The sequence below is a fragment of the Schistocerca cancellata genome, chromosome 4 (genome assembly GCF_023864275.1).
Source record: "Schistocerca cancellata isolate TAMUIC-IGC-003103 chromosome 4, iqSchCanc2.1, whole genome shotgun sequence".
Classification (NCBI taxonomy): domain Eukaryota; kingdom Metazoa; phylum Arthropoda; class Insecta; order Orthoptera; family Acrididae; genus Schistocerca; species Schistocerca cancellata.
This window is the reverse complement of record NC_064629.1, coordinates 71053717-71342074: the sequence shown is the minus strand read 5'-3', so window position 1 is coordinate 71342074 and position 288358 is coordinate 71053717. Positions and strand designations below refer to the sequence as shown.

General features: G+C 43.4%; 1 protein-coding gene and 1 pseudogene across 1 annotated transcript; both read left to right on the top strand.

The window, feature by feature from the left end:
• The first annotated feature begins 111440 nt into the window (after window positions 1–111440).
• Window positions 111441–287223, top strand: LOC126183227 (ecdysone 20-monooxygenase). The gene is made up of 11 exons (XM_049925012.1): window positions 111441–111481; window positions 163580–163739; window positions 207340–207471; window positions 225297–225495; window positions 249681–249871; window positions 250588–250727; window positions 261047–261265; window positions 277520–277686; window positions 278188–278266; window positions 278470–278685; window positions 286089–287223. Exons 2-11 carry the CDS (start codon window positions 163586–163588, stop codon window positions 286194–286196), a joined length of 1605 nt encoding a protein of 534 aa, XP_049780969.1. The 5' UTR covers window positions 111441–111481; window positions 163580–163585; the 3' UTR covers window positions 286197–287223.
• On the top strand, window positions 149944–150061 carry LOC126185739 (5S ribosomal RNA; annotated as a pseudogene).
• Window positions 287224–288358: the final 1135 nt, after the last annotated feature.

Genomic DNA, 288358 nt, shown 5'->3' with positions numbered 1-288358 from the left:
GGTTCTCTTTGTCTTGGAATAACGTAAAGACGTAATTTTTAAGTGTTATTACAACCAAACGCACTTAGGAGATAAATGGATATTTCATTATGTTTCCTTTCGATTTGTTACCTAATAATTGTACTGCGTCACGCCTAATTCAGTTCCTCAAGTAGAAATGGATAAGTTAAGCATCTGAACTGGAACTGTCGTATAGCGAAAACGGTACGTTTCCGGACATGGGTTCCTATTCGAAATATCATGTACTCACTCCCCTCTAGAAGTCCTAGAAGTTTGTAGCGGGAATTTCTGAACACACTGTATTTTTTTTTTTTTTTTGTAAGGTGTCTGAAAATAAAAAGACGATACACAAGAAGAACTTTCACTCAAATCAGCACAGTCATTTTATTTATGTGGGATGAGACTGATCGTAGAAACATGGAAAACAATAATTGCTGCAACCTACAGCACATGTAATGAATGCTCAGTTTTTGCATTGCATGGTTCTTTCCATGCTTCTATTGCAAAACGAACTCGTTTTACATTCATAAACTGTTTTCGCTCATCACACAATTTCATGGTGTACCACACACGTCTGTTCTTAGAATTGCGTGGGAATGAAAAAATATGAAGTACGGACAGCGAGATTCGATCCAGAGACCTCGCGCTTACGGAAAAAGTTTTTACTCGCTCACGTACGGACTCCTTGAATACTAGCAACCATACAAAATATACAACCACGCATAAAATTTTGAAAGTCGATTCTCTCCAAAGCAGTTGATAACTGCGTCTTCCTATTTACATATATGGAAGTCCTAGTCGTGGCCTACAGCCAATAATGTAGCACATCGGTGAGGGGAAGTTCGTACAGTCCCCTTGTCACTGTGACTATGTCACAGTAATGAGCATAATCGAGAACTTCAGGGGATCGAGAACTCTATTTACGAGAAATAAGAGGGATTCGATACACATCCCGTAACCGAGTACTTTTAAGAGTGCAGCGTAGCTTCTAGGGGCGCCATACGCTTCAGCCACACAGCTATGTTTACTCTTAGAGTTCTCAATTTTCGGTTCTTGACACGTATCTAGCTAGCCCGCGTCCATAATGTGGGATTTTATGTCCACTGCGTTTTATTCAAAGGAAGCAAACCTACAGCCTTTTCTAAGTTTAGTTTTTCTGGAAGAATTTGCATAAAAATAAAAAAAAACACTGTTTCAGGGTTAACATGTTCTTTTTGGTGATAGAACTTTCTTGTCTGTCAAAATAACCGCAGATCTGAATAGCTAATAACTACGAGACAATATGTAAATAATGTGTGAGCTCGCGACGAATGGATGATATCTGTTTTACCCGACAAGAGAAAGTGGTAATGCGGCAATAGCAGGAACTAACAAGCTCACGTGAATAGGTCCAGCCACGCTCTACTTGAAGCAGCGCGCGTTGTTATGTAGCAGTGCAAGCGTGGAAATTGAGTACTATAAATGGCTTCGTTGGCTGGTCCGATGGCTTACGGTTAATTGACTAAACATGCTGACGATGAGAAAGGGAAGACATTTATCGTACCGGCGGAGAAGGCGACGCGGTGTGCAGCGAAAATATTAAAGTTGAGTAAGATGATGGCTTGCAGTTTATGGAAGAAGGGACGTGAAACCGAGCAGAGTGGAATTCAAGTTACTACGGCATGAAAGAGAAGCGAGATGCTCACGATAAGCATTCCAGTAACTATATGGGTAAATGTATTATCAGAAAGCAATTTCTACACTATTGCGAAGAATATAAAGAAAAACCAACTTTGGAGAAAATACACAGCTTTTGTCGCTCAGAAATGAACTTCAAGCCTATCAAGGAGTTTCTTAGAAAAAATGTTCTGTCTGTGGGCTTTAGTTTTAAAAGGAGCTAAAATAAACGTGTTATGTGCGAACGAGAATACATAGTTCCAAAAATGGCATATTACATTAGGTGTTTAAAGCAGAATGAACCATCGTAATCAAAGGGGCCCATGATTTACTTAGATGAAATATGAATTCACACACATTACACTGTAAATAAATGTTGGCGAAGTGACACTGTGCGAGGGGTATTATTGAAATTACAATGCCGGTCAGAGTTTAAATGTTATGCATGCAGGCGGTGGCATGGGTTGACCATTAACTCTTCACTTCTCATATATGACCAGTGGCAAAGCGTGGCATTTTCTGTAGGGTACCCTGAAAATAACGAATTTAGAAAAAAGAAAAAATATTAAAACAAAAACACTTAATCACATATTTCCACTAACATTGAGACCACTACAGAAATTATTATGAATAAATGCATAAAAATATTAAACAGCTACACATTGATAAACATATAATACGTAGTAACTCACCGTTACATCTTTTTATAAATTAGTTCTATCCTCCTGTCCTTTTTCTTGGCGTAAACATCGATAATCGATATCGCGTTATATGAAGTCCTGCCGTTTGGTTGAAGATTTCGTAGTTCCGTTCTCTATAGCCCAAATCTCCAAGTTCGACAGTCTGCCATGTGTCATTGTGTTGCGAAGGTAGATTTTAACACGTCTTAATCTACTCGTGTACATTTCGCAACGGTGGTTGTTGGAATTGCAAGAACCAACGACAGTAATTTCACACATTCAGAGAACACGTTTTTTAATCCATTATTTATAATCGATTTAAGGAGGTCCTGAGGCTGTAGACTTTTATCCTCACTGCTGAAAATAATCGTAAACTCTCCTTTCAGTTTTTCACTGTCAGAGAAAGGATATGTTTTAAGTAGTTTTAAACTTCACGTATCGGCAAATTGTTTGGCCTACTATTACCTGAGAATTTTTTCTCATTGACAAGTTCTGTAAAATCTGTTTTATGACAGTCCTGGAACCTAGATTCCATGTTTACTATTACTATGTGAATGATTTCGAGTGCTAGCCTTTTCAATTTCTGAGTACTTTCTTCTGTTTCGTTAAAATTAATTTCAGATATTGGTAAGGCTCTTTGTTTCCACTATGCATTTCAAAATAATTTCCTCACATCTTAGTCTTTCAACAGCCTTAAATCGGTTTTCAGTTCCGATCTTACAGCGTCTTATGTCCACAGTTTTATTTTGCAAGATGTCAAACAAGATATTTATATGTTGGAAAACTGAACTGTATGGCTGCAGAAGAAAAAGAAAAGTTTAATTATCCAGTATATTATTTAGCCCGATTGCCTGATGTAAATAATTATCAACCCACAATTCATTGTTTATCACATCATTAAACACTGCTCTCGTGTCGATAGAGTGAAGAATAAAGTTCGTAAGCGTCTGAATGAAAATTCCACCTTGTTTCACAAGGACTTGGTAGTTTAAATCCCGTTTCCCCCAGAAGTTCACTCCTGGTTGATATCCCATAAAGATTTTCACTTGAGTAGTTTTTTACGAGCATGGAGGAGGACCAGGTTCAACTGATGTGCGTAGCAGTGGATAAAGAGAGCTCAGGGTATGCTTGTTTCCCAATATAATGGATAACATATTTTTTTCTTGCCGTTGCACTGCAGCCGTCGTTTGCTTGCTATACTAATTTGTTTTTATCATTATTCCAGCTGCTTATCACTTGCAACAAAACAGTGGCTATGCCTTGTGAACTCCGATATTTTGATACGGCATAAAACTCTCTTTTGTATCTCTGCTGATTCGTTATCTACAAAACGAAAACTTAAACACATTGGACTCTAGTCGAGACGTCCATTGTGTCATCAAATGACTCTGAGCACTATGGAACTTAACATCTATGGTCATTAGTCCCCTAGAACTTAGAACTACTTAAACCTAACTAACCTAAGCACAGCACACAACACCCAGTTATCACAAGTCAGAGAAAATCCCTGACCCCGCCGGGAATCGAACCCGGGAACCCGGGCGCGGGAAGCGAGAACGCTACCGCACGACCACGAGATGCGGATGTTGTGTCATCATCTTGTACTGTTATAAAAGGACTATTTTTAATTTCACTTGAAATTTGTTCTTTAGTAACATGCGTAATACAAGCTATTAATTCATTTTGTGAGTCAGACGAAGCGTTTTTAAATACTCCATCGGATGCTAAATGATCTTTCATGTACGATTCTTCTTTTATCAAGAAATCAAAAAGTTCTAAATAATTTCCTTTATTTACTGACACCTCTGATCCGTCAGGACCTCGAAGAGCTAACTCTTGCCGAGATAACAAGCAGACAGTCGAGTAAGTCTCTTCATAATACTTCCGTTTCGACGAACCAACTCGGTACATTTCAAAGGCGCGTTGCTTCTGAAAGAGCATGGTCAATTACTATTGCACCTAGCTGATTGTATTTTACAGCTGCTTTCATATGTGAAATAGAACGTACAGTCATGCTCAAAAGTATCCGAACGACCTGAATTGCATTTCGCCTGATTCGAATGCAACCCACACAGCGCAGCAGGCTAGCAGGTCCTCTAATCGCCCCTCGGTACAGTCGTTTGACTATTGAAACTGGTTCCAACAAGCCACCACTAGAAAACACTGATCTGTATCGCAATAACCCAAGATGTAAAGTAATACCTAGGTACTACAAATATCAGGGAACATCTTATCACGGATAAGACGGTTCTTAAGGCTTGTAAGCTCACATTTATTACAAAAAAAAAGACATACATGAAATGTTACCACTCTCATTATTACGTCAGATAGGTAATTCACGTAGTAAGTTCGTGGTATTCATGATTTCCTCTTCAAAATAACATACCGTACGTATTATTAAACGCAAAATGACATTAAAAATTTAAGTTACTCACGAGCAGATAGTTGAGAATATGTATGAACTTCAAATGACACGACGAACCGTCTCGTTCTGCATATGGATTCAAACCCAGGTCATGCACTACCATCGTACAGGTGTCAAAATGGCAACGGAATTTAGTGACTGACGGAAACTAACAGTCATTCCTGACTAGGCATACAGAGAGTGGTATACCTCGATTTTAGACAGTATCAGTTAGCAAATATCAACTTTAAATTACATAACGTAAACATTTTTAACGGACGCGAATTCCAACCCAGCATCTATTGTCCTTGTTAACGAGCTACGAGAGATGTTAAATATTGCTTCTTCACAAGTAACTTACTTGAAATGCCGTGAGGTAAAGCTTTGTGTTGGACAGGGATTCGAACCCAGAACCTAACTGGATTGTCATCGAAGCACAATCAACTGTGACATATCAGATTTTCTCAGCAGTAGCTAGATGTTTTAATTGAAATGACCAGACGAAACATTAATTTTTTCTTTCCCAGGACTCCAACCTGGCACCTATCGCTGTTATATGCTAGAGAAAACGAAGGTTAAAAATGAGTTTGTTACACCAACAGCGACACGTGAGCATGTTTGAACTAGAAATAATATGACGAAGAGTTTAGTGCTGACTGGGAATCGAACCCCACACATATCGTTGTTGACTGCACACAAAGAGACGTCAGCTACCGAATTTTTCTCCACCAGCAGCTCGGAATAACATCCTTGAATTTACAATGATTTCGCAAACAGTTCTGTGTCTCACTGGGACTCAAAAACGTCAGATATCGTTAGTGTTGACAACAAATGAAAATACATTAAAAATCAAAATTATTACCCACCAGCAGATAGGTGTTCTCATGCTAGAGCTTGATAATACACAATGAAAGCTTTAGTGCCGGGCCAGGATTCGAACCCTTTCACGCGCCATATGTGGAGATGTTGAGGAATCTGCAGTTTTGAACAAACAACAAATTGCAGTCGAGCTGTATTGTCATGAAGGGATCAAATTCCGCGTTAAGGGGGTCTGAGTAGCATTCCCAGTTCAGAACCAATTTTATCGACATACAGAAGCTCAAATAAAAGATGGAATAAGTGTCCTATGACCCTACATAGCGTTTGTTTCGTCACTAGAATTAAATAACTAGTATAAGAAAGGTTACTGTTGATAGAGTTTCTACATGTCGCGACTCCTGACTTTATTGTGGTTCAACCTAACATCTACTTGGTAGAGAAGGAATATCATGTTTAAATGAATGTCAGACCACAATGCCATTATACCTTCTTCACTTGGCGTAGCAGGAAGAGAACGGAATCTGTCTCTCCTTATCAAAAATCATCAGCAGAAGTTGGAATCGGACCCAGACCATACGTATATGGAGCTAGCATCAATCCAAGAGACCACCAAAATCTCTTCTCTATCACTCATTTTTCTATCATAACAATGTTGCGCCACACTGTATGAGAATTCTGACGCACAGGCTCCCTGTAGTGGTTTGCAGCATGTTCAGTACATTCATTTACTAGGTTGACCGAATCGCCATGAACTATCTGCCTCGGCTACCCAGTGCATACATTCGACTCTATTTTGTAATCATCGAAATAAAAGCACGTAACTGACACCTACACAGAACTGCCAACAGTGCAGGATGCGGAAATTTAAATAGGAAGTGTTTCTTTCTACTTGAGCTACTCTATTGCGCTATCTGTTTGTTAAAAACGTCGTGCAGTGCAAAAGAAAAGCTGTAACTGTCTGTCTCTCAGAAGTCTAGATCTGGCCATATGCATTATCTCACATTACTGTGCAATGCGGAAGTTCTGGACGAATTGTTGCTGAGTTCTGGAGGTGTTGTAGCTACTTGTCAGCTAGTAGCGTAACGGTAAGTGTCACGCACTCTTGATAAGACGTCGTGAGTTTGGGTACATTCACTGCTACATTTTTTAAAACGCCTTACTGCTGTCTGCTGAAGTTATCGATCTAATGGAACTTTGAACATAATTCCCTTCACTTCTCAACCCAAAATAGTCGCATGTGGAAAAAGGGCTATTTTCTGCGACATTTTGTTCTTTTCAGGTTTAATAGATGGCCAGGCAGCAGATGAATCCTTAAAGTTTGGTATTATGTATGGGGAGAGCGCATCGTGCCAAAATACGCCAGAAAAGTATTTTCTACATTAGCTGCCGTGTGGCAGTGGCATTTTATTCTTCATCAAATCTTATTTGATAGCCTTAACTCAGAACAAGTTTCCTACATGCATGTAATCAATAAACTGCATGTGCATTGTCAGACTGTTATAGATAACATCAGAGAATTCGCATATATCGTTGATGATTAATTTCTCTCTCATGTTAAATAATGTTTTAACAACACTAAAAGTAACCGTACGAAAATTGTGCACTGTATTATAAGAAATGAAATAAAACTACCCACGATAACCTTGCGACGAAAGTCTGTTTTAACAAAACTGAGTATCTGTACACAAGTGTGCCTCTATCGGCACGAATTAGTAAAATACTACTCACTTAGATTTTGATTGGGTCTGTGTTTGATTGGCATGCTGTGCCATACTCAAGTGGTATGCATGTGGCATTTCATAAATAAACTTATGTATTCCTAGAAACCCAAAATTAGCTTGTCAGTAGTGGAACGAGGCGTTACCTGTTGTGCAGCACTGTAAGTTTTTCACCATTGTACTATGAGCCGGAAGTATTTTCTTGCGATTTCCTTGTCGATGTGTGATCTTTGACTGCTTCTAGCTCTTTCACAGAAGGGATAAAAACGTTACAGTCAGCAAGACTGGAACCGCAAACCATTACAGACGCTTTCTCACGGGACTGCCACGCCTTCCCGTTCGGGAAGCAGTGCGTTAGACCGCTTTTCTTTTGTTTTTTTCCCTTTAATTTTAATGTCCCAAAAGAAAGATCATATATAAAAAAGAAGGAAAAGAAATATAGGACTGAAGTGACATCCTCGTCACTTCACTCGGAGTACATCCTATACCTCGAAACAACGTAAACCTGGGACTCCCCACCGCTTCGGGGGGTTATGAAACATGCTGCCTAGAAAGTTTGCAAAATTCGTTTTATATTTAGAGTGGCGTCGGATGATTTCGTGTTGTTCTAGTAGATAATGCCAATAGTCCATGCCCGATATCAATGTCCGCGAGAGCACGTAGTGCGATGCGTGTCCTCCAATCCATCGGATTGCCGAAGTTTTTTGTGAGGGGAAAAATACAGCGTCAGGGAAAAATAAAGCGTCCGTCGTGATCGTTGGTTCGTCGGTGCGTCTGAGGAGGACCATGATGCGTTGCGTCAGCCGCCAAACATCCTTTGCCTCACCGCACTGCAGAGAATGTTCGTCGGTGTCCTGCATGCCACATATAAGGCAGAGCGGGGAATCTGCCATGCGAATGTCGTACAATCGTTGGCGGTTGACTGTCTTGCGGTTGATTAGTGTATACCATGACGATCGCGCTGCTGTGGTGAGGAGAGGTGTATGGACAGCTCGCCAAATCTGTCGCCAGTTTCGTGTTGGGTATTTAAGTTCGACAACATTGCAGCCATGATGACGCCGCAAGTATCGATATATCTCACGGGTAGTGGGGATTCTTGTAGAAGGTATCTGTGACTGAACATAACTAAAATCAGCAAAAAATCGCGCGACGTGAGAAAAAGAGGGCGAGATTGTGCCTACCGCCACCAGTGGTTCAAAGGACGTGGGAAGAAGCACATCCAGGATGGCCGACGTGATGGCGTGTTGCCGTTGGTTCCAAGTGCGTAGCGTCGCTCGCAGGTATAGAGCTAGAGCCTTGTTCCGCACATCCGTGAGGTTAAATCCTCCAGCATGGTGTGGGAGAGTTAAAGTCTTGTATTTGACCTTAAACAACATTCCTTGGCTGACATAGTATCCAAAGGCCGCCATTAATCTGTCAGCAATACCATGTGGCATTGGCAGTACCTGTGCTAGGTGCGGCAGTCGCGAGGCCAGGTGAACATTAGTGTAGTCCACCCTTTGGAGCAGGTCGTGCGTTCGTAGTGAATTGTTGCGTATGTGCAATCGGACGTTCTGAAGGAGACGTCGATAGCTCGCCGCCGCTGATTGCCGTAGCGTTCGGGTGAACAATACACCTAAGCATCGCAAGATGTCCACCGTCGTAAACGGACTGTGCAGAGCGTCCAGCCCTCGACCGATGTGCATGATCTTGGTTTTATTCATGTTGACCCTGCTTCCCGCAGCTACTCCGTACGTAGTAAGAAGGGTAACCACCTGACTTACTTCGTTCTCCGACCGGACGAGTATCATCAAGTCGTCGGCATATGCACGACACGTGAAGGAGCTCGCACGGAGTCGGACGCCTGTTAGAGTCCGCCTAAGAGTCTGCATCAATGGTTCGAGCGCTATTGTAAACAGTATCATCGACAAGGGACATCCTTGCCTAACTGAGCTGCAAACAGGAATCGTTCCTACCTCCCTGCCATTGACTCTCACCGTCGAAGAAGCGCCGCGAAGGAGGCGCATGAGGACGGTAATAAAATACTGTGGTGTCGCCATGCGTCGCATGGTCGAGTCAAGGAAATCATGGTTGATCCTGTCAATGGCCCGATCAAAGACCACCGATACGAACGCCGCTAGCATGCGACAAGCTTCCGTCAGGGAAATTACGTCACGAAATTTCAATCTTTTGTTACAGCTCTAGCGTTAATAATAACTCAGATTTTTCAGTGGAAATGACAGGAAAAATCAAGTGAACTTTGAGGCGTAATTCCGTGCACACCAGGAAGTAGCTCGTCGATCACAGAGTTGCCAAATATACCTTGCCTTGTTGCCAAATCTCAGTTACACTACCAGCAGGCAGAAGACGAACCGATGTGATCCTACAGTGGGCTGGGAAGTGACCATAGCTGACGTCTCAGAGACACGGCTGCTACGGCCTGGAATACGTAATCCGTCTGATTCACATTTCTGTAACTGGGTTCAGGGACTGGAGCGTGGTTACTAGTAATACTCAGAACTGACTGAAAACTAAGCTTCATAAATCAGATACTCTCATAGTTGTTTTTATGTATCTTTCGTAAGTGTACTCAAAACTAATAAAATCATTGACGAACGCTTTCGTGCCTCGCCGATAGTCGAGCACAACAAACAAATAAAAATAAAGAATAAAAAAAGACTGTGTGTGTGTGTGTGTGTGTGTGTGTGTGTGTGTGTGTGTGTGTGTGTGTGTCTGTGTGTGTGTGAGAGAGAGGGAGAGAGAAGAGAGAGAGAGAGTGAGGGAGAGAGATAAAAATAAAAAAGAATGAGAGAGAGAGTAAAAAATTGTCGCAAAGAAACTGAATCATGGCATGTAAAGAAATCTTTCATTAAAATGACACGTTCCGCATCATTACGAAATGTCGTATTCATGATCTATGGGACAAGTATTAATCTAATCTAATCTAATCATATCATTTTGCTGACTAGTCATAAAGAGGCACGAATTACAGAAATTTTCGCCAGTATCAGTAACCAAATCTAAACTTGAAAATAAAAGACGACAGTTTTTGTAATAAACCGGGACTCATGTACAGACCTTTCGTCCCTGTTAACTAACCACGAAAGATGTGTGATAAGCCTCCATTCAGAAGGAACAAAGTGTTCATGCATTTAAAGATGAAGCACATGATGTGAAGTTCTGTGACAGAGGTACGAACCAAACACGCAATCGGATTGTTAACTAAGTAAAATAAATGTTCCGTATCGACTTTTCTTACCAGCTGCTAGATGTTTGAATCTAAAAAAAAATACAAATGTTTGTGCCTGAGCGATAATCGAACCGCACACCTGCCGTCCTTCTTTATCATCCACGAACATAGCTTAAGTAACACTTGCTTACTCACTAACAGTAAGATGTGTGCATGTTTGACCATAAATAACGACACCTATTGCGATTGTTGGAAGCACATGAACAGACATTAAAAATGCACGTTAATTTTCCCTAGCAGACTGGTATGCACGTTATAGGGCTTGGAATGAAACTATGATTATTTTTGTACTGGATCAGGATTCGGACCCACATACTTAATTTTGGAGGAGACCTAGAGAAAATTGCAGTCTTGGGAAAAGGAATGGAATGATTGAACTATACTGTTCCAAGAGATTCAGATCCTCGGAAGATGAGATGCGAATTCGAATCACAGTCCAGCACCAAATTTTTCAGCGCTTCTAGTTCAACCAAGTACAAGAAAAATAAGATCCCTGTTCCTTTAAATGGCTATCGTTTCATCAAATAAAATAAAGATTTCTAATGTAAGTAAGTTTACTGGAGACAGTATTTCTGTTTACCATGGCTTCCGCCTATGTCATTTTCCAATGTAAACCGGCTCTGCCCAATTGGTAATGAAGGAACGTGATGTTTAATGTGGATTATGGATTATAACGTCTTTCTCTTGAGGTTACCAGAGGTAAAGTAAATCTCTTGTGCCTCTTAAAAGTAAATGCCTGAACACACGCATTGCACCTGTGATAGTTCGTTCCACCAGAGCATTGTGGCCACATTTCCCGGCCCCAGGTGTTTGCTGTAACAGATGATGTGCTTAGCTTACAAAATTAGTCGCGGTGGCAACATGCGAGTCTATTAAATGGTTAAGTAGAAGCGAGCTTCTGACGTGGAGATAACGCTATTTTCATGTCAGCAAAATGTAAAGACTCTTCTAGGCATCATAGCCTCGATGTGAAGCCATTTTGAAATATTCACTAATTCAGCAAATTTCTTAGTTCGAGAAAATCCACTGTGAACTGTGAAGTTACCGGATAATTCGATTATTACCGTCATTGTTACTATCATTTTCTTCATGCCGTTGCTGGAACACATGTGCTTGAAGATCATTTAATGCCTTTTGGTCATTATAGAAGTAGTTGCCCAAGAAGAGGTTCTTTCCCTGTCTACAGAGTCCTTTTCATGTTAATATGAAACATGAGCAATTACTCGCAGATTACATTAAAACTAAAGTAATTGATGTAGACGTTACTTGATAACAAAAACGCGCTGCCTTTCTTCATTTACTTGCGCCTAGAAATGGCTGTCGAATACTACCAAACCAAAAGCCAAGGGATCTTACTGCCTTCCGTTATACGTCGCTGTCAGTTCTTCCACATGATTTAGTCGACGTGACCTGTTTCAAGTTGTGTATGGCAGAGAATGTTTTAGAAAATAAATTGTTTTCCTTTGCAATAAACAGACAGATTTTCATTGTACGCTATCCAAGTTCAAAATTAGTTCAAATTTAATATTCACTTCTATAATGTAGGAAAGTATTTCACAGTTGCAAAACCCGCATCCCTCTCGTTGACCTTATACTTAGTCACTGACCATAAATTCTAGCTCAGAGTGTCACTAATTTAAGTAACCTAGTGTAGCGAAGACTGTTTGCCAGTGTTCTTTTTCACCGGAAAATATGCAATTCACTAATTGGGCACCAATAGTACACTGTAACAGTAATTTCTGTGTGTATGCAATGCATGCGGATTGTGGAATTTTGTGGTGCTCTCTCTTCCACTTCTGTATAAAACATGCCTGACCTAAACGGGAACTTTATCATTATAGGCCCTGGGCAGTGCTACATCATTCTGACATGTGCTTATACTGACAGCCTCACTGTTCGTTTTAGCTGATTTTGTAATCATTTAAGTAAAACAACATGACCTTCCAGTGGTAGACATTTCGTCCCCCTTTTCCTTGTGTGAAATTTGTCAGTGAACGTTTTTCCTTCCAACCAGCGAACTGCGGCAGAGTACAGCCAGTAAACGATTCACAAACCACGATTTAGTGCCGTTAAGACGATTTCTTTAAACATTGTCGTAGCTGAAGAAATATAGTTTCTTCTTAAATCGTCTTATGCAGCAACGTTCACAGATATATCAAATAGGAAAAGCTCTCTATCCAGGTACGAAAGTTGTGAGACAAACTTCCCACAGCTTGTGTCAGGTTGATTTTTCGTCTGACAGCACTGCATAAGTATTTTGTTTAAGAGGTATCACAAGTAGTGTTCCTCTAGCTGTGGGAATCATTGGTTGAAAACGAGTTTAACACCGATTGGTACAGTACTGCTAAATATCAAAATGAATATCAACCGAAGTCTTTGAGTTCATCCACAAACTGAGGCTTATTTATAATACTGTAGCTAGACTGTGTATCCTTGTCTTCCTTGAGTGGCCATTGGAAGGCATTTGCACACACGTATACAATTTATTATTATTATTATTATTATTTATTTTATGGCCTTCATTGGACCACTGTAGTCAAAAATACAAAGTTCTAAACGAGTTGTTACAAATGGATACAATTTGGTTCGACAATAACTTAATATATTTAGGTGATATAATTATTAGAGACTATTCTTATATGAAAGGTGTTTTGCTCTTCTGTCTGCCCAATATTTCTTCATTCTTTCAGATATTTTCTTTCTTTCTTCATCTGAGAAAACTCTTCCTGTACTCCTTTTATTGATTTTCATTTGTAGTCTGGTTTGCGGGTCTTGCAGTATGTGGTGTCACCGCCAGACACCACACTTGCTAGGTGGTAGCTTAAATCGGCCGCGGTCCATTAGTACATGTTGGACCCGCGTGTCGCCACTGTCAGTACTTGCAGACCTAGCGCCACCACATGGCAGGTCTAGAAAGACGGACTAGCACTCGCCCCAGTTGTACGGACGACATTGCTAGCGACTAGACGTACGATGCCTTACTCTCATTTGCCGAGAGACAGTTAGAATAGCCTTCAGCTAAGTTAATGGCTACGACCTAGCAAGGCGCCATTTTTAACATTGCATGTATCTTAATGAGTCTCACTTGTATCATCAAGATTGCTGTATACCAAAGGATGCATAAAAGTTAAGTGTTCTAGTAGCTACGTTCTTTTCTTTATCGCATTCACTAATTATCCCGTTCCAGAAATCACGCCAGTCGGCGTGTGTGTACGCGTGCCTTTCTATCGGCTACCCGTCACTGTGGACTGGCTGCCTTGACAGTCCATAACACAGTATTCTGGTTTTCTCTGTCTTGTTTTTTAGGTCATCTACTGTAATTTGAAGTTCTTTTATATCTTCCTTAATTTCTGTGATCCATTTAATGTCGCTCTTGCTATTCCACAATTTTTGTATTATTTTTTTACTATTTCTGTTTTCTGGAGTTCTCATCAGATGTCAAAAGAATGAGATGCGTTTCTTCCTGATTGTGCTCATGACTGGTTCTATTTTCTTATATACTGTTTCATTTGATGCTATTCTCCAATGTCCATTTATTTTATACTGTTTATTTATACATGTCCTAATTATTCTTCTTTCTATTTTTAGTATTCTGTCAATTTCTGCTGTATTAGTTGTTTTGAAGATAGTTTCAGCTGCATACGTTATTTCTGGTTGTGTAACTGTTTTATAGTGTTTTAATTTTGCATCTATAGATAGGCTTTTTTTGTTGTATGTAGTTTTGGTAACGTAATTTTCATAGTTCATTTTTTTTATTCTATTTTGCCATGATGGCTTCTCATTTAGATTGTATGTTATTATTTCGCCTAAATACTTAAATTTATCAACAATTTTGATTTCCTGTTCTCCTATTGTAATTTTTTTTGCAAGTGGTGGATCAGTTAGCATAATCTCCGTTTTTTCAAATGATATTCTAAGGCCTACTTTCTCTGCTATTTCTTGTAGTGATTTCACTTGTTGCCTGGCTTCTTGAACGGTGTTGGCTAGGATAGCAAGATCATCAGCGAATCCCAAGCAGTTTAAGCTAATATCATCTTTTGCACTTCCAATTCTTATCCTCTTTGGATTGTCCTTGTACCATTCTCTCACTATGTATTCCAGTGCACAGTTGAAAAGTAATGGTGATAGGCAGTCACCTTGTCTTAAGCCTGTTTTTATGAGGAATGGTTCCGAAATTTCTCCTCTAAACTTCACTTTTGATTTGGTGTTGGTTAGAGTGAGTTGTATTATTTTAATTAGTTTTGGATGGAGTCCTAGATTTCTTAAAATTTTTAATACTGAAGGTCTGTGGAGACAGTCATATGCCTTCTTAAAATCTACAAATGTTATTGCCAGAGGTTTGTTCCGTTTCTTGTAGTATACCCATAATCAATTTTAAACTAATTATCTGCTCTGCACAGCTTCTCCACGGTCTGAAACCTCCCTGATATTCCCCTAATTCCTGTTCTAATTGCTCCTTGATTCTTTCATATAGGATCTTGGATAGAATTTTATATGTGCAATCTAGGAGAGAGATTCCTCTGTAGTTATCTGGGTTGCTCTTATCTCCCTTTTTGTGTAGTGGGTGGATGATAGCTGTGGTCCAATGTTGGGGAAATTGTTCTGTTACCCAAATTTTTGTTAGAACCATGTGTAAGGAGGTCTTGACTGTGTCACTTGCATATTTCCACATTTCAACAAAAACCTGATCTTCTCCACATGCCTTATAATTTTGTTGTTCTTTAAGAATTTCTTCTACTTATTGGAAAGTTGGAGGGTCTAGTTTGTTAGGTTTGGTTTTTATTGGGGTATTTATGTTGATTTGTAAGGGTTCTTTGGGTTCCTCGCAATTCAGAAGTTTGTAAAATGCTTTTGCCATGATTTCTGCATTGTCCTTGTTACTGTGTGTCATTCTTCCATCTTCATCTTTCAGTATTAATGTAGGGGCCTCATATTGTTGTAGTTGTTTCCCAAAGATTTTGTAGTAGTTCCTGGAGTTGGTTTTATGATAATTACCTTCTATAGACTTTATAATATCTTTATGAAATCCTCTCTTGATTCTTCTAATATTTTGAGTGAATTTTTTTCTTTCATTTTTTAGGTTGATGGTATTTTCTTCAGTTTTATGTGTTTGAAACTTTAACCATGCTTGGTGTCTATCTTCATGGAGTTTGTCACATTCTGATGTCCACCATGCATGTTTCCTTCGTGGGTTCAAGGGAGCTAGATTCTCTGCTTCTTTTTTAAGATTAGGCACTAGTTGTTCTAGATCATCTGTTAATTTGATGGTTTGTGTTATTTGTTGGTACTTATTATTTTTAATTAGCTGATGTGGGTCAAACCTCCTTTTTATTTTATTAGTTTTTCCGGTCCTCTTCTTTAACGGTGTGAATTCGATTTTTATTTTAACCATATTATGGTCTGAGCCTGTGTCTACTCCTCTCAGTACTTTAACATTGTGGATCTCCTTATGAAAATTTTTGTCCATACAGACATGGTCTAGCTGCCACTCGCCCTTCCTCCAGTCTGGATGTTTCCATGTTTTAAGTTTACTTGGCTTCCTCTTAAAGTATGTTGATTTAGATATAAGGTTGTGTTCTTGTTCTACTAGTCTTTGACCGTTTATGTTTGTGAATTTATGTGGACTCAATTTTCCAATTATATCTTTATATTTCCTTTCTTTTCCCAACTGAGCATTGAAATCTCCCAATAAGATTTTTACATTCTTTTTATTTACTCTGTTCACAGTTTGTTCTAGAAGGTCCCAAAATTTATCTACCTCTTCCTTTGTTTTTGTTAGACAATTTTTTTCATTTGTTGGGGCATGAGCATTTATTATTGTATAGGTTTTATTCATTGTTTTAAAGCTTAGAGTCGCAATTCTTGGTGATACTGCTTGGAAATGCGTTACTGAATCTATTATTTTTATGTTTACTAAAAACCCTGTTCCAAACTGGGGACAATGTTTCATTGCCCTCGGTCCTGGTTTCCCATTATAAATTCTGTATCCTTGTGATTCGAACGGGTCCTCTGTGGTGTTTCTCATTTCTTGAATCCCTGTTATTAAAATTTTTTGTTTATTTAGTTCATCTGTGAGCTCCTTGAGTTTTCCGGTCTGAAGTAGTGAGTGTATGTTGTGTGTTGCTATATAATTTATTTGCTCATGTTTAATCTTCTTTTTGTGTTTTAGTGTGCATTTGGATGGTTGCAAACGCTCCGATTCGTTGCTATCTTCTAGTTGACTACTCACTGAATCCGATGTAGCCTTTTCCTGCCTTTTTGAGCAGGACGGTGGAAATTTTTCCCTAAAAGACCTTTACATTTTTGACTGTCGAAGGTTGTCAACCTTAGTTGGAGCAAGCTCCGATTTACAACTCCGGTTGTTAACCGCAGAGGGTGTGTTTGGTCCGCTAGAGCTATTTTATTTCACTCAAGTCCGCCAGTAAACCGGTGAGGACTTCCCTATCCGCCACCTGGGACGCGCCACGTAGGAGTATCACCTCTCCTCCTACTATGACAGCATAGTAGGTTCGTGGACACGTATACAATACTATGAATACTTCGAAGGCTGTAGCTAACGTTGCTCTCAAAAGTAATTTTAGTAGATGGGAGGATACCAAGAAACAATCAGACTCATGGGTGTGGATTCACTTCATCATTAGAAGACTAAACAAGAGGGAAACATTACGAAAGCAATGAATACGCTGATTAGTATACATTCTTTGTATAGATCAGAAGATCAAAAAGCGCAGATCTGCACTTTACTTTCAAACTTAATAGGAATGATTTTTAGTTTCTTCTCTTCTGAATTTTCAAATGAATTGATTTTTTACATGGCACAGAATAATTAGTTAACTGTGTTTCTTACAGCTTCCATTCACACCACATTTTCCTACATTCTCGTTCAATTCATGAAACTCTACATGTATGATCACGAGACTGCACATAGATGCAATCGATTTCGAGGTGCATAGTGTTTGTTATCTTACTTTTGTGACAGTTGGGCAAAGTTTATTCCCAAAAACTTTTTATTGTACTGAAATAATCTTTTGTCACAAAGCAGCAAGGTAAGTGCTTTATTTGTATATACACTCCTGGAAATGGAAAAAAGAACACATTGACACCGGTGTGTCAGACCCACCATACTTGCTCCGGACACTGCGAGAGGGCTGTACAAGCAATGATCACACGCACGGCACAGCGGACACACCAGGAACCGCGGTGTTGGCCGTCGAATGGCGCTAGCTGCGCAGCATTTGTGCACCGCCGCCGTCAGTGTCAGCCAGTTTGCCGTGGCATACGGAGCTCCATCGCAGTCTTTAACACTGGTAGCATGCCGCGACAGCGTGGACGTGAACCGTATGTGCAGTTGACGGACTTTGAGCGAGGGCGTATAGTGGGCATGCGGGAGGCCGGGTGGACGTACCGCCGAATTGCTCAACACGTGGGGCGTGAGGTCTCCACAGTACATCGATGTTGTCGCCAGTGGTCGGCGGAAGGTGCACGTGCCCGTCGACCTGGGACCGGACCGCAGCGACGCACGGATGCACGCCAAGACCGTAGGATCCTACGCAGTGCCGTAGGGGACCGCACCGCCACTTCCCAGCAAATTAGGGACACTGTTGCTCCTGGGGTATCGGCGAGGACCATTCGCAACCGTCTCCATGAAGCTGGGCTACGGTCCCGCACACCGTTAGGCCGTCTTCCGCTCACGCCCCAACATCGTGCAGCCCGCCTCCAGTGGTGTCGTGACAGGCGTGAATGGAGGGACGAATGGAGACGTGTCGTCTTCAGCGATGAGAGTCGCTTCTGCCTTGGTGCCAATGATGGTCGTATGCGTGTTTGGCGCCGTGCAGGTGAGCGCCACAATCAGGACTGCATACGACCGAGGCACACAGGGCCAACACCCGGCATCATGGTGTGGGGAGCGATCTCCTACACTGGCCGTACACCACTGGTGATCGTCGAGGGGACACTGAATAGTGCACGGTACATCCAAACCGTCATCGAACCCATCGTTCTACCATTCCTAGACCGGTAAGGGAACTTGCTGTTCCAACAGGACAATGCACGTCAGCATGTATCCCGTGCCACCCAACATGCTCTAAAAGGTGTAAGTCAACTACCCTGGCCAGCAAGATCTCCGGATCTGTCCCCCATTGAGCATGTTTGGGACTGGATGAAGCGTCGTCTCACGCGGTCTGCACGTCCAGCACGAACGCTGGTCCAACTGAGGCGCCAGGTGGAAATGGCATGGCAAGCCGTTCCACAGGACTACATCCAGCATCTCTACGATCGTCTCCATGGGAGAATAGCAGCCTGCATTGCTGCGAAAGGTGGATATACACTGTACTAGTGCCGACATTGTGCATGCTCTGTTGCCTGTGTCTATGTGCCTGTGGTTCTGTCAGTGTGATCATGTGATGTATCTGACCCCAGGAATGTGTCAATAAAGTTTCCCCTCCCTGGGACAATGAATTCACGGTGTTCTTATTTCAATTTCCAGGAGTGTATTTTGAGGGAAACTGTAATCGTTATGGAAGATTATACACCTGAATCTTTGACACAACTGGTAGGAGAAAACACTGCATATTAACCAAACAACACGCAGTAAGTATGTGGGTCCGAATCCTGATCCAGTACAAAAATAATCATAGTTTCATTCCAAGCCCTATAACGTGCATACCAGTCTGCTAGGGAAAATTAACGTGCATTTTTAATGTCTGTTCATGTGCTTCCAACAATCGCAATAGGTGTCGTTATTTATGGTCAGACATGCACACATCTTACTGTTAGTGAGTAAGCAAGTGTTACTTAAGCTATGTTCGTGGATGATAAAGAAGGACGGCAGGTGTGCGGTTCGATTATCGCTCAGGCACAAAAATTTGTATTTTTTTTTTTAGATTCAAACATCTAGCAGCTGGTAAGAAAAGTCGATACGGAACATTTATTTTACTTAGTTAACAATCCGATTGCGTGTTTGGTTCGTATCTCTGTCACGGAACTTCACATCATGTGCTTCATCTTTAAATGCATGAACACTTTGTTCCTTCTGAATGGAGGCTTATCACACATCTTTCGTGATTAGTTAACAGGGACGAAATGTCTGTACATGAGTCCCGGTTTATTACAAAAACTGTCGTCTTTTATTTTCAAGTTTAGATTTGGTTACTGATACTGGCGAAAATTTCTGTAATTCGTGCCTCTTCATGACTAGTCAGCAATATGATATGATTAGATTAGATTAGATTAATACTTGTTCCATAGATCATAAAAACGACATTTCGCAATGATGCGGAACGTGTCATTTTAATGAAAGATTTCTTTACATGCCATGATTCAGTTTCTTTGCGACAATTTTTTACTCTCTCTCTCATTCTTTTTTATTTTTATCTCTCTCCCTCACTCTCTCTCTCTCTCTCTCTTCTCTCTCCCTCTCTCTCACACACACACAGACACACACACAGACACACACACACACACACACACACAGTCTTTTTTTATTCTTTATTTTTATTTGTTTGTTGTGCTCGACTATCGGCGAGGCACGAAAACGTTCGTCAATGATGTTATTAGTTTTGAGTTAACTTACGAAAGATACATAAAAACAACTATGAGAGTATCTGATTTATGAAGCTTAGTTTTCAGTCAGTTCTGAGTATTACTAGTAACCACGCTCCAGTCCCTGAACCCAGTTACAGAAATGTGAATCAGACGGATTACGTATTCCAGGCCGTAGCAGCCGTGTCTTTGAGACGTCAGCTATGGTCACTTCCCAGCCCACTGTAGGATCACATCGGTTCGTCTTCTGCTTGCTGGTAATGTAACTGAGATTTGGCAACCTTATGATCGACGAGTTACTTCCTGGTGTGCACGGAATTAAGCCTCAAAGTCAACTTGATTTTTCCTGTCATTTCCATTGAATAATCTGAGTTGTTGTTAACGCTAGAGCTGTAACAAAGGATTGTAAATTTACGGTTTTCAGCCCAGGAAAGTCATTGCACGTGAAAATCGCATCTAATCTCATCCTTTAATTAGCGGATTACGAGTTCTAGCCACTACTGGTCTCGTAAGAGGGAATCTATATGCATGCCTCTTCCCTACCTCTGTGGAAATGTGCTAATTTGTGAGAAAGCGTCTGTAATGGTTTGCTGTTCCAGTCTTGCTGACTGTAACGTTTTTATCCCTTCTGTGAAAGAGCTAGAAGCAGTCAGTGATCACACATCGACAAGGAAATCGCAAGAAAATACTTTCGGCTCATAGTGCAATGGTGAAAAACTTACAGTGCTGCACAACAGGTAACGCCTCGTCCCGCCGCTGACAAGCTAATTTTGGGTTTCTAGGAATACATAAGTTTATTTATGAAATGCCACATTTGCATACCACTTGAGTATGACAGAGCATGCCAATCAAACACAGACCCAATCAAAATCTAAGTGAGTAGTATTTTACTAATTCGTGCCGATAGAGGCACGCTTGTGTACAGATACTCAGTTTTATTGAAACAGACTTTCGTCGCAAGGTTATCGTGGGTGGTTTTATTTCATTTCTTATAATACAGTGCACAGTTTTCGTACGGTTTCTTTTAGTGTTGTTAAAACATTATTTAACATGAGAGAGAAATTAATCATCAACGATATATGCGAATTCTCTGATGTTATCTATAACAGTCTGACAATGCACATGCAGTTTATTGATTACATGCATGTAGGAAACTTGTTCTGAGTTAAGGCTATCAAATAAGATTTGATGAAGAATAAAATGCCACTGCCACACGGCAGCTAATGTAGAAAATACTTTTCTGGCGTATTTTGGCACGATGCGCTCTCCCCATACATAATACCAAACTTTAAGGATTCATCTGCTGCCTGGCCATCTATTAAACCTGAAAAGAACAAAATGTCGCAGAAAATAGCCCTTTTTCCACATGCGACTATTTTGGGTTGAGAAGTGAAGGGAATTATGTTCAAAGTTCCATTAGATCGATAACTTCAGCAGACAGCAGTAAGGCGTTTTAAAAAATGTAGCAGTGAATGTACCCAAACTCGCGACGTCTTATCAACAGTGCGTGACACTTACCGTTACGCTACTAGCTGACAAGTAGCTACAACACCTCCAGAACTCAGCAACAATTCGTCCAGAACTTCCGCATTGCACAGTAATGTGAGATAATGCATATGGCCAGATCTAGACTTCTGAGAGACAGACAGTTACAGCTTTTCTTTTGCACTGCACGACGTTTTTAACAAACAGATAGCGCAATAGAGTAGCTCAAGTAGAAAGAAACACTTCCTATTTAAATTTCCGTATCCTGCACTGTTGGCAGTTCTGTGTAGGTGTCAGTTACGTGCTTTTATTTCGATGATTACAAAATAGAGTCGAATGTATGCACTGGGTAGCCGAGGCAGATAGTTCATGGCGATTCGGTCAACCTAGTAAATGAACGTACTGAACATGCTGCAAACCACTACAGGGAGCCTGTGCATCAGAATTCTCATCCAATGTGGCGCAACATTGTTATGATAGAAAATTGAGTGATAGAGAAGAGATTTTGGTGGTCTCTTGGATTGATGCTAGCTCCATATACGTATGGTCTGGGTCCGATTCCAACTTCTGCTGATGATTTTTGATAAGGAGAGACAGATTCCGTTCTCTTCCTGCTACGCCAAGTGAAGAAGGTATAATGGCATTGTGGTCTGACGTTCATGTTAAACATGATATTCCTTCTCTACCAAGTACACTCCTGGAAATTGAAATAAGAACACCGTGAATTCATTGTCCCAGGAAGGGGAAACTCTATTGACACATTCCTGGGGTCAGATACATCACATGATCACACTGACAGAACCACAGGAACATAGACACAGGCAACAGAGCATGCACAATGTCGGCACTAGTACACTGTATATCCACCTTTCGCAACAATGCAGGCTGCTATTCTCCCATGGAGACGATCGTAGAGATGCTGGATGTAGTCCTGTGGAACGGCTTGCCATGCCATTTCCACCTGGCGCCTCAGTTGGACCAGCGTTCGTGCTGGACGTGCAGACCGCGTGAGACGACGCTTCATCCAGTCCCAAACATGCTCAATGGGGGACAGATCCGGAGATCTTGCTGGCCAAGGTAGTTGACTTACACCTTCTAGAGCACGTTGGGTGGCACGGGATACATGCGGACGTGCATTGTCCTGTTGGAACAGCAAGTTCCCTTGCCGGTCTAGGAATGGTAGAACGATGGGTTCGATGACGGTTTGGATGTACCGTGCACTATTCAGTGTCCCCTCGACGATCACCAGTGGTGTACGGCCAGTGTAGGAGATCGCTCCCCACACCATGATGCCGGGTGTTGGCCCTGTGTGCCTCGGTCGTATGCAATCCTGATTGTGGCGCTCACCTGCACGGCGCCAAACACGCATACGACCATCATTGGCACCAAGGCAGAAGCGACTCTCATCGCTGAAGACGACACGTCTCCATTCGTCCCTCCATTCACGCCTGTCGCGACACCACTGGAGGCGGGCTGCACGATGTTGGGGCGTGAGCGGAAGACGGCCTAACGGTGTGCGGGACCGTAGCCCAGCTTCATGGAGACGGTTGCGAATGGTCCTCGCCGATACCCCAGGAGCAACAGTGTCCCTAATTTGCTGGGAAGTGGCGGTGCGGTCCCCTACGGCACTGCGTAGGATCCTACGGTCTTGGCGTGCATCCGTGCGTCGCTGCGGTCCGGTCCCAGGTCGACGGGCACGTGCACCTTCCGCCGACCACTGGCGACAACATCGATGTACTGTGGAGACCTCACGCCCCACGTGTTGAGCAATTCGGCGGTACGTCCACCCGGCCTCCCGCATGCCCACTATACGCCCTCGCTCAAAGTCCGTCAACTGCACATACGGTTCACGTTCACGCTGTCGCGGCATGCTACCAGTGTTAAAGACTGCGATGGAGCTCCGTATGCCACGGCAAACTGGCTGACACTGACGGCGGCGGTGCACAAATGCTGCGCAGCTAGCGCCATTCGACGGCCAACACCGCAGTTCCTGGTGTGTCCGCTGTGCCGTGCGTGTGATCATTGCTTGTACAGCCCTCTCGCAGTGTCCGGAGCAAGTATGGTGGGTCTGACACACCGGTGTCAATGTGTTCTTTTTTCCATTTCCAGGAGTGTAGATGTTAGGCTGAACCACAATAAAGTCAGGAGTCGCGACACGTAGAAACTCTATCAACAGTAACCTTTCTTATACTAGTTATTTAATTCTAGTAACGAAACAAACGCTATGTAGGGTCACAGGACACTTATTCCATCTTTTATTTGAGCTTCTGTATGTCGATAAAATTGGTTCTGAACTGGGAATGCTACTCAGACCCCCTTAACGCGGAATTTGATCCCTTCATGACAATACAGCTCGACTGCAATTTGTTGTTTGTTCAAAACTGCAGATTCCTCAACATCTCCACATATGGCGCGTGAAAGGGTTCGAATCCTGGCCCGGCACTAAAGCTTTCATTGTGTATTATCAAGCTCTAGCATGAGAACACCTATCTGCTGGTGGGTAATAATTTTGATTTTTAATGTATTTTCATTTGTTGTCAACACTAACGATATCTGACGTTTTTGAGTCCCAGTGAGACACAGAACTGTTTGCGAAATCATTGTAAATTCAAGGATGTTATTCCGAGCTGCTGGTGGAGAAAAATTCGGTAGCTGACGTCTCTTTGTGTGCAGTCAACAACGATATGTGTGGGGTTCGATTCCCAGTCAGCACTAAACTCTTCGTCATATTATTTCTAGTTCAAACATGCTCACGTGTCGCTGTTGGTGTAACAAACTCATTTTTAACCTTCGTTTTCTCTAGCATATAACAGCGATAGGTGCCAGGTTGGAGTCCTGGGAATGAAAAAATTAATGTTTCGTCTGGTCATTTCAATTAAAACATCTAGCTACTGCTGAGAAAATCTGATATGTCACAGTTGATTGTGCTTCGATGACAATCCAGTTAGGTTCTGGGTTCGAATCCCTGTCCAACACAAAGCTTTACCTCACGGCATTTCAAGTAAGTTACTTGTGAAGAAGCAATATTTAACATCTCTCGTAGCTCGTTAACAAGGACAATAGATGCTGGGTTGGAATTCGCGTCCGTTAAAAATGTTTACGTTATGTAATTTAAAGTTGATATTTGCTAACTGATACTGTCTAAAATCGAGGTATACCACTCTCTGTATGCCTAGTCAGGAATGACTGTTAGTTTCCGTCAGTCACTAAATTCCGTTGCCATTTTGACACCTGTACGATGGTAGTGCATGACCTGGGTTTGAATCCATATGCAGAACGAGACGGTTCGTCGTGTCATTTGAAGTTCATACATATTCTCAACTATCTGCTCGTGAGTAACTTAAATTTTTAATGTCATTTTGCGTTTAATAATAAGTACGGTATGTTATTTTGAAGAGGAAATCATGAATACCACGAACTTACTACGTGAATTACCTATCTGACGTAATAATGAGAGTGGTAACATTTCATGTATGTCTTTTTTTTTGTAATAAATGTGAGCTTACAAGCCTTAAGAACCGTCTTATCCGTGATAAGATGTTCCCTGATATTTGTAGTACCTAGGTATTACTTTACACCTTGAGTTATTGCGATACAGATCAGTGTTTTCTAGTGGTGGCTTGTTGGAACCAGTTTCAATAGTCAAACGACTGTACCGAGGGGCGATTAGAGGACCTGCTAGCCTGCTGCGCTGTGTGGGTTGCATTCGAATTAGGCGAAATGCAATTCAGCTCGTTCGGATACTTTTGAGCACGACTCTTCACCTACTCCCCAATTACGCTATTCAAAACCTCCATTACCCATTCCAAACAGTTCACAATACGGTAATCACAAAAAAGTTTGGTCCTTACAAAGCTGCCACATAACCACGGTTTTGAGCTCTAACATTGCGTTTGGAAACGTCTTACAAATCTTCCATAAGAATTTTAATAGACAGAATTGGCGACATCTTTCGTTCTTTCACCAGGAGTCTGTCTTCCAAGGATAGACGAGAGAAGAATGCAGAGTCTCCATTAAAAAATTAGTGGATCTTATGATGAAATAAAGGCGTCCACGGCAGTTTGAGGTAGTCAGCAATACCATGTGTTACAAATTATTAATTTCAATATTAGACAACTAACAGTTTTCCCCTAGACAACACAAAGACAAGACAAATTGACGATGACACCTCACATGTGGCGCGGCACACCGAAATACAGTTCACTAATCAGTTAAACACTGCCACTACTCACTACGAGTGTCGTTCGAAAAGGAATTCCCCACATTTTTTTAAAACGGCTATTAATATATATTGACAAACGTCCTTGTTGGTGCTTCACATTTTAGGCTTGTTATGTGCGCCGGTGACGTTTCGAACCATTCTGGCAGATGGTAGTGCTGTAGTAGTACAGCGACATAATGGCGTCTACATATGACATGACTCACGTTACATGCAGCGTGCTGTTATTGAATTCTTGTGCGTAGAAAAAGAAACGTTTGACTGCAGTGTATGGCGATGCTGCAGTTGATAGGAGTACAGTTGAGCGATGGGTAAAGAAAGTTACAGCCTCAGGAAATGCAGAAACAGAGATCCTTCATCAGCCACACTGAGGACATCTTGTCAAAGCCAGTGCTCCAGGCCTTTTGCAACCTGTGTATGCCATTATTCGCACCGACCGGCGCATCACAACTTGACAATTGGCTCTACAGTTGTCGGTCAGCATTGGAAGTGCGTCTGGAATGATCGAGACTCTCGGATATTCAAAGAGCTGCTCACGATGGGTTCCGCGAATGCACACAGCGAACCACAAGATTTGAAGGAAGAAGTACTGGGGCAAGGGGAATTCTACCACACAGCGTGCCCCAAACTTCCGTCATCGCAGAGGGCAGCAATGAAGTTGCCCCCACCCCAGGGGGACACTACCCCACAGGGTGCCCCATAAGTTCCATTACGATGACGTAATACTAGATGGCGGAAATGATGTCATTCAAGATGGTGGATTATAGCAGGAAGTTTGAATTTTGGCAGGAAGATAGGTTAATTGGGCTACCACTAACCTAAGAAAATGGCGGAAAGAAAGGGCACCTGGGCTGCCTCTACTAACCTAAGACATCCGACCGCCATCTCTTCCTAGGGATTGGCGGGAAAAGGACTTGGCCCGTGCTGGACATAAGTCTTTATTTTCAGTCTTTATTTAAACAATTAGAGGCAGTAAAGTAGGTCACTTGGGCTATCTCCACTAACCTGTCACCCAATCGCCACTTTGTCCTAGGAAATGGCAGGAAGAGGACTCGTCCTGTGCTGGACATAAGCCTTTATTTTGCATGCACTATTTATTTAAACAGTCTGATACAGTACAGACATCCATTGTCGTCACCACGAGGTCTGGGCTCCAACTGACCTAGTACACAGTACCATCACCAGAGGGCACTGTTGTTCATTCTGTAATGTAATTCAAGATGGCCACTGTGACGTCAGCTGATGACGCAAATACCATTACCGAAGAGGGTAGGAAATAATGTGTTCATCACAAGGTCTGAGCCTAGTACACAGTACTGCCACCAGAGGGCCCAGTCGTCCGTTCCATTACGTAATCCAAGATGGCGGCCATAACAGCAGCTGATGATGCAAGTACTGTTATCCAAGATCGAGGGAAACAGTGTGTTCACCAGGAAGTCTGGACCTAGTACACAGTACTGCCACCAGAGCACTCTGTTGTCCGTTCCATGATGTAATCCAAGAAGGTGGGGGAAAATGGCGGAATCAGTGTGGTCGCCACAAAGGATGGACCTAATATGCACTACTGTCACCAGAGGGCACTGTCGTCCATTCCGTGAGATAACAGAAGATGTCTGTCTAGAGGTGGAAAATGATTGCTGCTGGAGAGAGGACTGAGTGTACTTTATTTATTTTGGAACATTTATTTAGGGATGGATTTGAGATAGTATATTTATCACACTGATACAAAACACGCACTCTGACATGCTCGGAGTCATGCCACACAACCCACAGACCTGTAAACTATTCCTAAATAACGCAATACAAGCAAGTCCAAAATTACCGAAATAATTTCAGCGTAGACAAGCAAACTCCTCCTAAATAATGCAGTACACTCATGTGCAGACACGAAATCAACTCGTTAACTGTCCAAATAACGCACAGCACAGCCTACAGACCTGCTCACAAAATAATGCAACAGACCCTCAAACAACATAGGCAGACACCGCCAGCTGCCCCTTGTCCATTGGACCACACAGAAGGCTAGCGGCAGCCCCAGGAAAGTGATGCAGTCGTCAATTACCAAGCCACACACAGGTGCCTACAAGCATGAGGTGGGGACATCCCTTTCATACCTAACACCTGAGAAATTCCTCTTGAAATAATTGTTCACCTAGGCACCATTGCTGACACAACTGGATGGGAGCAAAGAGCTTGCCGATGCCACCACAAGCCACTGCCAGACGCAAGCCAGCACAAGCCACCACTCTCACGCCGCTGCTACCTGCAGCGAGCAGGTGAAAGTTGCTTCTATTTTCAGGTATACAGTTAGAGTTTTCTGAGTGTTATACTGACATCACAGAACTCCAGCGGGTGCTCACACGCCGGTCCCATATGTGAGACACCTCTGGGCCGGACATGTGTTTTACCATTGCACATCTGATACCTGGGGATACTGATGTCACTGAATAGCATTGTTCCTAGGGCGATATGCAAGACACGTCTAAGCATGCATAACTGCCCAGCATGACTAACGCAATACCGCAAAGCGCACACATGTAGCTACAAACCAACGCAAGTGCATCTAACAAGGTTCTCAATCTTATACTGATGATACAGGGCTATGTAAAATAAGAGGCGACTCGACCTCTCAGAAATCGTATAGTGTTCCAGAAATAGTTAATGCTCATCTTGCTCAGCTTGCATAAATGGAAATTCTTGCCCTAACAGAACCTGTTTATGAAAATAGCGCAGAATAACATCGAAATGTTCAAATGTGTGTGAATTCCTAAGGGACCAAACTGCTTAGGTCAACAGTCCCTAGACTTACACACTACTTAAACTGACTTAAACTAACCTATGCTAAGAACGACACACACTCATGCCCGAGGGAGGACTCGAACCTATGACACGAGGGGCTGCGTAGTCTGTGACATGGCACCTCAAACCACACGGCCACCCCATGCAACAGTAACATCAAATGCAACCTTCCTAGCAGTCCTAACGTAGTACCCCATCCATCACATGTTACCCTTCCTACTTTCAACACAAACAAACGTTCCCACCGCCATGTGCATAGATACTGCTATATCCCAGCACAAAAGAATGTCTTGTGAATGGATCGAGCATTACGATTGGCTCTTATCGAATTTACCCTCCACATTACTGATGCCGCCGTTATTGAAGCACCATCCATCTTTTCTTTCTTTCTGCAGACGAGACATTCACGGGGAAAAAAGCTATTTTACACAGATCGCCATATTGCACCAACAATTAAACCCTGCAAAGTGCCCCTACATATCGTCAAATACAGGAAGACTCTTACTCATATACACTGCTCTGCCACTGAGGACAGGAGCTTGAATATTAGAGTGTGAAACTGATCTCCAACCCAGCAATATATCACGGTGTACCGTGTGGTGTAATAAACATACAATTCATATCCTGTGCCATAAAGAATCATTCATCATTCATCATACATCATTCGTACATACACTCCTGGAAATGGAAAAAAGAACACATTGACACCGGTGTGTCAGACCCACCATACTTGCTCAGGACACTGCGAGAGGGCTGTACAAGCAGAGATCACACGCACGGCACAGCGGACACACCACGAACCGTGGTGTTGGCCGTCGAATGGCGCTAGCTGCGCAGCATTTGTGCACCGCCGCCGTCAGTGTCAGCCAGTTTGCCGTGGCATACGGAGCTCCATCGCAGTCTTTAACACTGGTAGCATGCCGCGACAGCATAGACGTGAACCGTATGTACAGTTGACGGACTTTGAGCGAGGGCGTATAGTGGGCATGCGGGAGGCCGGGTGGACGTACCGCCGAATTGCTCAACATGTGGGGCGTGAGGTCTCCACAGTACATCGATGTTGCCGCCAGTGGTCGGCGGAAGGTGCACGTGCCCGTCGACCTGGGACCGGACCGCAGCGACGCACGGATGCACGCCAAGACCGTAGGATCCTACGCAGTGCCGTAGGGGACCGCCCCACCACTTCCCAGCAAATTAGGGACACTGTTGCTCCTGGGGTATCGACGAGGACCATTCGCAACCGTCTCCATGAAGCTGGGCTACGGTCCCGCACACCATTAGGCCGTCTTCCGCTCACGCCCCAACATCGTGCAGCCCGCCTCCAGTGGTGTCGCGACAGGCGTGAATGGAGGGACGAATGGAGACGTGTCGTCTTCAGCGATGAGAGTCGCTTCTGCCTTGGTGCCAATGATGGTCGTATGCGTGTTTGGCGCCGTGCAGGTGAGCGCCACAATCAGGACGGCATACGACCGAGACACACAGGGCCAACACCTGGCATCATGGTGTGGGGAGCGATCTCCTACACTGGCCGTACACCACTGGTGATCGTTGAGGGCACTGAATAGTGCACGGTACATCCAAACCGTCATCGAACCCATCGTTCTACCATTCCTAGACCGGCAAGGGAACTTGCTGTTCCAACAGGACAATGCACGTCCGCATGTATCCCGTGCCACCCATCGTGCTCTAGAAGGTGTAAGTCAACTACCTTGGCCACCAAGATCTCCGGATCTGTCCCCCATTGAGCATGTTTGGGACTGGATGAAGCGTCGTCTCACGCGGTCTGCACGTCCAGCACGAACGCTGGTCCAACTGAGGCGCCAGGTGGAAATGGCATGGCAAGCCGTTCCACAGGACTACATCCAGCATCTCTACTATCGTCTCCATGGGAGAATAGCAGCCTGCATTGCTGCGAAAGGTGGATATACACTGTACTAGTGCCGACATTGTGCATGCTCTGTTGCCTGTGTCTATGTGCCTGTGGTTCTGTCAGTGTGATCATGTGATGTATCTGACCCCAGGAATGTGTCAATAAAGTTTCCCCTTCCTGGGACAATGAATTCACGGTGTTCTTATTTCAATTTCCAGGAGTGTATATCGTGAAGACAGACAGCATCGTATATACCCGTCACAGCGCTAGATATTTGTCTGTGAGTTTGGCGGTCATCCAAGCCCAATGGGTGACCAGAGCACCATCAGTGGACCGAAGTCACTCTCAGAACTGCTCTACAAATTTGGGCTCGCTTCCCCTTGGCACAAATGCGATACTGTTTCTGGTCTGGCCCTGCTTGCTTTTCTACATCCATCTCCAGACTCTGGGATTACAAGAACACGTGTATTTTTGCATGGTTTGCCATAATATTATACCATTTTCACGGTACTTCTCGATATCAAGCACACAACAGTAGCGTACTGAAGGATAACACAACATAATTCCAAAGATATAGACTGGAAATTATTTCTCTACAAACGCGAAACTTTAGCACTTATCCCACCTGCGAAGACATTTACGTGAGAACTCGAAACAAATAGAGGAAACTGATATTTTCACTCACGAATACCGATGTCCCTATAATTTACAAAGTTAACTAATGTGTTTCTCATGTCTAGAGAACCAGCAAATGTGTCTTTCACCTGCTAGATGCACACACCACAATCCATGTTTCCTTAACTAAATAAAGGCGCGAAATGTGCAGAACCAGTGTACCGAACAATTTACATGGGAGGGAATAACGGTCATGTCCAAACACACCTCCATTTCCAATCGTCTCAATTTTCCACGTGATCACGAACGCTATCCAACACATACTAAGCATTAGTTCACCATTCGGTCGTCTAGAGGACAATACGGTTAAGTCATCTACATTCCCACACTCCAACAGCCCTCTCCATTCAGGCAGACCATACCGTTAGCTGGAAATGTGAATCATTCCCATCACAGTCCATGCATAGATGGAATCATCTTACAAAACCAGTGACAAATATATTTGATCGCTATACTTACAATTAAATGTTACGATTGTGGTTTCAGTTGAATGACATTTGACAATGAGTGAAGTTTTAGAAATACATCCTGCTGATGGCTGTGGCTCTGGAAATAGAAATATCTCTACCATTCTTTTGACTTGACATACTCTTCCCTCTGCTATCACAGTCATCTCCTTTGCACATGTTGGAACACAAACACATACTTCATAAGCCTGATGCTCAAGGCGAACCTATCACACATCCCGTACTACTACTAAGTATAATACTTCATCAATAACTGATTGCCTACGATATGAAATAATACCGAGAGAAAATCAGTGATGGGTGGATATGTCTAATAAGGTTTTCTTGTGAGTGATACCACTGTGTCTTAGAAAGATAGGCGTAATCGTCTCATATGTTACAAAAACCTGATCGCGACAGCTACTCTATGTTACTGTCACAAGCGCTCTTGGTTCTCCAGGTGCACACAAGTATCTGTGTTAAAAGCTATACTTGCTTTATAAATCGAGGTATGATATTACCTCTGAATGAGGCGGTTTTTTGTCCAGACAAATGCTGAGACAGTGATCGCTGGAGTGCATATTATCATACCAGCAGTCCAGTTACACGCAACCCACGATGCAACCTCATGATTAAATCGTTTAATTTTGAAAGCGATTCGGCTAAGGAATGTGGTATGAAACCACTATCTGCAACTCTCTCACACCACTAGATATTTCTATAGTATTTGTAACGTATTCTGTCTCGATACCATGTCAGAGGTTCTATGATATATCCACCGAGCTACAGACGATGGCTGATTGAGAAGGACCACAAACAGTAGTAGATGGTGTGCTGATTGAGGTTGTAAGAAAATGTACACTAGCTTTTCAGATCTCTAGTGCTACGCTATCCACTAGAAATGTTGTCTATGATTTGTAATCAGGTCTTTCCATTCAAGCACATACCTGCATTGGATTCTATTGACAAGTCCTTTAATGATTACAACCACTACTCAATCATATTTCTGGCACTCTCATATCTCGAAACGAGTCACCTTTCTCGAACCTGTCTGCTACAGTAAAATTCCCACCTGGTTTTAGTCAACCCCTGCACATCCTGCAACTAATCCTATTTCTACAGCTTTTTGCATTCGTTCCAATTTAAGTCAGAACTGAGCAGAAGTCAGGGAAAGCCATATACACCACCTTCTGCAACCCATGTAGAAACAGAACGACCTGAGTTAGGGGATCAGGACCATGTTTTGACCATTCAGTGGAAATGCACGCATTATGGTGGGTCTTAAAACCAGATACAGATACTACAGGCCGAAGCAGATCCGCGTCCATTCACATCTATCAGCCCAACATGCTATCATCTTTATTCTGTACCATCCAACAGAGAAAAATTACGAACTATAGAAGCTCCACTAACTTCTTCCGATGTAGAACTCACCTAGACACCGATGCTGGCACAATGATGCATAGCTGCGGCAGGGGTCCAGTATGGAGAGACAGATGTTGCAGTGCTTCCTAGAATAGCAAGCTTCATAGCAATTCTAATGGAACTGCCCATCAGTCACTAAATTTACCCGTCAAACTGCTGCTGCTGTCAGTGTGGGCCGATCCTATTAAATATACAGCTTTCGATTAACTGCAGGGGCCAGTTTAAGGTTTCTTCACCTGTACTGTAGGATGATGGTATCCCACGGGCTATACTGTAAATCGCAAGAGACGCCCCCTTTGTCCCTGTCTCTTTGTATGAAGCATTATTTGTTTCTGCTGTAGCACGCTTTGTACATCGCCACACATTTTGCTTTTCTACCACGACTTCGAGGTCTGTGTCAGGTTCTAAACTGACATTAAGACATTCTTATCCATGGCCTCTCACAGAAAACTAGATGTTGCACCATGTAAATCATGTTATTACTGAGGCTGCCATAACACGCCACACACACACAAACACTGGATGATTTTAAATAAAAGAGAGTTACAACATAAGCAAATTGGGGGAGTTTTTGCAGCATCGTGGACGGTTTCCAAACTGCAGTCCGAAAGTGATTCACAAGCTCTACATTTAAACTCATATGTCATAGTCAAGGAATAGCAGATGACCCTATGTTCCATTTCGACTGATTCATCATATTGCAGTCATGTACGCAATGACTGTTTTGGTGCTATGCTATCCACCCCAGAAGGTGCTGTCCATCCACCAATACTCTTTCTCCAACTCAAACAAGCGATATCAACAATCATTATGTGGTAACCAACAGTGTGCCAGTGCACGGATGGGATGGAAAAGACACCATCGATGTAGTCTTAATAATAAGCATCACAGTTGATAGTGTGAACAATTTTAACAGTTTTGAAGTAATTTCGACACTGGCCAATGATGTGACAGCATGTTTCTCAATTTCAGTATCCTAGCTAAACCACCCCTTCTCCACTTTGCAAGTATCATTGCGAACGTGGATAGATGACTGCGCAGTACGTCCATTCATTATTAATTCTCCAACACATACACCATCAAAGTATATCAGACAGCGCTCTACACATTTCTAACACCTCCAGCATAGTGCTTAATTTATAATCTATCTCTCTGCGTATGGGAGTCACAGAGCATCCTCGCTGTCTTAGGGTAAAATTAGACAGTGAAAGACCCTTCTCACACTGTCGCTGACCAACCCGCCCTGCAGCACCATTACCGATTTAATCTGCAACCGACCAGAAGGAGACCGCTACACTCCACGTCTCGTGAATTAATTGAGCTTTCCTAGACCTCACATCCAAGTGCATGAGATTTCTCGAGATGCGCCCATGTCGAGAAGCTTAGCACTCCTTATCGATGTATAGTAAAAGATTTAAAACTGTCGTAATAGCAGACGGTTAAGAATAACAAGAGACGGATGATTTTTATGCGTGATGGAGCTCCAGACAGACAGACAGAGTTCGAAGCATTTTTACGTAAATCAACCAAGCTATCAATTTTAAAGTATTATTCCAGAGTCTAGGATCAGGACCTGGAATGTATTAGTAAGAGAGAACATAAACACACGCACTCCTAAGGCTACAACGTTCTGCACTTATAACAGGCTATAATGTTAGATCGCTTGCGTTTCCGACCTATCCGTTGTAAGGAATGTAGCAGTGTTAATATTCCAATATAAGAAAAATATTTCAAGCGCGTGACATACGTCCTTCTTCCCGGTTTCTCTACGATAAACTATGTTATCGAACAGTAAAACGAAAAAACCTACTTCTGCAAAACATTTGCTCTGTGTGATACGAGCACAATATAGCTTTCCAGAGACGTAAAGCATTCACTGTTCACATCTGATCATGGTTCAGAAATTATACGATGCCTGCATCACCCGTATATAAAATGATCGGTAGTAACGGGGATACCTCTTACAAGGAAACAGATAAACGCATAGCAGCAGCGTTCGACATGTGAAAATTACAAGTCATTCAGCCACTAACTCTGTAAACACCACATCTGTCAGGCATATGTATACACAGGGATTGCAGTACCTCACAGGCACCTATCGCTAACTCAGCTACGAAGCTGAAGTCTCGATCTTACACCCAAGATGCGACAGGGGGATGGAGTACAGCGCATAAATCAAAGTTCGTTTAGAGGAAAGTGTCACGTATCATCACACATGAGATGGAAGTCCTCTGATGACCAACAGGTTTACCGTTAACGATCGCAAGCAGACAGTGCTTTAAATCACATACAGAAGATGTCGCTGTATATGAGTCGAACGCAGGTTATGTCACATGACTGATGCATCCTGACTGAACAGTGGAAAAATTGACCTTTAGCAGCTTCTCTCTCTCTAGAACGCATCATCAGTCTACCATTAAATCGTACCTCGTTACAGCTCCATGTCAATCGATCATCCCGTCCACTCTCTGTTATCCTTTAACGCTGATGCAAGTAAGTTTAGAGGCGGATGGTTCTCTGTCTTCCAGAAAAGCCTCAAATACAGCAGTCAACTCACGTGCTCACTGGCACCTCAATAGACATACAGTATAATGCTACCTCGATGGAAAAAAATGACTACTTCCCTGATTCCTTTCGCTTTCCCATTGCTGCTGTACACTAGCTCCCATGTACAAATTGTTCTGTGCAAACCAGAAGATATGCAAGTACTTCCTCAATTTCCCCACATTTCAGTGTATAACAGGTCAATTTCCGCAATTCTATAGATTTTTTTTAATGTAGGTTCTATCCATGCGATCATGACATAACGTCTCTTTCTGTATTCTAAAACTGCTTGTAAATGTAGCACAGCTGCCAACATCTAGCCCAAATGCACTGATCAGGAGGCATAATGTAGCACTGTACTCGACTGCATTATTTAGGAGTTTGCATGTCTGTATTGAAATTATTTCGGTAATTTAGGAGTTGATTGTAGTGCATTATTTAGGAGTAGTTTACAGGTCTGTGGGCTGTGTGACGTGACTCCAAGCATGTCAGAGAGTGTGTTTTGTATCAGTGTGATAAATATACTATCTCAAATCCATCCTTAAATAAATTGTTCCAAAATAAATAAAGTACACTCCTTCCTTTCTCAAGCAGCAGTCATTTTTCCCTCCAGACAGTCATCTTGGGTTATGTCAAGGAATGGACAACAGTGCCCTCTGGTGACAGTAGTGCATACTAGGTCCATACTGTGTGGTGACCACACTGTTTCCCGCCATTTTCCCCCACCGCCTTGGGTTACATCACGGAATGGGTGACAGAGTGCTCTGGTGGCAGTACTGTGTACTAGGTCCAGACCTCATGATGAACACACTGTTTCCCTCAGTCTTGCATAACGGTACTTGCGTCATCAACTGATATCATGACCTCATGGTGAACACCCTGGATGGCTGTACTGCATCAAAGTGTTTAAATAAATAGTGCATGCAAAATAAAGACTTATGTCCAGCACAGGTCGAGTCCTCTTCCCGCTGTTTCCTACGGCAAAGTGGCAGTTGGGTAACTTAGGTTAGTGGAGGTAGTCCAAGTGACCTACTTTACTGCCTCTAATTGTTTAAATAAAGGCTGAAAATAAAGACTTATGTCCATCACAGGCCGAGTCCTTTTCCCGCCAATCCCTAGGAAGAGGTGGCGGTCGGATGACTTAGGCTAGTGGAGGCAGCCCAAGTGCCCTTTCTTTCCTCCATTTTCTTAGGTTAGTGGAGGTAGCCCAATTGCCCTATCTTCCTGCCAAAATTCAAACTTCCTGCCAAAATCCACCATCTTGAATGACGTCATTTCCGCCATCTAGTATTACGTCATCGTGATGCAACTTTTTGGGCACCCTGTGGGGTAGAATCCCCTTGCCCCAATACTGGAAGGACATTTCATCTGAATTGTTGGAGCGTTTTGAGGCCGATGGAGAGGCCTTTCTCTGTTACCGAACGTTATGTGGGTTGAAAGCTGGGTGCACAAATCTGCGCCGGAAACAAAAAGCAAGTCCATAGAGTGGCGTCGTTCTCATTCGCCACAGAAGAAGAAATTCAAGACAACTTCCTCTGCCGAAAAGTCATAGTGACAGTCTTCTGGGATTGTGATGGCGTTATTCTCGTGGATGTGATGCCAAGAGGGTCAATCATAAATTCAGAGGCATATGTGAAGACTCTGAATAAACTCAAGAACCGTTTCCAACGTGTTCAATCGGACAAGAATCCAGCAGAAATCTTGCTCCAACACGATAATGAACGCCCACACACAAGTCTGAGAACCCAGGAACACATCGCCAAATTGGACTGAACATTATTGCCTCATCCACTCTACAGTCCAGCCATGGCACCCTCGGACTTCCATCTCTTTCGGCCGCTTGAAGATTATGTATAGGGAGTGCACTTTGAAGATGACGAGAGTGTTAGTCAAGCAATGAAAACATGGCTACGACTACAGGACAAGAGCTTTTACCATCAGGCAATACACGCTCTTCCACAACGTTGGTACGGCCATAGAACGTGATGTAGACTATGTAGAAAAATAGGACATGGCCAAGACATGGTGATGTATATTGCCACCAAATTCTGACTCTTAGCAATAAATATGTTTTAGAAAAACATGTGGGGCATTACTTACTGAACGTCCCTCGGGCATTTTAACGACAGAATTCATGTCCAGGTTTCACCATAAGCTCGTCTAGTATTGTTGATATGAGAACCTACAGACACGCTACGGAACTACCAATGTTTAAAATAATTAAGGCTACTAAGTTTTAATCTGGGGCACAGTGAAAATAAATAGACTATTTCCTATCGTCTTGTAACAACATCCAATGATGCATTCAGATTTATTTTCTATGAACTGTGAATGTCTTCTTGTTACTTGTATTTTAAGTAATCATTTAAATGAAGAGTTAACGGTTTCTCAATTTGCCCATCTTGGTGCTAGCGTACTAGACGACGCGAAGTAGTGCTATCTGGAAACTGCTGAATGACTTGTCATTCCACTGAGGCGTGTAGAAACAAATCAAACGCCAGCTTTAAAAAACCGTATCCACGCTGCAGAAACCACAGTCCGCCACGTGAAAGAAACGGGCTTGCTGCGCATGCTCGTAAGGAGCATGGAATTCAGAGCAGCTATTGGTTGCAAACAGTGGGTGTGATGCGTTATATTGGCGGGTGTATATGCGGAGTTCAAACGTAAAATATTTGAAAGCAAATACGAGTATACGTGATCAGATCGGATTCAATTCAATTTGGATGAATTATTTTGGAAATTTTTTGGTAGGCTCAGCCTTAGAGCCGCAGTGTATGTGTCGCCACTAAACTGTATATGACTCAGACACCAAGACGTCGCACTGTCATTCAGAAACAGACCATGAAGTCCTTTGTTTACTTATTTTAGAAGAATCACATTTTGTCTACCTTTTGACGAAACAAGATACACAAATGATGAAATAATTTCTAAATTCACATAACAAAACTAACTGGCGGCAACTTTATTGTACTTAGTAGCACGCTAATTTTTAAACTGGTATACCCACTTTCTCTTACTGGCAAACGGTCTCGTCGGCAATCATTTTCTGGTGACAATATATTCGGTAACTCACAAGGAGTGTGTTCGGATCGGCTTTTTCAAATACTTTATACTGTGCTGGGCGAATAAAGACGTAATTACGATAGGTAAATGATGCGGCAAGGGATTAGGAATAAAATAAAAACAGTTAATTAAGTGGTGAATATATTCATTTTGATAAAAATTTAAAAATTTCTATGTCTCTGAACCGCTTCGAACTCAATCATTTGCGTGTCAGGTATAAATACTTCACACGTCTAGTTCCACCACTAGTCGGAACAAGTCTCTTCGTTTTAAGCGGTAGATTCTTGAGTCTCGAGCATCACGCAAATTATCTTTGTTTATTATTCGTAATTGCTTTACTTTCGATATATTTCTAGCCATTGTATGTGCCTAAAACGCTTGATTACAATAATGTCAAACAAGTGATCCCCTCGCAATTATTTTCCATAAAACGCGTGATCTGGCGGTAGTAATAAAACTGTCTCGCATGGATAAAATATTTAAACATCTCGTCTTGAAGAACCTCTCTCTCTCTCTCTCTCTCTCTCTCTCTCTCTCTCTCTGTTAAATAAAAAAACTACGAAGGCCCTGAAAATGTCACTTAAGAGAGCGGACTAAATCGTAACAGTACATATCTATTCATATTAGACAAGTGGCACTCGGAAGCGATATTTGATCGGGTTAGTAAAATATGTACAGACCCAACATACAAATACACAGCGAACATCGCTTTCGGATTCCGAAATTAGATTTTCGTCTTCGGCAAACACTGTCGCACGAAAACACGTTCGACAGGCGGCGTGTGACACCGGCCCACTCGTAAGAATATTGGAGTGTAGTATTACTTCCCCGTCACTGCTTCTTTGGCCTAAACATGACGGTCCCTCCACCGTAGTGAGATTACCACTTGGCTTTGGCGAGCAATACGTGTTTGTTGTGCAGGATTAGTTTTGCCTGTGAAGTCATCGTACCAGTGCAGGCACGTGCGTGTGATTGTTACGAATTAGCTTTCTTTAAAGTTATAAATTGTATAGCGTGGAAGTATGTTGAGGTAGGACACTGATTGGGTGTCATTCTGAAGAGCTTTCGAAACAGTATCATAGCTCAAAAGCCGCACTGGGTAGCCGTGCAGTCTGCGGAGTCTTGTCACGGTTCGCGCGGCTCTCCCCATCGGAGGTTCGAGTCCTCCTTCGGTCATGGGTGTGTGTGCGTGTGTGTGTGTGTGTGTGTGTGTGTGTGTGTGTGTGTGTTGTCCTTAGTGTAAGTAAGCTTAAGTTAAACTAAGTAGTGCGTAAGCCTAGGGACCGATGACCTCAGTAGTTTGGTCCCATAGTCCTTACCACAAACTTCCAAATTTTCCAGAATCCAGAATGGAACAATAAAAATATTCCAGAATGAAATAAAAATATGGGCCAGAATATAAGTGAGAATTGGTGTTAAATTTAAAATTATATAACAATGAGATATGTCGTCTCATATATCTCGAAAATACGCTTGGAATTACAGACAACACAAGTCGAAGAAAAGCTTGCGTCGAAAGGGATCCAAAAAGCCTAAAAAGTCCATTGCCGAGCGAATGTGAGGGTTACAGGAGGATCGAAAAAGAAATGAAAAAAATGGCGCCAAGCGATTACTTATCTAATCCAGCGGCCATACATCAGCCAGCTGCACTTTAAACGTGTGATTTTTCTATTCTGTAACCATTATACTACTCTGAGTAATCATTGTATTAAAGAGACGGATGATTAAAACTCATATTAATACGAAACATTTGTTATGGTTTTACATTAAATATATTCCCAGTTGTGAATATGGACAAACATCAGCTGCGTAATTGAATGACGAAAATGAAAATTTGTGGTGGACAGGGACTCGAACCCGGATTTCCCGCGCGCGGTCACCTTATCATTTGACTACCTCAGCACGATTTACGTCCATATGTCGCCATTCAGGTGTCTACAACCTGTACTCGTACATCCATTCGTATATTCCAGTATAGGGGAGACATTTTACTTGTAAGTGGCTTGCCAGGTGGCGGCCGATAAATACGATATTGCAGCGCCCGTTTTATTCTGAATTACGATGCAAAGTTGCTTCGGGCATGCAGCTACCTTTTTTTTTTTGTGAGTGGTGGAGCATGGCGGCAGAGAGGGCAGGGGTCGCCACCCGAGCCTGGCCACATGTCACCCTGATCACGGTTCTGGAAGAGGGATCGAAGGGAGAGATATCGAGGGTTCTTCTTTTTTGTTTTTATTTATTTATTTGTTTTTGTTTTAATTACAAACTATACTAACTGAGCAAAGAAAACGCTACGCCAACGGAAATCGTTATAGGTACAGAAAGCTGGCTGAAGCCAGAGATAAATTCTGCCGATATTTTTACAAAGGTACAGACGGTGTTTAGAAAGGATAGATTGCATGCAACCGGTGGTGGAGTGTTCGTCGCTGTTAGTAGTGGTTTATCCTGTAGTGAAGTAGAAGTGGATAGTTCCTGTGAATTATTATGCGTGGAGGTTACACTCAACAACCGAGCTAGGTTAATAATTGGCTCCTTTTACCGACCCCCCGACTCAGCAACATTAGTGGCAGAACAACTGAGAGAAAATTTGGAATACATTTCACATAAATTTTCTCAGCATGTTATGGTCTTAGGTGGAGATTTCAATTTACCAGATATAGACTGGGACACTCAGATGTTTAGGACGGGTGGTAGGGACAGATCATCGAGTGACATTATACTGAGTGCACTATCCGAAAATTACCTCGAGCAATTAAACAGAGAACCGACTCGTGGAGATAACATCTTGGACCTACTGATAACAAACAGACCCGAACTTTTCGACTCTGTATGTGCAGAACAGGGAAAAACCCACCGTGGTACAACAACAAAGTTAGGAAACTACTGCGAAAGCAAAGAGAGCTTCACTTAAAGTTTAAACGCAGCCAAAACCTCTCAGACAAACAGAAGCTAAACGATGTCAAAGTTAGCGTAAGGAGGGCTATGCGTGAAGCGTTCAGTGAATTCGAAAGTAAAATTCTATGTACCGACTTGACAGAAAATCCTAGGAAGTTCTGGTCTTACGTTAAATCAGTAAGTGGATCGAAACAGCATATCCAGACACTCCGGGATGATGAAGGCATTGAAACAGAGGATGACACACGTAAAGCTGAAATACTAAACACCTTTTTCCAAAGCTGTTTCACAGAGGAAGACCGCACTGCAGTTCCTTCTCTAAATCTTCGCACAAGCGAAAAAATGGCTGACATCAAAATAAGTGTCCAAGGAATAGAAAAGCAACTGGAATCACTCAACAGAGGAAAGTCCACTGGACCTGACGGGATACCAATTCGATTCTACACAGAGTACGCGAAAGAACTTGCCCCCCTTCTAACAGCCGTGTACCGCAAGTCTCTAGAGGAACGGAAGGTTCCAAATGATTGGAAAAGAGCACAGGTAGTCCCAGTCTTCAAGAAGGGTCGTCGAGCAGATGCGCAAAACTATAGACCTATATCTCTGACGTCGATCTGTTGTAGAATTTTAGAACATATTTTTTGCTCGAGTATCATGTCGTTTTTGGAAACCCAGAATCTACTATGTAGGAATCAACATGGATTCCGTAAACAGCGATCGTGTGAGACCCAACTCGCTTTATTTGTTCATGAGACCGAGAAAATATTAGATACAGGCTCCCAGGTAGATGCTATTTTCCTTGACTTCCGGAAGGCGTTCGATACAGTTCCGCGCTGTCGCCTGATAAACAAAGTAAGAGTCTACAGAATATCAGACCAGCTGTGTGGCTGGATTGAGGAGTTTTTAGCAAACAGAACACAGCGTGTTGTTATCAATGGAGAGACGTCTACAGACGTTAAAGTAACCTCTGGCGTGCCACAGGGGAGTGTTATGGGACCATTGCTTTTCACAATATATATAAATGACCTAGTAGATAGTGTCGGAAGTTCCATGCGGCTTTTCGCGGATGATGCTGTAGTATACAGAGAAGTTGCAGCATTAGAAAATTGTAGCAAAATGCAGGAAGATCTGCAGCGGATAGGCACTTGGTGCAGGGAGTGGCAACTGACCCTTAACATAGACAAATGTAATGTATTGCGAATACATAGAAAGAAGGATCCTTTATTGTATGATTATGTGATAGCAGAACAAACACTGGTAGCAGTTACTTCTGTAAAATATCTGGGAGTATGCGTGCGGAACGATTTGAAGTCGAATGATCATATAAAATTAATTGTTGGTAAGGCGGGTACCAGGTTGAGATTCATTGGGAGAGTCCTTAGAAAATGTAGTCCATCAACAAAGGAGGTGGCTTACAAAACACTCGTTCGACCTATACTTGAGTATTGCGCATCAGTGTGGGATCCGTACCAGATCGGGTTGACGGAGGAGATAGAGAAGATCCAAAGAAGAGCGGCGCGTTTCGTCACAGGGTTATTTGGTAACCGTGATAGCGTTACGGAGATGTTTAACAAGCTCAAGTGGCAGACTCTGCAAGAGAGGCGCTCTGCATCGCGGTGTAGCTTGCTCGCCAGGTTTCGAGAGGGTGCGTTTCTGGATGAGGTATCGAACATATTGCATCCCCCTTCCTATACCTCCCGAAGAGATCACGAATGTAAAATTAGATAGATTAGAGCGCGCACGGAGGCTTTCAGACAGTCGTTCTTCCCGCGAACCATACGCGACTGGAACAGGAAAGGGAGGTAATGACAGTGGCACGTAAAGTGCCCTCCGCCACACACCGTTGGGTGGCTTGCAGAGTATAAATGTAGATGTAGATGTAGAACATGGAGGTTGACCAGGTTGTCTTCTCTTATGATAAGGCGTACTGTCTCCTGTGTCCCTGTGTACAAAGGCGGAAGTCGAGCTTGAATCGTGAACCATCGTCATCTGTCTCTTCTCGCAGCTGGAACACCCCACCTAGCCGGAGGGTCCATGAACAACGAACCCAGATACTTGCAAAGAGGACAGGTATTTTGCTCAAATGGTTCAAATGGCTCTGAGCACTATGGGACTTAAAAGCTATGGTCATCAGTCCCCTAGAACTTAGAACTACTTAAACCTAACTAACCTAAGGACATCACACAACACCCAGTCATCACGAGGCAGAGAGAATCCCTGACCCCGCCGGGAATCGAACCCGGAAACCCGGGCGTGGGAAGCGAGAACGCTACCGCACGACCACGAGCTGCGGACAGGTATTTTGCGCTGCGTTGTATGTCCGTCTGTTTGTCCAGCAGGAAGGACAAATAATGTAACACGCCTTTGTCACTGTCACGGAAGAAATAATACAACGCCATTCGTTTGATCAAATTGACTGTATTTGTCCTGAAGCTGGGAAGTAGATGGCATTCGGATGCAATAGAGCTTCAGAATCAATCGACTCGGGCGGCCGTCGTAAGAGTAGGGCTAACAATCGTGTAAGTAGCCAACATGCAGCTGCTGTACCACATGTCAACCGATGTGCGCGAGAATCAGTGGACACAAAGGCGCGTCGGCCAGATGAATGAGGTACAATCGTTGGCGAGTAGAGAATTCGTCGTTCACTATCACGTATCGCGAAGCCCGCACTGCCGTGGGGGAAAGGATAGATGGATCGCACGCCATACTCTTTTCCATCGTAAGCCAGGGTAGCATCATTCATTCATGTTGGCGTGCTGGTATCTTCGTAATTGGCGGCAATGGTCCGTCGTCGGCGATCGTGTAGAACGTAGGTTATTCAGCAAATAACTGTAGTCCAAGAAGAAATGTGATTGAATTGCGGCGAAATATGAGCGACAGCGACTGGAGTGTGCGGCGCCACTTTATCGATCACGGTGTCTGTCAGACTGACTTGGCCAGAACGTCATAGTCGGCGCAACGTTCCAAGAAAGGGTGCCCGCGGTATGTTTCTGACATTGGTCAGACCTACGCCACCTTCATGTGAGGGTGATGTCAAGGTATCGTAAAAAATTTTAAAAACAGTTCATCACACACAAAATGTCCAAATGCAGCTTGTAGCCTCGTAGCAATCGTAATGGGTATAGTGGGTATCGGTAGCACTTGAGCGAAATGCTTTACTTTTGAAGCAAATCGCGCGGGGTAACCGCGTGGTCTAGGGGGGGGGGGGGCTTGCCACGGTTCTCGTGCCTCCCCCCCCCCTTCCCGTCGGAGGTTCGAGTTCTCTTTCGGGCATGGGTGTTTGTGTTGTCCTTAGCTTAAATAAATTAGGTTAAGTTAGACTAAGCAGTGTGTAAGCTTAGGAACTGATGACCTCAGCAGTTTGGTCCCATAGGCTCTTACCACAAATTTCGAAATTTTGAAGCACAGTAGACACTAATGCACTGTGCCCGCTTGAACATGTTCATATTAGACGGCGTGTGGAGTCTGAGTAATCCAGTTATAGATGTTGCCCTCTGGTACATTGTGTATACAGACTGTGTTGACTCTCTCGGCATCAGCTAAGACCAGAAGACGGTGCACTGAAGCACCGAAACTGGTAGCCACACAGTAAATGACATCATAATGACAGCTGTAGGGGTTTCTTTTTCTTCCATATATTTCGTTTTCCGCAGATTGATGATACTGCCCGCCACAGTACCGTACTGTTGAAGCCATTGTAGCGCCATCTGTATGTCATCCCCTGACCTGGCGAGGAATACATCGTCGGCATATGCACAACATCGGAATCTCACGGTCCGTAAACTAACCCCTTCCAAGCGTCGGCGAAGATCACGCAGGGCTGGTTCGCGGGGTACTGCAAACAGAACGGCGGACAAGGGGCATCTTTGCCTCACCGAACGTTCGATTCAAATGAGTTCTGATCGATAACAGTTCACTATTACCCTCGAATGTGTTCTGTGAATCAAGTACAGGACTGCATTGACAGACAGGACACATACAGAAAACTATGATCGAAATCCACCGCAACAAGCGCGTCTCGGAGTTTGGAGGCCAACATCAGAATGATTACGTCACTACACGATCCCAACGCTGTGCGAATAGCGCTCTTTCCACCAAGGCACGATTGAACGCCATATATTGCATCCTTGAGTTTGGAGTGCAGACGGGCACAGAGGATGTGTGTAATAAGCTTATAGTCAGTGTTTAAAAAAGACAGGGGTCGATAATCTTTTTGGCGCCGCCCACCGCCACGTTTACATACAGGGATCATGATGCCTCCCTCAAATTCGGTGGGGACGTCATGAGTTCTTTATACATCTGGATCTATGTTGTCCCCATAAAACCGGAGAACGAGCGGTAAAACTCAATAGGGAGCCCATGAGGACTAGGTGATTTGTTCAATACACAACTCTTCAAGACCATATCAAGTTAGTTCCAGGTAATGTCTGACAGAAGCGTGTCGTCGTCTTGCTCAGCCTTGGTTGCTTGCGCGTAGTGCAGCACGTCCGCCAGTCCCACGTCGCTTCTTGGGCCCTCAGTATAGAACTTGCGATAGTATTGGATGAAAGCTCAGGCAATATCTGTTTGTGTGGCAACTTGCCTTCCTTCCGCCGTTTCAACTGCCGCAATGAGCGTGCGTTTGCGCTGACGTCTTTCTCGTACTATGTGATGCAGCGATGCTCCTTCGCCATTCTTACATTCTTGCACGGACTCTGAAGCCTTCCAGTTGCACCGCAGTGAGTTGGAACATCTGGGCTTTGATGCGCTGGACGGCCCCTTGACGCTCTGGTGACGGCGGCTGCGTTGCCAGTCCCCTTAATGCCGTGCAAGAAAATTCTGAAGTGGCTCTTTGTCAACCGGACTCATCTCTGCCATAGGCTATAAATGACCTGGGTATGGCAGGTTTGAGAAAACTAATCCACCACAGCAATACCTTTGGCATCTGCTCCAATTGTCCTCAGTCTCAAGATAATAGACCTCATCGTGGAGGTGGGCAACGTTCTGTTTTCGTGGTCCTCTACTATGTCTTGGTTGTCCGTTGGCGAGGAAAGGCAGTTATAAACGTGGTGGTTAGTGAAAGCCGTTGGCCATATCTCAGCGCCAACTGTTGCCACAGAGAGACCTCGTGTTACATACACCCAATCTAAGCGACTGGCCGAGTGAGTGGTAAGGAACGTATACCTACGAATGTCGCCGTGTTGTAAGAGCCAGCTGTCTTGTAGCGCGAGGTCCCCTACCACCCTACCAGTGCGTACAGCGCTTCGCAGGGGACGAAGTGTGCGTATTGGTCCTCACCCCGCAGAATTTATCTGAAATCGCCGCCCACTATGTAATGCTCCGCATTTCCTTGAAACAACGAGTTCAGCTCGTCGGAGTGGAAGACGGTTCTTTCTCGGTGCTTTGACGAGCCTGTTGGCTCATAAACGTTCACCAGACGGGCTGCATCGACTGTTAGCCTCATACCACGCGTCGACGGAAAGCAAGTCACGTCCGACACCTCAATCTCTTCTCTTAACAGTATGGCCGTGCCACTACTACCTTCGACACCCAGTAAACTACACTGCTCAACGGAAGTTTGGAACGCTATCATAAAATGTAGTTCAAATGGTCCAAATGGCTCTGAGCACTGTGGGACTTAAGTTCTGAGGTCATCAGTCCCCTAGAACTTAGAACTACTTACACCTAACTAACCTAAGGACATCACACACATCCATGCCCGAGGCAGATTTAGAACCTGCGACCGTAGCGGTCGAGCGGTTCCAGACTGTAGCGGCTAGAACCGCTCGGCTACTCCGGTCGGCTAAAATGTAGTCTACGATACTACTTACCTAGTCACTTCATGCATTATCCAGTTAGAGCCCATATACTGGACGGTGTTTACTGCTGGCATGTTTTGTTGCAGTTTCCCAGTCACGTAAACATACCGCTGGTGCAGCGGCGCACCGCGGGCAGTCCAGTATCAACAACGCTTTGACAGAGTCGGGATATTGGCTTTATTTTCAACAGTTTATACATAACGAGATGTCGTCTTTCATTTACATGTCACCCAAACTGGTGCTTCTGAGGTGTGGAGAAAGTGCAGAAAGTCGGTAAATGTAGACGATAGACCTCGAAGTGGTCGTCCTCGTATGACAACATACGATCGTTTCTTTCAACTGTCGGCTCGCAGGCGCCAACATCAACTACCAGAAGTATTGGAAATGACTTTTCCCGGGCTACAGGGATTCATATCTCAGACCAAACAGTGTAGAGAAGATTGCATCAGGATAGTCTTCATTCCGGAAGACCAGTGTAAGTTTTGCACTGAACCCACAGAACAACATTGGACTATTGCTGGATAGAGTAATGTCTTGTTTACTGACGAGACCAGGATTGGTTTGCGTCTGGACACTAGACGTATTAGGGTATCAAGAAGTGTTAGACGACATCAGGAACGCCAAGACGACCACGAAGGCCAACCGTTTTCAGGTGGAATTGTAATGTTCTATATGGCAATAATGATGAGACGACGGACCCCTCTAATTCCCAAGTACGGAAATTTGACTGCTCCGTGATACCTCCAAGAAGTCCTACAAACGATTGTAAGGACTTGCAAACTTGAAGTCGGTGACAGCTTCATCCTAGCCGATGACAATGCAAGACTGCACAATACTCTAGCAGTGTCTCGGTATTTTCAAAGGTGCAACATCAACCAATGCATTGGTCAGCTCAGTCCCCAGATATGAATGCAACTGAGCATGCATCGGACATGTTTAAGGTAGCCGTTTTACAGCATCAGAATCCATCTGACAATCTTTAGGACCTCACACCCCAAGATAAACTTCATGGTCTGAACTGGGGCATGCTTCGCAGAGTGGAAGAACTCATCAGTGTGTGGTGAAGACATACTCACGACTAAAAACCGGTAATCATCATCATGAAATAAAGATTTTCACTGTTTTTGTTTTCAAGATATGCGCTTTTGAGAGAGTGTGCTTTGTTTGTAACGATTTTTTGTAACTAACCAAAATCGTTCTTTTTTCACAAGGAATTATGTTTATTTTGTTTGTAAGGTATTTTACAAACCTCAGTGGGTGTACTACAAGAGAGCCGGGCGGTATGGCCGAGCGTTTCTTGGCGCTTCAGTCTGGAACCGCGCGACCGCTACGGTCGCAGGATCGAATCCTGCCTCGGATATGGATGTGTGTGATGTCCTTAGGTTAGTTAGGTTTAAGTAGTTCTAAGTTCTAGGGGACTGATGACCTCAGATATTAAGTCCCATAGTGCTCAGAGCCATTTGAACCATTTTTACTACAAGAAGTCATTGTAGTAAACTCTGTGACATTCCAAACTTTTGTTGAGGTGTGTGTCAGCGTCGTAACCGTAAAAGTCTAATCTCATGTCAGGTCCCACCATTTGGAGGAAAACAATATCCACGTCCGCCGCCCATAGCGTATCCGTTAACATTTGAGAGCCTTAACGGGATGAGAATGCCGTGGATGTTAACGGTACCTATGTGGTATAATTGAGACATTTCACTTAATTAGGTGGGCTGAGAACGATCACGGCATCGCCGTGACCGTGGATTGATCCTTGTCTCGTCAGTAGCGCAGCTGATACGCAAGATAAAGGTCACCTTGGGTGCATGGCCCGTCCGACGCAGCGTCGGCGAGGGAAATCGGTTGACCATCTGTCTCCTGCATTACTGCGTTTAGTTCCACGTCATTAGCCCAATCTCCCATTGTTATGGGACTGGTTGCTTCGGTTGGCGTGCGCTAGTCCCCGCAATAGTGAGATCATCCTGCTGCATTGTAGCCCTCATCTTGCCGCCATGTGTTTTGTCCTTCAGGTCGACCTGTGGCAGCTGCGTGTTATCCAACGGGCAGTGACGTGCTGGGCTCGTCCTCGTCCTCTGAATGCGCACCCCCCTCAAGCAGCCCTTCATCTGTGGATAGCCTCCTCTTCTTACGTCGTTTGGGAGACTTCTGTTTGTGTTGGCACGTCTCCGTATCTGACATGGGTTGTGGGTCGGTATTACCCTCTTGAAGCCCTGTATCCAAATCGGGAGAAAGGGTCGACTGCGCTGTCATATGTTTCTGACACCAATGTAGTTGTGGGGTGACGGGATGGAGTTGCTGCTGGGTCAAATGCAGTATAGGATCGGGGCCAGAATTTACGGACACGTGAGATAAGGATGGTCGTGGGCGATACCCACATCATTTCTCAACGCCTCCACATACGTGAGAGAGAAGGACGTCATCACTGGCATCAATGTCTGCTCTGCACAAGGCATCTCTGAAGGCAGTCTGGGAGAACATGTTCTTGTTGTCCACAACCAGAACAGTTCCTCGGTTGTCTGTCATAAATGACAATTGAGTGACATCGACCTACGGACACATATGAAGAAATGTGTTTTCAGAGCTCAATACGAACTTGTCACACTCCACTGATTTCGGGATACGTCTCAAAAGCTTTCCATTTTTCCTCGACACGGCTGAGAACTGTGCCATACGGCCATAAAGCATCTATGATGATGGTGGTGGAGACTTCAAAGGGGAGTTGAAAACGTGCAGCGTTCGATCTCGCAGACAAGCAGGATCAACCGCCACCACACTCACGTTCCAGTCAGAATAACAAAAGTAGAATCCATCGGCGGATCTGCGTCGCAGCCTGTCACAAGCCGCTTCGTCTATGAGCTTGACAATGGACAGATGAATTCCTAGAAGGTATAAGTGCATTACGTCACGCAAAAATCGTTCAATTTCATGAGCCTTCGGTCGTGCGTATTGTGCGTTGAACGTAAGCTCGATCGTCGCTTTTCGGTGCGAAAGAGCCATTGAGATTCAAGTCGATCTAAATAAAACCACTGCACATCGCCGCGCAACTAAACAAAGACACGCTAGCGGAGCGCTGAGCACGTCCGCGCCCATGCACAGACGAAGGCAAACTGAGCTATCCGAACACGACTCACGGCCAGGCCCAAACTTCCATATGTCGTCAACCATTTGTCTACAACCTTTACTCGTACATCCACAATGTATATTCCCGTACGGGGGAGGCATTTTACTTGAAAGTCACTTGTCCGGTGTCGGCGGATAAACACGATATTGCATGCATGTGCGAAGGAACTTGGAATCGTATTTCTAAATAACACAGTCACTGCAATATCGCATTTATCCACCGACACCTGACAAACCACTATCAAGTAAAATGTCTCGCCTGTTCTGTAATATACATAATGGATGTACGAGTACAGGCTGTAGACACATGGTTGACCACATATGGAAGTTTGGGTCTGGTCGTGAGTCGTGCTCAGATAGCCAAATGGTTAAGCGGCAAATCCGGTTTCGAGTCTCGATCCGGCACAAGTTTTCATTGTCGTCAGTTCATTATACAGCCGATGGTTGTCCATATTCGCAAATGCGAATACATTTAATGTATTTCATAACGGCTGTAATCGCAGCAGCGCCTGTTCCTTCGGGCATGCATGCATGTCCCGAAGGAACATTGCATCGCAATTAGGAATAACACAAGCACTGCAACATCTTCAGTTACGATTTTATCACAACGACTTCACGAAAAATTTTATGGCGCCGGCCCGAACTCAACACAGAATAACGTTTTTGTATAAAAACTGAAAGCTGTGCTCTAATTCCCATAGCAAGAAGAAACTGGAAACAAACGGAAATGATTACACATCCGAGAACTGAGACATAGTAGCAGAAGAACCAATAGCTGTTTTCGTTCTGCTCTCTACATCTACAGGGCTATTACAAATGATTGAAGCGATTTCATAAATTCGCTGTAGCTCCATTCATTGACATATGGTCACGACACACTGCAGATACGTAGAAAAACTCATAAAGTTTTGTTCGGCTGAAGCCGCACTTCAGGTTTCTGCCATCAGAGCGCTCGAGAGCGCAGTGAGACAAAATGGCGACAGGAGCCGAGAAAGCGTATGTCGTGCTTGAAATGCACTCACATCAGTCAGTCATAACAGTGCAACGACACTTCAGGACGAAGTTCAACAAAGATCCACCAACTGCTAACTCCATTCGGCGATGGTATGCGCAGTTTAAGGCTACTGGATGCCTCTGTAAGGGGAAATCAACGGGTCGGCCTGCAGTGAGCGAAGAAACGGTTGAACGCGTGCGGGCAAGTTTCACGCGTAGCCCGCGGAAAATTGGCTCATGCCAGAACTGGAGACCGACAGCGCCGACTTCATCTTTCAACAGGATGGTGCTCCACCGCACTTCCATCATGATGTTCGGCATTTCTTAAACAGGAGATTGGAAAACCGATGGATCGGTCGTGATGGAGATCATGATCAGCAATTCATGTCATGGCCTCCACGCTCTCCCGACTTAACCCCATGCGATTTCTTTCTGTGGGGTTATGAGAAAGATTCAGTGTTTAAACCTCCTCTACCAAGAAACGTGACAGAACTGCGAGCTCGTATCAACGATGCTTTCGAACTCATTGATGGGGACATGCTGCGCCGAGTGTGGGAGGAACTTGATTATCGGCTTGATTGCCGAATCACTAAAGGGGCACATATCGAACGTTTGTGAATGCCTAAAAAAACTTTTTGAGATTTTGTATGTGTGTGCAAAGCATTGTGAAAACATCTCAAATAATAAAGTTATTGTAAAGCTGTGAAATCGCTTCAATCATTTGTAATAACCATGTATATATACTGCCGGTAAAAGTGAAACATCCTGAAGGACTGTGCTCATCGGCACCAGGGTATCACACGTGCAGACTGACGAGTTGTAGTGTTAGTGATTCATTTATCGTGGTTATCGGTGATCAGATGGCGCACAAGAGGTCTCGCTGTGCACTCTTTGTTTTGACTCTGCCAGCGGTAACAGTGCTGAGTTTAGATGTGAACAGTATTTGCAACATTCGTTCTACGGTACAACTATGCCTCGCCTACTACTACGTACTCCTTCTGAACACCTTCAGCCATTTGGATTGGGTCACATTAGTGCCTGCAGGAAGGTGGATGGACGTATCGACGTAATGCTACACAGTTTGGGTACACTGTATCGGCTGTGTATCGCTGTTTTCATTAGTCAACTGTGGGACATTCCCACAACTATAGACCAGGTGACGGACGTGTGCATACAACAGGCACACCTCAGAATCAGCATAGTATTCGAACAGCGCTGTCCTATCGAACATCATCCAGGAATGAAATCTGGACACATGTAGCACCTGCTGTGCCTTTAGGACCGTTAGGAACCATCACTTGCAACAACACTAAGATCGCGTGTGCCTCTGGCCAGGCTACCGACGACGCCAAGACGCCAACAAGCGTAGCTGATCTGGTGTCGTGAAAGAGTCAATTGGAAACGGAATAGCGCTCTGTTGTCGTTAGTGATGAGTGCAGGTATTGTCTGTGTGCGAGTGTTGGACTTACACGTGTATGTTGTGGAGCCATAGACCTTGTGAACTGCCTATTCCAGAGTGCATTCACCCATGATACGTGGGTCCCAACCCAGGATTCATATTGTTGGTAGACATTAGTTACAACTCGCAGTCACATCTGGTGTTCCTGCAGAGTAAAGTAATCAGACCTGTCACACTGCACAGGCTGTTACCCGTGCTTCCGCCATTTCTTCCGCAGGAAGGTGATGTGCTGTTTCAGCACAACAACGCACATCCACCTATGGCTGCTGCCGCACAATGTGCTCTGTGTGGTATAAAACAACTGCGCTGACTGGCAAAATCACCAGATCTGTCACCAAATGAATACCTAAGGGACATGATGAACTGGGAACTTATTCGTTCTCCAGAGCCTGCAAGAACTATTGCCGAACTGTAAGAAAATGCTCAAAATGCTTGGAAGAATCTATTGCAGGACACCATTCGGCATCTTTATGAACATTTGCATGCGAGAATACACGCCTACGTTAGCGCCAGAGATGGGTACACTGTGTGTTTCATTTGCTCTGAATTTATCATGTACCCCTACAGTGATAAACTACCTGTCACAACACATGTCAATAAAACGACCTTATCCTTGAGGGTATTGCATCTTTGTCCGACAGTGTATATTACCCGCAAGGAGTAGTGCAGTGGATGGTTGAGGGTATTTCGTACGACTGCTGTCGACGAGAGGAGATCCGCAGTGTGAAAGGAGAGGTCATGTTCTCGGACGTGTTATTCCAAAACTCGACGTCAGTTCTCGAGAACACGTTGTAATCGTGCAAATTTCAGCTTTTGGTTCTCGGATTGACCAATACTAGTGTAGGATACTGAAATCTCTTGGTCGTAAGAGTCGGTCACTGGTTGGAGACTACAGACTTTTCGCACGCTCTTAAACGGAGGGTAGTAGTTTTCTTAAAGCTACAAAAGAGCAACTCACGTTTCCGAATACCAGCTTAATTCATAAGTGTAGCTACACTGCTAAGCTAAAACATTATGACCACTGCCCACTGCAAGACTGAACGCCGGCTTTGCGGGCACGTGACGCAGTTAGGAAAATATACGGGGTGAACATTAATAAAACCGACAAATGACAGGGACGGATTCCTCCCAGAAGTGGAGGAAAATAGGTCCAAGGAACCAGTTACCGGAAATGCATCGTTGCTACCGTAGATGGCGCTGAGGAAGGAAAGTGCCTCTGACCGTGCACAGTGTGTCGCTTGTCCGTTGCAAACTGTACGATTGATGCAGCATACTGCAAGCAGCAGAATGACACATTATTCATGTCAGGAATAAGCCGAGACAGTGTTTTTGTGTACGGCCAAGCAGATGCAGATGGTCGTGGGCAGCGTGGCTATACCAAAAGAAGTACCGTCACGGACACCAACCACAGCACAAAACATTTGAAGCCCTTTTTGGGCGTTTGTGTGATCATGGGTCATTGAACGTGCAGGGAGGAGGCGGACTGCGCGTACGCAAGATTTAGAAGACCATTACAGGACGCTGACACCTCAGCAACAGCTTCTCTGGACGTTGGATAGGTCACTGAGGCCCTGTAGCGTGGTTTTCTAGATCACCAGGCTTAAACCCCCAGGAGTTTTACCTCTGGAGGCATCTAAAAAGCGTTGTGTATGTTGAGCCAGTTCCTGATGTGCAGACCCTCCAATAGCGTGTTCACGATGCCTGTGACGCTATTCAGAGAGAGACATGAACGCGCACCGAGAGAGGTGGCGCAGTGGTTAGCATACTGGACTGTTCAGACCCGCGTTTGGCGATCCTGATCCAGGTTTTCCGTGATTTCTCTAAATAGTTTCAGGCAAATGCCGGGATGGTTCCTTTGAAAGAGCCTTCCCCATCCTCCCGTAATCCAAGGGGATTAATGACCTCGCTGTTTGGTCCCCTCCTCCCAACCAACAAACCAACCAACCATGAACGTGTGAAATAGTGCGGCAGTCCATGATGCGACGTGTGAACCCGTGCACTGCATCCCATGGACGTGACTTTGAACATTTGTTGTGACGTGGATGAGATGCAGCTCTGTGCTTTGTTCCAGGATGATTTGTTGTCAGTTGCACACACGCCGTCCATTTTCGGATACCTTTTCTCTTCCATTTCCAATCAGGAGGTCGTCCCTGCAGTTTTTCGGTTTTATTAACGCTTACCCAGTATATGCGGAGCATAGACTAAAGATAAATCATTCTAGCGACGATACGGGTCGCAAATGGAGAAATCTCCTGACGTAAGCGACTATGACAATGGAAAGATTGTCATGGCTAGCCGCCTGGGAACGATCATTTCGGAATGAGCGAAGCTGGTCAGCTGCTCACGTGCTATTGCCTTGAGCTCCTATGGAAACTTCGAAACACAGTGAAGCAACGGGTAGGCGATAATGTGTTCGACGACCACGCAGCAACATAAAATGTGGAGGTCAGAGGCTATCCCTCCCTGTAAAGCAGGATAGGCGGTAATCTCTGACAGATTTGAGTATGCTGGAGTAGGCAAATCCTCATTTACGGGGCTCCACAGCAGACGACACCTACATGTTCCCATGTTGACTCAGACATCGTCAGTTACCATTGCAGTGGACATTGGATCATAGAGATCGGACCTTGGATGGAAACGTGATGTCTAGCCTGATGAATCAAGTTTCTTGTTACACCAAGTCGATCGTCGTGTCCGGATACACAGTCAACGGGGTGAACGGTTACTCGAAGCGTGCTGCACGCCACGGACACAGGCCGTTGGCGGCAGTATCATGCTATGGGGTATATTCACCTGAAATTCTGTGGGACCTGTGGCAGTAACTGAATGTGCCATTACAGCTGTGTCCTAGGTGAACGTTATTGCGGACCACCTACATCCCATCATGCTCGATGTCTTCTAAGACATTGATGGCGCCATAGAGTGGGATTACTGACACTGTCACAAGACTAGAATCGTGCTACAGTGGTTTGAGGGTCGTGCCACCAAACTGCTCTGATTTGGATTCTCTGAAACATGTCTTGCACACCATGGGGCAGCAACTCAGCGCCCACAAACCAATGACCAGTAATTTATGGGAATACTGTAATTTTGTGACTTCTTGATAGACACGTGTTGTCACATACACTCCTGGAAATGGAAAAAAGAACACATTGACACCGGTGTGTCAGACCCACCATACTTGCTCCGGACACTGCGAGAGGGCTGTACAAGCAATGATCACACGCACGGCACAGCGGACACACCAGGAACCGCGGTGTTGGCCGTCGAATGGCGCTACCTGCGCAGCATTTGTGCACCGCCGCCGTCAGTGTCAGCCAGTTTGCCGTGGCATACGGAGCTCCATCGCAGTCTTTAATACTGGTAGCATGCCGCGACAGCGTGGACGTGAACCGTATGTGCAGTTGACGGACTTTGAGCGAGGGCGTATAGTGGGCATGCGAGAGGCCGGGTGGACGTACCGCCGAATTGTTCAACACGTGGGGCGTGAGGTCTCCACAGTACATCGATGTTGTCGCCAGTGGTCGGCAGAAGGTGCACTTGCCCGTCGACCTGGGACCGGACCGCAGCGACGCACGGATGCACGCCAAGACCGTAGGATCCTACGCAGTGCCGTAGGGGACCGCACCGCCACTTCCCAGCAAATTAGGGACACTGTTGCTCCTGGGGTATCGGCGAGGACCATTCGCAACCGTCTCCATGAAGCTGGGCTACGGTCCCGCACACCGTTAGGCCGTCTTCCGCTCACGCCCCAACATCGTGCAGCCCGCCTCCAGTGGTGTCGCGACAGGCGTGAATGGAGGGACGAATGGAGACGTGTCGTCTTCAGCGATGAGAGTCGCTTCTGCCTTGGTGCCAATGATGGTCGTATGCGTGTTTGGCGCCGTGCAGGTGAGCGCCACAATCAGGACTGCATACGACCGAGGCACACAGGGCCAACACCCGGCATCATGGTGTGGGGAGCGATCTCCTACACTGGCCGTACACCACTGGTGATCGTCGAGGGGACACTGAATAGTGCACGGTACATCCAAACCGTCATCGAACCCATCGTTCTACCATTCCTAGACCGGCAAGGGAACTTGCTGTTCCAACAGGACAATGCACGTCCGCATGTATCCCGTGCCACCCAACGTGCTCTAGAAGGTGTAAGTCAACTACCCTGGCCAGCAAGATCTCCGGATCTGTCCCCCATTGAGCATGTTTGGGACTGGATGAAGCGTCGTCTCACGCGGTCTGCACGTCCAGCACGAACGCTGGTCCAACTGAGGCGCCAGGTGGAAATGGCATAGCAAGCCGTTCTACAGGACTATATCCAGCATCTCTACGATCGTCTCCATGGGAGAATAGCAGCCTGCATTGCTGCGAAAGGTGGATATACACTGTACTAGTGCCGACATTGTGCATGCTCTGTTGCCTGTGTCTATGTGCCTGTGGTTCTGTCAGTGTGATCATGTGATGTATCTGACCCCAGGAATGTGTCAATAAAGTTTCCCCTTCCTGGGACAATGAATTCACGGTGTTCTTATTTCAATTTCCAGGAGTGTATCTCTCGATACCTACCAAGGACTTTCCGAATCCATGTCACGCAAAATGGCTGCTGTATTGCGTTCCAAAGATGGACCAGCATGCTCTTAAGCAGGTGGTCGTAATGTTATGACTCATCGGTGGATGTTACGGTAATGTTAGCACACCAGTTGACGCTGCATAGTTAGGACTGTTTAGCCTTGTTTAATTCTCTGAAATCACAGTGGCATCAATTGAAATATTTCCATCAGTTCGTCTGATGAGACTTTCAAAGGATAGTTTTTTCAACAGCTAATTCGTAACATAGCGATAGCCATTTCTTTGGTCTGAACAGGAGATTCATGTATTTGGCAACATTTAAAGTCTCCTTCAACGAGCAGATGAATCACGTATGTTTGTGAATCTGGCTGCTATTTAGGACTTTGATGACTGTTTCAATCACCATCTCTGCCATCTCTGATATGTAATAGTGCGGGGTTGCGAACACCATTAATTGTCACGACAGCCGTCTTTGACCCAGAAAAGACATTCTCTATTCAGTGAGATGATGGTGCAGTGGCCGATGGCGGCGGCTCGGTGGTGTGTGCTGACCCCCAGGCAGCAGTGGCTACCTCAATCGAGGACAGAGAGTTTGGCTGTTGGCAACACGTGGGTGCGGAGCAGTGGCTTCAACAAAATAATAGCGGCTTTGCGGGGGCGCCTGCAGACGTGAGTTTGACGTCAGATGTCGGCAGGCCACAGACATAAGTGTTTTGGACAGCCAGTTGCTCCAGCGGTCAGCCAGGCGTGTGGTGCACTAGGCCCTTTGGAGATGCGCAGAGACTAGATGAAGTCACCATGAAGGGGCCCCTGTCTTGGTGGCCCTGGCCCAAGCCCCACAAACATCACATGTAGCAGTGGCTCGTAGAGCAGCAGCTAGTGGATGATGCGGCTAGAGAGGGATAAACGTGACTGGCCCATATGGGTCCTTCGGATGGCGTGGTATACACTTAGGTCAAAAAAGTCATGAGATACCCCCTAATATCGTGTCTGACCGCCTTTCACCTGGCGTAGTGCAGCAGCTCGACGTGACACGCACTCATCAAGTCGTTGAAAGCCCCCTTCCGAAATATTGAGCCACGATGCCTCCATAGCTGTCCATAATTGCCAAAGTGGTGCCGGCGCAGGATTTTGTGCACGAACTGAGCTCTCGCTTAATGATATAAATGTTTGATGGGATTCATGTCGGGTGATCTGGGTGGCCAAACCATCCGTTCGAATTGTCCAAAATGTTGTTCAAACAAATCGCGAACAGTTGTGGTTCGGTGACATGGCGCATTGACATCTATAAAAACTCCATCGTTGTTTGCGAACATGACATCCAAGAATGGCTGCAAATGGTCTCTAAGTAGTCGAACATCTAGAGGACCCAGTTCATTCTGTGTAAACACAGCCCACACTGTCATGAGCCACCACCAGCTTCCACAGTTCCTTGTTGACAATTCGGGTCCATGGCTTCTTGGAGTCAGTGCCACACTCGAACCCTGCCATCAGCTCCTACAAACTGAAATCATGACTCATCTGACCAGGCCACGGTTTTATAGTGGTCCAGGGTGCAGATGATATGGTTACGAGCCAGAAGAGGTGTTGCAGGCGATGTCGCGTTGTCAGCAAAGAACTCGCGTCAGTTGTCCTGCCGTAGTCCATTAACGCCATATTTCGCCATACTGCCCTAAAGTATCCGTTAGTTTCTCATAGGTTCCTCACTGATTTCTGCGTTTATTTCACGTGGAGTTGCTTGTCTGTTCCAAGTGACAACTCTACGCAAACGCCGCTGCTCTCGGTCGTTAAGTGAAGGCCGTCGACCATTGCGTTGTCCGGGATGAGAGGTAATGCTTGAAATTCGGCATTCCCTGCACACTCTTGACTCTGTGGATCGCGGAATATTGAAATTCCTAATGATTTCCGAAATGAAATGTCCCACGCGTCTAACTACAACTATTACCACTCCGCCTTCAAAGTCTGCTAATTCCCGTCGTGCGGCCATAATCACGTCGTAAACCTTTCCACATGAATTGCATGAGTAGTACAAATGACAGCTCCGCCAATGCACTGACCTTGTATACCTTGTGTACGTGGTACTGCCGCCATCTGTGTCTGTGCACTCGCTATCCCACGACATTTCTCATCTCACTGTACATTGGTAGTAGCCGAAGACAAGATACTGCTGGGGTCTGAGTGGTGAGTATTTATTGCGGTTCTGTCCAGTTTTGTTGTGACAGGACCTTGCCTTCGGTAATGTAGGCGAACAAGGCAACGTGCATAGGAAAATGTAGCTCGCCACTTCAGCGAACTGGCGTCTTGCACCACCACCGGGAGCAGGATTTCGTAGGCAGCTGGCTTGCCCTCCTCACCATAGAGTGCGTAATCCACACGGAGGGGCGTTGCTGCAACAAGTAGCGTAACATCTTACCAGCGTGTTTCTGGGAGAATGCAAGTGAAATCTGTCAGCGATCTAAGTCACTGCCCTATTACAATGGCTCATAATTATTTACTTCACACAATATGTAACACATCGTCTACCTGCCTTGTGGGAACAAGCCTCAGTTTGAGGGTGACGGAACATACTGCTGCAATTTGAATGGAATTTTTGCGTCATTGAGGATATTAACTAGATTTGTTGAAGAAGCAACGAAGGCACGGCTAGTTGGATGGCCCCATTGTCGGCAACACTTTGTTGATGACCTTGTTTTTCCTAAGAACGCTTGGCTTCGGGTAAGTTTCTAGCCTCGGATACCGTTTTTGCAAAAGTTACTGGTTTGACATGTCAGTTTATCAAAATGTCAAAGAATTTTTCCGAATATTGGAAATGTTAGTAACAGTACGAGAGGCCACGCTTGGGGTCAGTATGTTGCTATTTGTAGCAAAAAAATGGCTCTGAGCACTATGCGACTTAACTTCTGAGGTCATGAGTCGCCTAGAACTTAGAACTAATTAAACCTAACTAATCTAAGGACATCACACACATCCATGCCCGAGGCAGGATTCGAACCTGCGACCGTAGCGGTCTATTTGTAGCACTCCGATGAGAATGCCCATGACTGACGCAAAATCCAATAGCACAGCGACTACAGCACTGACACATTGAAAAGTCGAAAATTAGACTATTCCTGGATTTTCTCGGGACTGGATCTTGAACAGGGCCGAGTGCTGGTTTCTGAAGAGGGAAGTAGTATGTTTTCTTGGGCTTTCTATAGGATACATTGCAAGGATTATACTGTTCTAACGGTTCAATAGGCACTCTAGTTAACTGTACCGCACTTCCTCCTATGTGGAGGATATTGTCAGAAATGATGGAAAGGAGACTGAATGCTCAGCGTTAAAGACTGAAACCATTTAACAAGGAAATCTAAGTCTGCATCACTTCGCCTACCATGGGTCCACAGTACGTTGATAGATGAGCAATAGTGCGACTTATGATCTAGGGGCTAAGGATATTATCTTTTAGGTTATATTTCTTATCGCGGGCAGCTAGTATGGATGGAGAGACGTAGTCGTGCTTGCATATGGCCGCTACACTTGCCGACAATAGGTCTCTGTAAGGAGATTGTGTTCATAATCAGCTGGTGCAGGCTGCGTTCGAGAATATCGCACTTAGCGGGAGTGGACTAAACTCAATAAAGTGTGTTCTTCCAGTGAAAAACGATGCCCTTTGTCTCCCTAGTTTATTCCACGTTTCAGATTCGATTCGTGAGACACCAGCACACGCCTAAGTGAAGAGGGCTAGCGGTGTTATATGTTCCGGTCCAGAAATAGGATCTTTGTGATCTTCTGAATTGTAAATATAGTACTTAACTTCGTCTCTAGGATCAAAATGAGGGTATCCAGCCATACAAAAACAAACTGACACGTGCGGGTCTGTAGGAAGTTGATCTGAGTCTGATGGTTAATATTTCTTTCACCCTCGGTAGCGTAAACAGGCCGCAGTGAGAACGAAGTCAGGTGGATTTTATGTCACGTGGACGACGGCAGCGGACTCTCTCACCATGTTGGATTTCCTCTTATGGGAGTCAAATCGCACTTATTGAATAGGAAAGTACTTTACATAATAGTTAGACAAACGTAATACAGTCCTCCTCACCTACTACAGATTAACGTTATGTTGAAATTTATAGGGAAACGTAAGTGCCCGCCAGCAGTCAGTTCAACAACTGCAGGAGAAGAAGGGTAGGACGAGAGGGAAACTGAAAGACCATAAAACCAAGGGAAACTCGTATAAGTGTAGATGACTTCGACCAGAAAAAGAAAAAAGTGTAATAGGACAAAGTGCAGTTGGAAAATCTACCCCACTCCATAACAGTCAAAGTGCTCACTAAGCTCCCAATAATAAGACATGTGTAGACGGCTGCGATCAAAAAATACAATATCCTGAGAGGAACAAAGTGCAGTCATAAAACTCTCTATGCTCCCAATTCGTCTTATGAATCACTGTTCTCAGTACGACACCTTCGCAGCATACAACACTTGTAAATCACGACGACGAAGGAGATGACTGCACGGATAACGACGATGCTGTATCTTTCCTCATACTGAATAGATAAAGTTTAGCTTAGTACATGATTTCACCGTACTCTAGAAGGCTTGATTGTCCCCACATCAGAGAGGTACTGCTATTGATCTCGAAAAGTCTTTCAACGTAAGTGAGTATTATTCCTTCTGTACTAGAACTCCACGTTCGAACATAGAGATACTAGAAATCGATGTTTTCTGATCTGTCTACGGTGCTTACGTCTTCTTAGTTTACCGGTATCTTATGTTTTTATGTAGGACGTAGGAAAAATTTTAAACGCTGATTTAACGAATTTTATGTCATATATGGGAGAATATACTGGACAAAGCAGTGCGAGACAAGGGACTAAAATTAGTACACTAATTTACCCAGCTCATGGTGTTACCTAAGCCCAGTGATTCCACTTTTGCACTCAGACAAACGTATTGAGTAATGACAGACCTAGTTTGACACTTGCTAATAGAGGTCATTCTTTGTCTCAGGCTGGAAAAGTGGAATATTGCATTTATCATCTAACTATTTGTGTCCAGAGGAAATTTCGAGATTTTCTGAATAACGAAATGACAATTTCAAGGTATTTATTCGTTAAAGTTTTTAAATGGTCTTAAAGACAGTGTCATTTCACACAGAACGTCGTGCATCTTCTGAGGAGTAGACCCAATGGTGGGGTATTTCATCGTCTTGTAATGGTTAATTTGTTCTAAGATTTAAAACTGTGGCCATTTGTAAAAATGGAGCGATTTCGACGAATTTGTGGAGCACCCGTAAAAGTCCAACTCCTGAATCAGAAAGTAGTCGATACAGAAGTGGATACCTGTGAACTTGAGGCTAAATTTCAATCTCAGGGAGAGTGACGAAGAGAAAAAGTGGATGTGGGCACGTGAATGAAATTGTGAGGATTGAAATTGGAGTCGATAGTAGGGTGGCTGGAAATGGACTCCAGTGACGTTTGAAAGAAATGGTGAAGCAAGTCAGAGGACAATAAAAGTAATGTGTGGAATCGCATTACTAGGAGAGAGAGTAGATGTCAATCAGTGGGTATTCCAACCAAACATATGTTTTAATTTATGATATGTTGCATGTCGCAAAGACTACTTCGTGCCATAAATGGTTAGTCTTCATTGTATCTTTAATACTCTACTGTGATCTAGAAGATAATTACGGAGTGTTAATTTCAGTCTTTCTGTGTCTACAGAAGAATATGCATTTTAGGCCATTAAGAGTTATGGGATACCACTCTGATAGAGTACGCTCTCGACCATGGACTATTAGAAACTATAAGTAATTTCATAAAATATTATCATTTTGAGAGAAATGCACTCCGGATCACAAATATGGTTCGTTTTCGATTTCTTGATTTGTCCATGTCCGATCAACAAATTTGGCACACAGCTTGCCCGCATTTTTTTTATTTTTTTTTTTTGTTACACTAGACCTTGAATTCGGTAATTTTAACAAAAGACTCTGTGTGAGTCGAAATTATACGCAAGGTGCGGCTACAAATCAACAGGAACACATCTGAAGTTAGATAAAAGCAAGAGAGAAATTTCTGCATCAGAAAATCTACCAAAAAATGGTTCAAATGGCTCTGGGCACTATGGGACTTAACATCTGAGGTCATCAGATCCCTAGAACTTAGAACTACTTAAACCTAACTAACCTAAGGACATCACACACATCCATGCCCGAGGCAGGATTCGACCCTGCGACCGTAGCAGTCGCGCGGTTCCGGTCTGAAGCGCCTAGAACCGCTCGGCCACCGCGGCCGGCTCGAAAATCTACCCTTCGAGCGACTACTCTCGAATGCCACTACTTTCTTTTCATGCAAATCTGAAGCAAAGTCCCTCAAAATGTGCTCTGTGACCACCCACTCGGTTTCTGTGAATTTAAAGACTATAGTGATTTTTTACTTTTTCATCAATTACAACAAGATACGCACTTACAGTTCCCTGTCATGAATGGAGCCACTGGAGGTTGCATCTACTCTTTCGTTTCGTAAATTCGCAAACGTATCTATTAAGGTCTCCTGCTAGACGCCTTCGCTTCTCTTACTATGTAATCCACTCTCCTTGGTGCGCAATCTAAACTTAGATAACAGATTCCTACATAGCATTTGACCAATAGTTACTTCAAATTCAAATTTGGTTATATGAACTGATTGTAGACATCCCTTTTGAGATACATCGAAAGCTTGGTTTTGATAATCCTATTTACTTTCCGAAAAGCGCTCAAGGCGATGTTAACTGTTCTGTTAATTCCTTTTCCTGTTCATCCAATCATTTTCGTCAGCCGCACAAACATAATAAATTCATCCACTGATTCGATCACTCCATTATCAGTTCGTACTATTTTCTTTTTGATATGTCTGTTATGCATTACTTTAGTCTTATTGTAATTGATGGGCAAGCCTGCTTTCGGACTTGCTCTATTATGTTGTCATTGGTAACACTGTTGTATTTGCTTGATGGTTGTTTGTTTGGATATGAAGAACACAAAAAACACAAATGCATGACGTAGCAGTAAGCTAACGGTCACAGCGAATTGTGAGGGACCGCCTCGACGCCGAACGTAGACCCTAACAAGCAGATTTTAGCTGTTCCACTTCAGCTTCGAAATAGAATAATTATGTTCTGAGCATCTCGACAAAAAAGTTTTGTTTATAACCTCAATTGGGAGTTCTACAGTGTCTAACCATACTCTTATTTGCTAAATAGCGACTGTATACCTCTGACCAGTTTCATTCCGGGTTTCAATGAGATATGTAATACAAGAAAACTCTATTACAATTATGACATTTCGGAGTTTTGGTTGAATACACAGAGCAAAAATTAAAATCAAGCCATAACATTTTCAAGTCGTACGTTTTATCTAAGGTATCGCATTAATGTCATATATTTATTTCCTGGGCTATACAATTAGGACAGTTGGGGTTAATTACCCCTGAGGTGCAAAATGAAATTTTCTGAGGGATAAAACAAATGGTTCGATTGTGTTTCGGTCACGAATGTCGATTTTTCTTAAAATATCATTCACGTTGTAACTATTTTGTAAAATTGTAATACTGAGTACATACTTCATCAATAATTTCTTCTATTTTTTCAAATATAGATATTAACACGTGACACGAGATTTTGGAGGATACAGCTTGAGAAATGAATATGTGAACATCTTCCTCACACAGTCCTCCACTATCCACATACTTTGTACTTTCTACTATGCATATATGACAGTAAGATTCAGACATGTGTATCACATTTGTTTAAATATCGCATGAAAATGACTTCTACCAGAAATTGCTTCATTATCCATTTCAGAACAATAAATGAACTAATGGACAACATAATGCTACAATAGTTATGCAATGGCTACTGCACTATTATATGGGCTACGTTGTGTTATTTTTATTATTATTACTATTATTGTTATTTGTGACAGCCTGAAGTCTTCCAATTTCTGCTATTTCAGAAGAAGGTGTCTGAAAATGAAGTCATGTACAAATGGTAAGTATAGTGTGCACGTTTTAACTTGGTGGATTGTACAATAAATGGGGATGCAGAATATGGATGAAGAAAGTGTTGCTAGGAACAGAAGTGCTGCTGCAGAGGACGTATGTTTTGTAACAAGTGTCTACTCTCTATGTGAGTAATCAGCTATCTGTCCTGAGAAGGAGCTGTAAGTAGCACTCACGATACACTGAGAAATGCTTCATTATTCCAACAAAAATATAAATAAGATATAAAAATGGTTGTCAGAAATAAGCAGTATCAGTTGTCTCAATGGCTCACTAGTTCGTAGTTTAATAAAAGACTTACATAAACTAAATCTCAGTTGTCTTTCGTCGTTTAAAAAATTAATGTCTTCATAGAAAGTTCTTCATTTTAAACCATAGATAAGCGCTAGTGTTGACGATGGTGGAGGGAGAGGAGCACTGGTTAATAAGTGATTCCATTGAGGGGTCGTGCCTCAGAAAGGTTGGCAACCACAGAATTAGAGCAATAACGGGGAATAAACATAATCAATAATAAGTCTATCTGAACGACAAATTAATATGTTTCTGTTGTATGCTATAGAACACGAAGCTTTGTAGCTCAAACCTTGTATAAAATGAGCTCAGTTTTGAAATGAATCCAAGTAACTCCCAAATAAAAAGACATATTTCGAGTGAATATTTTTTTTCTTATCCACCAGCTATGAACATGAAATTACAGTGTTTCCATAGATATCGTATTTTTTGGTTTACAAGAAAACTGTCAGTCAGGGAAAGTTACGGTTTGAAGAGTGAAGCCTTGATTGTTAAACTGATGTCTGAAGCGAAAGCTAATACCATTTTCGTACCAGTATATGTAAAATGATACGTTTTCTAGCTATCAAACGCATTACTTTCATTCTGAGGACTTTACAAAAAAAAGAAGATGAAAAAAAGGAGTTCTCCAGGGAGATGTAAACGTATCTGCCAGTTCATAACCTTCTGGACACAAAAAATTATCAGTTCACGAGACCTCGGACGGATTTAGGATGTGTAATCCACAATGCAGTTTGTTTACGATGTAATTGTTCGATTAGGTTTATTTATTAACCGAGGGATGTTGGCTGTCTTGTCGCCGAATTTTAGATACCACACCTGAAACGAGCATGCACGTCTGCTCCGATCTCTCGCGGAAACAATGGGTGATTATTAGTGTGATTATACTTGAAATATGTTGTAAAACGCCGAAACATCAATGTATCAAACAAATTAGGAAATAAGTGGTTAATAGGAGAGTGACACTAAAAAGCTACAATTCATTTTCTGCAAAATAATATAACGGAATATAAGTCAAATCAAAACCAAGCAAGAGATAATTATCGTTACAAACTTTGAAGCAGTTGATACATGAACTAAAGACTCTGAAATGAGACGGTACAATGCTCTTTGCCTTTTTGATTGATTTAGTAAACGCGTAACACAATCCACTGAATGAAATATCTCATCATACTCTCCAAACAAACCAAAACCTAAACACTTCCTCTTCAGTTTGAATACAGATTATTGCTCTACCGAGATGTGGACAATACTGGTCAGTAATAGTTACATATAACAAAACTGTGTCGCAATTCTTCACAATGTTCTAGACAACTGATATCACAAATCAGACGTCCACAGACATGTACTACTTGCCACACACATAAACAATACATTAAACAACAAAATAACACGTCCACTATATGAATCATAGTGCATAATATTACAGTTTTACTTGTGAATGTAATCGTACTGTTTAGTTATATTTTGCTGAACATTTCTTTAGGTAATGAACTTTGCCAGTATTGATATGATTTAAATTGATGCATAAGAATCGGTCTTCACGTTTGAGTAAACATTGAGCTTTGATCTGTTAACTCAAAGAAAAATGCAGTCTCTAATGTGGACGTATTTTAAACCTTAGTTCTTGCATATAAGTTTTAGTGTTCGTTTTCAACAGTTTGCTGAAACAAAATGAAGTGAATGTGCACTACGTTTTCATCCACCTCCTTAGCCGAGGGGGTCAGAGCGTCTGACTGCCATGAGAAGAGCCTGGGTTCAATTCCAGGTAATTCTTCTTTGTGGAAAGACTGGAGCGGAGCACACCCAGCCTCGTGAGACCATCTGAGGAGCCACTTGGATCAGGAGAGCCGCGAAGGTGGGGGGGGAGGGGGTGTTCCACTGTGGGCAGCTGCGTAGCAGATTAAAGCTGTGTGTGCCGGACAGGGACACAAACTCAGGACCTTTGCCTTTCGCAGGAAAGTGCTCAACCGACTTTTTTTCCCTTTTCTGTTTTTAGGCCGCTTTTGTTTCGACGCTGCTCAAAATAACTTAAAAAGGTATTTACCAGAAAGATAAAAATATGAGGCAGTCCATGAAACCAACATATTGCTATACAGGGTGGTCCATTGGTAGTGACCGGGCCAAATATCTCACGAAATAAGCATCAAACGAAAAAGCTACAAAGAACGAAACTCGTCTAACTTGAAGGGGGAAACCATAAGGCGCTATGGTTGGCCCGCTAGATGGCACTGCCATAGGTCACACGGATATCAACTGCGTTTTTAAAAAAATAGGAACCTTCATTTTTATTACATATTCGTGTAGCACGTAAAGAAATATGAATGTTTTAGTTGGACCATTTTTTTCGCTTTGTGATAGATGGTGCTGTAATAGTCACAAACGTGTAACTACGTGGTATAACGTAACATTCCGCCAGTGCGGACGGTATTTGCTTCGTGATACATTACCCGTGTTAAAATGGACCGTTTACCAATAGCGGAAAAGGTCGATATTGTGTTGATGTATAGCTATTGTGATCAAAATGCCCAACGGGCGTGTGCTATGTATGCTGCTCGGTATCCTGGACATCATTCACGTGTCCGGACCGTTCGCCGGACAATTACGTTATTTAACTAAACACGAAGTGTTCAGCCACATGTGAAACCTCAACCACGACCTGCAACAACTGCTGATGCCCAAGTAGGTGTTTTAGCTGCTGTCGCGGCTAATCCGCAGATCAGTAGCAGACAAATTGCGCGAGAATCGGGAATCTCAAAAACGTCGGTGTTGAGAATGCTACATCAACATCGATTACACCCGTACCATATTTCTATGCACCAGAAATTGCATGGCGACGACTTTGAACGTCGTGTACAGTTCTGCCACTGGGCATAAGAGCAATTACGGGACGATGACAGATATTTTGCACGCTTTCTATTTAGCGACGAAGCGTCAACCACTAACAGCGGTAACATAAACCGGCATAATATGCACTACTGGGCAACGGAAAATCCACGATGGCTGCGACAAGTGGAACATCAGCGACCTTGGCGGGTTAATGTATGGTGCGGCATTACGGGAGGAAGGATAATTGTCCCCCATTTTATCGATGACAATCTAAATGGTGCAATGTATGCTGAATTCCTACATAATGTTCTACCGATGTTACTACAAGATGTTTCACTGCATGAGAGAATGGCGATGTACTTCCAAAATGATGGATGCCCGGCACATAGCTCGCGTGCGATTGAAGCGGTATTGAATAGCATATTTCATGACAGGTGGATTGGTTCGCGAAGTACCATACCATGGCCCGCACGTAAACCAGATCTGACGACCCCGGATTTCTTTCTGTGGGGAAAGTCGAAGGATATTTGCTATCGTGATCCACCGACAACGCCTGACAACATGCGTCAGTGCATTGTCAATGCATGTATGAACATTACGGAAGGCGAACTACTCGCTGTTGAGAGGAATGTCGTTACACGTATTGCCAAATGCATTGAGGTTGACGGACATAATTTGAGCATTTATTGCATTAATGCGGTATTTACAGGTAATCACGCTGTAACAGCATGCGTTCCCAGAAATGATAAGTTCACAAAGGTACATGTATCAAATTGGAATAACCGAAATAAAATGTTCAAACGTTCCTACGTTCTGTATTTTAATTTAAGAAACCTACCTGTTAACAACTGTTCCTCTAAAATTATGAGCCATATGTTTGTGACTATTACAGCGCCATCTATCACAAAGCGAAAAAAGTGGTGCAACTAAAACAATCATATTTCTTTACGTACTACACGAATATGTAATAAAAATGGGGGTTCCTATTTAAAAAAAACGCAGTGGATATCCGTTTGACCTATGGCAGCGCCATCTAGCGGGCCAACCATAGCGCCATCTGGTTTCCCCCTTCAAGCTACACGAGTTTCGTTCTTTGTAGTTTTTTCGTTTGACACTTACTTCGTGAGATATTTGGCTCGGTCACGATCAATGGATCATCCTGTGTATTTATTGCAAAATTTTTAATAATAACAAAAACTTCTAGTGTGTAACCCGTGTTTGCTGGCTTTTGTGACCGAGCGGTTCTAGGCGCTTCCGTCCGGAACCGCGCTGCTCCTACGGTCGCAGGTTCGAATCCTGCGTCGGGAATGGATGTGTGTGATGTCCTTAGGTTATTTAGGTTTAGGTAGTTCTAAGTCTAGGGGACTGATGACCTCAGATGTTAAGTCCCATAGTACTTAGAGCCATTTCTTTCTTGTAACCTGAGTTTACTTCCTGGTGTAGAACAGCAGTCACGTTAAGACTCCTGGCCACTGGGGAAACATTCCAGTCGTTGGCTTATGCCAAGAACATAAATAACATCGACTATTGCAGATAACACTTCTGTTAAAGTGAGAAATCCTGAACCTTTAAGAAAACAAAAGTAAAAAGAAATATTTGTAAATAGCTAGATCCGAACCTGCTGCCTTTCAGTTCAAAGTTTAGGACGTTATTTTTTATTTTTACTTATTTATTTGTCTATTCACAAACAGAAAACAGAACGAGGTTTGATGTTTCTTCCATACATTTCACAGAGAACCACAAGTAAAAAAAGAAAAAAATACAAAATGCGATAAAGACGGAAATTGTAAAAAATAATCAGGTACGCACGCCCATAATAAATGGAAATAACTGAATTGGGAATTATGCCAAATGAAAGAGCATCCGTATCTCCAACAGAGGAAGGCCAGTCGGCTTCTCGAATCCACAGTCCGTAAGAGTTCATTCGTGTATCTCGTAGTGCTGCACTGAGGAGAGGTATCGATGTCGGTCGGTGAGGCCTGGCACGAAGTCAGCATTCCAAAACATTCCAAAGGTGTTCTGTGAGATTCCAGTCAGGACTCTGTGCGGGCCAGTCCATTACAGGGATGGTACTGTCGTGTAACCACTCCACCACAGGCCGTGCATTATGAACAGATGCTCGATCGTGTTGAAAGATGCAATCGCCATCCCCGAATTGCTCTTCAACAGTGTGAAGCAAGACGGTGCTTAAAACATCAATGTAGGCCTGCGCTGTGATAGTGCCACGCAAAACGACAAGAGGTACAAGCCCCCTCCATGAAAAACACGACCACACCATAACACCACCGCCTCCGAATTTTACTGTTGGCACTGCACACGCGGGCAGATGACGTTCACGGGGCATTCGCCATACCCACAACCTGCCATCGGATCGCCACATTGTGTATCGTGATTCGTCGCTCCATACAACCTTTTTCCACTGTTCAGTCGTCCAATGTTTACCCTCCTTACACCAAGCGAGGTGTCGTTTGGCATTTACCGGCGTGATGTGTGGCTAATGAGCAGCCGCTCGACCATGAAATACAAGTTTTTTCACTTTCCGCCTAACTGTTGTAGTACTTGCAGAGGATCCTGATGCAGTTTGGAATTCCTGCGTGATGGTCTGGATAGATGCCTATTTCACATTACGACCCTCTTCAGCTGTCGGCCGTCTCTGTCACTCAACAGAAGAGGTCGGCCTGTACGCTTTTGTGCTTACGTGTCCCTTCACGTTTCCATTTCACTATCACATGGGGAACAGTGGACCTAGTGATGTTAAAGTGTGTGGAAATCTCGCGTACAGATGTACGACACAAGTGACACCCAATCACCTGACCACGTTCGAAGTCCGTGAGTTCCGCAGAGCGCCCCATCCTCTCTCTGACGATGTCTAATTACTACTGAGGTAACTGGTATGGAGAACCTGACAGTAGGTGGCAGCACAATTCATCTAATATGAAAAACGTATGTTTTTGAGGGTGCCCGGATACTTTTGATCACATAGTGTAGGTGCCAGTAAGGTCGTCGTAATTAATTCGCACTTTGTCTCGCAAAAATCGTTCGATTTTATGTGTCTTAGGTCTCGCATAGTCGTTGCGGAACGTATATTGAGTTCGTATTTCCTGAAAGTGTGTGGCATGGTGATTGTCTAGAAGAATTTACATACGCGAAGCGGGCTGCACTAAACACAACCTCGACCGCGAGCGCGCGCAGCTAGAATGTAAATAAGAGTTGCGAGTTGCTCCACTGCGAAAGGCAGACTGAATGAGCCACCCGAGCAGGGGATTTTGGAAGGTAGGAGACGAGGTGCTGCTGGAATAAAAGCTGTGAGGAGGGGCTGTGAATCGTGCTTTGGTAGCTGAGTCGGTAGAGCACTTACACGCGAAAGGCAAAAGCTCCGAGTTCGAGTCTCAATCTGGCACACAGTTTTAATCTGGCTGGGACCTTCATATCGCGCTAACTCTGCTGCACAGTGAAAATTTCTTTCTGAAAATTCAGTTACTCTACGAATATGAAAAAGGTCCTCTAACCACAAGGCGCGGATTTTTATCACCTAAAATCCTGGAAAATTATCATTAAAATGTCGAAGAAAATTACGTAAAAATGAAATAAAACATGTGTAAAGTCAGTTATACAGAGTGTCCCAGAAGTGTTGCGATAAATTTCGAGGGGTTGTAGAGAGCGTCTTAAGAAATAAGTCGAGGATAGGGACCTGTGTCCGGAAACTTCATCCAACGATGCTAGAGAGCATCGAAGTTATAAGCGCTGATACCTGCCACTAGGCAGCAAGCGTGACTTTGTACGCTGACGGACTGTAAGTGGAACGTGTCACAATGTTGTTTGTTATTCAGTGATCCTGCCTGATGGCCACAACCTCCCACGGAGAACATGGAGGAAGTCCTTGTCTCCTATCAATGCAATGCTCTGTAGCCTTGATGGATTACGGTTTCAGGTAAGGGTTTCCGTCCGCAGTTTGTTGTTCTCCTATTTATCGAAAACCTTTGGCGATTTTACAGGGTTCCAGGAGAAAAATAAGCTGCAGATGGAAACCCTTGTCCATAACCGTCATGTACCGAGGCAACTGACAGTAGCATTCATAGGAAACAAGGCCTTTCTATGCACCTGCTAGGTCCATCTTCTCCCCTGGCGATCGTGGCCCTCAGTCGCGATCACTGTGAGACGTTCCTCCAGTGGTCCCTCGGCCTACGAAATAACTTTCGCAGTTGAAGTGACAGGCACCAATGCCTATAAATTCGACGGTCTCTAGCGTCGATGGATAACGTTCCAGACATTGGTTCCTATTCTCGATTTGTTCCTCAAGACAATCTCTACAACCGCAGTATTTCTGAAACACCCTGTATAATGAACTAGAGTAATTAAAAACTTTACAGGAAGTTGTGTAATGGATCTTTCAGATCCATTTCATACGTTTTTTTCATTTAGTTGTATTGTTTCTGGGTTTTCTGTGGCTCTAGCTTCCTGAATGTCACGGAGGCGAACCTCAAGGAAGGAAAAGAGCACTGTTTCGTTTCACTCTTTTAATCATTGCATCTATGTTTTGTTATCTTAATACGTTTTCCCAAGTCCTAGCTCTGCATTTGTATTCTGTGTGCTTGGTCTGAGTGTGTGAGGAGCCTTGTAGTCGGTTAGGGAAATTTTGCCAATGTAGGGTGATTACGCAGGAGGGCAGAGAGGCTTATCGACAGGTATAAACAGGTGCTTTTACACAAAAGTTCACACAAGGGTTGTTTTCAGGTAGCAGTGGTCTCTGGCTTAGCGCTCCCCCCCCCCCCCCCCTACACACACACACCCATGGCTTCCGGAACAAACGAGCAAGCACTTGTCAGTCAGATCGACACACTATCACACTCTCTTGTCTGAGCTGTTGGTAAATCAGTTTATGTCTCTCGTAGATACTCCGAGATGTGGATATAGGTATTTAAATGGTCTTTGTATACTTTAATTTTGTTTGTATTGAGGTTTCAGGCTTAGAATGGGAGGAGAAACTTTACATTATCCGTTTTGAGTATAATTCCGCATGTGAGCGAGTTTTCCTGTTTTTACATGAGTACTGCTTTGTCTGTATATTGTTCGGCTACCGCGTCGGGTTGTAAGACGGAGGAACCACCCTTAGTTACTTGTTTTATCATGTTGTTTAATCCTCAACGCTTTAGATAAATGAAAGGGGTCTATCTGCTTTTATTCTGTTTTGGAATTCTTAATTTCCCGATTTTTAACGGACTTTGTAAGTGGTTCTTTGTTTTAGCCACTTTTTCGTGGCTTACAGTTAAGTCTGGAGTGTGTAGTACGAGAGGACTCACTGCCCTCCCAGTATTTCCACCCCACAATGTTTAGACTGAACACAAACTGTTACGTAAAAATACTTTATTCCGCAAATACAAGGTGCTACTAAGTAGTGCTTTACAAATTACACACCTCTGGCCGCTGCAGTGCTTGGCTGACCGGGACATATTTCCGGTCGCTACTGTGTCTCTAGGCTACCTGCCGCATCCGCTCTCAACGGCCTCTCAGCAGTACCTTATTTCACAAAGGACCTGGAAAGTCCAGTTATACACATCAAAAGACAATATTCCCGACGGGGTGCAGGTTACAATGCACTAAGTAGTCTGTCCAGTTTGCAAACTGCCTCCAGATGGCACATGGAGTGGCAGCAGATGTAACCGTACAATATCGTTGATCGTCTGACATAATTAATGCCACGAAATAGCAACCGGAAATTTAGTTTGTTTCTGATTATTATTAATGAAATATCAGCGCATAACACACAACTGATTATTACTAGAGTAACAGTGAAAGAATATAATCAGTAAACAAATAGACAGCAACAGAAACAACAAAATCGCTAATCATCTGTCATAACTGCTGTCACTAAATGTCAACTACAGACTAATATTTATTGCCGCTACTGAAATAAAAGTCAGAACATACTACGAAACCGATTATTATTGCTACGTTTAGGTAAAATATAGACAGTAAATAATAGACAGCAACAAAAACAACGACATTGCTTGGAAGTCAGGACACGAAAACGTATGTAAGATCACATCATTCATACGTAACTTACATGTAATACAACAAATGTACCACAATATATAAGATTTTCTATTACAGATAATCTGATGATAGCTGGATAGCCGAAATAGGCCCATATTTCATATAAAAATAATATTCGTAGCTGTGTATGTGGTTATATAAATATATTAACTTTGTTAATGTTATGAGAAACAAAACTAAGAATGTAGAAGAAATAGTCAATGAGAATCTTGCGAAGTTAGTACAACCTAATCGTGCTAAGCTAAAATCAGTTCTTTGTAGAGTATTGTTTTGTGCATTGCATGACAGCTTTAAAAGGAAAGACAAATTCAAGTGCGATTTTTTTATGATTTATTGCAGGTTAGAGTATAGTCAGGTGACGATACATTTTGGAAACATTTTGAAAGTGCTCCTGTAAACAAAACCTTATTTCTCATAGGTCCCAAAAGATTCAGATTCTGAAACGGGCTGAACAGTCTTGTGTTGTGCGTTTTCCTACAGGTTGTGTGTGAGTGGAAGCAGAGTGTAGTTTCCACATAAATCGCTTTGAAAATCATTTTGAACCTTGTGGTAGTGGTTCAACAGCGCAAATTGTGGAAAATGTGACTAAAGTGCATTTTAGAAACCAATAGGAGAAGATGGTGAGCAGGATAACAACGTCTTCAAAATTTCTAAATTACATGTATAAGGAAAATGTTTTGCCCCTACCTGACACGAGCCACCGAAGTGGCCGTGCGGTTAAAGGCGCTGCAGTCTGGAACCGCAAGACCGCTACGGTCGCAGGTTCGAATCCTGCCTCGGGCATGGATGTTTGTGATGTCCTTAGGTTAGTTAGGTTTAACTAGTTCTAAGTTCTAGGGGACTAATGACCTCAGCAGTTGAGTCCCATAGTGCTCAGAGCCATTTTGAGCCAACCTGACACGAAAACGGCGAGCGCCCCTGATTTGAATAGGAACTATAAGCTGCAAGTTGTGCATAACTGACAACGGCTGTGTGTTGACCTGTCCCCTTCCGCACCGCAACGCCACGTCTGCTGGGTGCTTCGCTGACAGCGCTCAGCTCTGGCAGTTCGAGACGCCAGAGGCGTGCCTTCAGTCTGCGCTGGGCAGAAGAGCCACAAGCCTTGTGTTGCTGATCGTGATGTAAACTGGTTATTTTACTTGCTGAGTGATGATTTAAGAAATTACAGTGCTAAATTTTTCACTTTTGTGAGGATGTCAGTACGTTCATTTGACGAGTCAGTGGAGATTAACTGTCGAAAAAGGACACTGGTGTAAGGAAAGTAATCTCACCAGAAGAAAAGATTTTCGTGACCTCCCTAATCGGTAGCTAATTATTTGTTGTTTTCAATTTTATTTGAAGCTGTAAAGTATACATGGAAGTGATTTTTCAGTTTTTATTTGAAAAGTACGTTATTATAAACTGAAATTCAATTCAGAAGTGTTTTAGACAAAAAGTAGGAAACCTACTTATTTCTTTACGTATCTTATTTCTTAAAATAATTCTAGCGTGTACGATTTATCAGGCTCATTAGCATCACTTGCTGCAGCAGGAGATATACTGTCGTATTTCGGTTTGCTAGTAGGTTTTGAGGAAAACTTCCACATCCAAGATAATAAAATGTGCTTTGTCTGTGTACGTGTAATCGGAGGGTGCACCAGGAACATGCTGTGAGGAAATTGAGGATCGATAATTTACACCATTTCCAGCCAGCCAGAGTCCAGAAAGGGCGTTATTGTAAACAGCCTGAACGTGATTGTGATGTGGAGAAGTCTGTTCTTCGGACTGGGCTTCATTTATGACGTGCGTAATCCCATTATTTTTTCTCCATTTCACGTTTTGAAGAACTGAGAGTTGCTGATTTCATTTGAATCTGCCACATGAGTACTGCGGTGTCGAAGCTATCCACAGCGATCACGTGGGCGGAAAAAAAAGCTACACTCCTGGAAATTGAAATAAGAACACCGTGAATTCATTGTCCCAGGAAGGGGAAACTTTATTGACACATTCCTGGGGTCAGATACATCACATGATCACACTGACAGAACCACAGGCACATAGACACAGGCAACAGAGCATGCACAATGTCGGCACTAGTACAGTGTATATCGACCTTTCGCAGCAATGCAGGCTGCTATTCTCCCATGGAGACGATCGTAGAGATGCTGGATGCAGTCCTGTGGAACGGCTTGCCATGCCATTTCCACCTGGCGCCTCAGTTGGACCAGCGTTCGTGCTGCACGTGCAGACCGCGTGAGACGACGCTTCATCCAGTCCCAAACATGCTCAATGGGGGACAGATCCGGAAATCTTGCTGGCCAGGGTAGTTGACTTACACCTTCTAGAGCACGTTGGGTGGCACGGGATACATGCGGACGTGCATTGTCCTGGTTCCCTTGCCGGTCTAGGAATGGTAGAACGATGGGTTCGATGACGGTTTGGATGTACCGTGCACTATTCAGTGTCCCCTCGACGATCACCAGTGGTGTACGGCCAGTGTAGGAGATCGCTCCCCACACCATGATGCCGGGTGTTGGCCCTGTGTGCCTCGATCGTATGCAGTCCTGATTGTGGCGCTCACCTGCACGGCGCCAAACACGCATACGACCATCATTGGCACCAAGGCAGAAGCGACTCTCATCGCTGAAGACGACACGTCTCCATTCGTCCCTCCATTCACGCCTGTCGCGACACCACTGGAGGCGGGCTGCACGATGTTGAGGCGTGAGCGGAAGACGGCCTAACGGTGTGCGGGACCGTAGCCCAGCTTCATGGAGACGGTTGCGAATGGTCCTCGCCGATACCCCAGGAGCAACAGTGTCCCTAATTTGCTGGGAAGTGGCGGTGCGGTCCCCTACGGCACTGCGTAGGATCCTACGGTCTTGGCGTGCATCCGTGCGTCGCTGCGGTCCGGTCCCAGGTCGACGGGCACGTGCACCTTCCGCCGACCACTGGCGACAACATCGATGTACTGTGGAGACCTCACGCCCCACGTGTTGAACAATTCGGCGGTACGTCCACCCGGCCTCTCGCATGCCCACTATACGCCCTCGCTCAAAGTCCGTCAACTGCACATACGGTTCACGTCCACGCCGTCGCGGCATGCTACCAGTATTAAAGACTGCGATGGAGCTCCGTATGCCACGGCAAACTGGCTGACACTGACGGCGGCGGTGCACAAATGCTGCGCAGCTAGCGCCATTCGACGGCCAACACCGCGGTTCCTGGTGTGTCCGCTGTGCCGTGCGTGTGATCATTGCTTGTACAGCCCTCTCGCAGTGTCCGGAGCAAGTATGGTGGGTCTGACACACCGGTGTCAATGTGTTCTTTTTTCCATTTCCAGGAGTGTATATACTGGTGAGCGGCAGGAAACGCTTAGCAGGTCCGTTGGCGCCAGAGCCTGGTACGGGAGCGGCCATAAGCCGGCTTGTGTTCTCCTGGCAGGGACACCGGCCTAAAGCCCGTCTCACACGGAGCAAGGTTCGCCGCAAGTTTGCGAGATGGCGTGCATGCCCGCCGGCTTGGAGGGAAAGGAGCCGGCTATCTTCCATGCCGAAGCTCTCCCACGGTGTAAGATCGGCAGCTAGTTGTGTTGTGATCGGCTGCATGTTGTATCGAACGAAGATGGCTGCTTCAGGTACAGATGTACAGAGCAAACTGCCGTTATTAGCTGTTTCGGTGCTAAACGATGCAGAAATGCGTGCTAATGAGAGAAGAAGAAAGAAAGAATGGACGAAAAACTGGATTAAAAGGAGAAACGCTGGAAAAGGTGTGCTCTCCATGTTTCATAAAGAGTTGCGGTTAGTTCGTATGTGGCCGAGCGGTTCTAGGCGCTTCAGTCTGGAACCGCGCGACCGCTACGGTCGCAGGTTCGAATCCTGCCTCGGGCATGAATGTGTGTGATGTCCTTAGGTTAGTTAGGTTTAAGTAGTTCTAAGTTCTAGGGGACTGATGACCTCAGATGTTAAGTCCCATTGTGCTCAGAGCCATTTGAACCATTTTTGTTAGTTCGCATAACACCTACTTTTGTTTGAAAAGTATCACCATTTCATTACTGTTTGACTTTATAAATATACCAATAATGACTGTTATATAGGACTTTATTTTATAGGATAGAAGATTGTACATCCTTTACAAATTTTATACGAATAGATATGGTCGAAGAAGATACACGGCACTTGCAATGCTTCCGAGTGTTTCTGCACGCAAGTGTTTATTATAATAGTTTGCGCTTTTCATGACGTACGGACACTGTTCTTCCCTATAAGTACATATCAATGCTCCAATCGCTTCCTTGGACCACTGCGGTGCCATTATTTAATAATTATAAGAACTTCCTACCGCACCTCACAACAGCAGAAAACCGACTATCAACAAAGGCTTCCCGCTCAAGCTTTCCGCGTCTGACGTCACAAACGAAACGTCTCATGATTGGACAACGCAGGTAGCACGCAGGGAACCTTACAAGAAAAATAGCACCGGACCTATCCTGGAAATCTTACAAGGCTCCCAGCAAGGTAGCCCGCTAGCAGACGACGGAGCCCGCAAGGTAGCCGCCGCGCGAGCCAGCAAGGGAACTTGCAGCGGATCTTGCTTCGTGTGAGACGGGCTTAGGGCGGCGGTCGCTCTGCCAGGTCGGCAGGCTCCATCCTTCCGTCTGGCGCCTGTGCCAGCACACCTGCCGGTAGAGCATATATGGCGGAGGATGACACGGCAGCCACTCGGCATCGCGGTTTCTCCGGGTCTGGTCTCGAAGTAACTTCACTCTAAACAGTAACTGCTGCACGTTCATACCATTCTCAAAACTGGTAAATGTATTAACAATGAGAGGTTACAGTCTAAACAAAACAGTTATTCACTAATCAAATACTCACTTTCATTTCAATATATATGAAAACTGGACAGTAATACAGGCTAATTCTGACAAGAAATGTCTCATGTCAACACTATGACATCTAGTGCAAGCAAGGTAGCGACGGCAGCCGACGAAACGCAGTCGTGGTGAGGGCTGCTCACCACCCGTACGCGTTTTCTCTCCAACGATTCGATCGGAGGCCAGAAGCCGACGTCGGGATGGAGGCAGATGAGAACAGCTCTCTCAGCCGTCCTTCCTGTGCAAGCACACCAGATTCCACAGCCGTATCGTCGTCCAATTCCGACCGTGTCGTCCATTGACCGTCACTGCCAGCTTACAGCTCGTGCTATTCACTTTGTGCGACAATACAACGCCGAAATTTAACTGACAGTGTTTTTCGGAGCGTCTCACCTTATTTAAGCTCACTTAAAATTTTACTAAAAAACTTTGTGAAGCGATAAAAGATACTATACTCGAAAAGACAAAAGTAACTGTACTACAAATAGTTTATCTTACAAATTAAAGATTTAAAACGAACAGGTTCCTAAGAGTCGTAAGGTTACAGGAAATCGTTTGAAGAAAACTGTGCTACTGATACACAAGCGATAGTGTTTTGCTGTACAGGCTGGAAAAAATTCTGTCACAAAATTCTAACCATGGATATCTGATGCCAGTAGAAATTATTAATGTTGTGTAGGTCGACAACGCACCATTTTTAAACTACGGAAACTTGGCGCCACACGCTCCGGTTGGCCGTGGGATTGCCCTGTTGCTGCTCGTCGGTTGACGGGCGGTGCTATGGTAGTCGGTTCATGCATACAAATGTCCCTCACCCCGTCACTGTCCCAACGTGATACGCACGCGTGTCGGATAGGTCTTGCTGTTTTTCTCCACCTCACGTCAGAGGAATTCACACGTAAGCTTCGCTTCGGAGCACACACATGTCACCTGCGATTTAGTCATACAGTAAGCATGGAGGCACAGTATTCGTTTGAAGAACCACGAGATATGATTTTTGTTTATGGGCTAGCCGACGGTAATGCACATGAAGCTCGACGGCTGTATGAGGAACGATACCCAGCAAACGTTTACAGCAATTCACTGGCGACTTGACGAAACATGCTCGTTAGCGGGATATCATGATGATGATGCTAGAAGACCTCGAACACGACAAGATGCTGCATTTGAAGAGACAATTCTCGAGCGGTTCGAGGAGGCACCTACGATAAGTACTCGAGCTGTTGCACACGACATGGGCGTCAGTCATCGATTAGTCTGGGAGGTTTTGAGGGATAACGGCCAGCTCCCTGCCGCCGTTGGATAAGCAGCTGCAGCAGCAAGTCGTATACACCTAGCTCACTCATTTGTTACATAGTTTAATTCTTAATTTCTTTGCGTGTTTTTGGTACTTGCATTGCTTAATTCATAAATTTCGGGCGTATTATAGTATTTGAGAGTTGTAGCATCGCGTTTTAGTACCTGAATAGTGTAAATTCGCGTAGTCGTCTGTCATCTGTTTTTGTTTTGAACGGCCAGTGTCGGTTGGTCACAGTCAGTGTGCTCCCTGCCGCCGTTGGATAAGCAGCTGCAGCAGCAAGTCGTATACTCCTAGCTCACTCATTTGTTACATACTTTAATTCTTAATTTCTTTGCGTGTTTTTGGTACTTGCATTGTTTAATTCATAAATTTCTGGCGTATTATAGTATTTGAGAGTTGTAGCATCGCGTTTTAGTACTCGAATAGTGTAAATTCGCGTAGTCGTCTGTCATCTGTTTTTGTTTTGAACGGCCAGTGTCGGTTGGTCACAGTCAGTGTGCTCCCTGCCGCCGTTGGATAAGCAGCTGCAGCAGCAAGTCGTATACTCCTAGCTCACTCATTTGTTACATACTTTAATTCTTAATTTCTTTGCGTGTTTTTGGTACTTGCATTGTTTAATTCATAAATTTCGGGCGTATTATAGTATTTGAGAGTTGTAGCATCGCGTTTTAGTACTCGAATAGTGTTAAATCGCGTAGTCTCCTTCCGCCGCCGAGCAGTGTGTCAGCAGTGCACAAGTGGCAGCATTACTGCATTTACTAGGCAATCTTGTATTTTAATAACCGTTTCAATTTTGTGTCGTTTTGTTTGCGCTTTCTGTAGATTAGTTCAGACGTTCTTTGCACAACAGTTTTTAGCATGGATAGGGACTGCAACTGCTGTGTTCGGATGCAGGCTGAGTTGGCATCCCTTCGCTCCCAGCTTCAGGCAGTGTTGGCTTCGGTCACACAGCTTGAGGCTGTTGCCAATGGGCATCACTGTAGGGGTCCGGATGGGGGTTTGTCGGGGACGGCCAGCTCGTCCCACGCATCCCCCGATCGGACTACGACTGTGGTTGCCCGGGATACTGCCCGCATTGAGGCTGATCCCTCACATGTGGTAGAGTGGGAGGTCGTTTCAAGGTGTGGCAGGGGGCGAAAGACATTCCGGAGGGCTGAACGGAAGGCCTCTCCAGTTTGTCTGACGAACCGGTTTCAGGCTCTGTCTCAGGCTGATACTGATCTTCGGCCTCACATGGCTGCTTGTCCTGTTCCAGAGGTTGCCCCTCAGTCTGCAAGATCCGGGCAGTCGCAGAGGGTGGGCTTACTGGTAATTGGGAGCTCCAACGTCAGGCGCGTAATGGGGCCCCTTAGGGATATGGCAGCAAGGGAGGGGAAGAAAACCAAAGTGCACTCCGTGTGCATACCGGGGGGAGTCATTCCAGATGTGGAAAGGTTCCTTCCGGATGCCATGAAGGGTACAGGGTGCACCCATCTGCAGGTGGTCGCTCATGTCGGCACCAATGATGTGTGTCGCTATGGATCGGAGGAAATCCTCTCTGGCTTCCGGCGTCTATCTGATTTGGTGAAGACTGCCAGTCTCGCTAGCGGGATGAAAGCAGAGCTCACCATCTGCAGCATCGTCGACAGGACTGACTGCGGACCTTTGGTACAGAGCCGAGTGGAGGGTCTGAATCAGAGGCTGAGACGGTTCTGCGACCGTGTGGGCTGCAGATTCCTCGACTTGCGCCATAGGGTGGTGGGGTTTCGGGTTCCGCTGGATAGGTCAGGAGTCCACTACACGCAACAAGCGGCTACACGGGTAGCAGGGGTTGTGTGGCGTGGGCTGGGCGGTCTTTTAGGTTAGATGGCCTCGGGCAAGTGCAGAAAGGGCAACAGCCTCAACGGGTGCGGGGCAAAGTCAGGACATGCGGGGACCAAGCAGCAATCGGTATTGTAATTGTAAACTGTCGAAGCTGCGTTGGTAAAGTACCGGAACTTCAAGCGCTGATAGAAAGCACCGAAGCTGAAATCGTTATAGGTACAGAAAGCTGGCTGAAGCCAGAGATAAATTCTGCCGAGATTTTTACAAAGGCACAGACGGTGTTTAGAAAGGATAGATTGCATGCAACCGGTGGTGGAGTGTTCGTCGCTGTTAGTAGTAGTTTATCCTGTAGTGAAGTAGAAGTGGATAGTTCCTGTGAATTATTATGGGTGGAGGTTACACTCAACAACCGAGCTAGGTTAATAATTGGCTCTTTTTACCGACCCCCCGACTCAGCAGCATTAGTGGCAGAACAACTGAGAGAAAATTTGGAATACATTTCACATAAATTTTCTCAGCATGTTATGGTCTTATGTGGAGATTTCAATTTACCAGATATAGACTGGGACACTCAGATGTTTAGGACGGGTGGTAGGGACAGATCATCGAGTGACATTATACTGAGTGCACTATCCGAAAATTACCTCGAGCAATTAAACAGAGAACCGACTCGTGGAGATAACATCTTGGACCTACTGATAACAAAGAGACCCGAACTTTTCGACTCTGTAAGTGCAGAACAGGAAATCAGTGATCATAAGGCCGTTGCAGCATCCCTGAATATGGAAGTTAATAGGAATATAAAAAAAGGGAGGAAGGTTTATCTGTTTAGCAAGAGTAATAGAAGGCAGATTTCAGACTACCTAACAGATCAAAACGAAAATTTCTGTTCCGACACTGACAATGTTGAGTGTTTATGGAAAAAGTTCAAGGCAATCGTAAAATGCGTTTTACACAGGTACGTGCCGAGTAAAACTGTGAGGCACGGGAAAAACCCACCGTGGTACAACAACAAAGTTAGGAAACAACTGCGAAAGCAAAGAGAGCTTCACTCCAAGTTTAAACGCAGCCAAAACCTCTCAGACAAACAGAAGCTAAACGATGTCAAAGTTAGCGTAAGGAGGGCTATGCGTGAAGCGTTCAGTGAATTCGAAAGTAAAATACTAGGTACCGACTTGACAGAAAATCCTAGGAAGTTCTCGTCTTACATTAAATCAGTAAGTGGCTCGAAACATCATGTCCAGACACTCCGGGATGATGATGGCATTGAAACAGAGGATGACAAGCGTAAAGCTGAAATACTAAACACCTTTTTCCAAAGCTGTTTCACAGAGGAAGACCGCATTGCAGTTCCTTCTCTAAATCCTCGCACCAACGAAAAAATGGCTGACATCGAAATAAGTGTCCAAGGAATAGAAAAGCAACTGGAATCACTCAACAGAGGAAAGTCCACTGGACCTGACGGGATACCAATTCGATTCTACACAGAGTACGCGAAAGAACTTGCCCCCATTCTAACAGCCGTGTACCGCAAGTCTCTAGAGGAACAGAAGGTTCCAAATGATTGGAAAAGAGCACAGGTAGTGCCAGTCTTCAAGAAGGGTCGTCGAGCAGATGCGCAGAACTATAGACCTATATCTCTGACGTCGATCTGTTGTAGAATTTTAGAACATGTGTTTTGCTCGAGTATCATGTCGTTTTTGGAAACTCAGAATCTACTATGTAGGAATCAACATGGATTCCGGAAACAGCGATCGTGTGAGACCCAACTCGCTTTATTTGTTCATGAGACCCAGAAAATATTAGATACAGGCTCCCAGGTAGATGCTATTTTTCTTGACTTCCGGAAGGCGTTCGATACAGTTCCGCACTGTCGCCTGATAAACAAAGTAAGAGCCTACGGAATATCAGACCAGTTGTGTGGCTGGATTGAAAAGTTTTTAGCAAACAGAACACAGCATGTTGTTATCAACGGAGAGACGTCTACAGACATTAAAGTAACCTCTGGCGTGCCACAGGGGAGTGTTATGGGACCATTGCTTTTCACAATATATATAAATGACCTAGTAGATAGTGTCGGAAGTTCCATGCGGCTTTTCGCGGATGATGCTGTAGTATACAGAGAAGTTGCAGCATTAGAAAATTGTAGCGAAATGCAGGAAGATCTGCAGCGGATAGGCACTTGGTGCAGGGAGTGGCAACTGACCCTTAACATAGACAAATGTAATGTATTGCGAATACATAGAAAGAAGGATCCTTTATTGTATGATTATATGATAGCTGAACAAACACTGGTAGCAGTTACTTCTGTAAAATATCTGGGAGTATGCGTGCTGAACGATTTGAAGTCGAATGATCATATAAAATTAATTGTTGCTAAGGCGGGTACCAGGTTGAGATTCATTGGGAGAGTCCTTAGAAAATGTAGTCCATCAACAAAGGAGGTGGCTTACAAAACACTCGTTCGACCTATACTTGAGTATTGCTCATCAGTGTGGGATCAGTACCAGATCGGGTTGACGAAGGAGATAGAGAAGATCCAAAGAAGAGCGGCGTGTTTCGTCACAGGGTTATTTGGTAACCGTGATAGCGTTACGGAGATGTTTAACAAACTCAAGTGGCAGACTCTGCAAGAGAGGCGCTCTGCATCGCGGTGTAGCTTGCTCGCCAGGTTTCGAGAGGGTGCGTTTCTGGATGAGGTATCGAATATATTGCTTCCCCCTACTTACACCTCCCGAGGAGATCACGAATGTAAAATTAGAGAGATTAGAGCGCGCACAGAGGCTTTCAGACAGTCGTTCTTCCCGCGAACCATACGCGACTGGAACAGGAAAGGGAGGTAATGACAGTGGCACGTAAAGTGCCCTCCGCCACACACCGTTGTGTGGCTTGCGGAGTATAAATGTAGATGTAGATGTAGATGTAGCATCCATTTATTTTCCACCCTGTCCAAGACCTGAACCCTGTGGCGGACTACGAACACAGGCTAGGGTTTTGCAGGTGGTTTCTGCGACGCGTTGCACGAGATTCCGACTTCTCCGTCATTGTGTTGTTTACCGACAAGAGCACCTTCCATCGGGATGACCTTTACAACAATCGAAACGTTCATTCCTGGGGAAGGGGAAATCCTGACGTCATGTACGTCCACAAAAACCAGGAACGATTTTCACTCAACGTTTGGGCAGGCATTGTGGGTGACCATCTGATTGGGCCGGTCTGTCTACCTCCTCGACTACACAACATTAGTAATTTTGGTTCCTACTGGCATCAGCTATCCAGGGTTAAAATTTCGGACTCTATTTTTCTCCACCCTGTATATCACCCAGCTTGATATGCAATCGTTTTTCTTGCACACCATCCCCAGATGGAAAAGAAAGGTAAAATACACCACCTGGCAAAACAAGTGAAGCACGTAGAAAGGGAGGACTAAACGAAACGAAACTTTACGGTTTGAGGAGGTATCTGACGTCGTTTCAGTGTTTACAAAATCGAGTCATATTTACAAATAACTTGGCAGTATGAGCCCAGTTATCGGTATGACGTTTGGCCTGGATGTATGCACTAATTCGGTTGGAAAGGATGTCATAGAGCCATTCTATCCTCTTCTGAGGCAAGACAACCGATGAATGTTGTAACTGGAGCTTGATATTCTGGGTATTGAAACGCGATAATGTCACTTGAGAGTTAGCGCGTAAGGACACAAGTTGTTTGTGACATACAAATGTGCCGTCAGGATTCCCTAAACTGCTACCAGTCTTGACGTGAAGCCATGCTCCATGCCTCCCCACACCGTCACTCCAAGAGTACTGCTGTAGGTTCCTAAAAAAATTGGGAGAACAGGGACTATGCCTGCGTCACCGCCATAGTCTTTCAAGATGGTCATCCGGGGCAGCGAAGTATCGCTAAACAGATTGCAACACCGTACATCAGCAGTCAATGCGTCCCAGCCACAGCACCACTCCAGCCTCAACCGTCTGTCTGTAAGTAGGCTGTTTATGTTTTCTTTATGTAAGTTTGCTGTTTATGTTTTCTTATTGGCAACGTTATGTAGCGCTCTCTGTATGAAAATCACTGGCTGTGCTGTGTGCAGTATGTGGCTAGTTTGCATTGTTGCCTGCCATTGTTGTCATGAACTGCTATAGCCCTAGCTAATATGGTATTTGCTTATACAACTTTACACATCGGTACCATATTTCTCTAACACATAAATTACACAGCTATCTGATCATTTAACTGAGAGAGACAAATCTTTGTTACTACGTCAGTGACAGATGTTTACGCAATTGCACAGTTGGGTAACTTCACACTTACGAAATTGTATTTTGTCTGTACTGTGTGAACTGTTCATATTTTTTGGTACCATTGTGATACTATGAAAGCTTTGAATGATGTATTTGGTGTGAGATCATGATTTTTAAAGTACGTTTGAGGTAGATGACACTACTGAAATGAGCAGAGAATTTTCTTTAGATTTTGAAACAATTGCAGAAAGCTACGACGTTTTTGAGATTTGACTGAGGTGTTATGGTGTTATTTTTACGATGACTATGTGTATTATGCTGTTGCGGTATGTTTATGATCAATAAGCTGATTCTATATGAGTTATTTGAGTATGCTATGTATCTGTTATGATGAAATATTGAAGAAGTGTCGACGAATAAGGTAAGGAATAATGAGTAGTGGTTAGGGACTCTGGTTTGTGAAAAAGGTTGTTGGAAACCAAGAATCGTACTTTAAGAGTTATGAAATGTATGTAAATGCGTGAATGTATTACAATGCCGACGAAAATTTTTTGGACTCTGTTATGTCAATTGGATTTTGTCTCTACAGATTTGTAACGCAAATTCTTGACCTGTGAAATATTTTTATATGAGACTGTCACTGTAGCGGAAACTGCTGTCGTAAATATTTCCGTAAGAAAGTTAAGTGACCACCTGCACATAATGCGACGTGGGCACCCAGGTGTGTTAGACACCTGGAGAACAAGCCTTTTCAGACGCTCAGGTAGAAAAGAAAGCCATTAGGGTGTGCCAGAGGCACAGGTGGAAGAGAAGGACAAAGAGAGGCCTATACGTCTGTTAATGACATTCCTTTGTAGAGGGCATCGCTAATGCGACACGCTCGTTACTTGAAAACATATGATTTTTGTAATGCGTTGTGGGCACACAGCTGTGTCAAACACCTGGAGAATAAGCCATTAGGATGTGCCTTTCATCGCTAATGCGACACCCTCGTTACTTAAAAATTTATGATATTTACTGAAATGCCTAACAAAATGACAAGAAATATTTTTACATCTGCACACCTGATTATGACAAGTGTCTTTCTACGAGAGTTGAGAGCCATTAACTTATGAAATGAAATGTCACATGACTACTGAATGATATTTTTATGCTTTGCTTTTCGTAGTTGCTTATTTCATTTGATATCTGGTTTCCAGCTGTGTTGCAGCATTGCTTTTATAAAATGAGATGCATTTGTTAATGTGAACTCTTTCTGTCAACAGATCTATTAAATGATAATTTTGTAATCCACATTCTTTAAAAAAGGAGCACTTGGAAAGGAAAGAACAATAAGAAGTAACTAGTAACAGTAACACTTAATTTTCTTTTCAGGTACATGGTAATATTTTTTTACAATCAGTTGTTATGGTGCACCACTTCAATTACATAGACATTAAGATGTGAATATGCATTTCCCTTGTCTGCATTGTTGTTTCCTGTAATATTTTTTCTGCTTGAGCTATGTCATGTTTAGGTATAAGTTGCTGCTGTTTGTCAGGCATAGTGTTACTGAATTTGACTTTGTGTTACTCTTCTACGCTAGTTTTTCTTGTTTCCTGCATTGCCTTATATTAGTTGTAATATTGCACTTGCTTTGCTAATTTATGCTGCTTGCTTTGCCATTTCTATATTTTGTCATTGATGTTTGTGTTAATTATTTTTTTTTGCTGCATTGCCTCGTCCCTTGGTATATATATCTGAGCTCAGTAGATTTAAGTTAGCTTAAGAGGGGGTAGACTATAAGAAACTGACTATGGAGAATAGGTAAAGAATGCATTGCGAAGAAAGATTTGGGCCCCAATGAGTATTGTACAATCAGAAATAATTATTTTGAAAGAAATATGAATAGAATACAGGAAGGAGGTATAGGTAGGATTATCTTGGAAATAAATAATGAGGTAAGAAATATGTGAACACATAAATACAGAAAGCATGCTTGGATAGGATTTTTTTGGTGGAAGCAAAGGTTGAAATAAGACGAACGATCTATGGAATGAAGGGAGATCTCCAAGCAAAATACTGCAGTAAACCAAACCCTGTCCTTTCCTCTTTGCTGCCTTTTCCAAATATGTAATTGTGTGTTGTCCTTTCCTTTTGGTGTTATCCCACTATGTGTTTGTGTACCCTTGTGTATTTGTGTTTTTTTCCTGTCTTTATGTGTTTAGCTGATGAGAGCTATGTTGTAGAATTTTTCTAATATTCTGTTATTTTCTTTGTAAAGATGCTTAGACATTATTTATTCTGTGTTGTTTTCATGCTCATGTGTGAAGTTGACGTTTCAAAAGTGATTCTGATCTTTTATGTATGTACTCATGTCATCATTCCTGTAACACTGATGTATATGTTTATTTCTATTCTTTTGTAAAGCCCCTATTACTACAAATGTTATCTGTATTGTTATGTTTTTAATGATGTATTTTGTATCTTTGTAATTGTATTCTTATGTTATATAACTGTAATTGACGCCAGTTAATCAAATTAAGCAACTTGTACGCATTCATTTCACTGCACACATTCTGTTGGTCATAGTATATGGACAATATGTGAGAAGTAGGGACTGTTAGTGTTTGCACGTGTGTTAATAATTCAGCAAGGGACTGGATAACAGCATTGCTGGTTCTAAGGACAATTCCAAAAACTTTGTGAGTGCACAAGTGGTGGTTATGGACTTGCTCTATTATCCGCAAGACTCTTCAATGGTGATTGTGCACCTGCACAGTCGCAACAGATGGCTGCTGGCCATCTCTACAAGGACTACAGTGGGTCTGCATCTCTGGTGGCCCACCAATACTCTCTACCAGGACTACAGTGGGTCTACTCTGTGATGACCTACCTACCAATATTCTTCGAAACGTCGACTGACTCTGCTGTGGGTTTGCTCTGTTGTGGCCCATTACCTGTCAGCATGTCAAGAGTCAGCACTGTCTTTCCGTTGGAAGGACAACACTACTTCTTCAAGACTGCATGGAAATCCACTACTTCTGTGTGCAATTTCTTTTACTAGTGAGACTTTGTGAAAAAAAACTGTAATTACTATTATGATGAATGATCAGGACTGTCTTTATGGACTGTGAGAAAATTTTAGCTTTTGACCAACATTGTATCAATAAGTGTGTGTATTGGATATCTTTGTTAGGGTAATTATGAAAAATTTTATCAAATCATTATTGGCCACTGGCCAAAAACATTTGTAAAATTTTTTGTGGGGAGCATGGGGGCTATGTAAGTAGGCTGTTTATGTTTTCTTTATGTAAGTTTGCTGTTTATGTTTTCTTATTGGCAACGTTATGTAGCGCTCTCTGTATGAAAATCACTGGCTGTGCTGTGTGCAGTATGTGGCTAGTTTGCATTGTTGCCTGCCATTGTTGTCATGAACTGCTATAGCTGAATGTGAACAGCAGATAGCGTTGGGCAGTTGGAGGTGAGCCGCCAGCAGTGGTGGACGTGGGGAGAGAGATGGCGGAGTTTTGATAATCTGTAAGACTGAATGTCAATTATGAATATTAAGGTAAATACATTTTTTTGTTCTCTATTAATATCTTTCATTTGCTAACTATCCCTATCAGTAGTTAGTACCTTCAGTAGTTTGAATCTTTTATTTAGCTGGCAGTAGTGGCGCTCGCTGTTTTGCAGTAGCTTGAGTAGCGAAGATTTTTGTGAGGTAAGTGATTTGTAAAAGGTATAGGTTAAAGTTAGTCAGGGCCATTGTTTTGTAGGGGTTATTGAAAGTCAGATTGCGTTGCGCTAAATAATATTGTGTGTCAGGTTAAGCACAGGCTTGTATAATTGTTCTAAGTGGACGTTTCACATGTAAAATTGTTCAAAGGGGACGTTTCATGTCTTTTAGCGGTAGCCAGGGCATGAGACAGTAGTTTTTTAGTCCGGCTGCTATTAGTCTCAAACCAGTGCCGTGAGATGACACAGAATGTTGAAGGGAGACCATTAGTTGTTCTCGGTTCGCAGGCACAAACGTCAAGGGGGCATAATACCGCGATCTCAGCTTGTGGTGCTCAGGCGTGGTGCACCGCTACCTTGACGACGAGTATACTTCCCCTCACATTCAAACCTGCTAGTCGAATAGCATCTTCTTGTAACATACCAACGTTACTTGTTTCATGTATTTGAGATCGACGTCAGAGAGGACAGACAAATAAGGAAAGACCATAGGAACATACATCGAACGAAATGGTTCAAATGGCTCTGAGCACTATGGGACTTAACTTCTAAGGTCATCAGTCCCCTAGAACTTAGAACTACTCAAACCTAACTAACCTAAGGACATCACACACATCCATACCCGAGGCAGGATTCGAACCTGCGGTCGCGCTGTTCCAGACTGTAGCGCCTAGAACCGCTCGGCTACTCTGGCCGGCATCATCGAATGACTAAAGGAACAGCACGCAGGGCTTAGCCTTCAACAATCATCGGGAGAAGAGGAATTTATGATAAGATGATCGCGGAGGCTAGTGGAGCACTGAAGCAGATACAGATGCAGATGTTTAGCAGCTCATTTTTCTCTATTCTGAAGTTGGCAAAACTCTGTAAGATAAAGATGTAAAAGCACTAATATAATTTGAGGTCTTGAAGTTGGACACATCACTTCCAAATCATGGAGTTATATGTATACATAATTTCACGTTTGTAAAGCTAGATGCACGCAAAACGTCGATTTACTCTTTGCTCGTTGGTACCGACTGAAGCTCACGTTACTTCGTAATGTTCGATCTCCACAGTGTTTTAGGTCACCACATTAGAGACGATCTTGTTTTACACTTTCTATACGGTCCTCTTCAGTGACCTGCCTAGTTTTTTGTTGGGATACGACACAAATCCAACACTATGAAGAGCTCCTAGTACAATTGTCTATTTCTTTACATATGTACACTCCTGGAAATGGAAAAAAGAACACATTGACACCGGTGTGTCAGACCCACCATACTTGCTCCGGACACTGCGAGAGGGCTGTACAAGCAATGATCACACGCACGGCACAGCGGACACACCAGGAACCGCGGTGTTGGCCGTCGAATGGCGCTAGCTGCGCAGCATTTGTGCACCGCCGCCGTCAGTGTCAGCCAGTTTGCCGTGGCATACGGAGCTCCATCGCAGTCTTTAATACTGGTAGCATGCCGCGACAGCGTGGACGTGAACCGTATGTGCAGTTGACGGACTTTGAGCGAGGGCGTATAGTGGGCATGCGAGAGACCGGGTGGACGTACCGCCGAATTGTTCAACACGTGGGGCGTGAGGTCTCCACAGTACATCGATGTTGTCGCCAGTGGTCGGCGGAAGGTGCACTTGCCCGTCGACCTGGGACCGGACCGCAGCGACGCACGGATGCACGCCAAGACCGTAGGATCCTACGCAGTGCCGTAGGGGACCGCACCGCCACTTCCCAGCAAATTAGGGACACTGTTGCTCCTGGGGTATCGGCGAGGACCATTCGCAACCGTCTCCATGAAGCTGGGCTACGGTCCCGCACACCGTTAGGCCGTCTTCCGCTCACGCCCCAACATCGTGCAGCCCGCCTCCAGTGGTGTCGCGACAGGCGTGAATGGAGGGACGAATGGAGACGTGTCGTCTTCAGCGATGAGAGTCGCTTCTGCCTTGGTGCCAATGATGGTCGTATGCGTGTTTGGCGCCGTGCAGGTGAGCGCCACAATCAGGACTGCAGACGACCGAGGCACACAGGGCCAACACCCGGCATCATGGTGTGGGGAGCGATCTCCTACACTGGCCGTAAACCACTGGTGATCGTCGAGGGGACACTGAATAGTGCACGGTACATCCAAACCGTCATCGAACCCATCGTTCTACCATTCCTAGACCGGCAAGGGAACTTGCTGTTCCAACAGGACAATGCACGTCCGCATGTATCCCGTGCCACCCAACGTGCTCTAGAAGGTGTAAGTCAACTACCCTGGCCAGCAAGATCTCCGGATCTGTCCCCCATTGAGCATGTTTGGGACTGGATGAAGCGTCGTCTCACGCGGTCTGCACGTCCAGCACGAACGCTGGTCCAACTGAGGCGCCAGGTGGAAATGGCATGGCAAGCCGTTCCACAGGACTACATCCAGCATCTCTGCGATCGTCTCCATGGGAGAATAGCAGCCTGCATTGCTGCGAAAGGTGGATATACACTGTACTAGTGCCGACATTGTGCATGCTCTGTTGCCTGTGTCTATGTGCCTGTGGTTCTGTCAGTGTGATCATGTGATGTATCTGACCCCAGGAATGTGTCAATAAAGTTTCCCCTTCCTGGGACAATGAATTCACGGTGTTCTTATTTCAATTTCCAGGAGTGTATTTTACTCAACAGACAAATAAACATTACTATCTCGTTTTGAACAGTCAAAACTGCAATCGCTGTCGTGAGCTGTGAACTACTTTCGTCTGAAGATACTAATTTCCTTTGACTTATAGACAATACACAGTCTGCCTTCCTGTTGGAAATTGTCCAGTTAATTGTGTTCCGAACAGCAGAATGCACATATGCAACAAGGAAGATCGTATGGATACGAAAACGATTGAAATAAACTGATAATTTTATCGAAGACTGCTTTAGTGCAGCTCTCCACATTACTCTATCCTGTGCAACCGTCTTCATCTCCGAATCACTACAGCAACTTACACCCATTTGAACCTGCTTACTGTACTCGTTTCTTGGTCTCCCTCTACAATTTTCACCCCCACGCTTCGCTCCAGTACTAAATTGGTGATCCCTTCATGTCTCAAAATGTGACCCAACAACCTATCCCCTCTTTTAGTCAATTTACGCCACAAATTTATTTTCTCCCCAATACTGTTCAGTACCTCCTCACTAGTTGTACGATCTATCCACCTAATCTTCAGCATTCTCCTGTAACACCACATTTAAAAAGCTTCTAGTCTGTTCTTGTGTGAACTGTTAATCGTCCATGTTTCGTCTACATAAAAGCCTACACTCCAGACAGATACCTTCAGAAAAGACTTCCTAACATTTACATCTATAGTGGATGTTAACAAATTTCTCTTCCTCAGAGACGCTTTTCTTGATATAGCCAGTCTACATTTTATGTCCTGTCTACTTCGGTCATCATCGGTTATTTCACTGGCCGAATAGCGAAACTCATCTATTACTTTTGTGTATCTTTCCCTAATCTAATTCACTCACCATCGCCTAATTTAATGCGACTACATTCCATTACCTTTGTTTTGCTGTTGTTGGTGTTCATCTTATGTCCTACTTTCAAGATACTGTCTATTCCGTTCAGCTGCCTTTCCAAGTCCTTTATTGTCTCCGACAAAATTACAATGTTATCGGCGAACCTCAAAGTTTTTATTTATTCTCCAAATTTTTCTTTGGTTTCCTTTACTGCTTGCTCAGTGTGTAGATTGAATAACACTGGGGATACGCTGCAACCGTGTTTCACTCCCTTCTCAGCCACAGCTTCCCCTTCATGCCCCTCTACTTTTATAACTTCCGTCTGGTTTCTGTATAAGTTGTACATAATTTTCGCTCAGTACATTTTATGCCTGCTACCTACCATTCCAGTCGATATTGTCACCAGCTATCTCCAAATCTACCAAAGCCTTAAACGTAGGTTTGCCTTTTCTTAACCTATCTTCCAAGATAAGTTGTGCGTTCCCACCTTTCTGTGCTAAAGCCTGACAGGGAGTCTCAAACATGTCGACCTACGTACTGCCACAGTTGCTATGTACTGTTCGAATATACGCGTCGATTGTATCGCAGTTCACACACGACGGAGTACCACCCTCACCCTAATCTCAACGAACTGGACTTTGCCTTTTGAGGACGTATCAAGCGTTCTTTTATTTTAGTCCGATCAATAGTGCAGACTACAGTAAACTCGGCTTCTCTAGGCATTTGGCAGAGTTCCTTATTGGCCTGTAATGCTGGTATAGTAAGAGACCGTCCTCAGTGTGACTGCTTTACCAAACTTGTATTAAAGTGGGTATAATCCAGTTCTAACAGATAATTTGTAATTGTTGGAGCGACATAAGTACTTGACTCGTATATTTTAATCATATTAGTGCTACTATCTCCAAATAGAAAGGTCATATGTCCTTATGCAAGACTTCCATCCCTGACAGTAAATGACGACTGTGGGGAACATGAAGAGAATCCGGCCGCAAAAACAAATAAATAAATTATGAATGAGAGATTACCCATCACCAGCCGATCCTGCAAAAGTGGAACCGAAGTTGAAGAAAAATGTGTGATCAGCCGTCATCAAATATGAATTATAGATGACCAACCCACAACCGCGAACACCATTACTCTTTCTTAAGTACAGTGGAGAATACTCGAAGAGAGGGAGTAATCACGAAGGGCAACTAGGGAAGAAGAATAAATTTGTTAGGGGACTGGCAGAAGAAGATAGCGTTCCGCTTGGAGTACCAAAATCTCGTTCCGCTTGAAGCAACCAAATCTCGTTACAAGCAACCAACAAAATGTAATTCCTATACACAGAAATAAATTTAAAATATCCGAATCTGATGGGAGGTATACAGCCAAATGTGAAAAGCGTGCGGAGTCAATTCCCAAACGTTTCGCTCCACCCGTATTGCGTGGAGCTTGTTCATAACTTGTTAGAGAATGTGCTTGCACTAAACATACACTGGAAGGTAGTATGCATGTCTAAATACTTAAGAAAATATGCACACAAGTTCAGAAAAGATATGTTTAACCAAAGCAATTCGTCTCAAAAACCGTAATGAGGCGATACACACGACACTGGAAAGCACGGTCGTTGTGTGTACAAACCTGCAAGACAAAACCCAGAACTTGTCGGATATTTTAGCATCTTCCATCAGACGCCACAGCATTCCTGATCAAAGGGACATGAAGAACGCCTTCCAAGTGAAATGTGATAAATGTATGGCCAATAGATACAACAGAACGTGAAGAAATGAGGATATAGCCAATTTTCGGTCACTAAGCATTACATTTATCTCACTAGTCTCTGGTTTCGAATATGCAACTGACAGATCTACTTTGACTTTGATTCTTAAACATGCAGCTACTTACCTTGCACCATTAGTATGTGAGTTTTTCGTATTGTTCTTTATCGAACGTCACTTATGCTTTCATTTTTCATTTTAGGTACTTGAATTATAAAAATCAACGTTTCGAAAACTGGCATGTCCAGCTTTTTTGTAGATTGATGCTTGAACAATAAGATGCCTTCTACCATTAATTTGTTGTGATTTTATTTTCCTCGATCTAATTTAATTGCGTTTTCCATATTTTTTATGTTTTTCAGGAAAGAGAGGAAAGATTGTAGTTTAGTCTCTGTGATTCTTAACATATAAACAGGTAGCTGAAACTTCTAAGTACAACAATACATTTTTACACTCAGTACGGTATTACCGTAGCTTATAACTCGGTCTGTCCACTTTCTGTTGTTAAATGTAGGAATATATATGCATGTAGTGTCTGTCCTTTCGGACATGTCTGAAAGAGCAGACACCATTTTCATTCAGCAGGTACTATGGTTTAAGAAACAAAGGAATTACAGACTTTGGCTGTACGTGGGCATTGATTTAAATGATTGGGGATAGTTGAAAATTTGTGCCTAAGGGGATTCGGACCCCGGTCTCTTTCTTACTAGGCAGACCACAGCGCCATCCGGACACAGTGGCCCCATAAGTGCACTGACTATCCTTGCACTCTTCCTGTCAGATCCAAACTCTCAACTTACCCACATACTTCTGATGTAGTGCCCCTTGTTAATTATCCTCATTACTCGCGGCATTTCGCCAATTCCCGTAAGAATTCCCGTACGAAATCGAGTCTGGTGTGCACCCGCACTCTGAGGAGATCATTGGTCGTCCTCGTCTTAATTACACACACTCACACACTCACACACACACACACACACACACACACACACATATATATATATATATATATATATATATATATATATATATATATATATATATATATATATACTCCTGGAAATGGAAAAAAGAACACATTGACACCGGTGTGTCAGACCCACCATACTTGCTCCGGACACTGCGAGAGGGCTGTACAAGCAATGATCACACGCACGGCACAGCGGACACACCAGGAACCGCGGTGTTGGCCGTCGAATGGCGCTAGCTGCGCAGCATTTGTGCACCGCCGCCGTCAGTGTCAGCCAGTTTGCCGTGGCATACGGAGCTCCATCGCAGTCTTTAACACTGGTAGCAAGCCGCGACAGCGTGGACGTGAACCGTATGTGCAGTTGACGGACTTTGAGCGAGGGCGTATAGTGGGCATGCGGGAGGCCGGGTGGACGTACCGCCGAATTGCTCAACACGTGGGGCGTGAGGTCTCCACAGTACATCGATGTTGTCGCCAGTGGTCGGCGGAAGGTGCACGTGGCCGTCGACCTGGGACCGGACCGCAGCGACGCACGGATGCACGCCAAGACCGTAGGATCCTACGCAGTGCCGTAGGGGACCGCACCGCCACTTCCCAGCAAATTAGGGACATTGTTGCTCCTGGGGTATCGGCGAGGACCATTCGCAACCGTCTCCATGAAGCTGGGCTACGGTCCCGCACACCGTTAGGCCGTCTTCCGCTCACGCCCCAACATCGTGCAGCCCGCCTCCAGTGGTGTCGCGACAGGCGTGAATGGAGGGACGAATGGAGACGTGTCGTCTTCAGCGATGAGAGTCGCTTCTGCCTTGGTGCCAATGATGGTCGTATGCGTGTTTGGCGCCGTGCAGGTGAGCGCCACAATCAGGACTGCATACGACCGAGGCACACAGGGCCAACACCCGGCATCATGGTGTGGGGATCGATCTCCTACACTGGCCGTACACCACTTGTGATCGTCGAGGGGACACTGAATAGTGCACGGTACATCCAAACCGTCATCGAACCCATCGTTCTACCATTCCTAGACCGGCAAGGGAACTTGCTGTTCCAACAGGACAATGCACGTCCGCATGTATCCCGTGCCACCCAACGTGCTCTAGAAGGTGTAAGTCAACTACCCTGGCCAGCAAGATCTCCGGATCTGTCCCCCATTGAGCATGTTTGGGACTGGATGAAGCGTCGTCTCACGCGGTCTGCACGTCAAGCACGAACGCTGGTCCAACTGAGGCACCAGGTGGAAATGGCATGGCAAGCCGTTCCACAGGTCTACATCCAGCATCTCTACGATCGTCTCCATGGGAGAATAGCAGCCTGCATTGCTGCGAAAGGTGGATATACACTGTACTAGTGCCGACATTGTGCATGCTCTGTTGCCTGTGTCTATGTGCCTGTGGTTCTGTCAGTGTGATCATGTGATGTATCTGACCCCAGGAATGTGTCAATAAAGTTTCCCCTTCCTGGGACAATGAATTCACGGTGTTCTTATTTCAATTTCCAGGAGTGTATATATATATATATATCCCCATGAATCATGGGCCTTGCCGTTGGTGGAGAGGCTTGCGTGCCTCAGCGATACAGATAGCCGTACCGTAGGTGCAACCACAACGGAGGGGTATCTGGTGAGAGGCCAGACAAACGTGTGGTTCCTGAAGAGGGGCATCAGCCTTTTCAGTAGTTGTAGGGGCAACAGTCTGGATGATTGACTGATCTGGACTTGTAATATTAACCAAAACAGCCTTGCTGCGCTGGTATTGCGAACGGCTAAAAGCGAGGGAAAACTACAGCCGTAATATTTCCCGAGGGCATGGAGCTTTACTGTATAGTTAAATAATGGCGTCCTCTTGGGCAAAATATTCCGGAGGTAAAATATTCCCCCATTCGGATCTTCGGGCAGGGACTACAGCCCCACAACTTTTGTTACTGCTTCTTGACATCCTGCATACTGGCACTCGAATGGATCTTACATCAGAACTCACACCACACACGGTCTATTGGGAACAGATCTGAAGATCTTGTTGGCAATGAGAGTACCTTAACGTAGCATCGGCAGTTCATAGAGACATGGGCCATATGTGAACAAGCATTCTTCTGCTGAGAAATTGCACCATGATACTGTCCCTTGAGCAGTAACACATGAGGACACAGAATGTCCACGTAGTACTGTTGTACGGTCAAACTTCTACCAGCCGTGACATGAAGTCATACCCAATGGCTCTTCATACTACAACGCCTGGAGTACCTCCAGTGTACTTCTCCTAAACATTGGAAGAATTGGTCCACCCTCCAGATCGCCGCCATGCCTACCGACGCTGGTCATAAGGGTAGAGCAGAACCACAATTCATGACTGAACACGGTGTGATGCCATTTGTCAGTATTTCATGATTCCCAATCACAGTAAAACTGAAAACGCAGCTGTTTGTGTTTTGACGTTAACGGCAACCTACATGTAGGATGGTAATTCCGCACTCTGCCTTGTGCTAATAATCGTCTAGTGGTGCAGGGCAACACAGTGTGCAGCAGGGTGTTCCTGGGATGGCCGTCATAGATGTAAACGGGTGCACAATAAGGCGACTCGCCCTTGTGGTGGTCACATGTGGCCAACTGGTACCTTGACGACATGTAGGCCTGCCCTGACGTTCCTATGCTGCCCAACATCAGGCCATTATCACATGCGAATGCCGCACAAATCTGAGTATTGTACGATTCGACCAGCCAGCGAAATGGAGGCCCAAAATGAATTCCCTTTGAAACTTTGTGGGGTGCTGGTAATGCTCTTACATATCCTATCACGCCTGGTAACAACATTAAACACGAACATCACTAATTCACTCTGGTGGCCATTCTGTCACAGAGAACTGCAACTCTAATCATTTAAGTACCCGCCGATGGTGTGTACATTTATGAACTTACATTAATATCCGACCATGCCTTCTGGATGCTTCACTTTTTCTGTCATGATATGTATACAAATTTCATTAAGTTTATATAAATGAAAATTACCATCGCATATGTTGCAAAGAATTAGGTAAGTGTGCTAATGTAGTAACCAATCTCAACCATATAAAGTATATGATGGACAGCCGCAAAGACACTCTGTGCTTTCTGGTTGTGACTACTGCTAATAACACGAAGCGAAAAAGAAATTAGAGATTATTCTCTGTGTACCAGCAAGCACAATGTATGCTACTGCACGACTAGCTGAGTTGTAAAACAGATTGGAGTCACGTGATTTTTGCCGATGAAAGCAAGTCTGATGATCTTTACCCCGATGCCAAGACAAATTTGTGACGACAACTAAAGCCAGTGCTGGACTTCGGAAACATGCAGTCTATAGTGCATTTAACATTAGTTGCGACTTTTGAAGTTTGTCTCACTGGAGGGGACGTGACGTCATTGTCCACGTAGCAGCTGGCCGTTGTGACCGAGCGGATCTAGGCGCTTGAATCCAGAACCGCGCCGCTGCTACGGTCGCAAGTTCGAATCCTTCCTCGGGGATGGATGTGTGTGATGTCCTAAGGTTAAAAATGGTTCAAATGGCTCTGAGCGCTATGGGACTTAACATCTGAGGTCATCAGTCCCCTAGAACTTAGAACTACTTAAACCTAACTAACCTAAGTACATCACACACATCCATGCCCGAGGCAGGATTCGAACCTGCGACCGTAGCAGTTGCGCGGTTCCGGACTGCAGCACCTAGAACCGCGTGGCCACCGCGGTCGGCTCCTAAGGTTAGTTAGGTTTAAGTAGTTTTATGTCTAGAGGACTCATGACCTCAGATGTTAAGACCCATAGTGCTCAGACCCATTTGAACAATTTCCGCGTAACACCAGTGGTGAGGTGGCTTCCCCAACCACGCTGCCAGCTGTTTGGTTGGTATAACGCCACTGTTCCCACCTTGTGCAGAACCATTATGTGGTGTCGCACATTAGATGCATCTGCGTTCATTATCTCTCATTGTAAAGTGGTATTTTCTGGCACCATAGTGTTCTCCAGCCATCTGGTATTGTGAGCAAATGTTTTGTGTTGGCATTGTAATAATAATAACAGTGCAGCACGCCCGAGCACAAGATTCGCAGTAAAAGTGGATGTCCAAGAATACATTCACTGGCTCTGAAAATAACGTTCTGCTGCAAAATATTCCTCAGAATTCGAGAACAGTAATGGCCAATGCGCCATACCGCTCTGTTGTGATGGTGGAGGAAAGCGGAAATTTTACTCTGGGCACAAAGAATTGTTCCGTTTAATAAAGTTGAACGTAGCAATTGTAAGGCGTAGTTAATGGAATATGTAGTGTTGTACAAGCTAAAAACCCCAAAGTACCAGTCGACAAACTGGCTGACGTTAAAGGGCATAGTTTAATCAGGTTTCCTCCATATCATGCTCATTTAAATCTGGCTGAGAATATATGGGCCTAGGGGAAAAGTAATGTTGCAAAAAACGACAAGAAATGAAGTTGAAATTCTGACGAGAGAAGCCACTACAAATGGTACACCACAGCACTGGTGTCGAGTTGTGAGTCCTACCAAGAAGGCAGTTGAGGAGACATGGATTCATGAAGGACGGTGACGAGTTTAGAGAAAGTCGTAACTTCTCTTGTTGCCGTGTTAAAGTCTGCTTCTTTTGTCAAAACTCAGCAGAGTGTACAAACATTCGTGTCATCCATATACTAATGCAGTTGACATTGCGACAGAATCCTCAAACAGTGTATTAGTAAACTAGCAATTGAGGCCAAAACAAGCCAATAATTATGAAAAAGTACATTTTCAGTATAAAAATAAATGTGTATTCTCTTTACTTACATTGTTGCAAACTCCACAGCAATTCTCATTTCACCAGCTATCGATGACACTTAAATATTACATTATTTCACTATAAACAACTGCATTTGCTTGAATATTGCAGAAGGAATGGAAGTTTTGCATATTAATGGTACGGCAAAGTACTCTCCTCTTTTCATGCTATCATTTGCCAAAACCTGTTTTCGATATCTTAGACTATTCATGAGGGATTGATGAATATTTCATTCTGGCTTTTTCACTGGCATATGCTTTTGTGATGGCTTGCTTTACATACATTCAATTTTCTCGTCAGTGGAGACAGAAAACGATATTCTTCCAAGTTTATAGAATAATACAATATGTTATCTATATGCGGAAACATAGGACCTAACGTCCACGAAACGCAGATTCATAGCGACTCCCATTTTTCACTGCAAACGTTTAAGAATTTCTTGCAGTAGTTTACCTAATATCGAAATATCACAATAACAATGAGCATTAACGAGATGATAATCAGTTCATCATGAAACTGACGAATTAAGCTATAAGATGTGCGAGAATCAGAGTTCATTACTAAATAGTTTCTTTAAAATCGTTTGACAAAGACTGCAGATCGGCGAGCTTGCCCGGCTTGCTGTTCATGCAGTCAAGTGAGCTTGACAGGTACCACGGCGAGTAGTCCTTGCAATATAGTCACCAGCAGACGCATTCAGCTGGCTACTGTGCTTCCTTCCACTTGTTCTGTACCGAACTGTCCAAAGTCGCAACTAATTTTAAATGCACAGTAGTGTCAGTTACACAGGCATATACACACATCAAAAAAAGTTTTGCATCACCTGGGTTCCAAGAGTTCTGGAACCTGTACAGAAAATTTGAACAGAGATCAACATAAACATCATTTCCGCTCTTTTTATTGCTCATGAAAATCACACACTGCATGTTGTACCACAATACAGCTAGACTTTCAGAGGTGGTGGTCCAGACTGCTGTACACACCAGTACCTCTAATACCCAGAAGCACGTCCTCTTGCACTGATGCTTGCCTGTATTCGTCATGACATACTATCCACAAGTTCATCAAGGCACTGTTGTTCCAGATTGCCCCACTCCTCACCGGCGATTCGGCGTAGATCTCTCAGAGTGGTTGGTGAATCACGTCGTCCATAATCGGCCCTTTTCAATCTATCCCAGGCATGTCGATAGGGTTCATGTCTGGAGAACATGCTGGCGACTCTAGTCGAGCGATGTCGTTACCCTCAAGGAAGTCATTCACAAGATATGCACGATGCCATCGCGAATTATCGTCCATGAAGACAAATGCCTCGCCAGTATGCTGCTGATATGGTTGCACTATCGGTCGGAGGATGGCATTCACGTATCGTACAGCCGTTACAGAGCCTTCCATGACCACCAGCGGCGTACGTCGGCCCCACATAATGCCACCCCAAAACAACAGGGAACCTCCACCTTGCTGCTCTCGCTGAATAATGTGTCTAAGGAGTTCAGCCTGACCGGGTTACCTCCAAACAAGTCTCTGACGATTGTCTGGTTGAAGGCATATGCGACACTCATTGCTGAAGAGAACGTGATGCCAATCCTGAGCGCTCCATTCGGCATGTTGTTGGACCCATCTGTACCGCGCTGCATGGTATCGTGGTTGCAAAGATGGACCTCGCCATGGACGTCGGGAGTGAAGTTGCGCATCATGCATTCTATTTCGCACAGTTTGAGTCGAAACACCGACGTCCTGTGGCTACACGAAAAGCATTATTCAACATGGTGGCGTTGCTGTCAGGCTTCCTCCGAGCCATAATCCGTAGGTAGCGGTCATCCACTGCAGTACTGTCCCTTGGGTGGCCTGATCGAGGCATGTCATCGACAGTTCCTGTGTCTCTGTATCTCCTCCACGTCCGAACAACATTGCTTTGGTTCACTCCGAGACGCCTGGACACTTCCTTTGTTGCGAGCCCTTCCTGGCACAAAGTGACAGTGTGGACGCGATCGAACCGCGGTATTGACCGTCTAGGCATGGTTGAACTACAGACAACACGAGCCGTGAATCCCCTTCCTGGTGGAGTGACTGGAACTTATCTGCTGTCGGACCCTGTCCGTCTAATAGGCGCTGCTCATGCATGGTTGTTTACATCTTTGGTGGGGGGGGGGGGGGTTAGTGATATCTATGAACAGTCAAAGGGACTGTGTCTGTTATACAGTATCCATCTTCAGGAGTTCTGGGAACCGGGGTGATGCAAAACATTTTTTGATGTGTGTATCATCTGATAATGACAAGGACTAAAGCACTGTTATTAAAAATCTGCTTCACAGTCTTCATTTTGTCTCAAGGTAATAGCTGTTAACACTCCGGCCGGCGAAGCTGTTCAGTCAGATCGGTTTGCCGCGAAACACGTCTACGGCGATTGTCTGGTTGAAGGCATATGCAACACTCATTGCTGAAGAGAACTTGATGCCAGTCCTGAGAGCGGTCCATTCGGCATGTTGTTGGGCCCATCTGTACCGAGTTGCATGGTGTCATGGTTACAAAGATGCACCTCGCCATAGACGTCGGGAGTGAAGTTGCGCATCATTCAGCCTGCTGCGCACAGTTTGAGTCGTAACACGACGTCCTGTGGCTACACGAAAAGCATTATTCAACTTGGTGGTGTTGCTGCATGGTTCCTCTGAGCCATAATCCGTAGGCAGTGGTCATCCATTGCAATAGTAGCCCTTGGGCGGCCTGAGCGAGGCATCTTATCGACAGTTCGTGCCTCTCTGTATCTCGTCCATGTCCGAACAACATCGCTTTGATTCACTCCGAGGCGCCTGGACACTTCCCTTGTTAAGAGCCCTTCCTAAGACAAAGCAACAATGTGGACGTGATCGAGCCGCGGTATTGACAATCTAGGCATGTTTTAACAACAGAGAACGAGAGCTGAGTACCTCCTTCTTGGTGGGATGACTGGAATCGATCGGCTGTCGGACCCCCCCTCCACCCCACCCGCCTAATAGGCGCGGCTCATGCATGGTTGATTGCATCTTTGGACGGGTAGAGCGACATCTCTGAACAGTCAAAAGGACTGTGTCTGTGATACAATATCCAGAGTCAACGTCTATCTTCAGGAATTCTGGGAACTGATTGATGCAAAACTGTTTTTGATGTGTGTACATCTTACAAAATGGTTCAAATGGCTCTGAGCACTATGGGACTTAACTTCTGAGGTCATCAGTCCCCTAGAACTTAGAACTACTTAAACCTAACTAACCTAAGGACATCACACACGTCAATGCCCGAGGCAAGATTCGAACCTGCAACCACAGAGGTCGCGCGGTTCCAGACTGTAGCGCCTAGAACGTTCGGCCACCCCGGCCGGCTGAAATCGTGGACACAGACAATAAAGAACATTAACTAGCGAATGAAAAATGCCGACTGTACTGAAATGTAAGACAGATAAAACTTCTATGTAATATGAAAGCATACTTCCCGAGTATCAGGAAACTTTTTCTTCAGTCAGTGACAAAATTGAATTACCCACATTCCGCTCTCCAGGCACTGTTTCCTAATTTCCTTCATCACCAAACTTCGCATGTTACATCAGGCAATACGAATACGTGAAGGTAAAGGCGCCCACAACTCAACAGTTGGTTTGAAAACCCCAGTACTTGAGAGGTACAGTCTTACTGGAGATGGTATGCCTCCAGCCTCTTACCCAAACAATTTCGGGAGATCCACAGTTTAACATGTTCTCCGAAACATGATGCAACTTTTCAGTTCTCATACCAAGAAATCTTTATCAGATGTTTGTGGGACGCTCAACTGCACGGTCGCCGGCCGGAGTGGCCGAGCGGTTAAAGGCGCTACAGTCTGGAACCGCACGACTGCTACGGTCGCAGGTTCGAATCCTGCCTCGGACATGGATGTGTGTGATGTCATTAGGTTAGTTAGGTTTAAGTAGTTCTAAGTTCTAGGGGACTTATGACCACAGCAGTTGAGTCCCATAGTGCTCAGAGCCATTTCAACCATTTTTTGAACTGCACGGTCACCAGCGCCTGTACCAAGTCCCAATTTGTACACAGTCCAATTTTTACACAATTCAATCCAGCCAATGTCACGAATGATGATGATGATGATGAAATGACGAGGACAACACAGACACCCAGTCCCCGAGCAGAGAAAACCACCAACCTGGCCGGGAATCGAACCTGGGATCCTTATAACAAGTAAAATATGTGACGAGTGACACTGAAAATACTAGGGCCAACTGAGGATTAAAGAGCAGTCATTTGAATTTCTACATCTACATCGATACTCTGCAAACCACCATACGGTGCGTGGTGAAGTTTACCCTGTACCACAACCAGTCAGTTCCTTTTCTGTTCCACTCGCAAATGGAGCGAGGGAAAAACGACTATCTATAAGCCTCCATATGAGCCCTAACTTCTCATATCTTATCTTCGTGGTCCTTACGCGCAGTTTATGTTGGCGGCATTAGAATCGTGTGGCAGTCAGCTCCAAATGCCGCTTCTACAAATTTTTCAATAGTGGTTCTCGAAAAGAAGATCGCCTTCCCCCCACGAATTCCCATTTCAGTTCCCGGAGCACCTCCATAACACTTACGTGTTTCTCGAACTAACCGGTAACAAATCAAGCAGCCCGCCTGTGAATTGCTTCGATGTCTTCCTTATGTCGCACCAGCGTTCTATATGTGGTCTCCTTTACAGGTGAACCACTCTTTCCCAAAATTCTCGCCGGCAAGAATTTCCATGCAGACAAGCTGAGACATCAAGGAAGTTCCTACAAAAACGAACGTTAAGTATTTCTGGGACACTATACAATTTCCAAGAGGTCGATTTGGTTCTTATTTTACATAGCCATGTGACATCAGTATAACATTGAGAACCTTGTTAGATGCGATTGCGATGGTGTGTAGCTATGTGCGCGCATTTTTTGCGGCGATGTGTCAGACACACGCACAGGCTAGACGCGTTTCACATGTCCCGTTAGGATTGCGAGGAAGAGAAAGCAGGCAATCAGATTTATATAGTGCGATCTGTGATGTCAGTATCCAATGGTATCGCATCAGCAATAGTAAACACACGTGTGCGCAGCCCAAAGGATGACTTGGCGCTTATTGAGTTAGACATGTCACATCAGTATAACACTTGAAGAACTTTAACTGTGGACGTGACTTTCGCATGCCATCGGCAGCGGCGTGACCCGCCATTGTCCCCCACCCCAAACCGCCATCTTGGATTACGTCACAAGAGGGATGACAGCACCCTCTGGTGGCGGTACTGTGTACTAGGCCAGTTGGACTCCGGACCCCATGGTAAACACACTTGATTCTGGTACTGACTTTAGTTGTTGAAATAAAGACTGCATGCAAAATAAAGACTTATGTGGCAGCACAGCCTGAGTTCTTTTCTCCTCCAGTTCCTAGGAAGAGGTGGCGGTCGGATGACTTAGGTTAGTGGAGGTAGCCCAAGTGTCCTTTCCTTCCCACCATTTCCTTAGGTTAATGGAGGTAGCCTTTTGTTGCATTGTATTGATGGAATTTGAACTTCCCGCCATTTTCTGGGGGAGGGGAGGGGGTTAGGTTAATGGAGGTAGCCCAATTGACCTATCTTCCCCCAAAAATTCAAACTTCCCGCCAAAAGGCGCCATCTTTGATAATGGTAATTGTGTCATCAGCTGATGTCACGGCCGCCATCTTGGATGACGTCATCAGCTGACGTCACCGTCGCCATCTTGGATGATGTCATCAACTGACATTGTGGCCGCCATCTTGGATGACGTCATCAGCTGACTCCACGGCCGCCATCTTGGATAACGGTACTTTGGGGCCGCACGAAGGTTGTCCCACTACTGGCAGCGATAAACATTCCATCATAGCTACAATAATATTTGCCAAAGTTGACACTTCGTCAGAAAAGAACCCAAGAAATTTGGAAGAGTGCGAAAGAAGTCCCAGAAGAAACATTAGCGTTTCTGCAAGATGGGCCACTGGATTGTGTGTTGTCGTATACGTTCGACTGTGCGGACAATGTACAAGAGGACTATAATGATGACGATATGTTCTAACAAATGAAACTAATAACGAAACAGGTGTCGAGCCACGTAGTTCATCATCCTTGTTGAACAGGGAGCCATAAATCCCGTCTCCAGTGAAACGTACAAAAGGACAATTGTCGTCCAAGGGGCGGGTATTAACACAATTACTTACATGGAAGATCACCCGCTGTGTAGTAAAAAAAAAAAAAAGAAAAAAACGGTTACGAACTATTTCGAATAAGTCCGCAGCAATATGAGCAAGTAGTGCATAGGAGAAACTACGGACATTCATGGGAGAACAAGGCGCACTCGTTACAAAAACTGGTGTTTGCACGTTTCAAGGATGTTCAATACAATTTACAGGACGTGCACAATAGTCACCTACTACGTTATGCACGCCAAATTGCGCACGACATATATTACAGTGATTTCAAGGGAATTAGTGGATGGTTGCATAACTTGAAACAGTGCAATAAAATTGGAAGAGACGTCAGATCGAAATTTCGGACCAAGCGTCAACTTGACGATGCACAGTAAGCTGTGGAATCGGCCTGAAAATTTGTAAATGAGATCCCGTCGTTCAGTAATGATTTTGTTTTCAACTCCGACCAATTGGGATTTCAAAAGAAAATGTATATGAAAAGAACCCAGGAAATAAGAAGTACCAAGAGAGTTGTATCAAGATCAACTTACAGCAATGCCTTAACGCAATAGTACACAATTATTCAAATGGTTCAAATGGCTCTGAGCACTATGGGACTTAACTTCTCATGTCATCAGTCCCCTAGAACTTAGAACTACTTAAACCTAACTAACCTAAGGACATCACACACATCCATGCCCGAGGCAGGATTCGAACCTGCGACCGTAGCGGCTACACAATTATTCCGACCATTAATGTGGGAGGTAAGTTGGCAGGATAGTTATTTATTGTTCTGCGAAAAGTTGAAGGTGCTCTGCTCCCTACGATTTTTTCTCGTGAGCGCGATCTTGCAAGGGCTGTAGGGAGTGTTTTCGTCACTGCAAGCAAGAGTGGGAAAATGGGAGTAAGGAACTACAACTGTGGTATGAGTACTACTTTTGGCCAAGAGATGGTCAAAATAACTTGCTTTTGCCTGATTCCTGGTGTGCGTATAAAAATCGTACTCCTTTAGAGCAAATTATACCTCCTGAAAAGTGTGTGACATTGCAGTTCGTACCACCTGGAAGCACTGGACAAATTCAGTCTTTGAATATTTGTTTTTTCTCCGGCTATGAAACATATTATTGCACTATCTGTAGCTATGCCTTGAAGGATAACCAGTTTCACGATAAGTTCCGGGATACACGGTTTCGCATTCGGATGCATGACATCACATTCTATCAGTTCTCATCACTCCGTTACAACAATATGATTCTATATGCATTCTTTAAGACTGGATACCTAGCTGAACGTCCTGCACAGTTTGTAACTCCAAAGGAGTTCGCCTTCGGTCTTGATGGTGCGAACCTTTGTGATCACTGTGGCGCACCATTTTTCTTTCGGTGTTCGGGGTGCAAGTTAATGGTTTGTTCCGAACTTTTCTTAAATGTCCATGATGTCCATTTCGTAAAGTGCAATACATACGGGGTGAGAATTATTGAACTACATGAAAAAGAAACGTAAATTAGTTACAAACTGCGGCGTGCACAAACTTTATTCAACATGTAAACGTCACTGCAGGTATTCGGATTTAGGTTATGACATGTTCGAAATGGCTGCCATCCTTGGCGATGATGTGGCGCAGACGAATAGCGAAATTCTGCATGACCCGCTGAAGTGTCGGAACATCGATGCTGTCAAAAAAAATGTTCATCCAGAAACAATGTGCTGCAGTATATATGGACCGTGTCCGCAAAATACTGCATATACAATGTTCCAATGTGTGTGAAGTCTTATGGGACTTAACTGCTAAGGTCATCAGTCCCTAAGCTTACACACTACTTAACCTAAATTATTCTAAGGACAAACACACACGCCCATGCCCGAGGGAGGACTCGATGCTGCCGATGACCTCCTGAATGGCTGTTTGTAACTCAGTAATGGTCTTGTCTCTAATATAGCCCCACAAAAAGAGTCGCACGGGTTCAGATCCGGAGAATGGCGGCCAATCGAGGCCTATGCCAGTGACCTCTGGATACCCCAGAGCCAGAATGCGATCCCCTAAGCGCTCCTCCAGGACATCAAACACTCTCTTGCTTCGATGGGGGTCGAGCTCCGTCTTGCATGAACCACATCTTGTCGAAATCTGTGTCACTTTGGGTAACTGGGATGAAATCATCTTCGAAAACCTTCACGTACCGTTCGGCAGTCACCGTGCCATCAAGGAATATCGCACAGATTATTCCGTGACTGGCCATTGCACACCAGAGAGTCATTCGCCGAGGGTGAAGAGACTTCTCGATCGCGAAATGCGGATTCTCAGTCCCCTAAATGCGCCAGTTTTGCTTATTGATGAACCCATCTAAATAAAAGTGGGCTTCGTCACTAAACCAAATCATACTATTTCCCACCATGCCCCGCGGCCAACCGGGCAGTTTGAACGTCCTAAGGCAAACCGTTCAGAAGTAGTTGTTGTTGCTGTGGTCTTTAGTCCTGAGACTGGTTTAATGCAGCTCTCCTATCCTGTGCAAGCTTCTTCATCTCCCAGTACTTACTGCAACCTACATCCTTCTGAATCTGCTTAGTGTATTCGTCTCTTGGTCTCCCTCTACGATTTTTACCCTCCACGCTGCCCTCCAATGCTAAATTTGTGATCCCCCGATGCCTCAGAACATGTCCTACCAACCGGTCCCTTCTTCTTGGCAAGTTGTACCACAAACCCCTCTTCTCCCCATTTCTATTCAATACCTCCTAATTAGTTATGTGATATACCCATCTAATCTTGAGCATTCTTCTGTAGCACCATGTTTCGAAATCTTCTATTCTCTTCTTGTCCAAACTATTTATCGTCCATGTTTCACTTCCATACATGACTACACTCCATACAAATACTTTCAGAAACGACTTCCTGACACTTAAATCTATACTCGATGTTAACAAATTTCTCTTCTTCAGAAACGCTTTCCTTGCCATTGCCAATCTACATTTTATATCCTCTCTACTTCGACCATCATCCGTTATTTTGCTCCCCAAATAGCAAAACTCCTTTACTACTTTAAGTGTCTCATTTCCTAATCTAGTTCCCTCAGCATCACCCGACTTAATTCGACTACATTCCATTATCCTCGTTTTGCTTTTGTTGGTGTACATTTTATATCCTCCTTTAAGACACTGTCCATTCCGTTCAACTGCTCTTCCAAGTCCTTTGCTGTCTCTGACAGAATTACAATGTCATCGGCGAACCTCAAAGTTTTTATTTCTTCTCCATGGATTTTAATACCTACTCCGAACTTTTCTTTTGTTTCCTTTACTGCTTGCTCAATATACAGATGTTATGACGATTTTATTTCGTATATTGCAGTAACTGTCACTCTGTACATCCCATAGGTGATCGATCTCTGCACCTGCCGGACACGTAGTTTCTTTCACCCTCCTGATGCACGTTGTGAGTCATTAGAAGCTAATATTTTTCCTGTCCTCATTTTTAACACAACCCTTTGGAATGAGCTTTACTTACGACCGAACTTGCTACCTCGCACTTAAGGGGTTCCTCGTAAGAAACCGTCACGGTTACTTCTTCGAGAAGCACCATAATTTTTTATTAGCTGTGTACAGGTGTGAACGGCCAGAGAACGTGCCATGCACGTTGGGGACATGGAGAGCGTGTGGGCAGAGGAGGAAGAGTTATGGGAGTGTGGACGCAGCGTCGGCCAATGGGGCGGCGAGGCGCGCCAGGCGGCGGCTGGAGGCGGCGCGGCGCGCAGCGGGCCTCAGTGTGCGGCCAACAGCGCACGTGCTAGCAGCATCTCGCATCTGCCACGGCCGCAGGTAAGCATTTGCCGCTTCGCGACAGCACTTCCCCGACGCCGGGCTCAGGGGGCAAAAACTGGCTACGTCAGCAGCGTACGTAGCGCCGGCTTACGCGAAATTTTGTGCTACGCTCCGTACTTAATTTTTCACTCCTTTCGTTTCTTCCACGGTGCTCGGTTTTATATGAGAGCAACAGCACTCGGTAATTGGTCTTTGGTGCTTTATTGCGCTCGGAGGAAGAACTGATCGCAGGTTAGTTTCCACGCGTTTTCTCTTATTTCGCTGCGGTGGAAGACGATCGCGGTCGGTCCGCTCGCCGAGTGGCTGCTCTCTGCCTTTGTTGCGTGCGCGGAAAACGTTCGTGTATTGCCCTTGAGACGGTCTTCTCCTTTGTCATACCACAGCAGCTGTCACTGGTGCTAGTAATCGATTGGCCGTAGGTGTTTTGTTGTGTTCCGAGGAAGAAGTGATCGGAAGTTATATAATGTTATGTTACGTTTAGTGAATCTGCAGTGGTCCTGCACTGCACGACTTGTTGACGGGAAGCGTCAGTCAATGTACAATCCGGAGGATACGTCACCGTATCAGTTTGCTACTTTTTGTAATGCTGCAGTACTACCTTCGGCAAACTTTTGAAGTTTTTTCTCTTCCAGACCTGTTCTAGATACAAATTTTACACATTTAAATCACGCAAATACTTTCCTACATTTCATGAATTTTTGGAGTGTAACATGTGAGAGGGCTGTGAAATATAACGGAATATCAAAATCTCCATAGGGAATTTGTGTAAACGTGTATCACTAATTCTTCGGTTTTCTTCATTTGAGTTTTGCCTCACTCGTTTTGAATTGACCCCGAATGTGAGGGAGCGCGTTTTATTAAAACCGTAAAAGATTAATAGTCTTTTGAGGATCGCTGTGTCTGGTTACTTCTGCGAATTTCCTAATCATAGATAATCAACAGGCTTATTATACGACAGGGCTGTCTGTATTACCGATGTGAAGCAGAGATCTGCTGTTCGAGGATTTCTGTGCTGACCGGCCTAGGAAACATACCCGGCTGTTTCACGCAGGGAGCTAAAACGTACAATTTTTCGCCAGTGTATTGTAACGTGCCACTGCTTCTGAACACTCGAGTTCCGACTGTAAGCATATGGGAGCACTGTTAACGCGTTACGAACACTGCTAACGTTACTTCGGAAGAGTTCGAGAAACTGAACAATGCACTCACCTTGCGGTTTGCATTGTCATATTTGTTCTCTATGTTCTCCACCCCTTTTGAGACTCAACCGTTTCGTCAATGTCGAGCCAGTTAACTGGCTATAATTAGCCTGTCGCTCTCGAGGGAACATCTCTAGCTTCCACCTTAAACCATTCAGCGATACACATGGAATCATAGTTCGTGGGGAGGGAATCTGTACGCAGTCGGCGCGCCCAACACGAACTCGGCCGTTTCTCATTAGGGCAATTACATGAAGTGCTTATCTTCATCTATGCAGTTTTTTACGATTTATATCGTCCACCGTCAGGAATTCTGTATTTCATCTTCAAGCATCTTCTCACAACAGCTGACTTGTACTTGTGAGAATATTAGTCAATAAATGCGTGCTATGCAGTCCCAACCAAATTATTCCTAACAATATGTGCGTTATTCTTGAGACTGTCTACGCTCGTTGTGACGTGCAAAAGGGTCATGATGGCTCAATTTTTCACCTAGTGCTTCGTATTTAAAGGGGGAGACTATAGAAACTGTCAAATATTCTTCCCTCGAATGTTCTTTTGTGTGGTATACATATTCTGGCTCCGCCTCTAATGAATGACCTCACTCTCAACAAGACGTTCCATACTAAGCAAACAATTACGACTCGTATAAAATAAAATAAAAACGAGCTACGGCCTTGTGAAATATCGCGTAATAAAACAACGGCAGGCGCTGAATATTCACGTTGCAGGCTTAGCGATTCCGTTTGCGGTGCTAAGTTGGTGAGATTAGAGCTGTAGGCGTTCTGTCAGCGGTAATGCGTGGTTTCCCAGAAAGACAGCGAGCCGGAGCGCGATAGGACTCCGCCTCACACCAAGTGGACTGAGGGTGCACAGCGATTGCATTACTCAGTAATCTGCCCCTGTTTCACTTCTCTGTCTTCTTCTCGGGGACTATACAACTTCTCGGCTACTTCGGTGTCTACTTTTCGTATGGGCTGTCGATGAACACGGTTGCTAAGTAATTCACCAGTACTAACAAAATGCATTTTTACTGTGGCAAGAGGAAGTAATCGACTCAGTACGTGTCACTGACTTGGCTAATAGTCATTGACGTCTAGTGTAACTTTGAAAATGACGACATTTCTTACGCCTTCAGACGGTACTCGTATTTCACAAAAGTGTATTTTTATATTGAATGTAAAAGTTACATCTGTTTTTGTGCCCATAACTATATGGAAGAAAATTTTCAACTAGTCTTCTGGAATTTTTGTGGCATTCGAGTATTTCTTTTTAAATACCAATATCAAACCACGTCCATCAATGAATGGATTTTGCACAATCGTATGAAACTTGCATTTCGCTGAAGAGCACACAAGGTGCGCTCTTAATGTATGCCTTGCACAATGCCTGCCATATTTTCACTGTAAGTTTTCTAGTGAAACTAAGTTTATCTACCCAACAACGGTTATAGCCAAGTTTTCTTTGTTCATTGAACTCGCTACGCACTCTTAAAAGGTTTTAAAATGAAGAGATCTACATAAAAATGTCTGTAGTAATCGATTGGCCCTTGGTGCGTTATTGTGTTTCAAGGATGAAGTGATCAGAAGTTACGTAACGTTTTATTATGTGTAGTGAATCTCCCGTGGTCCTGCACTGCGAGAGATGATGACAGAAAACGTATAGTACGAAAGGCACGTCACCAAATCATTTGAGGATGTTCTGCGATATCGCACTATTGTCTCTGGCTGACTGTTCAAATTTTATCTCAATAGAGCCTGTTCTAGACCCGTATCTTTCACATTTACATTATGCAAATACTTCGCTACTGTTCTTGAAGAATTTTTCTATTGAAACTCGCGAGAGGGCTGTGAAGAATGACGGACCATCAAAATCTCCACAGGGTACTTTTCTAAACGAATATCACTGATTACTGAGTTTTATTAATTTGGGTTGTGCCTTATTTGTGTTGAATTGATCCAGAATATGAGGAAGCGCGTTTTGTACAAATCAGAAAAGCAATCAAGGATAGCTACTCCTGGTTTTTTTCTGTGAATTTCCTAATTATGGATAATCAACAGGTGTATGTTACGACAGAGCTGTCGATTTCACCGATGTGAAGCAGAGATCTGCCGTTCGAGGAGTTCTATGCTGATCGGTCCAGGAAACACTCAGCAGTTTCATGCTGGAAACTAAAATATGGTATTTGTCGCCATTGTATTGTGACATGTCACTGCTTTTAAGCACTTGAATTGCAACTGTAAGCATTTGGGATCACTGTTCACATACTACGAACACTACTAACATTACTACGGGAGAGTTCGAGAAAGTGAACAATGCACTCACCTTGCTATGCATACTTAATAAATTTAAAAATAAACAGATCTACCTTAAAATATCTCACAATTTTTTTGAATTATGCTCTAGAACACACAGATCACACGAACGAAATTCACACTCTGTTTCACTTGGTTCGCACGTCAGTGTGCACAATAAAAACACTTGGCTACAGATTTCTCTTTACTTTTGTCACTTTGGAAAATCATAATACATTTTAAGCGAATGCGCCTCGAAGCCTATTCATTCATCGTAACATCTCAAAAATAACGGTAATTAACCTCCGTGGTCAATGTAGCAAACTACAGAACAGCCATTTTATATTTCCTGTTATGTACACTTTTGTACACTCCTACGCTACTTGGGTTAATACGCAAGCTAACGAGAAATCTGGTCTCCAGCTTACGTTGCTGAAGAGTGAATAGCTCCATTTAAATTACTTTTAGACGTATCTTGAGACTTCTGAGCTTATTGAAATATGGTGATTTAATAAAGCAGGTCGAAATTCTTTCGGGGAAGAGGATTGAGATTTCTGAATGTAACCCTCCAAGTCTCCTGTCATTTCTTAAAATTAATACTGGAAAACACGCTTCCTGATACACGGGCTGGTCTTCCTCGTGGTGCCCAAGGTCTCTTAATTATATTGCGAGCTCCATAGGCCTTCCTTTTACGTCAGACAACTCTTAACAAAGAATGTCGTAACTGTTACCACTAAGCGTGATATTTACGTCAGCACCTGAAGACTGTAGCATCCTATAACCTATAAAGATATTACCAGCCAGCAATTGAGATAACGCTTCACTCTCCGTTCCTTTCTCATTGTGCAGTAAACAGCGTTGAAGATGGTGTGTGTGTGTGTGTGTGTTTGTTTGGAGAACTCTATACCAGGGTCTGCCCGCACAACCTAGAAATTCTTGTTCCAGTAATACATTCGTGCTGTTCCGCTACACCGCAATTTTTATCTGTCTCAACTCCTCAACTCGGCGCATATCCTACTTCAAGGTGAGAGCTTCGTTCTGGCAAATGGTTTATTGTTTACTCTTCTGGCTTACGAAATATGCTCTCGTCTTCCATTGAAGTAGTATCAGTTATTCGCTAACATTCTGTTGACAATGAGATCATCCTTATCTAATGGAAACAGTAGACGAAGGACATACACTAGATGCAATCTTAGTAGATTTCTGAAGGGCGTTCAGCATTCTACCGCACTGTCGACTGATAATGAGGTTAAGATCATAGTGAGGATTTTCTCTATGTGTCGTTGGATCGAAAAAAGTTTGAATTATAGACAAAAATTTACCAACGGGTGTGCCCCAGGAAACTGTGGTAAGACCATTAACACTCTCAGTTTAAATAAAAGTTTCTTGCAAATTGGATCAACAGCTCTCAAAATTGTTTATTGCCGTGACTGTTGCTTACAGGAAAATAGGATCGCTCTATAAGTGTAAGAAAACGCAAAAGGCTTAGAAAATATTTTAATTTAGTATGTTGAATAAGGACTGGCCTTAAATGTATGTAACGACCATAAATGAAAGAAATAATCCTGTATTAATCGATTTAGCCGGCCGCGGTGGCCGAGCGGTTCTGGGCTCTTCAGTCCGGAATCACGCGGCTGCTACGGTCGCAAGTTCGAATCTTGCTTCGGGCATGGATGTGTGTGATGTCCTTAGGTTAGTTAGGTTTAAGTAGTTCTAAGTCTAGGGGACTGATGACCTCAGATGTTAAGTCCCATAGTGCTTAGAGCCATTTGAACCATTTTTTGTATTAATTGATTTAAAGGTTCTTGAAATTGTCACCGTGTTTAAATATCTAGTAAAAATACTACGTATCAGTTGAATTCAACACGCGAAACCAGTAATTAGGAAGGTGAAACGTTGGGAAGACCTGGGAAGTGTAGTCTCTGAAGGAAACAGGATGCAAGACTCAATGACCATCTAATATCTAATCTAGGGTAGTACACCACCGTTCAAAGTTTGACTGGAAATCGCTTAAATAAGGACGATGCTGTTCTCACATTACTCTGTTGGATTAAATTAAATTATCTACATTCAAGGCAGGCTATGTCTCCATCTCATACCTCGAGTGCGTACCGTGAGAATAAGATACGAACAGTTGTGTTTTTCTCGCTCCATTTCCGAATGGATTAGAAGAGAGAGTGGGTTAGTATTGGTATGAAGTACCCTCTGCCATACACTTTATAGTATCTTACGCAATATACATGCAGAATGGCGCAGTTGTGGCGCAACAACGGGAGAGTACTGAAAAATATTTATAATCGAGCTTAATACTTGTCAGCACTGGTCTGAAATCTGCACAGTTTGCGGTTACGGATCAGCAAGCAAGAATTTGTCTGCTCTCGCTCCTCGGCCCTTACCCCTGCTCTTGCCTCCTCCTCTTACTCCCATCCCCATCCCCCCGCCCCGCCGCTCCATTTTCTCACTCTCTCTCTCTCTCTCTCTCTCTCTCTCTCTTACGCACTCACTTCAGCTATCCATCGAATTCGTGTGTTTATTTACTTTTGCACGATTATTTCGATATTTCCCTTTGCTCTATTCTAGCTTTTGCTACAGATGACACTAGTGATATGAGTCTGTCCTTGATGTTACAGCGGACGCGATATGCTCACGAAGGTACTTAGCGCTAACTTCCTTCATTAAGGAACTCAGTCGGGACTTGAAGGATACAGAAATAGAACAAAGCTTCATTATAGGATTACCACGACCTTCATCCTTCGCAGACCTTAGTGGTATCTAAGTTTCAAGCCCTGCAATTATTTGGATTAATTACACTGTTAAACTGGTATATAATTGGAGGGATGAAACGAAAGACCACAGCATTAACGTTCTGCTTTAGGAAGGAATCTTCGCGTTGTCAGACTGCGTTGTCATAACTCTTCCCTGTGCAGAAGCGATTAGTTGTACAGACATTTTTCGCGAACACACTACCATTGCATTCATTGAGATGGAGATGTTATAAAAAGCGAAACCTAAGACATCGGTGAAATAGTAACATGAGTTTGAGCCGTCTTTAGAGTTCAAACAAAATGAGGTGATGTAGTAGTGGTTAAGGCAATAGACTCGCATTCCGCATTTGAGACTTCCACATCCCCGTCTGACGATCGTAAATTAGGTTTTCTGTTGTTTCTTCGTCACTTCAGAGCAATGCCGGAATGATTCTTTCTAAACGATCGCCATCTTTGTGCGTGCGAGCTGGTGTTTCATTTCGAGCAGTATTGAGAACACGTTAAATTTTATCCCTCCTTTTAATATTGAGGTAGAGGAATTTCGTAGCTATGAGTGCGTGAGCAACTAATGATGGTATTTGCTTCAGTTTCATGACCAAATTTTTCGACTTAAGTAACATGTACTCAGGTAGCAAACCGTCCAAAACCAGAAGGTAGTTCAGATCGAGCTTTGGTACTCGAGTGATCGACCTTTCGGATTTCGAATAGATTTTCCTTAGACTCACAAATTTCTCTCAAGCCAGTTTTTTATTTGTCGAATGTTAAAATGTCCTTTTTTTCAAGGAGACCTTGTTTGCGTGGAACGTTAAGACACAGCATCTCTAATGAAACAGGGTCGTCTGTTTGAGCATCCATCCCACGACGACGGGTTGAGCACCACAACGCCCTGTAGGAGTAGGTACGTCGTCTCTTTCCTCAGACTAGGCGTTGACTTACAGTTTAACGTCATATACACTATTGAAACGATTACGAATTTTTCACATACACGGCAGTTATCAAAACTGAAGGTCAAGCAAATTTTCAAAATGAATTCTACTGACAACCGAGGTTACAGACTCAGGACATTGAATTTATTTCCCGAATACAACCTGATGATCGTTCAATTCAGGCCGGTATTTATATCGTAAGTGCGAATCGTTTTACCACCATTAAACCGTGGTCAGTGACATGTTCCTGTGTCTTACGTTTCGTCCCTTTTCACAGGAGATATATTCAGAGGTTATAAAAATGTAGCTGGTTAATTTTAAAAGGTAAACCAACTTTTAGCCTCTAAAGGGGTCTGAAACTGAATTGTTTAATCGCCCAAATTTTCAGTCTTCAAGACTCAAAGTTTCAGTTTCACTACTGAAATCTGTCTCGAGTACGACTGTTTGTCGATCTCTGTAGTGCTCAATCTTGGAAGAACGGTGGCAGCCGAGAAAGGCTTCAGTAATGGGAATAAACGTTGAATCCTAAAAACGAGGGTAAAATGACAGAGCCAGACAAATCAGAATATTTTATTTGGTTAAATAATGGCTGAAAATTTTGGGGATTTGTTCCACAGCTTCGACAACGATTCAGTAGAACCTGCCTTCCCGAACCTGAATTGCATAATCAGACAGAAGGCAAGACGCTTTATAGCACTGATGAGGCATCAAAGACATAGGTGAGGAGTGTCCACATTGATGCTACCCGATGAGGCAGAAGGACGTCTGGTCTCAAAGGGCGCGCGGCTGTGCCTCGGAGATAGCTGCCACCTTATCTGTCGACAGCCCGACCGCCTCACAGCTGACACTGCATGTCCTTGCGCCTCGGCCCACTGATATTCCTACCGCCCTCCCAATGCACCAGGCTGGACCAGCTCAAAATTTCTCTAATTACTCCGGTATGTGCCGCTCCTAGCCCCCCACCCCATTCACGTAACACGTAAACATGACGTTATTAAGAACGTAATACAAAATTAACTGCGATCCTCCCGGACCAGCACACGGAGCTAGAACCCGGGGTAACGTAACACTTCTACTTGCTAGAGCTGACAGTAAAAAAAATTGAAACACAAGGAAAATGCAAACCGGTCATTCAATGAACTGTCTTCAAAAGAAGGTTGGCGCGAGACGATGTACACCAACGAAGAGAAGGTAGAAATGCTAATCATCTAGGAAATGCGAGTTAGTAGAACAATAATTGTAATAATGAGGGATGTAGCTAAGTCTTTCAAGATTTTAATAAGTAACCACACTGATCAGCCAGAACATTATGACCATTGTCACCGCAAGGTTGGATGCCACCTGCTGACGTTGCGGGCACGTGACACGCTATGAAAAGTATATTAGTGTAGGAGAGACGGATGAGCGATTACCCTAGCGGAGAAATGGGCAGCAAATAGGGAAATCCACTGAGGTAAGAAACTTTGTCAAAGGATAGATTATTATTATGCAAAGCCTGTGAATGAGTATCTCAAAAACGGCGAAGCTAGTCGGATGTTCACGTGCTACTGTCGTGAGCATCTACGGAATGAGCTAGCACAGTGAAACTACCACTAGGCGCTAAATGGTTGAACGTCCACGGCTCTTCACAGAACTAGAGGTCCAAAGGCTTGTCTGCTCTGTAAGTAGGATTCATGATGATATGTGGTATCTCTGCCGAAAGTGCACAATACTGGCGTACGCACCAGCGTTTCGGAGCACACCGTTCGTCGTACATTGTTAAAGATGGAGCTCCGTAGCAGACCACCCCTATGTGTTCACATGTTGACCCAACGAGATCGCCAATTACGATTTCACTGGACACGGGACTATCGGGATTCGACCGTCGATCAATGGAAGCGTGTCCGCTCTTCGGATGTGTCACATTTTTGTTACACTAAGTCGATGTTCGTCTCCACAAACGCCGTTATCCAGGCGAATGGCGGCTCGAAACGTGCAGTGCGCTTCCGACTCAGGCTGGTGGGAGCAGTATTATGCTATGGGAGACATTCTCCTGAGTTTGCATGGGACCTGTGGTAGAAATCGAAGACACGCTGACAGCTGCGAACCACCTCCCTCCCTTCATACTTGATATCTTCCCCTTCGGCGATGTTATCTTTCAGCAGAATAATTGCCCGTGTCTCGGGGCTAGGACCGTGCCACAGTGGTTTGAGGAGCATTATAGCGAACTCACGTTGATGTCAAAATTCCCCTGATATAAATTCTATAGAACCCATATGGGTCGCTATTGGGCGCCATCACCGCGTACGTAAATCAGAGGCCCGTTATTTACGCGAATTACATGACCCGTGCGTAGACATCTAATGCCACATACCTTCACAAACCTACCAGCAAGCTGTCGGATCCGTGACACGCAAAATCAGTGATGTATTTCGTTCCAAAGACGGAGAAACAAGCTACTAAGCAGGTGGTCATAATGTTTAGGCTCATCAGTGTAATTTGTATATGAATAAACTTTGCAGATTCTAATATGCCAGATGTATCTTCGCTTTCCCGAACGGGCTAGATTTAAGCTGTGAATAAAGAGTAGAATCTATTTTGCACGCTGGGATACGTCTTGGTTATTCTTAAGACGGTGGTGGAACGTGATAGCTCATAAGCACAGTCTATGCTCTGGCGATGTTCCACACACGAATACATTATCAGATTCGGAGAGATGTTAGTAGATGTAAAGAGCTGTTGCTATTTAAAACTGAAAAAGTAGATTTTTTAACTGCGAAATTTATGGAAATAAGTGATTAAACACTTGGAGAAGCCATTTCCGGAAAACGGATGGAGATACTTCTTCGTTGTGTTGGCGGTCCTGGATTTCAGACAGGTGTGGGCGAGGATTTGGGAGTTGATCGGACAACAGCGTGTAAAACAGTGAATGATGTTATCGATCACATAGTTTTAAAAGCTCACCACTGGATTCGATTCCCGTGTAAAATGCAGGAATTTAATACGGCTAAGCTATAATGGCAAAACATATTTCGACTACCAACTATTCTAGGGGCGGGGCTTTGGATTGCACGCAAAAAGAAATTAGAAAGCCAAAATTATATGGTGATAAATACACCAGTCAAAAAGGTTATGCCTGTATTAACGTGCTGGTTGCCGTAGAGGTTGGTTAGAAATTTACTGGAGTAAGTGCAGAACGACCTGGTAGCGTGCATGATGCTACAATATGGAGACGTAGCCCAATTAGATATATAATTTCAGGCTACAACTGGGATGCTTCCTTACTTGGCGATTCAGGGTATGGAGTATCTCCATGGTTAGTCACTTCATTTCAGCCAGCAAGAAGTGATGATCAGGGACGATTCAATTTGGTCCACAGTGAAAAACAACTTGTATCTTGCCCTTGGGTGGTATCTACCCCTATTGACTCTCCCTGCACTTTTTCCACTGAATAGGATAGAGATACCTAGACTTAGCTTCTGCTTACTCACTTCACAAGTAGTCGGAACTAAATCTGAGTCCTAGAGACTACAAAGTAGACTCTACATTTTATTCGCATCATTCAGTGTTTTCTTATTTGCAGTTGGAGTACATGTAGGGGAAGTAACTTACGCCGAGGGACAGCGCATGAACTTCCGGCAGTGGTCCCTCCATGCAATCCTTTCGCTCGCAATTTATTTATAAACCTCACAATAGCTAAAAGAGACATCCGTTTCCGGGTGGACAAAATAGCTGTAGTTTCTTTGATAAATCGTCAAACGTACGCTTTTTTATATTCCGAGTATCAGTCACACCACCCTCCCGTACCGTGGTCGCGCATGATGACAGGTTCAAAAAACGGCTCTTAGCACTATGGGACTCAACATCTATGGTCATAAGTCCCGTAGAACTTAGAACTACTTAAACCTAACTAACTTAAGGACATCACACAACACCCAGTCATCACGAGGCAGAGAAAATCCTTGACCCCACCGGGAATCGAACCCGGGAACCCGGGCGCCATGATGACAGATCAGTTCCCCTCCTGGGTCATTTCACAAATGTCGCAGCCTTAAAGGTCACAGGGCTGATAACGCTATTTGTTGTCGATAGTCACTCAGCCGGAAACATTTTCGGTTTCTGTGCTTTGATTCTAGATCAATGACAAAGTTCAGGTCGTCTCTGACACAGGCCCCTTCCGGGAACTTGACCTCTGTGCCGTATTCGTAGCTATATTCGAACCAGACCTGTAGTACGCCACAGATTTCCAGGCTTATGTATGTTTGCGAACAGACGCGGTGCCCCGTTGTTGCCGAACGCGGCCCATTCCAGTCTCCTCGCAGACAGCCGTTAGGGAGGTACTTGATCGACTCCAAGCGGCTGGGATGATTGAAGCAGCGCTTTGGGTACGACCCTGGTAATAATCAAGAAACCTAATGGCTCCTTCCGGCTATGTGGAGATTTTAAATTAACAATCGATACATAGGCACAAATAGAAACCTGTCCTATACCACGTCCAGAAGATCTCATAAAACTTGTTGGAGGGGAATATTTTTCTAAGACCGACCTTGCCGAAGCATATTTGCAAATATCGCTGGATAAAGAGTCGCGTAACATTTTACTTATGAACACTCCCTTCGACTTGTAAAAATACAAGCGCTTGCCTTTTAGGATCTCTTCCTTTCCTATAATCTTCCAGAGGTACCTGGAGCAGTTAACCATGTTCATAATCGCTTGCACTAACTACTTAGACGAGTAAAGTGACGCCTACGAAACCTCTGCATACTATTTTCTACATTACGTGATGCAGGGCTAAAGTTCGACTTAGACAAATGCCACTTTTTCCGGGAGCAAGTAGGATTCTTCTGGTACTTGCTAAATAAAGAAGGGACCCAGCCCATTGATCTAAATGCAACAGCTTCGAAGCCTACCCGTTCCCGAAATTTACAAGAAATGCAAGCTGTTGTTCGTCGCACAAGCGGCCCATACCATGCAACCACTAAACCAGTTGCGGAAGGAAGTTGTTCAATTCAAAAATGGTTCAAATGGCTCTAAGTACTATGGGACTTAACATCTGAAGTCATTAGTCCCCTAAGCTTAGAACTACTTAAACCTAACTAAAACATCACACACATCCATGTCCAAGGCAGGATTCAAACCTGCCACCGCAGCAGCCGCGTCGTTCCGGACTGAAACGCCCAGAACCGCTCGGCTACCGCGGCCGGCAAGAAGTTGTTCAGTACAGGTGAACAACTGCCTGTGAGCACTCCTTCATATTGTTAAGTGTATACTGCATCCGGCACTCTACCGTTTTCCCCATCGCCTCCATTGGTTCTTGCCACGGATGCAACTCGACGTGACATTGGTGCAACACCGGCACACACAGACGATGGCGGCTGTGCGTCGGAAAACGCTCACACCCTCACAAGAGAATCACTCACAAATAGAAAAGGAGGCGTCAGCGACTGTATTTGCAATTAAGAAGTTCCATGTTTACCAATTCGAGACTGTTCACTTTAGTCGAGGGAAAAAGCCGCTGGCAGTGGTAATCGAGACACGCTTTAGTCTTTCAGAACGAACAGCATAACGCCTCCAACTTTGGGCACTTTTCCAAGTCTTCTACGATTATACAATGAAGTTCAAGCAAAAAGCGCAACGCGCTAATGCGGACGCTCTATGTTGCCTTCTGCGGATCCAGATCCGGTATTTGATCAGCAAGGAATTTTATGTTCCCACGTAGACACAGAAAGGGGTCTCGTATCGCTGCAGACACCCACAACGACAATATCTTATGAGAAGTCATACACTGTATGCTCCATGTTCGGCCGACATACATTTCAAAAAAGAGAATGGCAGCAGCACATTAATCTGCCTCACGCCCCATAAACCATGGAGCTACATTCCTTTGGACTTCTCCAGGCCCATTTCTGGGCACTACGTGGCTATAGTTGGGACGTATACTCTACATACCCATATGCGATAAGCAGAAGCCACAATAAACGCGCTGTATCATGTTCCTGGTAAGGAGTTCCCTGTAAGGAGTTCCCCAAACTATAGTGTCAGATAATGGGCCTCAATTCAGGATGATGGCTTTCAATCAGTTCTGCACACACTGTCTGAAAAAACACCGAAACGCATGAACTACATTTCGGGTTGTAGGCGGGGCTGTTACAACCAGCGTCGTCTTACCGCAGCGCCAGCCAACTGGAGCTCGCCGCCGCGCTAAGTTCCAATGCACAGCGACACGGGACTAACGTGATGACCACGCCTATTCATCGCCGATTTCAGCCAAATGTCTGGTACGTGTAGGAGATCCAGATCTTTTAGAAAAAAACAGCGTTTATGGCGCGGGTTGGGTGCGACTTGAGCCATTTATGTTAGCGTATATTGAACGCGCTACTTGGAGTACAGAACGGTAATCTGCAGGTTGTGGGTTCGACTTATAATGTAGGACTTCTTTTATTTTCAATTTTTCTTTGCTTACACTGAAAGTAAACCGAAATAATGCTCATTTTATTGCATTTATTAAGATTTTCATAAAAGACATAAAAAGGACAGCAAAAGAAATTTGGGGCTGCAAATAAATTTTGACGAACGGATGGTAAGGCTTATACGAGAATTTCGTACATACAATTAGATACTTTTGTTATTTTACCATCGATGATTTATATGTGCTGGGGTGATATTCGCCGTAAAAACAGTGGAAGCCTCATTTTCTCGGTATCTTGTCGCTTTTTTTCACAATTATATGGTTGTTTTAAGGTTTCTGTAGAAAAACAATACTCTCACTGTGTTGTCACAATATTATCGAAAACCTGGCGTTACTCGGTCTAAAGCTAGCAAGTAAACACCCTCCACAGCCGTAGCTATCATTTTATCTGCTCTTGGAACATGTTGTTCGCGTCCAACTGCCGAGGGCTGTACTAAGATCAAAATGAAACTAACGGAATATAAAGTAGTCTTGTAAAAATTAGTTACAACCCGTTCTTGGAAAGATATTTACAGAGTCCTCCAGGACGTCGTAAGTTCTTTCTTGGAAGCATATTTGCAATTCCAAACCTTCTTTTTCTTTTCCTCTTCATGCCTTTTACGAAAATATCGGTAAAGTGAGCATTATTTCGGTTTATTTGCAGTGAAAGTAACGTAAAAACAGCAAACAGTAGAACTCCATCATAGTGAATCGAACTCACGACCCTTTGATTATCGTGCTGCATTCTTACTGAAGCGCCAACCACTGCCTGGAAACTACGCTACCATAAATGGCTTATTTATTTATTTATTTATGCCATTCTATACTACTGACTACAAACTATTTTGTTGTGACCGGCGCTCAACAGCTCGAAGAAACCATTCCGAGGTATTCGCCGCCAGTCTCTCCTCTATCCTGTCCTCTATCATATCATCTTTCTACATTCATCTTAAATCAACAAAATTTTATTCATATTTGAACCTTAAGAGATTGTTATTTAAAAAAGTGTTATTCTTTATAAATGTTGCACATAAAATACAAAACAAAAAACTACAAAAAAGATGACAAACGAAAATCGTAATATGTACGACCTGTTTTGAAATATCAGATAGTAGGTCTTTAAATTTGTAATAAATAAATAAATAACTCATAAATGGCTTATGCCTAGCCCAACCTGCACCAAAAATGCTGTTCTCCTAAGCGCTCGCATTCGGGAGGACGACGGTTCAATCGCGGGTCCGGCCATCCTGATTTAGGTTTTCCGTGATTTCCCTAAATCGCTCCAGGCAAATGCCGGGATGGTTCCTTTGAAAGGGCACGGCCGACTTTCTTCCGCATCCTTCCCTAATCCGATGAGACCGATGACCTCGCTGTCTGGTCTCCTTCCCCAAACAACCCAACCCAACCCTCTCCTAAGCGCTTGGGTATCTGGAGGTCCCGCTTCTGTCACTTTCATTCCTGACCATGTCCTACATACACCGCTAAGTTGGACGCAATCGGTGATGACAAATAGGCGCTGTCCCCTTGTAAGTGATGTATTCGCTTCACTATTGTCTCGTCGCAGCGTATCATTGGTTCTTGGTCTCCGCTGTCTCAGTTTCTCTCTCTCCGGATTATTCGTTGAACTTTGTTTACCCTTAGTGCCGTCTCAACTTATCCGTTTTCTCGGTGTTCGTCTTTCTGCTCACAACCGACGATCCTCTGTTGATGGTCCCAGACAGGGTTTTGTTTGAGACGTTCCCGATATTCGGTCGAATCTCTCTCACAACAGATTCTTTTTCTGGAGAATCTGGGTTCAGATTCCTGCTTAATCGCTACGATTCAGGCTTTCCGAGATTTCTCTAAAGAATATACGACAAATGCTGAGATTTGTCTTAAATAAGTCGCCGACTCTAGTGAACTATGCAGTGACGGGACATTAATCTTAAACCTTCCCTTGCTCCCATTCCGTTGTACCGAAAACGTTGACGCTGGTAAGTCGTAGGACTGTTTACTTTTTCCAGAGTATATCGGCAGACTGAAACTTGGGATCAGGTCTTGAAGTATGTCTGGCTTACTCAGCAGATTAAGCTATTAGCCACGAAAGTCATTGGTTTAGTTTCGAATCCTTGTCTGCAATACGGATGTGATTTGTCAGGAAGCTGTTAAATGTTTAGTTGGCTGGTCTTTCTCTGTTGTGACACTGTGAAGCTCCTGAGCTGTCCTTTTCCTCCCGGTGATGACATTCGAGTGGTGGCACAGCTTAGTTTTGACAAAGATGGGTGCTACGTCCTCGTGTGCTTTAGTTGTGAGTCCCAGTATGTGGGGAACTTAGTACAGTTCATCTCCAAGCTTGGTAATCTTCTCATAAGCAAAGCATGCAACAACGCATGCTAACTTGACCACGAACTGACAGTTTCCTGAGTCTCACACACTCGTTTTGGAAATGCGTTATGAGAAATATTTTAAATAGAATTGTGTAAAGAACTTTCTATGCCTGTATATTGTGGAACTTTACCTAGGTCATACAGTTTTAAGAAGTTGTATCTTATTATTTCACATTATACTCTGTATGAGTTATCTGCTAGAATTCTTGGGGTGATAGAAGAATTTACCAATAAATCACCTACCTATATTTCATAAAACTTAGCGATTTTCATTTTTTTTTTCTTCACTCTTGTTTCTTTTCTCTCTTGCTTCTTGTTCAACACATCCTGCCTTACTGGTGAGAAGTTTCTTCCTAGAACAATGCGACGAACATGTTTCGTACCTAAATGTCTTCTGGGAGATCCAACATTCGTACCCACTTGCAGTTCTCAGGTTTTCCTTTAACCACTTCACATTCTTGCTAGTCTCGCAGTGAAATACATTTTCGAACTGTTCAGAAATATCTCACGTCCAAAGAGTACAACCGCTTCGTATCTGATGCTCTTACGGCCTGCAGAGCGTTGATTGATCAAAGTGTAAACTTGACGGCTCTTTACGAATTACATACAGAACACAGTTGCATATAAGTGCAGGGGTTTACCGGAAAGGTTACTCCACCACTTCATCTAGGAGAACTGACAGAGATATTCGTATCATATTTAATACTCTAGACAAATATTTCACGTTCAAAAAAGTGATGGAGCCAGATAGTATTACCACTGTCGCCATTCTAAATTTAATTAACCGAAGTTTCACTGAAGCATTCCAGATTAACAGAAATGTCTGTAGTAAGGGCATGGTTTTCGCTGTCTTCCTCCAATTTAAGCTAGTGAACCGTTCGGAGTCACCTAGTTATCGACGAGGCGTTAAACTACACACAGAAAGAGGGAATCAGGTGAGGAAGCGTACTCTTTACGCTTAAATACAGGGTGTTACAAGAAGGTACGGCCAAACTTTCAGGAAGCATTCCTCACGCACAAATAAAGAAAAGATGTTATGTGGACATGTGTCCGGAAACGCTTAATTTCCATGTTAGAGCTCATTTTAGTTTCGTCAGTATGTACTGTACTTCCTCGATTCACCGCCATGATTTCATACGGGATACTCTACCTGTGCTGCTAGAACATGTGCCTTTACAAGTACGACACAACATGTGGTTCATGCACAATGGAGCTCCTGCACATTTCAGTCGAAGTGTTCGTACGCGTCTCAACAACAGATTCGGTGACCGATGGATTGGTAGAGGCGGACCAATTCCATGGCCTCCACGCTCTCCTGACCTCAACCCTCTTGACTTTCATTTATGAGGGCATTTGAAAGCTCTTGTCTACGCAACCCCGGTACCAAATGTAGAGACTCTTCGTGTTCGTATTGTGGACGGCTGTGATACAATACGCCATTCGCCAGGGCTGCATTAGCGCATCAGGGATTCCATGCGACGGAGGGTGGATGCATGTATCCTCACTAACGGAGGACATTTTGAACATTTCCTGTAACAAAGTGTTTGAAGTCACGCTGGTACGTTCTGTTGCTGTGTGTTTCCATTCCATGATTAATGTGATTTGAAGAGAAGTAATAAAATGAGCTCTGACATGGAAAGTAAGCGTTTCCGGACACATGTCCACATAACATATTTTCTTTCTTTGTGTGTGAGGAATGTTTCCTGAACGTTTGGCCGTACCTTTTTGTAACACCCTGTATAAGTAATAATCGTGCGTGGCAGTGAGGCGGAAGATTATTAAATGATACAACAAGTTACGCCCAAAATGGAGAATAAATTAGTTATGAGTCGTAAATAAAAGAACAGCGTTCTTGTCTGATCATCACACCGATGAAAATAAGAATTTAAACATATATAAAGACGACAAATTACAGTCTGAGCCCATCTCCACAAGCATCGAGGATACCTCACACGATTGACATCTCATCTCTACTTCTCATTACACTTTAACCTCGCTGTTGTGCGCCCTAAAACACTAATCATCATCATCATTACACTTACCGATGGAGTGAGTAGAAAGTGATAACTTATTGGCGTGCATCTTCGGTGATAACTATGAAAGAAAGTATTTTTAGGTCACGGAATATAGCCAGTCACATCAAAGACCTTGGTCGTTTAATTACACGGGCTTGGGAGACACGTCACAGACTAGCAATCGAACATTATAGAGAGAGTGAGAGAGCGACAAATTGATCGGAAGAGGAAGGAATTGGGGGTGAGAGTGGCGACAGTGAAACTGTGCAACTTGGTCCATAAAGCAAATGGCCCGTATCGGCGCCGTTAATAGAAAGCTGCTCGTGCCATGGCTGGACTCATTTTCTCCGATGATTCACTTCGGTGCACTGCTCCGCGATGTAGCTGCTTGCAGTTCACTGCACTGTGCACTGACGTAACTCTCGAAGCGTTGGGCGCCCTACGAGGAACAGAACAGATTTTCTTGTTAAGTGAGTACAGCAAGTAGATTGCAGTTCGGCGATCCGTGAACAAAATTTCTGACTGCAAATTCCTGAATACTATGGGGTTTGATTGTTATATGATAACCATCTCGGATGATCTCGAACTATATGTAATGGCTTCCGCGTTATGTCAATCGGGAAGTGTTCAGTAACGAGGCATTTTTATGCCACCTGGAAATCCTATCAAACTTTGCTTTGTTAAGTGCGGTAGGAAACCAATTTTCGTTGCTATAGAACGATACTGGTTGGTAACGGAAGGTAACACACTCCGGAGATCGATATTAGCACTTAAATTTTCCTTGGTTTCCTCACACACTTCAGGAAAGAAATGGGTCAGTTCTTGAAGCATCTTCAAGTTCATTTCTTCCGTTCATCTGAATGATATCTGACTATTTTTTAACTACTCACTGATTGTAAAGTGTCTGAATAATTATTTCTTAACGATTCCTCGATTGTAAGAAATCGTAACTCTTCTCTTCCTAAAGTGAACATAGGCTGTAGGGTCGCTGAAGCGACAACTACGCCATTGACATTTATTATTGGATAACAGAACCCAATTCCCTGAATTTGAGTCACGGAATACAGACAGTCACATCTAAGAGCATCGTCGTTTAATTACACGGGCTTGAGAGGCACGTCACAGAAAAGTGATCAAACATTACAGAGAGAGTGGGGCAACTCTCCCCATTCTAAAAAGATATTTTTGGCTCATAAACGGGCGGTTCGGAAGATAAGTGGTGTAAGTTCACGAACCTCTTGTCGACCCCTGTTCACGAGTCCGGGTATTTTGACATTGGCCTCTCAATATATATATATTACTTATTGTCATTTCTTGTTAATAGTATTAGCTTATTCCCAAGAATAAGCAGCTTTCACTCAGTTAATGCTCAGCAGAAATCAAACCTGCATGTGGCTCACTCCTTCTATTCTGTCGAGGAGTTCCTTGAAAAATTAAGCTGTTTCTTGTTGTATTGTTGACTGCGTTTACTTAAACGTATGGACTGACTTTTTTCGGGTTCATAAACATTTTATTTTTATCTGTTATTACTTTTATGTTGTAATTTCATGTACTGACACGTTCCATGAACTTGGGGATTTGCTCCTCAATTGGTCCTACTGGACTTGACGTTTAAATAAAAATAAATAAATAAATCACAGACAAGCATATCGTCAGAAGTGCCCCAGGGAAGTGTGATAGGACCGCTGCTATTTACTATATACAGAAACGATCGGGAGAACAGGGGAAGGAGCAGTCTGCGGTTGTTTGCTGATGATGCTGCGATGTACGGGAAGGAGTTGTCGTTGAATGATTATTGGAGGATACAAGATTACTTAAACAGCTGGTGTGATGAATGACAGTTAGTTGTAAGTATAGAGAGATGTAAGTAAATGCGGATGAGTAGGAAAACCAAACCCGTAATGTTCGGATACAGCATTAGTAGCGTTCTGCTTGACAGTGTCACGTCGATTAAATATATAAGCCTAACGTTGCAAAGCAATTCAAAATGGAATAAGCAGGTAAGGATTGTAGTAGGGAAGGCGAATAACCGACGTCGGTTTATTGGGAGAATTTTAGGAAAGTGTGGTTCATCTGTAAAGGAGACCGCATGTAAGACTGATACGACCCATTGTTGAGTACTGTTAGAGTGTTTGGGATCCGCACCAGCTAGAGGCAATTCAGAGGCGGGCTGCTAGATTTGTTACCATTAGGTCCGAACAACATGCAAGTGTTACGGAGATGCTTCGGGAACTCAAATCGGAATCCGTGGAGGGAAAGTGATGTTCTTTTCGACGAGCACTATTGAGAAAATTTAGAAAACTGGCGTTTGAGGCTGTCTGCAGAACAATTCTACTGCAGCCAACGTACATTTCACGTAAGGACCACGAAGATAAGACTAGAGAGATCAGAGCTCGTACAGAGACATATGGACAGTCTTTTTTCCTTTGCTCTGTTTGCAAGTGGAACAGGAGAGGAAATGACTAGTAGTGGTACAGGGTACCCTCCGTCACTCACCATGCGGTGCCTTTCTGAGTAGATATGTAGATGTAGTATTTCCACTTCGTTTAATTATACCTTGAATATTAGTTTTCCAAATTTATGAGTGTGAGCTCTCAGTTCGGATTCCGAGTCTCATCCTTAGGAACATACACAGGGCCTCTTTGCCAACCAAAACGTTTGGAGGCTATGACTGCCTTCACGCTATACTTAATTCTGGAAGTCTGAGATCATGTACAGCTCTGTAATCACAATCATATTATATTGATAGGTACATGATCTATGGTATTATTTCATTTCAGTCACATGCATCCTCCTTAGTAACGGAATTTTCACAAATGCCTGAACTGGAAAACAGAAAAATTATGTTTACGGTATTTCATTTTCGGTTGGTTTTGTGTCTAAATGATAATACCGTACATCCTTGAAAGCTGATCCCTTGTTCGCATGCAGATATACGTTCTCACTTTCTGAGAAGACTGTATCCCCCGGCGGCAGGTTACCGAAGCTCGACATTACTTAGGAATAGCCTAGCTATAGAAGGCATAAGACCATCACGTGTAATTTAAAGGCTTTTGCCCTCTGTTGGTTACGAGCCATTAACAACAACAAACAAATATATTAGACCTACTTCTTTTCAAGAACAAACTGAAATGTCTTTCAGCATCATGTTGGATTGTAATGCAGACATATAACGTATAATACGGGGTCAGTGAGCAGGAAAGGTACATGCTTTGAGAGGTTCTGAACAAAACGTTTCATACGGACATATGTCCTATTCCGAATAGTTTCCGATATAGAACACATTTAACTTACATAGTTATTTATTTTTTGTATCATTCAAACACTGCCATTGTTTACAACGTACCACAGAAGTCTAGACGAAGTTGAGACGAACAGTTTGATACAGAACACTTGTGGTCTATCAAGCCGTGAAACTACCTCAAACTGGCCTACAAAAACTAACTGAGCAACAGCGCACTCACGTCCATTTTCAGTATTCTCGCGCTATCCTTGCGCAAACTGTTAGTCCTAGGGAAAAAAATGATTGCGATCTTTTTTGCAGGAAATTTAATATAGTTTAATTTTTTAATGCGACACATTTTCGCTGAAGGGTGCGGTTTTCGACTTATTCAGGACAAGCGCACAAAAGTGACGTTAAATGTGATCTATCTCGGAAACCATTCGGAATAGGGCATGTGTTCACATTAAGTTTTTAGTTCAGAATTGCCAACATTATCATTCCTCAAAGCATGTACCTTTCTTCTTGATTCGCCCTGTATAATAGCAACGGCATTCCAAGAATATTTTTTCTGGATATATATTACACAGTGTGATTTTTTCTTAACAATTATTCTCAGCACAACCCCCTGCAATACCCTTACAAATTTAGAATAATTTTATAACTTTCCCCTTGAAACAGTTCATTCCCGGTCAATATTTTGTAATTACGACTAATCAAATTCTTTTTGTTTGCTCAGCCTCTGCAACGCCATTAAAGCAACTCAAAAGTCTGTCTCGGCATTATCTTCTTCATGTGATAACCTTTATCCTTCCAAACAATCGATGTAAATGCTTAAAACAATTAGCACCTAGTTTACAACAAAATTAAGTCGTTTTCCTCTTCGCAACGACCTAGAAACTTTGGTGCGTGTAATTTTTGAAAGACTGCATACCGCGTTTCCTGTTCTGCCTGTAAGAGCTTCACATTTTTCATAAATGAACAAGAAGTCTCTAAACGAACAGTTCATTTACACATTTACATAATTTGTTTCTGAAACTCTAGATCAGTTCATTAACTTGATCTTAGGCTCAGAAGGGGGCTCAACGTTTTCACAGTTGTGACGACATACGGAGGTAAGTGCCAGCATATGACTGTCAAGCAGTTCCACTGGAAGGCACCACGGGCACACCGGCTTTTCATGTTCCACGTAACACAATAACATCAGCAGATGATTTAGGCTATCAGTGAAAATGTGTGTCATCGTATGTGAGGACTACCACTGACCTATGGTGTTTGTTACAAACGTCGTTTCTGAGGCGGGAAGCACACAGTTTGTCCGAGACAAACTCTTTCAGCACAGTGTCACCTCTGATAAATAATGTGACACAATGAAGTTTATGGTGGAGTGAGAGTGGAAATCATTTCTCTGACTTCATACGAATTCCGGTCCGCCGTACAGTATTAATCTACTGCGGAAGTTCACACGGTTTATCGGCAAAATATTCGGTCAGATCACGTGACCTTTACGAGATAGCCCTTTGACATTGAAAACGAAGTTCAGTGCATGCTTCTATCTGTATAAACAAATGCGTCATTCTTCCATGCTTATCTGCGAGAATGGGACTGAATGAGGGATCGTATTCGCTTGACAACTCTTGAAAAGATACAATTAAGGTGTTTGTTTCTGATTTATAATGCACGTTCCATGAATTCTCTCGGCTATACACCACTAACTGTTGTTCACAACAATTACCCCTGGCTGCATCTAAGAGGATTGCTCGTAATGCACAATAACAAGAAGGGAGTTCATTGTTAATATCCCGACAACACCGAGGTCAAGAACTAGCTCAGGTAGAGAAGAGTACAACAGTGTACTGTGTAGTAGCCTTTCCAGAACAGATTTAGCATAAACAATAAGAAAGTTAATCATGATAATTGGAGCGGTATTTGACCCTGCTTTTATTAGTATGGCAGTATGAGCTACAATCTAGTGTCTTAAAATGGCTCCCGAATGTTCATGCCTCTTCACTAAGATGAATGGTGGACAGGTACATCATCACAGATTTATTACGAGTGGATTAAAGTGCACACATAGCACGACTTACATTTCGATGAAACCTACCGTCTTTATTATAAGATTATTACGTCCTAAATTAAACAGCTACGGTCACATCTGTCAGAAGGAATGATTGGGTGGAACGTTGGTCGATGCAACTTTCAGGCAGTGATAGATAACAAGCAACTTCTCTAAATGCTGGGCACCGCTGACGAATTTACTGAAAATTTCATCAATTCATCCCGCTGGAGATGCCTACGTTCGCGTACTGCGCTTCGTGTGACTGGCTGGAGATGATGAAACAGTCCTCACAAGTTATCTAGATGGTAAATCGCCTAAAAAAAAAAAAAAAAAAGAACATTATGTCGCACTGTATGTCGTAGTTCTGAACCGCACCACCCCCCACTTCTCTAGTAACTTGGTTACCAGCCGAACAAGGTGGGGGTAGGCTCTTCAGAGGGGTTAGGTGCCAGGGAGGGGTGGGGGGTGGGGGAGGGAGGAGTCACGCACCTAACGGGGTTAACTCTTTACGTCCCGTTCGAGGATCAATTATCTCGAGCACATGGAGACAAACAACTTCTGCTACTCGCCCTTTTAAGCATGAGTATGCTTCGTGAAAATCCAACAAAATTTTTAAACGACATTATATGCATTAGCAAATCAAAACAGCCTCATATCCATATCCGCCTTTGCCTTCCGTTCACACCATCAAAGCCAGGCGTATTGTATCCTCGCCAGTGCAGTAATAATCACTTTCAGTATAAGTTATTTCGTTTGTACTACTCGTTTACTTTGAGCACTAGAAGACGACTAAATGATAAACAAAAAGAATAAAATACGTCTCGTTTTCCAGAATCCAAAATTGACGGTGGAATGGAACATTTTGTGTTTTACGCTTGCTCAGTCTCGACGTGCAACTCAGTAATTCCACGACGAATAGTTAGCACGGACCGCTTTTCTTACAGCTTTGAGTGTTGCCGTATGATACTGGGTATTCGGTTTAAACTTCTTTGTAAGTGGATGATCTAGGAACGGCCCAATGTGCCATCCGCTACCCACTTAAGAGCTATACCCTGTAATAACCCTTATATTCTTATGTGCTACATACAAATGATGCATGCACATGAATACCTGGTTACTTAGTTAAAACAGCAGGAATTAGCGAGTAATACGTACTCTTTGTTGCAACGATTTCTTAGGCATCCGTATAACACTTTAGTGTGACTAAACCAGCCTGTTGCAAGCGTGAACGTACGTTTCTGAAACATTTCGAGCTTATCGTTCAATCGGATACTTAACTGATACAAAATACTGTATCAGCACTCAAAGCTACAGAGTCTTGTATGTGGTGATCTTCGAAAAGGCACAAGAAGAGTTCTAAATATTTTACTCCCATTTTTATAACTGGTTTTATCTGTTCGTTCCACTTATTACTCTAGAAAGAAAAATCCTCTATACAGAATACCAGTATATTCGGGCAAAAATAATTCTCTAAGCGCCTTGGACGGGCAAACAGTTGAAATATGCCATAGTCTACAAGTTGTTTGCAGAATTAATCTTTCATTCTGCTACTGAATCTCCAGGTATTTTAAATTTTCTGACAGAAAAATAAGTTCCGGGCTGGGATTCTAATCCGCACCCTTGCCTTTCACAGGCATTGTTTTTTGAATGAAAAGAAATCGTAAACCGTTGTTAAGTTTCTCTTCGTAGAATCCCTTTTCTCGGGAATGGTAGTCCAGCAACATATCCATGGATTTCAGAAGATGATAGACCAGTACTGGCGCATGTAAACTTCAAGTTGTAACGTAATAGTTGACTTGGTAAGAACATTTCCCACTAAAAGCGAGAGACCGCGTTCGCGTTTCGGTCCGGTTGTCAGTTTTAATCTTTCAGCGGACTTCAGCAGGATTTCTACTTTTCCTCTACTTCAAGTACCGAGCTATTAACATAGTTTTAGTTAGTTTCATACTAAGCCGCCAAACATATAAGGCAGATCATCAATATCATAAACAAAGTCACACGATCTCAGTTTATTTTGTACAGATAGGTGTGTTAGAAATGAAGTTACATTTCACGTTTGGTCGAAGCCGATGTCACTAGAGACGAAACACTGGTTCAGCTGGACAAGAACTGGGAGAGAACCGCCAGTAGACCTTTTGATGCAACCAGTCCGGTATTTATCTGAATTGGTTTAAGGAAACACGTAAAACTTAAATTGTGATGACCAGTCGAAGATGTTAACACGTCCTGAATACAAGCCCAGTGTCTTTACCGCCAGCCGGATGTAGGTTTAGACGCTTGCAAGAACGAGTCTCTGTTTCGACCATTTCAACGTGTCTTTGTCTTCATGTAGTTACTCATTCTTGCCACATAAAGTAACTTCGAAGCGGTTGCAAAACGGTACGATACTACTGGCACTGTGAATTTAAGAACATATGGGTGGAAAATCAAATATTTTGCTACTGAACGTACTTTGATTTTGTGATTACTCGATACACCTTTAAGGTTGGTTCACTTACGAAAACCCCGAATTTCCATGTGGTGCCAGTCATAAGGTCTACTTTAGCTGAACATTGTGTGATACTTTGTTCGTTTCATTGACTAATTCGAAAAGAAGAGGTAAGTATAAAGTTAAGAAATGAACGACCCGATTAAAATAAGAATGCAGTGAGTGTAATAACTGGACAACGATCGAAGTACGTAGCAGGTGACGTATTGTAACCCAGAGGGATATCTCCTTTCATTGTCCGAAGGTCAGACAAGTGTTGGAGCTATTTTCAGCCGGGCTGGAGGCTGCCGTTAAGGTGTTGGTTGCTGTAGTTAAGCTCATTGTTTTTGTGCCTGCCCTCGTCTACATTTTAGCTGCTCGTATTAAACGGCAGACAGAGGTCTTCTTCGGTGAATTGTTTGACCCAATCGCGGTCAGGAATCTCTAGGTGACCTACAACTGCAGGCACCAATCGCTGGTGGCACAATTGAAATTGACAGGCGCTTAACTGTCTTCCGATGCGGCTCAGTAACGGGCTTTATACGTATTCATTTTGTACCTATCGTCACCGTAACCGAATATGTTTCCATACAGAGCGCATTTTAACACAGCTGAAAGGCCGTGTAGTATTGCAGTCAATGTTCTTCACCCTTGTGTACGTTTTTCTTCTTTCCTGTAAATACTGTTTCTGAAGTTTAGCAGCCTGAGAAGTCGTTGTCCACAACCCACACTTTTTCCTTTCTTTTTAGTCATCAGTCTTTTGACTGGTCTGATGTGGTCCGCCACGAATTGCTCTCCAGGGTCAACCTTTTCATCTCATAGCAGCACTTGCAACCTACGTCCTCAGTTATTTGCTGGATGTATCCCAATCTCTGTGTTCCTCTACAGTTTTTATTCCTTACAGCTCCCTCTAGTACCGTGGAAGTTATCCCCTGATGTCTTAACAGGTGTGCCGGCCGAAGTGGCCGTGCGGTTAAAGGCGCTGCAGTCTGGAACCGCAAGACCGCAACGGTCGCAGGTTCGAATCCTGCCTCGGGCATGGATGTTTGTGATGTCCTTAGGTTAGTTAGGTTTAACTAGTTCTAAGTTCTAGGGGACTAATGACCTCAGCAGTTGAGTCCCATAGTGCTCAGAGCCATTTGAACCATTTCTTAACAGGTGGTTCATCACCCTGCCCCTTCTTCTTCTTCTCAGTGTTTTCCATATATTCCTTTCTTCGCCGGTTCTGTGGAGAACCTCCTCATTCCTTAGCTCATCAGTCCATCCAATTTTCAACATTCTTCTGTAGCACCACATCTCAAATGCTTTTATGCCCTTGTGTTCTCGTTTTCACGCAGACCACGCCTCTCTGCCATACAACGCTGTACTCCAAACGTAAGGTCTCAGAAATTTCTTTCTCAAGTTAAGACTTGATGCTAGTAGACTTCTCTTGGCCAGGAATGCCCTTTCTGCCAGCGCTGGTCTGCTTTTTATGGCCGCCTTGCTCCGTCCGACATGAGTTATTTTGCTGTCTAGATAGCAGAACTCCTTAACTTCTTCTACTTCGTGATCCACAACTTTGATCTGAAGTTACTCGCTGTTGTCATTTCTGACACTTCTCATAATTAAAAATCGAAAACATCGGAGTAACGTGAGCTCATCTCTGCATTCTTTAGATGTTTTCAGTAACACTACTATTCGACAGCTAGACACTATATCTGTTACATCAAACGTGGAAAGAACAAAGGGATGAGAATTCTATTTCTGTAGGAGTATGTGTTATTCTGTGTAAATATATTGGACAAAGAATTACTTCCAGATACCGTCGTCTCCTATAGATTACACAGCTTTTATGCTATCATCTATTCATCTGCCTACAGCCTGTTGATCTGAAAAGAAACCTCTATCGACGGGGTTGCTATAAAAGGGAAAGTATAATTCGGACAGTGGTCTTGCTGACACTGACAGCCTCTTCCGGAGTTTTCTGAGAGCCCCTAGGAAGCGATCAGGTTCAGCGTGTTGCGTGTGCGGAACTCGTGCTCTGGCGTCCTGTTATTTGAAGCCGTCCGCGAGATGCAAGACGCAGTCTATTCACTGGCACAAAAGCGATTTCCCGGATGGCTCCAACATCCTGCAGGAAGGGACGGCTCGTTCAGTACACAGAGTGGGCGCACGTGCAAACCCCAGCAGCGCATCTCCACCATAGCTATCCGACCGTTCATCACTCCGATTGTCCGTACAACAGTAATGTTATGGTGTGGTGGAGGACTTTATTTAGTGACAGTATTCTGGAAAAAAGGTAATGCATCTTCGTAGGAGGATTAATATTATGCGTTAACGCTCCTGTGTGACCGATTCTTCAATAGAATGTTTCGTATCCTCAAATCGAAGTTTTTAACCCTACCAACACTCATTTTCCGTAATTAGTAACACCAAAGGGGAGTAATTTATACCCACCACCCCACAAAAACAAAAAAATTCGTTAAATGTCATTAACTTTTATTAACAATATGCTTTTTAAATAGGTTCTGATGTATAAGTGGCAACAGCCTTGCCACAGTGGATACACCGGTTCCCGTCACCGAATTAAGCGCTGTCGGGCGTGGCCGGCATTTGTACGGGTGACCGTCCGGGCTGCCGTGCGATGTTGCCATTTTTCCCGCTGCACTCAGCCTCGTGATGCCAATTGAGGATCTACTCGACCGAATAGCAGCGGCTCTGGTCAAAGAAAACTATCATAACGATCGGTGTGTTGACCACACTCTCCTCTCCACATCCTCAGCTTAGGATGAAACGGCGGTCGGATGGTCCCGATTGGCCACTTCTGGCCTGAAGATGAAGTGCTGATGTATAAGTAGGCTGAAAATATTTTTAACACAATTTAGCAATACCAACGCAATATTCTGTAATGTTTACACTGAGTGAACGGATACTTTATGACCACCACAAAAAATTTAAAAAATACAATTTTCGTTAATTGTCGTTTATTTTCATTCACGACATATTTTTCTCAAAGTTATATAGATGTGTAAGAAGGTTCCTGAACCAGAAATATGAATGTGACATTGTTACGAAAAGTCAAATTTACTACCAAGATTTAATTTACTGCAAAAATTTAAAAGTTACTGAATTTGATATAAGAAATCATTAAAAACATTAAATATTTTTTCAATATTTTCTAATATAAAGTATCAAATTAGATTACGATATTTTCAAAATGTGGCACAAAGTAACCCCCTCCCCCCTAGCAATTGGTATTGCGAAGTTTAAGAAGTGTGCTGAAGAAGTTGTAGCCAGCTGGTTTGATCGGCACAGTGTTACAAAGATGTTGGCGAAACATATACGATAATCGTTGCAAGAAATATGATGTCCCTTTCATAGGAAGCACTTGCATTCATTTTTAGCATCAGTGAAAAAATCTTGCTTGTTTCTGTCAGAGTATCAAATTTGGATAAAAATCTAAGGTTACACTTCTGTCTCCCTGTCTCTGCCAATGACAAGAAATTGACTGCTGCAAATTTTAGCGTTGATATTTAATTGTTTATTTTGAGGTCGATTGGTTGCAGCTAGAACGCTACTCTTATCCATGCGATATATTTAATGTCGTGTGACGAGGGCCTCCCGTCGGGTAGACCGTTCGCCTGGTGCAAGTCTTTCGATTCTGACGCCACTTCGGCGACTTGCGCGTCGATGGGGATGAAATGAAGATGATTAGGACAACACAACACCCAGTCCCTGAGCGGAGAAAATCCCCGACCCAGCCAGGAATCGAATCCGGGCCCTTAGGATTGACATTCTGTCACGCTGACCACTCAGCTACCGGGGGCGGACATCCGTGCAATAATACAGGTACTAGAAAGAACTATCCTTAAGGACTATAACTTGTCACGTGTCGTGATAAAACATAAGATGTTGATGCAATACGTGGTCTCAGTGATCGAGCCATTAAAAAAATGGTTCAAATGGCTCTGAGCACTATGGGAATCAACTGCTGTGGTCATAAGTCCCCTAGAACTTAGAACTACTTAACCTAACTAACCTAAGGACATCACACACATCCATGCCCGAGGCAGGATTCGAACCTGCGACCGTAGCGGTCGTGCGGTTCCAGACTGTAGCGCCTTTAACCGCTCGGCCACTCCGGCCGGCCGATCCAGCCATTAGCATTACTAGTTACTGACACAGGGATCCCATGTTCCATTCCCAAGAGGCACCTCTGCTTGTTATGTTCCCCCTTTAGTGTTCTAGGATGCATACAGCATGGATGTATTGACGTAAGACTTCCGTGTAACATGTGGCACTGTCTCCAATGGCTATAGTCTCCTTTCCCTGTCGTATTTACATCACCTACTCATATACACTTTGTATACAGTGAACTAAGAACAAAAATGCTAGATGTGCAGGATTCTTCTCGTATAATAACTGTAAATAGCTGACTGGACAGGAAATTCCAAGGTCACATAATCTCCGTGGCATAAGCGAATGAATAGTTCTTTGCCATTTTAAATAAGCTTTTTACGGTAAATAAGTATGTTCTTTTAGGGAGATGTTACGTTACACGTTGTAGACACGTCAAACGCTAAACGCTGCTGGAGTATATAGAAATCTTTCAAGTTCTATTATCACTCTCTCTCTCTCTCTCTCTCTCTCTCTCTCTCTCTCTCTCTCAATCTATCTAGCTATCTCCCTCCTTCTCTCTCTCTTTCCTGAGACATCACAGCCAAAAGCATTAGAGGCTGCAGTAGACGTACATGAAAGAAACTTCATTGCTCTTTTACACAAAAATGATGAACTACTCTCAAGGTATACATTGTAGCCGGAACGCAGTACTCCAGACCTCGTATGCTGTTTAGCTTTCCCTATCTATATTTAAGACAGCCTTTCCCCGCTCTAGCCGACTTATTTTATTTGATGGTCGGTTAAAGCACTGCACTCGATCCATTGTGCAGGTTAGCATAAGGTCTCCAGAGTGATGAAACATAAAGAAAGAGCGTATAAGAACAGAAACTCAGTTAAATCACTCAGTGCGCTTGGCAAGTCTTTACTTGAGGCAAAACTAGTAGCAAAGCGAGCACACGCGCAGTTTTCTCCCAGCTGACTAGCAACTTTCTCGTGCTCCCGATTCGCTTCATTATGGCGTAAAACTTTTTCATTCTCGATTTACAGGCCCTGTGTTGCAATCGCCTGCATTCAATAGGCTTTGTGTATACAAGTTCTGCTGAACACTGTTATAGGGTTAGCACGTCTGTATCACATTCCTTTCGAGCTAGTCGTAGCTGGCAAGAAAAGCAAGTCTGCCGTAAGCATGCGGGCCAGCGTGCGGGAGGAGGTGGGTGGCGGTTCGGTTCTCGCTACGGCGCTGTCCTGTTTGCGTACAGCGTGCAGCCGATTCAACGCGCACATTTCGATTAAGGCGGATGATACGGCTGGGTACTGTCGCAGAATGTCGGCCTGTATGATGCAGCGGCGTCGACAAGCCGCAGCAAAGGACCTGAAACAGCAGTGAAAATGCAGGCAACGGCTGGAGTACAAGCGCGGGACACACCAGCAATCGCAGTGTGCCACGGGGTGGGCTTCACACTGACAAAGCGGCCACGCATTGACCTACTACTAGGAGATCGCCGCGGTCTTCTACGAAGCGCACGAGAGCTCGCGTAACGCAAAATTACGCGATTCGATCGAAGAGAACACAGGCCACCGGTTCTCCTTTGGCAAGAGTAACTTCACCGATGAAAAACTAAGCCATACTGAACATGTAAATTGCCAATGGCAAACCAACGGAATACGTGCATTCGTCAAAATATGAAAGCCTAAGTTAAACAGACGAAGATTAGAGCGTAAATTCCCGTCGACAACGAAGTCGTTAGAGACGGAGAAGTTATGGTTCGGAATGGATGGAGAAGGAAATCGACCGTGCCATTTTCAAAGAAACCATCCCTGCATTTGCGAGAAATCACGGGAAACCTTAATCTGGATGGCTGGAAGCGGATTTGCACCGTCGTCCTCCCTAATGCGAGTGCTGTATGCTAAACCACTGCGCCACCACCTTCTTTGAAAGCCAAATCTAAAGAAATGAAAGGAATAGCAAAAACTGCTGGATCACGGTACAAAAATTCTGAAGTACGATCAATGTCTGTACTAAAATCCGTCCTAAGAGGCTTCGGAAAGCCCAACGGTACCGACTGACCGCCGTGTTATCCTCAGACGACACGCGTCACTGAAAGCGGATGTGAAGGGCATGTCAGCATCACATCTTTCTCCAGACCATTATGTGCTTTCGTGAGCAGAGCAGCTACTTCTCAGTCAAGTAGATTGTCAATTGGCCTCACAAGGACTCAGAGCACCCCGTTTGCTAACAGCGATGGTGTCCGATCTAAGTCCTACCCTAGCCAGATAGCGTTTACCTTCGTGATGTGACGGCAACCGGTTTACCACTGCGGCAATGCCGTTGGTTATCGACATCCAAAAGGAGCAGTCAAATGAAAGTAAGACAAGTAGGAAAAAATTTAAACTGTTAATTATTTCGAAAAATAATTGACATAACTATTAATACATTTATCCTATTGTGGGACAAGACGGTCAGTGCACTGATAGGCAAATGTTCGCCGATGTCTTCGGAACCACGATTGTACCCGGGCGTGCACCCCTCGGTCCGAAGCAAATCGACGTCGACGACCGTCTTTTTTCAAAGCTCCAAAAATATGGAAATTGCTTTGGAGAGACTGCGACTGTATGGAGAATGTGAAAGGGCTTCCCAACGGAACTTCTGCAGCGTAATGGAAACAACTGTGTCAGTTTGCGGGCACGTCCACATGTTGCCAAGGTTGTCTCGACTACGCTGCACAAGTTTCGCTAGGGTGCCCTTACACATCCTGTGTACAGTTCCGATCTTCAGACGAAAAGGCTGTAGGCAACAGGCAACAGCGAACATACACTCCTGCAAATGGAAAAAAGAACACATTGACACCGGTGTGTCAGACCCACCATACTTGCTCCGGACACTGCGAGAGGGCTGTACAAGCAATGATCACACGCACGGCACAGCGGACACACCAGGAACCGCGGTGTTGGCCGTCGAATGGCGCTAGCTGCGCAGCATTTGTGCACCGCCGCCGTCAGTGTCAGCCAGTTTGCCGTGGCATGCGGAGCTCCATCGCAGTCTTTAACACTGGTAGCATGCCGCGACAGCGTGGACGTGAACCGTATGTGCAGTTGACGGACTTTGAGCGAGGGCGTATAGTGGGCATGCGGGTGGCCGGGTGGACGTACCGTCGAATTGCTCAACACGTGGGGCGTGAGGTCTCCACAGTACATCGATGTAGTCGCCAGTGGTCGGCGGAAGGTGCACGTGCCCGTCGACCTGGGACCGGACCGCAACGACGCACGGATGCACGCCAAGACCGTAGGATCCTACGCAGTGCCGTAGGGGACCGCACCGCCACTTCCCAGCAAATTAGGGACACTGTTGCTCCTGGGGTATCGGCGAGGACCATTCGCAACCGTCTCCATGAAGCTGGGCTACGGTCCCGCACACAGTTAGGCCGTCTTCCGCTCACGCCCCAACATCGTGCAGCCCGCCTCCAGTGGTGTCGCGACAGGCGTGAATGGAGGGACGAATGGAGACGTGTCGTCTTCAGCGATGAGAGTCGCTTCTGCCTTGGTGCCAATGATGGTCGTATGCGTGTTTGGCGCCGTGCAGGTGAGCGCCACAATCAGGACTGCATACGACCGAGGCACACAGGGCCAACACCCGGCATCATGGTGTGGGGAGCGATCTCCTACACTGGCCGTACACCACTGGTGATCGTCGAGGGGACACTGAATAGTGCACGGTACATCCAAACCGTCATCGAACCCATCGTTCTACCATTCCTAGACCGGCAAGGGAACTTGCTGTTCCAACAGGACAATGCACGTCCGCATGTATCCCGTGCCACCCAACGTGCTCTAGAAGGTGTAAGTCAACTACCCTGGCCAGCAAGATCTCCGGATCTGTCCCCCATTGAGCATGTTTGGGACTGGATGAAGCGTCGTCTCACGCGGTCTGCACGTCCAGCACAAACGCTGGTCCAACTGAGGCGCCAGGTGGTAATGGCATGGCAAGCCGTTCCCCAGGACTACATCCAGCATCTCTACGATCGTCTCCATGGGAGAATAGCAGCCTGCATTGCTGCGAAAGGTGGATATACACTGTACTAGTGCCGACATTGTGCATGCTCTGTTGCCTGTGTCTATGTGCCTGTGGTTCTGTCAGTGTGATCATGTGATGTATCTGACCCCAGGAATGTGTCAATAAAGTTTCCCCTTCCTGGGACAATGAATTCACGGTGTTCTTATTTCAATTTCCAGGAGTGTATTTCCACGAAGGCACTGACTGTCTCGTTTCAGAGAGTGGTAAATGCACGCTGGCACACTGAAAAGTAATGCCTCCGACTTTTTTTTAGGTAAAACAACGTTATTAACATTATAAGTCTTTATTCTTCATTTACTACACATCTTACTTAAACAGGTTATTTTTTCCATCTGTTTGGTTTTGGTGTGAGTGCCCCTTGCTTGTGGCGAGCGCTTGGCCACTGCTCCCAGCAGAGCCGCGGGCCGCAGCGCCGGCAACAGGTTTGGCGTGAGATTAGTCGGCCGGTGCCGTTACCCACGGCCCGCCAGCCGCTTCCGGTGCGCTCTTCACCACCGATTGCACCTCCGAGCTCTCCGTATGCGTAAACACACGCTGCTGTCAGTTCGTGTACGAAGCGGATAGCACAAGTGATCCACAAAACTACCGTCAATTCTCAATAACATCGTTCTATTCTACAACTGTAGAACATACTCTGGGCGATGGTTGCAAAATACCGACGCGAATTATTTACAGAAGTTTGGAAAAAAACTGGTCGAAGTGGACCTCGAGGGAAGATCTGTTTGGGTTCCGGAGGAATAGGAACACGCGAAACAATACTCACCTTACAAATTGTCATACAGTGGTGGAAATCGGTATAAAGTCTTGGATTTGTTCAAAAAAATGGCTCTGAGCACTATGGGACTTAACATCTATGGTCATCAGTCCCCTAGAACTTAGAACTACTTAAACCTAACTAACCTAAGGACAGCACACAACACCCAGCCATCACGAGGCAGAGAAAATCCCTGACCCCGCCGGGAATCGAACCCGGGAACCCGGGCGTGGGAAGCGAGAACGCTACCGCACGACCACGAGATGCGGGCTCTTGGATTTGTGTAAGAAAATTAACACTGTAGGTTGGAATTGTTGTATACAGTGAATATGCGGTAGTATGAGATCCGTATACCGACAAATACATTGAAATGGAATCGCATTTGATGTCAATAGTACAGTATATACCAAGACATCGACGATTTGGGTGGTAGAGGGTGGAATTCGGTATAAAGATAGTCGGATCTGCGCAGTGGTGTCTGCGCACGACCTTTTACTGCAGGAAGGAAACGAACACCATTAGTGACAGTCCGTGCTAAGTACATAAATCATGATTATGACAATGGCACATAGAAAACTGTTACCAGGTGATGAAAAAGCAAAAATTGGTCCGTCGAAGGAAATGGGACTCTCTAATTGTGAAACCACCAAGATTGAATCTTTCGTGTACAGTGATTGTTAATTTCGTTAGACTTAGCATACGATATGGACAGAACGGGAAGTATGGGCTAAGTAGAAAATTATGTGAGGCATCGAAACAGTTATTTTGCGCAAAGCGAGGGCCACAAACAGTTATTTAGTTGACAGTAACTGCCAGACGCGTATACCAAAATTTTGTCACATGACAAACCTCCTGCATTCGAGATACGAGTGGATAAACCTGCTCTAACACCCAAATGTAAAGAGGCTAGATTGGAGTTTACTGAAAAACATACACTATGTGATGAAAAGTATGCGGACACCTCCAAAAACATACGTCTTTCATACTAGGTGCATTTTACTGCCACTTATTGCCAGGTTCTCCATGTCAGTGACCTCAGTAGTCATCAGATATTGTAAGAGAGCAGAATGGGGCGCTCCGCGGCACTCACGGACTTCGAATGTGGTCACGTGATTCGGTGTCACTTGTGTCATACGTCTGTACGTCAGATTTCCACGCTCCTAAACATCCCTAGGTCCACTGCTTGCGATGTGATAGTGAAGTGGAAATCTAAAGGGACACTTACAGCACAAAAGCGTATAGGCTGCCCTCGTCCGATCAGAACAGAGGAGCAGTTAAGTATGAGCAGGCGATTTGGTAGTGGAAGTGTAATGATTTGGGCAGCCTTATGCGCTGAAGGTAACTCATGCATCGCTCCGCTGAACACTAGAATGAACTCTAACATGTACACTGCGATGCTAAAGACAAAACTGATTATGATTTGTAAGGACCTAAAGGACGAAAATCTAATGTTCAACAAGATAATGCATCTGTGCATGTTTCCGCTACAACCAAAATGTGGTTTTGAAGGTAAAGATATCGGTGTCTCGCCCTGGCCTCCACATACCTCAGATTTCAACCCCGTAGAGAATCTTTGGGGAATACTTGCACGGTGTGTTAGCCGCATTGGAAGACAATTTGAGGACGTATGTGAGCTGAAAAGAGCGATACGAAAAGTGTGAACGACTGTTTCACTGCAAAAACTACGAACCCGAACAAAATCAATGCCGAAGAAATTTCAACAACGAATGTCAGACAAAGCACTGGCTCTGAGCACTATGGGACTTAACTTCTGAGGTCATCAGTCCCCTAGAACTTAGAACTACTTAAACCTAACTAACCTAAGTACATCACACACGAACCTGCCACCGTAGCGGTCGCGCAGTTCCAGACTGTAGCGCCTAGAACCGCAGACAAAGTACAAACAATACAGTAAAACAACAGGACAGTGAGTGGCTTTATACCATTTTACCTCCAGGAAAAGCAAATGCCTTATTTTTTTAGTTGTGTTAATGAAGTACGTATGTAATTCCGACATGAATGTTTGTATTATATGTATCTTTTACTTTCATAATAAATTCGATACATTTATGCGTCAGGCATTGTACTATTACTTTCGTAGGACCCGTGCATTTATACAGATTTCCACTGCTGCAGAAGATAGGCTGAAGAAGACAAATCTACGTTTATAGCGTTTGTAGAGCTAGAGAAAGCTTTGGACAATGTTGACTGGACTAGGATCTTTGAATCTTTGAAGGTAGCTGGGTTAAAATACAAGGAGGTTATTTACAACCTGTAGAGAAACCACATAGTAGTTATAAGAGTCGAGAAACATGAAAGCGAAGCAGTCGGTGATAAGGGACTGAGACAGTGTTGTAGCCTATCTGCGAAGACATTAAGTCTGTACATTGAGCAGGCAGTAATGGAGACCAAGGAGAAATTTGAGAAGTGAATTAAAGTTTAGGGAAAAGAAATAAAAACTCTGCTTTTGGCGATGACACTATATTTCTGTCACAGACGGCAAAGGATTCTGAAGCACTGTTTAACACATTGTATAGTAAATAACCTTGATTATCTTGTGCTCCACAGTTGATACGTGTTAATATTAAACTATATTTATTACTTCACGACCCGTTTCATTCAATGAGCACCATCAGATGATATTCCCAACAGTCTTCCTCAGAAAACTGTATCAGTGTCATGACTGAAGTAGTCTGATTGTCGTACCTAACGTTAAAGGCACATTCAGGTACATAACGACCGTCTGGCAGAAGCATCGCGAGCAGCTAGTGCAGGCAACACGGTTTGGTGAGCACATTTGATGTTCATTGACGAAAACCGGTCGTCACGTAATGAATGTAAATTAATTCAACGGCGATTTTTCTTATTAATATTAATCGGAGTAGACAGTATCTCAAAAAGAGGTTATAAGATGAACACTAACGAAAGTAAAACAAGAGTACTGGAATGTAGTCGAATTAAATCGGACGGTGATGTGGCAATTAGATTAGAGAATGAGACACTAAAAGTAGTAGATGAGTTTTGCTATTTGGGCAGCCAAATAACTGACGATGACAGAAATAGAAGAAAAAGGAAAAGAAGGAGACCCCTCGATCAGGCCCTGAAGACCACGCGATAGTCGATCAACCGCATTTTCACCCTTAGCGTTCGTCATCGGATGCAGTATGGAGGAGCTTTGGGGTCAGCACACTACACTCCCGGCCGTTGTCCACGTTTCGGCCTTGGAGCCGCTATCGCTCAACTGGCTTCACGAGTCTGAGTGTACCAAGGTGCAGTCAACCCACCAAGGAAGAATCCCTGGCTGTACCGGAAGTCGAACCCCGGTCCGCCGCAAGAAAGTCTGTCGCGTTGACTACTCGGCTACGAGGGGGTCGGGGTTGAAACATAGAGGGGATTAAATGATAATGCAACAGCAAGAAAATCTCTATCAGTACCAGGAGTCGAACCCTGGTCCGCCGTGTGAGTCTGTAGCGTTGACTGCTCGGCTATGGAGGGGTCGAAATAGAGTGTAGTTCAAATGATAATGGCAACAGCAAGAAAAGCACTTATGAAAAGAGAAGCTCATTAACATCGGATATAGTTTAAGAGTTAGAAAGTCTATCAAGAAGTCTTTTCTGACGCCGTTTGTCTACAGTGTAGCCTTGTACGGAAGTGAAACGAAGACGATAAGCGGTTCAGACGAATACAATAGAGGCTTTTGAAATGTGGTGTTACAGAAGAATGCTGAAGATTGTGGGAGGATCAAATAACTAATGAGGAGATACTGAATTGGTATTGAGCCCAGTTGTCAATCGTATGCCAACGGCCTTGCCGCAGTGGTAACACCGGTTCCCGTCAGATCACCGAGGTTAAGTGCTGTCGGGCTGGGCTAGCACTTGGATGGGTGATCATCCCGTCGGCCGAGCGCTGTTGGCAAGCGGGTTGTACTCAGCCCTTGTGAGGCAAACTGAGGAGCTACTTGACTGAGAAGTAGCGGCTCCGGTCTCGGAAACTGACATACGGCCAGGAGAGCGGTGTGCTGACCAGATGCCCCCCCCCCCCCAATAACTGCATCCAGTAACGCCTGTGGTCTGAGGATGACACGGCGGCCGGTCGGTACCGTTGGGCCTTTATGGCCTGTTCGGGGGTAGTTTTGACAATCGTATGATTATTGTCACTACAAGTTTCGGGACAGCAGTATCCCATTTTCAAGTGCTACAAACAAGGTTAAAATGGTTCAAATAGCTCTGAGCACTATGGGATTCAACATCTGAGGTCATCAGTCCCCTAGAACTTAGAACTACTTAAACCTAACTAACCTAAGGACATCACACACATCCAAGCCCGAGGCAGGATTCGAACCTGCTACCGTAGCGGTCGCGCGGTTCCAGACTGAAGCGCCTAGAACCGCTCGGCAACAACGGCCGGCACCAGAAACAAGAAAACCAGAAAAAACAATCCTTATTATACTGACAGGCATATAAGAATTACCAATGTCTCGAGTTATACTTTAAAAATTTTTATGGAATTAGGCCTCGTTACAACTTAAAAACAAGCTGCACAGATGCACCGTCAACTCAAGCTATAAAACATCACAAGCAGTTGCATCCACCGTTCCCGAGGTACACTTGCAAACTGAAAGCTGCTGCCATCACTTAGCAATGATGATATTTACTTAATGCCTAATGCTCAGCACCAACGATGCTACTGGCAGTCATAATATCTTTGAGAAATGCCTGTCTGGTCCTAGCCCATTCTAACTTAAAACTAACACTACACTGCAATCTGAAAGGAAAATAAGCGTGCGTAAATCCTGTGTCACTAGGTAAAATATGTTAGTGGCTGCTTCATAAGTGCGCCCAGAAATTTCCTTTTGGACACTTCCGTGCTCTCATTTAAAACGCCACCCTCTTTCTTCAACTTGCAACACCCTCATGCTTTCCGGTATATCCCCCAACGAATGCTGTTCATTCTTGAGATGCTTTGCTACAGCTGATGAGCCGTTCTCTATATTATTATGCTCTTTAAACCCAACTTAAAAATTCCATCCCGTCTGCCTGACATATCACGTTTCACAATCCTGACATTTTACTTCATACACTCCCGATTTCTCCACCCAGTTCTCATCTGTGTCGGTGTAAGGAGGATTGTTTTATCCGGTTTCCTTGTTTTTAGCAATTGAAAATGGGTTAATGTTGTCTCGAAACATGTTGTGGCAATAATCATACGACTGACAAATGGACTGAAAATATTCAATATTGTTTGGATAACAGTTATGTGATGGCTTCACATCAGTTTTACTGAACTGAGTTGGGGAAAAAACGTAATGTATGGTACGATTTGACTAAAATAAGGCATCGGTTGACAGAACACATTATGAGGCATCTTGGAATCATCAGTCTGGTAAAGGAGGGAAGTGTCAGGGGGCAGGGGTTAAAATTGTTGAGGGAGTCCAAGATTTGACTACATTAAGTAGGTTCAAATGGATGCAGATGGCTGTAGTTATGCAGAGATGAAAAGGATCGTACAGGGTACACTGACGTGGAAAGCTGCATCAAACCAGTCTTCGGATTGAAGGCGACGGCAACAACAACAACACTCCGAGCGCAAACATAATGATATACAACCCGACCACGGTATTATTGCACTTTGCATCCTGTGCCCGTTGTCGGAAAAATGCGGTGATGTTACAGGAAACAAGTACAGTGGCGAATAAGGAAAACTTATCGCACTGTTAATGCCTCCGGGAAACTCGTGGTTCAGCTTGTCCTGATGAAATAATCAAGATAAAGAGGCACGATAAGCCCACCGAAACGCTCTCACTCTCAGGTTCAATAATATTGTGATCAACTAATACCTCTAACACAATGATATCCTCCACATGAACCAGTATGGTTTCTGAAAACGTATACTTATTAACAAACATACGATTGTGTGGGATACCTAACGAAATTAGTGACTAGTTTGACGATTTCTTGCTAGAGTGGACACAGCATGTTATCTTGGAAGGGGAGTCAGCAACAAAAGTAGAAATAGTTTCTAGTATGCCTCTGGAGCATATTTTGGGACACTTAGTGTTCATATTGTATATTAAGTAAGAGTAATCTCAGACATCTGCAGATTATGCAGTTATCTGAAAAAAGCTGCACAAATGTCCAGTCAGATCTTGATAAGGTTTCAGAGTGCTGCAGAGATTGGCAAGTTGTTTTAAATTTTCAGAAATTTAAAATTGAGCACTACATAAAAAAGTAATATCCTATTACTACAGTATCAATAAGTCACGGTTGGAATCAGTTAATTCATACAAATACGTGTGTGGAACACTATGTAGGGCTATGAAGTGGAATGATCATATAGTCTCAGTCGTAGGTAAGGCAGGTGGCAGACTTCCTTTCCTTGGCAGGATATTGAGAAAATGTGTGGAAGTTCTGAAACTCAGAAATCATAACATAGGAACTGAAAACCATCCTTCGAATTATTATATCGCTGATATGCTAAACTTAATAATCCTGTCAGTTATGTAGCTAAACTTCATCAGTGCAACTCCCCCGGTAGCTGAATCGTCACCGTGACGGATTATCAATCCTCTGGGCCTGGGTTCGATTCCCGGCTGGGTCGGGGAATTTTCTCCGCGCAGGGACTGGGTGTTGTGCTGTCCTCATTGACTGCAGGTCGCCGAAGTGGCGTCAAATTGAGAGACCGGCACCCGGCGAATGGTCTGCCCGACGGGGGCCCTAGCCATATGATTAAATTAAATAAATCAGTGCAACTTAACCCTTTCTTGAAGAGCGTGTACCACTTACAAACTTATTTCCCTCATTTCACAGGATTATGAAACTGTATCAAACTATTTGGCGCCAACAGACTCATTGTTTGGGACCTAATTCCCGAGATAGCGCTTAATTGTTACATTTGAGCACTGTGTGTCCTGGTTTTTGGTGGTTTTATGTAATTTTTTTTCCTCTCTGGTATAGATAAGCTCACTGAAGGAATTTATTGTCTTTTTTGCCCTATGTTAGAAATATACAGATTCGTGCACATATTTATTGATAAATCACTTTGAAATTCTTTTAGTGGTTTTGCCTCATGGCCAGTGTGTGCAGAAAATTTCTATTTGTGCCTTTTCTTGATACTTGTGTCTAATGTTTTACATTTATATACTTTAATTGATGCTATAATCATCTTTTATTTCCCTTTATTTGATATGAAACGGGAAATTTCACAAACTCGTGGTCTTTTTCTGTGTCCAAAGCTTGCCTTCCCGTTCTCATTATATTTCTCCCACTTGAAAGTTACCTTACAAGAGGAAGGTGGAAGGAAAGATGGTCACACTTCCCTCCATTCTTATAGTTCCACATGATGAAACTGTTTACTATTGCAGTGTTCAAAAGAAGATAAGAAAGACGATGCCACCTTTTGAGTGACTTACTACCAGTAGCATTTCTTTCTCACCGATACTCGAATTGGTCTATAGCTTCCTAGTGATTTCTTCTTTTTACAGATCCTAACCCCTAGCCATAAAAAAAAATTAAGTTGGACCCTTATGTCTCGCTGCACTGGAGGAAGAATAAATTTAGGGAGCCAATCTATTCCTCTATTCCTCCTCGAGTCCAGCGGGGCATATACGTCCCACTTCAGACATTATGAAACCATAAACAACAATCAAAATTTAAAAACATGGCCTCACTTAGTTTTCATTCCAAAAGCGGAAAAACAATTTTTACAGTAATATGCAGAATTTTAATTCATTGGATTACGAAAGGGTTAATCGATAACGAGGACAATAATTTCAACTGATCTCCCATGAGAATTCTTTTGAAGGACTATTCAGCCTTATCAATTTTTGCAACATTTCTTCACATACGACTCAACGATTTATTGTTTCTACAACATGTAAGGTAATTGATAATCAGCGATAAAATTCCGTCCCGTTTTGTGCACTGTTGGTGTAATCTTTGCGGAGAGAATAGTGAGATGAATGCGGATTGGAATTTTCGCTCACTAAGTGAACTGGCCTCATATGTTGAGCTTTCTGATCGATGAAAATTGCATACCACGTCGACATGTTGAACAGGTTATTTAGCTTCACAGGCGAATATTCTACGAAGGGCGTTCAATTAGTAAGTTTCCCGGTTTCATAATAAAAAATTATACACAATGTATCATTTTGAAATAATTTTACTGATACTGTACAATGTTTCTGTTACTTTTCTACATAGTCGCCACGTTTTTCCAAGCATTTTTGGTAACGTGATGCAAGTGCTTCCAAACCAGTTTTGTACCAGGTCGGTTCCTGTGATCGTAACCAGTTGTTCATTCTTGATGTGACTTCATCATCCAAGATGACCTTTGAGTTGGAGGAATATGTGAATGTCACTTTGGGCAAGATCTGGTGATCTGGTTGAATCTTCACAGAGTTCTACCTGGGCCATTCAAGCTACATGAGGCCGAGCATTGTCCTGAAGGAAGAGAACTATGCGAGACAGAAGTCCAACACCTTTTCTCTTGATGGCAGCTCATGGGTTCCTCAAGACATTTCGATACATCTCCGCCTCCACTGTGCTGTCGCGAGGGAGGTAATGAATGAGAAACACCCTCTTACACTCCCAAAAGATGGCTGCCATAGCTTTCCCTGATGAATGTGTGACCTTTGCCTGTTCTGGAGCACTTTCGGCAGGTTTCTTCCACACCATGCCCTGACGTCTCGCCTCAGGAGTCAAATGACGAACCTGGGTTTCATTCCCATTTGAATGGTCATACATAAACAGAGGTTAACTTCTGGTGGATATCGAGAGCGGATAGCTTTTTCAGCGAAAAAACGATTGAAAGAGCGCAACTCACAAACGAAAACAGTTTGAAATAACAATGAATTACAAAATCAGCTGTGATAGTTGAAAATGAGTACCCGAGCGGGGTTCGTACGCTGGATCTTCTGTTCACTAGGCAGGCGTTCTAACCTTTTTTTTTTTTTAATCTCATTTTGTTCGTTATTGGTCATTGTATTTGCTGGGGACGGACGTGCCATGAAGCTTGTTCAAGTTCACCGTTGACCCTTTCACTCAGTTTTTGTTGCAGAGGACAGCTATCCACCGAGAACACATGAACTAACGCGGCTGCGCGGACTTATCCCAAGCACGCCCCCAGTACACTCACATTCTCAACTTATTCCACACACTTCGAACGTAGTGCTCCCTGCCCATTAATATCAATTTTCGTGGCAACACCTATTTCCGCCTGAGTTCGAGCGTATGTGTGCATCCACACAGAAATGATCCTTGGCTTGTGATAGCCGGAATTATATGCGTATGGTGTCTGTTCTTCCGGACATGTCAGAAAGAACAGACACCATACACATACGAAAACACTTTGTAGTAGTAATTCCATGCTAACTTGCATAGTACTGGCAACATTCTGCAGTATGCAGCGTATGTCGGTGTGAGCGTTGTTAACACATACCAGTCGAACACACCAGCCATCACATGTAAGAGGCACAGTCAACTATGCAGAGAAATAAAGTAGGGAAACTTAATTTCAAATGGTTCAAATGGCTCTGAGCACTATGGGACTCAACTGTTGTGGTCATAAGTCCCCTAGAACTTAGAACTACTTAAACCTAACTAACCTAAGGACAGCACACAACACCCAGCCATCACGAGGCAGAGAAAATCCCCGACCCCGCCGGGAATCGAACCCGGGAACCCGGGCGTGGGAAGCGAGAACGCTACCGCACGACCACGAGATGCGGGCAGGGAAACTTAATTATCGGACGACCCTCGTAGTTCGACGCACTGTCTATGTCGTTCTGGTGGGTGTAATTACAAAGGAAAATAATAGTTTCAAGCTCGTTACTTGTATGTAAATTACGATGTATTACCATCATTCGAGCAAATTGCGCGGTTATTCGATTCCTTGGCACAACATTTGGCTCGAGTGCTGAATTCGTACAACATTTATTGCGATATCAGCTCTTAACTATACAGACTAACAACCACAAACTTCACGTTCCTGAATTAAAATTACTAACAGATAATGTGTCTTTAAACTCGTGCACATAGACAAAAAAATTGATTTGTTGTAACAAATACCCTCTTCCAGACGACCTGTCGAACCGCCAATCGAGACGATAAACTGCTTTAAAACACTGGACTTCTGCTTTGAGTGTAAACCCGGATTCTCTCGTCCTAGTATGTATCACAAAAATACGTCAAAGCGCTGTCTGCCCTCGCTCAACTGAGTCTATGTTTTTTACGAACTTGACGTCGGGACGACTTTAAAACGCCAGCTCTCCATCTGCTAGAAATGAAGCCTCACTTGTAGACAGAAGGAGTGTGGCGTGTGTTCTCGCCTTTTATTGTTCCCGTTCCGGATCGCCTTTGAGAGTGCAACGCGCCGGAGCCGGAGCCGGTGACCGTCGGTAGGCATCTGCGGCCGGCTTTGCACGCAGGGGACTCCGGGTTGGGTAAGGCCGCCAACTGTTTGCGCGCCAACCCTCTCTCCAGGTGGCTGGTTGCACATGCCGTTGCGTCGCTGCTGGCAAAATACACGGCAGCTGAGCGTCCGCCCCCACGTTCCGCGCACTCAGCTGGTCGGTTACCACAACACGATTCTGCAGCTGGTCCGAGCCGTTCTGTACTGACGCAAGCTGCTCGTTAACACGAAACCACCTCGTCGCAGATAATTTGAAATATTTTCACGTTCGTTTCCGTCCGTTACTTAGGTTTAACATCTTCACAGAAGCTTAGTAAGTCGTATTCGTAAATTACACAAATTTCAAGGATCTACAACAATCCTGTCGTGTGTACTACATCTCCAGGAGTTGGACAAAAATGTGCGAACACCGCGAGAAATGCAGATGCTAACGAAGCCTGCAGGTGGTGCTGCTGCACATGTGCAACGTCCTTCATACGTTGCAAGGGTCAGTTGAGGTCGCAACAGTGTCTGTGTCTGTGTAAACTGAATATCTTGCTTAGGCGCTGGCGAACAGTATGTACGAATTTTACAAAATGCATAGCAATGCGCTCTCTGCGAAAAATTGTAGCAAGATTACAATATGATGGTGAATGAGCCATCGTATTGTAATCTTGCTACAATTTTTCATTTTTATTGGCAGTTATGGTTGTCAGTGGCAAAGTATGTCAAAGCATGTATGCATCTGCGATAATTTTTCTGCCGTTGATGATGGTTTGAGGGGGGTAGGACGTCAAACGGGCCGACTTGGAGCAAGAGAGGCACCACAGGAGATTTTAATTTCCAGTGCCTATGGCTCTGAGCACTATGGGACTCAACTTCTAAGGGCATCAGTCCCCTAGAACTTAGAACTACTTAAACCTAACTAACCTAAGGACATCACACACATCCATACCCGAGGCAGGATTCGAACCTGCGACCGTAGCGGTCTCGCGGTTCCAGACTGTAGCGCCTAGAACCGCGCGGCCACCGCGGCCGGCTCCAGTGCCTATACTTTTACAAATAAATTCATAAAACTTTGTCAGCATGACCAGAAAGGATTCAGGATTCACGCTCATAGCAGTGGAAGTTCGAAAACATAACAAAATAATTTTCTTTTACATGTGAAATTTCATCATTTTTTCACTTACTATTGGCTGCATTTGTTGATATAGAGACATTTTTCTTCACAAGTAAGGGAGATTCTTTGATGAATTTTGCACAGCATACAAACCATACTTACAGGTGTATGAAACTCTAGAATTTTCCAAATTTATTAAAAACTGTGGTAAAAATTGAACTAATTAACTACAAAATTTTATTTTTATCTAAACATAAAGCTTAAAACGTAAGAGCTCATTAATTTTTTCATAAATTAAATAGATTCTAGAGTTTCAGACACCTGTAAGTATGTTTTGTATGCTGTGCAAAATTCATCGAACAGTCTCTCTTGAGACCTATAGCAACAAATGCAGCCAATAGTAAGTGAAAAAATTATGAAATTTCACACGTAAAAAATTTGTTTTGTTATGTTTTTGAACTTCCGCTGTTATGAGTGTGAATCCTGAATCCTTCCTGGTCATGCTGACAAAGTTTTATGAATTTTCTTGTAAAAGTATAGACAGTGGAAATTAAAATGTCCTCTGGTACCTCTCCTGCTCCAAGTCGGCCCGTTTGACGTCCTACCCCCCTTAAGACCGAAACCGGTAGCAGAATAAATAAAATTACCACACACAGCACAGTGTTATGCATTTTGTAAACTGCGTCTATGTAGTTGAAAGTGAGTTTATGTCGGAGCGCACTCTGATGGTGCTGAATGATGGCTGCTTCCTTAACCACGGAAGCCGAAGTGTTTGGTGTTTCAACAGGCACCGTACTGATGATTCATGCCGCAGGCAGGGAAAGTGGAAAACATCGTCCGCTAAGTCACATGGCACCGATGACGTCGCTGTTTGGTGTCCCCGCCCCCCCCCCCCCCATATCGACCAACATAAGTCACAACTGGGACAAAATTGTGTGATCGTGACAGACGGTCGCCGAATAGGATTCTGACGAAGAATAACAGGGTGGCAGTTGCAAAGATCACGACAGGACTGAATGTCGCACTCGCGAATACTGTCAGCACAAAAACAATGCGGAGGGAGATCCATAATCAGGGAATTGCAGGGCGTGTTGTAATGCTGAAACGACTCACCAGTGATGTAAATGCCCATAACAGGGAAACTTGATGCCACAGCCATAAAATCTGGACTGTAGAGCGATGGATGAAAGTCATTTGGTCGGATGAGTCTTATTTCACACTGTTTCAACTTCTGGCCGAGTTTACTTCCGAAGAGCGAAACATGGCGGGAGTTCGGTTATGATTTGGGCAGGTATACCACGGGCCCCATGGTTATTCTGCAAGGTCGCATTACATCCAAGCATTACGCGACCTTTTTGGGTGATCAGGCCCATCCCACGGTACAATATTTCTTTTATACAGAGGTGACAAGACGACACAGCCCCTGTTTACACAGCTCGCTTCGTTTAGGACTGGTTTTGTGGGCCCGAGAGTGAATTACTGTGCCTCCCCTGGCCACCACACTCACTAGATGTCAATATTATTGAGCCTTTTTGGTCTGCTTTGGGGTGAAGGGTGTGTGATCGCTATCCACCCCCCCCCCCACCCCCATCATCGGTATCTGAGCTTGCCACTATTTTCGAGGAAGAAAGGTTCCGTTTACATCCATCCAGAAACTGTTTTTATCCATTCCGAGACGACTGGAAGCTGTTTACAACGCCAACGTGTTTTCTACCCGGTATTAAGCACGTTAAGGTTTTGGCTTTTTGTTGTTTCTATATTTTTGTATATCCCCTGTACATCTGTACAGCGCAGGCTACCTAACGGCTTGTGGCGGAGGGTACTTCAAGAAACACGATCACTTCCTCACCCCCACCCATCCCGCCTCCTTTCCTATTTCATTCGTGAATGGTGCGTGGGAGGGATCACTCTCGGTAAGACTCTGTATGAGCTCTAATTTTCTCATCACATCCATTTCGTCGGTGGAATGTGGGAGGAAGTCATATGCCTTCCAACTTTTCTTGGAACGTACATTCTCAGAATTTCAACAGTATCTCCCTCCGGGTTGCACAGCGTCTCTCTTCTAGAGTCTTCCACTGAAGTGTAATACTGTGGCTCTTAAAAAACCCAGCGCTCTTCGTTGTGTCTCTTCTGTAAATCCAAACTGGTAAGAGTTCACACTGACGAGCAATACTCTTGATTCAGTGGAACGAGTGTTTTTTATGCCACTTATTTCATGAATGACTTTCTTTTCTTTAAATTTCACCCAGTCTGGCGTCTGCTTTTCCTACAGTTAGTTTCATGTCGCCATTCTAGAGAGTGACCATAAAAGTCCTATTTTCATTTCAAAAAATATTGAAAACTATTAGAGATAGAGCATCGCTGTTTCTTGTAAAGCAGCTCTTAAAGCTTTTTCTATTATGCCAGGATTTCATTGTGTACCCCACCAGTCGCTCCAGGCGATATTCCAGTGTTGCACATGTATGGGCCAATATTGCTGCATCAACAGTTCTGATTGCTTTATTGATTTGTGCACAAAGGGTAGCTGTGTCAGGGAGTGGTGTTGTGTATACGCGAGCCTCGACGTAACCTTACAAAAGAAGCCTAATGACGTACCATCTGAAGAGCGAAGGGGTCATCCGATGGGACTATCCTACCAAACCACCTCCGAAGAATTGTGTCATTCAACACATCCCGCACGTTCAAACTCCAATGTAGGCGCGCATTACCGTGCTGGAAGATGATGGTCGGTTGCAGCTCTTTGATCTATGGTAGCAGGAATTGTTCGAGCGTGCCCACGTTATGGTCTTGTCTAAGAAGAAAAACAAATCTATCACTATAACACCAAATATTAAGCTTCCCGTGTGTTTTGTGGGTTTTAGAAGTCCCAAATCCTAATGTGGCGATCCAAAAAATGGTTCAAATGGCTCTGAGCACTATGGGACTTAACATCTATGGTCATCAGTCCCCTAGAACTTAGAACTACTTAAACCTAACTAACCTAAGGACATCACACAACACCCAGCCATCACGAGGCAGAGAAAATACCTGACCCCGCCGGGAATCGAACCCGGGAACCCGGGGGCGGGAAGCGAGGACGCTACCGTACGACCACGAGCTGCGGGCTGTGGCGATCCACATGTCCAGAAATGTGAAATGTTGTTTCATCTGATAAGAGACACTTCTTAATTCAGCCATTATAAGAATCTATGGAGGCCAGTATGGAACACTTGATTGCATAGTGCAGAGGACGATCGTTTCGCTGCAGTGCTTGCCAGTTGATCTTGCTAGCTGCAGTTCGCTTGATTCACGACCAATTAAATTCTCTGTGTGTGTGTGTGGGGGGGGGGGATGCTTTGAAATACAGCTTGCACTCTGTCACACTCTGTCAACACGTACTCAAGACACTAGGGAGTGTCCACTTCGGGGAAGGTGTTTGACACTATCGAACTCTTTAAGATTTTTGAAGTAGTTCATTATATTTGTTTTTGCCTGTGCTGCCCTCCCATACTGGCTTCGATAATACCGTAGCACAGATTTGAATTTTGAATTCTACATATCAGATGCCACGTTGGACCTTCTCCTAGTCTATCGCCGTTTCGATGCTCTTCGAGTCAAATCTGCAAAAGGACAAACGATACAACTTTGAGAGTTGTTAAACGTCTTACAACAGACCACGATACTCTATCTCTAATGTTTTCCAAGTAATAATTTTCTGGACTGATAGCGAGACTCTCCGGACACACTGTCGCTTCACAGTGTTACTCTTTCGAATTTTGTTATTGCTGGATATTTAAGATAATCTCATTATTGTTCCGTCTCAGCTGCACACTTTTTTAATTCGACTACATGTTTGGATCGCAGTGGATCATCTTCAGATCTAAGTAATTGCATCAGCAACCCGTCTTGTCTACTCACCAAAACATATCAAAGTACTATTATCTTAAATATCTATCCGTATACAGTTGCTGAATTCTCTCACGGCGATTATGTCGACAATAGTTTTGTTACTGTTTCCAGTGGTTGATCGCCAACTATGTAATCGAGCAATACTGCATCTCTTCCTCTACTTAGGTACAGTACGTTAAATTTATTTATGCTCAGGCTCAACCGCAAGTCCCTGCGCCGGTTCTCCCTCCTCTGCAGGTCTTCCTACATTTCGCTACAGACTTCCGTCGTTGAACCACCGTATAGACAACAAAAACGACTGCGAACATCTCCGTATAGGCAACAGGAACGACTGCGAACAGCCGACGGAATTCTAAACGTTAACAGCTTGACCCTATTTATGTGATGTAAACTATAAAATTCACATTCATTGCACTGGGGAGCCAAAAGTCATATGACGCATCTTCTAATATCGAGTCGGACCTCCTTTTGCCCGGCACAGTACAGCAACTTGACGTGGCACGGAGTCAACAAGTCGTTGGCAACACCCTAAAAAAGATTGAGCCATTGTGCCTCCATAGCCGACCATAACTGCGAAAGGGTTGTCGGTGCAGGATTTTGTGCACAAACTGACCTCTCGATTATGTTCCACTTCGTGCAACCGAGGTGGCCAAATCATTCGCTCGAATTGTCCACAATATTCTTCAAACCGATCGCGAACAGTTGCGCCTCGGCGAAATGGCGCATTGTCATCTGTTGTGTTCTGCCCACTCGTCTAGGACAGGATGCCTAGGTAGCTGTTTCCTCGGATCGCTAGACAACTATTCAAGCATATCGTATTAATGGAGTTTATTATAGTAAGTTAAATTGACAATACTTAACTTTGTGTATTCACATAGGTGTGCCGCAAGGAGATGGGGACATGCAAATAATCAATGTCCCTCGGTATATACAATTTCATTGCAAGCAATGTCTTGGTGTCGTCCTAGAGAGGGGTTCGTCAGTGTACTATTGGCTGACGTCGTCTCATAGCCCTCTCTGGTCTTCGGTTCTCGATCGTCGTGCCGGCACATGTCGTTACGCCAAAACACCATCCATAAAAATTCCATCATTGTTTGGGAACATGAAGTCCATTAATGACTGCAGTTGGCCTGCACGTAGCCGAACATAATCATTTACAGTCGATGAATAGTTCAGTTGGACCAGAGGACCCTGTCAATTCTATGTAAACACAGCCCACACCATTACGGAGACACCATCAGCTTGTGCAGTGCTTGTTTACAACTTGGGTCCGTGGGGGCAGTGCCACACTCGAAACCTAACATCAGCTCTTACCATTTGAAATCTAGACTCAGATGACCAGGCCACGGTTTTTCAGTCGTCTGTGGCACAACCGACACGGTCACGAGCCCAAGAAATGCGCTGCAGGCGATGTTGGGCTGTTAGCAAAGGCACTCGCGTCGGTCGTCTGCTGTCATAGCCCATTACGGCCCAATTTCGCTACTGCATCCTGACGGATTTGTTCGTCGTACGTTCCGCGGTTTTTTTCACATAGAGGTGCTTGTCTCTTTGCACTGACAACTCTACTAAACACCGCTGCTCTCGGTTGTTAAGTGAAGGCTTCGGCGACTACGTTGTCCGTGGTAATGCCTGAAATCTGGTCTTCTCGACACGGCCTTGACGCTGTGGATCTCGGAATACTGAATTCGCTAATGGTTTCCGAAATGGAATGTTCAATGCTTCTAGCTCCAACTGCCGTTCCGCGTTCAAAGTCAGTTAATTCCCGTTGTGCGGCCATAATCACGTCAGAAACCTTTTCACATGAGTCACCTGAGTACAAATGCAAGCTCAGCCAATATACTACCCTTTTATACCTTATATACGCGATACTACAGCCATCTGTCTGTGTGCACGTCGCTACGCTATGACCTTTGTGATCTCAGTGTCTGTTTATTGGTTTCATGTGCAGCTCATCGTGCTTAGAAGACTTCCTTTAACAAATATTTTCATTGAGGTAAGCAGAAAATTGGTGAGCTTATGACAGGGCTGATGTGTTGCAGAGGAGGATGCTGGGGGCTCTGTCTGCTGTGCTGAGCGCGGGCTCGGAGGCGCTGGAGCGGCTGGCGTTTCTGCTGGCGGCGCTTTTCCTCGCCGTCGAGTTCCTGCCCGCCGCCTTCAAGAGCCTCGTGCATAGGGCAAAGCCCTTCCCGCGCGTCCTACGTAAGTCACCTCACGCAGTTACAACTTTCATTTCCTTCACAACTTAACCAAAGAAGTACTTTTTTTTCAAGATCGGGCGGAAAAACCGCTGCCCAAACAACCTATTTTCCACAGTATTTCGTTCTAAAATGGAGATATACATTGCCAGTGGTAATGATGCGAAAATCAACTGCGTAGTTACCACTGGACTCGTTTCGTATCTGAAATATTAAAAAAATATACAACCGTTCGCTCGATGAAAGATCCGTACCCAAAGACTGGAAAGTTGCATAGGTCACACTAATATTCAAGGAAGATAGTATGACTGAATCACTGAATTACAGACCCGTATGATTAACGTCGATATGCAGCAGGATTTTGTAACACATATTGCATTCGAACATTACGAATTATCTCGAAGAGAAAGGTCTATTGACACACAGTCGACACAGATTTAGAAAACATCGTTCATGTGAAACGCAACTAGCTCTTTACTCACATGAAGTGTTGAGTGCTATTGACGAGGGATATCAAATTAATTCCATATTCCTAGATTTCCAGAAGACTTTTCACACTGTATCATACAAGCGGCTTGTAGTGAAATTGCGTGCTAATGGAATATCGTCCCAGTTATGTGACTGGATTCGTGATTTCCTGTCAGAAAGGTCACAGTTCGTAAATGACGGAAAGTCATCGAGCAAAACAGAAGTGATTTCTGGTGTTTCCCAAGGTAGCGTTACAGGCCGTCTGCTGTTCCTTATCTATATAAACGATTTAGGAGACAATATGAGCAGCCTTCTTTGGTTGTTTGCAGATGATGCTGTCGTTTATCGTGTAGTAAAATCATCAGAAGATCAAAACAAATTGCAAACCGATTTAGAAATGATATCTGAAAGGTGCGGAAATTGGCAATTTACCCTAAATAACGAGAAGTATGAGGTAATCCACATGAGTGCTAAAAGGACTCCGTTAAACTTCGGTACACGATAAGTCAGCCTAATCTAAAGGCCGTAAATTCGACTAAATACCTACGAATTACAATTACGAATAGTTTAAATTGGAAAGAACACGTAGGAGATGTTGTGGGGAAGACAAACCAAAGACTGCGTTTTATTGGCAGAACACTTAGAAAATATAACAGATCTACTAAAGAGACCGCCTACACTACGCTTGTCCGCCTCTTTTGGAGTACTCCTGTGCGGTCTGGGATCCTTATCAGATAGGATTAACGGAGTACGTCGAGAAAGTTCAACGAAGAGCAGCACGTTTTGTATTATCACGAAATAGGGGAGAGAGTCTCACGGATTTGGGATGGACATCATTAAAACAAAGGCGTTTCCCGTTGCGGCGGAAGAGTCTCACGAAATTTCAGTCACCAACTTTCTCCTCCGAATGTGAAAATAATTTGTTGACTCCGACGTACATAGGGAGAAACAATTATCATAATAAAATAAGGGAAATCAGAGCTCGCACGGAAAGATATAGATGTTCGTTTTTTCTGCGCTCTGTTCGAGAATAGAACAGTAGAGCATTATTGTGAAGGTGGTTCGATGAACCCTCTGACAGGCATTTAAGTGTGATTTGCAGAGTATCTATGTAGTTGTAGATGTAGAGCTAACGAGAGAAGAAGGGGAGTGCCATAACCCAATCTCCCAGAACTTCGCTCAGTGGAAGATGAGTTAAAATAAGAGAACACATGTGTCGGCTTATCCGTAGGTACTCGACCGTTTCTGACACCCAAATCTTCAGATGGCAGACACTCAGATCGGTACCAAATGCAGATATACACTCCTGGAAATTGAAATAAGAACACCGTGAATTCATTGTCCCAGGAAGGGGAAACTTTATTGACACATTCCTGGGGTCAGATACATCACATGATCACACTGACAGAACCACAGGCACATAGACACAGGCAACAGAGCATGCACAATATCGGCACTAGTACAGTGTATATACACCTTTCGCAGCAATGCAGGCTGCTATTCTCCCATGGAGACGATCGTAGAGATGCTGGATGTAGTCCTGTGGAACGGCTTGCTATGCCATTTCCACCCGGCGCCTCAGTTGGACCAGCGTTCGTGCTGGACGTGCAGACCGCGTGAGACGACGCTTCATCCAGTCCCAAACATGCTCAATGGGGGACAGATCCGGAGATCTTGCTGGCCAGGGTAGTTGACTTACACCTTCTAGAGCACGTTGGGTGGCACGGGATACATGCGGACGTGCATCGTCCTGTTGGAACAGCAAGTTCCCTTGCCGGTCTAGGAATGGTAGAACGATGGGTTCGATGACGGTTTGGATGTACCATGCACTATTCAGTGTCCCCTCGACGATCACCAGTGGTGTACGGCCAGTGTAGGAGATCGCTCCCCACACCATGATGCCGGGTGTTGGCCCTGTGTGCCTCGGTCGTATGCAGTCCTGATTGTGGCGCTCACCTGCACGGCGCCAAACACGCATACGACTATCATTGGCACCAAGGCAGAAGCGACTCTCATCGCTGAAGACGACACGTCTCCATTCGTCCCTCCATTCACGCCTGTCGCGACACCACTGGACGCGGACTGCACGATGTTGGGGCGTGAGCGGAAGACGGCCTAACGGTGTGCGGGACCGTAGCCCAGCTTCATGGAGACGGTTGCGAATGGTCCTCGCCGATACCCCAGGAGCAACAGTGTCCCTAATTTGCTGGGAAGTAGCGGTGCGGTCCCCTACGGCACTACGTAGGATCCTACGGTCTTGGCGTGCATCCGTGCGTCACTGCGGTCCGGTCCCAGGTCGACGGGCATGTGCACCTTCCGCCGACCACTGGCGACAACATCGATGTACTGTGGAGACCTCACGCCCCACGTGTTGAGCAATTCGGCGGTACGTCCACCCGGCCTCCCGCATGCCCACTATACGTCCTCGCTCAAAGTCCGTCAACTGCACATACGGTTCACGTCCACGCTGTCGCGGCATGCTACCAGTGTTAAAGACTGCGATGGAGCTCCGTATGCCACGGCAAACTGGCTGACACTGACGGCGGCGGTGCACAAATGCTGCGCAGCTAGCGCCATTCGACGGCCAACACCGCGGTTCGTGGTGTGTCCGCTGTGCCGTGCGTGTGATCATTGCTTGTACAGCCCTCTCGCAGTGTCCGGAGCAAGTATGGTGGGTCTGACACACCGGTGTCAATGTGTTCTTTTTTCCATTTCCAGGAGTGTAGTTTGCGCTTTTTGCTGCCGTCTAGGAGAACGTCCATAAAAAGTAAGTAAAAAGTACCACATGACCTACGGAGCACAAGTAAAGCTCAGTTGTGAGCATCTGCTGTGTGGAGTTCACGTGGAGAAGTCGGTAGAGCGTCAGTTCGTCGTACGAAGGGTACCAAGTTTGATCCTTGGTACTGCTAGCTTTTGTGCTGTAGTACTTGTGAAAGTATTATAAGGCACAACATGCTCCCGACATGTAAAAGGATTGTTCGGAGTTTATAGCAACTTTCTATTGGCAATCCACTTTCGCTTCGATAATTTGAAAGTAGCATACTAATAGGGTACATTTTTAGTTTCACAGAATAAACGCAAAGAATTGGAACAGAAGAATAAAGAAACAATTGCATCACACGTGCGGAAGTATTAATATTAATACATCTACATCATACTCCGCCAGCCACTGAGGGTACTTTTTGTACCACTATCTTTTATGTTTTAAAGCATTTATTTCAATCATTATTAGACATTCAGCACATTATTAGACACTCACCACACGAACATATTTCAGTTAACATTCGCTAAGTCGAGCTTCACAAACACGACATCTAAATCCAAGCCGGCCGCGGTGGTCTCGCGGTTCTAGACGCTCAGTCCGGAACCGCGCGACTGCTACGGTCGCAGGTTCGAATCCTGCCTCGGGCATGGATGTGTGTGATGTCCTTAGGTTAGTTAGGTTTAAGTAGTTCTAAGTTCTAGGGGACTGATGACCACAGATGTTAAGTTCCATAGTGCTCAGAGCCATTTGAACCATTTTGAATCTAATTCCAACACACTCACTTCACACTGGTAGTGTGTGTTATGATTCTCGTCGTCTGTTATTATGATAACAGATGGCCAATGCTACATAGAAACATATATTGCAGGTTTGGCAGTGAAGTCAGTAAGGAGCTGGCTACATAGTCTGTATCTGCAACGCCTGAAATAATTAGTAGTAGTTGGTAAAAAATTTTATATATTGTACTTAACTTGTGTTACAGGCTTCTTCATATGCTGCATACATATAATTACAAACAGATATCTAGAGAGGCATTACTTATACTGTAATTGACTAAGCGCCTTGTTAGAGGTTGCTTCCCATCAGCCGAAGGCTATGCTACATTCCTAGTTGACTTCCGGAGCAAGAGCGGACGAGAGCTCGCTAGATACTTGTCACAAGCCGCGGAGCGGCGCTAGTCGTGACTCGCGGGTCCAGTGATATCTATTACGGACCGCGGTCGATATCTGCGACCCATAACAAGTGTGGTATCGAACGTTGATCCTACACTGTGATAACTTACTGACTAAAATCTCAGCCACAATCTGTTAACTTTAAACACATACTGCGTGACGTTAAGAACTGGAAACATTCGTGGAGTATGCCTACAATTTCTAACTATAAACAAAAAAGCATTTGTCAAGTAGTCTTCACACATACACTTCTTCAGTTACAACAAAACACATTTCCAATCACAGTACGCACATACAACAAATTGCTCTCGAATAATATTTTAAATTCAGAACACACTCTTTAAGTGAATCTGTGAACACTCATGGGAAATACAAATGAATTATCTTTTTTTCCCTTATATAATTAAATATTACAAAAGGAAGGTTTAGTAGCCAGGAGAAAACTTTTTCCTCAAAATTACACACTTTCAGCATGAGGTAATAAACAGTAAACAATAAATAATAACAATAATGACAATGAAAGGAATAGTAATTGACTGCTAGATAGCAGCACCGTCGTACATCTATAAACTCCGAACAGTCCTTTTACATGTCAGGAGTATGTTATCTCGTACAACAATTTCGCATATACTACAGTTCAAAAATTGGTATGACCAGTGCTCGAAACCAGTACCCTTGGTACGATGAACTAACGCTCTACTGACTTAACTACTTCTTTTTTTTTTTCGACGAGGATAGGATTCGAAACACGCGTGCAGAGCACATTGGATTAGCAGTCCACTATTTTTTTGCTAGTGTTGAAAAAAAAGAAAAGTATGAGCGGAACTCGATCAAGCGATCCACTGATTACGTAGCTTGCACGCTAACCATATTTGTTTAAGTTAAATTCTTCGATCTTAAATTGAAACAGAAACTAAATAAATCTTCTTTTCGTAACAAATAGTCAAATATCCGTAAAACAGAATAAATCAAACACTTATTGGAAAAGTTGTTCCAATTTTTTCCCATATTGTGGCTTCTGGCAAAATTAGTTTCCTGGGGCACCTTGAGTTGGCTTAGCAACAACAGAAATTTTCATACCAACTTAATTAAAATAACACAAAATTCGTAGCGACTCTCTTAACTGTTGTGCGCAAACTAAAATTTACCACGTCTTTATGGTAAAGTGTGAAGTAAGGAATTTTGAAACAAACCTTTGGATATCAGACTCTTTGGACGATTATGGTGCTCTTCCATTATTTACTGTATATACTCATCTATACTCGCATATTTAGTCATAATTGCAAAACATGAGAACTGGCCGATAATCCAAGTGTAGCTATTGTTCTTTGTTTCAGGAAAGAAATGCCAGTCTGGTTGAAGTACTTCTTCAAGTGTTGTAGCAGATTCAGTAGTCCTAGTAATTGTGGCGAGCTTTTTTCTAGCTCAGTTCCATATATGGAATTGGTCGCGGTAGATTAGCATGTTTGCACAACGTGTCTACAGTATGACAATGATTGCAGTAAGGACTTTGGTTCAATTTAATCTTGTGCAGTTTTTCACTTGTGGGGACCTTCTCATTTACAATGTCATACCATGTGGACGCTATTTTGGAGTGGAGGATGGAATTATTAAAATTTTTCTAGATGTTTTTCCAGTTGACCGCTGGATATTTCCGCTTCCACGGGGTTTGGCTTATGATGTCTCGTGAGGTAACAATACGTCCTTCTGGTGTTAAGCTGCTGTGTATTATCTCGAATATTGCTCATTTCCAGGTAGTAAGTCCGGACGTAGTCGAGTTGACCGCTGATGCGACCAATATCGACTGGAGCTTTTCTGCTCGTTGGGGCTAACCTACTGAATAACGTTTGTGTGATTGTCGGATGGGGTATCTGCAGTATTTTGCGGATACGGTCCATATATACTGCAGTACATTGTTTCTGGATATCTGACGCCAAAACCACCACCGGGGCGGGTTAGTACTATGCTTGGTATGGTGACTTTAAACCTATTTCCGCCCCAGATGAGCCAATACGCTGCAGCTAAAATCTTGTGCGCTGTATCCTTGGGTACTGGTAACACTGCTGCGATGTGATACATTTTGCTTAGGGCGTAGCTGTTAATCAATAGAGCTCTCTGTACCCTATTTAACGTTCTAATTTTAAGTTCATAGAGAGTAGCGCTGAATGTATTGAGTTTATGGTCCCAGTTGTTCACTGTCATCTCTCGTGGACTGGACATTAAAATCATACCTAAGTGGTTCGTCTCCTCTGTCCTTTGTAGCCATGTAATTTGAATATTCTCCTTACTGGGTCCGACAGGTAAAATCTTCGATTTATGTTCATTGAGCTTGGTTCCAGAGGAAGTGACGTAGGCATGAATTTTTTGTTGAACAATTTCAATTTCGGATTTCGTGTTAACTATTACGCTGATATCGTCAGCATAAGCGTGACACACAGATTTTGTACTCAACGTCTTTAGACCTTGTAACCTTTGGTGTAGGTTTAACAGTAATATTTCTACAGCCATTGTGTGTTACAGTGTCATAGAAAACGGGCAGCCTTGTCTCACAGACTGCTTAATCTGGACTGGTGAACTTAGCTGGCCATTAATTTTGATTCCAGAGGAAGTTTCGACTATACATTGGCATATCATATGAATAAAATGAGCACTGAACCCCATCCGTTGCATTACGGTTAGTAGAAAGTGGTGGTTGATGCGGTCAAATGCCTTATCAAAATCTAAAAACGTGACACCAACGTTGCCTTTACACAGCCACGACAAATTTATAATATCCCTATATACACATAACGTATTTGACATATATCTCCCTGGAACAGTACTCATTTGATAAGGGCCAATGACCTTCGGCAGTACAGACTTCATTCTACTATTTATGAGTCGGGCGAAGGTTTTGTAGTCGGAACTGAGTAGAGTTAACGGTCGAAAATCCTTCAACGTAGAACTCCGTGCTTTTTTGGTATCAGGACAATCAGTCCTTCCGAAAACTGAGGTGGCATCTGCACGTCTCCCAATAATTCATTGCATATTTCGGTGAACTCCGGGCCCGCATCTCATGGTCGTGCGGTAGCGTTCTCGCTTCCCACGCCCGGGTTCCCGGGTTCGATTCCCGGCGGGGTCAGGGATTTTCTCTGCCTCGTGATGGCTGGGTGTTGTGTGCTGTCCTTAGGTTAGTTAGGTTTAAGTAGTTCTAAGTTCTAGGGGACTGATGACCATAGCTGTTAAGTCCCATAGTGCTCAGAGCCATTTTTTTTTTTTTTTTTTTTTGGTGAACTCCGGTCCTATGACGTTCCAAAAGCAAGCATAAAATTCTGTGGGTAGGCCATCTAAACCACCTGATTATTTTGTAGGCTAATCTTTGATTATGACACATATTTCTTCATCGGTAGCGTTGGCTACAAGGTGGGTCGGATTGACCGTGGGTAGAATGTAGGATAAAAGTGGCTCACTTGACATCGAATCAGTTGCCGACTCGGCGAAAAAATGGGAATAATATTGCATCACGAAGATTTTTGTTACGACTTGTTGATTGTATTAGTGCCCTTATTCGTCGTTGAGAGTATGGAGTAACTTTCGTTTACCCCTCTTGACTTCCCGAATCATGTGGTATACGGATGTATTCTCCTGTACCAGTTTAGTCGTAGAACGCGCACGAACCTTTTTCCCATCTAGAGATTGTCGTACCAACGCTGTGATTCTTACTTTATGCGTTTTATTCTACAGCTGTTTGCTATTAATCCCATGGGGTCGTCATATAGTTCGCTGAGTCATACGAAGTGATACTCCAAGGTGCGTTTCCGCCAGTATGCTTTCATGCTGACATGTCGTACGATGCATTTTTTGTATCTGCTGTTCTGCAGACTGCAGCCACCACATGATCCGTGTTGGATATCTGTATGGCGTCGGAAGGTTTCTGCGTCCTCCAAAAGCGACACGTTTAGCTACCATACGCCCCTTCCCAGGAATGTTTCTTGTTTAGTGTGCTGCGTTGTTATATGAAATGCGCTGTAATACGAGAAGTTAATGGGCCAAATTTCACAGTCAATTACATTATCGATAAAGCCTTTCGTTACATACAGCCTGTCTAGCCTGCTTGCCGAATTACTGGAGACATATCCTCGGGTGTGCGGACGTAGATAGCACCAAGTGTCTATTATATCTAGTCCATCAGTTAACAACAACAGAGCCTCGCAAAAGTTGAAATTCGGGACTTGATCTTCTTGACGCAATACGTAGTTAAAAATCACCACCCAGAATCCGTTATTAATGGGACAATTTGATTCCGGAACAGGTTGCTCCTTGCTCGTTTCCCGCGGGATCCGAAGGGAGCATATACGTTAACAAGAAGTGGATAATATATTTTTGCTGTTATTCCTCGTCCAGATTCAAGCATAGCTTGTGCTTCACGTGGTATGCCGTGTTTGAACAATATCCCCGTTCCGCACTCATTGCCTATGTTCAAGATTGCCTCATATCCGTACATACCCGCTATTTTCGTCGTAACTACCTCTTATATCATCGCTATGTCAATGTTGGCGGCGTATGAGTAGTTCCTTAGAGATTGTAACTTCACCTCGGAAACATCACTGGAGCTCCACACGAGAGACACTCCGCTCACAGATACGTTTTTCCTGTATTCTGTAGGTCATGCCGTACTTAATACTTATCGTTTACGCACGTTCTCTTGTACGACAGGACGTAGCACCAACTACATCAGTGTTTTGGTTGATACTCTATCGATATACAACATTTGGTACCGATCTGACTGTCCGATACCTGGGGGATTGTGTGTGAGAAAATAACTATTGAAATTTTCAACGTAATTTAGATCCTCAGATAAAATGATGGCGCACTGGCCAGCCTCGCGGTTTCTGACTCAGGTGCATCGCGTTCGAAACCAGATTAATTCTTTTATTTATATTAATTGTAAAATTACAACTGGATATCGCAATAAGTGCTATACATTTATTATAAAACGCATGTGTGTATGGTATTTTCAGCGGTTATAATTTTTTAAGTTCTCATATTCTTATAATTCATTCTTATATTACTTCTAATATTAAGTCTTCTGGCTTAGTGTTATATTTATTCTTCCGGAAGATTTGGTGCAGGCCCTTGGATTATACCGATCGTAGAAACATCCGAAACATAGAATTTCCGCAGACAACGAGTATCTCGCGAAGTCAGGTTTGCCACAGCGGCATTTCTTCGTATGAATCTTACTCGAGATGGAAACGTCATTAACATTGCTGAAGATTTCACGCGTTGGCAATAATGCCGCTGAAAACTACGCGTAACGGATCACTTTACCGAAAACTGATGCCTGCAATCGATTATGAACCAATATACACAACAAGAACTTCACCGAAAAAAGTTTCAAATAATTTTCTCATTTATTTATTGTTTTCCTTTTTTAAATTCATTCACCAGGCATACAACGTCATTTCAATACATATTGGAAAAAATTCGTGTAGTATTCTTTTACGAACATGGGTAGAAAAAAAAATAATAATCAGGTTTTGAAGTCAAGGCACAAAAGTGCGAAGCAGCGACGCTAACGACTGTGCCACAACATCGGTTGAACTATTTACTCGCTAAAACGCACGTAAAGTACCTCGAAAAACTTTGACTGTCGTTTTCTCTGAAGCGGTCGAGTACCTGCCGATAAGGTGAACACGTATTCGCTTATTTTGATCGCTCTTCCAATGAGCGAAATTTCTGAGAAATCGGATTATGGCACCTACCGTGATCTTCTCGTAAGCTTTGCACTATTTTAAGTCACACGTGACAGTGTGATTGTACGTGTGAGCGCGAGTGAGTGAAGTATATAGTGTCTTTCTTCTCCATGTAATATTTTATATATTTCAGCCACATTCATTTCTACTTACTTAAGCCAGGACACTGCTAACCTCATCGTTGAAGACCCACAAACCATACACACACACACACACACAAAATAACTAAGACACTACAAACAGTCGGGTTTTCAGATCTCAACACTGCAAGCAGTAGCTGCCGGACAAATACACAGCGCCATATGTATTTCACTCTGAAATATTTAGTCAGTTGTAAAATGTAACTTTTCACGGCCGGCTGTCAAACTAGTTAAAATACTCCAGGCTATTATACTGTCCACTCCCGCTCGGAGGTATGACGTCACGTGTTTTGAAAACTCGAACACATGTCGCCTGCTTTTATTATCATCCCACGGTGGAAGCCTGGGACACCTCTTTTTCAGCACCGTAATCCCGAGTAAAATAATTCAGGAACGTTTTATTAAATGTAGATTATTTCACTCCACTTCCTCATCACAAAAACCTAATTCCAATGCACTATTCCAACAAACCTGTGAGGTATTTGGTTCAGTTATTTGTAATTAATCTTTGAAAAGCATGTTATCAGAGGTCAAATACAAAATACAAGCGAAATCTGCACCACAAAAGTAATAAATGCTGCCGGAAGGTGAATATAACGCAGGGCCTACTATTTCCATTTTATTTCGTGAAAATATCTAGCATTCTGTTTGTAACTGACTTGTCAGCTTGCAAGCTGCCTCCGTGAAACTGGGTCAAAGCTGAAAACTTTTTATGCATTCAACACCCCGCCTCCATCTTCCTTTCCCTCTCTGACGTGTCAACCATTTTATTCACTCTGGTAAACTACTGTTTACTTCAGCACATATTTTAATAACAGTTCGTGAGTCGCTTAGAAACTAATTATTACTTATTAAAATATTTATGCCTTTCTTTAGATCCGTAGAGGTTAAAGCTCCGCTTCAGTCCGGAACCGCGCGACTGCTACGGTCGCAGGTTCGAATCCTGCCTCGGTCATGGATGTGTGTGATGTCCTTAGGTTAGTTAGGTTGAAGCAGTTCTAAGTTCTAGGGGACTGATGACCTCAAATGTTAAGTCCCATAGTGCTCAGAGCCATTTGGACCGTTTGTTAAAGTTCAGGCGGCACTGAGATCATCAAACACGTGGGGGGGGGGGGGGGGGGGGCACAAGCTTTATTGGACATCACGTTAGCTAGAAGAGAATCTCGATTAAAGTACTCTCGACCATAGCTCACTTTCCTCAGCCAGGAATCTTACAGGTCTTGTGAGTGCCTCACCGGTAGCCTTTTCCTTGTCCCTCTTTTGTGCTGATTCTTCCTTTACATTCTATATTTTCCAGTCACCTCTCTCTCAGACATTCATCTAGTTCTCCCGTCCCGAATCATCTGCAGGGTCACTGATCATCTGTTCCTGCGGCCAATGCTGCGCTTATTCTCTCCTCTTTCTCATCCTCGCTGTTAGTTTTGTACGTATCATCCTGATTCCTCTTATCTACTGTCCATTATAGTTCTTTTTTCTTTTCCTTCTACAAACAGTATGTCTTCTATATACTTCCTTTACATAATAGTGCTTTACCAAACATTCCGTAAAGCTCTTGTGAGGCAATTCAGAACTATACCTGTAACTGCTGCTGTAATGAATCTGGAGTATGACGATACATTCTCGCACTCAGCAACGTTTGCCTTCAGACTGAGTCTTAGGGATCTAGATTGCTTCCACGCTTCTTTCTGTGGAGTAATTTTGCCTACATTGTCACTCCAGCGCTTTTGTGAAGGATGCAGTAGAGTCGGGAAGATGCTTTCTCAGACTCCAGTGAATACACGTGCTCTTTCTTGGAATTCTGCCAGTAGCTTTTGCCTCGAATGGCAGTATTTAGACTCAGTCTTCCTCCCTCGAGACAGCAGTGCATTACGTGACGTTATTGTGTGGGCTTCATGTTTTCTTGCTCGGAACTGGAACAGTTGTCCTTTCGACTATCTGGAATAGCTATCAGGGATACCGCAAAATTGTGAATTCCCAGGAATGTCGGGAAGGTTTTGTTAACATTTCCTTTTCCCGACATACCTCTTGCTTTCTCCCTGGAATGATTATCCCAATAATCTGTAGACAATTTCCGCGGCTGCCTTCGCCTACCTTCTGCTTTACATAATCATTCCACGACATACGCTTTCGCTGATTGCTATTCAGCTCGTGCCTCATTGGCAGTACTCAGAAACAGTACCACATTTTATGACTGTTGGTGCATCATATTTCTGGTGTGCATACATTTGAGAGCAACTACTAAATACTGTGCAAAAGAGTTGGTCGTTCGTAGCTTTTATTTTAAGCTGATGGTCGTTAAGTCGACAGTATCTGTATATCTTTGTCAACTGTAAAGTTACTCCTAGTTTCCCGTCGTTGATGTTCGAAGAACGTTTTATATGTCTCTGGCCAATACTTCCCATTGAGGACGACATATTTGACCGTCATCAGGAAAAACCTATTCACAGACGACGTCAAATTCCGTAAAGTTTTGGAAAACTGGGAAATGCGTTCCAACTTTAATCGCTATTTACGGTCCTAAATGATATTATTCGAAGGAAGGGAAGGAAGATAGGGTTTAACGTCCCGTCGACAACGAGGTCATTAGAGACGGTCCCAAGGATGGGGAAGGATATCGACTGTGCCCTTTCAAAGAAACCATCACGGCATTTTGCCTGGAGCGATTTAGGGAAATCACGGAATGCCCAAATCAGCATGGCCGGACGCGTGTTTGAACAGTCATCCTCCCGAATTCGAGTCCAAATATGATTCTAAACAGTGCAGACGCTCTAATAACATCGACAATTCTGAATTAGGTTATAGTTGCTTAACATTGACCTGAAAATGAGTCACAATAGTAATTTGTGGCATCTACGTGTCATTGATACTAGCATGTATCACTCTGCAATTCCCGTGTGTCCCTTCTTATAAAAAGGAGTGACTTGCATTCCAGAGGAAAGTTCTTTACTCCAGCGGTCCACTGGAAATAAGTTGAAGGCAGCCCAGGCGTTTTATTGATTATAATGGGAATTCCATCAGCTACCTAAAGTCTGCTTCTTCGTAGTGGATTCGGTTGATCCCACTCTTTCTGTTTTACCTTTGTTTAACGAGTAAGCTGAGTAAAGGACTTGGACGGTGTTTCCCGGAGTGCAAAAAAGAATTCTTATCGTCGATTACTTTCCTAAGGATACAGTAAAATACCCCCCCATGAACCATGGACCTTGCCGTTGGTGGGGAGGCTTGCGTGCCTCAGCGATACAGATGGCCGTACCGTAGGTGCAACCACAACGGAGGGGTATCTGTTGAGAGGCCAGACAAACATGTGGTTCCTGAAGAGGGGCAGCAGCCTTTTCAGTAGTTGCAGGGGCAACAGTCTGGATGATTGACTGATCTGGCCTTGTAACATTAACCAAAACGGCCTTGCTGTGCTGGTACTGCGAACGGCTGAAAGCAAGGGGAAACTACAGCCGTAATTGTTCCCGAGGACATGCAGCTCTACTGTATGATTAAATGATGATGGCGTCCTCTTGGGTAAAATATTCCGGAGGTAAAATAGTCCCCCATTCGGATCTCCGGGCGGGGACTACTCAAGAGGACGTCGTCATCAGGAGAAAGAAAACTGGCGTTCTACGGATCGGAGCGTGGAATGTCAGATCACTTAATCGGGCAGGTAGGTTAGAAAATTTAAAAAGGTAGATGGATAGGTTAAAGTTAGATATAGTGGGAATTAGTGAAGTTCGGTGGCAGGAGGAACAAGACTTTTGGTCAGGTGATTACAGGGTTATAAATACAAAATCAAATAGGGGTAATGCAGGAGTAGGTTTAATAATGAATAAAAAAATAGGAGTGCGGGTTAGCTACTACAAACAGCATAGTGAACGCATTATTGTGGCCAAGATAGACACAAAGCCCATGCCTACTACAGTAGTACAAGTTTATATGCCAACTAGCTCTGCAGATGATGACGAAATAGATGAAATGTATGACGAGATAAAAGAAATTATTCAGGTAGTGAAGAGAGACGAAAATTTAATAGTAATGGGTGACTGGAATTCGTCAGTAGGAAAAGGGAGAGAAGGAAACATAGTAGGTGAATATGGATTGGGGGGAAGGAATGAAAGAGGAAGCCGCCTTGTAGAATTTTGCACAGAGCATAACTTAATCATAGCTAACACTTGGTTCAAGAATCATGAAAGGAGGCTGTATACATGGAAGAAGCCTGGAGATACTGACAGGTTTCAGATAGATTATATAATGGTAAGACAGAGATTTAGGAACCAGGTATTAAATTGTAAGACATTTCCTGGGGCAGATGTAGATTCTGACCACAATCTATTGGTTATGAACTGCAGATTGAAACTGAAGAAACTGCAAAAAGGTGGGAATTTAAGGAGATGGGACCTGGATAAACTGAAAGAACCAGAGGTTGTAGAGAGTTTCAGGGAGAGCATTAGGGAACAATTGACAGGAATGGGGGAAAGAAATACAGTAGAAGAAGAATGGGTAGCTCTGAGGGATGTAGTGGTGAAGGCAGCAGACGATAAAGTAGGTAAAAAGACGCGGGCTAATAGAAATCCTTGGGTAACAGAAGAAATATTGAATTTAATTGATGAAAGGAGAAAATATAAAAATGCAGTAAATGAAGCAGGCAAAAAGGAATATAAACGTCTCAAAAATGAAATCGACAGGAAGTGCAAAATGGCTAAGCAGGGATGGCTAGAGGACAAATGTAAGGATGTAGAGGCTTGTCTCACTAGGGGTAAGATAGATACTGCCTACAGGAAAATTAAAGAGACCGTTGGAGAGAAGAGAACCACTTGTATGAATATCAAGAGCTCAGATGGCAACCCAGTTCTAAGCAAAGAAGGGAAAGCAGAAAGGTGGAAGGAGTATATAGAGGGTTTATACAAGGGCGATGTACTTGAGGACAATATTATGGAAATGGAAGAGGATGTAGATGAAGATGAAATGGGAGATAAGATACTGCGTGAAGAGTTTGACAGAGCACTGAAAGACCTGAGTCAAAACAAGGCCCCGGGAGTAGACAACATTCCATTAGAACTACTGATGGCCTCAGGAGAGCCAGTCCTGACAAAACTCTACCATCTGGTGAGCACGATGTATGAGACAGGCGAAATACCCTCAGACTTTAAGAAGAATATAATAATTCCAATCCCAAAGAAAGCAGGTGTTGACAGATGTGAAAGTTACCGAACTATCAGTTTAATAAGCCAGAGCTGCAAAATACTAACGCGAATTCTTTACAGACGAATGGAAAAACTGGTAGAAGCCGACCTCGGGGAAGATCAGTTTGGATTCCGTAGAAATGTTGGAACACGTGAGGCAATACTGACCTTACGACTTATCTTGGAAGAAAGATTAAGAAAAGGCAAACCTACGTTTCTAGCATTTGTAGACTTAGAGAAAGCTTTTGACAATGTTGACTGGAATACTCTCTTTCAAATTCTGAAGGTGGCAGGGGTAAAATACAGGGAGCGAAAGGCTATTTACAATTTGTACAGAAACCAGATGGCAGTTATAAGAGTCGAGGGGCATGAAAGGAAAGCAGTGGTTGGGAAAGGAGTGAGACAGGGTTGTAGCCTCTCCCCGATGTTATTCAATCTGTATATTGAGCAAGCAGTAAAGGAAACAAAAGAAAAATTCGGAGTAGGTATTAAAATTCATGGAGAAGAAGTAAAAACTTTGAGGTTCGCCGATGACATTGTAATTCTGTCAGAGACAGCAAAGGACTTGGAAGAGCAATTGAACGGAATGGACAGTGTCTTGAAAGGAGGATATAAGATGAACATCAACAAAAGCAAAACGAGGATAATGTAATGTAGTCAAATTAAGTCGGGTGATGCTGAGGGAATTAGATTAGGAAATGAGAGACTTAAAGTAGTAAAGGAGTTTTGCTATTTGGGGAGCAAAATAACTGATGATGGTCGAAGTAGAGAGGATATAAAATGTAGACTGGCAATGGCAAGGAAAGCGTTTCTGAAGAAGAGAAATTTGTTAACATCGAGTATAGATTTAAGTGTCAGGAAGTCATTTCTGAAAGTATTTGTATGGAGTGTAGCCATGTATGGAAGTGAGACATGGACGATAACTAGTTTGGACAAGAAGAGAATAGAAGCTTTCGAAATGTGGTGCTACAGAAGAATGCTGAGGATAAGGTGGGTAGATCACGTAACTAATGAGGAGGTATTGAATAGGATTGGGGAGAAGAGAAGTTTGTGGCACAACTTGACTAGAAGAAGGGATCGGTTGGTAGGACATGTTCTGAGGCATCGAGGGATCACAAATTTAGCATTGGAGGGCAGTGTGGAGGGTAAAAATCGTAGAGGGAGACCAAGAGATGAATACACTAAGCAGATTCGGATAGATGTAGGTTGCAGTAAGTACTGGGAGATGAAGAAGCTTGCACAGGATAGAGTAGCATGGAGAGCTGCATCAAACCAGTCTCAGGACTGAAGACCACAACAACAACAACAGTAAAATAAATAACAAACATTGTGTATGTTTTATAGACCAATTGTATCATTGATCTTACACACACCCGACAAACTAAGACTGTACGGTTAATTGGTATGATATTTCGTAATTGTTTCCTAAATAGTGTTTCTCCTTCTATTGTACTTCATGTTTCATGAATGTCATCTTTTCCAATGGTATTAGTCTGCTTTATTTTGCAAACGTAACCTACCTTCGCTTGAGCATGTCTGTAGTTCAACATGTCATCGCAGTTTAGTTATGAAACTAATTCTCCATTACTTCGCGTGTTTTGTAGAGACTAATACTGCTAAGACCCTGTGTAATTTTGAAACAAAACAGTTATTTTTTTTGTGGTTTCCCCTCTTGAAGTGAAAGTCTGAAACCGTTAACATACTTAAGTGGTGAAAAATTTCCATATCACTGACGCTTTGAAATTATTCAGTTATAGAAAACCTAACACGTTCCTGCGAAAGTATGACAAATTAATTTTTATTTCTTTAGATAAAACTAGAAAAGTGCGCTATTAATCGGAGCAAGAGTAAGTATAGTGCTCAGAATCAAATATAATCTAAATATAGTTTCATATAGAGTAATATGTCGTTTATTCTTTAGTTAAAATGTATACTCGTCAGTAGCGTTAGCATCTAATAATGGGTGTCATCTTAATTATTAATCATGTAACGCATTCCATTACACCACGAGACAGTTCGTTGAGGTTTGGTATCCAGCCGAGGACACTGACACACAGTCTTGCGATCGGAGCCGACTTTCCGCACATGTTGTCCAATAATGAAGATTAAAATTTCTTATCACCAGCATTCAACCCGGCCATTCTCAACAAATGTCTGCGTTCGCGTTTTTGTTATATTTCGCAGAAACATGAAGTTACCATGCTATGATGAGGACAACACTTTTTTCTAACTGTATTTGTTTCTTTCATTACCAAAAGATTAATGCACTTGAATTACAGAGGTATATTGAAAATAACAAATGCGCTGATTGCGACAGAAGAGAAATATTGCTTGACGTGGAACAGAGGTGACAGTGATACAATCATAATTTATTATTGTTCTTTATGCTGATACGCAGTAACGTAAGTTACTTGTCAGTTTGATCTGAGAATAGTTTTGCACGTACATTTTTTACAATAGACGTCTTTTGTGAGTATCGTTGACTCTCTTAAGCTGGAAAAACCTGTTGCCAAAAACTTCTTTGTCTTGAACCGCTCGTGACCAACAGAAATTCAGTCTGGGTTGGTGAAGTTTCATACGGAGTCTGCTTCTTGATTTTTAACCTTTAAGAAGTCTGCCGGCCGTATAGCCGAGCGGTTCTAGGCGCTTCAGTCTGGAACCGCACGACCGCTACGGTCGCAGGTTCGAATCCTGCCTCGGGCATGGATGTGTGTGTTGTCCTTAGGATAGTTAGGTTTAAGTAGTTCTAAGTTCCAGGGGACTGATGACCTCAGCTGTTAAGTCCCATAGTGCTGAGAGCCATTTGAACCATTTGAACCAGTGACCACTCTGTCTGGATGACGCAGTAGTCGACGCATCTGCCTCGCAAGAAGGAGACCCGTGTTCAAAACCCAGTCCGGCACAAATTTTCAGTTTTCCCGATTGATTTAAATCCTTTGTAATTGCTTTGTGTCTTAGAAGTAACATAATTTGTTAGAAGCCGCTGAGAGAAAAATATGAAGTCGATTTCATCTATCACGAACGTTCTTTAGATAGAGTTTTCCGGCGTGCAAAAAGGAGTTCTTATCGTCTATTACTTTACTAAGGATAAAGAAAAATAAATGGCAAACAATGTGTATGACTTACAGACCAATTAGATAAAATGAAAATAGGATGAGGAGAGGCCCGGAAAAAATCGTCTTTCATGATAATAATCCTGATCACAAACCAGCTTTCTTACACGCAAAGTCTCATCAACGTTCTTGTGATTAAATGCAAATACATATTTCAGAAGAAGTTAGGTCTCTGTAGAGTACACAATTACCGGAAATTTAGAGCAGCTGTGAAATAGAGTGGTTATATGGAGTGAGCTGGAACATAAATGTATACCTAGGGGAACGTCTCCCTGTCGAAAGCGAGGGCCTCGGAGTGGCGAGGACAGGTCGCTAAACACTGGAAACTCATCCCTCTGGAAGGCCGGCGAGCCGCAGCAAAGGGCTGTCTGGGGTGCAGCACACCTGCGGGACCGGCGCATCGCAATTCTGCAGGGTGCGGTGGTGGGGGAGCAGGAGAGGGTGGGGCGGCCCACGCAACGCGCCGGCTCGTGCCGCGCCGCAGCTGGCCGCGAAACACAGCTGCCGCCAGCCACAGCTGCCGGCCGCCGGCCGCCGGCCGCGTGGCGAATTACAACGAACAGGGGATGATTTTCATTATAGCGTCCAATGTCAGCTGGCGGTGGTTCCCGAATATCGCCTTACACGGCCGAGACTCGGGCGCCTGCTGTTTTCGTCACGTGATGCAGAAGAACGACGGGATGGCCCGACACCTGCCTCTCCACTGCGGTCAATAACCGAGCTCTCTGACGTCCCCGTAGCGACTCCTGTCCCGTGACTATATTATGGCATCGGTGGAAGCCAAACACAAATTTCTAGATGTCGGCCACACATTCCTCGTGATACCGAAACATTCCTTTTCGTCCGTGCCTCGGAGTTTCCACGGCGTCCCGCGGAATCAGACTGGCGGCCGCGGTGTGAATCCGCGTACTTGGCGACGTGCGGCGAGCGAGACCAGTCACCCGATATACCGCCCAGTGAATTTTATTAGAAACGCTTATTGGTGGTTCCGGAGTAGTACTCTGCTCTAAACGAGGCTCGACAGCCTCGCTTTGCCCAGCAAGGCAAATTTAAATTTTTCACAACTCCAAAGTCATACTTACACTGAGGCTAAAAAAATCATGGGATGTGTACTAATAATGTGTCGGACCTCCCTTTGCCCGACACGGTGCAGCAACTCGACGTGGCATGGACTCAACAAGTCCTTTGAAGTCCTCTGCAGAAATATTGAGCCGCATGTCTCTACAGCAGTCCGTAACTTCTGAAGTGTTACTGGTGCAAGATGTTGTGCACGAACTGACCCATCGATTATGTCCCATAACAGATCGATGGGTTTCATCCCAGGCGATCTGGGTGGCCAGATCATTTCTCGGATTGTCCGGAACGTTCTTCAAATCAGTTGTGCCTCAGTAACAATTACGTAATTGTTTGGGATCATGAAGTTCACAAATGGTTGCAGATCGTCTCCAAGTAGCCGAACATAAGCATTTTCAATCAGTGATCGCTTCAGATGGACCAGAGGAGCCTGTCCATTCCATCACACCGTTATGGAGCCATCGTCAACTTGCACAGTGCCTTGTTGACAACTTGGATCCATGGCTTCGTGGGGTCTATGCCACGCCCGAACCATACCATTATCTCTTACCGACAGAAATCCGGACTCATTTGAGCAGGTCACAGTTTTTGAGTCGTCTAGGGTCCAACCGGCATAGTCACGAGCCCAGGTGAGGCGCTGCGGGCGATGTCGTGCTGTTAGCAAAGGCACTCGCGTCGGTTGTCTGCCGCCATAGTAAATTAACGCCAAATTTCGCCTCACTGCCCTAACGTATACGATCACCGTACGTCCCACACTGATTTATTTCACGCGGTTTCGCATGTCTGTTAGCACTGACAACTCCACGCAAACGTCGCTGCTCTCGGTCGTTAATTGAAGGCTGTCGGCCAGTGTGTTGCCCGTTGTGAGAGGTATTGCCTGAAATTTGGTATCCTCGACACACTCTTGACACTCTGGATTTCAGAATATTGTATTCCCTAACGATTTCACACGCATCTAGCTCCAACTACCATACCGCTTTAAAAGTCTGTTAACTCCCCCCGTGCGGTCATAATCACTTCGGAAACCTTTTCATATGAATCACCTGAGTACAAATGACAGGTCCGACAATGCTCTACCCTTTTATACCTTGTGTACGCGATACTAACGCCATCTGTATATGTGCATATCGCTATCCCATGACTTGTGTCACCTCAGTGTAAAAGCCCTGTATTTAACCATTTACAGGAGTGATACCGAGATCTGAAACTGGACTTCAGCATGTTCACCGCTAAAAGTGCAATACACAGCCTCAAACTGACTGTTAGCAACTCCCGACGGTAATCACAACTACAAAAGAGGAATACAGTTAACAGTCAGCAGGGAAAGAGTCACATAAAAACATCACCCTGTACTGTCCAAGGAAACAAATATATCTTATTGGCTTCTACTAAACCTCTCCAAGTCCGTCTCGTTCACTAAAACGCTATAGTCCAGCTGGCTGTTTGCGCCATGATGCAGTACAAGGTTTCTGCCTACCCAGCACATGCACGTACACGTAAAAGCAACATACGTCTGCAACGCCGGAAAGGTCAACACGAAATTCTCACCCTCGCAGAGGAACACACTTTTGGAATTCCTCACTTTTCCGCACTGCAAGAAATAACTCGGGTGATCATGAAGGATCAGCCTCTCCTGACTTCTGAAATACACTAGATGAACACCACTTTTGCCCAGAGGGCACACGAGGGGTGCCGCCCGGCTCCTCGGATTCGGGACTTCCAAACCGTTGTTGTGGTCTTCAGTGCAGAGACTGGTTTGATGCAGCTCTCCATGCTACCCTATCCTGTGCAAGCTTTTTCATCTCCCAGTACTTACTGCAACCTACACCCTTCTGAATCTGCTTAGTGTATTCATCTCTTAGTCTCCCTCTACGATTTTTACCCTCCGCGCTGCCCTCCAATGCTAAATTTGTGATCCCTTGATGCCTCAGAACATGTCCTACTAACCGGTCCCTTCTTTTTGTCAAGCTGCGCCACAAACTCCTCTTCTCCTCAATTCTATTCAATACTTAATTATTAGTTATGTGATCTACCCATCTAATCTTCAGCATTCTTCTGTAGCACCACATTTCAAAAGCTTCTATTCTCTTCTTGTCCAACCTATTTACCGCCCATGTTTCACTTCCATACATGGCTACACTCCATACAAATACTTTCAGAAACGACTTCCTGACACTTAAATCTATACTCGATGTTAACAAATTTCTCTTCTTCAGAAACGCTTTCCCTGCCATTGCCAGTCTACATTTTATATCTTCTCTACTTCGGCCATCATCAGTTATTTTGCTCCCCAAATAGCAAAACTCCTTTACTACTTTAAGTGTCTCATTTCCTAATCTAATTCCCTCAGCATCACCCGACTTAATTCGACTACACTCCATTATCCTCGTTTTGCTTTTGTTGATGTTCATCTTATATCCTCCTTTCAAGACACTGTCCATTCCATTCAACTGCTCTTCCAAGTCCTTTACTGTCTCTGATAGAATTACAATGTCATCGGCGAACCTCAAATTTTTATTTCTTCTCCATGGATTTTAACACCTACTCCCAATTTTTTTTTGTTTCCTTTACTGCTTGCTCAATATACAGATTGAATAACATCGGGGAGAGGCTACAACCCTGTCTCACTCCCTTCCCAACCACTGCTTCTCTTTCATGTCCTTCGACTCTGATAACTGCCATCTGGTTTCTGTACAAATTGTAAATAGCCTTTCGCTCCCTGTATTTTACCCCTGCCACCTTCAGAATTCGAAAGAGAGTATTCCAGTCAGCATTGTCACAAGCTTTCTCTAAGTATACAAATGCTAGAAACGTAGGTTTGCCTTTCCTTAAGCTTTCTTCTAAGATATGTCGTAAGGTCAGTATTGCCTCACGTGTTCCAACATTTCTACGGAATCCAAACTGATCTTCCCCGAATTCGGCTTCTACCAGTTTTTCCATTCGTCTGTAAATAATTCGTGTTAGTATTTTGCTGCCGTGACTTATTAAACTGATAGTTCGGTAATTTTCACATCTGTCAACACCTGCTTTCTTTGGGATTGGAATTATTATATTCTTCTTGAAGTCTGAGGGTATTTCGCCTGTCTCATACATCTTGCTCACCAGATGGCAGAGTTTTGTCAGGACTGGCTCTCCCAAGGCCGTCAATAGTTCTAATGGAATGTTGTCTACACCCGGGGCCTTGTTTCGACTCAGGTCTTTCAGTGTTCTGACAAACTCTTCACACAGTATCGTATCTCCCAAACCACTGCTCGAAATTATTAAACATTTTGGCCTTTAATCCAGTCAGCACCAGGTTTATAAGGTTGGCATTTACAATGGCTATCGTCTGCTCCTACTTAAAGCACTTCTGTAGGGGGCTGCTTCTTGCGAGGACTGACAAGTTTCTTTGCAGTGGACGCTGGGAACACGGGCCGTACTGGGGCAATAATTCGACCTTGAGCCAGCCTCTTTCGCCCAGATCACTACCCACTGAGGAGGAGCTGCGGAAAGCTCCAGGCTGAAGAAAGCCTCCCTCACCCAGAAAGCGAACTTGTCATAGACAATACCCTCAGGAAACGCATACAGGAGCGGTTGCGAAATGAGGCGTTGCAGTACGTCTTCCATCTTGACTTTCAATAACGAGCGGCGAATAAAAGAAATGCTGTCACTGCTTACTGTAGCACCAAGTCGATCTAAAATATAGAAAGAGAACCGTCAAAAAATATAGCCCGTGCGTCAGTCTCGCAAGGAAGGAAAGAAGATAGTGAGGTTTTACAGTATCGTCGACGTCATTACAGATGAGAACAAAGTCGGACTGGGGAAGTGTGGGGAAGGAAATCTACCGCGTCCTTTCGAAAGAAATACCTCGACGTTTACCTAAATCGATGTGGGGAAACAAGTAAAAATCTAAATCTGGATTACAGCACAGGAATCTGAACCACCTAATACTAGAATGCGAGTCTGGTGTCTTTAAACACTGCATCACCTCACACAGAAATCTCCAGAAATTACAGAAATGACTGCTCTAACTTTTTTTTCGACAAAAATTTTATAGCCCCTCACAATCTGTTACTGTACTAAGCAGCCTAAAGTAAATGTGTTTTCATCCCGAAGGTTGCTTGGGGACATTGCAGATCTGAAGTAAGCATAAGCCTAGTGAAGATGGCATACACGTACTTCACTCTCACCTGTGGTCAAGCTCTTGTAACCAGTTATACAGGAAACCTACAATTTAACGTGAAATCTGAATATACTGTGGTCGAGCGGTTCTAGACGCTTCAGTCTGGAACCGCGCGACCGCTACGGTCGCAGGTTCGAATCCTGCCTCGGGCATGGATGTGTGTGATGTCCTTAGGTTAGTTAGGTTTAAGTAGATCTAAGTTCTAAGGGACTGATGACCTCAGATGTTAAGTCCCATAGTGCTCAGAGCCATTTGAACCATTTTTTTAATATCGTGCAGCTGGACTACTATTACTTTCACAAAGCTTTGACAGTTGAACGTTACGATAATTGCGAGAAAAATAGTTCGCATTAATTACATAACGTCTTAGATTGATTTCGAGAGGCACTAACTATGAAAAGACCATGAAAGCTGGGGAAAGGAGTTATTATGCAGACAGAGAATGCATAAATCTGTGGACTCCAAATTCTCGATCCAGGTACAACTGGGTGACTGTTATACCTCTAGGTGTCCACCTACTAATAAATATCTGGACGATGCCACATGTAGACTAAATAACAAATATGTGTGCGTCTGGAACTTTCTGGATAGCGTCTAGCTGGAAACCATTCTGCATTCAGTTCCGCTCCTCTAGATGTACTTTGGTGACACTCTTCACACGTTACTAAAATAAGTATCAAACAACTCTTCACTAGTGAAAATCATTGTAGACGTAAAATTTCAAACCGATTCAAATTATGAAAATTCGAATATTCCCGAAATGTACATGATATGTAAAAGCTGCAGCTTTAATTTGAATGTATAGACATGAAAGTTTATGGATGATCAGTATCGTCTGATACGTCCGCCTACACCGAAATCATCCGCAAGAAATAAGTTCAGTTTAACCAGCATCCGAAGTAAAACGTCTCTTTCGTCACTGAGTTCACCCCAATTGTGATACGCTGTTTCAGTTTATCCAATGTTGTTGATAGGGATGACACATAAACAGATCCTTTTACGAGCGCTCACAAGAAAATATCACCAGGGTGGAATTTCAGGACACTTAGGTAGCCTGAAATAAAGTACTAAATCTGTGCCCACTATGCGATCTATCCATCATTGAAGTAGACGCTCACTGATAAATTGTCAAACATCACGTTGCCATTGGTTTGGACACTGTCCTGCTGGAAAATGAAATTCTCTAAATTTTCATTTATTAAAGAAAGGAGGCTGTTCTAGAACATTCCAAGGTACTTTACACCAATAATCTTCTCTTTTTCTAAAAAAGAAATATTCACCAAAGTTTGTTAACTTTCTGGTGCAAAACCCATACCCTTTCGAGGAGTCTATTTCATTGACAAGTGTTTTACGGCGATTTTGCAGTCTCAAAATCCGGAATTTGTGTCTACAGCTTCTCACACGCAGGCAAATGTCGCCTCTTATACGTTACACGTTATAGAAAATTGTCACCGTGTTGCATATTATGAAATATGCATTCCCAAAAGCCTACCTGCTTTACCTCGTCCTTTACGTGAAAGAGCCCGTAAAACTTGCAGACGCTGTGATACGGAGAGGAAGCTGTGCACTTCGACGCATGTCACCCAAGTGTCTGCGCTAGTCTAAGTTTTCTGCTTGCTCTGCGAGTTTGCTACTTTGAACTGAATTCAAAACACTCTCTAATTCGACGTTATTTTCCGATACAGGTTGGAGGCCACGACTTTTGCCGTAAATAGCAGTTTTATCCAATTATTTATTATTACATCGGCAAACTCGAACTATTCAGATGACGATGAAATGCACACTGCACCGTAGACACTGATTCAGTTTCGCTGGGCTCATGAATGCAAAATACCATGCTCGCACGTCATGTTGCTATGCACTTGTAGTGCTAGAGCAGTTGAAACTGCATGAGCATATTTGCGGCGTCATTTTAAAATCTTAGGATGTTTGCGTTCAAATCATAAGTAACTCGTGGAAATTCAGTATATCGTTGGAAAGTATAATCACTTACTACGAAGTTTGTCTTTTTTAATTAACCTGTATTCATATTTTAGCAGCGACTTGAGCGCATCTGATCAAACCTACTCTTACTTTCAGTCAACCAATGATTCACAACGTTGTTACTATCGAACACAACATTTCGAACGTTTCCTATCTTGGGAAAACATTTTGTGGTTGAGAATGGCATAAACTTCCTGATAGACAATGTGCAGCCGGAAAACAAAAATTTTCGTAAAGAGTTTATTAACGGTTCTGCCAGCAGTTGTAGTCTTTATGTTAGGAGACTAATTTGAAACCTTACAGGTTCATTTTCAAGCCTGGCCTACTGAGGCTGCACTGACAGTGGCTGATCTTAACAATAAACATCAAAGTGGCAACACATACCTCTTACCAAGTCAAAATTAAAGGCTATTGTGGATTGTGACATTTATTCTGTAAACATTTGTAAAGCACGTGTTGCCGCTGTGATGTTTCGTATTAAGATCAGGGTTGTCAGTGCATCCTCTGTAGGCCAGGCTTGTAAATGAACCGCTAAGGTTTGAAACTAATCTACTAATATAAATACTGGAGCTGCCGACAGAATAGTTAGCAAAGCTTAAAGAAATTTAATAAAGTTGCTGGTTGCGTGTCAACAAAATGCTGAAACTGAAAAAAATCAAATTTAATGCATTATAACTTTGTAATTTCTTTCAGACCTACAAAATATTTGTTGTGATCTTCAGTCCGAAGGCTGGATGAATGCAACTCTCCGTGCCATTCTATCCTGTGAAAGCCTTTTGATCTCCGAATAACTACTGCAACCGATATTCATTTGTACCTGCTTACTGTATTCATCTATTGACTTTGCTATACATTTTTGCCTCCCACACTTCCCTCCGGCAGGCACGTACTTTGATTAGAATTCGCTGATGAGGAACAGTGTAAAAAGCGCTTTGTAAATCTACAAATATGGAATCAACTTGAGATCCCTATCGATAGCACTAACAACTTAAAGAGTGACTAAAGAGCCAGTTGGGCTGCACACACTGCGCGACTTCTCACGGAAAAGATATTTGAGGGATAAAACTTAGTTGGCTGATCCTGTACATGTACATGGAGCTCCATCTCTCAGAGTTTGTGTCGACGCGTGGGTGATCCCGGTATCTGCGAGTATGTTTAGGGTTGAGCCTGACGGTCACAGTAGACGGCAGAGAATTGGGCTGTACGGGACGCCCCGCTGGCGCGTCTCGCATTTTTCACAGCCACCCGCGATTCTCCTCGGATGCTCGCATTTCTAAGCGCAAACACACGGCCAGTGACCCGTCCGCGTGGACACGGACCCGACACGACGCTCGTAAAGCCAGCGGTGGAATGCGTGAAGGCCCGCCCTTTGTCACAGGTCAAACGTCGCTCTTGCACAAGCCGGGAAGCGCCGCAGGGAGGAAACACCTACGTGTGTGGCACCGGAACCAGCGCAGACCTGCCACGCTGCGGTCTGGGGCTCTCCACAGTGCTTTCCATTAACGGCCGCCGGGAAGGCTTACGGCTGAAGAACCCGTCTAAGTCCCCGAAAGGAGATTGTGGTCAATAACAGATTAGAATGCGGGAGGGTAAAGGCCTGCGTATGATCTTCGCGTCTATCTGCGAATAAGAGAACAAAACAATTTTTTTTTCACCCTTTCGTCTCCCAGATTTCGTGGTACTGCATGTGGACGTAAGCTATCTGATGTGCAAATTTAGGATCTTTCCTGCATTGACCTAGATAGATGTGAAAACAGTCCAAGAGCAATAACTGTAATGTGGTACCAGAACGGCGCAATTTAAGTCCCGGCAACAGCCATTTCATTCGAGCAGGACAGAAACTCGTATTGTGAAAGGATGGAGAAGGAAATGTCTCCAGTTTCAATGTAGCCATCCGGCATTCACCTTGAATGACTTAGTGTAATTACGGAAAAAAACTTAGACTGGATGGCTGCCCGTGGGTTTGAATCTCGCTCCTCCCAAATGCTTTAACCTAGGTCAGTAACTTTGCTACATTTACAAATACATAGTTACTCTGCAATTCACACTTAAGTGCCTGGCAGAGGATTCCTCGAACCATTTTCATACTACTTCTCTACCATTCCACTCTCAAATGGCGCGTGGGAAAAAGGAACACCTAAATCTTTCCGTTAGAGCCCTGATTTCTCTTATTTTATTATGATGACCTTTCTCCCTACGTAGGTGGCTGTCAACAAAATATTTTCGCATTGGGAAGAGAAAGTTGGTGTTTGAAATTTCGTAAATAGATCTCGCCGCAAAGAAAACCGCCTTTGTGTCAGTGACTGCCACCCCAACTCGCGTATCATATCAGTGACACTCTCACCCCTATTGCGCGATAACACGAAATGAGCTGCCCTTCTTTGCACTTTTTCGATGTCCTTCGTCAATCCTATCGCGCAGCAATATTCCAGCAGAGAACGCACAAGTGTAATGTAGGTTGTCTCTTTAGTGGGTTTGTCGCGTCTTCTAAGTGTTCTGCCAACAAAGCGCAGTCTTTGTTTCGCCTTAAAAAAAAGTGGTTCAAATGGCTCTGAGCACTATGGGGCTTAAAATCTGAGGTCATCAGTCCCCTAGAACTTAGAACTACTAGAACCACACGGCCACCGCGGCCAGCGTTTCGCCTTCCCCACAATATTGTCTATGTGGTCTTTCCAATTTAAGCTGCTCGTAATTGTAGTTCCTAGGTATTTAGTCGGATTGACAGCCCTTAGATTTGTGCGATTTATCGTATACGGATTACTTTTAGTACCCATGTGGATGACCCCACACTTTTCTTTGTTTAGTGCCAATTGCTACTTTTCGCACCATACAGAAATTCTCTCTAGTCATTTTGTAATTGTAATTGATCGTCTGATGATTTTAGTAAACGGTAAATTACAGCGTCATCTGCAAACAATCTAAGGGGGCTGCTCAGATTATCACCTAGATCATTTTGTAAAACAGGAACAGCAGAGGGCCTATGACTCTACCTTGTGGAACGCCAGATATCACTTCTGTTCTATTCGATGATTTACCGTCTATCACTACGAACTGTGACCTCTCTGAGAGGAAATCACGAATCCAGTCCCAAAACTGAGACGATACTCCAAATGCACGCAATTTAATTAATAGTCGCTTGTGAGGAACGGTATCAAAAGCCTTCTGGAAATCTAGGAATGTGGAATCGATCTGAGATCCCTTGTCGACAGCACTCATTACTTTATGGGAATAAAGGGCTAGCTGTGTTGCACAAGAACGATATTTTCTGAATCCGTGTTGGTTATGTGTCAATAAGTCATTTTCTTCAAGGTGATTCGTAATGTTCGAGTACAGTATACGCTCAAAAATCCTATTCTTTCTTTACTATTGGTGTGACCTGTGCTACTTTCCAGTGTTTAGGAACACACCTTACGTCAAGTGAGCAGTTGTATATGATTGCTATGAAAGGCGCTATTGTGTCTGCATACTCTGAAAGGAACCTGATTGGTATACCATCTGGACCAGAAGACTTGCTTTTCTTAGGTGATTTGAGTTGTTCCGCAGCACCTAAGATATCTACTTTTATGTCACTCATGCTAACAGCTGTTCTGGTTTCGAATTATGGAATATTTACTTTGTCTTCTTTCATGAAGGAATTACGGAAAACAGTATTTAGTAACTCTGCTTTAGTGGCACCATCATTGGCAACATTTCCATCGCTATCGCGCAGTGACGGTATTGACTGTTTTTTGCCACTGGTGTACTTTACATAGGACCAGAATCTCTTTGGGTTTTGTACCATATTTTGAGACAATGTTTCATTTTGGGAACTATCAAAAGCATCTCGCATTGACGTCTGCGCTAAATTTCGAGCTCCCGTGAAACTTAGTCAGTCTTGGGGATTTGCGTTCTTCTGAATTTGGCATGCTTTTTCAATTGCTTCAGCAACATTGTTCTCGCGTGTTTTGTGTACCATGTTGGATCAGTCCCGTCGCTTGTTAACTTATGCGGTATCAATGTATCTATTGCTGTCGATACTGTATCTTTGAATTTGAGCCATATCTGGTCTACAGTTACATAATTAGCTTGAAAGGAATGGAGACTCTCTCTTAGGAAGGTGTCAAGCGAATTTTCATCTGCTGTTTTAAATAGATATATTTTGCGTTTATTTTTAGTGGTTTTGGTTGATAGAGGAATCATTACACCAAGAAATCCAGGTAGGCATATATCTATGGCGTCGCGTAATCACTGAAGCAGAGGACAATGGTAGGACGTCCGATACTCACCGAATCCGTACATTCCTTTAGCACGGAAAACCATCAACATTGACAGGTACTGCGAGACGCTCCGTATTCTACAAATATCCATCGAGAGCAAACGGCCTGGGCTGCTCAGAGAGAGCGATTCTGCTCCGAGATAAAGCTTTTTGAATAAAACAAACGCTACCATTATGCATCTTTCTTCTTCATGCCTACATATCTGAAGCCCCTTGAAGCTAGAGGGCTCCGAATTGTCGTGTGTAACGGGGCGGTATGTAACGAAACCACGTCGGAGCGTAAGAAGTAGCGTGCTGTAATCGAGTTTGGTATTCGAGTTGTTTGTCCATAGATGGAGCGCCGTCCCTTTCGGCATGACAATGCCAGACGGCACACGAGCGCTGCGACAATCCTAAGCCGTGTCATCGGTCATCCGACTTGGTCCCATCCGATTTTCACCTGTTTCCTAAACTTGCGTGGATCTGACTTCGATAGAGATGAAGCGACGAAAGCAGAGGTGATTTTGTATCTCTGTCAACAAAGTCAAACATTCTACAGTGACGGTATGAACAAACTGGTCTCTCCATGAGAGAAATGTGTTCGTCGCCAGAGCAACTATGATTAGAAATAAACTAGTAGATATGAAGAATAACGATGTAGAATGTTCACAATTTTTGCTTTATGTAAAAAGCTTCAAGAATTTTTCACATAAAAATTAGGAGGCATTACTTTTCAACACGCCCTCATAGGCGTAGACGCTCGGGAGACCACGTTCTTCATTTTCGGAAGAAAGTAGTGACGACCCATTTGTTATGATACTCTTCATTACTCTTTGCTTTAAAAATTACACAACGATGAATACTCAGAACTACTGATGTTAGCCAGATGAAATTCGTACAGACAACGGATGTATCGACCTACATTTGTTAAGAGAAATCAATTTTTAGTGTTTTACAATAGCGTTAAGCTTCATCACAGAACAACAGCGAAAAAACAAAACCTTTCTCTTCAACTTCGGTGGTACATACATGTAAGATCCCAGGTCGCCCACCTTACAGATAGTTTGGTAATAAAGCGCTCGGTAATGGAGCAGCCATTAAAAATTACTTTGAGAAGCTCCGACAACTTTTGTCACCGAAAATCAAGGCAACCAATATCACTACTTTAGCATTTTTTCCAAATAAGTGATCAGTGTCAATTGACTCATAAATAATCTTTCCGTCGAGCTGCTACTGCGTCAAATTTCATTCTAACATGACAAGGAAAGAGTGTAAATGGTAATGGGGGCACCACTGTCACATGTGCTTTAGTAGAAAGCTGTCGTTTTGATTGTCCTGTAACTCAAGTAGCGTAGTTTCATGGTGATGATGATGATGGTTTGGGGGGGGGGGGGTCGCTCAACATCGAGGTCCTCAGCGCCCGTGAAAGCTCCCAATCTTTCCACTTCCAAACTTGCCACTTCCCGAATGATGATGAGATGATGAGGACAACACAACACCCAGTCCCTGGGCGGAGAAAATCCCCTACCTGGCCAAGAATCGACCCCGGGACCCCGTTATCCAGAGGTGGCAACGCTAGACACTAGATCACGAGCTGCGAACTAGTTTCAATGTGATCTCATGTCCTTTCAACGAAAATCACGCTCTGCTACACCAGACTCTTCAAAGCCGATAGACAATCAGACACACACACACACACTCACACTCACACACACGCGCACACTGACACACCGACATTGGACTTAAACTATTTGGTTTATAGAACGTAAATGGTTGCCGTTGTTCAAAACCTACCTAATGAAAACTAAATTCCATGAGTCTAGAGATCAGCCCGCTATTCTTCCGAAAATGATGTCGCTGTTTCTCCTTAAACAGTTCCTCAGTTGCCCTCATGGGACTCAGGGGATTCCATTCCAGTTTTCACACGAGACATTATCTCTTGGTGATACTGGGAGTCTGAGCCGAGTATAGAATGTGGTAGTCAGATGTACTGGCCGCTCAGTCACTAATGCCTAGTCACTTAGAAAATATAATGTGGGCATGTATTTAGCAAAAAGACCTCCATTGGAATAAGTGGAGGACTCTATACAATGTGGCAGACGCTACAAAATTTGTGACAGAGTTTTAGGTTCGACTTATGAAATTCAGGTTTGCTTAGATTAACTGTTAAACTAGTTATTCCACCTGTAATGTTCTCACTGGTTACAGAACTTTTAATCATGTGTGTCATCTCCATCTACTTATAAATGATAATTTTTACTGTGGAGAATTCAGTTCATTTACCGGAGGAGTAGGAGGAGATTAGTGTTAAACTTCCCCTCGACAACGATGTCATTAGAGATGGAGAACAAGCTCGCATTCGGGAAGGACGAGGAAAGAAATCGGCTGTCCTTTCTCAAAGGAACCGTCCCGTCATTTGCCTGTAGCGATTTAGGAAAATCACTGAAAACCTAAATCAGGATGGCTCGACGCGCTTTTGAACCGTCGTCCTCCCGAATGCGAGTTCATTTACCAAGCCGGAACGTCTGAGATTCAGCTACATGGTAAGAAAACGCCGCTGTTGCTTGGATCCGAATTCAGGGCAAAAGCATCTGTCACGTGGTATCCAAAGGGTGTCGCTCAACAATGATCGTCTAGTTCATCTCCGAAGAAAAAACTAAACATCATAAAAGGTAAGTAACCCAACGTCAGTTTCGATACAGCACACATTGTAAAACATGAATTTTCCACGTTTCCGAAAAGTCAACGTACTGTCTCTTTGTTTCCACTGAACATTCACGTCATTTGGAGACGCAGTAACCTCGGAGCACTAAAGATCAGCTGCGACATCATATGCTTGCATAATACCATTACCAACAAGTATTAAAAGTATTCAGGGTTGTTAGTTCCTTTAGTCAGATTCTTCCGGTCTGCTTACAATGAACCAATGTGTTACGTAAAGCAAGCGCTGTATACAGTCTTTGTGACCTTTTTTTTTTTTTAGCATTTTGGTGCCAATTAGAAAGACCTAACTGTCAGAGAGGGATATAAGTGGAACCCTTTGTAAGGCGATGTTAGGCTGATAACGCAAGTAAGTTGTAGAAGAACATTTGCAGTTTCTCATTTTCATCCGTAAAACATCAAACTGCCTTCCGTAAGATGAAAATTATCCGAAGTGATTATGTTTTAAAGTGTTCCCGTGGATGTCAGCTGAAGGGCTTAAACCCCAGTTTCTCATAAGAATTTTTCTACGAAACTGATGCCGAATTAAGTGGCACACTGGTTCATGCACTCATCTCGCAATTGGAGCAAGCGAGATTTCAACCCCTGTCCAGCCACTTCCATTCTGGTGGTCCGATGTTTCAAGAATAACTCAGAGCTGATTTTATAAAACTGCACTGTAGCCATCCTTCATTCTTTGGACCTAAAATTTCCTCAGACACTCGCACATTCCCGAAGAGAGACTGTTATAGTCGCAGAAAAATGTTGGGAGGATAACCAAATAATCTGCACAGTTTCCAGATATCTTCTCTGGTGGGGGAAATACGATTCACGAGAAGACCGGTATCAGTAAGCGATAGCTCAGAATGAAACCAAGTGCAAAATATCTTAAAAATAACGTCAAAAATTCAGTTGTGAGTACGAGGCGAGCTTCAGCACTATACAGACATACTACTGGCCTCTAAAAATATAGCTGTGTGAGGTGGGCGGACGTGTTTGTGAATGCTTTTCGCTTACTTGACTATTGGCAATGTTTACGCGCAGGAGCAGTCTTCCACTTGGCTACTGTTTGTGTATCAAGAAGGAAGCGCCGTGCTGACGAATGGAGCCCGTGGAGTCTAAAAACTGGCCTCAAGGTTGCCTGAGACAGCGTTTCACGGTTCCTGGATTATCGGGTTAGTGCTGTTCTCTGTCCAGGTAGCGGGCACGAATTCTTGCAGCCTTTCTTTCCCACCGTCGCGGACACACTTCCTGGGTCGGCTACCTGCTATAGAAAGCCGATTGGCTATCGCCGCACATGACAATACACATTCAGCCTTACAGTACTTTGCTGCTAGACCAGCCACACAAGACTTTCGTTTAGGTGTAACCTACACGCTTTTGTTAGCCCAAGAGATACTGCGATTACATCGGCAAGAATGGTAGAATGGGTAACGCAACACGAGATAATGTGCCGGTCCTTTAAGTTATACCATAGTTGCTTCTTGTTTGTTTTCGTTTGACCTGGCCGATGCGCCGCATAGCTCAAGCTAAACCTTGCCCTTTCGAGGGACACCTTTGACCTCGAACGCTCGTAACGGCACGAAGCCATGCTTGGACTAATACTCGATCATATAAACAATAGTGATCTGTATTATTTCCGTACAATACTCCGCACTCGAGTTGCGTGAGTGGTGCAGGTGCTGAACGAATGTCTCTCTTGTAGTGTTCGCATGCGGGTTACTGTGTAAAGTGACATCATGGAGAAAGTTAATCCTACGAATCTGGTCCAAATATTAGGGACAAAGCTGCGACCTGCTGAATATGGAAATGAAATTGGGGTAGAAGATAGGGGGCTCGCGGATATATTATAGAACATAATAATTCACAAATATAATGGTGATGACACAGAAATATCCGAAGTTACGCTGGATAGATTACTGATTTTGAAGGACAGGAAGAACCTGAACCTGACGGTGGCTGTTCTAGCAGTTCACGACGTTCACCTCCAGACCAACAGGAACAGTTCAGTCACAGTGGGTACGCACTATCTCCACCCAAACAGTCGAAGCCCTGTGTATTAGATTATACTAATGGCAGCATACTAGAGAAACTATTACAATAGTGGCTTCAATTCCAATAGCAAACTAATGAGGTGCTATAAGTGCATTAAAAGTAAATGAAATTGCAGATTAATTCTAAATTATATGTCTAACGAAAGGCCAACACGAACTATTTTCAAAGCAAACAGACTGTCGTAATTAGAAACAAGAGCATATAGTATCGCAATCTGATGGAACGTGGTCATATGGATCAACAGTTCACTATTGGCATCTGCAAATCTGGCCACTAGAAGCGTCTAAAATGGTTGGCTTGAAAAATCTGAAAGCGTCGATTTCTTTTATCGACACTCTTAAGGTTGAAATGGCATTTCATCATGGCATACTACTGCATTTATCACACGCAAGGATATAGAAGACGATAATAGTGTACGACGGAAGGGACAAAACTTTGTGGAAGAAGTGAACATATTTCTGACAGAGAAAGGAAATGTTTGGAACAGTGACCAGAGTCAATTCCAGTATGAAATGTCTTCATAATGAACACTGTCTCACAGAACAGAGGAAACTACAGCTGGTGTGTTGCAGTCTGTAAATAACTCTACCCATAACAACACAACTGCCGTGGCTTTATGTGTGGCAGACATATTACCAAACAAGCTGTACATCTGATTTCAAGAGGCACGAGGCACTTCCGGTCCAGATTAAAGAAAACTTGAAACAACGTGCCCACGAAATATTCATGTGGAGGCGAACAAACAGCTAAAAAACGCATAATTAAAGAACACATGAAACGTTTTCTCTTTTCAGTCCTTGGCGAATACTCAACAAGTGTGATTCTAGATGCAAGTTTTCCAAACAAACATGTTATGCTGAAGATATTGCCACCGAAATCAAAAAATATTGCCAACCCCTTGATGCTTACACCTTTTGGCAATATAAGCTCTATAACAGAAGGACTGCTAATTTTGTAAGACCACAATGTGCCATCCACAGATGAAGATACATGCCGCTGTTTCATCGTCAAACTTCATTCTGTTATTTACAATCAATTTTCTGCACCAAAGTATACGTCTGTATTGCAGCATGCTTGACGAGAGGCAGGTTATGACCTTGCCATACCCATATCATCATTTCGAAATGTAATTAGCGTGGGCTTTGCTACTGGACTGCTTTAGTGAGGTGTCCACATTGTTCTATTCCATTATTTCTTTTTTTTTTTTTTTACCACTTCATCGAAATCCCGCATCTGCGCTATGGCGACTAATATAAGGATACGTGTGTTTTCCGCTATTATAATTACTTTAAGCAGTGTGTAACAGTATTTACGCAAGTTACGTATTAACGTAATTGCAGTTCCCACAGTAGAACAATAAAAAGAGATCGATGAGGAAACATAAGTTCTTAATGTAGAGTAAAAACAGTAAATGACGAACGCCATACGACCAGCAGTAATTACAACACTTCCAAATTAACATCAATGCAACTATCACAATAGAACAATTATAAGAGAGAGAAGTGCAAAGTTAAGGTCGTTATGTAAATTAAAAAACAAAAAATAACAAGGAAAAACAATATTACCCAGGTCTCAAACCGGGCCGGTTCCAGAGGGGAATGACATCCACAGCAACTTATAATTCAAAGCTGGACATTGCCGTCATTTACAAAGGTAAGTTCTTAATGCAAAGGAAAAAACACATACAGACGTCCCAGTTTTCGAACCGGGATGGTACCATGGGAGGACAAGATTCACACAACTTGTAGGTAAAACTCTATACGGGAGTCTTTTAAAAAGTTCGCGAGCAAATAATACCTATACAGGGTGCAGCGAAATTCGCGCACTCGGCCTCCGCAACGAGACTCCTCACATGCCAGCGATAAAAAAAATGTCTGTCACAAAATTTCGTCCGGCGAGTACATCCAGCAGAAAAAGGATGTTTAAGAGTGGCAATCTGGCAACACTGTAACCACATGTAACCACATGTATGGTAAGCACCTCTGTCAGCACATTATTCGAGCTGTACAGTTCGCTCAGTGGATAGAGTTTTTGGTTAGCATGCAGGAGGTCGATGGTTTTATCCTGACTTGAGGCATACGTTTTTTTATATGCTAAATGTATTCCAGGTGGTACGGTATCTGGCATCTTAATCGTCAGCAGCGATTGCAGCGTGTCCTCTAGAAAACATTCCCACTTACGTATTGCTATCGTAGAAATGGAAGGTCTGTCAGCTTTGAAAGGAGCCCTTTCCACGTCGTGGGCGTGAATTTTTTCACACCGCTTCATCTACTAGATGCGAACTTGTTTTCCTTGTACCCTCCTCCAAAGGTCCTAATAGAATAGTACCTACTATTATTCTTGCCTCGTTCAGGTCCATTACATTTCGTTAGGGCCTTACGTTACCAGTAGGACTAGCAATGTGCTTTGCTAATAATGTCCAAACTCGGTTACTATTTGTATGTGTTATCACCATGGTCCCAAAAATTATGCCTTTCAACATTGAGTCTCGTAACCGCATGCTGTTTAGTACGTATCTCAATGCATTATTATTATTATTGTTATTATCCTGTCGATGGTATTGTGCAAACATCACGTCTGTTACCGTTAGGAAAACGGTGTAATTCGAAACCGAACATTTCACAATTAGTGTTGTTGGGATGAATCAGGCAGAAGAATATCTGTCAGAGGGGTAATGCGCGTTACGTGGAACAGCACGCAGGACCGACGGGGTGTTTATACTGTACGCACTGCCACCAGACAGGGACTTGTTGCGGGTGGAACAACGCGCCCATGACAGACTCCAATGTACATGCGTACATATATCGAATTTTCTCATTTTGTAAACCTCTAAACCAGTGTGGCAGACGTATGGCATACACAAACGATGAATATCTGGATATGCTTCTGGTCGTTGGTGCACCTGATAACCGAGCTGGTGTTGCCACTCGTGAATATGCTGCTAGATATCCTCGTCGACGCCATCCAGATAAAAATGTGTTTCGTCATCTGGAGCTGCCTCTTCGGAAGTCCTCTCCTTCCACCATCGCGTGACAGAAGTCATCCACGGACTCGACGTACTCCAGCTACTGAGGAAGCTATTCTGGAAGTCATACATCGAGAACCTCAGCGAAGTACACGTAGCATAGCAAGGCAGCTGCGTGTCTCACAACACTCGGTCATTAATGTGCTGCACGAACATGGGCTGCACCCCTGTCATTATCCTTTCACGCAACACCTGCATCCTGCAGATTACCATCAGCGAATGCAGCTCTGTGAATGGTTCCAACAACAACAGGAAGCAAACGATGACTTCACTGATGGTGTCTTCAATATGCACAATGCCCACCATTGGCGTGAGGTTAACCCGCACGTCACCCACAACCGTGGATATCAAGTTAGCTTTGATATTAACGTCTGGGCTAAAATATTGGGTGACGGGTGTTTGGGCTTCTACATGTTGCCTGACCGGTTGACTGCTCGAAGGTATCATGCATTCCTCTCAAACTATCTGCCTGATGCGCTGAAATATGTTCCACTACATGTTCGGCAGAGGATATGGTTCAAACATGATGGTGCACCTCCACACTCTGGACACTATTTGGACAGAAAATTTCCAGGGAAATGGCTCGGACGTGGAGGTCCAGTCGTATGGCCACCACGTTCACCTGACCTAAATCTCCCGATTTCTTCCTGTGGGGACACCTGAAGGAGCACGTGTACTCTACTCTGCCGACGAATGTGGAAGAACTGGTAACGCTTGTTCGTGCTGCTCTTGTTACTGTGGACGCAGCTTTACTGCGAAGGGTCCAGAGCTGTACGATTCGGCGGATTGCGCAATGTTTGGATGGGCAGGGAGGTCGCTTCGAGAATCTGTTGTTCCGAGAACAACGTATTCTGATGTGAAGGTCATGCACTCATTAATATGGACATTATTATTGTCATTGGTTGCTAATGTGCGACATCTGAGCGCTCATATTACGTGTAGTATAAATGACAAGTAGATATTGTGTTGTTGTACTGTGCTATCATCTTTAGCATCTCCAAACTGATGTTGTTTTTGTAGTTATTCTGTCCTATGACAGGTCATTTGTTTCAACTGTCTATTTCTTATTTGTCTAACCACGTATTTGCTATGTTCAGCGTTACAACATGTTGTAAATTTAGGATACATGTGGTCTCAGAAACGGTATACATTATTACAGATTCAAATGTCAGAATGAAATTAGCAAATAAAAAAATACACCCCGACCCAGGCTCGAATCCTCGACATCCTGCATGCTAACCCAAAACGCTATCCGTTGCACCAACTATATAGCGCAACTAGTATGTGCTGACAGAGGCAGTTACCATTACATGTGGTTACAGGGTAGCCCGATTGCCACTCTTAACGTCCTTTTTCTGCCGGATGTATCCGCCGGACGAAATTTTGTAAGAGACATTTTTTATCGCTGGCAAGTGAGGCGTCGCACTGCGAAGCCCGAGTGCGCGAATTTCGCTTCATCCTGTATATACAGGGTGACGTTTTCCATCGCGTACAAACTCTAGGGGTTGATCGATGAAAGGATACGGAAAAAAAGAAGGCCAAATGAACTTATGTCCGGAATTGCATGGTTTCCGTGCTAAGAGACCATTTATTCAATACATTGTTACAGAGACAAAACGAAAATTTCTGTTCCGACACTGACAATGTTGAGTGTTTATGGAAAAAGTTCAAGGCAATCGTAAAATGCGTTTTAGACAGGTACGTGCCGAGCAAAACTGTGAGGGACGGGAAAAACCCACCGTGGTACAACAACAAAGTTAGGAAACTACTGCGAAAGCAAAGAGAGCTTCACTGCAAGTTTAAACGCAGCCAAAACCTCTCAGACAAACAGAAGCTAAACGATGTCAAAGTTAGCGTAAGGAGGGCTATGCGTGAAGCGTTCAGTGAATTCGAAAGTAAAATACTAGGTACCGACTTGACAGAAAATCCTAGGAAGTTCTGGTCTTACGTTAAATCAGTAAGTGGCTCGAAACATCATGTCCAGACACTCCGGGATGATGATGGCATTGAAACAGAGGATGACAAGCGTAAAGCTGAAATACTAAACACCTTTTTCCAAAGCTGTTTCACAGAGGAAGACCGCACTGCAGTTCCTTCTCTAAATCCTCGCACCAACGAAAAAATGGCTGACATTGAAATAAGTGTCCAAGGAATAGAAAAGCAACTGGAATCACTCAACAGAGGAAAGTCCACTGGACCTGACGGGATACCAATTCGATTCTACACAGAGTACGCGAAAGAACTTGCCCCCCTTCTAACAGCCGTGTACCGCAAGTCTCTAGAGGAACAGAAGGTTCCAAATGATTGGAAAAGAGCACAGGTAGTCCCAGTCTTCAAGAAGGGTCGTCGAGCAGATGCGCAAAACTATAGACCTATCTCTCTGACGTCGATCTGTTGTAGAATTTTAGAACATGTCTTTTGCTCGAGTATCATGTCGTTTTTGGAAACTCAGAATCTACTATGTAGGAATCAACATGGATTCCGGAAACAGCGATCGTGTGAAACCCAACTCGCTTTATTTGTTCATGAGACCCAGAAAATATTAGATACAGGCTCCCAGGTAGATGCCATTTTCCTTGACTTCCGGAAGGCGTTCGATACAGTTCCGCACTGTCGCCTGATAAACAAAGTAAGAGCCTACGGAATATCAGACCAGCTGTGTGGCTGGATTGAAGAGTTTTTAGCAAACAGAACACAGCATGTTGTTCTCAATGGAGAGACATCTACAGACGTTAAAGTAACCTCTGGCGTGCCACAGGGGAGTGTTATGGGACCATTGCTTTTCACAATATATATAAATGACCTAGTAGATAGTGTCGGAAGTTCCATGCGGCTTTTCGCGGATGATGCTGTAGTATACAGAGAAGTTGCAGCATTAGAAAATTGTAGCGAAATGCAGGAAGATCTGCAGCGGATAGGCACTTGGTGCAGGGAGTGGCAACTGACCCTTAACATAGACAAATGTAATGTATTGCGAATACATAGAAAAAAGGATCCCTTATTGTATGATTATATGATAGCGGAACAAACACTGGTAGCAGTTACTTCTGTAAAATATCTGGGAGTATGCGTGCGGAACGATTTGAAGTGGAATGATCATATAAAATTAATTGTTGGTAAGGCGGGTACCAGGTTGAGATTCATTGGGAGAGTCCTTAGAAAATGTAGTCCATCAACAAAGGAGGTGGCTTACAAAACACTCGTTCGACCTATACTTGAGTATTGCTCATCAGTGTGGGATCCGTACCAGATCGGGTTGACGGAGGAGATAGAGAAGATTCAAAGAAGAGCGGCGCGTTTCGTCACAGGGTTATTTGGTAACCGTGATAGCGTTACGGAGATGTTTAACAAACTCAAGTGGCAGACTCTGCAAGAGAGGCGCTCTGCATCGCGGTGTAGCTTGCTCGCCAGGTTTCGAGAGGGTGCGTTTCTGGATGAGGTATCGAATATATTGCTTCCCCCTACTTATACCTCCCGAGGAGATCACGAATGTAAAATTAGAGAGATTAGAGCGCGCACAGAGGCTTTCAGACAGTCGTTCTTCCCGCGAACCATACGCGACTGGAACAGGAAAGGGAGATAATGACAGTGGCACGTAAAGTGCCCTCCGCCACACACCGTTGGGTGACTTGCGGAGTATAAATGTAGATGTAGATGTAGATGTAGACTGCGGTCTAATACACGCTGTACCATGCGGCAATAGTTACAGTATGCATGGTTTCCTCCTAGAGGGTGGTACTGATCCTCTTATGTCATATCCTAGCGCCCTCTCCTACCGTACTCACTGGTAATATTGCGTCCCATTCACTTCTCTCGTAGACTCTCTTTGTAGTGGATGTGATACAGCGTTGAACACAATGGTTCCGTATTCGAATCGAGAGCTTGCCGATATGTTGTTATTTACCGAAAGGCAGATGGCAAAGGGCGGCGGGCAGCAAGGTTGTCTGAGACGGAGTCGTTTCAGGAAGCGTGAGATCATGAAGGACGTAAGCGAAATGTTCGGACACCACACTTGGAGGAAAATGTGATTAACACTGTGGAAGGCGGCCGTTGTATCAGTACCAGGCAGCTGGCCCACCAGTACAGGGAAAGCCAGACGACAGTGTGGAACATTCTCCATGACAGTTGTTACTATCCTTATCACTGACAGCGCGTGCAGGGCTCACTATCGACCGACTTTCCACATCGGGAGCAGTTCTCTCACTGGTTTCATCACCAGGCAGCCACGATTCCGGGATATGTGTCATCCATCCTATTCACAGATGAGGCCAACTTTCAAAACAGTCATCTGTGGGATAGTATGAAGAACCCCAACGGTGTGGTGACAGCGAATCATCAGCATCGCTGCAGCCGGAATGTGTGGGCCGGGATAATTGGCGACCGTAGTTTGGGACCAGTCTTCCTTCCACGTCACCTAACAGGCCGGAGCTATCGGCGTTTTTTGCCGGTGACTTTGCCTCCCCTGAGGGAAGAAGTGTCATTGATGATTCGAAGGATTATGTGGCTGCTACATGATGGTACTCCAGCCCACTTCGTCGTTAACTTCCGGAAACATGTCATCCGTGGTCGATGGATCGGACGATGGGGTCCAGTTGCATGGCCTGCTCGTTCACTGGATCTAAACCCGTGCGATTTCTGGTTATGGGGCCATCTCAAAAGTATCGTGTATGCAGAGCCCACTGTAGATGTGGAGATAGTGGAACAGCGTATTCATGCTGCATTTCACACTGCTCGGATGCAACCTGGCCTATGTGAACGTGTGAGACAGAACATGCAACGGTGCGTACACGAATGCGTTGAGGCACATGGAAACCATTTTGAACACATACTGTAACTGTGGCTGCATGGTACAGTCCGTATTATACCGCGTCGGAGGTTCGAGTCCTCCCTCGGGCATGGGTGTGTGTGTGTGTGAGTGTGTTTGTGTGTGTGTTGTCCTTAACGTAAGTTAGTTTAAGTTAGATTAAGTAGTGTGTAACCCTAGGGACGGATGATCGCAGCAGTGTGATCCCGTAGGAACCAAAATAAAAAAAAAAAAAAGACTGCGGTCTCTGTAACGATGTCTGATTGAACAAATGGCCTGTAGCATTTCCGGACATAAGTTCGTTAGACCTTTTTTGTTCCACACCCTCTCACTGATCAATCCCTAGAGTTCGTACACGGTGGAAAAAATCACCCTGTATAGAACCGATGAAATAAAGCAGTTACACTTGTAGGGAGAGGTTAGCCCCTCGCAACCAATTTTTTGTACAAGACCGCCTGTGCGGCCGAGTACTTGGTACACGCTAATATGACGTGGTTCAGATACGTCACCGCCGTTGTATCACTAAAATATTTGTATAACGTAACTGTTCTTCTCTTGCTCAGAGGCCATTCCAGCTTATTGAACGCTGCTGAGAAAGTAGTTAACACTTCCATCTACTGAAAAAATTGCAGAAACCGCTGATCAGTAAGGACACTTTATGATGGCACTACTATAAACTACTCGTCTTCTGGAAGTCGGGTGCGGCGAAACTAAGGGAAAGCGTGAAACATAGTTCCAAACAATTTATCTAGGAAGAGCTTCTTTGTTTTTACTTTCTTTCCTTCCGAAATGTGAGTCTTCACTCTGGGTGGTAACTTTATCTTTACTTTGAAGCGCGTACATCAGACTTTTATGTTCTCCAGTTTCTAATTTAAAAAATAATATTACACATGAATTAGTGATATATATGAACTAAATCAAAAGCATTTGTAATCACTTAACCCAAATTAAAGGCTCCCGCCTTCCCCTCCCTCGATCCCGAGTCTTTTACACAACATTCTTTTTTCTAGAAGAAGTTCCACGACGCCGCACAGTGAAAGATATTCCTGGACCGTGGCCGTCGTTGCCAGTACTGGGCACAAGCTGGATCACCACAAAATTTGGGCCTTATTCCATGTCGCAGCTGCATAGAGCCTACCAAGGTTAGTACAGTTCATCCTTTCCTAATTTTGAGATTAAGTTTAGAGAACTGTTCCCTGAACCCTATGATACTGCGACGTAGTATTTGGAAAGTTTTCAATAAAATTTACTAGTTAATGACCTCATTTGATTGCTGCTATTAATGGTAATGAATTTCAGAGTCGGGAATGTCCTGAAAAAATCAACCATCACAGTAGATTTTACATGGATAATTAGCTTCGGAAAGGCTTTCTGCAAGATGGGGGTCACGTTTGTTGAATGCTGACGGAAAGGAATTACGAAAAAAATTCCTCATCAGACTCTGGACTTCTCTCACTTCTTAAGATAACTGCGTCAGGAATGTGTCCTCACACAGGAATGAAACACCTGTCAAAGCACAGGGCGAAATGCATTCCTCCTGTACCAAAAACACCGATGTCGATTTAATCTGCCGGAAGGGTTAGGGCTTGGGTTTTCTGGGGTGAAAATGATATTCTTCTTATTCATTACTTTGCAGAACATAAAGGAAAAATTGAGGAATACTTCGTATTTCAAAAGCGCTCGATGAGGCAAATGGGCAGGCCTGTCCATTCGTGAACTATCCTCCCGTTCCACGAGCTGCTCCACCTGCGCTGTTCGATTCGGTCGCGCGTTGTCATCCACAAAAATGAAGTCAGCGCCGAATGCACCCTCGAAAAGACGCATATGGGGAAGGAGCAAAGTGTCATAACGTTGACCGGTGAATCTACCGTGTTCAAAGACTTGTAAGTCAGTACGACGATGCAACATTATACCTCCCCACACCATAACACCTGAACCACCAGAACGATTTGTTCGACAGTGTTCCTGTGCGTATTACGTTCTCTCATACGACTAGAGGTGGGAACACGTAATGCACTCACGAATATTGCCGAATATGAGCGTTTCGGTGGTCCGAGTGTTATACTGTGCACAGGGTGCATTCGGCTCTGACTTCGTTTTTACCGCATACAGCTACACAGATGGAGGAGCTCTTGGAACGAGAGAATATTCGACGATTGGACCGGTCCGTCCTTCCCCAACTTAAATCCCAGGTGTGGCAGCACGTGCACATGCACCAGCGACCCTCCAGTAGTTGTCAACCGCGCTGCTGGAGAAGAGGACTGCCCTACCACAAAAACTATCCTTGTGGCCAGCCTGTTGCATTACAGCCCGTGGTGATCACACACCCTATTAAGAACCACCTCCCACCTTTTGTAATGCTAAGTAAAAAGTCATAAATCGCGGGACCTTCAGTGTAATAAGTGTCTTTGAATAAAAAATGTCATTCGGTTCGCCTCACTTTGTATTTCCTTCAGTTAACTTTTGTACTGTACTATACTGCAGCAATTCTTTCTATGTATCGTCCAAGTTTCATCGGGCAATGTTACTTCGCAGTGACACATCATCCTAAAGTTCCTTTCGTCCTTAAGTTTTGCACACCAGTTTGCGAGTGTCATATACTGACACAGTGTTGGAAGTACGTTCAGTGGTGTATGTGGATACTACCTGCAAAATTTTTTGCGAGTAGAATCAGTAGTGAAGAAGTAATGAATTAAAACGTCATGCCTCACGCAGTAGTTTTATTACATGAACAGCTGACATCTAGTGAACGGTAAAGATATTTCCTTTTATCTTTTTGCAGGGGGTATCAGCGAGAAAAAGTTTCGTGCAAGTTCTGATATTGTGTGTAAAGTTTGCTGCAACTCTCTAAATGTTTTCACCCCCAAATACTGGATGAATATATTCTGGGTATATGTGTGAGGTACATTACGCCTCTTTTCCACCCCCACCCCCACCCTTACTCATTTGAGAGGTAGGTGGCACTTACACCCACCAGTTCTTCTTTCAAGATAACGAGTGATATGTGTACCAAGTTTGGTGGAAATAGGTCCAATAGTTTATTAGGAGATATTTAACATACATACATACATTTTTATAACACAGAGATTCTCTTCCATTGGAGGTCCTTTCATTATATCTGCTCTCACCAGGAACAGCGCCGTACAATATCACGTATGAAAAATATACAGGGTGATTTTTTCCACCATGTGTAAACTCTAGGGATTGATCGATGAGAGGACACGTAACAAAAAAGTTCTAATGAACTTCTGACCGGAAATGGAATGAAGACTGGTCCCAAAACACGGTGGCCAATTATCCCGGCCCACACATTCCGGTTGCAGCGATGCTGATGATTCGCTGTCACCGTACCTGGGGTTTCTACATACTACCCCACACATGACTGTTATGAAAGTTGAAGATACCCCTCTGAGTAAAGCTGGCCTTATCTGTGAATAGGATGGATGACACATATCTCGAAATCGTGGTTGCCTGGTGAAGAAACCAGTGACAAAACTGCTCCCGATGTGGAAAGTCTGTCGCTAGAAAGCCCTGAACACGCTTTAAGTGGTAAGGGTAGTAACAATTGTCATGGAGAATGTTCCACACGGTCGTCTGGCTTTCCGTGTACTGGAGGGCCAGCTGTCTGGTACTGACACGGTGGTCGCCTTCCACAGTGCTAATCACATTTTCCTCCAAGTGTGGTGTCCGAACACTTCGGGCACGTCCTTCAAGATCTGCTGCTTTCTGTAACGAACCTGTCTCAGACAGACGGCAAAACACTGTTGAAAGTATTGAATGCTTTGGTTGTTGTCGGCGGGATAGGTTTCCTGATACAAGTCTGCTGCCCGTTGCCACTTTCCTTTCCGTAAGTAAAACCATGTCGGCAAGCTCTCGATTCGAATGTGGAACCATCGTGTAGAACGCTGTATCACATCCACTACAAGATGTGTCAGCAAGGGAAGTGAATTGGACACATTACCAATTACTATAGCCGGAGAGGGCGCTAGGGCATCACGTATGAGGAACAGTACGACCCTCTAGGAGGAAACCACGCATATTGTAATTACGGCTGCATGGTACAGCGTCTATTGGACCGCAGACTGTAAAAAAAATATGAGTGAATATATGGTCTCTAGCATGGAAACCATGCATTTCGGGACATACGTTCATTAGACCTTTTTTTTCCGTATCCTCTCATCGATCAATCTCTAGAGTTTATACACGATGGAAAAAACCACCCTGTATAGCCATCTTGTTATAACTATCTTGTCGCTGGAACCCTCCTGTCTTATAATAGCGTGTGCCAAACTGTGTGTGTAGTTTCTAAAGCTTAACTCTGTGTAGGAGAGAGCGGTTCACAGATTTAACCCCTGGCTGCGATTGTTAGACTTACCGTTACAGCGCATCGGCAGAGTGTTGACCACGAAAGCGGAGATGCGGCTATAGTTCCGATCCGGGTAGAATGTTCCTTATCAGTAAGGTCCATTTCATGATGGTATGTTCTAATGCAGAGTGAAACTTTGGTCAGGTAATATTCACTCTTCATTTTTAAATTTGTATCTCGATGTGTAAAAGAATGTTCGATAAACTGGAGACAATCATCTCCCACCGCATTAGATGCAGTAAAGTGGAAACGCTATGTCTTCTCTGCTTATTCTCATTAAGTTTTGAATACATTTGCCTTGTTGAGAAGAGAGGAAAAAATATGAAGATAATACGCATATTTGGAAGTAACTGTTTTTTTCTTCCTCGTTTTCGTTAGTCCTGTAAAATTGGACCATGTTTTGTGATCGTTGAAAATAGTGTGTGGTGCCCTAAAACCTAGAACGATTGTTATTAAAACAATTATTTGTGAATTGTAAATTTTTGAAGAAGTACGACAGAAGTGTTTGACGCATACATCGCTCAGGAACTTACACCACGGCACGTACAATTAACGAAGACAATCGGAGGCCCCAACATGAAATATTGTAAGAGCCATCTGATGTTGGAACAAGGAATAAATTTGTTTTTCAGTACTTGTGTTTAGTGTTGAAGCTATATGCAAGGCATTAAACTTTCGAAGTTTTTGCTAGTAAAGACAGTGGTTCCATCTGATAATTAATAATTTCTAAAACACCTACAAGTGACGATACAGATGTTATATTTAGATAATTGTATTCTCTATCGTCATGAAAATATTACAAAAGGCAGTGCCTCACCAAGTAGTCGCAATGTATTTACGAGCATGAGCTGCCGATACAGACTGTTTCACGTAAGTTTTTGGCGCTGTTGTGTCAATGAAATTGTCCTGGGTGCTTTTTGTGAAATACTATATAAATGTATAACCGAAATTTCCTACTAAATCTTTTTTTTCCATCCTCAAGTCGGCGTATTTTAACTTGAAACATTTCTGATAGCGGTTTTAAAAGCATAAAGTGAAATGAAAAATCGTTTAGAGCCAAATTTTGACCTAACATTGCCATTTAAAGAAAACTAGATTAACTTCATTGACACCATGGCACTAAAAATTTTTTAAAAATGGATCCTCATATCAGCTCATGATCATCAATCACTGTAGCCTTCTCAAGACATTTTGTTCGTACAGTCATAGCGATGGAAAATAAAATTATTGTAATCTTAAATTTCTGGTAACTCATTCACGAATTACTTAATTCACTATATATCTATCCTCTGTTACCCTTAGTGTGTCATCTATTGACTAAATAGCTTATAGTTAACTTTCTTTTTATTTAGTATCGTAGTTTGATTTCTTGAGCTAAATAGGCTTACAATAGGACAGTATGCGTGTAGTGTAATGTGCATCACATGTCCGAGAATTTCTGCTTGTATGGTCAGCACAGGCTGCAATCACGGTAAACTGTCTATGCTGTCAATGATTTTTTTTTTTTTGTATTCTTTAGTTTTTTGCTTATAAATCTCAAACATTAAAGGCGAGGTCTTCAATGAAAGCAGCTTTACATGTAACTTTCGAAGCAGAGTATTTTGACACCAGATGCAGCAGTCTAGATACTGTAAAGGGCTGTGAGTGTACGAAACGGCAAAGAAAAAGTATATTAGCAGTTTCATCACATTTAGGAGCTGTGTGTACACCATTGATGTTCTGGAAAACATTACCGTATGTGTGTGACTCCGTTTCAACAAGTCACTAGTGTACTTGGCGACAATTACAATGAATTTCTTTCGTCTTTTAGTGAAAAGCCACATAAAGCTCCAGTAACTTAAAAACAAATAAAAGAAAAGTGTATATTGCTCTCGATAATCTGTATGAGAATTTTCTATCTCTTATTATCTTTCACCGTCGAAAGAACCTCAAGTGCGACGTTATATTCTCCCTAAATCATCTTATCACTTAATACGCCTCTATAACATCCAGAATTTCACCAATCGTATCCTAGATGACACTGTGCGATATGTATTTCTCTCTCCTCTCTCTCTTCTCAGACGATTGTTCGAATTTTGAGATTAATCTGTTTGTTTCAGCATGTAACAGTGGTTTGATACGCGTATTTCACATTTTCGTTCCAACTAAGAAAAGTCAAATCGTGCGTTTACGTTCTGTTAATTCGTTCTGGTAAGGACACCAGGTAGAGAAACAGTATTTAACAGTATGTCGGAGAACAATTCAGTAAAATAATTCCTTTGTAGATCAGTTACAATTTCCAGGAATTCTAAACGAATCTCACCTTGCCATCCACTTTGGATTTATGTGCTCGTTTAATCTCGAGTCTGTCCAGATGGTAACTCCTAAATATTTGACAGTCGTGAGTGTTACTAAGGACGGATCGCAGATTAGGTAGTCAAATATGTGCGCTGTCGAGTCACAATATTACGACCACCTCCTAGACGCCTGTTCTACTGCTCTTAGCTGACGATGTGTACCACGTGGGGCGCGCTCGTTAAATGAGCGTTCAGGGTGTACCAAGCCCTTAGGGTCAAAACTACGCAGATAGTTAATTCCAGATTGAGTGCACTGAGACAATGAATTAATGGGAAGGAAAGAATATTAAGTCTGTGTCGACACTTACTATTGTTTTTCAGGCTTAAATATTTAGTTTCTCTATTGGCATAAGCAACTTACGTGTAACGGCAACAATTTAAGTTCGTGGCAGCTGTTTAAACTGACTACCACCAGCCTAGATGTATATCTTTCTACATAAACTCTTGACAGAGTGAGATGTAATTTGAGATCATTTGGCTGAATTATTTGCACATGTTGACTTGTGTTGGGTGTGGCTGTGTTCATTGTGTAGTCTTCGCAGTATGAATTTCATGAGCAAGTTGACGGGTGCTTACTCATTAATCTTCTCCGAACCGATCTCACACCATCTCCTCAGAGTCTGTTGCATGAAAAATTCTTTGCAGAGAACCATAAACATCTTACCAGGCGTCTTGAACTACAACGTTTCCTGTAAGTTTTTAACTACTGGTATAAATTTCTTTCCTATGGGATGAGACCTGTTGCGAAACTTATTTCTGTACATTCATTCGTATCTGTGGACGGTGCAGCCTGCTAAATTACATGTTAAATATATATGTGCAGTAGTTCGTAACGAGTAAAGCAACATCTTGGCTAAACAGATACTCCACAACAGATACTGATTGTAAACAGTGCCAAACTGCACCGAGGGTAACTGAAAACTGTATCGTTTTTCAAAGTAGCACGACCAACGTCGATGAGGCGGGCACTTATTGTTATGCAACATAAGCAGTTTACAAACACTTAGCTCCCTCAGGAACCCTCGCCACTGATACGTTATCACAAAATCACCCATTTTGTCTCCATACGGAATCGATGTATTCGAACCCTTCCTTATCTCAAAATCTTCAGCCTAACGAGGGGATCGTACACACTGGCCCTCCTCGAGTTGTTCACACTTACAGAACTTGAAGGTCAGTGTGCGGCCATCGATTTCCTACAGCAATACGACACAGTTCTAAAACGTACTCGAAAAAAGATTAGAAGATTTTTGAGAGCTGTTAAGTATAAAATACGAGGGATATTCGGAAAGTAAGGTCCACAGTGAAAATTAAAAATGTTTTGTTAGCAACAGTTAACTACACCTACTGGCTACTTCTCTACAGAGTCGCTGATCGGACTCAGACATTTGTCGTAACTTTGTACCAACATTCCAATACCCTCGGCATAGAAGGCAGCCTCCTGTGCTTTCTGCCAATTCTTTACGCTGATCTGCAGCTTGTTTTCTGTGCGAATATATTGCCTTCATAGGCAGCGGTTCATGAGAGCAGAGATGAATATCAGACTTCCCATCGAAAACTCTGCAGCAGCAGCCTTATTGCTCCTGCAGTGTGCGGCCTAAAATTGTCGTGAAGAAGTAAATGCATGATAGCTACGTTGTGTGTGTTGCATGAAATCACTCTAAATCTCTCACAGTACTCTAACTTGACGGGAGACACTACGTTCTAGGAAACTTTACGTCCTCACTGTGCACTCAGAACTGAACAGAGCGACGTAACGCGATCAACGGGCATACTAGAGACACTGTCCGACACATCTATGCAAAGCTTCATCGGATTGTCATTGTGATTGCCATTTCGAGATGGATTTTCTAATAGCCCTCGTGTTATTGGTTATTAAGATATTCGTCGGTAGGTTAATGCGGAGCATAATAGGGATGTAATCGGAGGGTTGCTGGTTCGAATGTTGCTAGTAGCGTGTATACACTGAAGAGCCAAAGAAGCTGGTACACTTGCCTAACATTGTGTAGGGCCCCCGCGAACACGCAGAAGTGCCGCAACACGACTTGGCATGGACTCGACTAACGTCTGAAGTAGTACTGGAGGGAACTGACACCATGAGTCCTGCAGGACTGTCCATAAATCCGTAAGAGTACGAGGGGGTGGAGATCTCTTCTGAACAGGGCGCTGCAAGGCATCTCACATACGCACAGTAATGTTCATATCTGGGGAGTTTGGTGTCCAGCGGAAGTGTTTAAACTCAGAAGAGTGTTCCTGGAGCCACTATGTAGCAATTCTTTAAGTGTGGTGTGTCACATTGTCCTGCTGGAAATGCCCAAGTCCGTCGGAATGCACCATGGACATGAATGGATGCAGATGATCAGACAGGATGCTTACGGTACGAGTGGCGCTGATGACCTCGATGTTGAGCGCCCATAAGCCCTCCCCCCCCCCCCCCCCCCCCAACGGTACGTGTCACCTGTCAGAGTCGTATCTAGACGTATCAGGGGTCCCACATCACAGCACCTGCACACGCCCCACACCATTACAGAGCCTCCACCAGCTTGAACAGTCAGGTTATCTCCATACCCATACACATCCATCAGCTCGATACAGTTTGAAAGGATACTCGTCCGATCAGGCAACATGATTCCAGTCATCAACAGTCCAAAGTCGGTGTTTATGGGCCCAGGCGAGGTGTAAAGCTTTGTGTCGTGCAGTCGTCAAGGGTACACGAGTGGGCCTTCGGCTCCAAAAGCCCATATCGATTATGTTTCGTTCAATGGTTTGGACGCTGACACTTGATGGCCCAGCATTGAAATCTGATGCAATTTGCGGAAGGGTTGCACTCCTGTCACGTTGAACGATGCTCTTCAGACGTCGTTGGTCCCGTCCTTGTAAATTTGTGGTAAGATCTTATGGGACCAAACTGCTTAGGTCATCGGTCGCTAAGCTTACACACTACTGAATCCAACTTACACTTACGCCCTGGACAACAAACACACCCATGCCCGAGGGAGGACTCGAACCTCCGACGGGGGGAGCTGCGAGGACCATGACAAGACGCCTGAGACCGTGGGGCTACACAGCGCGGCGGTCCCCTCGTTGTAGGATCGTTTTCCGGCCGCAGCGATTTCGGAGATTTGATGTTTCACTGGATTCCTTATATTCATGATACACTCGTTAATTGGTCGTACGGCAAAATTCCCACTTCATCGCTACCTCGGAGATGCCGTGTCCCATTGCTCGGGCGCCGACTATAACGCCACGTTCAAACTCACTTAAATCTGGATAACCTGCCATTGTAGCAGCAGTAACCGATCTCACAACTGCGCCAGAAACTTGTCGTCTTATACAGGCGTTGTCGACCGCAGCGTCATATTCTGACTGCTCAAATGGTTCAAATGGCTCTGCCGGCCGCGGTGGCCGTGCGGTTCTAGGCTCTTCAGTCCGGAACCGCGCGACTGCTATGGTCGCAGGTTCAAATCCTGCCTCGGGCATGGGTGTATGTGATGTCCTTAGGTTGGTTAGGTTTAAGTAGTTCTAAGTTCTAGGGGACTGATGACCTCAGATGTTAAGTCCCATAGTGCTCAGAGCCATTTGAACCATTTTTTCAAATGGCTCTAAGCATTATGGAACTTAACATCTGAGGTCATCAGTCCCCTAGACATAGAACTACTTAATCCTAACTAACCTAAGGACATCACACACATCCACGCCCGAGGCAGGATTCAAACCTGCGACCGTAGCAGTAGCGCGGTTCCGGACTGAAGCGCCTAAAACCGCTCGACCACAGCGGCCGGCTTACGTATCTCTGTATTTGAACACGCATGCCTATACCAGTCTCTGGCATCTCAGCGTATATTCTTTACTTTTATTTAAATATCGTATTGACACTTCGTGACAAAAAAAGCGAAGCCCATAGAAGGGGAGCAGGAAACGAAATAAAACTTAACAGGGCGAAAGACAAGGTGATGTTATTTCAGTAGTTACAAAATCGAGTCAAAGTGACAGAGAACCTGGTAGTATCAGACCATTCATCTATATGACCGTGCACCCTCTGTGGTTGGTTGCATGCCCTGATTCATTTGAGGAGGGTGTCGTAAAACTGTTGTATCCTCTCCTAGGGCAAACTGTCCCGTAATAGCTGTAACTGATCCTTGATGTTCTCGATACTGGCACGGGGGCTGATTGCACACATACTGGGGCCAGGTGTGGATATCTTGCTGGCCGCGGAAGTACCTCAACATCACCCAGACTGTTCATAGAGATACAGGAGGAGGACAAAATATGGAAATACAGCGGGAGATGTATACTTGAACATAACTGCAGATCGTAGCTAAGCCTGCAGGTTGCACTGTTGTATTTAACCGGGAACTGTAGCTGTGCAATGTTCTCAATACATTTGCGATGTCAGTTGTGGTCAGAACAGAGTTAAGTATAACTTCCTGGCAAATTAAAACTGTGTACATGATCGAGTCTCGAATTACGGACCTTTTCCTTTCGCGGGCAAGTGCTCTACCGTCCTGCGTTCGAGTCTCGGCCCAGCTCACAGTTTTAATCTGCCAGGAAGTTTCATATCAGCGCACACTCCGCTCCAGAGTGAAAATTTCATTCTAGAGTTAAGTGTGGTTGTGAGTGTATTATTCTTACATACGCACTCGAGCATGGACACATTGTTGGTGCACGTATGGTGGGTGTTTTCGTAGCCGAGGGAGCCAAACTGTTTGGTGTTTCCAGAGGCACCGCATCGAAAATTTATATCTCACACAGGGAAAGCAGGAAAACATTTTCAACTAATTAACAACTCATAGTAAAGTGTGTGTTGAGTGATCGTGATGGAAAGTGATCGAAGAGGTCTATGAAGAAAAATAAGAGGACGATGGTTGTAAAAGGACTGCGGAACTGACTGTCGCAGTCGCGAACCCTGTCTGCACCAAAACAACATGAATGGAACTCTTTAAGCAGGGAACTGCAGGGAGAACTTGAATTACAGAACCACTCATCAGTGTTGCAAATGCCAGTAACAGGAAAAAGTGGTGGTGATGCCATAAAACCTGTACTATGGAGAAATGGAAGAATGTTATGTGGTCGAATGAGTCCTTTCTCAAACTGTTTCGAACTTCTGGCCGACTTTACATCAAAAGAGAGAAACATGGCGAGGGGTCGGTGATGATATGAGCACTCACATCGCGATAGTCGATGGGCCCGATGCTTATTCTGCAATGTCGCATTACTGTGAAGGATTATGTGACCATTTTGGCAGCTCAGGTCCCTCCCATGGTACAATATTTGTTACCAAATGGTGAGGTTGTGTTCAATGCCAGCAGGGCCACTGTTCGACACCATGCATCAGCAGTCCATGCTTCCCGGTTCTCGCATCACTTCAGATGAAGCCGTCTGTTTTCTATTAACGGCAGCCTACACATGGAAGGGTTATTCCTTATTCCGGCTGCTGCTAATCCCCGACCAATGGTGAAAGATGACACAGAATGTTGCTGTGAATTCATTAGTAATTCTCGGATGGCAGGCGCAGATTTGAATGGGTTACGATGTTCCTGATTCACAGTACAGCGATCCTCCCTTGTGATGGTCAGACGTGGCCGACCGGTACGCTGACAACGAATATCCTTGACCTCACGTTCCCAAACAGACCTAAATCGAGCCACTGCCACATCTGAATAACCCGAAAACTAAGATGTTGCACGATTCGACCAGACGGACAAACGGAGACTCAAAAAGAGGCCACTTTAAAATTCTGTCAGGTGCTGATAACGCTGTCTCAGACGAATACGTGGCACCTCCGTGTCCGTCACAGTGATCGCTCAACATGTGACCCTTATGGATATTGTGGAGTATCTAGTAAAGTACTACTCTGCACATGTTAGTCCTGTACTTAGCCATATTTTTAATTTTTCCTTTAGTAATGGTCCGTTTCCTGAGCGATTAAAGTACTCAGCAGTAAAGGCGCTTTATAAAAAAAATTTGAAAAGAATTATGAAGACAATTGTAGACCAATTTCTGTGCCATCAGTGTTTGCTAAGGTTATTGAAAGGACAGTGTATGTAAGAATAATTGATCATTTCATCTCACATAATTTGCTGTCAGATGAACAGTTTGGTGTTAGAAGTGGTTTAACAACTGAAAACGCTATATTCTCTTTTCTCTGTGAGGTACTGGATGGATTAAACAAAATATTTCGAATGCTAGGCATCTTGTTTGATTTAACTAAGGCGTTTGATTGTGTGATCACAAAACATTGCTCCAGAAGTTGGACCATTATGTAATACAGGGAGTAGTTCGCAATTAGTTCACCTCTTACTTTAAGAACAGACATCCAAAGGTCATTACCCACAGTATTGAGAATGGCTATGATGTGGGGTCCGAGTGGGTTCATGGTTAAATGAGAGATGCCACAGTGATCAGTGCTAGGCCCACTCCTGCTCCTTATTTATATAAATGATATGCCTTCTACTATTACAGGTGATTCTAAAACCTTTCTGTTTGCTGATGACACTAGCTTGGTAGTAAAATATGTTGTGTGCAACGTTGGTACTGTTTTAAAAAGTGCAGTTCAAGATAAAAGCTCATTACTTGTAGAAAATAAACTAACGTCAGATCACAGTAAGGCCGAGTTTTTACAGTTTCCGACGTTTTAATTTTACAGAATGGACATATGATTAGTGAAACTGAACAATTAAAATTTCTAGTTGTACAGATAAATAGTAAACTGTCGTGGAAAGCCCATGTTCAGGATCCTGTTTAAAGATTTAATGCTGCCACTTTTGCTATTAGAACGCTATCTGAAATAAGTAATAGTTCGACACGAAAAGGACTCTACTTCGCCTACTTTCACTCTCATATGACAAATGATATTAAATTTTGGGGTGCCTCTTCCTCCGGCCACTGTGGCCGAGCAGTTCTAGGCGCTTCAGTCTGAAACCGCGCTACTGATACGGTCGCAGGTTCGAATCCTGCCTCGGGCGTGGATGTGTGTGATGTCCTTAGGTTAGTTAGGTATAAGTAGTTATAAGTCTAGGGGACTGATGACCTCAGATGTTAAGTTCCGTAGTGCTTAGAGCCATTTGAACCATTTGGTTCCTCTCAAAGTGTATTTCTGGCTCAGAAACGGGCGGTTCGGGCAATAAGTGGTGTAAGTTCGCGAACCTCTTCTCGGCCGCTATTCATTGATCTCTCAAAATATATACTCTTTACTGTCATTTCTTGTTAACAATACCAGCTTATTCCCAAGAATTAGCAGCCTCCGCTCAGTTAATACTAGGCAGGAATCCAATCTGCATTTAGATCGCGCGGCCTTCACTCTTGAGCAGAAAGGCGTGCATTAGTCTGCTGTATCCATTTTGAATGAGCTACCACAAGAATTAAAAAATCTTACCAGTAGTCCACGCGCTTTCAAACCTAAACTGAAGAGCTTTCTCATGGTTCACTCCTCCTATTTTCTCGACGATTTCCATGAAAATTAAACCAATTGCTGTCTTACATTGTTGATTGTGTTTACCTGAACTTATAACGTGACGTCTTTTTAGGATTCATAAACATTTTATTTTATCTGTTATTACTTTTCTGTTATAATTTCATGTACTGACACGTCCCATGACTATGGAGATTTGCTCCTAAATTTGGCCCTGTGGCACTAGACCTGTAATACATAATTATCCCCTGCCAGATCTGGTAACAACACTAAACATGACCATCACTAATACACTCCAGTGGCCTTTCTACCTGGCACAGAGAATTGTAACTCTAATCATTCCCATACCCGCCGATGGTGCGCACGTGTGCGAAGTTATATTGACATCCGACCATGTCTTCTGGGCGTTTCACATGTTTTGTTACGCATTGTATGAAGAAGATCGAACAAGCCCAGTCCGAAAGGTCTCATTATAAGAGCCTCTACCGTCTGTGTAATGTTGGCCATAAAGTTTTGAGACAGCCAGTATTAGGGGGCTCATGTGCTGTCTGTACGACTATCGCTTATTGCCGCCATGCTAAACAAAGCGACGTGTTCAAAGTGATAACACTAGGTTTTCGCGATAAGTGTGATAGCCTTTTTGAAATGGGGAAATTTTTGAGTTGATAAAATACTTCTGCTGTGAAAATGTACGTGACTGGACTAACGTCACATCAGTCAATAATGGCTATGGATGTGGCGGAGGTCCTAATGCCATCAACGTCTGAGGTGAACATCGGCTAGCACTCTACATGAAGGTCAACCGCATCTGTATAGTTGAACATCTCACGGCCCACATAAGCCAGGGGGTAAACAGACTAGTGTCTACTACAACAGACGAACGAAGAGACTCCGAAGCAGATGGATGGTTTCCGCGCCTATGCTAATATCAGCTGACTGACAGAAAAGCGATTCTACAATTTTTTTTAATTTTCAGTATGGATGCTGCACTTCTGAGCCGTATTATATGCTTAATACAGCGGATACAAGTAGGCATGTTAGAAGAAATATGTAAAACGACTGGTCTGCAGCCAACGCTAACAACACAAGGCAGTGTGGGTCCCTTTACTAGCTGGGAAACGTCGACATGACAATTTCTATGCCGTAATCACTGTGCGCAACATACCTGATGGATTTCGTTTTGAATCCGTAGTCAACAATCTCATTCACATGCACAGTAAGATTATCCTCTACTTCGCGAAAGATTTATTCAACAGTATAATGCACCTCGCGAAACGTCTAGAGGTTTTCGCAAACATCCGGAAGAACACGAGCAGGAGTTCAAAATAATTACCTGTCCAGTGATCTTAATCCATTTCAACAGCTATGGGACCTCTTCAAGCGAAGTATTGTCTGTGTGACAGTATCGTCACCGACCCTTCAGCAACTGTGGTAGTTCTACTGACAGTTCGGCCGCAGATGCCCGCGAACAGCTATCAACACCCCACTGAATGATGTCTAGATCGTGTGATCTGGCTGCTGAAAACGATGATAACTGCTGATACCAGCCCGTGGTCACGATAATATAACTTTCAAGTATTTGAAAAATTCTTCAGTTTATGAAAATTCCGTCATATTTGCTTTTATTCAACGTTAGCGTTTTTTATTTTATTTTATTTTTTTTTTTACATCAAGAACTGAAAAACATTTATGTGTACAGCAATGTCCTGTATTAACAGCGTCAGAGAGGCATCGAAATTATTTATCAAACCATTTATATACCTGGGAAACTCTGACAGTAAATTCCGTTTCCAGGACGCGCTGGAAAGAGGATACTCAATAACATGTAATGTACATCTGATGTAGCTTTGGCCAGCACACATTCATTTGTGAGAAAGAAGATCGCTATGTCGTTGTTTCTTGTGCAACAAACATTCTGAATCGCATCCGCAACCCTGCTGGCTAATCCTTCTAGTTCCAGAAGCGATCGCTAAAATAAATCTTTCTTAACGACAAATTTAAAAAATACATTCACTGTGAAATTAGAGCGCTTTGTGGAGAGAATGTTACGAGTGCCAGTACTCTGAGTCATTGGTGCCTGCATGTCTACGATTTGGTAAGGAGTGGACGATAGTTTTTAGTCATCAATGAATGTTTTTTCTGTACGAAATGGTAACTAGCACCTTCGGTGACCGAAAGATTTGCTGTCGTTGAATGTCCCAATTTCCTTCTGATAACTGTAAGACACTACGGGACGCTATAGTACGCAAATGAAGGTTATTGTTCTCCTGAGCACATTGCAACATGAGACATGTGTTCCATATGTGGACGTCGTGAGAAACGTAATGTATTCATGATCTCACATCAGTTCGCTACAAGGAAGGCTGTAAAATGCCACCAGAAATTTTCTTTAGAGGAGGTTACAGCCGCTGTCCTTCAAGACAGAAAGGCGTATAACTGCTTCCTTTTATGGTACGAAGCAAAAAAATTAATGGCTGCCAGTTCCTTCTCTTTTTTATGTTTTATCACGTCGTCTGAAGTCTGCTGTTCCATGATTTGGCTTCTTTTGTTTTTAATTTTAACTTTGAGGTCGGATGTCTTTCCCGGCGGCACAGTCGTCAGTTAACACGAGGGAGGGAAGTTGTATACGCCATCTGCCTGTGAATAGTGTAAACTCGTTCGTATGTTATCGTATTTTAACTCTTTGTTTATCATATTTTCTAAGCTTACAAAAGCAGTTAAAAATAAAAGATGTGTTAGATTTAGTTAGGACGTATTGTTTGCTGCACTTCATTGTTTGTTCGCACATCGCCACAAAAATTAGAGCGCTCTTCACATGTTTCAAATTATATTTGTTTGAATATCCTCTGCACAGAACTGATTTAGCTTCGACTGATTCCCCAACACGAAAAATTGGCTATTTTCGCAGCATTTCATGAGATTCAAGTCATCTGCGGCTTCGAGTAGTATGTTTTTTGAACATCATCTGCGGCTTCCTACCCGCCTATGGCACTGGTCATGCACACAAACATACGACATAACAACACATATACAACATGTAGAGCTACGTCTAGTTATAGTAACAAACAGTGTCATAGGTATGTCCTACATAAACACTTAAAAGATATAATAAGTGGTACTAGTTCTTAAACAGTCGAAACAAATACACACAGTGTCACTCATGATGTACTTCATTCAGTAATGTAAGAAGACGTAATTTTGTACGCTACTTCAGGGGCGACAAGCTCGATGTTTCTGCCGAGGCTGTCCCACCTGGAATAGCAACGCGAAACATAATTTATACGTTATATTTTGTTTCAACAGTTGAAAAATTACAGAGAATCCCTTACCTATCATTCTATTATTTTTTTTCTAAATTACTAAAATTTATTATTTTAACACTCTGTTTTCCCACAACTAATTTAATTTTCTTTGTAACTGATTTTTACTACCCTTGCTTCATTGCTCAAAAGAAGTTTTGCCAGTAATGTGGAACAATGTACCATTACATGTAAAATTTTATTATGTGCGACCTGATGTTTAAAATATCAGGCAGGAGATCTTTCAATACCCAATAAATGCAATGAGTCGTGATCTCTGTTATTACAAGAGTTAAGAACAGTACCCATATAACAAAATTACGTGCCCCTTTGCTTACTATCATTTCCCAATAACCTTGTTCCCATGTCTTGAACCGTTCACGAAAGAAAGGGGTGGTTCACCCTATATGATCTTGTCGATCGGTGCGATATAGTGTTACACTGGAAATTTCATTGAAACATGACTTAAAGTTTTAAGTTGATTATGTTTACTGTAAAGTTACGCGTTCTGGCCCTAGACAGCCTCCGCGTCATCGGAGGCGGTGTGGAGGGGAATGTGACCACGACACCGCTCTCCAGGTCTTTGTCAGGTTTCTTGACCTTTGAACCGCTTTTAATCGGTCGAGAACTCCTCATTTGGTCTCACGAGGCTGAGTGCACCGCCTACCATTCCTGCCACCAAGAAAAAATCCCTGACACTACCGGGAATCGAACCCAGGTCCTTCACATGGCAGGCCGAGATGACCACTTATCTACGGAGGCGGCCACATTTATAGTTGAAATTCGGTATAAGTGTTAGTATTATGTGGGAATGCAAGACTTCGCGGTGAATTTCATCGATGAAATCTTCTCAGGTTATCAGCCGAGTCTCGGCGTCGTGTTATCGCAACGTTTCGACGAGCTTCCTACTCGTCATCTTCAAGTGTAGAGTCGGGTTCCTGTTCGGTTGGTTCTTTTATAGCCACCGGTCCGCAGACTGATCTGCCTAGGGCCCCCCTGAAGGCACTAGCTTTTTCGTAATCAGTATGTCGATGAAAACCTCGTAACTCCAGCTATCTGCGAAACCTCATTATTCCAGTACCCACTAACTCCATTATCGACGAGAGATTTGAAAGTGCACGGATTTCTCTGATCTGTCAAAAACTAGACTTCTACTAATGGTTCAAATGGCTCTGAGCACTAAGCGACTTAACTTCTGAGGTCATCAGTCGCCTAGAACTTAGAACTAATTAAACCTAACTAACCTAAGGACATCACACACATCCGTGCCCGAGGCAGGATGCGATCCTGCGACGGTAGCGGTCGCTCGGCTCCAGACTGTAGCGTCTAGACTTATACTGTTTAGCTACACATGTAGCAACATTATCCGTATCACTTTGTACATTTTTTTTAAAAACCGGTTTTGCTTCTCCTGTAAAATTTAACAAAATGGAGTTACGAGGTTTTCATTGCCTACCATCGATACGATACTTTACTCGCGGCTCGCTACTCTTGCTTACGGTGTTAGGGTGACGTTTAGGATCAACGTTTCCGTACGAGAATATTTTGTTTGCAGACATGTTCGAGAGATACGGAGACATAGTGCGGGAGGAGGCTGTGTGGAAGCACCCCGTGGTGAGCCTGAGGAGCGGCGCGGACATCGAGAAGGTGCTGCGCTCGCAGAGCCGCGCGCCGCTGCGCCCGCCCACCGAGATCGTCAGCACGTACCGCCGCTCCAGGCCCGACCGCTACGCTTCCGTGGGCATCGTCAACGAGTGAGTAGCGACTGTGTCCGCCCGTTACTTGCCATTTGAGTTTGAATAGTACTGGAGTCTGGTGCGGCTCCTGAAGCTGTCTTAGTCGTCCTCAATCTCATTCCTTCTTAAGTGAATTTTCACGCACGGTTTTTATAACTTCCACGCAACTTAACGCCCGTGGTCTTCCTTTTCGTCTTCCTAGGGCGTGCATAAAGTCATGTTTGTAAAAATTTATTTCTAAGGAAGTAAGTATACTAGATACAGCTAGCTTAACACACGATGTTTTCGTGGTTGCAGTTCTAATTACGGCCACGGGTAATTTTGCAACAAGGGGATGGAGCGCCCGGGGGGGTTATTTGCTCACCAGTTCTCGGATGAACCCTTTCTGGACAGATAGATCAGCAGAGACGGTCGAACACCGTGGCCACAACGTTCTCCAGGTATAATCCCTCTTGACTTTTTTTGTGGCCTTCAGTTCACCAGATCGCGATGTGCAGATTCTTTCGGCACGAATACAATATGCTGCTAAGGCGGTCAGGAAGAGATTTTGGCAAAGATGTGGAAAGTACTTGGGTATCACCTAAACATTCCACGACCAACAAACGGAACAGATGTGAGAGTGTATCCATAAATAACTGTGTGAGGTTAAATACCCCTTCCAACAACCCGCATGGCTGCATCTAGGATAATAATTGGAAATTTTTGATAAGGTCTTATGGGACCAAACTACTGAGGTCATCGGTCCCTAAGCTTACACAATACTTAATCTAACTTAAACTAACTTACGCTAAGAACGACACTCACAGCCATGGCCGAGGGAGGACTCGAACCTCCGACGGGGGAATCCGCGCGGACCGTGACGAGACGTCTTAGATCGCTCAGCTACCTCGCGCGGCTCTAGGATACTTCCTTAGAAATACATTGTTATAATTACGGGAAAACCCTGTGCTCATCCTTTACTACGGTGCCTTTTACGATAATCTGCTGTGCTCTATTCCTAAAATATATCCTAACTAACGTGCCGTAACTATACCGACAGCTTAAAACTGTGTGCCGGACCAGGAGAATTGCTCTTACCATTGAGCTATCCAGGCACATCTCATGAACCACCTGGCACTGTCTCTCTCCTACTTCCCAAAATTCACCAACGCTCACCTACACACAGGAATTCCGCGAAGAAAGGATATCGTGAGAACATATTCAGGAGAGACGTACTGGCAGAAGTGAAGCTGTCGTGCTCGGATAGCTCAATGGTATGAGCATTGTCCACGAAAGACTAAGTTGCGGGTTCCGTGACAGTTTTTGTCTACAGAAGTTTGAAAACACTAAATACTTCGCTATAGAGTGAAATATTCATTCTAGATACCCTCACACTTCGTTGCAGAGACAAATATCCAGCCGGGACACCATAACTGCCTCTTCTTGCTCTTTCCGCGACGCTACACCTATGTCTTCAAGTTAATAAATCATCTAAAACCACGAAAACACGTGGCATCCGGGCAGCAATATGCCGACTAAAAAGTGGCGCGGCAACATATAACACGTGCTCTATGGTATTCCAGTACTAGACCCCTTAGCGTGCGTGCAATAATCGACGTGGACAGAGGTGCTCACTGCTTCGCGAGGCAAATTTGTCGACGGTGAGCGGACCCATAAAATCCTGTACATAGGTAATTTTGGTCTGGAGAGAGATAATCTTCAATCCCATGGGAGTTGTGGTGAATGGGTACATGCAACATCAGGACATAATGGGTCTACAGGTTCTAGCTCGCCTCTGCGAATTACTTCCGACTGAAATTGCGTGGGACACTCTATGAATGCGATTCTCAACCTTCCTAAGACTATTATCCCAGAGTGTAGTCAGATATTAGCTGGTCTCCCGCCCCTCCCAGCACCTCCACCATCACCAACATAGCGCGTTATTAAACTTTGGAATGAAAACAAAAAATTTCTTTGAACACTTTCTTTTTTAAAATGATGAAAGACAAACGATATTTAGTTTTTGTAGGTGTTTTATTAAACCATGAACTAATGAGGCAGTGAGAAAATTGGTATTGTTTATATCTAACAATCTTTTTCTTTATACACTCCTGGAAATGGAAAAAAGAACACATTGACACCGGTGTGTCAGACCCACCATACTTGTTCCGGACACTGCGAGAGGGCTGTACAAGCAATGATCACACGCACGGCACAGCGGACACACCAGGAACCGCGGTGTTGGCCGTCGAATGGCGCTAGCTGCGCAGCATTTGTGCACCGCCGCCGTCAGTGTCAGCCAGTTTGCCGTGGCATACGGAGCTCCATCGTAGTCTTTAACACTGGTAGCATGCCGCGACAGCGTGGACGTCAACCGTATGTGCAGTTGACGGACTTTGAGCGAGGGCGTATAGTGGGCATGCGGGAGGCCGGGTGGACGTACCGCCGAATTGCTCAACACGTGGGGCGTGAGGTCTCCACAGTACATCGATGTTGTCGCCAGTGGTCGGCGGAAGGTGCACGTGCCCGTCGACCTGGGACCGGACCGCAGCGACGCACGGATGCACGCCAAGACCGTAGGATCCTACGCAGTGCCGTAGGGGACCGCACCGCCACTTCCCAGCAAATTAGGGACACTGTTGCTCCTGGGGTATCGGCGAGGACCATTCGCAACCGTCTCCATGAAGCTGGGCTACGGTCCCGCACACCGTTAGGCCGTCTTCCGCTCACGCCCCAACATCGTGCAGCCCGCCTCCAGTGGTGTCGCGACAGGCGTGAATGGAGGGACGAATGGAGACGTGTCGTCTTCAGCGATGAGAGTCGCTTCTGCCTTGGTGCCAATGATGGTCGTATGCGTGTTTGGCGCCGTGCAGGTGAGCGCCACAATCAGGACTGCATACGACCGAGGCACACAGGGCCAACACCCGGCATCATGGTGTGGGGAGCGATCTCCTACACTGGCCGTACACCACTGGTGATCGTCGAGGGGACACTGAATAGTGCACGGTACATCCAAACCGTCATCAAACCCATCGTTCTACCATTCCTAGACCGGCAAGGGAACTTGCGGTTCCAACAGGACAATGCGCGTCCGCATGTATCCCGTGCCACCCAACGTGCTCTAGAAGGTGTAAGTCAACTACCCTGGCCAGTAAGATCTCCGGATCTGTCCCCCATTGAGCATGTTTGGGACTGGATGAAGCGTCGTCTCACGCGGTCTGCACGTCCAGCACGAACGCTGGTCCAACTGAGGCGCCAGGTGGAAATGGCATGGCAAGCCTTTCCACAGGACTACATCCAGCATCTCTACGATCGTCCCCATAGCAGAATAGCAGCCTGCATTGCTGCGAAAGGTGGATATACACTGTACTAGTGCCGACATTGTGCATGCTCTGTTGCCTGTGTCTATGTGCCTGTGGTTCTGTCAGTGTGATCATGTGATGTATCTGACCCCAGGAATGTGTCAATTAAGTTTCCCCTTCCTGGGACAATGAATTCACGGTGTTCTTATTTCAATTTCCAGGAGTGTAGAAGGATCAACTAATTTTCAGTGCACGGCGAGTGCTACCTGCAACTCCTCTCAGAAAAGTAAGCCTACTTGCTCTTTTGAGGGCAGACACTTGTTATAAAACAACGTATCGATATATCGGAGGGAAAATACCGACGTACCTGACTATAAAAGTATCGACGGCACATTACAAATATACTGCCGGTTTTAAAGCTGTATATCTAAACAAGCTAGCAGACTGTCTATCATCATTAGAGCAAGAATTGAAAGGAAAATGATGTACGTTCACGCTTGGCGATAACTACTTTGCTATCAGTGTTAACTGCGTGTAAGTGGCACAATAAAAGGTGTCTGATGGATCCATCGTTCGATTTCGTCACGTATCGGATTTCTCCGGAACACTTCATGTCGACTTCCCTGTTTTTTTTTTTTTTTTTTTTTTCATTTCTGCAAACGCCAGCGACCTGTCAGTTTTAGTGTCAAAATCGCTTGGTGAAGCTAAACGTTGCAGTTTCTGTTGCTAGCGCCGACCGCCGATTACGTCAGCATTTCCCCTCACACGTCTCCGCCATCGCTAAGACCAATCTTGTCATTTAGATTTTTGTTCATCATTTTCAGCAACTGTTTTCGAAGAATCTCGACGTGAAGAAATAACACATTACTTGCGTTAAAAATTGTTTTTTAACGCAACTGGCGTGCTGTTTCTTAACATCGGAAATCTAGTTGTTCCATTCGCACTCCCACCCCCCAGTGCAGTTGGAGTTCTTCTTTTGTGCCACATATACTTGCTTCGCACAGTCAAAGAGAAAGATTGGACGTGATGAAAGCTCAAAAAGTAGTTAGACTCCTTCACGCAGTGAAAGTAAAATTATATCCTACTACAATTTCAAAAGAACAACTTCAAATATCTTGCGAAGACTGTGAAAAAATATAATAACAATAAAGTCGATATGACCGTTTTGATATCGACATATCAGCGAATGATATGTCGCCGAATATATCGATTTATTTGGAGAAATATTGATATTTAGACTATCGGTATCATATCAGCAGCCCTACAGTGAGGTTCTTTTCAAACTTTTTTAGGTTCTGATAATGCTGTCTCACACGGGTACGCGGCATCTCGTGTCCTTCACAGTGACCACTCAATATCTGACGTTATTCATGCGCATTAAATACCGTTGCAGGCCTGGTAACAACACTAAACACGAACAACATAACGCACTTTGTTGGCCGTTCTGTCACAGATAAATGCAACTCTAGAGTGCAGGCTTTCACGGCCGATGTTGTGAAATTACTGATATTTGTTTCATTGGCATTAGGCTTTAATCCAAGGCATAATTTTCTGCCTATCGTTTCCTCTTCCAATTCTGGATACACAGGGACTTTAACGACGCAGGAATTTGTTATAGACTCAAGCAAGCTCTGACAGAAAGATAAATGGGACACTACATTCTGAAAGGTTTACAGGAATGGTCGTCAAACTGAGTATTGGTGTTTCCCACGATTCTCAGCCCTGTTTTATAGTAACATTCATCTAGCAACTAACATACCAATCCAGAAACGTCAAGTAACGTTCAGAGCTTTTTAAGAGTGTTGTTTTCCTATTCAGTAAGAAAAATAAATATTTACAGAGACAGTAATATTTTAGGACGTACTTAATTTTAATCGACGTTGGTGAACTTGGCCATGAGCTAAGTAAAGCTGACCGCTTACCACAGTGTAGGGGGTTAAGTAGCGTGGGCACCGCTGGGTTAGAGCATGTGACAGGGGGAATGTTTTATTGTTGTCTTCACGCTCTGACAACTCATGGGTGTGTGTACCTCGTACCGATCAGCTGCTATGCTATTAATTTCAAATGGAAGTAACATGGAGTCGTGAGTGCACATCAGAGAGACGGCCATCTTCAAATGCAGTACATATTTGTACCGAGGAATATGAAACGAAATTAAGGCTGTTTATAACACAGTGCAATCAGCAGAATAAAAATGACATTCAAAATATTTAATAAACATTTGTGAACGTGTCTAATATTTCATAATGCATTTAAATATGCATATAGTTACTGTTATTAATTAATCATCAGCTCACATACACAACACAAAAACACTTCGTCAGGCAATTACAGTGTCGGAGATTTGCGTTCGCTTAGGGTGCCAGGAATTTGAAGCGTAGAACAGTCGACACGAAGTGTTCCGAATGGAACCAGCGGTCAACTCGTCACAGTAGCTAGTCTGTTGGGGGTTCATAACATACCAGTTCATTAAGGTTACCTATTAGTAATAAGATCAGTACATATGCGGCCCTAAGTGCCGCTCCACAATGTCAGTATTGTCTCTTTAGCAAAAACGTTTGACGACTACTGATCTAGAGCTTCTAATGAAAAAGAACCAGCAAAAGGGGAATATATAAAATCCCTTGCCCTTGCAGCCAATTGTACATAGGAATCACAAAAAGAAGCATTAACACCAGCCTCAAGGAACACAAGAGCAATTGTCGCCTGGGCAAGTCGGATGAATCAGCAGCAGCAGATCACGCGCTCTGATCGGGAAACTACCAAATTCGTTTCTCTGACATTGTGGTTTTAGCAAGACCTAATAATTACTACGCCAGGGTGTACAGAGAGGCTATAGAAATTCAAAAGAGCGAAAAGAATTTCAACAGAAAAGAAGTAGGACTGAAATTAACCAAATTGTGAGACTTAGTGCCAAATAAAACAAGCACTACCAACTCTCCCTCTATACAAGCTCCACAGCATACGTCGGCGCGACTCAGTGATTTTAGACAGCCGTTCGATGACGTCACGAAACGACCGTTGCGTGGATACATATAAACAGTCCCGCTTGCTGCGCCTATATGAATCTGTAACAGCTTTCTGAGTCTTTAAAACCCAGCAGTGGAAGACGAAAAGTTAGGCAGAGAATTATTCCTTGGACCACGGCCTTACACCCACAATTCAAATATTAGCAAAACTGCAACTCTGATTATTTACATACAAGCAGATGGTGTGTACGTTCATGAAGTTACGTTAACATCCGACCATGTCTTCTGGATGTTTCACTTTTTTGTCGGGTGATGTATATACTGTATATACGTATCACCGTAACAAATAAATAAAACCTAAAAATAGCATTAGACTGAGTTTCTGGAAGAATTTAACTGCAGATTATTTAAGTGGGAAGGAAAAAAAAAAAGACAGGAGATAGGATAGAATGTGTAAGATCAACAGTCTAGAAAATGTAAGGTCACAGTGTGATTTAGGGACACTAGGGCAAATCTGTATCAAGATGACGGAATTGGTATTTGAACCCTCTTGGATACGAGTACAATGTCTTATCCACTGTGCGACCTCGCTCAGCCCGCAGACCTGTCGCCAACAACAGTGACGCAAATCTTTTTTCTCTTAAGATAGGTTTGTTATTTAACATGCTAAGACACTGGCGAACATTCTGACGATAATTAATATCTGTCTGCCCCTCATTCTTGTCCATGACAAATGCTCTATTTATCACTACTGAGATTCTAATTGTCGACCGCTAGGTCAAGCGTGACCGCTTCCGCCTGTATGTATGTGTCTCAATACTGGTGTTGGCTGTAATATCCGAACCTAGTTATTGTTTTCTATTCTCATGTTCTGTCTAGATGCTACTTACAGACTTGTACAAATATTCAATTATCTATCCACAGCTTTTGAAAATGAATGTTACAGGACATACAAAAGAACATTTTATTGTTAATTTAGATACATAGTCACTACTATGGCTTGAATTCGGAATATCTCAAATGTGTATCAACGGAGTTTTACCATTTTTTATTGTGTTACCAGTAGGATTTTATAGCACGCTACCTCTGTGTGTCCTGTGTTCCATTTTCATCTTGTTTACCCGTTAAGGTATACCACGTATGTAAAATTTGTTTTATGCTGGAATCTGTCCTTTGTCAAGCCTGTTACTTCGTATCAGGGCACAACTTAAACTAATGTATACTCTGCATTGTCAAAACAAAGTGTAGAATCATATTTCCAGTATTGATATGGCTGTATGGACAAGTACCGAAAGCCTATAAATTACAAGCGTAACCGCATTGACATAAATTAGTATCCGTAGCGGCGAGTTTCTCGGAAAAGATGATTGTTGATGTGTTGGTATAGAGACGAACCTGACTTCCATTTTCGTTTTGCTTTTTAATAGAGTTAAATACATCGACTGCCTACTAGCAACCGCGGACTGTCTTAGTACCCTCTCAAAGGCAGTTCCAAGATATGTGATTGAGTGTATGGTGGCTCTGATCAATGCGTACGTACAGCTGCTCTGGTCAGTTTTCACGCACTCCGTAGGCAGTTCTCCACCTCGTCGGTTAGTACAGGCCGAAGTTTCCCTACTCTGCTCAGATATACCTAGAACAAAATTAATATTTTAATGAAGTTTCAAAATAGGGAAGTTCTTTACGGTGAAACAGTAAGGTGAGTTAGAGCTTAGCATACCGCCAAATTTCAGGTTTTTGAGGATCATGTAGAATGACAGATGAAGTAGTGGTATAGCTGAAATAAACACCTCGGCTGCATTTTCATGAGTGGCACGATTGCCATAGGAAATATAAATTTAGACTATTATATGTAGATTTGAACCACTAAATCCCACATTCGTTCAGTGTCATCCTGGGTGAGTTAACAAAAGAGTAATGTAACTCTATCTGAAGTAATAGATTTGAGGTGACCCTAGCGTTGATTAACAAAAATACAGTCTTGCAGACAGGTCTGTTGATGGACAGAAAATTGGAAATAGCATGAAGAAATAGAGCAGAGAAAAATAGTACGAATTCATTTATTGATCTAGGCTGTAAATGACGTAAATCTCTAAGAACTATTCAAATGTTGTGTTTCATTAATGAACGTAACACTAGTGTTCACATATGCTAAATCGAAAAATGCCACTTGTCTTCACTTTATGAGAAACAACACAGAGGTTTGAAATTCACGCAAAGCATTGGTGAATGGCCGGCTGATACGGAACTGTACGGGGCAATTTGCCACCGTATACTGGTTATGACAATTTCTTCCACCAGCAGGCTCCGAAAGTCCTACGTCTACGTCGAGTGAAACCAAGTGTTAGCTACCTCTAACACGGAGAGAATGACATCAGTAACAGCACTTTTAAATGTAGCTACTGTATTGGCTTAGTTAGCTATAAATCACTGAAATATTGGGCAGTTTCTTTGTATTCCATTAGACACTGTTAATGGAACATGAGAATAACTGTTTAACATCCTTACTAACAATATATCTGTCAAAGGTAGTTATCATTACGTATTGGAGAAACAACAATTCACAAAAGAACTGTTCTATACCTGTCCCTCGAATTGTTTACTGGCAGAAGGGAATGTCTCAGAGTGAATAAGTAGACTGACGAGAGTAACTCAAACCTAGGCAGTATCCTGAATATTCTGAACATTTTTTAAAATACTGTTATGAGGTTTCTGGAGTCTACCCATGATAGTTTTATTTATCGTAGCAATGTCAGAAGCGCTGCAGGGTAACAGAAATAACTCGCACCTTCAATAATTTTATTGAAAGAATCGAGTGCTGTTAGTTGTTAATTAGTGTTTGCTTCAATATACAACGTCCCTTGACATTTCGAGAAATTTAAATCTTATTATGTACTTAAGTGGTCACACTCATACGAAAAATAGTTTGTAACTTCCGTCGTTTATCCATATATTCTGTTTAACCAGACGCTGCGAATGCATTAGTCAACCAGCTACGCATAATTGTCTGGTGGGTAGACGACGACACAGGGGACAGCGTGCATACATACGCAGAGTGAAAGAAAGTTCTTGGAAGTCCGTAACTATAGACAATTTTCAAAAACGCTTTGTAAAATCAAAACTAAAATATTACTAATAATTATTTTCGTATTCTATTTTTTTCAGAACGTGTATCACGTCAGTGAGTAACGCCTACAAGATTGCACCGATTCGAGAACAAAGGATGTGAAAGCAAAAGAATACTGGGCAGATAGCTTTAATTTTGGGCCCAAATCCTTCTGAAATCATTGTACAGTTAGATATTATTGAGAAACTTCTGTTAGTCTTACGGGAAACACTAAAAAATTAAAAATATGGCAACAAAAACAGGAGATCTGTTTGCAAGGTCAGCGGAACATTAGAAAAAGCAGTTCAACTGCGTTTTGAGTTCTCTTTGCGGAATCTAACTTAAAGTGTCTCACTGGGGTACACGTGTTTTAGTTCTACATCTGGAAGTTGCAATTTGGCAATAGATGCTCGAAATATTTGTAAGGTGTACTCATAGAGCTCGGGTGCGTGGAAATGTTTGATCAGAACTGTAGGACTACTGAAACTAATGCAAAAACTTAATTTTAGTCTATTGTGCAGGCCCTGAGCTACAGAAAAAGGAAAATTTAAATTAAAATTTTCATTTTTCTTGGTGTTTTGTTTACTCATTTTCACTTTCACTGTTGTAGTTGAAACTAAAGAAATCAGAACTTGATCGCATGTAAAGAGAGTAGCCGTCACGTTAGAGTACAGGAAGTTAGAAGATACGGCCATGCGTGGGCTTACCATCGTTTTCTTATCGTCTTTTAGCAGTAAGTAACGTTCGTACGTGTGTTAAGTTGTGCGGATGGTTCAGATGGCTCTGAGCACTATGAGACTTAACATCTATGGTCATCAGTCCCTTAGAACTTAGAACTACTTAAACCTAACTAACCTAAGGACATCACACAACACCGAGTCATCACGAGGCAGAGAAAATCCCTGACCCCGCCGGGAATCGAACCCGGAAACCAGGGCGTAAGTTGTGCAAAGTGCATTCAATATACAGGGTGAACATCAATAAAACCGACCAACTACAGGGACGCACTCCTGACTGGACATGGAGGAAAAACATGGGCATGTGTCCGGAAACACATTGTTGCCACGGTAGATGGCGCTGAGGAATAACAGTTCCTCTGACCACGTGCCCCGTGTTGCTTGTGTGTAGCAGGTGATAGGATAGTAGCGATTGACATGCAGGATGTACACAGTCGTACTTTGGCTCTCACCATGTTGACTGGCCACTTGCCTGGAGCTTTTACTGGGTTTCGTCTCAATCTCCTGAAGAACCCGTTCCTCCAAATCTGGTGTGTGCACAGTCCGCCGTCTCCCTGCACGTTCGTTTGGAAGGATCCATGATCACACAAACGACCAAAAAGGGCTTGAAATGTGGTGTGATGTTGGTATCTGTGAGGGTACTTGGCTTGGTTAGCTGTGGCGGCTATCTACCATTTCCAACTGCTTGGCCGTACACAAACACCATCTCGGCTTCTTCCTTATATGAATACCAGACCATTCTGGTGCTTACGGTACACTGGATCAATCATAAAGCTTGCAGCACACAAGGAACACACGGCACGGGGTCAGAGGAACTGTAAATCGCCAGCGCTATCTACCGCGTCAACGATGCATTTCCGGACCTTTTTTTTTGTTCCATTTCCAGTCAGGAATCCGTCCCTGCAATTTGTCGGTTTTACTATCGTTCATCCTGTATATTTGTAGTATAACCTGAAACACATGACGAACAAACGAGAGTAATTAAAGAAACGTATTATCAGTGAAAGCATTTATACACGTGATTTTGTAGCCAGAACGGGATTACTTACTTGTAATCGCTTTGCTCAGTTATGACGATTTTTAATTTAGATTTGAATGTTGCGATTTCTTACGTTCTTTCGGCGGCACCCTTCGCGAACGTCCAAAAGCTCCGTTAGTGAGTGACTGCCTTGGAGACAAATGTCCTTTTCCTAAGCAGGAAAAAGCGAATAAACCCCAAAGACAGCGCCGTACGTAAAGGCCGCGCTGAAGGACCAGTCTACTACTATGGATAAACAGGCAACTACTTCTGCTGAGCAGAACTGGGCGTCACTACTTAGGCCGGGAGCAATCATAACCTAAGATACTGGACTTCCATTTAGTGGAAACGGGGCTGTAATCCCTCTCCGGCTATCGAGACTCAACTTTTTAGTTGTTTTCTTAAATGGATTCAGATGAATTCCTGGATGGTTCCTATGAAAAGACACGGCCGATTTCCTTCCTCAGCCTTCTCTTATTCGATATTGAGCTTCATTCCTAATGACCGTGTCATCGACCGGACGTTAAACACTAATCTTCCATCCTTACTTTTTCACGATGACGAAAATCTGCAATAATATGTTGTTTTACGAAATCAGTTTTATGCTGTTTACTTCTTCTTGTAGGAATTACCCCTTTCAACGTGGTTCGGCAAAGGAAATGTGAAAGCTAATTTGCAACAAAATAAAAAGAGAGAGAGAGAAAGATTGCAACCTCGAGATACCAACTGCGGAACGAAAGATAAAAAGTCTACATCTTATTTTGAGAAGGAGCAGCCAGAAGGAAAACATGAACATTTTAAACTGCGCTGACACCGAGCACATCGTACAACTCTACCATTTTCCTGGGGATCAAAGAGCACTGTCCGTAGTGACTGGCAGCACCCGAGAAAATGATCACGACAGTTAATAATAGTAATTTGATTTTCAACATTATTTATTTATACATCCAGGAATCATCTCACAGTGACATGGGATTTGTCATCTTAATAAAATGAAAATAAATGGTTACAGAGTAAGTACATAATGGTGTCCAAAATTAAAGCAACAAACGGAAATTGAGTTTGTTTTGCTACAAAAGACTATAAACAGGTGATTGTAAAGTAGAAAGCATGTAATGAATACAGAACGTAAACAACTGCAACACGCATAACGGTAGACAAAAATGTTCTTCGTTTTTTTGCAACTTAACGGATTTACACACGCATTCCGACAACTGATTAATGTGCTCTGTACGGAATGCGACCGCATCTTGCAGCAATACGGGCCTGACAATGACGGACCACACTGAGTATGGTCTCATCAATCTCATGGTGAGACAACGACGCCCGTTTTCCTGCAGAGCTGCTCGCAAGTCTTGAGGAGGGGTTGGTGGATGTGATGCAGTCCGTCTTCATAGTGCCTCCCAGACAAGCTCTATGTGACTCAAATCGGAAGAGCGAGCAGGCCACTTCATGTGTGCTATATCTTATGTTTCCAAGAAAACATCAACCACTCTAAGAGTTCGAGTCCATTAGTACGAAGTCTGGGCCCACTGCACAACCGCACATGAGGTCTCGAGATCTCGTCACGACTCGTGACAGCAGTTAAACCTTGCCGATTCACCCGTACAATTTCATGAAGAGCTGTTCGAGTGGGCAGCGTAATCCCCGCCCACATCTTTAGGGATCCTTCTCGACATCGATCTCTTTCCACAATGTCTGGGTCCCGAAATCGTGTTCCACATTCCCTTCAGATGCGAATTCGTCGAGACACACTCTCCACATCAATTCGGGACTGGTCTATGAAACGTCCATTGGTGCACTGTTAGACCATCCGTGTGACATGTTGACGACTCCAATCTTGACGTTCCCTTTTGCGAAGACGCGTCAGAGGTGCACATACAGCAGGTTTCCGACAGTAAAGGCCAGTTTGCCGAAGCCTTCTATACACCGTTTGCCTCGATACAACACGTCCAGTGGATGGTGCGAGGTCAGACGCCAGTTGCTGTGCAGTACTAAGACGGTACTGTTGTAGCCTGACAGCCAAACAACGGTCTTCTCTTTCTAATGTCACAAATGACTGGCCCTACTCTGGTCTTAAGGATACAGTTTCGGCCTCTACAAACTGTCACCTCATCCGGGAAACAACAAAACGATTCACTTTAAGCCATCGTACCACGTCAGTTTTACGACTGTCCGGCTTCCATTCCTCCTACGCCTCTCCACTGCAGAGAGTGTGGCAGGCGTCTTCTCTGTGCCATACTGCACCGTCTGTGACTGTGTAAACAGCGATTGTGGATGTGGGATTACCCGACAAATACTACCCCGTTTGACGGGTGCCCTAACGTCATCGCTGGCGTGGTTGTCCGTTGACCGGAATGCCATCTTCCGTGCAGAACACTATGGTATGGACACGTGTTCGAATGTGTGTGAATTCCTAAGGGACCAAACCGTTGAGGGCATCGGCCCCTAGACTTACACACTACTTAAACTAACTTATGCTAAGAACAACACACAGACCCATGCCAGAGGGAGGACTCGAACCTCCAGCGGGAGGGCCCGCGCATTCCGTGACATGGCGCCTCAAAACCGCGTGGCCACTCCGCGCGGCTGGGACATGTGTTGACAGTTAATATGATTATATCGTGACTTAGACACAGAACGGGGAAACACTAGTTTGCTGCTTTAATTTTGGACACCTTGCCGAAGGAACCATTCAGCCATTTGACTTAAATTATTAGGAAAACCACGGCCGGAATAAGAGGTCAGTGTTTTAACACCTTCCTGTGTGGTGACATTCCTGAGATTCTCAACTGTCTTAGCGATTTAATCATAACCGCCTATACATGGGGCAGTTTTCAAGTTTTTAGCACTACCAAAAGTATTATTATGCATCAGAACGTGCCGAGGAAAGCGAAAGGGAAGGCTAAAGTCATAAGTACCATCACAGACACTGGGGACGTTCCTGCAAAAATTACAAACAGTATTAGTGGACAAGGAAAGAGAAAGTTAAGGGTAAAGCAGTAATTAAAAAGGCTGAAGTAGCGTTTCATTTAAGCAGCAGTATGTATAGTAAAAATCGTAATCTATTAACGTTTTATACACCACGCAGCTTTGGTCACCCGAAATGTTCTTAACACAGCAAGATGTTTGACTGTAAAAAAGAAAATAGTGGTGAGGGAACAGAAATAATATATAGAAGATTATTTCAAAGTATGAATCACAATAGACCCACACGAAGACAACGCGACTAACAAGGGAACCTCCCCATCACACCCCCGCTCAGATTTAGTTATAAGTTGGCACAGTGGATAGGCCTTGAAAGCTGTACACAGATCAACCGTGAAAACAGGAAGAGATTGTGTGGAACTATGAAAAAAATAAGCAAAATATACAAACTGAGTAGTCCATGCGCAAGATAGGCAACATCAAGGAGAGAGTGAGCTGAGCAGCGCCGTGGTCCCGTGGTTAGCCTGAGCAGCTGCGAAGCGAGAGGTCCTTGGTTCAAGTCTTCCCTCGAGTGAAAAGTTTACTTTCTTTATTTTCGCAAAGTTATGATCTGTCCGTTCGTTCATTGACGTCTCTGTTCACTGTAATAAGTTTAGTGTCTGTGTTTTGCGACCGCACCGCAAAACTGTTCGATTAGTAAAGAAAGGACGTGCCTCTCCAACGGGAACCGAAAACATTTGATTGCAAGGTCATAGGTCAACCGATTCCTCCACAGGAAAACACGTCTGATATATTCTATACGACACTGGTGACGCCATGTGCGTCACATGACAGGAATATATTGTCGACCCACCTAACCTGTACACTTGGCGAATGGGTAAAAAGATTCTTCTACCTTGCCCGATTTAGGTTTTCTTGTGGATGTGATAATCACTCTCAAAAAAGTGATGAAAGCATAAGAGTTTGTCACATAAATTGCAACAAATGAATGCAACAGTTTCACAGTCGCACAGTTTTCCCTGTGCTCTGTCAAAACATATGTTTTTAACGTTTTCAAATTTTTCCGAGTATTGACCGCCAAATCCTGCTTATGTCCAAGCAAATTTGAACATGTCCTAGAATTTTGGAAAGCGAAGTTGATTATGTGTGAGTGCCTGAACTTTGATAATTGTCTGAGAATAAAAAATTAAACTTTTCATGAACCAAGTACCTCTCGTTCCGCAGCTGCTCAAGCTAAGCAAGAGACCACGGAGCTCCTGAGTTCATGTTGTCCTCGATGTTGCCTATGTTGCGCATGGACTACTCAGTTTGTATATTTTGCTTATTTTTTTCAGAGTTCCACACAACTTCTCCCTGTTTTCTCGATTGATCTGTGTTCAGTTTTTCAAGGCCTATCCACTGTGCCAACTTATAACTAAATCTGAAGGGGGTGCGATGGGGAGGTTCCCTTGTAAGTAAAAAAACTGACAGTGTACAACTTTCAGACAAGATAAACAAAGATTCATGCTGAGGAATTCTAAAGTATCGTAGAAGGTATTCCAGAGTATGAACAAGCTACAAAGCACCAAATATTTCGAAGGAAAAAAACAGTAAGAAAAATAGTGCCAATATAAGTGATGAAATAGGGAAGAAACATCGAGGAAGAATTAAAAAACTCGGAAAAAAGGATGGAAATGAGTAAGAGATGGTTTAAAACACGTAGCGACATTGGCTGCCGAAGAGGAGGGAGGCAGGGCAAGAGGCAGTGAAATGACGTCATCAGCCGGAGCGCGGCCGTGACACTGAAGGTGACTCAAGATGTTCCGGGAAGCGCTGCCGCCGGCGCGCTTTGGCGGTCACGGGGCTGAGGCTTGCGTAACCAGCTGCTGCGTGCTGCGCAAGGTCGTTCGTTGCTCTGTTTCGTCTAATCGACCACCGTACACTTCACACGGCTTGCCCTCCCTGTAGCAGTCGTGTCGAAATGTTAGGCGGGGCACGCCGCGTTTTAGCGTAACATAACATTTTATCGTAAATCGGCTCCACTTTCGAAATACGCAATGTTTCCCAGAAGTCGAATGTAATGTTACTCACATGTTAGAATACTTATGGCGGTACTCTGTAGCGTTATAAACACAGCCGTACAAGAGTAGGACGTTGTCAGCTGTTTCGACGGCAGAACGAGTCGTAGAAGAGTAAGATGGCGTCACCTGTTTGGTATAAACCCTCAGGTGGTAACAGTGAGCCATTAAAGAGCAATACTGCGTCAGTTATTTCGAGGTAAAACAACACACGGTTATAATGCGTCATATAAGAGCAAGAAGGCGTCAGTTAATGGAGTCAAAAATAGGTGTGGAGGTAACGAGGCAGGTAAGAACAAGACGACGTCAGCTTTTACAGGTATAAATACAGAATGTAGCAGTGACGCACAGACCAGTTTTGATGGCTGTGCAAATGCAAGTTTATCCTAAATTACGGTATTATGCGAAAAGTGTAATTGATAACGAAAGACATGCGTGCTTAGGATGTCGAAACAGAATTTAGCAACTACGTTAGTTTCTGCAGACTGTACCTCTTAATTCTCACAAGAATTTCGTGTAGACTAAATATGAATATCACATCGTGTAGGCCACAAAATGTCGTTCTAACGACACTTCAAGCAATTTCGACCAGATATTAGGTATGATTTCTGCATTTAAATAGGCACTGGAAAGTGACTAGTATCAGAGCGTGCACAATTATGAAATTCCAATTAGATGTCTTCAAAAAAACACTAAGGAATTTTCGCTCTTAAATAAATGCAGCAGTTTTCTTGAAAATGTCTCTAGAAAATTTATAATTTACAAGCAGGCACGTGATAAATACTAGAGTGAACTTCGCACCAATATTTTGCTGCGTGTTGTTCCGTTTGTACCTTCTCAGCATCAGAGGTTATTCAAACCCGAGCTTATCAATTCGAATTGTTGCAATGGCAGAAATGTTGATTACCAACATTTGATGTCAACACGGGGGAAGGTAGGAAGTAATGGCACACACATACAGTTCCGCGGGATTTCAGTGTTGTCATAGATCTCCAGGCAGTAGCACTCGGTGGTTATACGTCCGTCGTGTAGAAGTGTCACGCCTGTCGACCCTTTTCATGTTATTCACCACAGTCATCCGTACGACGCAGATAAACATCTGAGGCACTAATGTGAGGCAAGGCGTGGGTACCCTACAAAATATTTCACTAATTCTCACGAACACGGTCTCATCGCTGTTTGCCAAAAAGACGTCACATATGCAACACGCAGATGAATTCACGATGTGAACAGAACAAAATCCTCCGATGACGATCTCGTAACCATCGAAACGCTTAGTGGGCTTTAAATAGTAGTGACTGAAGCGGGAAATCGACATCGTTTCTTCATCAGCTATCGTTCTTGTTTTTAAGGTTTAGAGAACTGAATGATTGATGTTATCAAAGCCCACAATAAACCGAAGCCTGGCGATCAGATGAAGTTTGTTCGATTCCGAGTCTGTTCCTCACGTTCCCACATTCACAGATGTTGTGTTTTAATACCGAAACTTGATTTTTCGTGTTTGAGGTTCACATTATTTTGAGTTACGTTGGTGATTTCAAACTTTTTCGTCGCCCTTTTGGTATTAGGGAATATTTTAGACTCCGAAGAACTCGGTCCGTCGTCTCTTAGCCACTCCCAAATAATTTTACAGTCGGTAACCCTCTGTTTTTGACCTATAAAGTGATTTGCGGCAAAAACTCCCATATTTTGTAATAACCGTCCCAAATCTCTGTACAGCACATTTTGTTGTAATGTCCGCAGGAACTGGGCGAAGGATGGCCTGGAAATAAGCCGAGAAAATCGCTTTACAGTATTCGTACCGCTACTACTTTCAAAGAGTATTTTGTCTTCCATCGAGTCTGTTATAGGCCTCGGGTTGTCCAAAGGTCCGGAGAAACAATTCATTAATGATAACGTGTGTTGCATTAACACGAGTAAAATCAGGTTTCAGACTTCGAACCTACAATATTATCCCGACTTATCTTGTGTCAGCCAAGGTTTAGAGTCTTCTTTTGTTTTGCTCCGATATGGACTGTTTACGAGCATTGTAGCTTCGTATTTTAATCCTAGAGTGTTTCTCGTTTACATTCGTAAAGACCTTACGAATTCGGGAGCTAGAGTGTTAATAAGAACTACGTTTTCAAGTGTCCAGCATTGGCAAATGTGCATTTCACTGAGTCTGGCAAACATTTAACAATGAGATTAATTCTGCTAGAGTCATGCAGTAATTGTTTCATTTCGACACACATTATCCTAATAAAATAAATTGCTGTTGCAAATCTTTTATTTTATTGTTTCGATGTCACACAAGAGATACAGATATGTGCATCCACTTGAGGGGCAACATCATTCGATTTCATCAACTAGACATAAAAATGGATAAACGTTTACTGTCTGCTCTTTTTTATGTGTAATTTTCGTACAATTTCCGACCTGAAAATGTATTTTAAGACACATATTTAAGTTTTATTCAAGAGGATGAAGAAGGGTATTTTAGTTTCTTGTAGATGAAGAGAATAGACTTCTTTCTTGATGTGATGCTTACAATATTTGATGAAAAATGATAGAAACTACGTAGGTCTTCCAAGGAGAGAGGAGCTACAACTACGTGCACCTAAAAATGATTCAAATGGCTCTGTGCCCTATGGTACTTAACATCTGAGGTCATCACTTCCCTAGAACTTAGAACTACTTAAACCTAACTAACCTAAGGACATCACGCACATCCGTGCCCGAGGCAGGATTCGAACCTGTGACTGTAGCAGTCGCGCGGTTCCGCACTGAAGCGCCTAGAACCGCTCGGCCACCACGGTCGGCTACGTGCACTTAGATGATATTCATTTCTCCTGCACATTAGGATAAGTGTTAATAACTTTCAAACTATCAGTCTGTTAGTCTGAATCTTGAACACTGATAGTGGCCAGGAAGCGGTCTAATGGTGGGTATTAGACAAATTTTTATATAATAAAAGCTAATTTGGGAAAAACGTCTTAACAGTTATCATACATATAACGCAAAAGTGTGTATATTCTTTTAGTGAGCCAGTCTTCAGTTTCACGCTGCGGAGCTCTAAACGTATTGGCAGAGGGTGTGTCGCTAGTATCACCCCACACAAATAGTGTAGTGGCTTCGCGAAACAAACTTGCCACTTCTGCTAGAAGCGTTTAAAAACCGCGAGCGTGAGATGTCGTAGAACAATTAGAACCAGGATAAACTCAAGAAAATTATTATACGCACGCTAGTTGAAAATTGTGAATAGCTTTCCGTGTCACGTAAAACTGATTGAAAAGTTCATTAGGTACTTTTTCGCTTCATGCGCATCTTTTCCCTTACGCAGGCAGTAATTTTACCCTATTTGTATAAGTTCTACAGTTTCAAATGCGTTTAAAGACTAGAATGGTGAATCGAAATGACATCTTGGAAATGAAAAATGAATATGATGAGAGCTACGCGGAACCATTTTCCAAATAGATTCCTTTTTAAATGATTCTTTACGCCGCAGACGTAGCCAAATAATATTTTCATACTACGGTCGTCATACCAGCACATATATTTTGGTTGTGTCGTGACGTGGTCATCATTCTCGATATAATCAGCCACGGTTGGAAGTAAGTGTTTCCTTTCAAACTGGACAGCCATGGTAAAGTTCCGGCGAACGTTTCTCACATAAAAATAACAATAGCAGCAAAAATAATAATGGAAAAACGATCAATTATCTCGATTGAGAGTGTATTGCACAAAATATGCCGCCGCTATTTCGCGGCTAAGACGAATCATTGTAATTTAATTCCCTTGATCTGCTTACAGTTCAAGATCTGTATTTACTAATTGGTATAAAAATGGTAGGTAGTTCTATAGCGGAGCCTCGGTAACAAGGAAGTGCAGGCGTGATAGCTTGTGCAAGCTGCTTTCAACTAGGCCGCAGGCGGCGTGCACACCTCCCGACAGCACTTTCTCCTCGGTGATGGCTACCGAATGGCACTAACGTCAGCTGTGTTGAGTTGCGACTGAGAGATTACGACCATGCTTCCCCTCAAAAGATTATAAATATAACACCCAGCTTGAGACGCGCTACTGATATGCTTTGCATTTCTTAAAACTGATCCTGTTTGAACTTCCGTTCCATTCGAAACGATATGCCATTTACTTTGGTTCTCTGAGCCAGCCTCAAGGGATACAGCAACGATTCTTGACACCATAATTGACTGTCGTATCTAGGAGAAGAGAAAACTTTGCTTCACCAACGAAAGTGAGAAATTTTGTATATGTATGCACATAAGAATTCTGATATCCTCGCATAGAGTTAAATTTGTTTTTCATTTCTTTTAAGCCCTCCTTCTGCAAAAAATAGTGTTTCCCTTTTTCTCACTGTCTACCCACTCACGTTTCGACTCGTATGTGTGGTATACTGTGGTTCAGCGTCAGGCTGCATAACTTAAAATATGCATTTTACAGTGTAGCCTGCTGTTACGCTTTCTGCGACCTGACAATATGTCACTATTTTTGGCATATTGTGCATCCTTGGCATGTTTCTGGGGATGATATTATGCACACTGTTTTCATACATTTTGTCACTTAATTGTTACTTGGTATCACAAGTTTTTATTATAAAAACGAATTTTTCCTAATTTACGAGTCAACCTGTAAACCTCAAGTTTCATATTGCCCAGCTTCAGAAATAAAAACGAGATCCACATACGATGAAACATACATATGGAAACATATGTAGTCAAACAATAAGAGCCGGCCGGAATGGCCGAGCGGTTCTAGGCGCTTCAGTCTGGAACCGCGCGACCACTACGGTCGCAGGTTCGAATCCTGCCTCGGGCATGGATGTGTGTGATGTCCTTAGGTTAGTTAGGTTTAAGTAGTTCTAAGTTCTAGGGGACTGATGACCTCAGAAGTTAAGTCCCATAGTGCTCAGAGCCATTTGAACCATTTGAACCGAACAATAAAGGAAAACAGTGTGTCTGGCATAAAGCAGAGAATAAACGAAAAGTATCTCTACATCTACGTGACTACTATGTAATTCAAAGTTAAGTGCCAGGCAGAGGGTTCATCGAACCACTTTCCCACTATTTCTCTATCTTTCCACTCTCTAACAGAGCGCGGAAAATGAATACTTACTTCTTTCCGTGCGAGCTCTGATTTCTGTTTCTTCATTACAATTATCATTTTTCCCTTCTAGGTGAGCGTCAAAAAATTATTTTCGTATTCGGGAGAACATAGGAGATTGAAATTTCGTGAAAAGATTTCGCTACAACGAAAGACGCCTTTGGTTGAATGAGTGCCAACCCAACTCGCTTATGTCCACCCTATTTCGTGATAATACAGAACTAGCTGCCCTTCTTTGAACTTTTTCCATGTCTTCGATTAATCCGATCTGGTAAGGATTTCCTAATGCACAGCAGTACTCTGGCAGAGTAGACCTGTTGCACCTTCTAAGTGTTGTGCCAATAAAAAGCAGTCTTTGGTTTACTTTCCACACAACATTATCAATGTGATCGTTCTAATTGAATTCTCCAACAGGAAAAAATAATAGCATCAAGAACTTGGTAACTACAGCAAGATTATCATCGAGCTATAGCTGGTGAATCGCAGCCGTACGCTGAATAAGTGACCGCCAGAGTGGTGCTTTTTGACGAATGACAGGCTTTCTGCCCATCTCTGTCGCATAACCACATAACACAAAAGTTAAAAGATATTATAATTTACGCTAGCCACAGGTAGATGATGTGCACAGAACACTTTCCCTTAAATTAATGTGATATTATGACGTCATGAAGAGCATCCTACCATAACAATAAATGATCCATGATGATCAGAGGTCCATTAGACGTGGGACTCGCGAAGCGAGTTAACACCAGTGACAAAAGAAAGCTATTACAGACCATCACTACGGGTTCGAATACAATCGTTTTCCAGAAGTCACATTCCCTGTCCGAATCTGCAGACGCGGACCCAAAAAAAAAAAACTGCCATTGCCCTACGGTTATGTCTGTGCAGGTATGGGTGAAGGTATTTTGTACACACTCTACCACAAGTACCCTTCGTCACACGCCGTAGTGTGGCTTGCGGAATACACACTGAGGGGAAAATAATCGCAACACCAAAAAATAATTAATGTAGAGTAATTAAATTTTGGGAATACATTTGTCTAGGTAACATATATACATGATTAACATTGCAAGATCACAGGTTAATGTAAGCTCGAGATAAGCCATTGCAAATGTGAAATGCCGCTACATTAATACCCGGTGCAATTGCCAGACTGTTTAATGCAAACATAGAGACTTGCATGCATTGTGTTGTACAGGTGCCGGATGTCAGTTTGTGGGATGGAGTTCCATGCCTGTTGCACTTGGTCGGTCAATGTATGGACGGTTACTGTTGTTTGTGGATGACGCTGGAATTGTAGTCCGATGATATCCCATATGTGGTCGATTGGAGACAGATGTTGTGGTCGAGAGGCCAAGGCAACATGTCGACACTCAGTAGAGCATGTTGGACTACAATAGCGGTATTTGAGAAAGCGTTATCCTGTTGGAAAACACACCTTGGATTTCTGTTCGTGTCTGTCAGCACAACAGATCGAATCATCAGATTGACGTACAGATTTGCAGTTAGGGTGCGTGGGATAACCACAAGTGTTCTCCTGCTGTCATACGAAGTCGCATACTATACTGTATGTCCAGTGTGTCTAGCACGCAGATTGGTTGGTTGCAGGCCCTCAAAAAAATGGCTCTGAGCACTATGGGACTTAACATCTGAGATCATCAGTGCCCTAGAACTTAGAACTACTTAAACCTAACTAACCCAAGGACATCACACACATCCATGCCCGAGGCAGGATTCGAACCTGCCTCCGTAGCGGTCGCGCGGTTCCAGACGAAAGCGCCTAGAATCGCTCGCCCACACCGGCCGGCGCAGGCCCTCAATTAGCCTCCTTCTAACCAACATACGGCCATCACTGGCATCGAGGCAGAACCAGCTTTCATCAGAAAACACAAAAAATTTCCACCTTGCCTTCCAATGACCTCTCGTTTGACGCTACTGAAGTCGCAAATGGCGGTGATTTAGGGTCAGTGGAATGCACGCTACAGGTCGTCTGGCTCGGAGCTGTCCTTGAAGTAACCGATTTGTAACAGTTCGCTGTGTCACTGTGGTGCCAACTGCTGCTCAGATTGCTGCTGGAGACGGGGTACTATGCGTCAGAGCCGTACGCCGAACACGATGTTCCTCCCTCTCGGTAGCGCCACGTGGCCGTCCGAAGCCCAGTCTTCCTGCAACCGTACATTCTCACGTCCACCGCTGCCAGCAAACATGTACAGTAGCTACATTTCTGCCAAGTCTTTTTGCAGTGTCGTAGAAGAAACATCCAGGTTCTCGTAGCACTATTACACGGCCTCGTTCAAACTCAGTGACGTGTTGATAATGGCGTCTTTGTCGCCTAAAAGGCATTCCTGACTAACATCAACTCACCACGTCCATCTCAAAGGTAACTAGCTCTCACGACCGTTACAGCGTACGTTTAAAAAAATGGTTCAAATGGCTCTGAGCACTATGGGACTCAACTGCTGAGGTTATTAGTCCCCTAGAACTTAGAACTAGTTAAACCTAACTAACCTAAGGACATCACAAACATCCATGCCCGAGGCAGGATTCGAACCTGCGACCGTAGCGGTCTTGTGGTTCCAGACTGCAGCGCCTTTAACCGCACGGCCACTTCGGCAGGCTGTACGTTTAAAACAATAGTGATTTGCGTGCTCATAGTGGCGCTATTAGCGCCACTCTTACGCGACTGGAGATGTAGAAACACGCCTATCAATTTTCGTTTATGTCGCACAACTCCTTCTTGGAGTTGCGATTTTTTTTTTCCGTCAGTGTAGATGCAGATGTAGGCGTAGTGTCTATGTTTCCGGTTACGCAAGAAAGACTGATGCTACAGCAGCATCTAAGCCTATTTCCTACAGTAACTTGTCAGTACACTCTATTACACATTGGCCAATTTTAGATCCCTTCGGACGACTCTTTCTGAGTGCTGCAGTTTTCATAAACGTCGGTGTACATCTTCGATAACGTTCTTTATGTGCCTCATCGTCTTATTTCTGGTCTCGTCTCGCAGGCAGGGTGAGAAGTGGCAGCACTTGCGGCGCGTGTTGACGCCGGGCATCACGAGTGGGAGAGTGATCGGACGCTTCTTGCCAGAGCTGGACGGCGTCACCGACGAGTTCCTCGCGCTGCTCAGGGACCGGCGGGACCCCCACGGCACCGTCGCCGCCTTCGACGAGCTCGCCATGCGTATGGGCCTCGAGAGTGAGTACGCTTTCGCACTATCCAGTCGCTCTCTTATGCACTGCGAGTTTTATTCCTTAGATGTGTCTGTGCTCGTGCTCTGTTTCGTCCGTGTATCGTGACGCACATTAGAAATATTTACGACCAACAGTCTTCTTCCATTCTCATCGTATGTCTGTACCACTGTAATTACATTTCTTCTAATCTCGTGCACAGTAATTTCTTCCATGTTCCATAGAAGCACAGTTTGCAGGTGTTCCAATTCCGTTTGGAGGTTATCAGCATCTGAGAACACCTCCATACTGCGTTCCTGGAAAATGGATATTCATCTCGGCAGATACGGAGAGCGCTACGTACATATAAAAGGCGTAACAAGGAAGTGGATGAGGCTTTCAAGACGAGTGCTTACCTGCCATTTATTGGATATGTTTCCTCGAAAATAGCAACAGTACTTCGAAAACATAAACTTAAAGTTACGTTTTGTCCTCTAGCAAAAATCTCGGCACGTTGAAGTGTAACCTATCTATGTAATCTAGGGAAAAACGGTGCCATTCGCTATTGGTAAGGCGTGTCTTAATAAGAGCTTATTATTCACGTATGGTCTCGAGCGTACGGGAATTTAATATCATACGGTACAAGTTTTCTTCTTCTAATGGGAAGTTGCTCTCCTGTTAGTTATTAAAACAGAATTGCGTGAACTCAAATACGGGGCAATGAAATGAGTCTGATATTCACAGGTGCGTGTACGCTGGTGCTGGGAAAACGCATGGGTTTCTTGGAGGCCACGGTGGACGGAGTAGCAAAGCAACTTGCAGATGCAGTCAATGGACATTTCCGTGCTTCGAGGGATACGTTCTTTGGCCTGCCATTCTGGAAGGTAAACACAATTTGTTTTTTTGCTTATTAACAGGTGCCCAGCTGTCACACAAATCCTCATACATGTTTCCAAGTAGCACTGACTTTAATGAGCTTGTAATCGTGTTAAATAGTTTTCTGAGATACAAAACGTGTGGGTCACATTTAGGGTGACACATTGACAGTAAGTACACTGAAACCACTCTTCGTATCATCATTGGATTCCAGCCACGGAACGTGCGGAGATTATTTCTTGTAGATAGTACTTCAAAGAAAAATTATCGTCTCAAATAACATTAGTTCCCCAGTTTCTGCCGTGGCAGAGAAAGAAATATACTGTTCACTGTTACACGTAGCTTGTCCATACATTAGACCCAAAGTTAAGATGTTGTGGTCTTCAGTCCAGAGACTGCTTTGATGCAGGTCTCCATGCTACTCTATCTTGTGCAGACTTCTTCATCTCCGAGTACCTACTGCAACCTACATCCTCCTGAATCTGTTTTGTGTATTCATCTCTTGGTCTCCCTCTACGATTTTTACCCTCCACGCTGCCCTCCAATACTAAATTGGCGCTCCCTTGATGCCTCAGAGTATGTCCTACCAACCGATCCCTTCTTCTAGTCAAGTTGTGCCACAAATTTCTCTTCTCTCCAATTCTATTCAATACCTCCTCATTAGTTATGTGATCTACCCATCTAATCTTCAGCGTTCTTCTGTAGCACCACATTTCGAAAGCGTCTATTCTCTTCTTGTCCAAACTATTACTCGTCCACGTTTCACTTCCATACATGGCTACACTCCATACAAATACTTCCAGAAACGACTTCCTGACACTTAAATCTATACTCGATGTTAACAAATTTCTCTTCTTCAGAAACGCTTTCCTTGCCATTGCCAGTCTACATTTTATATCCTCTCTACTTCGGCCATCATCAGTTATTTTTCTCCCCAAATAGCAAAACTCCTTTACTACTTTAAGTGTCTCATTTCCTAATCTAATTCCCTCAGCATCACCCGACTTAATTCGACTACACTCCATTATCCTCGTTTTGCTTTTGTTGATGTTCATCTTATATCCTTCTTTCAAGACACTGTCCATTCCATTCAACTGCTCTTCCAAATACTTTACTGTCTCTGATAGAATTACAATGTCATCGGCGAACCTCAAACTTTTTATTTCTTCTCCATGGATTTTAACACCTACTCCGAATTTTTCTTTTGTTTCCTTTACTGCTTTCTCAATATACAGATTGAATAACATCGGGGATAGGCTACAACCCTGTCTCACTCCCTTCCCAACCACTGCTTCTCTTTCATGTCCTTCGACTCTGATAACTGCCATCTGGTTTCTGTACAAATTGTAAATAGCCTTTCGCTCCCTGTATTTTACCCCTGCCACCTTCAGAATTCGAAAGAGAGTATTCCAGTCAGCATTGTCACAAGGTTTCTCTAAGTATACAAATGCTAGAAACGTAGGTTTGCCTTTCCTTAATCTATTTTCTAAGATAAGTCGTAGGGTCAGTATTGCCTCACGTGTTCCAACATTTCTACGGAATCCAAACTGATCTTCCCCGAGGTCGGCTTCTACCAGTTTTTCCAATCGTCTGTAAAGAATTCGTGTTAGTATTTTGCTGCCGTGACTTATTAAACTGATAGTTCGGTAATTTTCACATCTGTCAACACCTGCTTTCTTTGGGATTTTAATTATTATATTCTTCTTGGAGTCTGAGGGTATTTCGCCTGTCTCATACATCTTGCTCATTAGATGGTAGAGTTTTGTTAGACCTGGCTCTTCCAAGGCTGTCAGTAGTTCTAATGGAATGATGTCTACTCCCGGAGCCTTGTTTCGACTCAGGTCTTTCAGTGCTTTGTCAAACTCATTACGCAGTATCATATCTCCTATTTCATCTTCATCTACATTCTCTTCCATGATATTGTCCTCAAGAACATCGCCCGTGTATAGACCCTCTATATACTCCTTCCACCTTTCTGCCTTCCCTTCTTTGCTTAAAACTGGGTTTCCATCTGAGCTCTTGATATTCATGCAAGTGGTTCTCTTTTCTTCAAAGGTCTCTTTAATTTTCCTGTAGGCAGTATCTATCTTACCCCTAATGATATGCGCCTCTACATCCTTACATTTGTCCTCTAGCAATCCCTGCTTAGCCATTTTGCACTTCCTGTCGATCTCATTTTTTAGACGTTTGTATTCCTTTTTGCCTGCTTCATTTACTACGCTTTTGTATTTTCTCCTTTCATCAATTAAATTCAATATCTCTTCTGTTACCCAAGGATTTCTACTAGCCCTCGTCTTTTTACCTATTTGATCTTCTGCTGCCTTCACTATTTCATCTCTCAAAGCTACCCATTCTTCTTCTACTGTATTTCTTTCCCCCATTCTTGTCAATCGTTCCCTAATGCTCTTTCTGAAACTCTCTACAACCTCTGGTTCTTTCAGTTTATCCATGTCCCATCTCCTCAGATTCCCACTTTTTTGCAGTTTCTTCAGTTTTAATCTACAGTTCATAACCAATAGATTGTGGTCAGAGTCCACATCTGCCCCTGGAAATGTCTTACAATTTAAAACCTGGTTCCTGAATCTCTGTCTTACCATTATATAATCTATCTGATACCTTCCAGTATCTCCAGCCTTCTTCCATGTATACAACCTTCTTTCATGATTCTTGAACCAAGTGTTGGCTGTGATGAAGTTATTATCTGTGCAAAATTCTACCAGGCGGCTTCCTCTTTCATTCCTTATTCCCATTCCATATTCACCTATTACGTTTCCTTCTCTTCCTTTTCCTACTATCGAATTCCAGCCACCCATGACTATTAAATGTTCGTCTTCTTTCACTATCTGAATAATTTCTTTTATCTCATCATACATTTCATCGATCTCTTCGTCATCTGCGGAGCTAGTTGGCATACAAACTTGTACTACTGTTGTAGGCGTGGGCTTCGTATCTGTCTTGGCCACAATAATGCGCCTACTATGCTGTTTGTAGTAGCTTACCCGCATTCCTATTTTCCTATTCATTATTAAACCTACTCCTGCATTACCTCTATTTGATTTTGTATTTATAACCCTGTATTCACCTGACCAGAAGTCTTGTTCCTCCTGCCACCGAACTTCACTAATTCCCACTATGTCTAACTTGAACCTATCCATTTCCCTTTTTAAATTTTTTAACCTCCCTCCCTGATTAAGGGATCTGACATTCCACGCTCCGATCCGTAGAACGCCAGTTTTCTTTCTCATTACCTATTAAATGTCATGTAACATATATACGACCAGTGATGAAAAAAATACAGATTAAAAGTTAAGATAAGCTGAAATAAAAACACAACTTTGTAACACAAAAATAGGGGGAAACTTGAAAGTATGTATAGAAAATCATGTTTCCTCGTTGGGGAGCACAGTCACGTTTTAGTCAGTTCTTGATGTAGCAATTTCCACAGCTCAGTAGTAGCAATGGCAGCGAAAAATACTATGGCCAGGAAGAATATTATTGCCTCCTTTTATTGTGTGAATGGGTCGCTGCCCCAGCGTCCATTGGACAGCACGTGATGTTGGACGATGAGTGCTGAACGATAAATATAATACATCCTAAGAATGTGTAAAAGCTAGCGATTTAAATAACTTTCGCGAAGAATAGATTGTGTTATCATGACAGAAACAGATATGATAGAAACTGCGAGTTTCGACAAATGTTCGCGTACTGTAGCCAAATTCCTCGCCACTTATTGGCTGTCATAAAGTACTCTTTTAAGGTAGCCAAGTGCCTTCTCAGTTAATGACTCTTGGCAATGCTTCCTCACTAAGAAACTCTCTTACAGATACAAAAAAACATGGATGATGGTGAAACCGCTAATAGATAACTGAGCGTTCGACGTCCAGGTCTCACAAGGGGAGGCGACGACGTTGGGATCACGGATTTACTTCAAACTTTGTACACCTTTTGTAGGCTATTAAAACAACATAATGTGCAAGTAGAAGGTGCACTACTCTGGCGGCCGTGGGGGATTAGCCGAGCGGTTTAGGGCGCTGCAGTCATGGACTGTGCGGCTGGTCCCGGAGGAGGTTCGAGTCCTCCCTCGGACATGGGTGTGTGTGTTTGTCCTTAGGATAATTTAGGTTAAGTAGTGTGTAAGCTTAGGGACTGATGCCCTAGCAGTTAAGTCCCATACGATTTCACATACACACATACACTACTCTGGCAATTCCGAGAAAATCGCAAGAGAAGTTTTACACGTCTATTATGTAACTGATATATCAGTGCGTAGGTACCGGACGTTAGAGTTCCTGGTCGGCAAGGGCCTAGCGTTCGAGTTTCGTAAGACGAAAGTGTTTGAGGCGACGATTCGACTCCCGCTCAAACCCTCATTTTTGTAGTACAAGTGTAAATTCTGTGACATTAAAAAAATTTGCACCTACACTATTCGCTCTTGTAACACAAGCAACGTCTTACCGCTACGCAGGTTAACTGCCAAATGGGGCCTGCCTCTGTGTCTGCAGCTCGAAGCGTCGAGGTTCAAAGTAGTTCCGGGTACTATACTAGAGTGCATGTATAAGGGATTTCGCAAATCACGACAGACATACATTTTCAGAAAAACTCTATGGGTGTCTTCGTTTACTTGTCGATAGTAACAAATGTGTTTGTTGTAATAATTAAATTTAATTAAATACAGTAAGTAGTCAAATAACACGAAATTCACAAAAACTTCACGCAAATACACGTGGTTTTTTAATTACATTACCTATTAAATGTCATGTAAAATATGTAATATGGCCAGTGATGAAAAAAATACAGATTACAAATTAAGAATGAGCGGAAGTGGAACTGTCGCTTGATACACGTTCGTCTTACGAAGCTCGTCCGCTGGTCCTTTGACCATCATGAACTCAAACATCCAGTACCTACGCACAGATACATCAGTTACGTAATAGACGCGTAAAACTTCTCTTGCGATTTTATCGGGATTGCCAGAGTAGTGCAACTTATTACTTGCACATAAGGTTGTTTCAGTGACCTACTAAAGTTGTACAAAGTTTGAAGCAAATCTGTGATTCCAGCTTCGTGGGCTCGCCTTCTCAGCCAAGAAATTGGAGTCATAGACTTGTCCGCTCTGTACAGCAGAAAAGGCGACAGTCAAGGACGCATCTGACGGTGTAGTGTAATTTTGAAGAAGGCACAAGTAACGTGAAGCGCTTTGCGCCAAATGAGCCTTCGCACGAAACGACCTCTTCATTGACCCAATTATACATTGAGTTACCATTACAATGAGTACAGGGACGTCTTTATTGGACCGCAGAAAAATAGGAATGAGTCTGCTGATCAAATGACTCGCGCCCTTCATTCGTTTCAAGATACGCCCTCTCACAAGGGAACACTTGTACTGTGCTAGTGCAGCGGAATATACAGAGGGCATTGATGTCGGTATCGTAACGTCAACGACGTTCACAAGAGACTTACAGAACACACGCTGGAAGCTGCGTACTCAGCAAAACTACCCTCACTGCTGATTAGCTCTCGCATCTGCAGATTCATTAGTGGTTGACAGTGTGCGTCCTCTGGTAGTACACACCTAGTGGAAGTCCGACCACAAATAACAGGTTAGGCATCGGGTGCGTTGTGTGTAACACCCTAACATACATGGCAGCTCCATGGAGAAGCTGTGATTGACTGCAAGAAGGATCCTGGCTTCCTGTGTATGCTGCGTGACAAATACTGAGCAGATATTCCACTGGAGACGAACCCAAACCCAGATCAAAGGAACTTACAACTGCAACGGGATCCTCAAAATAGATAGTGCCTTGGCGGTGAGGCACAAATCTTATTTTCCAATGCAGCTAGCTTCTCTTGGGATTACAGTGGGCCCGCATCTCGTGGTCGTGCGGTAGCGTTCTCGCTTCCCACGCCCGGGTTCCCGGGTTCGATTCCCGGCGGGGTCAGGGATTTTCTCTGCCTCGTGATGGCTGGGTGTTGTGTGCTGTCCTTAGGTTAGTTAGGTTTAAGTAGTTCTAAGTTCTAGGGGACTGATGACCATAGATGTTAAGTCCCATAGTGCTCAGAGCCATTTGAACCATTTTTTGATTACAGTGGAGGTAGGGTAGTCGTGAGATACCATTACCCACACAGGCGAAAATCCACAGTTCAGTTCAGAGGTGGGACAACAGTTAACACACTGAACTGGCGTACTGGATGTTCACAGTTCAGTTCCCAGCTACAGTTTCCAACTGCAGTGTGATCATCAGAACAGACTGTGCTTTGCCGGTGGGATACGCCCGGCTGCAGAGTAATGTTTCGCACTCTAACTTTGTTATTAGTGTTCGCAAGACTGTTGTAGTCTCACGACACATACGGACTGGGAACTGTCATTTAACAAATGTGAAGTCTCCGCAATGGAGATGATTATTTCGTTGTTTTTCGGTGACTGTTTGCACGAAGGGATCCTAGTAATATCTAATATGTTAAGAAGTGGAATGCGTTCATCGAGGGAAGGGAAGCTTTTGGTGTTTGAATTATATGCCAATGACCTCGATTAAATTTTAAATTCTTTCAGAGAATCGTACAAAGTTAGCCGTTTGTGGGTCAGTAATGTTAACTTCGGCGATCTTTTTGGTGCAGTTTGGATGGAGTAGGTTGCACTGGGTTTCCTTCCCGAATCTTCTTTAAGTGCGCCAATCCCACCGAAAGCAAAGTTGTTAGTGATGAAGCTCCAGCTGAATTTGCAGATGACTGGAGGAATCAGCAGTTCGCTAGCAGAATAAATCAACCAGAAATTACCATCAAGTAATTGAAAGCAGTCATGAAAACTATACACCATGGTCGCCTGGCGAGGTATGTTGTAGCGAATTGGCAACGAAGCGGAGTGCTGCAACGAGAGAGATGTGTAGGAATATGCTTGACTCTGTGCCAAATGTACGCACCCCCGTCTGATCGCCTCACAGCTTAATACAGTAGTAGCACAATATGCACTGGCTGCAGGTCACCCGGTCGAAGCTGAAACTGTCTGCTAGCTGTGGGAACATCTGCACAGTTGTTCGTGCCCCTTGCATGTGGCTGCCATGGTTCCATAAATATAGTGAATTTATCTGACAGTACTATATAGTAAAGGTCAGACAGTTATTGCAAAGTCATAAACATACATAACGTAATGTTGACCATTTAATTATACTGACATAGTTTATAGATTACATCGAATTGTAATTTAGTTATAATATACTAACATTTTATAATAAGACCAGCAGTTATAGTTTACTAACTCATTAACACAACGTAGCCGAACGATATTCTCACCTTGTTAAACCTAGAATACATATTCAATTATTTAAAAATTTAAAATGGTCTGCTTTAGTACCTAGGCTTCAGGTAAAAAGTAAACACCACGAAGTACACCCGACATGATCCCATAAGTTAACATAATAATACGGTAGACTAACTCCTTCAAATACCCCGGAGAATGGCTAACCCTGAAAACCCATGAGGGTCTGGCTATGAATAGTAGGTGCACCAAACTGGCGAACACCTACCGCCTCAGTAAGACATTTACCGATCTAAATTCAATTCCGTCGTCCTAAAACTCCGACACTACAACGTCGTACCGGGACATTCAGAGCTTTATTCCTCATTATTCCCAAACATGGTCAGAAAGGTCATGTAGTCAGGATATACAACTGAACACTCACATCTAGATCTTCAGCACTGTCTCTAACGGAGAGCAAGTTACGCCAAATGGACAACACTAGTTGGGAAAGAGCTTGAACAACTAGAAAGTGGCCACGACGGCTTTCACTACTGAGATCAGTAAGCAATGCTTTATCTCAACATCAGATTATCTCCAGTCCTTAACAGCAGTTAGAGTCACATACAACGCTAGAATAAGAGTGTACTGGGCTAAGAGGAAAGTTCGCCAGAATTAAGAACAGCGTGATCTAGTGTAAATCTCAATGGCATATGGAATATAACAGTAATAAATAAACAAAAATCGCGGAGACTGAATCAAGTTGGCCGAACTGCTTACAGAGTTTTCTATTTTCGAAGTGTCTTAATGCATTCTCTCTATCGGATGTTCCCTTCATCTGCTTCCTCTTTATTTTCGCCTACTTAGCACAGCCTACGCCACTCATAACCTGCTGCATGTATGCTATCCTTGGGCGTCCTCGGCTATTCAAAAAATGGTTCAAATGGCTCTGAGCACTATGGGACTTAACTTCTGAGGTCATCAGTCCCCTAGAACTTAAAACTACTAAAACCTAACTAACCTAAGGACATCACACACATCCACGCCCGAGGCAGGATTCGAACCTGCGACCGTAGCGGTCGCGCGGTTCCAGACTGTAGCGCCTAGAATGGCTCGGTCACTCCGGCCGGCCCTCGGCAATTGCTTCCCTCAGTAGCTCTTTCTGCTATTGTTCAAATGATGTTATTGTGCCTTAAGATGTGTCCTACGAGTTTGTCTCTCCTTGTTTGGATGTGCATCCAGAGAGATGCGATTTCCTGTATTCTTCTCAGTACCTCTTAACTGACAACTCTGTATCTCCATGTGATGCTTCTGTAGCACCAAATCTTCAGGGCTTCTAGCTGTCGTATATCTTGTTTTCCCGATGTTCAAATTCCACACTCGTGTAGGGTCACATTCCAGACAAATGCTTTCATAATCTCTTTCCTTATTTCCAGACTGATGCTATAGCTCTTTAGTAAGTTCTTTCTCCAATTAAATGCAATTTGGACCTACTATATTTTGCTCATAGTTTCCTTCCTACTTCTGCAATCTCTTGTAACACTGCTTCCCGGTAAGATGAATTCCTCTATCATTTCTAAATCCTCTCTTCCATTTCTCTGTCTTAGAGGTTCATATTCGTCTTCAGTATTGCATAACATCACTTTAGTCTTTCTCTTGTTTATTCTCGTATCACAGTGGTTACAGAAAATCTCTTGCATTGTGCTGAGAACCTTCACTAGACTTTCTTTCGTCTCTGTGACCACAGCAACACCACCTGCATTTCACAGTATGCCAACAAATTTTGATTCTCTCCTCAGTTGTCTCGCGGACTAGGTCAGTAGCTTCCTGATTGTAAGTGCTGTATATAAGAGGAGAAAGAGCACTGCCTCATCTCACGCTTTTTCTCATTTTTGCTTCTTGTTCATTATGAAAATTCCTGATCACTGACATTTCGTTCTTGTGCGAGAGGTGTTCAATAAGTAACGCGACACATTTTTTCTGAAAGCAGGTTGGTTTTACTCAGGATCCCAATACAACATATTATTCACCACTCTTTTGACTACAGAATCTCCGTTCAATGCTACGGCCTTACGCCGCCTTACTGTGAGGGTGGTACCACTCTATTGGTCGACGTCGGAACCAACGTGTTGCGGCTTCAATAACCTCCCCGTCATCCACGCACGATACTGCTTCCCGCGAAGTGCATCCTTCATTATCTTCCTTCGTTGTTTTTTATGGTCTACTGTTAGGTGGCGAGGAACCCAGCGGCCACACACCTCTGAGTACCCAACTGGAGGACGAGTGTACCAGCGCTACCAACAGGAACGTCCAGTTGTGCAGCGAAGTATATAATTGTGATCCTTCGATCACCTCTAATGAGAGTGTCCGCACGTTCTGACATTGCAGGAGTCACAGCTGTGCGTAGTCGGCCGGCACGCGGGAGATCGGACAGGTTTGTGCGACCTTGTTGTGGTGATGACAGACGTCTCGCCCAACGATTCACCGTGTTTTTGTGCACTGCCAGGTCTCCAAAGCCATTCTGTAACTCAATGATAGCGCTATTCTTGGAACGCACTGCCGTTACAAACGCCATTTTGAGGGCTACGTATAGCTCCACCACCTATCGGAACTTCATGAAACTATAAGGGAAGAAGCGGGAATATTCCACGATGTTCCACAACAAACTCCGCATTTTTTCAACAGAAATTGTAGAGAAAAAGTGCTACATTACATATTTAACACTCCTCGTAGAAGCCAAGTGTCAGTTGCATGTCTTCGTATTTTAGATCTGCTTTCTTCAGCACTCTGAACGTCTCTTGCCAGTTAATATTATCGAATGCGTTTTCCAGGTCCACAAAGGCAGTACAAGTTGGTTTATTTTTCTGTAATTCCTTTTCGACTACACGACTCAGTGACAGAATAGCCTCTCTTGCTCCTAATCCCCTCCCTATGTCAAACAGATCTTCACTCAGCATGTCCTCCACCTTCTTTTCAACTCTCCTCAAACTATCTGGATGATAATTTTTGATGCTCGATCACCACTTCCACAATCCTCGAGGGCTACACAAATTCAACATTCCACTCACGAGAGCGGGAACTTTGGTGATTGCGCAGATACTGCCAACGCGAGCCTACTCGCTGTTCGTGCAGTGCGAAGAGCACTACTACGACGTGATCTCGGGGCTGGTGGAGGCAGCGCTGCGCGAGGAAGAGAGCACGTGCGAGGTGGAGCCGGTGCGCAGCGTCTTCATGTCCATCCTGCACGCGCCGGACCTCGATCTGCGCGACAAGAAGGCCGCCGTCATCGACTTCATAGCCGCCGGAATCACCACGGTCAGTCCCCACATTGGTTATGCGAGGGCAGTAGCTATCATTAGCCTCTTGAGAAAAATCTAAAGTCGATTTTTGAACGAGCAACTGTCTGGTCAAAATCGACTACTCGTGAGGTGTGCGTGTCACATACCAGCATGTAAATCAGCTGCCAGACAAGTCACGAGTGGATCAGTGACGCCAGTGATCAACTGACTGTGCCGTGTGTATATTTCTAATATTTTGGGTATTCTGAAGACTGCGCATGCTCAGAGGCGGGGGACCGTAGTGTCGTCAGCTAACATCGGAAGCTATAACCAATTCTCACTACACTCACTCACACCTACACTCTTCAACCAATCTTATGGCGTGTGGCGCAGTGTGCTTTGTGTACCACCGACACTTACCTCTTTTCCTGTTCCAGTCGCGAAAGGTCCGAAGGATAAACGACTTTTCGTAAGAACCCATTGTAATGGTCGCCTGGTCGTAGATATTGCTAATTGCTATAATCGCACTATTTCACTCCCATTTACGGAGCTTGTTAGCACTTGATGTTAGGTTGGGGCCATTAAAATGCATTGTGTTGTAGTAATCGCTGCTACTTGCTGGATCGCTGCTGTCTCTCGATGCTCATGCTGGCTCTACATCTGGTTGTCTAGGGTTAAAAACATGAGGTCCCGTGTTTTTTATGTGCTTTTGATGATAAAGAACGAGCGAAACCAACAAATATGTAAACTTCAAATATTTATTACTCTGGTGGCCATCTTAATTCCACTGTCCACCAAAGACCATGACTCAACACAAAGTAGTACTTCCGTTACATGTTCTTTGCATTGTTTATCCACCTCAAACAATAACACACAAACACACTTTACCAAAGTGACATTCCGACTGCCTCTCGACCCTTCTTGCTGTTCGTATTTATAACATTGTCAAAGAACTACTAAAAAGAGATATAGTTTATAAGTCACATGTACATCTGTTATCATAATTTGTGCAGAAAAGTTATTAATTTGCATCGAGTGACATAATTTAACATGTTATTAAAATGACAGACAGATTTGTTGACTTGACAGAATAATTCTCTGTTACACAAAGGCCGTTTTTTAGAAGTTTGTCAATTGACTTCTCTAATTTGCATAAATAAGTAAATAACATGAATTATTAAGAATTACATTGGTTTTCGTCTAAAATAGGATTGATTTCGTGAATACTGAGTGAAAACGCTCCTAGTGAACAAATAGGTTTCACTGGGTGATTTTTATTTAAGGAGATCCAAAATACCTAAGTTGTCCACTATTTTTCGTACTTCATATTAATTATTTAAGATGAACTTCGTGTTTTTACATGATGACATTTGCTGTATCAGTGATCAAGTGATATTAACTTTTGTGTGGGTCAGTTACTCAGTATAATTTAATGGGTTGACTGTTTATGCAGACATGTTATGCAATCATTGTTAACATACACAATAACTTTTCTATAATCATAAATACTCGTTAAACTAGTTGAATTTGGACGGTATCGCATACTTCGGTACAGTAAAGCCTTTAATATGTTCCGTTACACCATGCGACCACGAATCTCTCTAAATTTACCTTCATTGTCTTTTCGCGAGTTGTACGTGGAAGGAAGCAACATACTAGTTGACTCTTGTAAGAACGTGCCCTCTCGGAATTCTAAGAGTAAACTCCACAATGATGCACAACGCCTCTCTTGCAACGTTTGCCACCGCAGTTGCGTGAGCATTTCCGTGACGTTTTCAGGCTTACTATAAGAACCTAAATTGAATCGTTCTGATGTTCTTTACACATTCTGTATTTTGCCTATCAATTATTTCTGGCTCGTACATAGACAAGGAGAGTGTAGGGGGAGGTGGCGCGAGGAGGGGGATAGGAAGGGGCAAGAGAGCACAAGAGAGCAAGAGAGGCAGTTGTCCCTCCCTGGAATTTGGAGTACAGAGTTTTTATTCATTACAGCATTCTCTCACACTTCTAGAACTGGTCTGTGATATAATACGTTATTTTTGTCTCCTACGCCTTCTGGGGTAGCGCGCAGTCTAGGGCTCCTTGCCACGGTTCTCGTGACTTCCCCCGTCGGAGGTTCGAGTCCTTCCTCGGGCATGATGGATGTGTGTGTTGTTCTTAGCGTAAGTTAGTTTAAATAGTGTGTAAGCCTAGGGACAGATGACGTCAGCAGTTTGGGCCTGTATGAACTTACCACCTCCCCCCCCTCCACCCCCAGTCCCCCTCTCAATGTCTCCTATAGGCTTCAGTCTCGTAGTATGACACATCTCGAAACTGACCGACTCAATTGTACCATAAAGGACAAATTTAGAATCTTGCCCCCTCAGTCCCACCCCCCTTTGGATGAACTGCTGAGGACGCCCATGGGCACAGTGTCCGAGGCCGACACTATTCAAGTATCGGTCCAAGGAGGGTTTGGCAAACTACCTTCTTAATGGGAATTTACACTTTCCGAGAATTGTTCCAGTAACCAACTATGTCTCTCATATCTGCGTTTCCTGCGATTTCTCTTACTCATGCGTGGTCGTTCCACTTTAAATCGCTACGAGTGCACACTCCCAGATATGTAATGGATGTGACGACTTCTAGCGATTGTTCGGTAATCGTGTAATCAAAAAATAACGTGCTTTTGTGCCTGTTTATGCGCAGGACGTTACATTTGTATGCGCAAATCCTCTACAGGTCTTCTACATTTAGCTGCAGTTTGCTAGCTTTGCGTTTTTTGTGTGTATACGGCAACATCATTCGCAAACTGCCTCATGAAGCTTCCACCATTATCCACTAGGTTAAAAGATGTGCCTTGTTTTGGTTTGATTCACTGTTAAAGGAAATTGTGGGTAAGCCACCTGACAAAGAGCCGAGTGGCGAGTCTGTGGGTACTAATGGGCAGTACAGAGTTATCATACTTAGTGGATTAATTCATCTGACTACACAGACCGCCACTATAAAAATTCATATTTAATTTTAACCCTCATCACAACCTACTCAGAAAAAGGCTACAGGGATTGTATAAAAAGTAGAGATGGGCAAAACTGTTCTTTTCAGAGATCGGATCAGAACTGTTCACTTCCTGAAATGAATTAGCTCTCTTTCATGACTCACTACTCATTTACAATAGAAAATAAATGGAAGGCACATTGCCCTTTAAACTTGGTTTATTCCAGTACTATACCTGTATTTTGATCTTATTTGATCCTATTTTGAAGTAACACAGATAATGAGTAAGAATTTTGTATTGTTTATTGAAATTTCCACGATATGACAAAGTTTTTGATTATTGATTTATTTTGCACTATCGTTGTTTTTTGGGTGATCGGAAAATGTTGTAACTTGGGATTTACATTAACAATATATTTGGCTATAATGTATTAAAATTTCATTAACTTCATACAAATACATCGCAAGCCATATATTTTTAAAGTGAACGTTTCCTTCCGAAGACGCCTAAAATCGCAAAATCCGTACCAGAATAAGAAAAAAAAATATAAATTTGACTGTAAAACGAAAGTGCTGCATATAGCCTTACGCAGAATAAAACAAGGAAAATATTGGTGTATCACATTTTGCGATACGTTTATCGGTTAAAGCGTAAATTCGAGTGTCCATAATAAAAATCCTATAGTAAGAGGAGTCGTCAGGAACCTAATCTGATCAGTTTAAACAAATAAAAATAAAATAAAAACAAATGATGTATACATAACATAACAATGTAATATACATAGCGGTATTACTACGAAGAACAATATCCAGCAGAGACGAACTCCGATGCAGAAGCACTGAGTCGAGCAGGTCGAGCCGCAAGCTGTATTACTGCGTGAGCTAAGACTGCAGAGACCAGAGTGACACCTGAGTTGCTTTGCTCAACGCTCTGGCTAGAGTCGAGAACGGTGGGGTGGGGTGAGCGTTGAGCGGGCGAGTTCCGAGGGTGGGGGGAGCGGTGAACTCACCCGCTCCGAGACAAATCGTCCGTTCCCTTGCGAGCAGGTTGTTGCAAGTAGTTCCTATGTTATCCGCTAGGTGGCTCTCTGTCCTGTTGCTCGCATCAACTGCCCAGAGGGCAGGACGTGCGACTGAAACAATCGCCGACAGAGTGCGATGCAAAGTTAAGCTTCGCCAGACACTGCACGCGGCAGACGACGCACAGAGACGGCACGGCATATGTGAAACACAAAATCCAATGGGGCACTGCACAATGCAGGCAGCCAAGGTAGAAGCAGGGCAGAGGCCGGCGCTGGCTGTGTTGTGTGGCGTGCACTGTGCTGTGACCAGCAGAGGCGCTGCTGATATGCTCCGTCTCTCTCTCTCTCTCTCTCTCTGCCGTGGGAAACGTTTGGAGCTACCGTTCTTTTTTTCTGAATCACTGATTGTTCACTCCTTTGAAAGATTCAACTCTATGAATTAGTTCAAGAGCGGATCCCCCATCTCTAATAAAAAGTAATGAGACTGATTTTTTGCTGTCGTGACTGTACTTTGCAGCGCGTGCTCGCCCTGGGGTGGGGGCAGTGTCTGGCCGAAAACGCGCGGCGTGCCAGTCGCCTGGGGGCTCTTGTCTGGGCAGCGTCGTGCGTCGAGTGGACAAGCCGCAAAGTCGTCGGTCGTGGCGCAACATGCAGCAAACGATCGAGAGGCGTTACGCCATCAAGTTCTGTGTGAAACTAGGAAAATCGATTACCGAAACGTCGGATATGTGTCGGCAAGCCTACGGCGATGATTGCCTGTCAGAAGCCCAGCTTGTCAGCTGGGTGAAGAGCTTTAAAGAGGTCTGGGACGGCGTCGAGTACGAGGACCGCTCCGGACGCCGTCAAACAGCAAAACTGACGAAAACATCGACCGTGTGAGCGTCGACCGTCGGATCAGATAGCAGACGACCTCGGACTTGATAGAATGACAGTGCACAACATCATCACCAAAGAATTGTCGATGGGGAAGATCTGCGCCAACATCGTCCGAAGATTTTGTCAGATGTTCATAAGCAAGCATGTGTGGACGCCTGCCAACATAATCTCCAGAGCCTCGAAGCTGATCCGGAATTTTTAGATAAAGTTATCACCGGAGACGAAACCTGGGTGTTTCGGCACGACCCGGAGAGAAAGTGCACGAGTGCCAAATGGCACACCGCAGCATCTCCGTGTCCAAAAAAGGATCACATGAGCAAATCGAAGGTGAAAGCCGTGCTGATTGTGTCTTCCGAAGTCAGCGACGTGGTTCGTCACGAGTTGGTGCCCCAAGGCCAAACTGTCAACGGTGCTTTTTATTGCGAAGTGCTCGAGAGACTGAAAGCCATCTCGTGAGGCCAGCCATCGCCGATGATTGGAAGCTGCATCGTGACAATGCGCCGAGTCACACCTGCTTCGTGGTGTCCAGCTACCTGGCCAAGGAAGGGATTCCAGCGATTCCCCAGACCCTCTACAGTCCCGATGTGACCCCGCCAAACTTTTTTTTTTTTTTTTGTTCCCAAAATTAAAACCTTCCCTGAAAGGTCACCATCGTGGGACCCTGGAGGAGGTCCAAGCCGCCACAACGAGGGCATTGAAGGCCATCCTTGACTCAGCGTTCGTGGCAGCGTTTGAAGAGGGGCAATCTCGCATGCAACGGGTCGTACATTGAAGAGTACTAAGTGGCTGTAGTGATATCTACAATAAATTTTGATTCATAAGCTCAGTCTCATTTCTTTTTATACAAACCCTGCATCCGCTTTCACCACAATGGGTGTGTTTTTACTTGTGGCTAGCAATAAGCCACGACCTTTCCCTTATTCTGGAGAGAAGAATTTTGATTTGACTGTTTACGGTTTCGTATGTGCAGGGGTCGTAATGGCTCATGGAGATGAGAAATGGCCCTGGCAAGATAACCCGGGATCCATACAACCTTACGAAAACTGGCTTCTTAATTGATTTATCAGTTAATTTTCTCGTCAGAAACGTCTACAGGAGGCTTGCAAAACTGCGAGTATTTATATGGGAGATCTCAGGGAATGCAAATCAGTATTGAATTTTATTAAGTTTTTTTACTGCAGTAAGAAACAACCTAAAACAAGCACTAAGTTAAATGTGAATTCAGATCTGTCCTGTTACGCTCAGACCTGACAAGATTTCGTAAGGAAGAGAAGCTTAATCTTAAACAAACGTCGTATTAGTTTGGTATTCAGAGCTGCCCTCTTACAATTTGTTTTCATATATGTGGTAAAATTATTATCTCAGTAGCCCAGTCTTTCCACAACGCCAAAGGAAAAGTAACGGTAGAAGGGATCAAGGGATCTGATAGATCAGCATGAGAATGAAAGCTTCACCAATGAAGAGTAAACACACAAACAGGTCTGCACCAGGATAAGAAATAAGCAACGGGGCCTCCCATCCGTGAACCACGAGAAACACAAAAATATGTATCACATTTACCCTGAGAGCAATATAGATTAAATCACCACAGTTATAAGCAATAGCTATAAAACTCTAAACGCCGGCCGAAGTGGCCGTGCGGTTAAAGGCGCTGCAGTCTGGAACCGCAAGACCGCTACGGTCGCAGGTCCTGCCTCGGGCATGGATGTTTGTGATGTCCTTAGGTTAGTTAGGTTTAACTAGTTCTAAGTTCTAGGGGACTAATGACCTCAGCAGTTGAGTCCCATAGTGCTCAGAACCATTTGAACCATTTGAACCCAAAAACTCTAATTTGCACATGCTTATTACGAAAAAGCAAATGAAAGACGCTAAAAGATGGTACCGGCTTTAAGAGCAGGAATATAAACTGTCGCCTGGACATCAGCTGACTTCGCATACTTGCATAACTTAACAGACATTGGTCGCACATCAAGTGCGTAATTTCTGAGGAAACAATGAATTTTTCAGGAAAAAAATAGCACGTTAAACCGAAGACTATTGTTCGCTACCTATTGGATCTCCTAATACTCTTAAAGGCATCGTAGCTAAGAGCAGTTGGTGCTCAACAAGAACACTCTTGCTTACCGACACGAGGACTGCAATAACTTGCAACGACTCCGACTGCCCTAGGACAACCCCCGAAGAAGACCTACCTCGTTCCCTTGTCCCTAGAGCACAGCAAGGCCTGTTGAGGGCCCTTAACTGGCCAATCAGAACAGCAGTCTGAACACAGATCAGAAGACACATGATTCCCTAGAAATTGGTTTGAGTATCAACAGACAGACAGACCCCTTTACGACACGAAAATATGTGAGCAAAGTGAAGTCTCAGAGTTGGCAGTAAAACTAGTGAGACTTAGAGAAAGAACAACTTTGGCCTCTACACATTATTAAAACTATTAACACTACTCAAGGGTCGCTCCTGAATTGAATATAAAATAAAGAAAAATATCCAGCTCCCACCCTCTCTCACTAATCACTGTGATAATACCATGGCAAATTATCTAGCAAATTAGGCATACTACTGAAAATTAATAACGGAAAATAAAGTATGAAAGGCGGGCATTGAGAATGAAAATGTACAAATATGAAAGACGTGCATAGTGAACGACAATGAATGCACGTCTTTCAATGTGATATATGTACTAGATTATTATAAATGATTGAAGCGGTTTCGCGAATTTACTGAAGCTGTATTAAGTGACATATTGTCACAAGGCTAAACACACGCATTGAAAAATTAAAACAAGATTTTTTTGCGTATTACAAGTGTTCCATACTGATCCTGCAGATATCGGGTCGATAATCAAGTTGTTCTCATGTTCGGCGCAGCATGTCCTTAACACTATTGTAACCCCACCATAACTAATCCATTGGTTTCTCAATATACTGTTTAAGAATTCTCGATCATGATGGAAGTGGGGGGAGCACCAAACTATTGATAGATGAAGGCCACATTGTCGGTCTCCAGTTGTGGCATGAGGCAATTTTCCAGCACGTCCAGATACACGTGTCCTGTAACGGTCTTTTTACAGAAGAAAGAGGGACTGTAAACTTTAAACCATGAGACAGCACAGAACACATCGACTATTGGTGAATCTCGAATGTGCAGCTCAATAGTGTGGTGACTCTGTGTCCTCCAGATTCGCCCATTGTGACTCTTCACTGTGCCATTGACAAAAAGTGTTACTTCAGCATTGAAGATGAGTTTATCATAAAGTCCATCCTCTTCCATAAGCTTTTGCAACTGTGCCGAAAATTCAAAGCTTCTGACTTTGTCATCATGAGCAGGACTGGAGCAACTGCAGTCGGTAATGCTTCAGCTTCAGTCATTTCCCTAAGATCTCTCAGTTAGCTGGTTATGATGTGTTCAGCTCTCTGCTTGCCCTGTTCGTCGACTTCTGTGGGCTACGTATGATACTAGCCCACAGGCGTTCAACCATTTCTTCACTCACTACAGGCCCATCTCTTGATTTTGCCTTGCAGATTCATCCCGAAGCGTTAAACTGTGCAGACCATCGTCAAACATAGTTGGCAGCTAATAGAGCTTTGTTGAATTTCGTTCTGAAGTGTCGCTGCAGTGTTACGGCGCCTTCTCGGCGCTTCTCGCCATGTCACCGAACTGCTAACTGCTGCGCTCTCGTGGCAGAAACTTGAAGCACGGCTGCTACAATACAGAACTTCACGAGTTCTCTTACAGGATATGAATGTTGAGTTCTGTGGCAATATGCCAATTAACATTGTTACAGTGAATTTAGGAAATCGCTTCAATCATGTTTGACAACCTTGTATGTATAGTTGATAGTAATGATCCTATAACGCTCTCTAGGGGTCCGCCATGAGTTACTTCTGTGTTAAAAGATTTCTCTCCATTAAGAATGATCGGCTCGACCCTGTTTGCTGGGAATTCTGCACTCCAGCCCCAAAGGCCGCCTGATACACTAGATACACTATGTGATCAAAAGTATCCGAACACCTGGTTGAAACTGACTTACAAGTTCGTGGCACCTTCCACTGGTAATGCTGGAATTTCAGTATGGTGTTGACCCACCCTTAGTCATGACGACAGCTTCCACTCTCGCAGGCATACATTGATTCATGTGCTGGGGGGTTTCTTGGGGAATGGAGCCCATTCTTCACGTAGTGATGCACTGAGGAGAGACGTTGATGTCGGGCGGTGAGGCCTGGCACGAAGTCGGCGTTCCAAAACATCCAAAAGGTGTTCTATAGAATTCAGGTCAGGACTCTGTGCAGGCCATTCCATTACAGGGATGTTACTGTCGTGTAACCTTTCGGCCACAGGCTGTGCATTATGAACAGGTGCTCGATCATGTTGAAAGATGCAGTCGCCATCCCCGAATTGCTCTTCAACAGTGGGAAGCAAGAAAGTGCTTAAACATCAATGTAGGGCTGTGTTGTGATAGTGCCATGCGAAACAACAAGGGCTGCCAGCCCCCTCCGTGAAAACCACGACCACACCATAACACTACCACTTCCAAATTTTACTGTTGGCACTACATACGCTGGCAGATGACGTTCACGGGCATTCGCCATACCCATACCCTGCCATAGGATCGCCACATTGTGTATCGTGATTCATCATTTCACACAACGTTTTCCCATTGTCCAAACGTCCAGTGCTTACACTCCTTACACCAAGCGAGGTGTCGTTTGGCATTTACCGGCGTGATGCGTGGCTTATGAGCAACTGCTCGACCACGCAGTCCAAGTTTTCTCACCTCCCACCTAACAGTCGTAGTACTTGCAATTGGTCCTGATGCAGTTTGGAATTCCTGTGTGATGGTCTGGATGGATGTCTGTATATTACAAATTACGACCTCCTTCTACTGTCGGTTTCCACTTGACTATCACATCGGAAACAGTGGACCTATGGATTTTAGGAGTGTGGGAATCTCGCGTACAGACGTATGACACAAGTGACACCCAATCACCTTAACACGTTCGAAGTCCGTGAATTCTGCGGAGCGCCCCATTCTGCTCTCTCACGATGTCTAATGACTACTGAGGTCGCAGGTATGGAGTTCCTGGCAGTAGGTGGCAGCACAATGCACCTTATATGACAAACCCACGTTTTTCGGGGTGTCCGGATACTTTTGATCACATAGTGTATACCGTTCTCTCGCATTTTGTTCATTATCCAACAGCGCGGAACTGAATCGACCGCCTTCCGGAAGTCAAAGAACATAGCAACAACAATGACGCAGGTATATACTGCCTTGAGGATCACTTGGACGATTGAGCGAGCTGGGTTTCACACGGTCGTTGTTTGCGGAATCCATGTTGACACCTACAGAGATTTTCGGTTTCCAGAAAGGTCTTTAAAAGCGAGCATAAAACGTGTAATAAAATTATGGAAACAAGAAGGAAAACAAGACACATACTATATAGTAAAATGGGACTGTATAATGTCTTCTATACATTGTTTGACGTGTATTATGTATAGACCTATATATTCTCTAGCAAATAAATGTAGATATTTTGACAAGTTTGAACAACATATTCCCTATTCTTTCAGTTCTCAGTAGTGTGGAAGTTTTACCACATGACTTTTTCAAGAACATCCTATATGAATTTTGCTTTGGTCATTAATAAAGTCTATTATCACTGCTAGTTCCGTCATGCTGTTACTATATTCCGTATTTCTTTAAAAAGGGTGACCTCTTGACTTCACATTCACCATTTAGGCCTATATTTCTTGAATTTTCGAGGCAGTTTGTGGAGTAGTGTTACCGTTAAACAATACCACCCCAGAAGTCAACTGCTGCTGTCTTAGAAAGGTCTATTTCGTTTTATCTAGCATACAGTGACAAAATAGACGTAATAAAATCGAGGAACCACACCAGTATTGGATAACATTCGTATTAACAGCCTTTTCAGTATTAGGCAACGACATTTTTATTTTTCAGGTACGGTAACAAAACGTTTGACGAATTTTGATGGGGTAATTCTTTCACAGAAAAGAAAACACTCCGCGTAAAGCTGTAGCAAGATTAGAGAGAAAAAAATGTTGAGAGCTGAGGATTGAAGAAATGTGTAGTGTCTTGCTTGTCGCTTGTCTGTATTTGTTCCCTGTTTCCTATATTTAATCTTATTCGCAAATGGTCCCACTCAGTATTAATTGTTAGTTCTTTTAAGGGAAGTAGGATGTCAAACTGGCCGACTGGGAGCAGGAGAGGCACCACAGAACATTTTAATTTCCACTGTCCTGAATATAGGTTTGATGGCTTCCGTTACAGAATATACACGTTTGAATTCCACAGAACGAAATACAGTGACGAGCAATAGAGAATGCTGTGTGAAGAGTCGTGGCACTGAACTTTGGCACTCTTAAGAGCAAATAACACGTCTTACATTTCCTCGACCATATATGTTTTATTATCAAACTCTTCAGAAAGATGTGCGCTACAAAATGAACGTATTTTTGAAAACCGGAATTATTAAATTTGTGATGTCCTATCTCAAACGCTCGTGGGGGAGGGGGAGGGGCGCCACTATCAAGTTCTTACCCCGGGTCGGAAATGTACAGTAGATCCGGGGCTGATCACTTTGTCCACCACAAAACTAGTGGCAGTATCGTTACGTAGTGCTATTACGCATAACAGTCCCTCCAAAAATTCCACAAATTTCATGTCTAGTGCCCACTAGTTCTCTGTCTCTCATTTTCCATAATTGGCAGGATGCAAACAGAAGTTAATTTTTGAGTGTCCATGTAAGTGACAATTTAATATCCATGACTGTCCAAGACTCAAACCCATCTTACACTGCTGTTGGTCTTTCATTTTATTTCTGTTGGGACAGGTCATGTCTTGGTTGACAAATAATACATTGAGCATGATGAACTTGTATTTTATTTGCTACATGGTTACACACACAATGCATTGGAAAAGTTCTGGTACTTGTAACAGAAAAGAAAGACATTTGGCTGCAAGGAAAATGCACAGAGCGAAGAGTCGTAAGAACCAAAGAAAGTAATGTAGCACTCCAGAATGGAGTTTCTGACATATATAACAAATAAATTTGTCATTTTTACACATATTTAATACTCACACTTAAAGAGGATTCAGATTTATTATTAAGTTAAAAGTTTCTCAAGAATCTCCTGAATGCTCTGAATGTTCAGCATCTTCATCTGCATGTGAAGTGTCACCTTTGGTAATGGCTCGGTTAGTAACCCGGCCTGGTGGTTCTTGGATGGAAAATGCTCCAGTATAGACTCGTTCTCCTTGTACGTGTTGTGCACAAAATGATAATATACATCAATATGCTTACTACACTGGTGAAATCTGGATTTTCAGTAAGTTTCACTCCACTTACATGGTCAGTTTTCAAAGTTACTTTATTTTTTTGAACAAGACCAAGTCAATGAGAAAACTTTTCACCCAAGCAATTCCTCTTACTGTTTGACTGGCTTCAATGTATTCAGCCTCATTTGTAGAAAGCACTAACAGTCTGTGCGTCATTGAACCCCATGTGATAGTGGATTCATCAAGCTTACATGACATACCAGTTGCGGATCTTCTAGTTTCCACATCACCAGTATAGTCTGCATCACTGTAGGCATGAAGGAGATTTTCCTGCTTTGAATGAAAATAAGGTCTGTAGTGCCTTTAACGTATTTCAGGATCCTTTTTTACAGCACTACAACATATTTTCATGATTCTAGGTGCCGACTAGCACTGTTGATTGTAAAAGTAATGTCTGGTGACGTTTCTGTTAGCAGATTCATCAGACTATCCACAGCTTGTCTATTTGGAATACTTGACGTATCCTTCTGCCTCCTTTATGCATATCAACGCACACCTGATGATGATAATCTGCATTTATCATCATTCATTGAATCTTTCCATTTTTCTGCCTCATCTCATGTAACTGCTTCATCATATATCTGTGGTTCAAAAATATCTACAACAGATATGTGATTCTCATCTCTTGCTGGCAATCTTAATCATCTACGATCTCTTAATTGATGTTTCCTATCAGATTGAACTGCTACATCAGTTACTGCCTCCAGTTCACTTATCATCAGAATGTGCATCATTGTCTCTCACTTCACACATTTCTGTAGGATCCTGCTTCACAGGAATATTCTGAAGGCTGTTTTCTACAGATGATAACTTATTTTTGGGTAGGAAAAAGTCCACTGCTCTTGGTGTTGACGTTTCATACATGCTGCAATTGTCCTTAAAAAGTTTTACTGTAAATGTAACATCTCTGTTGAGTTTTATTTGTTACCAGTGTGGAAATCACACATGATAAGCTTTTGTGTTTTGACCATAACCAATAAAATACCTCTTTTCAGCCTTTGCGGCCCATTTTTGCTTCTGCTCTTTAGGAACATGGACATAAATTTCTTCACCAAAAGTTCTGAATTATGTTTAAGCTCAGTTTCTTCCCTAGCCATAGCTCACAACTGCCCTTTCTTTACTTCTTCCAGTCGAGTTGAGTGTGAATACTGCATAATTCACACTTCTGCCCACATTTCAGTTGGCAGTCTACTTTCCTGCATACAAGTCATGGCTAATTCAGTGAGAGTTCTATTTTCCCTTTCAGTGAATCTGTGTTGTTGTGGACTGTATGGCAATGGTTTCTGGTGCAAAATGCCAAGCTGGCTAGTTGGACTGTTAAGCTTTTAACTGCAAAACTCTAATCCATTATCTGTAACTAATGTCTTTATGCTCCTGCACAAATGTTTCTCATTCAGTTTAAAGAAGGAGCCAATTTATTCTTGATGAAGTACACCCTTCTCCACTGACTATAGTCATCTCTCAACATCAAGAAATATTTTGCATCACCCACAGACACTTCTTGCATTTTACCACACAAATCTGCATGTACAAGCTCACCTATTTGTTTTGATTTTGAATCAGTGGATGGAAATGACAGTTTACACATTTCACTGATAATGCAGTCCTCACACTGAAACTTCTGATCTTGAAAATTTATCTTGGCACTTGACAAAACTTGTTTAACTTGCATGATATTCTGATGTCCGATCATTTTGTGCCACCATAAAAGGTTCACAAGCAGCAACATTTGCACAAAACTCATGATTTGAAACAACCTTAAATTTTGTTTTTAATAGTTTGTCATGTCTGCCTCTCACAGCAACAACACTTTCATCCTTTAAAAATTTACACATTCTATTGTCAGACTGATGTGTCATAGCATTGTTGAGAACTGAACCAAAGCAGAACAGACTGTAGGTTAACTCAGGAATGTACAAAACCTTAATGATGTCCATTCTAGTGTAGGCCAGAATATTAATGTCCTCAGATCCAAGAGCAGGAACGTGTTTTCTATCACCAATACACGGGTGCTGATGACCAGGCAGTTGAGATCCCGACAAACCGAACATCATCATCATAATCATCATCATCATCATCAACATCATCACCAATACAAACAGGTCTCATCTCTGGAAATTTTGCATAGGTGGTGAACCAAGAATACTGACTGAACATGTGTTCAGTTGCTACTGAATCCATGTACCATACTTCTCCAGTTGTACCTCAGTCAGCTGCACTGAGCATTGCTACATTGCTTCTCTAATTAGAGCTTCTCCAGTGGGTGAAGAGTGGTTTGCAGTTGGGTTTTACACTATTTGCAATCATTGATCCAGTGACCTGGCTTGTGACAATAGTGACAAGTGCCTGATTTTGAAAATTATTGTGTTTCTTACCACCATTTTTATGAGAGCTGTTGCTTGCTGCATATTCCTTACTTTCACATGTATCACTTATGTTCATTCTATTTTTCTGAACGGCAAGCCTGGAAATCAGTTTGCTAAGTGTTCATTCACTTGCCTGCACAAATTCCTGTGCACTGATAAAATATTTGTTTGCCATTGGTAGAATCATCAGAATTTTTGTAACACCCATATATTCAGGTATTTTCTCATTTAGAAACTACAAGCAGTGTGGAAAATGTGCAGTTGTAGCAATGTGTGTCACTATATCATTAGCTGATTTCTCTTTCAAAGTATACAACTGATGCAGTAACATGTAAACACTGGTTGTAGACTTTTGTTGATAAATAGACACTAGCTTGTCCCACATTTGTTTTCAAGTGTTGAAGTTCGTAATATGCAGCATAGTTTTTTCTTCAACAAACATGGCAATAATTCATTGAGCTGTTTTGTCACACTTCATCCAGGCTGCAAGCAACTTGCTGTACACAGTGTTATCAGATATATCTTCAGGCAGATAATACGAATCATTGACAACAGTTCAAGCATTGTGTGATTTCAACACTATGCATACTTGAAACTTCCAGACAGTCCAATTTTCAACACCTTTGAGTTTATTTATATGGAAAATCTCACTTTCCACCCTGAGGTTAAGTTATTTTTGTTTTCACAGATGGCCAGAAAACTAACCTCGCATGGTGCAATCGTATTTGAATTATTATTAAATGTTAATTAGTAAATTTTCACAAGAATATTATTTGTCTTGTGTTTCTGGGCCCGTAACCTGTTCAGACTGATTATTTCTTGGTTGAAAAATAATACATTGAATATGATGAGCTTGTATTTTATTTGCTACACAGTTACACCGACAACACATTGGAAAAGAATGGATGCTTGTAACAGAATAAAAACATATTGGGCTGCAAAGAAAATGCACACAGCAAAGAGTCATGAGAACCAAAGAAAATAAATTAGCACTCCAGAACTGAGTTCTGAACATGTATAACAAATAACTTTGTCCCTTTTACACAATTTTAACAATTTTAAATGTCTTTTAGTACCCAGCTTCTCTGAGACCTCTTTACAAAACATTCCTATCTGTTTTAATATCTACTATGCTACTAGACCCTCGAAGTCAACTGAATGATGGTGAAAGATCAGTGAAGACAAAAGAGGCCACAAAGAAAAAAGACCAACTTTTTTATATATTGCCATCACCCATCACCCCCTCCCTTCCTTCTGTAACTCAGAGGACAAATGGTATGCATGTGGGTCTACCTGAGACAAATGTGACACTCATTCTGAATAATGGAAACAACTGATTTAATGGTTCATCACAGTAAGCCATTATTCTGAATAAGGTAGTGCTCTCATTTGATAAGGTGTTGGTGAAAATCTATGTGTGAAATTGTGGTCATAGTGTACTAAGTTTGCTTCTTCTGGATAATGAGCAACACACACCTGTAGCTTTCAGGTATGAAGTGCAGAGACAGAGAGAATGTGGAAGTAATCTAATGATCAGAGTTCCTGCTGGGCTAGCTGTCATGTGCTGTTCAAATACAACTCTTTTTTTTAATATATTAATTTGCTGATGTTTGAAAATATCTATTGACTGTAGCACCTTTTGCTGTACTGCCCTTTCCATTTTTTTTATACATTTTTTCCTCTTTCAGCTTGGAAGCTCACTCACTTTTCTGTTGTATAACTTGGCTAAGAATCCATCTGTACAGAGGCGTTTGCATGAAGAAATCTCTGTCCTAGTGCCTCATGGTGCTCCAGTGACCAGTGAAAACCTTCGAAATGCAAAGTACTTGCGTGCAGTCATATCAGAATCTTTCAGGTAATTATGAAATTAGTAATAGCTATCTAAAGTACATGAACATGTGAAAAACTGTTTTGTCTTAGGTAGAACTCATGTAACTGATTTCACAAAACTTTTTACGTAATTCAGATAACACATGTTACATCTTCCTTGAGTATTGGAAGTGGGAACGTTACAATATATCACAAGACAGCAATTTCAGTTCAAAACTTCATTTCATATATTTATGTGTAATATTTTGTAACATATGTGTGGTGTCAGTTTACCGCCTCATTCTTATTAAAAACTGTTGTAATCACATAATCATGTAAACAAAGTATTTTCTTGTGTTCATTCAAAGTTAGAAAGTTCCTTCGCTCTCATAAACTAACTATTGATGTTTTCTGTTTTCCAAGATGTCTACACTTCCCATAAATAAAGAAGCCATGTCTCGGTACTCATAGCTATAAATGAGTATCAGAGGTTATTAAATGTATTATTATATCTTCATCAGGTGAAAAAGTTCTATGTTTGTTTCAGAGTGCTGCCTGCTGCTATATGTCTTGCCCGTATACTGGAAAATGAACTGGAACTTAGTGGCTACTCCCTACCAGCTGGGGTAATTCTCATCACTTGTACTTTTCTTTTCTCATTATAGACAAATATAAATTAAAAGTTAAATTTTTCTCTGAACTGTTAATTGAAACTGTACTTTATGATAAGTGGATCTTAAAAATGCCATATATAAAAATTGTAATTCCTAAAAGTTTACCAGCACCTAACAAAATCCATGCAATGAAAATTAATCTGTTTACATTTCAGTGTGTTGTCCTATGCCACACATGGCTGGCAAGCCTTGAAGAGAAAAATTTCACTAAAGCTAAGGAATTCCATCCTGAAAGGTGGATTCCTGAAGAGCGAGAAAAACTGTGTTTCACAAACCACAGTCCTGAACTCCTCATACCATTTGGTTCTGGCACAAGAATATGTCCTGGGAAAAGGTTTACAGAAATGGTTCTTGAAGTGTTCCTTGCAAAGGTAAGATCTGAAATGTACAAGATAAAACTGTTTTATTTTGCTCATACCACAATAACAGGAAATACTGGAAATTTTGAAGTATAATCAATAAACTTATTACATTACTATAATTCCTGAATGTATAGGAAAGGCATGTTGTATCTGAAGATGAAAAGAACAAGTTATTATCTAACTGTAGGTGTTGTCAATCTATATATATATTTTTGTGATAATTACACCTACTTTTTGATTCACAAGATATAAACTCAAGTGCAACATTTTTACTTCATCTCATACATATTATTACCTGCATTATTAATGCCATGTAGCAATCACGTAGTCAACTTTGTAACATTTATCATGCAAACCATATATTTATCAAATACAAAAAAGGTAAATAATAAAATTTTCTTATTTATTTTTATGTATTGTTGTAATTGTTAAAGAAAATGTCTAGTATGTGTATCTATAGTGTTTACTGAGGCTGCAGAACAGTTGGTATTATCAAAGCATAAAAAAAGTTACTGAACATTTGACACAAAAAATAAATAAATAAATAAAACTACAAAAGATTTCTCATAACAGAGTGTTGAAACTCGTCTTATTCTTACACATGTCTTATTTACTAAGATTTTTTTGGTGCAAATAGTCTTTATTTAGATGAAAAAGGTATACTCTACACTCCTGCATAGCTTTCAAACACACTCAGTGAATAACACAATTATAAATATTGATGATCAAATTTTAAATTTTTATCTTTCTACAAGTTTATTGTCAGATTTCTTTACAATTTAATAAAACAATACTTCTCTGTAGAGGCAGCATGTCACAACACTTCCATGGTTCCTGCACAGTTAAATACAGATTTTCATGTGAAGTCACTTAGATATTTGAATATCAGTTTTTTTAGAACCCGCTTTGTAATACACCATGTGATCAAAAGTATCCAGACACCTGGCTGAAAATTATTTACAAGTTCATGGTACCCTCCATCAGTAATGCTGGGATTCAGTATGGTGTTGGCCCACTTTTAACCTTGATGACAGCTTCCACTCTCACAGTTCAGTGAGGTGCTGGAAGGTTTCTTGGGGAATGGCAGCCCATTCTTCATGGAGTGCTGCACTAAGGAGAGGTATTGATGTCGGTCGGTGAGGCCTGGCACAAAGTCAGCCTTCCAAAACATCCCAAAAGTGTTCTATAGCAGGGGTTCCCAACAAAATTTTCTCGAGGACCCCCTCATTGAGCATGATTGGTACCTTGTCATATCACAGTATCAAGTACCTAAAAAACCAAATTAAGAGCCTTTTTATACGTTTTCTATTTTTGGTACTTAGAAAAAACATTGACATATTCATTATTGAAAAAATATTGAGCTTAAGACTTTTTCAATTTAGCCATCTTTGTTATTGTTAAGTTTTTCATTACTGCTCAAAATCTTTGTCCTCAAATTTGGGTGTTTAGTATAACAAACTCCTTAAAAAGAATAAAAATTGAGTATGAACTGAAAATTACAGAAAAAAATTAAAACTAATGGTTCAAATGGCTCTGAGCACTATGGGACTTAACTTCTGAGGTCATCAGTCTCCTAGAACTTAGAACTACTTAAACCTAACTAACGTAAGGACATCACACACATCCATGCCCGTGGCAGGATTCGAACCTGCGACCATAGCGGTCACGCAGTTCCAAACTGAAGCGCTTAGAACTGCACGGCCACACCTAAAACTGAGTATATTGGTCTTTCAAGTGTACTGAACCTGAGATTGCACTGAGTAGACATGTGTGAAAAATAAGAAACCACTAATTTCATACAAGGTATTACTTATTTTAAAAAATGCAGTTACAAAAGAGTACTCCATCAGTATACAGTTAGTTTTAATTTCCAGTCCTTAATGAGATGAGTTCAATCTGACCTTTGAGTCCATTATTTCTGAAATATTAGGTTCCAAACTTGAAACTTTCACTCTGAAATCCAACTGCATGTCGAGCCGATTCCTATATTTGTTTTTCATGAAACACTTGGAAGAAAATGCTTGCTCACACTGATATATGGTTGCAAATGGAAGGATGTTTTTCATTCCCTTATCTCCAAGTTTCTTGTAGTCCTTGCGTGCTGATGCCCAGAAGTCTGTAATTTTATCACCTATGAAAATGTTTATCATCGTACCATAGCTTGACAGATCCACAAGTTGATCTTGCTCTTCTTCAGTGACGCCTTGGATTTTGTCTATTTCTTCACAGCTGAAGGGATTTCGAATCCATCTGTCGTCAGGGTCAGGTTCAGGGAAATACTCTCTAAAAGTGGTGGCTAGGCTGCGTAGATGCTCGACTACATTGATCTTGATCTGGTCAGGCAAACTCTCCTCTGATGACTCCAAGAATTGTTTTAAAGTAGAAAAGTTAGTTAGTTTTCTATCCTGGATGCCCAGATCTGCCCCTTTTTGACCATGGCACTAATATTATCCTCAACTTTGAACATGTCTGCATTTTTTCCTTGTAAACTCAAGTTTAACACATTCAAGTGTTCAAACACATCAGCTAAGTATGCAACTGAGCAAAGCCAAGAGAAGTTAGTGAGAAAATCTGCTTACTTTGTGTCAAGAAGAAAGACATGAATCTCATCTCTAAGTTCAAAAAATCTTGACAAGATCCTACGTCGAGAAAGCCATCTTACTTCTGTATGAATAAAAATATGCTCATGCTCACTGCCAATCTCTTTACGCAACAAAGAAAATAATCTGGATTGCTGATGTCGAGTTTTAATGTAGTTGATGATTTGAACTACTTCATTAAGTATCTTTTTCAAAGGTATCTTTTGGCTACTAAGGCTTCATGAAGGATACAACAGTGATTCCATTTCACCTCAGGGGCTACTGCTTTGATACGAGCTAGAGGTCCTGTATTTTTGTCAGCCATTGACTTTGCTCCATCCATTGACAAGCCTACACATTTTTTCCAGGTTACATCATGTTCATTGAGATAATTATTTAATGCAGTAAAAATATCGTCTACTGTTGTATGCAGTAATTCGCATGAAAAAAGAAAATCTTCGAATACTTGGTCCTGCCATAAGAATCACGCAAAAACCAACATTATAGCTTTTTTAGATATGCCTGTGCTTTCATCCAATTGTAGAGCGTACATGTCACTCATGCAAAGTCTAGCCAGCAATGTTTCTTTGATGTTAACTGCCATATCAGTAATTCGTCTTTGACCAGTATTATTTGAGGCTGGGACAGTTGCTATTACCTTAGGAGCTGCATCACCTAACATTGTCTTGCAAAGTATTATTGCTGATGGCAGTATAAATTCCTCAGCAATTGTGTGGTTTTTCCCACATTTAGCAACAAGCTGAGATACCTTGTAAGATGAAAGGGTTGCATTTTCATTTAATTTGCACCACAGTCTTTGGTAATTGTTTTACAAGATGTTTTCAACTCTCCTAATTTATTTTTGAAAAAAATCTAATGACTTACTTTTGCACTCTGGGTGCCTTGTTTCAATACGGCGCTGGAGTTTTGCTGGTTTCATAGCAAATTACACATTGAGATTTAGGCTGTTGCTCAGGTCCAGTGAATGTATTTCCAAGTAATCAGAGTTATATTTTCAAATTTTTCCAGTACGCTTAACACTGATTTTGGAAGGGTTAGGTTCAAGGGACGCCGACGATTTAGGTTCAATGGACACCGACAACTTTGGTTTGAGAGTCACTGACTTACTTGCTTGAACATCAGATGCATTATCTCTCTCTTCGTCTGTAGACCTTTCTTGTTTCAACGAACCACCTTTTAACCAACGGTCCATTTTTAGCTACGTGAACTGTAGCTTCCACAAAAAAGAACCCTTTACATACACTACTGTTTTAATACAGAATATTGAATATGTATGTCTGTGTAAAGTGACAGTCAGTTTCCAGAATGAGATTTTCGCTCTGCAGCAGAGTGTGCGCTGATATGAAACTTCCTGGCAGATTAAAACTGTGTGCCGGACCGAGACTCAAACTCGGGAGCTTTGCCTTTCGCGGGCAAGTGCTCTACCATCTGAGCTACCCAATCATGACTCACTCCCTGTCCTCACAGCTTCAATTCTGCTAGTACCTCATCTCCTACCTTCCATACAGCACTTGCCCGCAAAAGGCAAAGGTCCCAAGTTCAAGTCTCAGTCCAGCACAAAGTTTTAATCTGCCAGGAAGTTTCATGACTGTCAGTTGTCAGCTGCAAAGAGGTAGCGCACACAGTCTAATGGCATACAGCAGAACTATTTGCCTCTATCTTATTATAGTTTTGCACTAGAGTGTGCTAGTGTCAGTTGGCTCTAGGAAGATGCTAGACGCAGACGTTAGTGTTCCCTAAAGCTCTACTCATGCAGGAAGCAGCCAAAATAAAAAATCTGTTATCATACGAAATATATTTAATATATTTTTTTATTCTAATAGCGTCTTGCAGACCCCTCCGACACAGCTCGCGGACCCCTGGTGGGTCTGCAGACCATCTGTTGGGAACCACTGTTCTATAGGATTCAGGTCAGCGCTCTGTGCAGGCTAGTCCATTACAGGGATGCCATAGGCTGTGCATTATGAACTGGTGCTCGATCATTTTGAAAGATGCAGTCACCATCCCCGAATTGCTCTTCAGCAGTGGGAAGCAAGAAAGTGCATACCCGCACCCTGCCATAGGATCGCTACATTGTGTACCGTGATGCATCAGTCCACACAACGTTTTTCCACTGTTCAATCATCCAGTGATTACACTCCTTACACCAAGTGAGGCACCAGCATGATGTGTGGCTTGTGAGTAGCCGCTCAACAATGAAATACAAGTTTTCTCACCTCCCACCTAACTGTCATAGTACTTGCAGTGGATCCTGATGCAGTTTGGAATTCCTGTGTGACCATCTGGATAGATGTCTGCCTATTACACATTACGACCTTCTTCAACTGTCGGTGATCTCTGTCAGTCAACAGGTGAGGTCAGTCAGTACGCTTTTGTCCTTTACGTGTCCCTTCATGTTTCCACTTCACTATCACGTTGGAAACAGTGGACCTAGGGATGTTTAGGGGTGTGGAAATCTCGTGTACAGACGTATGACACAAGTGACACCCAATCACGTGACAACGTTCGAAGTCAGTACCTGGCAGCAGGTGGCAGCACAATGCACCTAATATGAAAAATGTGTGTTTATGGACGTCTCTGGATACTTTTGATCACATAGTACACTCCTGGAAATGGAAAAAAGAACACATTGACACCGGTGTGTCAGACCCACCATACTTGCTCCGGACACTGCGAGAGGGCTGTACAAGCAATGATCACACGCACGGCACAGCGGACACACCAGGAACCGCGGTGTTGGCCATCAAATGGCGCTAGCTGCGCAGCATTTGTGCACCGCCGCCGTCAGTGTCAGCCAGTTTGCCGTGGCATACGGAGCTCCATCGCAGTCTTTAACACTGGTAGCATGCCGCGACAGCGTGGACGTGAACCGTATGTGCAGTTGACAGACTTTGAGTGAGGGCGTATAGTGGGCATGCGGGAGGCCAGGTGGACGTACCACCGAATTGCTCAACATGTGGGGCGTGAGGTCTCCACAGTACATCGATGTTGTCGCCAGTGGTCGGCGGAAGGTGCACGTGCCCGTCGACCTGGGACCGGACCGCAGCGACGCACGGATGCACGCCAAGACCGTAGGATCCTACGCAGTGCCGTAGGGGACCGCACCGCCACTTCCCAGCAAATTAGGGACACTGTTGCTCCTGGGGTATCGGCGAGGACCATTCGCAACCATCTCCATGAAGTTGGGCTTCGGTCCCGCACACCGTTAGGCCGTCTTCCGCTCACACCCCAACATCGTGCAGCCCGCCTCCAGTGGTGTCGTGACAGGCATGAATGGAGGGACAAATGGAGACGTGTCGTCTTCAGCGATGAGAGTCGCTTCTGCCTTGGTGCCAATGATGGTCGTATGCGTGTTTGGCGCCGTGCAGGTGAGCGCCACAATCAGGACTGCATACGACCGATGCACACAGGGCCAACACCCGGCATCATGGTGTGGGAGCGATCTCCTACACTGGCCGTACACCACTGGTGATCATCGAGGGGACACTGAATAGTGCACGGTACATCCAAACTGTCATCGAACCCATCGTTCTACCATTCCTAGACCGGCAAGGGAACTTGCTGTTCCAACAGGACAGTGCATGTCCGCATGTATCCCGTGCCACCCAACGTGCTCTAGAAGGTGTAAGTCAACTACCCTGGCCAGCAAGATCTCCGGATCTGTCCCCCATTGAGCATGTTTGGGACTGGATGAAGCGTCGTCTCACGCGGTCTGCACGTCCAGCACGAATGCTGGTCCAACTGAGGTGCCAGGTGGAAATGGCATGGCAAGCCGTTCCACATGACTACATCCAGCATCTCTACGATCGTCTCCATGGGAGAATAGCAGCCTGCATTGCTGCAAAAGGTGGATATACACTGTACTAGTGCCGACATTGTGCATGCTCTGTTGCCTGTGTCTATGTGCCTGTGGTTCTGTCAGTGTGATCATGTGATGTATCTGACCCCAGGAATGTGTCAATAAAGTTTCCCCTTCCTGGGACAATGAATTCACGGTGTTCTTATTTCAATTTCCAGGAGTGTATATGATTTTTAGTTGAAAGTCTCTGAAGCGGGATCTGTCATCGACTGTCTTATTTCAGCATTGAGTTACTAGCAATCCTCTATTTGATTAAAGAGTTTGTGTATCATATACTTTTCTACATACAAATGAACCTCATATTAACCAGTTAATCAGTATGCAAGTCAATATTTCCTTGTTTGAAACTCTGTAGCTGTGTTTGACATGTATTTCATTCCAAATCTGCCTTATTCACCCTTTCAGACCAAAGGCATGGTTGTATATGGAAAATACATTGCGCCAGGCAGTGTGAAGAATTATTACTGGTTTCTGGATTACAATGAAACTACTCTTCATTCCTGAATCAGAGATTTTCCATGTACACTCATTTTCTATAAAAACTCTAATTCTAGGCAAACACTGTTGCCGCCCTGACTCAAAGACTCCATTAAATTTAGTAATACAATTTTCTTCCCAATACTAAGGTCAGACTGGTACTTCAATGCTGATAATACGAGTAACACAATAATAAATAAATAATCATCAGAAAATGTACTTATTGTAGAGATAAATTATTAAAAGACATTCCAAGATAAGATATCTCCATTAAATTGCAAAACTGTCATATTCAGTAGAGTTATATACTGTGAGTGGTTTATGTTTTGAAGTCCCTACATCTCTAACCTCCTCAGTGTAATTTTTCTGCAGTTTTACTGTACTCTCAGAAGGGATCCACTGTCCTTTATTTTCTGATTAATGATTTACCACATGAAAATAGTATTTATTATTTAATTTTTGCAAATATTTTTCAGGTTGCAAGAGATTTTCACCTTACATTTAAAGGTGAATTGAATCTGAAGTTTGAATTCCTTTTGAATCCATCAGGACCTGTCGACTTTGTGTTCCAAGAAAGACAATAAAAAAGGAAACATTTATGTGATGTGTAAAACAGCAAAATACCGAACCGGATGCTGTAATATCAATTTTTGTTTGACAGATGCATGCACTACACTGGAACATTAGTTGTATGTAAGGGAACTAAGTTTCACTACCAAGGATGTTGCAGAGATAAATTTATTTGCCAAAGAAAACATAGAACAAAACTGATTAGTTATAAATAATATAATAATGTAACTGAATAAGCTATAATGTGATGTATCACTCAGAAAAGTACTGTAAGAGTATTGACAATAATATTAAGGATGGTAGAGAAAAGAAAATAAACACCTCAAAGAGATAGTGCAATGGTATAGAACATGGAATTAATAATGTGGGCAACACACTGTTGTAAATGAAGAAAACTGTCAGTCTAAGAAGAGAAAGAGAAAAGCTATACTAGTGCTAAGGAAATAAAACACAGGTTAAAATGCTGAGTAAAAATTTCAAAAATATAAATGCTTTTGAAGATTGTTGGGAATGATAACATGTTTCAAAAACTTGAAAATCTATCCAAAATTCTATTTCCGGATAATTTAATACTACTTAATGACTATTTGAATAGTGTTGGTGATTTTCTATATAAGAGGTAGGCCTAATCATTATTGACAACTATGTGAAGTACCTACAGATAGTGACTAGAGTAATTAATCATTTGTTACATAAACTTAGAAAATTTTATGTATTGATAATAAAAAGTTATTTGTTTTACATGTTTTAAAGTGACATACCAAGAAGTGGAAGTGGAATGTACATCCTTCTTCAGTTTTTGGTTATACAGGTCTTCACACCCACTGTGAATATGGCTCATTTCCCACTTGTAACTATTAATGTGACACTCTTGTGAATTATATTGTATAAGCAACAAGTACCTGAATAATACAGACTTTGTAAAGTTTGTCATACTTTGCAATTTGTGCCATTGATGTATTAATGAACAGTATGTACTTGTGAAACTTACGTAAGTGTGACTTCCAGAAACTTGTGTAATAATGTACTGTTCTGACAGAATGAAGGTAAAATGACTATTTTATAATTGCAAATAAAGATTTATGCAATTAATTTCTGGATATTCTACACCCAAATTGACCATCTTGTCCAATGAACATGTTTAAGTATAGTACCTTAAAGATAAATACTTCTGCAAACAAATAGCAAAATTTCCCAGAACACATGTGATCATCAATGTCATCACTAAGCAAATGTCTTGAATGCACAGTTTGTGAAAGGTAATTTACACATAAAATTACAGAAGTCCTCTGTGGGACTGATAATTTATTCTTTAACATGCCCAAATAAAAAATTTACAAGTGTTTGACATGGGAAAATGTTATGACCGTTGGGATGGTTGTTACATACCTAACAATTGGCACAGGAAGTCTGTATGGCTAATGTGTACTAACAAAGTGCTAATGAATTTCTAACAATACAAGAAGTATGTTAGACAACATAAGATGATTAAAAGGTATTCCAGGTAAGTGCCACTTACTCACTAGAATTGTGTGAAAAAAAAATGCCACAGTTGTTATCCACCTTTCTTTACATTCCATTCTTTTGATTCATCCATTAAAATATTAAGAACAATATAGCATTGCCATGGACATATCTCCAAAGTTTATAAGGCACTTGTATCATGTAGAGTAAGAGAGATTTGAAATGGTGGAACTGTATTTCCTTGTGTGTGGTTTGAAAATGAACACCCACCACCCTCCTCTCTGTCCTAACCAAGAATAATACATTGAATTCATTTCCTATAACAAGTATGATTGGCCTTGTCTACACACTGACAGGAGACTAGACCGAGCAAAATGATAGACTAACAAATTCAGCAATGCTATCTCTCCTCTTCGATTGTGTAGGTAAAATGGCTATTTTCTATAAATTTTAAATAACAATCACACAATTATCAAGCATCTCACAGGCACACATCTAGTGTCATTTTAAACACCACACTTCATAGGTCAGGAAACTGCATGCTTATATGCATCAGTCCTGGTGTATTAGCATTGCCAAAAAAATCCCCCCCCCCCCCCCCCCCCAAAAAAAAAAAAAAAAGTTTTAACATTTGCTCACACAGATTTCAAGTAGAAATAAAAACAAAAAGATAGCTTCAAAGGTAGAGATTTATTTCATATTTTATAACAGA

Coding starts and splice junctions, on each gene's coding strand:
- LOC126183227 (XM_049925012.1), top strand. CDS start 163,586: ATGCTGGGGGCTCTGTCTGCTGTGCTGAGCGCGGGCTCGGAGGCGCTG. Junction 163,740..207,339: donor GCCCTTCCCGCGCGTCCTAC/GTAAGTCACCTC, acceptor TCTTTTTTCTAG/AAGAAGTTCCACGACGCCGC. Junction 261,266..277,519: donor TAGCCGCCGGAATCACCACG/GTCAGTCCCCAC, acceptor TTCCTCTTTCAG/CTTGGAAGCTCACTCACTTT.